This window comes from Dermacentor albipictus, chromosome 2, assembly GCF_038994185.2.
Source record: "Dermacentor albipictus isolate Rhodes 1998 colony chromosome 2, USDA_Dalb.pri_finalv2, whole genome shotgun sequence".
In the NCBI taxonomy this organism is placed as follows: Eukaryota; Metazoa; Arthropoda; class Arachnida; order Ixodida; family Ixodidae; genus Dermacentor; species Dermacentor albipictus.
In genome coordinates this window covers 79,382,689-79,671,046 of record NC_091822.1, presented here as the reverse complement: position 1 = coordinate 79,671,046, position 288,358 = coordinate 79,382,689, and the positions used below count along the sequence as shown (strand labels likewise).

At 45.7% G+C, this 288,358-nt stretch overlaps 3 protein-coding genes and 2 long non-coding RNA genes across 7 annotated transcripts; all 5 read right to left on the bottom strand.

The window, feature by feature from the left end:
• Positions 1–88,779: 88,779 nt before the first annotated feature.
• Positions 88,780–99,166, bottom strand: LOC139055972 (uncharacterized). The gene is made up of 3 exons (XM_070533684.1): positions 98,973–99,166; positions 97,638–97,685; positions 88,780–90,879 (listed from the first exon to the last, which is right to left on the bottom strand). The coding sequence occupies exons 1-3, from the start codon at positions 99,004–99,006 to the stop codon at positions 88,919–88,921; spliced, it is 2,043 nt and encodes a 680-aa protein (XP_070389785.1). The 5' UTR covers positions 99,007–99,166; the 3' UTR covers positions 88,780–88,918.
• A 19,020-nt stretch (positions 99,167–118,186) lies between these two features.
• On the bottom strand, positions 118,187–182,658 carry LOC139055970 (2-Hydroxyacid oxidase 1-like). 2 transcript variants are annotated; one of them, XM_070533682.1, is made up of 8 exons: positions 181,776–182,658; positions 178,225–178,376; positions 153,948–154,203; positions 140,666–140,829; positions 124,669–124,760; positions 123,104–123,262; positions 121,108–121,177; positions 118,187–120,090 (listed from the first exon to the last, which is right to left on the bottom strand). In XM_070533682.1, exons 1-8 carry the CDS (start codon positions 181,940–181,942, stop codon positions 119,996–119,998), a joined length of 1,155 nt encoding a protein of 384 aa, XP_070389783.1. In that variant the 5' UTR covers positions 181,943–182,658; the 3' UTR covers positions 118,187–119,995. The 2 variants fall into 2 exon arrangements, with proteins under 2 accessions (XP_070389783.1, XP_070389784.1); XM_070533683.1 differs by lacking the exon at positions 121,108–121,177 and having other exon boundaries at positions 181,776–182,656.
• On the bottom strand, positions 165,627–173,425 carry LOC139055971 (uncharacterized). The gene is made up of 3 exons (XR_011512054.1): positions 172,994–173,425; positions 171,784–171,876; positions 165,627–166,255 (listed from the first exon to the last, which is right to left on the bottom strand). It is a non-coding gene; the product is annotated as an uncharacterized lncRNA (long non-coding RNA).
• A 14,303-nt stretch (positions 182,659–196,961) lies between the features above and the next one.
• LOC139055454 (uncharacterized) lies at positions 196,962–234,564 on the bottom strand. Of its 2 annotated transcripts, XR_011511770.1 has the most exons (6): positions 234,483–234,560; positions 213,645–213,742; positions 213,198–213,317; positions 211,808–211,958; positions 198,244–198,288; positions 196,962–197,166 (listed from the first exon to the last, which is right to left on the bottom strand). It is a non-coding gene; the product is annotated as an uncharacterized lncRNA (long non-coding RNA). The 2 variants fall into 2 exon arrangements; XR_011511771.1 differs by lacking the exon at positions 213,645–213,742 and having other exon boundaries at positions 234,483–234,564.
• Positions 234,565–246,450: 11,886 nt separating this feature from the next.
• Positions 246,451–261,433, bottom strand: LOC139055969 (uncharacterized). The gene is made up of 2 exons (XM_070533681.1): positions 261,295–261,433; positions 246,451–247,779 (listed from the first exon to the last, which is right to left on the bottom strand). Exons 1-2 carry the CDS (start codon positions 261,335–261,337, stop codon positions 246,779–246,781), a joined length of 1,044 nt encoding a protein of 347 aa, XP_070389782.1. The 5' UTR covers positions 261,338–261,433; the 3' UTR covers positions 246,451–246,778.
• Between the last annotated feature and the right edge of the window lie 26,925 nt (positions 261,434–288,358).

Below are 288,358 nucleotides of genomic sequence, written 5' to 3'. Positions count from 1 at the left end.
ACGCCAATGTATGAAAGCCTCTAACCCTACAGCTAGAATAGAACTGGCAGAACTTTCGAAGTTAATCAACAAGCGTAAGACAGCTGACATAAGGAAGTATAATATCGATAGAATTGAACAAGCTCTCAGGAACGGAGGAAGCCTAAAAGCAGCGAAGAAGAAACTAGGAATTAGCAAAAATCACATGTATGCGTTAAGAGACAAAGCCGGCAATATCATTACTAATATGGATGAGATAGTTCAAGTGGCTGAGGAGTTCTATAGAGATTTATACAGTACGAGTGGCACCCACGATGATAATGGAAGAGAGAATAGTCTAGAGGTATTCGAAATCCCACAAGTAACGCCGGAAGAAGTAAGGAAAGCCTTGGGAGCTATGCAAAGCGGGAAGGCAGCTGGGGAGGATCAGTTAACAGCAGATTTTTTGAAGGACGGTGGGCAGATTGTTCTAGACAAACTGGCCACCCTGTATACACAATGCCTCATGACTTCGAGCGTACCGGAATCTTGGAAGAACGCTAACCTAATCCTAATCCATAAGAAAGGGGACGCCAAAGACTTAAAAAATTATAGACCGATCAGCTTACTGTCAGTTGCCTACAAAGTATTCACTAAGGTAATTGCAAATTGAATCAGGAACACCTTAGACTTCCGTCAACCAAAGGATCAGGCAGGGTTCCGTAAAGGCTACTCAACAATAGATTATATTCAGACTATCAATCAGGTGATAGAGAAATGTGCGGAGTATAACCAGCCATTATATATAGCTTTCGTTGATTACGAGAAACCGTTTAATTCTGTCGAAACCTCAGCAGTCATGGAAGCATTGCGGAATCAAGGCGTAGAGGAGCCGTACGTAAAAATGCTGAAAGATATCTATAGCAGCTCCACAGCCACTGTAGTTCTCCATAAAGAAAGCTACAAAATCCCAATAAAGAAAGGCGTCAGGCAGGGAGACACGATCTCTCCAATGCTATTCACAGCGTGTTTACAGGAAGTATTCAGAGACCTGGATTGGGAAGAATTGGGGATAAGAGTAAATGGAGAATACCTTAGTAACTTGCGCTTCGCTGATGATATTGCCTTGCTTAGTAACTCAGGGGACCAATTGCAATGCATGCTCACTGACCTGGAGAGGCAAAGCAGAAGGGCAGGTCTAAAAATAAATCTGCAGAAATCTAAACTACTAATGGTTAAGTCTCCGAAGAGAACACCAGTTTACGATGGGTAGCGAGGCACTGGAAGTGGTAAGGGAATACACCTACTTAGGACAGGTAGTGACTGCTGATCCGGATCATGAGAGTGAAATAATCAGAAGAATAAGAATGGGCTGTGGTGCGTTTGGCAGGCATTCGCAGATCATGAACAGCAGGTTGCCATTATCCCTCAAGAGAAAAGTTTATAACAGCTGTGTCTTACCAGTACTCACGTACGGGGCAGAAACCTGGAGGCTTACGAAAAGGGTTCTACTTAAATTGAGGACGACGCTACGAGCTATGGAAAGAAGAATGATAGGTGTAACGTTAAGGGATAAGAAAAGAGCAGAATGGGTGAGGGAACAAACGCGCGTTAGTGACATTTTAGTTGAAATCAAGAAAAAGAAATGGGCATGAGGCGGACATGTAATGAGGTGGAAAGATAGCCGATGGTCATTAAGGGTTACGGAGTGCATTCCTAGGGAAGGGAAGCGTAGCAGGGGGCGAGAGAAAGTTAGGTGGACAGATGAGATTAGGAAGTTTGCAGGAATAACATGGCCACAATTAGTACATGACCGGGATAGTTGGTATACTGCCGGGTAGGGGTATACTGCCGCAGCATACCTCACTTGCGAGTGAAGCCGTGGCAATTCCACTACCAAACAGTAGGGGTCATGACCACCGATTTTGGTCGGGCGTAGCCACCTTGTCCATTAGATATATGTGCGAACTCCCGCAACCTAATCTCGCGGTGTGGGTACACCGTATACGTTTTTGTGGCGCTCATTGTTATGTAGTTGACCATCTTAAAACAGTAACAAATTCCGAGCAGAAATCATTACTGAAGGCTGAATGACCATGTCCAGCTGCAAGTCCCTAAACTGCTCGCCGATGGGGGCATATCGGATTCGACAGCACCCACGCGGACGTTGCACCCACGCAAGCGTGAAAGTAATGCCGCTGCAGTGAACTTCTCAGATAACTCTTTTTCACGGTGGCAAAACATTGCGACAGATTCATTATGGTGACATTTCACAGCCATTGTCAGAATGGCGCTACCGCTCTCTTACGTTTTTTTGAACTTAGTCAAAGCTATTTAACTCGTGCAACCATGTAACGCTTATGAGAATGTGTTGAGTTATCGTCCTTTCCTTACCATCCTCCAAAGGCCCTCCGCACCACTCAGTCTATAGGTTGTTGGTGCATACAGATCTGAGCTACTCCGCACTTCCCTGTCCGCATTCCGCGACGTTCGATGGCGTTCATGTGCAGCATTCCCACCGGTGTAGATTTCACTGTAATCGACCCAAATGCATGATTGTCGATGCACGACAAGAATAACCTCGAAAGGCTGTCTGGCTTTGTGGATCCTCATTCACACATGTGCAATGAAAATTGTGAAACCTACACCTCCCATTACCGAGCCGGTGTTTTTCATATTCTCGGTCACGGCTCTGGTGTATGTCGTACCAATAAATGAAACATTCATATTGTCACGAAAAGACAATGTAAAATGTGCCTGGCGTCGTCGAGGCAGACGGTTGTACAAGATGGCGTGCAATAAATTCAAGCCGTCGTCCTCAGCTTCTACTTCTATTCCAGCGCCCGTCTCTTGCTGAGCGCGCGTTCCAGTCCCAACTTCTTTTTCAGCGCTGGCTCGTGACACCTAGCGGCATTACTCCCCCGCCAAATGAAAGGCATCGACCCGATGCTTATTAAATTAGAAAAAGGAAGTGTGGAAGTGTTATGAGATCGGACTGGCGTCGCCTTAATGCGGGAAATACGGTTTGAGGCGAATGACATGCACTATCTCTGAGTGGTGCTGTCGACGCCGAGGCGACGCGGCACCGTCGGGAATGACCTCATATTTCACTTCACTAACGCGGCGTATCACTTTGTAGGGTCCAAAGTATCTACTAAGAAGCTTCTCAGACAACCCCTGGGTACGGACTGGAGTGCACACCCAGACTTGGTCACCTGGCTGGTACTCGACTTGCCGATGTCCAAGGCTGTAGCGTCGTGCGTCTGTACTCTGCTGCTTCGCGATGTGTATGCGCGCAGGTTGACGAGCTTCCTCTGCGTGTTGAGTAAGTTGCTCGGCGTCAGCAGTAAGTGATGCGTCGGTATCGTGCGGGAGCATAGCGTCTAACGTGGTCTGGACCTCGCGCACGTAGACAAGACGGAACGGTGTAAATCGTGTGGTTTCCTGAATGGTGTTGTTGTACGCGAATGTAACGTACGGCAGGACTTGATCCCATGTTTTATGCTGGACGTCCACATATATAGACAGCATGCCAGCAATGGTTTTGTTTAGCCGTTCCGTCAGTCCGTTGGTCTGCCGATGATATGCAGTCGCCTTGCCATGCTGTGTACAGCTCAGCTCGAATATGTCCTCTATCAGTTGGGCTGTAAAGGCTGTGCCTCTGTCCGTGACGACATGTGATGGGGCACCATGTCTGAGGACTATGTGATCGATGAAGAACTTGGCAACTTCGTAGGCCGTGGCACGCTGTACAGCTTTCGTCTCGGCGTAGCGTGTTAGGCAGTCCGTGGCGACTATAATCCACTTGTTTCCGCTGGCTGGCAAGGGAAAGGGTCCCAAAAGATCCATGCCGATTTGATCAAACGGCGCGCTAGGTGGTGCGATGGGTTGGAGTAACCCCCCGGGCTTCAAAGACGGCGACTTCCTTCGTTGACACTCACGGCAGCTTTGTACGTAACGCTTCACCGTGGTAGAAAGCCTGGGCCAGTAGTACGTCTGGCGTACTCTTGCAAGAGTGCAGGAAAATCCCAAGTGTCCAGACGTAGGATCATCCTGGCAGGCTAAGAGAATGTCATCACGAAGGGCGGCAGGTACAATCAATAGATACTCTTTGTCGCTGGCACTCGAGTTTTTCTTGTAGAGGACACCATTTCGCAGGCAGAAGGTCGAAAGACTGCGAGAAATGTGTCGTGGGATTGTAGCATTCTTGCCTTCCAGGTTATCGATGACAGGGCGTATTTCGGCTTCATCGCGCTGCTGCATGATCAAGTCAGATGCGGTGAGGGCCCCAAGAAATGCGCCGTCTTCGTCCATGTCCTTATCACATGTTTTGACGGGAGCGTGCGACAACACGTCGGCATCTTCGTGTTTGCGGCCCGATTTTTAGACGATGGTAACATCGAACTCCTGCAGACGGAGACTCCATTGAGCAAGTCACCCGGATGGGTCTCGTAAGTTGGCTAACCAACATAGAGAATGGTGGTCTGTCACCACCTTGAAAGGGCGACCGTAGAGATAAGGCCGAAATTTCATGGTGGCCCACACAACTGCTAGAAACTCGTTCTCGGAGGTGGAATAGCTGATTTCGGCGCGTGAAAGGGTGCGACTGGCGTAAGCGATGACTCGCTCGACGCCTTCCTGGTGTTGAACGAGTACAGCGCCAAGACCAATGTTGCTTGCAATGGTATGCACCTGGGTGTCAGCGTCCTCGTCAAAGTGAGCGAGCACGGGTGACTCCTGCAGGCGCTGCCGTAACTCGGTGAAAGCTGCGTCTTGCTCATCCGTCCGACCGAAGGGTGTGTCTTCTCGCGTGAGGCGTATGAGTGGTTCGGCGATGCGTGAGAAATTAGCGATGAAGCGACGATAGTACGCACACAGACCGAGAAAGCGGCGTACTGCTTTCTTGTGACGAGGAGTCAGAAAAGCAGCAACAGCAGATGTTTTGTCTAGGTCATGCTGGATGCCATCGGCGTTCTCGACCATGCCCAAGAAACTTCAGCTCTTCGTAACCGAAGTGACACTTTTCAGGCTTTAGTGTGAGATTAGCGGAGCGGAGCGCCTCAAGTACTGCCTCTAAACGCTTCAGATGTTCTTCGAAGGTCGCCGCAAACACGACGATGTCATCTCAGTATACTAAACAGCTGTAACTCTTCAGACCCGTCAGAACAGTGTCCATCATTCGCTGGAATGTGGCCGGTGCACAACACAGGCCGAATGGAAGTACTTTAAATTCGTACACTCCATCCAGGGTAAAAAAGGCAGTTTTTTCGCGATCTCGTTCGTCAACTTCGATTTGCCAATATCCGCTCTTCAGATATATAGATGAAAAGTACCTGGTTCGCCCCAGTCGATCTAACGAATCATCGATCCGCGGAAGCGGATAAAAGTCTTTTCTTTGTGACGTTATTTAACTTTCTATAGTCAACGCAGAACCTAAGCGTTCCGTCTTTCTTTTTGACGAGGACCACCGGCGATGACCAAGGGCTTTGGGATGGTTGTATGACGTCATCGTCAAGCTTTTCGTTCGCTTGTGCGTTAATCACGTAGCGCTCTTTCGCCGATACGCGATTAGGCAGTTGTCGTATGGGACGAGAATCGTCATACGTGATTATTCGGTGTCTCGTGATGGGCGCCTGGCGTACCTTAGAAGTAGATGTGAAGCACTCCTTGAACCAAAGGAGCAACTCGCGCAGCGCTTTCTGCTTTTCCTCCGAAAGGTCTGAATTGATGTCGATAATGCTGAGTGTCTGAGCTGGGTTCTCCTTCGTCATAGACGCAAAGCATTCAGCAACGCCGGCTATGGGCTCAGCGAAAGCGATAGTAGTACGACGAAATAAGTGCCGATGTTCCTGGCTGAAATTCCTCACGAGGAGCGCCGAAAATCCACCTCGAAGCATAATGAGACTGCGGGCTGCACATACACCATGAGTAAGCATAAGAGAGGAATTACCCTCTGCAACAGCTTCGCCGTCACGCAGATCGTCGCATACGACCATTACCAGGAGAGCGTGGTGGCACAGTTACACTGTCGGCGCAAACTCGAAGCGCGTTACGCCGGCAGTTATCACGGTTATTCGCTGCTCTTTCTGTCGAAAAAGTCACTGTGCGCTTCCGGAGGTATATAATGGCACCATACTCTCGCAGAAAGTCGACGCCCAAGATGAGGTTCCGCGAACAATCGCGGAGTACAAGGCAGCTGGCTGGAAACGTGCACCCACGAATTTGTACTGTGACCGTGCACATGCCCAACGGTGTTAGATGTGCCCGCCAGCAGTAGGAATTTGCGTTCCAGACCAAGGCGTGATGACTTTTCTAATTTCCGTCGGTAGTTTACCGCACAAGATTGAGTAGTCGGCCCCCGTGTCCAATAACGCACTAACGTGGCGGCCGTCGAGCACAACAGGTATGTCTAGGGAGAGTCTGTCGCTGAGTTCGGCTGCCGTCGTCGTTTAATCGTGCTGAAGAGACCGTGCTCGCGTTCATGGGAGGTCTTCGGAAGGACGATTATCAACGGCCTCGACCCCGAAGGTCGCTGTTCTTAGTTTTCCAGGCGAGGGCTTGGCGATCGTCCCTGCACTGCCATTGGAGGGCTTCCAGAAGGGGGGAAAGAACGCTTGGGGGATGGCGAGCGCGACTGCCGCCGCGGGAACAGTGGCATACTCTGCTGGGTCAAGTATTCTGCAATCGCCCTAGGCCTTTCGCCATATCTGGGCCTTGGTGAATCCGCGGCAAAACCTTGCAGTCCGAGGCGGTGGTATGGGGACTCGCGGTATATGCGAACGGCTTCTCCACAATGATAGCATAGAGGCCTTCTGTCCGGCGTACGCCAGACGTCCGATTTCCCTTCGAGCGTGCGCCTATCCTCCATACGTTGGATCGGTTGCACTGATGGGAGCGGCGGGACGTATGACGCGGCGTAGGGCGTGGCGGCGGCAGGGACTCGCCTCAAAACTTCCGCATACGACGGCCGCTGCAACTGTCCTGTCACAGGCGGCGCATTGCTGCTTGAAACGGGACTTTGGATCGCTTGCTGCACTTCGTTCCTCACAAGGGCAGAAATGGAACTTAGCGTGGGCTGAGGCGCGCAGGGGAGCCGTTGAAGCTCATCACGCACCACAGAGCGCATAAGATCTCGGAGAACGTCCACGTTTCCAAAGGCAATCGCGTCCGCCAGTAAAGCAGCGTTCGCGTGCCTGTCATACGGAGCTGAGCGCTGGTCGGAAGGTGAAGTTGCGTTCAATTGCCTTTCATAGAAAGCTGAGCGTTGGTGTAACATCTTTTGCATCGTGGTGGCTTCGGTTAAGAAATCAGCCACGGTCTTTGGCGGGCTTCGAACAATGCCAGCAAATAGCTGTGCCTTAACTCCCCGCATTAGATGGCGCAGCTTCTTTTTCTCGGATATGGTTGGGTCCACCCTACGGAAGAGGTGCGTCATATCCTCGACGTACGACGTCACGCTCTCGTTCGGCAGATGAATGCGGGATTAGAGCGCCCGTTCCGCTCGTTCGCGGTGATCAGCATTGGTGTAGGTCTCCAGCAAGGCACGACGGAAATCGAGCCACGATTTGATCGGCCCTTCTCGGTTCTCGTACCAAGTGCGTGTACCGTCCTGCAAGCTGAAGTAGACGTGCTTTAGCTTCGCCGCGTCTCTCCACTCGTTTATATCGGCAACGCGCTCCATCTAGATTAACCAGTCTGCTACATCCTCGAAGGTATCCCCGTGGAACACTTTCGGCACTCGGAGATTCTGCAGCAGGTACTGAGTTGCCGTTGTGACCGTACCTTGTCTAGTGGTCGGTAGGGACGTCGATGTTCCTTCCATACCGGTGTGTGGGGGCGTCGATGTTGTTGCGGAGAGATGATCAAGCTCCGGAGGCAATCCTCGGATTCACCTGCTTACCCGGTGAACAGGGGTGTCCACTAGTATAGGGCTTGTACTCCTGCTACCAGGAGGGGTTTGTGGCATTGGATGAACCGTACCCCGCACCTCCACCAGTTTTGTCACGAAAAGACAATGTAAGATGTGCCTGGCGTCGTCGAGGCAGACGGTTGTACAAGATGGCGTGCAGTAAATTCAAGCCGGCGTCCTCAGCTTCTACTTCTACTCCAGCGCTCATCTCTTGCTGAACGCACGTTCCAGTCGCAACTTCTTTTTCAGCGCTGGCTCGTGACACCTAGCGGCAATATGACACAGGTTTCTTATATCTGCAGATATGACGCACCCTCCGTAGGGCGTACCTTTAGGGAGGCATCCTTTTTGTAATCGTCTCTCACCCTATACGCTTTCACCTGCCGAACGATATCAGAAAGTCTTCGAGGGTGACAGGGGTGTATTTCGTTATGCGATGGCCAGGGAGCACGTCATGGACCATGTGTTGCTCAGGGCCAGAAATCACCGCGCGGAAGTATTCAGAGGTAATACAGAAAGACATTGACTCGCCATCCCGGCCCTGCGAATGTGGATGTCGAGCGGTTGCGGTAGATGCATGGGAAATTCGGTGACCATGGGATGCATGGGAAATGCGGTAGATGCGGTAGACCACGGTGGATGCATGGGAAATGCGGCGCTAGTGGCAGCGTAATGCGGTCCCGTATGAAAAAATTAATAAGAAAAGTCGCAGTTCCGCCCGAAAGACGAAGCATCGACTTCGATAGCAAATTAGCAGATAGCTATACCAAGTAAGAATAGCAGCTTTATCAAATCAAATCAAATCTTTATTTCCACCACTTACCTTACAGATGTACCTTTAAAAGTTAATCTGCAGAAAACTAAAGTAATGTTTAACAGTCTCGGAAGAGAACAGCAATTTACAATAGGCAGCGAGGCACTGGAAGTAGTAAAGGAATACATCTACTTAGGGCAGGTAGTGACGGCAGATCCGGATCATGAGACAGAAATAATCAGAAGAATAAGAATGGGCTGGGGTGCGTTTGGCAGGCATTCTCAGATCATGAACAGCAGGTTGCCATTATCCCTAAAGAGGAAAGTGTATAATAGCTGCGTCTTACGAGTACTCACCTACGGGGCAGACATCTGGAGGCTTACTAAGAGGGTTCTACTCAAATTGAGGACGACGCAACGAGCTATGGAAAGAAGAATGATAGGTGTAACGTTAAGGGATAAGAAAAGGGCAGAGTGGGTGAGGGAACAAACGCGAGTTAATGACATCTTACTTGAAATCAAGAAAAAGAAATGGGCATGGGCAGGACATGTAATGAGGAGGCAGGATAACCGATGGTCATTGAGGGTTACGGACTGGATCCCAAGGGAAGGGAAGCGTAGCAGGGGGCGGCAGAAAGTTAGGTGGGCGGATGAGATTAAGAAGTTGGCAGGGACAGCATGGCCACAATTAGTACATCACCGGGGTTGATGGAGAAGTATGGGAGAGGCCTTTGCCCTGCAGTGGGCGTAACCAGGCTGATGATGATGATGATCTTAGAGATGGAGGACAACGGCAAAAAGCTGCCAGTAGGCGGCTTGACGACTCCGCAGCCCCACGTAATGAGTGGCGTTCGGGCAGTTGGAATGAAAAACAGTCGATAATCAAATGTAAATACTTGATCAGTGCAGAACAAAAGTAAAACACAATAATTAAAAAAAGATGAAATAAATTAATTAATGCCAGGATAAGTAAATAAGTTTTCTTCTTCTGCAAGCATAGATCTAAGTTTAGCAGTGGAACAAATAAATAAATGAGAATCAGTAGATTGGCATCGTTTCTGCATAACGTAAATTGTTTTGCAAGTTTGAGAATGTAGTTGTACACCAGGCAAGCTGGCAGTAGTCAACATGTGAATAGAAAAGAGAAATATAAATAAGTATTTTAAGTGGTGCAGAAAGAAAGTATCTGAGACGATTCCAGTTATTCGAGCAAGATTTGTTTCTAGTAAGTTCACATGGGATTCCCAGGACATGGGTGCAGTAAATGTCATGCCGAGGCATTTAAAATGGTCAAAAGTGTCTACAGGATGAGAGCTTAAAATTTAGGCACGAAAGATAACTTCTTTTATTTTATTCTCGTTAATCTTCATAGAGTTATACTGTAACGTAGATTGAAGACGGAGTCTTACAAAATTGACGCTTCTGTTTAATGGCGGCCCAGGAGAACGTGCAGCTCACGCACTTAATCGTCTTTCATGGCGCCCACCTTTGCACGCGCCTTCCCGCGGTGCGGGAGCCCCCCATCATTGTGTCAATTGCTCATCCATGCGAAAAGTGACCGTCTCGGTCGCGTCAAAAAGTTCTTTCGGCGACAAGAAATGGAGCTCCTCAGGTGCATCTCGGCGTTCACGTACGCGCATAGTAGGGTTTCATGCGCACTACATGAACAACTTCAGCGCAAGGTCAGAACTGCAAGGAACGACTTCGTAGGTCGCGTCACTGAGGCGGCGTGTAACCTTGTAGGGACCAAAATACCGGCGTAGCAACTTTTCCGAGAGTCCATGGCGTCTGATGGGCGTGCAGACCCAAACGAATGCGCCGGTATTGTAATGGATGTCGCGTTGACCATGGCTGTAGCGAAGGGCGTTGGTATGCTGTTGGCTCCGGGTACGATGCCGAGCAAGCTGGCGTGTTCTTCGGTTCTTTGTACGAATTCTTTCGCGTGTTCGCTGGGCGGGCTATTATCAACCAGACGTAGCATGGCGTCAAGTGCTGACGTGACGTGGCGCCCGTATACAAGTTCGAACGGCGTAAACTGTGTAGTCTCCTGTACAGCAGTGTTATACGCGAAGGTTGCATAGGGCAAAATCTCATCCCACATCTTGTGCTCTACGTCGATATACATGGAGGGCATATCAGCCAGCGTTTTGTTCAGACGTCCAGTTAATCCATTGGTTGTAGGGTGATACGCACCGCTCTTGCGGTGAGAGCAATGCGTCTGCTGGAGAACGTCCTCCATAAGTTCGGCGGTAAATGCTGCACCGCGGTCGGTGATGAAAACAGGCGGTGCATCATGTCGTAGGACGATGTGGCGTACAAAGCACTTGACGCTCCACTACGACTTGGCCACTTCATACGAGTTTGCTTGCGGAATAGGTTCGGTTTCGGCGTACCGGGTTAAGTAGTCAGTAGCGACGACTATCCATTTGTTGCGCGAAGAGGTCACGGAGAATGGCCCAAGTATATCCATTCCTGTTTGTTGGAACGTTGCTTGAGGAGGGTCCACAGGGTGGAGAAAGCCAGCTGGTTTAACTGGAGGTTTCTTGCGGCGCTGACAATCGCGGCAGGTCTTCAGGTACCGTTGCACAGAAGAGTAAAGCCGGGACCAGTAATACTTCTGTCGTGTCCTTACTACTGTCTTAGCGAATCCCAAGTGTCCCGCACATAGCTCATCATGGCAGTCTTGTAAAATATCATAGCGCAGCGCTGACAGCACGACAACGAGGTACGTATTTGGACTGCTTGCGGAGTCTTTCTTGTAAATGACGTTGTTGTGCAAAGAGTACAATGATAAGCCGCGAACGAGCGACCGAGGTAAGACACCTTCAGCTCCTTGAAGGTGCTCAATCAGCGGCAGCAGCTTAGGGTCAGCGCACTGGTGCCCAGCCATCTTTATGGCGTCGATAATGCTGACAAGTGGCAAGTCATGATCAGGGTAAGAGGACGTTGTAGGGAGTGGTGCGCGTGACAAACAGTCTGCGTTGCAGTACTTCCTTCCAGATCTGTAGACAACTGTAATGTCGTACTCTTGTAAGCGCAAGCTCCGACGGGCTAGTCTGCCTGAAGGATCTTTGAGGTTGGCAAGCCACCACAGGGCATGGTGATCGCTGCCAGCCTTAAAGGCTCTACCGTACAAGTTGAGTTGGAATTTACCAATTTCCCACACAACCGCTGAGCATTCTTTTTCAGTGGTTGAGTAGTTTTTCTCAGCGTTGGTGAGACTGCGGCTTGCATAAGCAATGCGGCGTTCCACACCAGCTTGCCACGGCACAAGAACTGCGCCGAGACCCATATTGCTGGCGTCAGTATGAATTTCAATGTCAGCAGCGTCTTTGTCGAAATGAGCAAGTATTGCGGCCGCTTGCAAGCGCTTGCGCAATTCATTGAACGACTGCTGCTGTTCATCCGAGCAAATGAAAGGCACATCGTCGCGTGTGAACCGTGTGAGAGGCTCAGCAATTCTTTAGAATCCCTCGACGAAGCGCCTATAATATGCGCACAAACCAAGGAATCGTTGGACAGCCTTCTTGTCTGTGGGTGGCGAAAACTCGCCTACGGCAGCTAATTTGTCGGGGTCTGGTCGCACGGCTTTAGGACCAACGACATGGCCAAGAAATTTGAGCTCTTGGTACCCGAAGTAGCATTTTTCAAGCTTGATGGTGAGCCCGGGCCTACGGATCTCAGCGAGGACACTCTCGAGTCGTGCGAGATGTTTGTCAAACGTGCTCGAGAACACGACGACGTCGTCCAAGTATACGAGGCAGGTTTGTCATTTCAGTTCAGCAAGCACGGTATCCATCATCTGCTGAAAGGTGGCAGGTGCGGAGCAGAGACCGAAGGGGAGAACTTTGAACTCGTAAAGCCCGTCAGGTGTCCTAAACGCTGTTTTTTTACGATCCTGTTCATCAAATTCGATTTGCCAATACCATGATTTAAGGTCCAACGAAGAAAAAAATTTGGCATTTTGTAGACGATCCAATGCGTCGTCGATGCGGGGCAACGGATAAACATCGTGCTTGGTGACACTGTTCAACTTTCTGTAATCTACATAGAGCTGTAGTGTGTTATCTTTCTTTCTGACACTACAGGAGAGGTCCACGGGCTTGTGGATGGCTGGATCACGCCGTCTTAAAGCATCTCTTTCACCTGATGCTTGAAGGCTTCCCTTTCCACTGGAGACACTCTGCAAGGATGATGACCAACAGGGCGTGCAGACTCGTCCGTAATAATGCGGTGCTTTTTGATGGACGTGCGCCGTATTTTGGACAACATTGAAAAACAGTCCGAAAATTCATTCAGGTGACTCAGTAGACGGTCTTTCTGATGGTCTGTCAGAGCAGCGTTAACGTGAATCCGTTTTTTTAGACTGGGTAACTGAGATTGCGGAGACGATGCGATTTGCATTGTGGCAATGTCAGTAACATCAGTGATTTCGCAAAGAAATGCGAGTGTCGTTCCTTGCAGTAGATGCCGATACTCGTTGCTAAAAGTTTGTTAGCAAATCGACTGAACATTTGTTTCGCACCTGAAGAAGCCCTCTGGCTATGAAAATTTGGCGCTCAAGAAGCAGGGGGATGTTGGCCTCAGCAATTCCTTCGTCGTCGTCGTCCATGTCGCATCGCACAAGGGTAAGCAGGCTGCTCTTGGGTGGCAACGTGACGCGATCATGAGCTACGCGAGACGCGATGTCACTGACGTTGTCATTACTGTTCGCTATGGGTTGCGTAGTAGCGAAGCTAACTCTGGACTCTTGCAGGTCGATGATGGCTCCGTTCGCCTGAAGGAAATCCATGCCGAGTATAAGGTCCTTTGAACATTCAGGAAGAATGACGAAGTCGCCGATGTACGTTGAGCCCCGAATGGTGACTTGTGCCGTGCACCGGCCCACTGGAGTCTGCATCTGAGTTCCGGTCCCTTGCGTCGAAACTTTGTTCAGTGTGCACGCGAGATTCTGGCTCATAACAGACGTATCCGCACCCGTGTCGATTAGCGCCGTGACTTCGTGGTCATCTAAGTTAACTGGTACGCTGCAAGATACTGACACCGAACTACACTGCTTTCTCTGCGTCTCAATTACGTAATTTCGTGGTCGGCGTAGTGGAGGAACTTCAGCGTTCGCAACGTCAGCGACCTCACCTCCGCAGGTCGCTGGACTCAGTTTTCCCGGGAGGCAGGGCTGGGGGAGCGACGCCTGGTTGCGCTCGGCGTGAAGATGGGGTTGGAACACCTGTATCGGGCAGGTGACGGTGATCGGGGGTCACGGAATCATGGGCCAAATGAGCTCCTGGCGTCCGCGAGGTAGGCTTCAATCTCGAGGGGGCGTTCACCATTGTGCGGGCACGGAGCATTCAGTGAAAATCCACGGAGCCGAGCACGGCGGGAAGGAAACACCCTGTAGAGGTGGTCGGCTTCACCGCAATGACAAACACAAGGATCTCCGGTCTACAGTGCGCCATACGTCGTTCTTGCGGGTGGTCGTGTTTCAGCCATGAATGGCGTGCGGCGAGTCCTGAAGTCGGCAGTTGCTTGTTCAACGGCGCGCACACCATGAAAGTCCGGGACATCGCGCGCATCGTGAAAAGTCGGAGACAACGAACTTTGCTCAACTTCCGCATACTGCATGCGAAGTTGTGGCTGCCGTACCTCGGGCTGTGGTGCCTCGCTTCGCTTCGGGACTTGTACTGCCTGCCTGATTTCTTCCCGGACGACCTCAGCCAGAGCAAGTCGCGGTACCGATACCCTAGGCACCTGGAGCTTTTAGAGCTCTTCTCGGACAAGCCTAATGTGCTCCCGCAAGGCGTCGGTATTGTCCGAGGGTATAGCAAGAGGGTCCCGCGATAGGGTCGACACGTCGTGGTTGTACTGCCTTGTTCGTTGCTGCTGTGCCTTTTCCATTGATATGGCTTCCGCGAGAAACTCTGCAACGGTCTTTGGTGGGTTGCGTAGTAGGCCACCGAATAACTCTTGCTTGACACCACGCATCAAGTTCCTGACCTTCTTTTCTTCCGTCAGGGATGGAACCGTGCGTCGGAAAAGTCAGCACATTTCTTCTACAAACATTGCGACTCTTTCGTTCGGCCGCTGTACTCTCGCCTGAATTGGAGACCTAGCTCGCTCCTTGCGATCGAGGCTGGCGTATGTGCTGATTAGCTGGCCTCGGAATTCGTCCCATGTCGATAAGGCTGCCTCACGGTTCTCAAACCATGTCTGCGCATAGTACTCGAGGGCAAAGTAAGCGTTGCGTAGCTTGCGCTCTGGAGTCCAGCCGTTGAATTCGGCGACGCGCTCAAAGTGATCGAGCCCGTCCTCAACATCCTCGAAGGTTTCCCCATGGAAGGATGTGGGGATTCGCGGCTAGTTAAGGACGACCTCGGTTGGCGCCGTTTAGGAAGAAGATGGAACTGATGTACTCATCTTTCCGACTCGATTGGGTAGAGGCTCGCGCTCAGGTGGCAGTCCTTGAAGTCGGCGGCTTGTCCGTACGTGAACGGGAGTCAGCTCGACCGGACTTCATACTGGGCTTCTTGAAGGCATTCGATCTGGGAGTGGTAGCATGTACCCAGCACCTCCATCAGAAAAATGTAACGTAGATTGAAGACGAGTCTTACAATATAGACGCCTCTCTTTAATGGCTGGGCAGAAGAAGAGCGTGCAGCTTACGCACTTCGTCGTCTTTCATGGCACCGGTCGTTGCGCGCGCCGTCCCGTGGCGCGGGAGCTCCCCATCATTGTGTCAGTATTACTGAAAACGTTTACGTATTGCGAGACAAACTGCCTTTATTCGTTGTTTTATTTGACGTTTTTATTGAGCATCATAATTCGTGAGATATGCGCATAATGTTTTCATTATACCGTGTATGTGAACTCTTATTAACGAGGGGGCCTATGGGTCGCTTTTTTCTGGTTTAGTATGTTTTCTCGTGTTTACGATTATTTTTCTTTTGCAGATTTAGTTTCTGTGTTTGTGGCATGTGCATGCGTATTTCTCCACTGTGTGTCTGGAACCGGCTTTAATGTTGTCAAACTTCCATTCGTTGTGAAGTTGATAAACAACAATAACAAAGAATAGAGCGAAATTCTTTTCTTTTTGCATGAGAGCGTTGCGTAATAAACCTCGAGGAAAAAGAAAGAAGCTTCGAAAATGTTTCGCAATTTTCTCGGAAATATCTAGGTAGTGAAAAGATCGCGAAACAATTATAGGCTACGCTGCGCGGTGTATTTCTATCTCGAGGAGCACACCTCGACGATGCGCGCGATGAGCTGGATGGCGCTCTGGACGATGACCACGGGCCAGGGCAAGTCACGTGCCGCTCCACTCCAACAGACCATGCAGTGCTTGGTGTGCCAGCAATCGCTCGCCCACCAAGACATCGCGCTGGTGTCAGGTTTTCCCTGTGCAGTCAAGCGAAGCACTCTTTCTACCACCGATCGGAAATTCCGTTTCAAGCATTCCAAACAGAAAAAAACGAAAAATGTTATCATTTTATTTCAGCAGGACATAACCGCAAGGGTTTAATTTCCTTTGTAGCTTCATGCTATACATTCGGATGGATGACAATTTTCACTTTCACGAACTTTTCTCTCCATCCCTTGAGGGATTGCGCAGAACTGATTTGCCATAACCAGACTATGGTGGTCGCCACTGTGGCCCATATGCGTCGTCGCTCACACGATGCGGTGCGCAAAGAGCGCTTCCTTGAAGGGGATGGTGATGGCGCTTCACTGGCTTGCGTTGACGGTGACCAGCGAAGAGCACAGCACGAAGGCCGCCCGCATGGAGTGTGTGGCCCTACATGCACGACGCATAAGATCAGCAACGCAAAGGTCGGAATATGGGTGTAAAAACTAAAACCAGGGAAGACACGGGAATTACGTGGTTTGTTACAGGCCGCGATTAAGCTTACCAGATAACGCAGAGATACACAGAATGGCGTAGATGGCAATAGAATTAGTAAATCTACTTAGCTCATGCAGCTGTGTTTCTCGTCGGCCCGATTCAAAGGGTTTGTCATTAGCAATCATCATGATATATCATGGCCATTGATTCGTTGGCGGGAAGTCAATCTCGCCGGCCGAAGGCCGCAGATGTCACTCACGAAGCGACCACTTCAGAAAATGAGCCTTTGACGCCGTGCTTTAATTCACTTTCTTTTTTGAACGCAAACCTCACAGCTATGTGAACTCGTCAGGACTACTGTCACGTTTTGCATGGGAGACCTAACAACCGAGTAAAACATTCCACTGTGATAGTTTGTTAATGGATCTGTCACCAGACCCCGCTTGAACTTTCGACTATAGCATAACAGTCGGAAATGGCCAAGAATAAAAAAAAATATGTTTCAGTATTGGCAAATTGTACAAATTATATATAGAGAAGAACCATTGTTGCAAAAACATTGCATCTCCAAAGAAGCTACTAGTTCTTTTGCCTCATTTCTGTGCGACCATGCCTGGCATCACCGCGAACTTCAGGCCATTGACTTCTGGAGATGCATGCAATCTACCAAGCTAGCTTATGTCCCTTTCAGGCACGTAGCCAGGATTTTTTTTCTTTTGCGGGGGGAGGGGGCAAGGCCTAATTGTTCGAAAGACTGTTTTCATGGCCAAAAAAGGAGAAAAAAAAGATTGCCTGGGAATATATGAAGCGCTTAATTACTAGAAGAGCAAGAGAACAAAGGGGAATGCAGCAAGAGAGGCGAGTTAATCTGAGATGGAAAGCAAGTTTTTAGCACTGCAATAAAGCTATTGCGTATGCACCAGAACGAGTACTTTCTAACCAAATAATACCTGCAAATGGGGCCGTACAGCGTCAGTGGCGAAAAGAGGAGTGACAAACAAAATGGGAGGGGGAATGCAAAGGAATCAGGTGTCCACTTACGGAGATGTGTGGGAAAAAAAAATTGTCAGACGCTTTCTCTATCCAACTTCTGACTCTCTGTCTCAACAACAGGCCTACGAGAAGAATGTGAGCCATTTTGTGACAGCAATTCTTAAACAAAAAACAGGCATATTTAGGAAAAAAATGTTATTGAACAACAAAGAACCAACACACAGATGCTTTCATGACACAAAAGATGCAGAACGCTAACATTTGTTTCTACAGCAAGCAATTTTAAAGAATTGCATCCCGAATGATCTCACAATACAGTAAAATTCAATGGAAAAGAAAAAAACCGAACATCTAGCTTGGCCGTAAAGAGTGGTTTTCATACATCGCGGTTTCTCCATAAACACAGTGATAACTTCTTCGACATTGACCTGCATCCGGCGAATGGACATGAGAGCCAGGCCATTAGGCCTGGCTCTCATGGTTCAGCAGTGCGGTTCCTCAAATATGTTTTTACTCTTTTCAGCGTCGAGAAGCTGCGTTCTGCAGCAGCTGCACACACTGGGAGCGTTGCCAATACTTATGTGTCTAGAATACTTAGACACGTTAATAAGCAGGGTCTAAAAGATATTTTACTATAATAAATCCACTATATGTGCGCGGCTGTAGAGTTTGCTCCAATGTGCCGCGTGCGGAGCTGCGGTCTAAAAACAGCCAGCGAGATCGCAAGTGGTCTGGAGTCTGGATAACGTGCAGGGATTGCGCGTGCTGTAGTGTAGCGTTTCCTATTCATAACGAAAGATGGCGGTAAGAGCCTGACAGACATAAGATCCCTGAATAAAACTAAAAGGTAGCGACGCACTTTTATCTTCCCGCCGCAGCTGCGGCGAGGAGCATGAGAGGAGGTAGGAGAGAAGGTCTGCGCCTCCCACTTAGTTGAGCGCTGTGACGTGGTAGTTTTCGAGCCCTTTTCTTTATTCTCCCTTCTTTTCTGCGTCTCTGCGCATTTACCCGGGTTGCCACTAGAGCTATTATTAGTCAAATCGGGCTACGTTTTATGGGCGTTGACGTCAAGAATTCCGAGTTGGCTACATGGCTATATTTGGTCTATTTTTGTCTTGAGGACTTCCGAGACCTGAGCACAAGTCCGCATTGACAAAATTTAGGAAGGCCGCTGTAAAACATAAAGATTATTGCTGCTAGAAGGATATGTAGGTAATATCGAAGACTTTTTTTCAAAGGAATGCCGACGGAGGGAGGATGGCGTTGAGTCATGGCTGCCATATTTATACGTCATTAGAGCGCTAAGCTATCTTCTTTTTGTTTTGGTTTCGGAGCCATCTGCTGCCGGTTCACGTGTGGTTCAGTAAGAGAAATGTACGGGCTAGCAGCTGTAGAGTACATGTTCTATGCCGGCTGCTATACAGCAATTTATTATGTCGACGTAACACAACAGCTCAAGTATTCGCACGCATGTCGTAGCGAGTCATTTTCGCCCGTGGTCCTTCAATGTTGATTACGGGTTCCTCGAATCATATTTCTTGGGTTTTCCGCAAATCACCGCGTTAGTTATTTACCCAGTAAATTTAAGTCGCTTAAAACGCGAAACACGACGGTTCGAGTCTTTATGTACATGCTCAGCGAAGGGCAGTAGTCTCTATTGTCGATCAAAGCGAAATATTCTGCTGTAGTATCACCAAGCATCAACACGCATCAGGAATGCAAAAAAGATTGCCGGAAATCTAATGTTCCTCCTGCTGTTTGAGCTTCCTTTGTGGCTACTTGCGCAGCCTCTTTCGAATGCACCAGCCCAACGCGTGTTGAGCCAGGTTTCATTGACAAAGATGATTTGAGAAATCGCATGTCGGATGATACACTGCAAGCTCTCCTTTATGTTAAGTTTGGTCTGGCAGAAAGTGCGGACTACTGCAAAGATTTTCAGCCCGATGAACAGTTTCCGTCATATTTCAACTCTGTAGTTCTATATGGCCCATGTGGCATAGAAATTATTTCAAATGTGGCTAGATTGTATATTTAATCCATTGCCGTAAATCCTCAGTGTGAGAAGTATCAAATGGGACTCTGCGCAATGTTTTTCTTTTCGTTCTTTGTTTTAGTGAAGCAGCTATGTATTATGTGAAATTTGAGATTGTTCTATGGTAGTTCTTGAACGATGCATATTATTAACAATAATAAGCTCTATAAGTGATGATGGCAAGGCAATTGCTCGCCAGAAGTTTGTGAGTGATTGCCTTGCCATCATCACTTATACAGCTTATTATTGTAAGTCGATGAGCAATTGCCTTGCCATCATCACCCATAGAGCTTATTATTGTAAGTCGGTGAGCAATTGCCTTGCCATCACCACGTATAGAGCTTATTATTTTAATAATCTGCATCGTTGAAGAACTACCACAAGTCGGTGAGTGATTGCCTTGCCAACGTCAGGATGATAACTCGCCGGTTTTCATACCATACTTTTGCGACATTTTTTTTCCTTGGAACTTTGTGCGTACGAGTAATATCGATTATGGCTCACTTATATATATGCACGTACATTATAATCATTGAAATTCCGCTTCGTTCGCCTTAAATCACCACACTGTACTTTGCTCATGCGTATTTTCCAGCTGTGCTGAGAAAAAGGACCTGCGTTTGATATACATAACGAGTGCTTGCGGTACTGTTACGCCCTATTTTATTAGTTTAGTGCGCATCACCGTGGTGGTTTTACAAATAACTGTTGCCAGTGTATATATATATACATTCTTGTACTGACTGCCCATTCTCATCTATAGTGCTTGAATTTGTTAGACGAAGGGGTTTGCTTTGTACTTACCTACATGACATCCGCGTGCGACCCATATAAATCAATCTTGTGTTGCCTAGTGAAATTATGTTTCTTTATTTTTTTTTCAAATCGCACTGAAAGTAGGTTGCACAGTCCTCTGCGGAAATTAGGCAACACACACATTCGTGCCTACATTCACAGAAACTTACGTACGAGTTTTCATATTGCACGAATCTTGCCAGCGAATGCCTGTTCAAATGTGGCGCCGTTATTCCCTTTTTGATACTAATACCACCTGGATTATTGCCAGCGCCGTAATACAGGTGGTAATTAGAGCCATAAACTTTAAATCACCCCTTCTGTTATGGGCCAGCAGGTCGTTCTCTTTGTTCCCACTCAAAGGCGAATTTCAGTCACAACTTCCGCTTCTTCGCACCAGGAATAGGCGTGAAGGGTTCAAGTTTTCTCCGGGGTCCAGTGTGCCTCCTAGAAGCAGCATTCGCTAACTCAGCGTCGAGCTGCTTTCGAGTAACTTCAAACAGAAAGAGAGATACACATTTATTTTATGAATGAAGTGTAGGAGAGGCATCCCTCATTTAATGTCTTGGGTTCGGACCGCCTCTTGGCCACACAATCGTCAACAGCCGAAGTTGATCCTCGAGGTTGGACCTGGCAACATTTTGTCCGACTCTTATAGAAAAATGCTGCGGTATAACGAGCCATGAAGTAACTAAGAACTAGGCTCAGTAAATACCAACAACGTCATGAGAAAATCGAAAAAAAATTCCTTGGTTCATTGCAACAATAAGTTGTGTCCAAGCCCACGTCTGAGTGGCAACTCTTCCTAGACTTCTTTATACAGATCTCGAGGCCAGTGTTGTTTTGGTTGCATGTGGTGGAGGTAATTTTGGAACCGGAAATACGCGGTGAAATTTCGACACCATTTACATCATATATAAGGCACCTGCAGGACATCGTCAAACGTGTTGGCTATGTTTTTGGCTACTTTTCGCTCATAAAAAAATTTGTGAGTATTGTGAGTAGGCTTTCTCCGCTTCGTTATCTCGGCAGGACAAAGTGGTGCACTAGTTTTTTGTGGCTAATATTGACCTGGAACTGCGCAAAAGGAGAAAGTGCTCATTGGTGGAAACCATATCTATGTACAACTTTCGTCCTTCCAAACCCTTTGTTCACAAATGAAGTACAGGTTCCACTGTGGTGTTTGCGCTTGAGAACCGACGGTACCAGTTTGTCATAAAAGCGTAGGACCAGTTTCACAGCACAAAGAGATGCCAGCGTCATGACGAAACGACGATAATAGCTGAGATGCTCCGTGTTGATCGCGCACGTTTCTACATGACGCTTGCGTTATTCAGGCGAATATGTCGCGCACGTTGCGTTTCGTGATCATTGTACTAAGATGATTAAATTATGAAGCCGCACAAGCTGGACACACGGCAGGCAATTGGGTACACGCGAGTACACACGTACGCACTTCGAGCAGCGCAAACGTATCCGAGTTGTTGAATCGGCACCTACATAGTTCTGCATACACCCAAGCGGATCGCCTTTGTTGTGTACCGGCGAAGCCTTCATCGCAGCCCTGTCACGCCGGGCAAGTGTCTTTAGAAAGCCATATAAACAATCTGATCAATGCAATAGAAATAACTCGCGAAGCGGGTCGATCTGTGCAAGCCGCGACAGTGTTTTTACCTGCGAGCACAAGGCATGGCCGTGGACGTCATAACACAAACCAAGCTCTGACATATATATATAAACATCGTGCACGTTACGTATGCATTATTGGCGAAACAAAGAATTCTGATTTTTGTGCTAGTGGTCGACACTAAAGGGAATCTGTCCACAACCTAGCCTCAAAAGCCTTCGTCTAACTGGAAGCAGGCAGCCAACCCGAAGCCACAAAACAAGCGTGCAGTTGCGAGCCTGAAAGAGCCCCCAAAACATTTACTTCTGCCACTTTCAGAGCGTTTCATCATCGCTCCTAGCACAGCACACAATAATGAAGCCTTAAATATGTTAACAATTCATGCGGAAACACCAAACAATTTTAATTTATCAATTCATGCAACTTTACAGGTGGCTTCCGAGCGAACGACCAAACTGTGAGGGCGGGCTACGAGAGAAAGAGCGAGCTGCGAGATTGCCAGGAGAAGGAGAGATCGGACGAGGAGGAATGTCGCTACCTTTTAGCTTTATTCGGGGAGCTTAGACAGACAGACGCTGTGTAATGTGTCTTCCCTTTATGAACATGTTGCACAACAATGCGCAGCAGTTGCACGTGTGGCAGCACCTGTAATTGATAAAGAAAAGCTGAGTTCCAAATTATTTCCAGCATTGAAGCCGCTCTACTTTGACAGAAGAAGACAGCTGACAGTCGAAGTATTTTAGCGCATCTTTTCATAGCCTCCGTGACTTGACGCTTCCTTGCAACGGCAGAAAAGCTATAGGAGAAGGAAAACAGTTGGGGCATTTTACCAATCCACTTGTGCAACTACCAAAAATACACAGCGTAATCAAGTCTTCTATTGCAAGGTATTGAGCAAGCAATATTCCCGTCCAGCTCTTAGGCAGGTTGCTTAGCTGCTATATTGTTTGGGCGACGATGTACAGTCTACATCAGTACCTGCAGCTTCACTTATTGACTTCGATGGTATTTTCGCCCAGCTAAGGGCTGTTTGGCGGGCTTCGTGGGAATTACGACGTGGTTTAAAATGGCCGCTGCCTATCCGTCCATGTAGCCGCCAACAGCGAGCATTTGTGTATGACTAATGACAGTAGTGACAGTGGCGCCTCGGTTACGTGGCTGAGAGGACACGCCTCTGTCGTCTGCAATGAATTACCTTGAATTATAGTATTTTCATTCGTCTGCTCGCGCTCTCAATGTGTGCACGTGCAACATGATTATCTGAAGCTGTCGGTCAACCGTTTTCGCACAATTTATTAATGTTAGCATTAGCAGGCCAGGAAACATACGTGGGTGGAAGCTAATTTGCATGATTCGAGACACAGTTATATGAGGACATTATATTCGGACGTAAGTTCTAACTGCATCGGTGAGGCGAGAAATGATTGGCCATTTTTGAGTGCGGATCCAGTGATTAACCGATACTTTAACTTTGTTTAGCTACTTCAGTCACTTTGGATGGTTGAAGGATCCCGCACGCCTGCTGCACGCCCCACTGGATGCGCACCCCAGTGTGTAAGTACCATTGGGTAGTTGTGAGAACAGACAAGTTGGGCACTGCGTATGTGAAATTGCTATGTGCCCATTCTCGGCGAATACCTCAGAATGGAAGTGCCAAGGTGACGTAAGGGGTAGGTAGTAAATATATTAAAGCGATAGCGCCCCATCTGCAAAAGGCACCTCAGCATTGAGCTTGATGGATAGTCATTGCCACGATGTTGCAGCTGCAGAATACTAGTGGGGATTCTTACGGAGTTTTAACTGGAGTGTTGCGATTACAAGATATATTGCGTCGTGGTATGACTGGGTATTGCGGCTGCAAGCTAGATTGCCACTTCGTGAGTATGTGGATTGCTGATGTGTCCGTAAGGATTAGTGGTTCACGGATGACGTTAGTTTTGCCGACCATCCCGAGTTTAGCGAGGCAGTCCCAACTTTTGAATAATTATCATGGGTCCCAACTGTACCCTGTCGGGATGGCTAAATGTCCCGACTTCAGTTTTTTTTCTACGAAACATTTATGAAACATTTCAACTGCAGTAAGCGTTTTGACATGCTGTGCGGTAAACTTGCAGGCATCGGGGGTGCCCTTGCAAAGGTACGGCTTTCTCAGCCCCTTTCCGTGAAATTGTTAGTCTATAACGCTCTTTTTTGTCACGCATAGAATACTGTCACCTTGTCTTGGTCAACACTACTGGGTCAAACATTACTAAACTTTCTGAACCACAGAAAAAGGCAGTGCGTCCTATCTTCAACTCGGCCTAAGACACACACAGTGAACCCATTCTTAAGGAACTTCAGGTTTGTGTGCAATCTTACCAATAAATAAATTACCCTTACAACGGCACCTATCGGAAAAATAAGCGAGGAAGTCAATTAATTGAACACCTATCGAAAATGTCCAAAAAACATAAGAGTTACAACACTCATCATAATGAGACCTGGTTTATACCCTGCGCGTGCATAAATTATGGAATGGAACAACTTTCCTACTCATTACCGTCTTTTGTAAATTTACTTGGTTTCTGATTACTTACTTCGTTCCTTATGCTTGTGCAAGAATGATGACTTTTTTTGTATTGCATTGCTTCAACTACACTTCTTCATTGCTTATCTTTAGGTTCCTCTTTTTCCTTTGTATAAGGTTGCCCAAGAATGTCCGACTGCGGTGATAATTATTTGTTATTTTCTTGTTTTCTTTCTGTAATAATGTTGATTGCCTTTGTATTACTTTGCTTGAATTACACACCTTCATTAATTATGTTTAAATTCCTCTCTTGCCGTTGTGTAATGCTACCTAACAACGTCGTGGTCACAGGATCAAATCCAGACCCCGGCGACCGCATCTCTTTGGGGGCTTAATGTAAAGAGCCCGTGCCCCGTGAATTGAGGCCATGTTAAAGATCCCCAGGTGGCCAAAATGAATTCGGAGTCCACCACTACCGCGCGCCTCATAATCAAACCGTAGTTTTGGCACATAGAAGCCCAGAATTCAATTCAACCTAAGAACGGCCGGTTGCTGTTGCTAATTCTTGTTTTCTTTACTTTGTACACAAGCTTTGCAAGGGGCGCGTGTCCCTGCCAAGCCAAATTGAGTTGAGCGTTTTGCTTGCTCTGCCTACATCATGTATGGATGTGAAATATATTTGGTTGATCTGGTTGGGTGGTTGGTTGGTGGAAGTAACAATCAATAAACACGATTTTATTTCTGTAATGCCTGACATCTCACTTGCACTTGCTTCTCTTTTGTCTTGTGTTGTCATAAACACAAAGGCGAGCTTGTTTTTGAAGTGGTCCTAGTTGTGCTTTAGGCCGCAAACGTTTACAGTACCTTCATTTGTATTGGCAGCTGTATTAGCCACGCAGCTACTACTGTCTCTTTCTTGTGAAGTCGGAGCATGGTAAAACAACAAAAAAATTGTGCAACTTGGTTGCACGTCCGGACTGGAGGCTCCTGGCAATGAAGGGGTCGGTCGTCGTGAGCCTCCCCCTCCTCCTTCCTTCTTTTTTTACCGACTTTGTCCGCTCGAGAGTTGGCAACCCTAGATGACGTGGGGATACACAGCTACTTACACAAGAATGTTACGGCTCGTGTTGACAAATAATCGTTGGTCATTTCTACCCTAATCTCTTCGCGAAGTGTTTGTCTAATTACACTGCAGTTCAGTTCATTGTTTTTCCCCGAAACTTCTTCATCACGCTTTGCAAGGCTTTGCCACTTTTAACGTGGGCACCTTTAGTAGCACACTTACCGCGGCAACCCAGTGGCTATGGCGTTGCGTTGATGAGCTCGAGGTCACAGGTTCATTTCCGGCCGCGGCGGCCTCGTTTCATTGGGGTTAAAGGGCGAAAACGCTCGTGTGTTTACACGAGACGATGTACGACAGTGTACGTTAAGAACTGCAGGTAGTTAAAATGGACCCTGACTGTGCATTCCACAACAATGTGCCTCTAAATCAGATTGGGATATTGGCACGTAACACCCCAGATTTATATTTCTTATTTTTTGCATTACGTTTCTTTCTCGTGAAATGTAAGAATTTATGTTTATATTGTGCTGATCTTGGAATAATTAAACGATAATACCGAGATGATTTATCGCCTTGAAATATGAAACAACGATACCAGGTGCACTATTTCGTAACGATTCTACCAAGACACTACAAATTTCTTATCAATCGTTCCGGTGATTTTTTCGATAGTGAGGGCATTGCTTTATGCATGCCCACGACTAAAGAAAAATTACAGAAAACATGGTGTCGTTACACAAGACCCCCCGCCCCCCCGCACACAAACACACACACACACACACACACACACACACACACACACACACACACACACACACACACACACACACACGCATATATATATATATATATATATATATATATATATATATATATATATATATATATATATATATATATATGTATATATATTCACGTGTGTGTGCGTGTGTGTGTACTTATTGTTGGTGGAAACTATCTGTGCCTTTAGAAATTGTATAATTGAAATGAAGAAATTAAAATTTTCGCCGCGAGCTACTTCTGAAATACCGGTTTGATTCTAAAACGAATGGGGTAGGCAGGAGAGCTGCTCTCAATAGTACATTTATTGAATACACACAGCCTCGCTGTAAGCTTTATTCCGTTCTTGTTTCCATGTAAGTGGCGAGAAAACATTATGCACTGAGACTGCGTCGGCGGCTCCAACCAAGGAAATTGCTAATGAGTCCCCTAGGCACTACGGAATCGCCGCTAGTTGGGCCAGTTAGATCTGTGTGGGAATTTCCAAGCTTTATTAATGAGTCTGAAGAATGTTTGTCTGCTTGGTTGCTTTCTACACGCGTGTTCTTGTGCTCATAAGTTGGCAATGTTGAGTCTGGTAGAGAGGCCCCGGTCGTGTTTGTTCCTGGAAATGTTTGGCCTGCTTTACCACGTACTAGAACACTCGCTGCGCCCACTATTCTCCCAAAGATGGGTCGGGATGGTATGCTTAGACTCGGTGCCTGAGGTGATGCGCCTCCTATGAAGGAAACCGGCGTGGCTGGCCCCGTTGCATTTAGTGACGGTCTGGCCGCTTCATGTAACACGGCTAAACCAGAGGTCCCCGTAACTCGAGGCGTCGCAGTCTCTGGCCTTCCGAGTATCTCAGAGGGCAAATTAGACCTTTCCGCTTTCTCTGAGGGTGTATCCGATGCTTGGTGTGCTTTCTTCTCTGTCGAAAGCGGAACTTCTGGTTGACGTCCAGTGGACTGGAGGACAGGTGCTAGCGAAGTTCCACTCGCTGCTACTGAAGGTGCAGACGCTCCTGCAGTCGTTACCATTGCCATTGCGCCACTCGTGCCAACTGCAGGTGAATTCAGACTCACTGGAGCAATATTGGATCCGGACTTCTCATCTTGCAGCTTTTTTCGAGCACCACCTAACGTTATGTTTGTCATGAGTGTTGATATAGCTCCAGATGATAGCCCCTTTCGGGGCATCTCTGACGCCACGCTTTTGTTACGGCTGCTCGGTGTCATCAGTGGTGCTCCAGTTGGTAGACCTTCTGTAAAGTTCTCATTTGCTCCCATCGTTTTATCAATTGCTCCAGGGCCTGCTTGATTCATGAGCCCCGCAATTCCCACATTTCTTACATTTGTGGATGAGGCAGGACTTCTGAGTGCGACAACTGGTCCTGAATCCTTGCCTGGCGATGTTTTCAGTGCCTTATTTAAGTCGATTGCTGACGGGAGTCCTGGCTTTGGTACACGTGACTCTGCTCCTTGAGGTGTATCTGAGACCGGCATTCTGTTGTTGCTATCTGTTGTACTCAGTGGCGTGATCGGTAGACCTACATTAATGTTTACATTTCCTTGCGACGTTGCGCCAAGAGGCCCAGACGCTGCTCTACTGATTACCGCTGCACTTCCCTCCTTTGTTCCCCCTGCGGGAGAGCTTGGACTTGCAGGAGCAACACCTGATCCATGTTTTTTATTTTCCCACTTCTTTAGAGCACGATTGACTGCTAATCTCGACCGAAGCCTTGACATCCCTCCAAATAATCCCGACTCTCGGGGTGTTTCTGGAACTATGTTTTCATTACCATTGTTATGTGGCGTGATTGGTGCGACATTTGGTAGCCCAACTCCTAAGTTCGGATTTGGTCTCGGAGTTCCATCTACTGTTCCAGACCCTCCTTCGTTTACAACCGTTACGCTTCCTGGGTTTATTCCAGCTGCGAAAGTGCTCGGAGTCCCTACGGCTAGACCTGTTCCAAATTTCTGGGCGTGCGATGTGTTAAGTAGGCCACCTAATCCTATTATGGATGTAAGTCGTGGCAATATTCCAGAGGACTCCTTTCCCCGCGGCGTCTCGGAGGCAGGTCCTTCGTTCTTGCTGCTCGTTTCCACCAGTGGTGGAACCGTCGGTGGACCTCCCCCAACGTTGGCGGCATTTGGTTGTGGTGTTCCTCCCACTGGTGTAGACACTACTTTCTTGGCACCCGCTGCACTTACCATACTTATTGCACCTACGGGGAAGCTCGGACTCCCTGAAGTGACGCCTGATGCTGAGTTCCTGCCTCTCAATTTCGTTATTGCCCTGTGTAAGGTTAATGATGACGCGAGTCCTGGCGTTGCCCCCAAAAACTTCGATCGTTGGGACGTTACCGAAGGCGGGCTTTCGTTGTTGCTGCCCCTTGTTAGCAGTGGTGGGGCAGTTGGTGGACCTCCACCCAAATTGTGAACACTTGCTTTATCACTGCTACCGGGTGTCACTCCACCTAACGTCTGACCAGGGGCGTTTGAGGGTGCTTTACCGGCCGCAAAGGGCCGAGTCGGAAGTGGTGCTTTGAGATGAAGTGGAAACGCCTGCGTCCAGATATTCGTAAGTGTTGAGCCCACAGCTTTGACCAAGGGACTCGCCCCCGTACCTGCGGCTAGCGAGCTGGAGGTGAGGCCACTTGCACGCTCTGACGTTCCCCCGGCGGTATCCTTAGAACCACCGCCCATTGGAGAAGGGCTGACGGTCACGATGGGCCCAAACTGTGCATCCGGTCCAGGGACGGTTTTTCTGAAGGAACCAGAGGCGAACTTGTCGATGGCTGTGATCACTCTTTTGAACATTCCTTTGGGCTTTTGATCCTCAGATTCAAAAGGGACGCAGCCTCCGTTCTTGCAGGCTCCACGCCGGCGTAGTAGCAGCGTCTGCACACAAAAACGTGAAAATTTTCATCCCCGCACTGCTTTGATGTGTTTCGGTTGGCCTAGTAGTAGCGACCAATGAAGCTGGCTGCTTGATTTACACAGAAATGTAGAACACTGGAATGTAAACATCGAAGAACTAGCTTGTGGTACATTTCGCGTAACATATTCCTGAACTGCTTACACCGGTGTTCGAGTCCTACTGGGAGGAGCCAGAAAAGTCGCGTGGGGAAGTGTTTCACTTAGCGCTAGTGGTATGCATTGGCCACATTCGTCCAAAAATCACTACTCGTGCATGCGATTTGGCGAGTGATGTGGATGTCTACAAGGCAAAATGGACACAGAAGGTGCCGCCCATTTGCGAGAGCATACGTCAGTGGTATCAACTAGTTGGCGTGACTTGCGAGTACTGTTCTCGTATTTACCGAACACAAGCACAAGCTGAGATTCCAGTGCAGCCAACTAGACTTCAGTGCTCCAATAATGCTGCGAAACAACACTGGTTCACAAAGCTAAAGGATGTGTAAATGCGCCGATAGTTACGCTGTTATAATATTCCAGAGGACCAACACACAGCGCTCTGCTGTCGCCTATTGTTTTCTGGGTCTTGGTGACGGTTTAACGCGACAGCGTTAAGGAGCTCGTGTCGCAGAAAAGCTGGTGTCGTCGGCGTCGGCGTCCACGGCATTGGCCGTGAGCGATAAATTTCAGAAGGCACTTCATAAATAAAAAAATATCTTGCAAGATGGGCTGGTGGGAATCGAACCAGGGTCTCCGGAGTGTGAGACGGAAAGACTACCACTCAGACACGAGTTCGTTCCTTCAAAACGGGACAAAATTGCCTCTAGTGATTGCGGTGTTGCCTTAGAAACGTGCCGTAGAAAGTTATACTGCGGTGTATATCGGTAATTATGACCATGTAACTTACAGAAGTCGCAGTTTCACGAGTAGCGAAGTACGTTTGCGTTAAACTTCTTCCGCGCTCTGCGCACACGCAGAGCCATCTTGCGGCAAACACAGAAGACCCTCTCCTTGCAATCTACGGCGCTGCCCCAACACGTGGCGCGCCACTCGCCCCATGACCGTGTCCGCCTTCATGGCGCGTCAGGGCCTGGCTATCTCTGCCGATCGCGACGTTTGGCTGGCGTAGCGCGTTTGAGTAGGTGGTGCGAACGGGGGGCGATAACGCTATCGCGTTCCACTCTTGAAGGTGAAGCTTAAGCGTCCTCCAATTTTTGCTCTGCATTCATGAACGCGCACCGACTTGACCAGTTTCTTGCCGTGAGCCTAAAGCTATTTCCTTCAGCATGTTGGCTGGGCTGTTCTGAGCGATGAGTAATAGACGAATATGAATTACATATCAGGGCCATTATTTAGTTATCGTTGGTTTTCGCCATTTCCTCCCCACGCCATGCTTACGTGATTAGGTAACCTGTTGCTTCCTACTCTGCATGCAGGAAGAAAGAAAACAAACCAAAGCCTTATGTCCTTGTTAGTCAACGAACGAGAGTACTGTTGCATTCAATAGTATCTTCAGTTCCTTTAGCTGTTTCTTCATTTAAACTATAAAAATAGCGGAAAGGGATGGAAGGGAGAGGCGGCTCTTTGTGATCCCAAGTGCGCACATGCTGGTTTTATCCACTGGACGCTGATTCACAGATGTAGAAGTATGCTTCAATAAGTTAACGAAAGCTAAAGGAATTAACTGTAACGTTCTTCGCAAAATGGGCGCTGTGGGAATCACTGCAGGGACGTAAGTTGTTCAGATGTCAAAGAAAACGAGTGTAAAGCTCTGGTGCATATCTGCTTCGAGTTATCAGGCCAATAGATTTTATCAGGCCAAGCTTCGATTTTATAAATGTAGCCAGGAGGATTCAGCTATACTAAGCGTGCTCAAAACTCAAATATAGGCTTGAAGCATGGCACTGAAGTGCCACACGTTTTTTCTCACGAAAAGCTAATTTTAATTTTTCAGACATTTCTATACTACTGCCGAAGAGGGGCCTCAAATATCAAACGCAGTTAGAACAACACTCAGAGTTAGGAAATTGCAATGTGAAAGCAGAGTTAATATTGCCGCTATTTCACACATCCGCTATGATAAAATAATCTGTTTGGTATTGTTCTTTGCGTTCTTTGTCACAGCTTTGCGCATATGTAAAAAAAAGATTCGGCGAGGAATTTGAACCTTATTTTTCTCTATGTTGCATGCGTATACGCAAAGGAGCTGTAGCTAGACAGACACCATCTCTCAGAATGTCTAGTTCTCCGCCCTCATTTACAGATGGGGAACATTGCCTTGGTTTGTCATTAGGCCGGAAGCTCCGCCTCAGTCAAGGCACGAAGGCAAGGGTCTAATGTGCGTCGGATAAGGACCGGTTCCTGCAAGTCAGCTTGGCTGACTTTGAGGAACCATCGTGTATGTATTGAAGCACACGCAATGTGTTGCGGTGAAGCATATTAAAAAGTATGACGCAGGCCCTGTCACCAGCCACAGTACGTGTTTCATAATAAACACTTGCAGAGACACAATAAGATCACCGATACGCCATTTAAGCCTACTTGCATGCCTTCAAAGCTGTTTCTGACGTGGCTGTGGTGACCTGAGCCTTTCTTTCGCCCACCTCGCACGCCCTGTATATGAAAGCGCACCGGGACCCAGTATGCGTTTCTCAATTACACACGCGCGTCCGTGCCTTCTTCGGCAATAGTATGAACACCGATATGGCGCACCTGGTATTGGGAGCATCGAACGTATCTCCATTTCTCGACCAGCTGACGGAGCAACTCATTTAGCAATTCTGAGAATGTCGTAGACTCTTTTACAGGTTTCACACCCGTAATATTGAAAGCCGTTGGCAGAAAATGAAACGCCCTCTTGTGTGAAATGGTCAGAAAGTCCCGGAAGCTACGGCTGGAGTCACAACTCACGTGGATCTGTTGATGTTTGTTCAAAGATTGCAATTACGATGCGGTGATGTGTAGGTTGAGCGTCTAGAAGCCAGTTCACTGAGGTGTCCCATATGAAGACATCTTAAGCGTTTGCACTGCCAATAGGTTCTTTCTTTTTTTACAACGGCTCAATTTGGGGAACGCATCAGAAGTCTTGGGGCCATGCTTTCTAACCGTGATTGCTTTCTGTTCACGCTCTCTAAAGGGTTGTGGCCATGGCTCAAAGAAAGAGCCCTAAATTGCAACAGCAACGTCAAAAACAGCACTTCATGACTGCCAGTACACTCAGACGTCTCCGCGCTCGGACAGTACCTGGAGACGGTGCATGCGCTCTTGGATATTTAAGCAACACGTAGTATGTCGCATGACACTGGCCCCTTTCTATTCTTGGTATGATTCACCGCAATAATTTGTGTAAGCTTAGTTGCAAAACGCAACTGTATAACAGCAAAGCTACTTAAGAAAAGCTGGTCATTATGCAACACACATTACACCCGTGCCAGCTTCAAGACTGTATAGATGGGTTTTCTTTTCAGTTCTACAGTGTGCTAGTGTTTATACAACTGCGCAATTCACTGATTTCAGAAAGCTACTCTGCCTTTGTTCGAATGCACACTGACGAAAAAATGAGCAGAAATTATCGTAGGGCTTTTATTTAAGGTTTCATTGTAATGACCTTGCGTAGCGAGTGAGGAATTTTGCTATGCTACACTCTATATATACAGCTCTCACTAAAAGCTTTCTTTTTATGAGCAAGAAGAGCGAGGAGCTCCTATTGAGCTTTGTGCTCAATATCACAATTACTTTACTCAGTCTGCGCACTACAAAAGAACAGTTTTCAACTTACATTGCTACAAACAGCATTCCAGAAGTGGGAATCTCAGCTGCCTCTCGAAAATAACGACCGGCTCTCCTACTGTGTTCCGCGTTGCAGCCCATGCTAGTGAAATGAGTCTCGATTACCGCGAGTTCCATGAGTTCTATGAGTACCATTGGCACCATGAGTACTATGAGTACCATGAGATTACCATTACCGATGAGTCTCGATTACTAGTGGATCCTAGTGTATGTTGGTTAGGGCCATAAACAACAAGGGGGCACATTCTCTTGACTCGACTCCTGCTCATGGTGGCTCTATTCTGATACCTGGGGATACTTTGACAATGCTAGACTTCTTATCTCGCAAATCGATAATCGCACTATCCTGATTATCGTGCCACTGCTGGATCAAATACTCCTGAATATCACAGCCGCCGGTCCTCGCCCCTCCTTGCTACATAATTATTTCCACAGAAGCTGCGTGTAACTTACATGGCGACCACATAATGGCTGTAACAGCAGCGTTGAATAAGTTCAGTGTATTCACCGACGGCATCCTACAAAACATTTGCATACCTCATTACAGGCGGTGTTATTGCAGGTAAATGCTACTATGGGCTAAATAATTGAGACACACAGTTTTATTAATTCGCTTGTCCGATCACAACAAGCCGTTTTAAGCATACGTTCCTTGGTGATAACAGTATTTAAACAGTCACGCAGGTTAGGTGTACCTGTTCGGCAGTGCTACTAGCGCTCTTGTGGTTTGCGACGCATAGGGTGAAATTCAATTATCCCTGCATTGCTTTGAGCAGCGTCTTTCCTGCATCAAGTCGTGCTATGCAGTGAAGGCTAAAACAGGGGGAGGCTGGGTGATTTTTATGGATGTGCGAAACGATGTTTAGTTGCTGAAAGGAGGAAGGAGGAGCTATGCCACGGAGGGGTGTGTGAAGTAATGATGAGCTGACCCGTAGCGCATGCGTGCTTGCCAGGCAGATCATGGAATTTGAGCTTGCGCGACGCATTGCGGGCCGACACATCTCGGAGACATCTGCAGACGATGGTGAAGTCGAAGGTGCCCGTAAGGAAGCAACAACTATAAGCTAGGCTTTGGGATGGAAGAGCCCTCTCTTTGTCTTTCTTGAAGTCTGCAGAAGCGTCCTGCGGATTTTGGGAGGTTGTCAGTACGAGCGGGTGACTGAGCATTTATAGACCCTTTTCATGGAGGAGTGCATTCTAGATGAACGAGATGGCGCTAGTGGCGGTGAGCCGCACGTTGCCTCATCGAAAGCGCAGGAATATAAACCGTTACCACTTCTGCCCTGCTACTGCGCAATCAGCTATCGGAAACGCAACTGAGTGTCTGCTCACGCACTATGCTCCATCCATGCTGAAAAGTGCGCAACGGTAGAGGGAAGAGGTGTGTGCAGCGGTTGGCTCAAAAATAGTCACTGGCATCTTAAGGAATGGAGTTAATCTGTGTGGCCAAATTCACAGGCAACTGCTATGGACTGCCTGTGTTGCCTGACTCCCGCGGTGCATGGCTTTCCTCGAGGATAAAAAAAAGTTCACTCATCCGCCAGCGTTGTATCGCTAACCTGGAAAGAAAAGACTTATGCCACGGAACTTCGGCAAGAGTGATTACCGCTCGTTACACAGTGACAAAGGGAGTATCGCCGTTTCCTGGCATTGTAAGTTTCTCGCACTTCATCTACACACATCCACCCCAACTCACATGCAAACGTACGCCCACTATATAGCCATCCTATAAAGGTAAGTCAATGGGAGCACACATAAATCAATGCCCCGAAGCATTTGTGACGGCGACTACACCAACTACCCACCAATGTTCGAGAGAAAGAGAGAGGAGAATAAAAGGAGAATAAACCTTATATAAAAGAGCGCACGAGCGTATGTAGCTCCTCCGCTCTGCAGTGGGTGGTACCTTCATTCCAGGAGTCCAGCCGCCTTAGCTGCCTTTCTCGATATAGGTTGACCAGGCTGATCTGGTCCGTCAAGTCGGAGCTCGACAGCGTTGCCTCCCATTGCCGCGTGGTGGGGTGTGTTATGGGTACGAGGGCAGGTGTGCTTGCGTAAGCCCATACCATGTGGTAAAGCGTTGCGCATTGATCGCTGTGTGGCAATCTATAGGAATACAGCGTAAGGTGTGCTGCGTGGTAAAGACTCAAGTGTCGATATGTATTTGTCCGGAATTTTCCCTATATTACGGCTCCGTCTCGCGCTGCGTTATGAGGCAGTTGTAGTGTCCTTCGTGAAAGCCAATGTGTTGTCGAGGCTACCGGTGTGCATGCGCTCGGGTGCGGTGTAAGAACTCATGCCACGGAGTCATTAACCAATGACTAGAATGTGGCGACCTCGATGATGTCAGCGCATACTCCCTATAGAATGTGTGCATGTTGCATACACGTGGCAAGCTTCTGAATGCTTCTCACACTAACTGGGTAAAGGAAATAAAAGAGCCACGTGAAGTTGAGGCATTCTTTTTTTCCACGTGTTCCTATTTGGTGCTGATTGTGCTCATTAGAAACCGCATGTCGATGGGCACGGTGGCACCGTCGACATGCGGTTCACAAATTGCCCGTTCGTCTACATTTTGCAGTGCGTCTTCGGCCTGCTGCTCGACGCAGGCGATGTGCGCCTCGGAACTACCGGTACCGCTGCGACTGCGCTGGACCGGCATGCAACGAATGACTACGCACCGACGCTGCCAACACGGATCTTCGACTACCATCTGCATCAGCTTACCGGCACACGCGCCCACCCCTCTGCTGTAGAGCGCTACCCAGAGTCTACACAATCCGCGGCTATATATGCGTTCCACAAGGGACCCCCTGTCACTGGGCACGGTGGCACCGTCGACATGCGGTTCACATATTGCCCGTTCGTCTACATTTTGCAGGTGAGAAAGCGGTTTGGAAAATGCATCCGTTCAAGGGACCGTTTATTGCTGGTGTTGCCGTGCCCATGGCAGTATATAGCTGTGTGCGAATCGTGCATGACATATATTAAGAAGCTATTGTTGATGAGCGGAGATATTGAAAGCAATCTCGGCCCTGGCCTCGAGGAAATTGCCAAACTTACCGAAATTGTTCCGACATTAAACATATCAAAGAAAAGCGACTACCGGATATATATAGCAAGCTTGACGTCATTAGGAAACTTGAAGCTGAAGTCACCGCATGTCATACAGAAATGGCTTGTATGAATAAGGTAATTAAGAGTCTTGAAGAGAAAATAGATGTCCTAGAAAACCGCAACAGGCGGTCAAATCTAATTGTTTATGGCCTACTAGAAATGGAAGAAGAAACAAGCGAAGCGCTAGAAGAGGCCGTGAACGAGGAAATATTTGGAAAATTCCTGGAACTCGAACATGTGGCCATTGAGCGCATACATCGCTTAGGAAGACGAGGACCGAACAAGACGAGGCCATTCATATTTAAATTATCAGACGCAAGAGATAAAAGCGCCATGCTAAATACGGCTTTAAACTAAAGAACTCAGACCTCTCGATAGGGGAAGATTTTTCGCGACAACTTAGAGACTCGAAAAAGACAAACTCTGGGACACTGTTAAGCAAAACCACGAAAATAAAGACAAGGTGTCATTAGCGTACAACAAACTATTCATTAACAACCGTGTTTTCATCTGGGACGACGAAAAGAATGACAGGGTAGAAATAAAGAAGCACGACAAAATGGAGTAAAAAAAGAACGCGAACGTATAAAAAAGAAAAAAAAACGAGGTAGACCACCCGGCAAAACGGCAATACCAGCGCAAGAAAAAATAACGTTGGTAAACGTAAAGGCTCGAAGTATCTTAAATAAGGTACAGCCATTTGAAAACTTATTGCTCGATCGTGAACCAGATATACTGGCAGTCACCGAAACATAGTCATCATCTTTTGTCTCAAGTCATGAAGTCACTCCCCCAAACTACGTAGCGGTTGGGAAAGATAGGCAATCACGTGGTGGAGGCGTTGCGTCAGCAATAAAGAAATCAATCCCACTGGTCATTCTTCCAGAAGAAGCTGATGCTGAGGCCATCTTTTGTAAGATTAACACTGAAGGCACAAGTATAGTTGTTGGCTGCCTATATCGAAGCCCCGTATGTGGACACGAATGCATAACTGCCATACAAGAATATTTGCAGCAACATGGCTCGGAATTGTGGTGTTGTTATTATGGGTGATTTTAGCGTTCCCGACCTTAACTGGTCCACCATGCAGTACACAACAAAGGCTTGAAGCCCTTCTCAATATGATGTTAAACCAAATTGTGGAATGCCCCACGAGGGTGCAAAACGATTCTCGCAGTATACTTGACCTGATCTTGCTAAGTAGTAACTTTCTCTTAGAACAAGTGATGGTAAAAGTCATAGAAGGAATGACCGATCACAATATTCCGATGTGTAGCTTACCTCTATATTACAAAATATCAGTGGAAACCGCAGCCCAAATTATAATCAATTTCGGCAAAGCAGACGGCGCCCACATACAAAACTATTTAGCTGACGAATTCCAAGAGTTTCCGACATTGGCCTCAGATCCTTTGACTGATGTAAATTTGTCTGGATGCGTTTTAAAGACATAGTGTCCCACTGTGTAAGAAATATTATTCCCGTAAATAAAAAAAACATTGAAAAATAACCCGTGGATTACTCGGGAAGTAATATATGCAAAGCGCCAACTCCAAAGGTTACGCAAAGTTAGCAGCGCAACAGACCCCATCTAAGACCCCTAGGCTAGCGCTCGCAGCAAAAAATTTCAAACTGAAATCCAAAAAAGCGAAATACCACTACTTCAACACTGCACTCCCCAGCTTTATAAAGAGCAACCCACCTAGATCCTTGACCCACTTTCGCCGAGAAAATGCACTCACAACTCAGCTCTCCTTAAGTGAAAAAGGTGATAAAGCCAATAAATATAACCAATTCTTTCGGACGGTCTTCACAAAAGATAATGGTGTCATGCCGGACGTATTTCCACGGACTGTTTCCACTATCGACCCACTCGTTATCACAGACGCTGGTGTTCTTAACCTTCTCCTTGCCCTAGACACTAAAAAAGCATGTGGTCTGGACAATATACCCAACTAATTTCTTAAAAGGTACGTACAGTGGTGCCAGAGATACCTCGGCCTCATTTTCCGTAAATCCCTTTCAACATCAAAAGTACCCAAAGGTTGGAAAATAGCTAAAATTACTCCGATTTACTAATCGGGAGATAAATCCGCTGAATAAAATTTCAGACCAATATTGTTAACGAGCATGGCATGCAAACTACTTGAACATATAACTCTAAAACATTTAACTATGATTTTTTTAAGATGAAGGCATCCTGTCCCCTAACCGGCATGGTTCTCACAGGGGTTTATCGACCATAACTCAATTAACCAATGTCATACACGATCTCACGCTGGGTATTGACAATCACGGCGAAACGGACATAATCCTACTTGCTTTTTCTGAAGCGTTTTATTGTGTTTCTGACACCAAGCTAACAAATAAACTAAAGATACATTATCATAGACGGATAAGTTGTTGCTTGGGTTTGTGCGTTTTTGTTTAATAGGTGTCAGTTTGTTATTTTCAAACATATATCAGATATAGTACCAGTTACGTCAGGAGTGCCCCAGGGCTATGTGCTCGGGCCCTTGTTATTTCTCGTGTATATTAATGATATAACAACTAACATAGACTGTAAAATAAAGTTATTTGCGGATGGCTGTATCATATATAGAGAAATTAAATATGATCAAGATCACTACTCCCTTAACAAATCACTTAGTACTATTACAGAATGGTGCTCAGGCTGGCAAATGATAATAAATGTAAAAAAAATCAGCATGCAGGACTATAACGAGGAAAAGGGAACCTTCAGACTTTTGCTGCACTATAAATGGTACAGCTTTGACTAAAGTACAGAAATATAAATATATAGGCTTGAAAATAACGTCAGAGCTAAGGTGGGATGAGCATATTCACCAAATTACTTCAGCTGCTACGCAAAAGTTATTTTTTCTTCGCAGATGACTTCAACTCGCACCCTTGTCAATAAAACTCCTAGCATACAAAACGTTCGTTAGGCCGCTCCTAGAATACGGAAACACTGTGTGGTTTCTTCATACCCAGACTAACATAAAGGAAATAGAAACAGTACAAGGGAAAGCCATTCGATTTATACATAACAAATTTAGACCGGAAGACTCTCTCTCTAACCTTCTAGCTATTTCTGGATTCCTTACGCTGGAAGCACGAGCGAAATAGGCACGTTCGAAATTTCTTTATCAACTCCTGCGTAATTATTTCAATATTGACATTTCAAACTACATTTCTTCTTCACAAACACCACCTACCAGGCATAAACACACAAAAACCTTAGTAGAGTGTAAATGTAACAATGATGTGTTTAAATATTCCTTTTTCCCGGTTGCTATCCGTGAATGGAATATGTTAACGCCTCTCACCACGAACGCCGAGTCCCTGTCTCAGTCTGAATGAAAAATTGAAAAAAATTTCTTAGCCGGTTAGAATTCCTAGTGCTATTTATTAGATCAGGCAAACCAGCATGTACTTGTACCCTGTGCAAGTAGTCGTGTATGCAGCATAGAATGCCTAAATTGGCATTTTATTCTATTTTGTAAATTAGCATGTACTTGTATTTGATGTATTCATTGCATAGTGTAAATTGTCTGTGTAAAGTGCAAAGCTGATGTTATACATGTATTGCTTGATCCTTAACATGATGAGCGTTCTTTGTATATGTACATATATATAGTGCCATATAGCTGCTATGGTCTCATAGAGACTAGCAGTATTGTAAATAAATAAATAAATAAATAAATAAATAATTTTTCATGGAACATAGGCCTATGACCGGAATCAACTCTTCCGAATATTCTCATATTTATGCTCGACTCATGACTGCGAGACTGCCTGTTTCTTTTTGTAATTTTGCAAGTCTAGTGAATCTGGAGTGATTCCTGTGTGTTGAGGGTAATTTTACTAAGAACAACAGTAATGAGCAAGAAGCATGGCACGACGGGACGTAACAGACTCAGGGCATGTATACCTGGGAGCAAGCCCACGATATTGCCGTTTGATGCAGAACACTGTGACCTCTGCCTAACGGATGCTTTGCCCAGCCTACCAATACGCAATCTGCATACTGACGAAAACTGAAGGTTCTTCGCTCGACTAGTCTCGTGCGCCATTCTTGTGAAGTTCTGAAAACTGATGCAGCGCTCACTCAAACCTCACTTGTGTCCATGAGGCGTCGTTTGCTGGCACTCAATGCCCGAAAATTCAAAAGGAGCTTGCCGACGTTTTCATCTTAACATGTTCGGGCAGCATTGTCGCAAAATTAACTGATATGTTGTTACAGACCCGTATGGCAGATTGCTTTTGCGTTAAATTTATGAGAAAAAGCATTGCGCTATGAGACCATAGAAAATTCGCATAATATTTGCGCAAGCGTTGTACATCGTGCATGTGGCTAAAAACAATGGCTAACGGCAGTTATACTGTAGAAATTGAGCTGTAACATTCTCGGCAAAGTATATTTAGGCTTATGTTACAATAAAATTTATGATTTATGTATGAAAATTGTTTTCTCGAAAGAAAAAGCCGTAAGCACTTTAAACTGACATTAATGAAATACGAAAGTTTAGAATGGCAAGTCGTTATGTTCGACATAAGATTGCATGTGGCACTGTCAAATGTCGACTGCTATGCAAACGGCCATGTTTGGTAGGCGGGAGTCCAATGGTTGTGTTCATCGATGCAGTTTCCGTGAAAGCGGACGTAGCTGCGGTCGCCGTCAAGGTAGAGCAAAATCTATCGATGACCGAATGTCAGTGGAGACTGAATCTGGGGTGGTGCAGGAAGACGGATGCTCCTATTGAAGACATTGCTCTGAGTGGAAAAAAAGCATGTTCAGGGTCTTAAGCATCCTTCATTAAGATGGTGACTCGTCATCCTGGCCCTGCGAAAGGGGATGCCCAGCGAAGCTACTGAAAACCACTACTACAACTGCTGAAGAGAATATGTAATAATTTGTTGCTTTACAGTAATAATGGTAATAATGGTAATTTAGAGTAACGGTAGCAATAGGAACAATGGTAATTTTAACAGTGCGCGTTCGCTGGTTGTATTGCCGTTTCTTTTTCCCTTTTCCGCTCCTCGTATTGGCGCTGCTCTTCGGGAGTGCTAACCATGCGTTGCCTACTCATAGTGCTGACGCAACAGCAATGCAATCAGTTGCTAGGCTGGTTCTTTCACATAGGATGGGCTAGTGCCGCCACTCCCCACGTAGCAAACTGCGTCGACGGGGCAGCTTGTGCGACAGTAATCATTACCGGGAAACGTATGGAGGGAGTGCTACGTGCTTCGCATTGTTATCAGCAGCGGCTTATCCCAAGCTATGTGGTTCGGATGCTTGTTTTGTGCTTGTTCTTTATCGAAACGAATGCTGTTTTATATTGTACGCGCGATTCCAAAGAATATATGCACTTTTCGCTTTACTTTTCTGGGTGCTTGAAGCCTGCTTCACCTCCGCCGCGGGTCGGCTCGAGATTGCGCTACCTCAGGGATCGGCCCACATTTTTGACCACGGATATGCTTACTCAAATTACCGACCAACGAGAGGCTAACAGCTTCGTTGTAATAAATGTTTTAGGCAGCCAGATTAAATTGCAGTTGCTCTCGCGCCTGGCGCGCTTGTAGTGAAGCGTTTGGCAGTAAAGGATTGACGGTAGCGTGGAAGGCATAAATTTTTACAGGTTGCATTACTCATTGTACTCTGCACGGCGTAAAGCTGGGATATCAAGCTCGTTACGCTTACGTCTCGTCTAAGTTTCCCCATATTTGAGGGCAATTACTCCGAGAAATTCTCTGTAAAGTTATGCCGATTTCATGAGAACAATAGTTTATATTTTGTCTTGATGCTGTCAGTTTTGGAATAATTACAGCCGAGCGAACTGATCTAAAGCTGCGGTTTTGACCCGTTGTGATGAATGGCGTGCAGTTTAAACAGTGAGCCCTACACGACTCGATATTGGTAAATTACTCGAAGTCATTTAATAAATGGGCTCGAGAAGCTGTTCCAGTCAACGTTTCAGGAAAGCATGTATGCACCCGGGAAGGGTATGCCATTGTAGTTTTGCTCAAAGTGCACGCGAGCTTTAACACTTATCTTCGATTCATATAAAGACGGTGTGACGTGAAGGAGTCTTGGAATACATACTTTGTTTTATAATAATCAAGGAGATAAAGATGTGCTCACTAAAAGGACATCATCAAAATAGGCTAAAATCAATGAGCGATAGCCTTCAGTTAAAAGCGTAATTCCAACAATTTCACAACGTCCCCTTTGTTGAAGCCACACGCTGCCACTAAATATACAGTTAACAATGGTCTATGAGCCCGAGAACACTACGGGTGACTACGCAACATAATCTCCGTTTGGTGTGGCGCTTCGCTTAAAGGCGTGCACATTGCTTTGTGTTGTCTGCCTATTTGTGTTGCCTAATTAACAACTGGGCTAGTTGGGTTGGTTGCAACTTGAAAACTGTTTTATCGCAAGAAAGACGACAATGAAGAGAGAAGACAGAACCAAGCCTTTTAGCGTCGATATAGAACATATATACTATTCTATACCTCATGATGATATAATGGCTTGCGTGAAATAATGTGTTGCGGCTGATAATGATGAACTTTCTTTTAACCAAAAAGTTGAATTTCGGTTGCAAGATTTCTTGAGTTGCTGAGTTTTTACTTAGAACCCACGTTTGTGTCATAGGGGGGGGTGAAGGGGGAGGATACTTTTCCGTTAAGTGTCCAGGCATTTGCATAGGCTTGTCAGTCGCTCCATTCCTAAGAAATCTTTTTTAACCATGCTCGATATAGGGCTACTACGTCATCTAGCACCGCTAGTATCTAATACGTTTAGATTTGTCGATGACATTTTGGTGCATAGTAAATTTGTGAACCCAACCAGGGTTGTTGTAAGCATATTAAGGGTTTTGAAGAAAAATGGCATCAAACTAAATTTTTATCTCGGATCGCCACAGGCTAACCAATTACAATTTCTTGATCTAAGACTGGTCTTTCAACTGCTTCACGTCTGCTGGTTCTACCAGCACATACCTACTAAACCTGTCCTTAACTACCGCTCGGGCCATTCGAAATTGCAGAAAGAGGAATCATGAAGAATAGTTTAGGGTCTGCATTGAAAAAGTCATGTCAACACATGATGAAATAAAGCTTTCTGAACCAGATCGACAAACTGAAACATACTGCTTATCCTCAGAATGTCACAAAATAAGTCTGTGGTAATACTCTGACAGAACTAAATACCGATGAAATTAATCGGAGCACTAGCGAAGATAGCCGCAAAAAGAAAAAAGCCGCAGTTCCGTGCCTGCATAGAACTTCACATGAATTAAAGCACGTAGGCACTAAGTACAAGATTGAGGTTCTTTTCCTAAGATTAAAAAAAACAAAAAAACTTCGGACACTTTGTTCGCGTACTCGCAGGATACCATCGCAATGTAACATTATTCATGCCACAAAGTTTGCAGATTGTGCGATGGGCATAGCGCACATGACCCCGTTTAGGTGCGGCAAGGTATACGTAGGCCAATCAAGGCTCCGTATCGACGTGTGTTTATGAGAACACCTAGCTTCAGTCAAGTCATCTGGAGTGTGACATCTTGCCGCCAACTGGAGAGATTGCGGTTATTTCCCTGTTTTGAAAGAAACTGAGTATATCTACAAGAGCAACAACCAAAAAACCGTGAAATAATAGAGACCTACCATATAAGAAAAAAAGGAGATAACTTCATCGGTCACCATTCGGTCTTGCTGCATATAAAAAATTTCATTTTATTGATAGTTAGACCAACTTTAATTTTCATTTTGGCCTCTGAGTGCTTTAACCGTTGTTATTTGACACACATGGGGGGTTTATTCCCCCCCCCCCCCCCCCTGTCTGCGTGCATATATATGCTTCCTTTCAATGAAGTTCTTGTGATGGGACTTTAAATTTCCTCGTTGGTGTCACGCACAGAGAGGTAATTGCAACCAGCCCTGTCGATTTGCAACGTATACTGCTCAGAAACGTTTCCTTGTAACCGCCTCAGGAATGACGAAATGTCCAGATTGCAGCTTTTATCAGAACAATCGGTCTCATTCAGCTGATTTTATTTCGGAAACTTTTATGTATATATTGGCGCAACAATAACATAATTCTGTCAGACTGCGTAGAAGTCACGTGAGAGGAAAAGCCGCTGGTATTTTGGGAGCTTATTTTTTTGGTGCTACTGACAGCAGAAAAATTACATCTGTTCCGGAAGTTTCAGGCTTCACTGGTGAGCTTGAAGAACGTGTTACCTCCTTACTACTCTTACGGCGAAGTACCGTATATGCTGGCGAGCGTAGTTTCTGTATTCGTCGTTGGTCCTCGCGACGTTCCGCCTTCTGCCCCAGACACTCCTCCGCTCTCTTCTCCTGCACTTCCTTCTGTGCTTCCTCCTACGCTTCCAGTCGCAGGTAAACTGCTACTCAGTGAAGTACTGCCTTGTCCTGACGACGTGCCACTGATGGGAAAAATGGGTCCGGGCCCGCCGGTCGGCTCGGCTTTTGGCAAAGACCCAGATGGTGTCGGCGAAGCTAGAGTTTCGCTTTTGGCAGGTGCTCCTGGAAAAAGAGGGACCGTTGGCGGACCTCCACTGAAGTTGACGGCAGTAGCTCCGGGGGTGACACTTGCCGTTTGTCCTCTCTGCACCTGCTTCGGAAAGTTCGAGCCAGCTTTAGAAGGATTGCTGGGAGGCTCGGTCTTGCGCTTGCGCGTGAGCGGTAGGCCAGTGGAGGGGGCCGAGACACCCGTCTTGTCTCCTGCGACAGGTAGAGTAGTGGCCGCACTGCTGACCGGCACTACAGGGCCAGCGCCGGTGTTTGAGCTTGCGCTGTATGGAGAACCACTCGTGTCCACGGCTGGCCCAGAGAGTACGCCTGGTTTTGCAACTGTCTTCAGGAAAGTTCCCGAGGCGAACGTGTCGATGGCTGCGACTGCCTTGCCGAAAGCCCCCTTGAACTCGTCGGTATCGAAAGGGACGCAGCCCCCGTTTTTGCAGACTCCCCGCCTGCGTAGCAGGAGCGTCTGGAAAGAGCAGGATAATCATGTTGCGTGCCGGCTGTCTGCTTTCGTGAGTTCCGATATGCATAATGCTGGTAACTAGTAAAGCTGGCTGCTTTCATGCCGACATGTGATACACGGAAAAAAAAATGGCGGAGGGACTAGTTTTCGGCAGGTCCATCGGCCACCTATTGATTGAACATCGGTACGAGATTTTAAGTCAAACTTTGATGTGCCACAGCCGTCGCTTCATGAATCGAAACTTTCGCTCGGCGCTGCCCATGCGCTCTGGAGAGGTCACGCCACATTGCAGCTGGTGCGTGTTGCGAATACAGGCACATCATCAGGAAATAGGTGAAAAAATTCCACCTGGTGGCAAAAGCGCAGGTCGGCGCAAATGTGCCTTCGGCCGTCAACAATACAGTGTTAGAATAGGGGCCCCAAAATTTTGGGGCCTCAATGAGCTTTGCGGTTAATAGCATTGGGGCACGCAGGAGTGATGGGTTTTAGAATTATACAAGGGCTTTGCGTTTATGGATAGCGTGTTTCGCTTGCAGCGCCACTACGGCGTCAAAGAAAAGTTATTATAAATAAATAATGAAATATACTATTTGATTATAAGAGTAATTTTTACATTCGTGTTTCTGCGTTTAGTTATAATTTAGACGTTATCATCAAACAATTAGTTGCACTTATTTTTAAGTAACTAACTTTACATGCCTTCACTAGCCAAGCTAAGCCGTCTTAGGCCTATGAGCCATGAAACGAACAATCAAATTCGCAATCCGCGGCACGTAATAAATCAATCTTATTAATGCACGCTATTTGCGAGAAAGCGATAACCGCAGTCACTTATCCTAGCTTGCCAACTTCACGCGTTACCACAAATCGAGCACACTTTGGTGCAAGGTCAGTGCCATGGCTTCGATGGGGCAGCCATGTTTGTTGACGCAAAGCTTTTGGGGCAGCTTTTGGGGCTCCGGCTAAATCAGTGAAAAATGTGTGCCCGACGCAAAGCCCAAACGGAGTTTACGTCTCGCGCATGCGCAGTGGCTTCGACGCTATTTGTTTGGGGCCCCAAACGTTTCGGATCCCTATTCTAAGTGTCTCTAATGCTGCCAGTTGGGGGCGTCATACCTCCCCGCGGTGCGATTTATTTGCGCAACGGAAGCGCTGGGGCGTCGTCGATTTACTGAGCGATGTTCAGTGTGGACTAGGCACATCAGAGCTGGACGGGTTTCCTTGTGGCAATGCTTACCCCCGTATTGAGAAATGCAACCTAATTTGAAGCCCATGCTTGACGATCTAAATGACGCCTATCGTGTACGCGCCAAAGGAAATGCAGTGAGCGTCTTTGGGCACGTTAACGCCAGGCGTCATTTAAATCAAATCAAGCGTGAGCTTCGACTTAAGTTGCATTTCTGAATACGGGGATAATCTATATTAAGCAATAGTAGGTCTACTGTTTTATCAGTACAGTGACCAATGATTCTCAGTGTAGAGAGCTCCGAATAGTTTCGTTTTTTTTTTACCATAGTCTCGGTATTTCAATACAGAGACGAGAAGCTCGTTAAGTTTCTAGCTGACGTTGCGTGGTTACGTAAAACGAAAGACTGCGTAAGGGGCATGACACTTATCCGTTTTTTTATTCTCTTCCTCGATGAAGCCGTTTGGAAGTGCCAGCGTAATTCAAGCCAATCGCTTCCAGCGTATTAGTGACGCAACTACACATCGCCTGACTTTTGCTAAACTGACACTTGCGGGCTATAGTGTTATTGATGTATACGCAAATGAATTCTTATTCTCTCTGCTATTGTGGCACTGCCCTCAATTTAAAACACAGCGACAATCTATGTACGACTCATTTAAAAGACTATATGATCGTCGACTGAGTGAACACAATACTGGAATACCGTCCTCACAGATCATACGCTCAGAAGGCAGTGAAGATACTTCTGTAATTTCTGAGAACTACTGTATGACTGCATAGGTGCTGTCCGTACATCTGCCCACATACATAGCATTCCTATCTCTCTTCCTCCCTTCTTTTTATTCCCATTTTCTCTTCCCTCATGGTAGGGTAACCAACCGGACTTTTACTGGTTAACAGCCCTAATTATTTATTATTTGGTACTTAAATGATGTTGTCTCCTTTAGGTGGCGCCGGCTGCTCCTTTTCACTAGAGATTGAACTTAAACGCATTAACTCTAGAAAGACATAAAGAATGAACTTAAACGCATTAACACTAAAAATATACTCGAAATCATATTAACACAACGTCCAGTCACATAAATACACTACTGCGACGTTAAAACTGCAAGTCAACTCAGAAACACAGCAACACAAAGACCAACCACATAGGTGCACTAAAATAAACACAAAGTCCGATGACACAACTACACCAAAATTAGCCACATAAGAAAGCATGGATTAGATCCAAATGAAGGTACGTGAATCCAGGCATTGAATTGGCCAAGTTCGGGTAAGAAATGCCATAGAAGGAGCTTATCACGCGTAAGCACTCTACTCAATAGTTATCGAGAGTAGGGTTCGCTTGTATAAATCTTTCGAGGGCTGGTAACGTTCGTCTTTGCAGTGGATATGTTGGCCAAGGATCTAAGCTCTTTCTTAGGCTTAAGGGCCTGCGGCCCAGTGCCACTAATTCACGTGTTGAATGTTATGTGTGTGTGTGTCATATCTCGCACATTCAAACAGAGGATGCTGTACATCCTCACAAGCGCATTCCACACGATCAGCTCTTGAAGTTTTTTGTAGAATTGATTTGCGTACGCCGTAGCAAGGCTGCAGTCAGTGAACGAGCGTTTCAAAGGCTTCCGTTGTATCCAATGTGGACAGAATTTTATATAGAAGCGAAGAGTCAATGTGAAATAAATCTGAAGATTTCGAGTTCTGAACAAACCATGCCGCTTTGCAACCATGGGCCATATGTCTTAGTATGTGCCGCAATGCGCCTTGAGTAAGAGGGAGACCATATGTGGCGTTATAAAGACGCGTTTGTCCAGCTGCCTTGTCTTCAGGAACATTCCCAGTGATACTGCAGTGACCAGGTGTTCAGTGGAACGTTATTGTGTGATTTTATTCACTTGCTTTTATGAGTTCCTTTAGTGTCTCTTCAACTAACATGTTCTTCGAATTGCTGATGTCACCATGTAGTGACGGGAAAAGTGACTGCTAGTCGCAAAGGTTGACCCATTGCTTCCATTTTTGCAGTGAATTTATGTATCGTAGCAAAGGCTATATTGCAAGAGGCTTTGCTGTAGTTTATAATGTCGTGTGAGACAGCTTAATCTTCTGTATAAGGTTGCATCCTGGAACGATATAGGCAGCTGTAGAATTTGTTTGGCAAGAACCATCTGTAAACGGTAGAATATAACCTGTATCAAAAGTAACGCTAGTTGCTGTGCTGCTAGCATAAACATGTCTCGTTTGCGAATAATTCCTTCAACCGAAAGTTAAATTTCTGGGGCGACAAGTCCCCATGGAGGTAAGGAGATATCTGAGAGGGAAAACTCATGTGGTAGTAGATTTCACCGAATCACCGTATTGATCCTCGCCCTCTCTCAATAAGTGCATTTGCTAATGGGTGCCTTCTGGGCTGCTCTGAAACGCAAAAGTAGTGTCGACACGTTTCAACCTCCCTCATAATAGGAAATGGAGGATGACGTGCTTCTGCAATTACCAAGGAACTTGTGGTTTCTCGAGGAACGCCTAAGCATACTCTAAGGCTCCTAGCTATTGATCGTTGAAGTCGCTCTTCAGATGAACGAGAGATTTCATGCAGAACCAGTGAAGAATACTCAATCTTTTGCTTTATAAGTGCATTATTTACTCTTGCCAGATTTAACGCCCAGTTGCCAGATTTTAACGCCCTTCTAACGGAAACGGCCAACCTGAGGCATTTCTGGTCGCACAAATACAAGGCCGAATATGTTCCTGCTCGTTGTCTCCCGCCGAAAGACCGTTTTCAGGTGCCTCGCTGCTCTACGAAGTTCGGTCAGCGCACTCGTAAGTACTTCATCCCTTCTTCTCTCAATAAGCTACCAGCAAGTGCCTTTCGCGCGAAATCAAATTATAAATTAAAACAATTTCTTCGTCACATTAACGTCTAGCCGTTTACACGGTTGGTTCTTTCATGTAGATTAAAAGCCCACATACCATTATGGTGCTGGAGCAAGTACATCGATTTATTTATTTCATTGAACACCTACTAATGTGTGTGAATAAAGCGTGACAAGAGTACTTTTGTTTTCTTTCAGTGCCTTGTTCCCTGCAGATCTCATATGTATATTCCTGTCCCTTTTTTGTTCCTATTTTCATTGTTTTTGTTGGCTTTTGTCAATAGGATAATTGATGGTTTTTAAGTAATATACAAACGCCTGATGTATGTTTTCTTGCTCTGTGTTAAGAATGCTGGGTAATGCTACTTTACAGCGTATGATACGTGATTTTGTTTTCATTTTGCCTCCTGATTGCTGTTTGTGTTTCTCTTCTGTGTCCGTTCCTTCTAACAATGTTTCTACATATCTTGTTGTATCCGAGATATTATATTGTGTTAAACGCTGTCTGTCGGCTCTGCCCTTCAAGTCCAATGCAGCTTTGGCAGGCCTATTATGTGTTACTGATGGCGGAATTCCTGTGTGAATAAAGTATTATTATTATTATTATTATTATTATTATTATTATTAGTACTAATATTATTATTATTATTATTATTATTAGGGATGAAAGCAACCCTCCCCATGTCGTGCCTGCGACGCGGCTGAGAACATTTATTATTGAGTTTATTTGTTCTTCGAGGGCTTTAGAGTCAGAATTCCAAGAAAGTTGCTTTGTCTCACTCACTCACTCACTGAGCATTTCACTCACTCACGTCAGCATTACCTCCAGTCTTCCAGTGTAAAAGAAGTGCGGATATTTTTTTAAATGTGAGGGGTTATTCACTCACTCACTCACTCACTCACTCACTCACTCACTCACTCACTCACTCACTCACTCACTCACTCACTCACTCACTCACTCACTCACTCACTCACTCACTCACTCACTCACTCACTCACTCACTCACTCACTCACTCACTCACTCACTCACTCACTCACTCACTCACTCACTCACTCACTCACTCACTCACTCACTCACTCACTCACTCACTCACTCACTCACTCACTCACTCACTCACTCACTCACTCACTCACTCACTCACTCACTCACTCACTCACTCACTCACTCACTCACTCACTCACTCACTCACTCACTCACTCACTCACTCACTCACTCACTCACTCACTCACTCACTCACTCACTCTGCGTAATGTCAATCTTCTTTCCACTCCATAATTATGAAGATGCCACCAATCGCTAAATAAATTCACCTTAAGCCCGGCTAAGAATACACAACTCTGTAAGTAGTTGTTATTAAAGGTAAAGTAACGCTGAACATGCGATAATTTTATTACTATCTCCGAACCTAAAGCCCCAAATTGTTTCTACAGTCGTGCTTCTTTGTTGAAATGACGCCTATATGCTTTAACGCTGCTTCATGCGCAGTAGTGTTGCTACAACACATTTACAACTAGCATTTGGTTTAAGCCGCGTATTGCGTTGTTTGGATTTTCATACACAGTGATAAGAAACTAGGCGATGAGAGTAGCAGGGCTTAAAGTACATAGCGTCGCAAGAATACACCAACACGAGGTGTGGTCCTCTACAAGATAATGTCAAATGTTCAAGTGCAAAATGCTTAGCGGGTCAGTAGAATATTAATATTGTACAGTGTTGTCGCTAAGCGTGACACTACTGGATGCGTACTGAGAAGTGGTTGTGTTTTATTGAAATGAAAATCTGGTTTTGATTAATGTACAACATCAGCGGGTCGCCAGTGGCGAGTAATCACGAATAGGTTGTATGTTTTTATTACCGCAGTGTTTCTTGACCTTTTTGGCTGACTTCTGTTGGTCACAAAGCCACCTGATGTGAGCATCGGTGCTGTCATTACTGGATAGATCTTCCGGTATCCTAATACGCGTCTGCGTCAGTAAGTCTACCGCTGCGCCAGCACATGGATCTGGATCTCATCATCGTCATCATATTTATTTTTCAAAATTTACGAAATGATGGTTGCAGCCTTGGCAAGAAAGCGATTTTGCAACTGAAAGCGGCGCCAAGGCACCGCTGGCAGTTGCAGAAGACATACAAAATGTCTACAAACATACGTGGCGTCTTGGAGTTGAGAAGACATACAAAACGTAACATAGAATCTAGCCGTACAGGTAAACAAAACGGGCTATTGGTACTACAACAACATATGCGATGCTACATGAAAGGATAAGTGTACTTCTACTCTTACACAACTCTACTAAAGGAACTCATTAGGAGTCAATACATATTATATACACACAATGAATACACATCTAAAAAGGTTAATACATGGTAATACAAGATTACACAAGGTTATGGTTTCAACAAACTCTATATGCTGTGCTATTATTCGTGGGTCAAAAGCTTCAAACATCCTCCATAGTCGGATACAAATTAAGTCTACAGTGAAGCCCCGCCCACGCCATCATAACCGCCAGCCACTGTTCCTCCGCGAGGCTGCAAATAGTTCCTACTTCAAACTTTCCCTCTTACCTAAATAAAGCGGCAACCACAAAAATAAAATTATCAGTGCGTAACTTTATACGTTTTTACTCGTCTATTATAGCGGAAAGGTGAAAGCTTAATTCTTTATTGAACCGAAATAAAATGCTTGCTTCGCTCTCAAGTTTTACTTCAGCTGGCAGTGAAGTTTAACGAGTAAAACGGTGTAAGCAGTGAAATGAACTGTATCGCGGACTTTTGAAGAGTGAAATGCTCAGACTCCATGCATTGTGTCCATGTCTGTTGCACGATTCATAGCTTCCGCCGATGAAAAGACTGTTCAAGAAAAGCAGACGCTCCGGAGGTATAATGTACGACGCCATTTTGAAAACGCCGCATGACGACGACTTTGTTTGCTTCTGTGATTGGCTGGGGAAGTAACACGACGCCACGCGCTCCATGTGCCTTAGTTGCCAACTGCTGTTTCTTTAAGTTGTATCTTACTATAGAAACATATCTCTTAGCCTGAATGCAGACAGTCTGTCATGACTACTCAACTGTCAACTTAACTTATTGAAGGACACAGGAACTAAGTAGGTAAGCGACGGAAAAAAAAAAGAATACTTTGTTCAACAACCCTGTACCGGCATTACCTCCAACCTCCGAGTGTCAAAGAAGTGCGGAGATTTTTTTTAATGTAAGGAATATTTCAAGAACTCTCGTATGAGTCTATCTGAAAAGCGTAATGCATATAGAAGATGGCAGGCACACAGCTGTAGTAATTCTATCGGTGCATGTTGGTAGGGGACACTGTTCACGCAGTAAGTAGTTATATAGAAGATTATAAGCCTGTTCATATTCTGCATGGTTGCTGTCGTCCACACTAATTCAGAGTATTGTTCACACTGATGCAAATAGGATCGGAAAATAAAATGTACTATTTGGAGTTTATTCTTGAACAGAAGTGCCTACTTCGGTAGAGTTAAGAAGCTCCTTTGGACAACTTTCTGGACAAATGTTAAATATGTGAGTCGGAAGTCCTTCGACTACATAAAACTGCGCCTAGAATTTTGTGTTCTTTGACTATGTCAATGTGGGCGGAGCCCAGCCTCAAACTTTCGTGAGCAGATACGGACTTGCTCCTCGTGGTAAAAAAAATGGCTTTTTATTTCAAAGTAATCATTTTCAGGCTATCTTTCTTTCAGAGCCATTTTTAAGCTTTTACACGACACAATTTTCGACTCGGAAGAGATCTGTGACATTGTCTGATGTCAAGAATATGCTGGTGTCGTCCGCCTATCGAATCAGTTGTGCGTGTATATCAATTTATACTTTGTCATTCACGCAAACGTTGAATAAGTGTTGAACATTATCTACCTCATTATGCAACGCCCAATCACATGAGTAGCAGTGCACTTCGAATATAAAGAAAGAAATGAAGCCGCCAAAAAAAAGCACATAAGAAAGCACAACTTGAGTAAATATATATATTGCTTTCATTTTTATGGTTCTCATCTCGTATAGCTCGTATCAAAATGTTTGCGATAGATGAAGGGCGTGCAGTGGAGTTACTAATAACGGGTGGTAGACCGTCGCGATGGGCCCACAATTGCAATTTACTGTTTTCATGTACGGAGTGCTACATTTACAACAATTTTGATTTGAAGGTTTACTTTAAGAGGAGTGTAGTGTCTGGCGGAGATCCCTTTCGGGGTTAACTTCGCCTTTTCGTGACGTAGCGTCCGCCTGAATGCGCCACTAGAACGACGGGCCTTCTTTCTGGGGGCCTCATAGTTTATCAGCGTTCACCCTGAAATTTTATCGAGAATACGGCCCCAGCTGTACCCAGCTGTATATGTAGTATGCTGCTAGATAATATATTTAAGAGCATGGGTTCATGCTCTTTTTGTTGACCAACTATGGACTGTCCAGCAGGCCCACGATGCGGCCGAGAGGCTTCGCCTTCAGCTTCCCACGTGGGAGCGGCCCGCTTCGTGATGACTCATGATCTGCAGGACCTCACTAAAGTTTTGCTGTACCATACCATCGGTTTCTTGTACCTGAAAGCCGTTGCGATAATCATCGTCACGGTGCAAAACTAATATCACCGCCACCTATTTGCAAGCACGTGACCGTCTTCTTCTATTAAGTGATTTGATTGTTTTAACAGCTTCGTGTAGTGGCGCCTGAAAGACTACGGCTATGTAGTCCATATTTGAACTGGTGTTTTCGCATGTACAAAATTATTTGCCTCAGAAAGCATTGCCACCTGTTTGGAAATTGCAACCAATGGGCGTAGTGGTTGAAGTATGTTCCATCTGGTGGATTCTGAGGGAGAAAACTAGAAAAATTTAACCTTGACATTCCGGTATTGACAACCGAAACGTCAACTATGTAGATGCGCTGGTTGAGTCACCATACTATGTTAAGTTGGATTGTAGTGAACTTGAAACGCTCTGTAACAGTGTAGGCAGGACGAATGAGAATAGTGGCATTGTTATACTTAAGTCCATAATGAAACATATACAGCAGCTTATAGGCAGAACACCCTCTCCTATCACACCAGAAATCGATTGAACTCTGTTTATGCTTTCGTTCCCATTCTTTCTTTTGCTATTACACGCTGAAAGCTTGCCATGAACTCGTAATTTAACTTGAAGCGAATCAGTCAGTACCTTTTTAGGCTACAACAGGGAGCCACAGCTGCACTGCTGTTTTCGAATGTTTCTTTGTATGGTGGTAATCCGATACAAAGTAATAGGATACATATGTTCTGACGCACTGAAATTCCCAGTTACGAAACCGCGTGCTTTTCCTAGCTATCCGTACAGGTTACCACGTATCTGGCCCGGGGATTTTTTGAAATTTTGCTTGCGACACAAACTGCACGCATTTTTGTCATATTATGCAGTTGCAAGACTCTCTCCTCTTATTAGGGAACTTTATATTTAACACAGGCATGCCGTGTCTTTCGAAGAAGCGTAGTCTTAGCAATTCAGTCAAAACTTATTCGTGTTTGTATTGTGTATGTTGTGGTAGAATCTGCGGGATTTAGTCCACTGTTGTGTCAAGATCGAGAGTATACGTTGCTAACAAAATATTTTGGCTGCCATAAAAGGGATGGTCTAAAACTTACCAAATATTGGTGCTGGACATATAATCAGTTTTAAATTTCCTATAATTGCATGTAAGAATTCGACAACGTACTTTTCTTTATTTGTGGAGTACGAAATAGCCTATTTAGGCAATCTTGATCGGCTTAGTTGATGCGGGACTGCGCGTAATCTCACAATACTTGAACTCTGAAACAACTTCGAGAAATGTGTTTTAGAATTAATTTTACGTGACGGTTAGCATTGAGCGATCGAGACTGCTGTTTCATTCTTCGAGGTTACCCGAGCCTCTTGCACACGTTTTTCTGAGCATGCGGAAATACTGACGAACTCGCACTAGAAACGTTGCAGTGAATGCAACGTTAGGCTTCAACACTGAAATCCTTATGGAGCATATTTCTACAACGAGCGTGCTCGCACAGTGAAACTTAGAGGTTGGCAATTGTGATAACTTGCCATGTAAGCCGTTCTCACAGTTTGCACGAGGCCCAGGTTGCAATGGTAAACAAACGTGACTTGTTTCGTCACGCTAACAGTTTGGTGATGCGAGATATGAGGAATGTAAACAGGATAGTCTGATATTAGCGTTCAATGTTTAGAGTTTCGCTGCCTCACCGAACATAGGACTCCATCTCTCTCTGTTGACAGGATGATGGAGGGCATCTCAAAGAAGTTGATCTTGATGCATAGGTAGCGGCACGGAATAACCTTCCCACTCTGAAAACGAAAGACATCGGTAAGCTCTCTGCTTTGATTTCTTATTTTTTACTTATTCGACTAATTTGTTTGGTTCAAACAGGTTAAGAAAATTGGCACGCAGCATATAGCGCAATTTTACTTATTCTGGTGAATCACCCAGAACAAGTGGACATACACGAAAATTAGCAATGTCTCTGTCTTGCTAATCGAAATGTCTTGCTAATTAGAAAGAACCACATATTCACATTTCATTGCAATATATTTATTAAATTTTAGGCACATATTACAGTTGCGAAATTGAAACAGATCAAAGCAAACCTATATCTATTTAAGAGAAATTCTAAGACAAGCGCCACTTTACTGTCGTACGGTCGTGCTGATGAACCCAGGCCCCATGCAGAGGAGTGCGTCTTCCAAGCACAGAAGCTAGAGAGATAGCTGGCGAGAACATTACTTTTAGTACTGACTGAATTGTTGCGTATTCACTCACACAGCATGGTGTCTTTATTAGTGTTACCTTGCACATGAATCGATTTTGTTACAGATCTTAAAGACGTATTTTTCGAAAGTGGCGCCAAAGTTAGGGGTTTTTTCGAAATGGATATTGCTTGCTAACTGCCCGGCTTTAATACAGTAATCGAAATGTATGATCCTAAGTGAATAAACACACACCTAACAATTCAGTTTTCCTTAAATAAAGTGACTGTAATTTGTCTTGCAAGTAGTGTCTGCTTCAAATAATTCAGCCGATGAGGCGGAACTGCCATATCTACCGCAGTAGATCTCTTGATATGTCTGTTTGCCTTCAAATAGAGTCAGGTATGAGGGCACCAAAAATTTCGCGAACGATTTAAAAAAGTTTTTCCGATTGGAAAGTAGGCACAAGAGTTTTTTCAGGGACTGGTTAAATGGCCCTAGCAGGAAGGAAAACACCTGAAGTTGCAGGATGCGAAGAGTACCAGAATGAGAGACGAAAATATGGCACTAAGATCAAGTCTAAAATGCTATTTAGCGCGGAATGATGGGTGAAATGTGAAGTTTTCGTCATTGCGGTACTCACAATTCACTGTAGGTGCTCAAATCTGTCATTGTGAGTATAATTGAATTCATCTTCGTACACGTGGTAACTTGCGGTACTAATTACATTTGAAATTGCAGTGCTGTATATGATAGCTCTCCAAAATATACTCACAGTCAGATAGACAGAAATAGTTAAAGAGGTGGTCTAAGTAGCTCCAAATAAAAATAAAAAGAACTAATTTTTGCTTCGTAAGCTGTAATGTCGAAAATGCCTTAGATTTAGCACCAAAGTGGGTGAAGCAAGCAGCTGTAGTTTTTATTTATCGAACTGGATACTACTTCAGGAATTCAATAATTCCACGCCACGATAACTTCCTTACGGTATTAGCGAATTTGCAGGCGTCTAATTCAGTCGCCTGGTAAACGGTAGGGGGAACACGGTATCGCGGATATACGCCTCTGTCGAACATTGCAACCGAATAGCGTCATGATGACGGTAGTGAAGATGATTAACTCCAATGAAAAAGAAAACCATTCAAGACTAGCGCACACAAACTGGCTAGCGCTCGAGGAATAAAGAAGTGGACACGATGTGTTTTTTCAGCGAAACTGTTGACCAGGAAGTGGGGAAATGTTTACGCTATGCGCATAATCTTTGTGTCCGTGGTGGCTGAAGAGCTGTAAACTATAAAGCAAAGCGATAATGTTTAAAGTTACCTAGAAACGTATGGCCAAAACAAACTCTTTATATATTCTCATTTGTCGTCATTTGGTATTGTGATAACGAGACCACAACCACTGCGAACAGCACTGATGATGACGAAGCTAGGGGACGAGGTGGTCGACAATCTCGCGCAATCAACGCTCTCATACTGCACTATTATGCATGGGCGTAAAGTAGGAGGTAATTTCACGAAGATTCCTTCCAAATGCCCGAATGCTAGCAGGCGGGCACAACAGAACAGGGTATTATAGTAAGAACTCTGCAGACTTTCCCTAGCAGGAAATGCCAGTAGAATGATTGCTATTTCTGGCTGCCTTCTCGACGTACCCTTGCGGTGGAACAAATGGGAACATTGTGTGCGTGAGTTACCGCCTCTTCACTGCAACGCAGTTGTAAAGGTAATAAATGTTGATTTTCTGGCAAGGCCTCTCGAAACTAGCGCTGAAATAATGAAGACCGCAGAAGACGCGACCTCAAACTACTGCATGGCTACCAGCCTATCCTGCTGCCCATCTTATTTTGCTTTTTTATATGATTTGAGGGGGTTGGTGCTTCTGCTTAAATTCGTATTTGCGACATGATGAGCGCAGACTTACTATGGCGTCAGGGGCCAGACGGGGACAGTAGGCTTGAAGTAATGGTAAGAAGAGGAGTGCTGCAATAAAGGACAAATAAGTCTGGTTATGCCCACAGGGCACTGAATCGTGGCAGAACTTAAAAGGCAGTTGTCTATGCTGTTGCTTTTATGCAAGGAATAATTAGAGAGAAAATCCTACTTCTTGAACTATCTGCGTGCTTTCTTTCTAGTAAATAAAATTAATATAGATATGTATATCGAATTTAACGAAATATAAGTAAATACACATAAGGAAAAAAAAAGAACTCGAAGATGCATTAATAAGACAGATTTATACCGACTCTACTAATGAGACAATAGGTATGCTTAAATACGAGCATACATGCTTAGTTACACTAAAATGTCGGTCAATTCTGTAATACAAACGGGCGGAAAGCATTAGAGCATGAAACAGCTTTGGACATCAGAAAAGTTAGGAGCAAGATTGCTGCAAGCGAGCAGGTATTGATGGTAAGGGGTGTGTGATGCCACTGCTGAAAAAGGACAGTAGAAAAGCGTTTGCGAATAAAATTTTTGTACAGACGAGAAACATAGCGCCTAAATTTTCAGCCACCGTTGATATTGTTATGAAGCTTGAAGTGATGATGTGATGTCAAGTGCTCACTCAGCAATTGTTCTGAGTAATATGCCATTTATTTTTCACCACCAATTCGCCTACTACAGCCCAAATAGCGGGTGTTGCTCTTTTCTCATGTTTGAATTCGTTGCTTATCGCGCCTACATTTGGCTTTGTAAAATGCACGAGCGCACGTAATGGCGTCATGCTATTTTAGCATGCAAATACTGCGATAAATTTATGTAAGCCTTTCTTAGCCTAAAGGTTAGGACGAAGATATGCTTGACGTGCTGCTTAAGTTTGACATGCTCCACATTTACTGCAGCACGGTGGAACACCACTACTTTCAATTGAAACTGGAGGCATAATTACAAGAGAAAGGGACTCGAAAGCTCTTGAACCAGCTCCTCGAAGATTCAGTACCGTTGCCGCGCATCTGACTTTGGTACTTTTTCTTACAGGCTGTTTTGAGCCTGACGTTGTACGATATACTCAGGTTCAACGAATTGCGCATTTAGATGTAAACTGAAAAAAAAAAGAACATTGTAGACGAGATATATGTGATATATGCTACAAAAATACATTTATAAAGGCACACTGTCGTGCGTGCTATAGCAAAAAGTCAATAAAACACGATTCAGTAGCCGTAGTAAACGTGATTTTTTTATTCAAATACACTACGTTTTGCGTGTAGTAAATAAAGAGCTGATCGTGTCGGCAACAACAGTAGAACTGTTTACTGGCTCTACAGTTGAAACAGAATAGACTCGTTATGAGTTTCATGTTACAAATCAGGGACATTGATAATTACTGCGCCGACGCGGTTTGTGGTGGCACTGTGAGATACCGGACATAGTGAAATTAATCCCGTATCTCCATAGCAACGAAAATGCCTTTGTGAAGTATTTGAAGGGAGGTGCTGCTTGCGCTCGGCTGCACGAGCCCGTTCTTGTGCCCGTGCTGCAGCACTGCAACAGCGTAGGCGAGCTGGTTAACGGTTCTGCTCGCGGCGTCACCGATCGAAAGCTGCCTGCTCCTCAAGAGTACGTATGATGCGTGACCTAGGCATTTCGAAGCTGGAGGGAAACTGCTGCTCGCGCGCTCGGCTGCGACGGAGAGCAACGATGCCAATGCTGGTGCAGTCAATCGCGTGTCTCTCTTTCTCTAATTTTCTCGCGCATGCGCATGGGGTTGCGCCGGAGGAGTTTTCGGCGGACAGGCGACAGACGGACGAATCGGCTAGCGAAATACAGCTTCGCTGTAAAACGCATCCACAATGAATCCTCAGCAAAGAAGGGTGGGCAGAGTTAACTCGTGTACCTACCAAAAGCGCTCGATAACGTTATACAGGCACAAAAAACCATTTTACGCAAATAAATCCATGCTCCCCGGCCGCTCTGACTAGCCAGTACCATAGCATTTAACAGGCAGCCATCTTCTACTCCTTTAGGAATGACGCTGTCTTCGGCTATTCAGAAAAAAAAATCAGTTTTGTTCGGCATATGAATCCATATTTAATGCACACGTGCCACTTCGACGTGGTGAGTTTTCGGGATTTTGTGACGTCATGTTACTGACAGTCGAAGTGAGAGCAGCCTGAAGACGTTTGACCAATAGCAGAAAGCTAATGGTAAAAAAAGGCGTCGAATCAAAAATAATGTTGTTTTCGTCGTTCGGTCTAATCATGTATAATCAGCGTGCACGAATCGTACAATACGGGGAGATTTAGCGGTATTGTGACACGTGACAGACAGGTGACGTGGGTGCAGCTCGAAAGCATTTGACCACTAGTAGAGGGCTAATTGTGAAAAAGGAGCTGAATTAAAAATAATAATTTTTCTTTCATTCTGTCTAATCATGCATAATCAGTGTGTACATATAATATCATATGGGGCGTTTTCGCGGTTTTTGTGACGTGGCGTGCCATACAGGGGTAGTGGGGCTGCCCCGAACATTTTTTGGCCAATCGTGTATGGGTGATTGCAGAATTGGAATAGAAAGGTTTCTAGTAGCTTTACGTTATATAGCCCCATGACGGCGTACCATGTAGTTGTCGCTTCAGTAAGGCGGCAAACGAGTCACTCGACGCGGTAAAAACAGTATCATGTGTGTTCCATCCTCAGGCGTCTCAGGCTCTCTTGACCTAGTTACTACGACTAAATGAATCTTTGCCCGAGCCCTGCTCTAACCTATAGGTGCCAGGACACATACACATTATTATACAGCGCTGAACGTGCTTCACACCTCGGGGATTGCGTTGTTCGAGACAAAGGCACAAAAAAAAAAATCACCGACGATTGGGACACTCCCTAATGCGAAATTTGAGTGCAGCTCTATACGTGTTTTCATTTTGCGATAAATTGACTGGCGCGGACAATCTGTCTCGTGCGGCATGTTCCAAATGCGGCAAGTGTGACGCGACTGCCTCGCTAATGAGCAGACTGCGAGACTCAGCGCGTGCGTGACGCGTGTGCATGATTCACACCAGCCGCTGGAGACAGGCTTCCAAGACGACGCGCACTACTCTGGCGCCATCTCGTAGCCATCGCCGCCGCAGAGCCCGTCTTGTGCGATTTTACGCCTTTCTTCTCACATTATCGGCATAACCTGCTCTTCCGCTTTCCGCCTCATGTTTCCGCTGCGCCCTCCTTTTCCGTTTTCCTCCTCGCGCTTTCTTCGCTATCGCCTTCTTTTACCCGCCTCTGTACTTCGCGTTCCCTCTTTCATCCTTCTCTGTTTCCATTCACTCGGTTACGCCGACTCTCGCCACAGGAACGAACGCCTAAGGCCTGCCCTCTAGAATAGACCCACCCAGCACCTTTCGACATATTACCTGCAGCTTCAGCTTACCGACACTGCATTCAAAGAACACTTACATCTGCAGGATAAAAGTTACTTGTTCTGAAGCACTTGACTACTAATTACGAGAATCACCTCTAACATTGTACTGGTCGGTCGTCAAAGCGGGTGCAGCTGTATTTTACATACCCTTTTTGAGAGCTTCATGGTCTGGGCAGCTGGACCATGTAGTCTCACCAATAGTTGTCGAGGGTGCGGTAATAGCTGCAGCCTTACGAAAGCTAAATACCCTGCCTGCACAAGATGTCGTACTGCTTATGAACTCGAAAGTGGTATTGCAACGCTGTGGCCGTTTATCAATAGGCGAGTTCCCACGAAAGTCACGTTCATTTGCGAAAGACCTTGAGAAGAAAGGTTTCAGTATAAAGTTTCAGTGGATCCCCTCTCACAGTTATATTGCTGGAAATGACGAAGCTGATGCTCTCGCGTAGGCGGCACTCTCACAAAAAGCAATCATGTCCCTAAATATGATGTCCGTGTACATTTTCTATAACTTTAGATTCTGTCGCATGCACCCTGCATAACCCGGTGGTTTCGTCGGGAGCAATCCTCGCTACTGCATCGAGTAAGGAGAGGATCTGCATATACCCCTGCACTGCTATTCAAGATGGGACGTATCGATTCGAGCTCCGCTTTGTACTTCGTACAATGAGACAGAAGACATCGAACACTTTCTGTGGTCACGACCAAGGTACCGTTGTGAAACAGACGCTTTACTTGAGAATTAACAAAAGGCCCCCTGCATGCATGTGGCCATCACCTTTTGTTTCGGAAACGATGTGACATAGCCGGCAAGAAACCCGCCGTGGTTGCTCAGTGGCTATGGTGTTGGACTGCTGAGCACGAGGTCGCGGGATCGAATCCCGGCCACGGCGGCCGCATTTCGATGGGGGCGAAATGCGAAAACACCCGTGTGCTTAGATTTAGGTGCACGTTAAAGGTGGTCAAACCCAGGTGGTCAAAATTTCCGGAGTCCTCCACTACGGCGTGCCTCATAATCAGAAAGTGGTTTTGGCACGTAAAACCCCAAATATTATTATTATTAGCCGGCAAGAAAGCTTCACGCTTTCTTCTCACATTTCTAGGAGACACTGGACAGTTCGACAGATCGTGAATACCTCAGTGACAATGAAAGAGACGCTCAAGTGGAGCGATGGCTGGTCTCGATCACCAGGCTAAACGAGCCTGTAGCTACAACACACCACCACCACCACAACATCCATTTATGTATTTTGTGCGAAAATAAAAGGACATTTTGTGCCTCTGGAAGAAGGCAAACGTATCCCCTAAGTGGGCGTACAGGTGTGGTAAAACCACTAGTCCTCCGGCGCATCAGACCCAGAGACAGAAAGAACCTCTCTAAGGACGTACACCTGGACAACGCAATGTACAGCTGTACTTGGCGCGGCTCCGGCGCTTGGCCCGGTATATTCGGCTTGAACAGTGGCATATTGTGCGTCTACACTTCAAGTGTACGGCAAGTCGGTTCAGGGCGCGAGTATAAGTGCACGCTAGAGCAGGGCATCGCCAGTCTCAGAGGCAATGAAATTAGCTAATACACTTCTGCAAGCCTAGCTCACTTTGTACGTTTTGAAGTAATGTGCAGCATATATTAACTAATAAAATAGCAGTTAATATTTATAATGCTACATTAAGTTCGGCCTGTCCGAACCATGTTGTTAAATATGTGATTAATGTTACAACGCAAATTAGGTTTTTTTTCCGGACAACAGTATGCTAGTTTGCTCAGTGTGGATTGAATGAGAGAAAACAACGAGGGAAAGTGTTCCTTACACGGTGTACACATAAACACTTTCTGTACCTAATTTAAATAAAAAGGGGTTTCATATTTTTTGACACTATGTTTACTCTGAGTCTTAAGGTATGCGTTACTGGGCAGACGCATGTTTTTATTTTAGCGGATAAAATTATGTAACTGCTGGCCCTTGTTTAATCACCGTTTGAATGTTATGTATGCATTTGAAACGCTTAAAATCTTCTTAAAATTTCGATGTTTCTCTTTAAGAGTGCCAAATTTTCCCCTCATACGTGCATTCGTACTTTTGAAACCAAATTGCTGTGTCCTGTAGTATTTGGAGTTTGAGTTTGCAGGTATGCAAAGAAATAGAATAAAGAATGTGATGCGTGCTTTGGGAATTATGCATCAAAAACTAGACATAAAAAAAACAGCATTTTCTGAACTTATATGTTGAAACGAGAAGCCATAATATAAGTAAGCGGAAATGCATATTCCTAGTTCATTGCATGCCTTGGTATATAATAATACAGCCAGCAAAGTTTCAACAGAAAGTCTTCATCGAGTAAAAGTTTATAAAGGTGACGTAGCATAAAAATGAACAAATTTGCGTTTTCACTACACACTAGCAATTATAAAGATTCAAAGTAGCAATCTACAGATGAAAAGAAAATACAAGAGTGGTAATCCACTGCGGACTTGTAGTAAGGCTGTCACTGAGCTTCCTCCTTGTTTTGTTTTACCTGTTTATCTGCTCTGATGTTTAAGGCAAAAGCCTTAAATATCTATTTCAAGGACGCTTTGTGAAGCACAGACAATATCACATGATCCAAGGAAGGCCAGCAGCGAGCCAAAGAATGTCCAGCCGTGTATAAAAGATTATTTAGCAAAGTTAACTAATGACTTATCAGTGAATGGATCAAGGCGCATTACAGAGGCTTAAGCTGAATTAAAGAGGGCTATGGTGTATTAGGATGGATTAAGGAGGATTAAGGAGGATCGTTGAAGTTGGTTAAGGTGGATTAAAGGGTTATGATGGATTAGGGTGAATTAGGGCGGATTAACATGGATTAAGGCAGACTGATGTGAAAAACAGCGGGACTTACAAGGGTTTCTTCTTCGCATCTCCGAGGCGATCCATGCCTTCACAAAAAGCGAGTGGTCCTATACATGGCAATCTTTAACCCTGAATACACCAGGTTCAATTCTGATTCGGCGCGACACATCCAAAGTTGCGCGATTGCCGCTTTTAAAGTGTCAAACTGCACCACAGGGGTCAGGCATGAGGATTGGCAGGTTCGCCTACACGTTTTTTTTTTTTTAACCCTTTGCAAAGGATCATGATTATGATTGGTGCTTTCTTAAACGAGGGTGGCGATAAGTGATCACACAGCCTGCTCTGTCTAATGAGGTTTTACTTCATTTATCGCTGCCTAGGTCTTTGCTTATCTTTCCTTGATCCTTTAATGCTTCATTAAAGCTTTTATTGTAAGTGGCACCGTTAAATGTGCCTGTAGCGAGTTCCATTTTGTCGATATCCTTCCTTCTTTTTTTCCCACTAATATTCAAAAAGTATCTTTCTTAACTCGACTGCTGACTAGTAAATACTTCCATCCCCTTCAAGTGCCAGCACTTCTGCAACGCGGACGTATGCTACGGGTTTTTCGAAATCGTAAGGCCCCTAGATAAAAAAAAAAACAACATCGCGGTACCTTTCTAAATGCAAACATTCAACACCCCTTTATAGAGCTTTAAGCAAAACTATAATGAAATATTACGCTCTTCACAAGATATTCTTGATGTGGGCAAAAATCAACACTGAACTTAAATATTGTTATTCTAAACCAGAAAGTAAAATAAAAGATGAAATTAAAATTGGACAATTTTGGCTTCACCAGGTGCTCTACAAGTTATGATGCAAAGTGCGGCCCTCATCGAATGAATTTACGGTGTGCGAGCAGCGAACTTCTTCCGACGGCGGCCGCTCGACGCCCGGCGTCAAAAATCAGGACGCGCGCCACCGATTCGGAGGGGACGCATATTTTCGCCCACCGCCGGAAGCGTTCAGCGTGCGGCCACATGCCCGAGTAAATCAGGAGCCAGCACTTCCGGCCTCTGCATCATGGGATTGATGACGGCGATGTACCCACGATCATCACTCGTGTGCTCCCACACGTAATTTCTTTTTGCTTTTGTAGCGCCGCAACATTTCCCGTGTGTAGTGAACATGCCAGAAGTGCACGACGCAGCCAGCGCATTCACAGAAAAAGTCATTGAAGGCCGCACGCGTGGAATTCAATGATAGGCTGTTAATCGCGGTGCAAGAAGGACCGATGCTGTGGCACTGCTTGGCCCGACTGCTAAGACCAGCGCAAGAAGATCACGGCATGGGAAGAGGTGGCCGCCGAGTGTGGACATGACCCGGACGGACCCTAGCACGCGAAACTTTAAAGGGACCCTGAAACGATTTTGGCGATTTTCTACAAACGTACTGAGTCGTTAGAGTAGGTTCTTCTGATCGTTAATTGATGCATCTAAGTGCTCTGCGTAAAGCGTGTAATTTATTATAAGGTTTTAAAAATACACATCGCTTCCGATCGCAGCGCACTGCACGGCGGAATTTTAAGCCGCCCCTACCCATATGATGCAAATAACCCATATTACGTCACATGGGTGAGCTATCTGATTGGCTGACCAGGGCGCGTGGTCGATAATTTTTCCAACTTTATGGTGAACAAATGATGCTCGTAATAGTTGGAATGTTAGTTACTTTGTATTTGTAAAAAGAAAATAACTTAAAGAGAATACACAAGAATAGTTTTTTAGTACACTTCAGCACTTCCTGCACACAGCAAGTGTCGTCTGCTTGTGTTACAACGTACTCCATTTTGACGAGAGCTCCGCGGTCAGAGTCGGTCTCAGTCTTTTCGCGAGCACTATGATTCGACTTTGTTGCCTTGTGGACTGCAAACCTAGCGACCTGCAAACCGCGAGTCCAGTATTAGGGCAAACGCAAGCGCAAGGGGACAGGGTCTGGCCGCTTGACTGTACCGGGATGAGCCACGAGATGAGCAGAAGGGCAAATGTGAACGGTCTGCACGGTGCAGCCACCTGGTGGCACAGAGCTCAACCATACACAGTAGCAGCAACGAAGTGTATTCTTTGCTGTAGGTGTGTATTTTTCGCAGGAGTGTAATCATCAACACGTTGATTTATAAATGTTTAAAATGCTTTACACTTGGTTAGAGCAATATTAGCGCTTTGTTTGACTGGTTAAGCGCTGCGCCAGCAAGTGTCTGGACCGTGCAGACCGATCAGGCTGCTCACGTACGTCTACGCTAAAGTTCCTTCATCAGCTTGAGTTTATGCCTCCAGTCATTTGCCGAAATGACCAGCTTGCCTGTTTTTAGCGGAGTACCGGACACGTTCGGCGCTACGACAGAATGCTCGCAACACACGCTGCTTCGATAGCTCTCGGTCGACGGCCAAGCGGCTAGCGGAGAGGTCTCGCGCGGGAGGGGGCGTGCTCCTAAACAACCAGAAGTGAGCGATGTGACGTCGCATCGTGACGCTGAACCAGTGAAGGCGGAGCTTAGCGCCGCTCGCTCGGCGAGCGAGTTGAGGAGGAAAAGCATAGCTAGGGAGGAGGGTAACTTCTAATCGCTTGCAGCTCCATTAATACGTAACGCTTCACTTAAATTGTGGTGCGAATGTTCTACTTAAGCTGTACCCTACGCGCCTACAAAATTTGTCCGAACCGTTTCAGGGGCCCTTTAAACAGATCCTAGACTGCCTACCGATGTGTGTGAGCGGTCCGCACGTTGTAGGTGTTCTCTGTCCGCACCAGCCACTGTAACCGCGTGTTACCAGAGCTGAGCTGTTCTCTGCGCTTTCTGGAGGCTGCGAATTGCTGGGCGTCAAAAGTAGGAGAAATAACTGCGAAAGAACTTTCAAACACTAAGTTATGGCGTTATTAGGTGTCACAACATGCTAAAGTTTACTGTCGGTTACATTTAAGGAACAGTAATCTCCTGCATTACGGCTCGCCACATTGATAGCGGCTAGGCGGCATTCGCCCCTGAATCGTCGCCTGAGTGGCGGTGAAGCGAAAGCGTGGTGGCGCGCTTCCATACATTTTATGACGCGCAAACTTCGTCGAGGAAGTTCGCTCAATGAGGGTCGGGCTTAAGTGTTGAACGACACAATGTAGAGACGCGACTCTTTTTACGATACCTAAAGGAGTGCGTGGTGTTGCGCAAAACATGTGAAATTAACTTTCCTCAATGATATCCTAAGCTATAATCCTCAGCATATGGGAGTAAGAACATTCCGCTTCGAGTGCAAAGTAGTTGAAGAACGCCCATATCATGGTCGTGGGGTTCGTGGACCAGACATACCTAACGACAGCGTTTTTTTGCCGTTTATGTTTCAGAGTGATGTTGCACAGGTTATTCGATTCTCAACTTATCTCTCTTTAGTCGCAGTAAAACAGAGTAGTAGCTAATGAAGTAAGATGTAGTAATAAAAAGGATGACGGTCGTGCTTCCAACTATACAAAGCGCTGAATGATTACTAACACTGACTCGTTATTGTGAGCGCATAAAAGTTTGTGTATTTACAAATCACTACCTGTACGAGGCACGACTTTGCAGTGGGATCGGATAGCGTGCGCTTTGACGCGCTAACTTTAGTATTCAAAGGAATGAAACCAAGCGAGGTAGCACAGAAGAAAACAAAAAAAAAACAAGAACTAAAGCTAGAATGGTAGCGTCCAAGAAATACAACCAGCAAGCTATAAGCTAAGTACGACGATAGCACAAGTATGACGTAAGACAGTCACAAGAAAGCGTTGTGCAACATGGAGCTCATAAGGGTAGCGCCCAGCATTACCTGCTAATGCCAGGGCATTTCTTGCTGTAGGATCCATGGTGCTTCAGTTTTTGTCCGCTTCGCCGAAGCCGCCGAGGCTACGCTCCGAGGTCATGGCAGCTGTTTGCGTCTAAACAGGCAGCCATGATGTCAGTCGGTAGAGAGTATATAGATAGCCTTCGAAGAACGGATAGCAAAGCGGACTGCGTCACTTCTAGATTGACGAGCCATTGTTTTAGGTAGAGACAGGTTGAAAGGAAAGATGCTCTGCTTCGTCAAGTACAAATTTGTCGTATTCTTTCGTGTCCATAGAGAAGGCTACCGGGAAAGTTTGCCGTTACAAGCTTGCCAGCTGAGTGAACTCTTTTGTTGCGGGGAATGTGGAGCGCAATGCAAGAAGCGGCGCCTTCAGAGAGATGCGCACCACGTCGGCTTCTAATAGTTCTCTGAGCAGCAAGAAAAAGCGCTCACTAGGGTTACAGTGGCCCATCCCGCAACGCCTTCACAAAGTAATTTGTGATTACATGAGTAGAGAGGAAGACAAACTTGACCATCTTAACAGTTGTCCTTGGCGCGTTATATACAGACAGCCGTAGGCAATACCTTTACGCAGGTTGCGAGACTTCGAAGCGTGCATGACAGGATCCTTAATTTGACATCCGTTTTTGTGAGAGGCTATTCTTTTGTATCGTCCGCGAAAGTTCAACATGTAAAATGGAGTCAAGTGGATGTCAACGTGGCGTGGCACAGCCGCCGCTAGTCTTAATACGAACACGTGTTAGGCGTCTTCTCGTTTCTTTTTTTGCACCCGGAGCTACGAAAAGCTCTTTGCATACCCTACGTGCCAAATACATCTGATGACCTAGTGTGCAAGGGACTATAGAGCGAATAAACTAAATACTTTGTTTTTGCTTAAGGCTCGAAATGGTTCTAACAGTGGCCCACTAGTTTTGGTGTTGTTCTTGAGAATCTCTGTTTTCCTTCACCAGCCTAAATCTGGTCAACAAGACTGACAGAAGCAGGCTTTGCATTATTTTCTTGTGAGGCGTGGGGTGGCAAGTGAACGCGCTTTATCGACTCATTTGGAAACATTAGGATATATACATATATATATATATATATATATATATATATATATATATATATATATATATATATATATATATATATATATATATATATATATATATATATATATATATATATATATATATATATATATTCGGCATTCGGATTATCGGCAGACTTTTCGATGCTGAAAGCAGGCAAAACTCACCTTTTCCTAACATATTTCTGTTATTTTAACCCGACAGGCTGTCCCTGTCAGGTCATGGAAGAAGTGGTGGAAGGGTTACGCATTCTTCTCACATTTCTGCGAGAGACAGGACTTATGGACACATGGTGACATGCTTGGCGAGACGCTCAGTCGGAGCAATTGCCGGCCAGGTCTGCCAGGCTAACCCCGCCTGTATACACCACTAACGTATTACACAGCGACTAAATGTCTCTGTCTCTGCACTAATTACGGGAATGAAAAAAAGCTCCATAATGTATTGTTCGTATGGCCCCAAGGCAAGGGGCCCAGCACCCGCTCGTTCACCGGTATGGTAAGCGCGAACAAGGATGCAGGTGTGGTTCTAATGCGGCGCATATGTTCAATATCCGCTCCCGTGGCAGCTGGTATACCGCGTTTAAGGCGCTGGTAGACGCTGCCGTCGAATGCCAACCGACGACGGAACGCCCGCTGCCTTCGCATAGGATCGCTGTCTTGGGCACAGAGAGCTATTAAATAGTCCTAAACGAAAAATACTGAAAAGAGCCGGTGCTGCCGACATTCCCCAAATTATGACAGAAAACTTCACTATATGTAACATCCACTCTTGCAAGTTTTGCTGCCTGTAACACTTTGACATGGTATCAACGGTCATTGCTTCTTCCTGTCTTCTCCGCGGCTGAGAAAACACGATGATGCCTCGCACCAGGGGAAGAGTTTGTTTTTGCAGGTTCAGGTGGCCGCATTCCGATGGAGGCAACATGCACAAAGGCGCCTACACACCAATCTTGTATACCGGTAATAAATAATTTGTTGGTGACGTCAGGGCCTGTAGCCCCTAACTATGCTGTCCCTTGTAGCTCAAGTGACACCTCATAGAGCTAATCACTCATCATCAAAGCCAATCAGTCAACATCCACATGATGCTCAGCGTCAATGTCTCCATGCATCTACGCAGCCTCATGAGAACACACGCTCAAGTGCACGTTAGAATATTGCACACCACTGTACACGAAGCACATATCTGTTCAACATTATAGTTGGTTTCGGATCAAATCGGTTCAAGCCAGTGATCTTGCGACACTTACGAACTTTGTTCGGAGCAGTCACTGCTCCGAACATGTACGATGCCAAGGTGGGGGCGGTGGTATATACAAGCAGCGCCTGGCGCCGTTCTGTAAACATGCGATTGCGGCTTCGCAGTACGAAACGAACTGCGGTTCAAGAGCAACAGTCCGTTAATATTCCGCACGAATTATGGATGTTGTAGAATGTTATCGGTGCACTTTTACGCTCACTGATGCACGAAGGTCTCTCCCAGCGATCTCTCGTTACTCCTGACCTGCGCTAATTGATTCAAAGTTATGCCTGTAAGTTTGCTGATTTCGTTAATCCACCTGATTTTCCGCAGTTTTCAACAGCGCTGTCAACAGCGCTGCCCAATATGCATTTACAGTGCACCACGGATTATCTGCCGTATGAATTACGCGGCCTTTCCAGCTCTTATTTTCCATCTTAATTTCAACTACGACTAACCCCGTTTGCTTCCAGACCCGCGCCGCTCTCTTCTTCACTTTTAGCATTAGGTGTAACATTTTCTCTGAATCGCTTAGTTGAGTGGTCCTTAACTCATTCTTAATCTTCATTGTTAACCTCGAAGTTGCTGCTCCATATGATAATAGTTGAAGAATGGACTGATTGTACACTTTTCTTTGCTATGGCAACGGTGAGCTTCTGGTCACTGTTTGGTAATGCCGGCCGTGTGAACTTCTGACCATTTTCATTCTTTTGTAAATTTCATTATAAGGATCAGGGTTCCCTGTGACTAACTGACCTAAATAACTTTGCTGCTTTACATACCTTAGAGGTTGACTGTAAATCATGAATCAATTGTTCGCTTTACAAGTTATCCAACATTACCTGTCTTCTGCACGTTACTTTCCAACCTACTCTTAGACTTTCTCTGTTAAAGTACTCAATCAACTGTTGCAGTGTCGCCCCGGCATTGCTGAACACTACAATGCCATCGGCAAGCTGAAGCTTGTTGAGCTATATTGCGTTGACCATCGCCCTCGATCATTCCCTGTTCCTAGTGTAATAGCTTGAATACTTCTAAGCATGCAATGAATATAGTTGGAGAGATTGTGCCTCCTTGCCTGACCATTTTCTGGATAAGTATTTTTCTACTTTTCTTGCGGGTAATTAGTACATCTGAAGCCAGAACGATCACTGAGGCAGGGTCAAGCCTGAGAAGTTGCTGATACGTGCGTTGTGGCTGAACGTAAATACGGAAGTTGCACAAAACATGAACCAATTATTGAGTTCTGAGCCGTATGCTGCAAACACCACGGCCTTGATGTGAAGCTAGTTAAATCCTTCAGCATAATCCATGCGATACGCACGTACACCGCTGATTACATACAAATTTCCTAACTTCGTTCAAACGCCCTGAATTAAGTAATTAAACTGTGCACCGCCACGAGAGCACACAAGGCAGCTTAATTCGAGCGGCGTAAACGCTGATCTTGCTGATACGGGGCGTTTTAGAGACTGCGCTTGGTTTCGCGCACGCTTCGCATTGTTCACTTCGCGATACTAGGCCACTGTGTCCGGCTTTTTCATCCGTCATGTTGACTTCACTGGTGCTGTTGCCGCAAGACTGTTGCCAGCTGGAAGAAGTGTGTGTGTGTGTTTGTTGGCTCATGCGACAATTCTCCGCTTCGTTCATGAGGTGCATTTTATTTCACAACATAAATAATTGTTCAAGCAGCCTACGTGATTTTGGTATCAACGGTGGTGTGTGCTATTATTCGCCATTTTTTTGGTCATTATATATATACGTGCCGCTCCATATCATATACGGCATTGCCATCCGTCGTACGCATACGTTGGTTCACCCTTCAGGCCACAGAACGAGCAAAAGCGTGGGCGTAGACACTACGTCACTTCGTCTTAGTGCTGAATTGAAACTAAAAGCTATATAATAAAAGACTGAGGCTAATAGCACAGAAGACGACAGCGAATTGTGCAAAAGCAACAAGATTTGATAATTAGAAACGTTTGCGCTATTTTTCGTTGTTTCATCTCATACTGAGAATAATAGCCCCCAAAGCGTTAGAAAAATAATCATTCGCAGCCCTTCGAGCAAGAGAAAGTTCAAACTAGAAAGAAAAAATAAGATAAAACAGCTCATAGCACATCAATGACAAATGTGACGGTTGTCAGAGACGGAGATTTCTATTTTCTAACACACAAAAGGGCGTCACGACGAATGCAAAAATTCAGGCTGTTGTGCGCATACAGAAACACAGCTGTCAGACATTAGGCAGAAGTTCGCCGCACAGCATTAATGTTGCTGCCTTCCACGGCAGCGCACGCTCATTAACTGGAATACCTGCACTGAAACAGGTCAAAGCACTTTGAGATGACAAATCAGACCGCACCGCAAGCATATAAGCACACGCCATACTCAGCTGTCAGTTGTGCCAATCAACCGCAACAGCGCGTTCCTTCGGTTACTCGCAACAGCTCGTGACACGCAGATAGACATCATTATGTTCGCAAGGCTGCTACACTCCTATTGTAGAAACTTCTTAACTCGTCACCCGCGATGGCTGTTTAGGTTTTGCGGATCGACTTACGCTTACTGTCGGCGGGAATAGTGAAGTTCACGCCTGTCCTACCTTTATATATTCGCATTCTTTTTCGACTACAGCGCTCGTCTTTGCAGCGGCGAGCATCGCAAGCTTGCTGATTTTATGAAAATTTTTAGCTTCATGAATGCGCTTTTTCAGAAAAAATTTCTTACGCCAAACTTTGTGCGTAAGTTCGCTTAGCGATTTCCGCCCCAGTTCTTTCGAAAACAAATGAGGGAACTTTCACTATTTGAGCGGTCTTGTAGGTATGAATATGCGCACGCCATCTTCAATGACTTTCGCATAAAAATTTTCCCATTCGTCCACATCTGCTGTCCCATCTACGAACGACCATTCAGCGTCAATTCCCGTCTACGAACGACCATTCAGAGCAAATAATTGAAGTGGACAACAGAAAAGGGATGAGGTGAAGGCTATATCGGCCTACAGCCTACAACTTCCTCCTTTTCTTGAAGATGTCGGCAGAAGGTTCAGTCATTCATACAGACGAATCAACCGACCGATCGCCCAGCCATCCAGCCAGCCAAGCCAGACCAGACAGCCAGCCAACCAGCCGTGTAAAGGTCAGTTGCAATGCTTTAAACGGAGATGTGTCCATCGTCTCTTCCGGCGCCAAGATTCTCTGTGCTGGCACTCCTGGTATCGAAGTTCAGTACGTGACGCTCAAAATGAACATATGCTGACCAACACGTGGGCAAATCCGCAGCCAATTGCCAGTTTCCATGAAATGTGTCCGTAGAAGCGTAAAATCACTAGCTGTGCTGGCGTGGCAATTCAGAAGAACAGTTGCGTAGAGGTTGGGAAACCTTGCATCCGCATAATTAACGATGTTCTTATTTGAAAGAGTAACATTCTCTGGCAACACCTTCCTGTGTTCTATGCGGGCTTAGCAAGCTGGAACGCAGAGTGGAACCCCCACAGTTACTCTGCGTGCGGTTAGGGCTGAAGACGAACTGCGGATCTAGCCCCACACAGTCGCTTCGTGGTACTCCCCAACCCGTAGGGCGGGAATTGCGGCTACGTCGGGTTCGAACAAATAAGGCAACCAGCAGCATTAACTGTAACAACGTTTATTGCTACCAGCAATAAAGAACACTGGCAGAGGGGCGTCCTCTCTGTGATAAGTAATAACAGGCTGGCCTCGTTGACCGGGATAGTCAGGCAAAGGAGGTCGCTCACGGGTTGCGGCAAGTGCTCCAGCCCGGCTTGTTGGGGGTCCGGCGTCAGAGAGCGAGGGTCTCCTCCAGTGGCGCTGTCTTGTACCTTTTTACCTTGGCGAGGGGAATGGCCCCCTCGCGCGTCAGCTGCCTTTCCGTGAGTTGGGGAGAAAGGATGCGCGCGCGTCGCAAAAGCGAGGGTGAAGCGGGAGAGGCTGTAGTGGGCCTCTCCCGTGTCTATGCCGGCTATCGATGCGACCGCGACGACGCGGGGGAAGATGGGCGCGTGTGCTCCCCACAAAATATAAGTTTTGCAGCGTCCTTTCTTTTCTTGTGGTTTATTATGATGTTAGCATTTTCACATGTCTTCGGAATAGCTTAAGTGATGAGGAATTGCATATGGACAATACCTCCTTTACTAGAGGCCTGTCGCGTCGCTAATTTTCCCGTAGGAGCGGAGGTATCTGTAGCTCAGGGTAGGCTCGGAGAGACGGCACTCGCTGCCGACCCTACTTCCTGTCGCGGAGGAAGTGACGATTACCAGGCTAGCGCGCGCTCGACCAATGGCTTGACGGGAGACCGAGGCTCCTGGGTCCGGGATCGCAACAGGCACCGCTAAAATCTCGGAGGCAAGGGAACGTGATTCAAGTTTGGAGCAGCTGCCACAACTAGCGCTTCGCAGTCGACCCCTTGTGGAGAGGAGGAAAGAGGAGAGGGTCCGGAATCACCTTCTCACCTCACACGGCAGGCATCTTCTAAAGGAGACATTCATATGGGTCGCAATCTTTTCGAGTACAGTACCTACGGCATATGTTATCAGGTCGACTAATGTTCAGGTTTAGTCGACCGAATGACACTTGGCGGGCATATTGTACTCTATAGGCTTGAGCGGAAGATCAGGTTATTATTTTGTTATAAATCATACACGCGAGATCCGGAAAACTTTTCTCATTGGGCTATGAAGTCCGGATTTTTTCTAACCGTTTGAGATGTTACGAATGATTCCGACTCTCCGAAGGATCACTGCCGTATACAATTGCTGAAGGGTCATCATTTACAAATCATGTTTGAAAATTGAGAAAAAAAGTGCGCCCCAATCAGTGAACGTTAGATGTCGGCAGGCAAATCATGCTAGTAAAGCAATGAAGGAGGCTAGTTGGTGGACGTTCATGATTATATTGCGCTTAGTTTTACACTGACGATTTAAGTGAAGGACAGGACGTGGACGTTCGTAGCGCAAACTACCAACTGTTTAATACTGTTAAAGGACGTGCTTATATACAAGGAGCTATGGCATGGGCGGGTGAAATGTAAAAATATATGACAAGGTGACGACATGTGATCATACTTTGGGCCAGGCATACATCGTTCACTTGCACCCGTTCGTCCTGGCAAACTCGACCTCAGCTTCGGTAAGCGCAATGGACACAGTGTTTACGCACATATCTTTTTTTTAGCTATCGCAAATGCCTCCCATATTTCTCGCTCCGTTTTTGTTTTTTATGTGCCAATGACTGTGGTGCTTTCTAGTAGCGGGGAGCATTTGCATTGTTTGCAGTGTGCAGCGAAATTGTTAGGGGCTGTCAGAAGCTGGCACGTGTATTTGTGCTCCCGTGACCTATCATTACACAACGTCCAGTTTGCCCAATGTACACTTTCCTGCAATCTTGCGGGATTTGGTAAACCACTGAAGTAGCACATTCTACGTACTTTTTCACTGGCTTAGTCTGACAGACCATGGCACTTGGACTGCCCTCTTTGGATCCTGTGTTCACCCTCTTGCACAAGCCTTTTAGCTTTTGCAGAACGGTGAACAGTACTTGAACATCATGACATTGGGCTGTCTTTTTTATCCTATGTGACAACCCATGGATGTAAGAGAACACCACGCGTTTTTTCAATTTTTCTTTTTCCTGTGTTTCTTTTTCCTTTTCCTGGTGGCTCTGATTTTGGGCAACATGTTTTCACAGATTTGCACCACCATACTGTTCGGGTACTCACTGTTTCTTAAGCGGCTTACTTGCAAATCGGTGCTCTCCCCCACAGCATGGAGGCATGATTTTTCAACTGCTTGACTGATGCAAGCCTTGGCGATGCCTCTTTTTACGATTTTAGAATGGCAAGAGTCTTACCTCAGGATTTCTTTTTCTCTAGTTTTGTAGCACCAGCACATGTGGAAGCCACTGAGCCTAATGTTTATGTCAAAGTACTACAATCGACCTTTGGTAGGAGTCTCGCACGCGAATTCTAGATCTTCATGCGCTTTCTTGAGCATGCCGGTGACAGTTTCTACGCTAATTGGTTCGCTTTGGTTTCCTTTCATGCACACCAAATATTCGTCAACATATCCGCAACAGGTAGTTATGTTGGTTTCTTCAAACAAGGCGGGAAGTTTTCTATCTCCCACACTCAAACATAAATCGCAAAGCACGGGAGCTATACAGGAACCAATAACGATACCATCCTTCTGCTCATACACACTGTAACCATATTCGATAAATGCACCCTGTAGATACAGTTTTAGAAAGTTCACAAAACTAGAAATACAGCACTTGCACACGTCCTAAAATTTGGTTTACCCTAACGTGTCGATGGCTTCTTCTACAGCTTGTACCACCGCTGGCCTCGCGACTATGTAGAACTGGTTTTTCACGTCTATTGAAAAACAAGACTTTGGTGCGCTACTCTTTAGTGTTGCAATAACTTCGTCAGAATTACGGATCAAGAACGTTGGGCTGTCTTTTTTATCCTATGCGACAACCCATGGATGTAAGACAACACCACGCGCTTTTTCAATTTCGAAAGGTAAGGAGTTCAAACATGCCTGAAGGTACGCCGCGATGCATTTTTGCCAGGTTCTGTGGTCTTCAACAATCGTCCTAAAAGGAATTCCCTCTTTGTGGGTTTTCGCCGTGAAAAATGGCTTCAGAGTGAGTTCTTTGCTCTCTTTGACGTGCTTCGCCAATCTTGTCAAGTCCATGCTTTCACATGTTTTGCCGGCTTCGCTTTTCAGCTTTGCAATTGCTTTGTAGGTAATGCCGCTTTTTGCGAAATTCTCACGGATCACTTCTGGGCGGATTTTGCGTATTTAGAAACGTTGATCACGACAAACACGCCTGTTTTGTCCGAGAGGAGCAGTTTTAGATTTTCTTTCTTGGGGTACCTAGTCACTCTGCTTTTTCCTGCAGGCTTGGGTTTTTCTACAAGGCTCTTTTTCGACACTCCCGTCAAAACTTATTTGATGTAAGTCACTTTTTCTGGCTCAGGGGTCCTTTCCGTGACTGAACGAACCATGGCCAGAAACTGTACTGCCGTTACCGGAGGTTCAATTGCGTGTTTTGGTCCCTTATATATGTCTGTTGCACATAATCGGGTATCTTTCTACCGGATAGGTTGACGGCACCGCTTCTTCGAGTCTTACGCTTCTTTCTTCTTGGGAGGCTCTTCAGTGAGCCTTTCCACAAGCTTTCGGTATGCAACTCTGCGAAGTCGTAGAAATACCTGATCATTGCTGTTGAAGTCACTGAGACCATTGTTTCCTCGCATATCGCCGCAATGTGGACTCGAAAGAGACGAATCTGTCGCCACGTTTCCGCTCGAAGAATCTTGCAGAGGCGTCTTGCCGTTTTTTCGGTATGGGCAACGTTTCCGAGTAGACCAGCCAACACAGGTGAAGACAGACCGTTGTACAGGGCTTAAGTGAGGGTGCGAGTTTTGTGCCTGGCCTTCGCGATGTTGTCGACGAAATATAAAGTACGAGGAAGTGGAGGAAGGTTAGGGATGTTGAAGCCCGATGTACTCGAAATAACATTTAGTACAGCAATCAAGGGGGCTAGTTGATGCAGGCACCACAGCGGTAGAGATGGTCGTGCTGCAGGCGTGAAGTTTGACGGTAAAGTTCCATGGTTGGCGGCAATAATTCTGCTAAACGCTGAACGAGGGCGAGCGGCAATGCAGGGGATACACATCAGGCACTTCGCCCGACTTCCATCGCATCACCTCGCATCACGTGCATCAAGGAGAGAAATAGAAAAGCAGAAGGCAGGGAGGTTAACCGGAATAACGTCCGGCTGGCTACCCCCCACCGGGGGAATGGGAAAGGGGAAAACAAAGATGACAGGAAGAGAGCGGAGGGAAAGAAAGAAGGAAATTAGTGGTGAGTTCGCTGACGCGTGTGGTCTTATCTTATAGAAATTGCATTAATAGTCACCGATGTTCGCACAAACCCGTCGTCCTCAAGAAGCACAAAAGCGCCTTCACCGCTACGTGCATCAAAATGCATAACATAATTAATGAGGCTAGATATGAGCCAGTATAGGCAACAGCAGAGACGTAGAGTTATCAAGAAATGATTTTTTTGCAGTAAACCCTTGTCTTTGATATAACTCTGTAATTAAATGATAACATAATCAAATTGAATGTCGTCTCTTTCGACATTGTTTAGGTGAGATATTTAAATTGTTTCTCAGGTCAATTCACTTATTCATCTTAGTGTGAGCCTCTTTTGTGGAAACGCTGCTCTCTACGCGTATTAACGTTCATTTGATTTAATGTAAAAGCATTTACAGCAAAACAGTGAAGGTCCGCAAAATGATTTTGTCGCATTAAGGAGGTAATAGAAGTAGTAGTAGTAGTAGTAGTTGTAGTAGTAGTAGTAGTAGTAGTAGTAGTAGTAGTAGTAGTAGTAGTAGAAGTAGTACACTTTATATTAAAAAAAAATTGGAGGCTTAACCTTAGCGTATCCTTAGCGTTTGGAGGCATCTTCACCGCATACACGCCCGGCGCAAAGACGCTGGCGCGGTTGCGGGCACAGAGACGGACGCGACGGCGGGCGCGCGCCGCTTCATCCCTGGCGTGATGTCACATATCACGTGATGCAGCGATGGTAGCGCTGCCGCCGCGTCGCGCGCGATGGCGCGAACCGAAGCGTGGAGGCCTCCGCCGGGCGACGTCCGACGGCGCGGTATGAGGCCCCATCTGCAGCCGGTGTGACGTCATCACGTGACGTCACATCATGGGATCTCACTTCAGGGTCAATGGTGGCCACCGCCGGGAGGCGACCGACGGCGCGATATGAGGCCCCATCTGCAGCCTGTGTGACGTCATCACGTGACGTCATGTCACGTGACCCCACTTCAGGGTCAATGGTGGCCACCGCCGGGCGTCGCGTGAAGGCCCGAAACCTACGTTAATATCCTTCGCATAAAAATTGGCAATGAACTGGGCCCCTCAGCACAAGCGCCCGCTGGTGTTGTGCTGATGGAGGCTCGATACGGTGAGAAGGAATATGGAAAGGGAAGCGCGGATCGTTCTCCTCTGTAACGTAGGGTTACGTGTTATCTCTGCTCGCGCCGGTCTCCACCGGCTGTGCCAGATCACATGATCACGTCGCCACGCGCATCAGTTTCAATCGGGTGTGCCGGATATCAGCGTCCAACCGAAAACTTCTTTCTGATTTTCATTTCGATTCACCGAAAACAGTTCATTTCCGGTTCAGTTACGAAGGGAAGAAAATAACGGTTCAAGCTGGTGCGAATCGGTTGAAGTTCATTTGCATAACCAAAAAATAATTGAAAGGAAACTGCGCAAATTTATTCTGTACACATGCTCAACGCCGCTGGTAAGTTGCAGTGAAAGACTACGGCTGCCGTTTGTTGTACCGGCCGCACGTAGTTACAAAAGAATTATGCAGATCCAACACCCGCACTGGAATCTGTGTGAAGCGAAGCTTTATTTAAGGAAAGAGGGAGAGAGAGGCGAATGTATTGAGGAAACGCAGAGGAGCCCTGCAGCCTGCTACTGTATTCAGGGGCGAATGGAAGAGCAGGAAAATAGGTGACTGAAGAGCAACGATGACGACAGGCAGTAGGAGGTGATTATACAGGCAGTCGTGTTCGAAGGGCCCATCCACAGCTTTGAATCTATGCCTGTATTAAGTAAATATTCTCAGGGAGCCTTTATGGCTCGCTTCATCGATAGGTCGGGTCAATGGCCCAGTACAGGCACGTACCCAGGATTTTTTTTCGGGGGGGCCCCGCCACCTCCATCATCATCATCATCATCATCATCATCATCATCATCATCATCATCATCATCATCATCATCATAATCATCATCATCATCATCATCAGCAGCAGCAGCAGCAGCAGCAGCAGCAGCAGCAGCAGCAGCCTGTTTTATGTCCACTGCAGGGCGAAGGCCTCTCCCTGCGATCTCCAATTACCCCTGTCCTGCGCCAACCGATTCCAACTAGCGCCCGCGAATTTCCTTATTTCATCGCTCCACCTAGTGTTTTGTCGTCCTCGATTGCGTTTTCCTTCTCTTGGTACCCATTCTGTCACCCTAATACTCCAACGGTTATCTAACCGGCGCATTACATGACCTGCCCAGCTACATTTTTTCCTCTTGATGTCAATTAGAATATTGTCTATACCCGTTCGCTCCCTGATCCAAACCACTCTCTTTCTCTCTCTTAACGTTATGCCTAGCAATCTTCGTTCGATCGCTCTTTGCGCGGTCCTTAACTTGCTCTCAAGTCTCTGCCCCATATGTCAGCACTGGCAAAATGCACTGAGTGCACACCTTACTTTTCAATAATAATGGTAAGCTTCCAGTGAGGAGCTGACAATGTCTGCCGTATGCGATCCAACCTATTCTTATTTTGTGAATTTCCTTTTCATGATCAGGGTTCCCTGTGAATAATCGACCTAGGTAAACGTACTCCTTCAGTCTCTAGTGGCCGACTGGCGATCCTGATCTCTTGTTCCTTTGTCCGGCTATTTATCATTATCTTCATCTTCTGCATATTAATATTCAACCCCACTCTTACACTCTCTCTGTTAAGGTATCCAATCATTTGTTGTAACTCGTCTGCATTGTTATTGAATAGAAGAATGTCATCGGCAAACCGAAGGTTGCTGAGATATTTGCCGTCGATCTTTACTCCAAAGCCTTCCCAGTTGTGTCTCTCTGTATGACCCGTTTCTCTATAGGTATCTTCCTAGTTTTCTTGTGTAGAATTAAGGTAGCTGTAGAACCTCTGTCGATATTCTTACGCGAAGGACGAGTCAGTAAGATGAGAAACTATTTACAGATTATGTTTACAACAACGGTTGCAGCTCTGACCGGTCAGATTCACAGCGCGAGCCCACTTCGTTCTTCCTCCTCTTTTTTGGAGTGATGGCGCCCACGCGCCTCGTTCAAACAAACAAATACCGCACGCATGTAGCAATATTTTCCAAGCTTTTTACGTAAGCGTTCTGTACTCTTTGATTACGTAGTGCCTCTATGACTGCTGGTATCTCTACTGAATCAAATGCATTTTCGTAATCTATAAAAGCCCCATCGAGAGGCTTATTGTACTCTCCAGATGTCGCGATAACCTGATTGATGGCATGGATGTGATCCATTGTAAAGTATCTCTTCCTGAAGCCAGCCTGTTCCCTTGGTTGACAAAATCGAGTGTTGCCCTTATTCTATAGGATAATTTTTTGGTAAATATTTTATATAATACTGGGAGCAAACTAATGTTCCTATAATTTTTCAATTCTTTAACGTCTCCATTTTTGTGGATTAGTATAATGTCTGCATTCTTCCAGTTTTCTGGGACCCTTGCAGTTGATAGACACTTTGTATAAAGAGCCGCCAGTTTTCCAAGCATTACGTCGCCTCCATCTTTGATTAAATCGACTGTTATTCCACCTTCTCCTCCCACTCATCGTTTCATGTCTTGCAGGGCCCTTCTGACCTCATCGCTAGTTACAGGAGAGTTTCTGTATCCTTTTCATTACTATTTCTAAGTGAGGTATCGTGACTCCTCTGGGTACTGTATACAGGTCAGCGTAGAATTTTTCCGCTGCTCTTACTATATCTTCGAGATTGCTGATGATATTATCCTTCTTATCTTTTAATGCATACATCATGGTTTGTCCTATGCCAGGTTTCTTCTTTACTGATTTCAGGCTGCGTTCATTTTTTACGACTTCTTCAGTCTTTCTCATGTTATAGCTTCGAATATCAGCTGTTTTCGCCTTGTTGATCAGTTTTTACAGTTCCGGGAATTGCGTAACGCTGTGTGGCCGCCAGTCCCATACTACCACGTAGAGCGCAGGACTCTGCGATTCTAGACGTACTGCGCTCACCGCGAAAGGTTAGAAAAACGCTCCCATAAGCACAGCAGAGAAGTGGCTACGTGAGGCGGTTCGACCGATAACTGTAGAAGCGTCATTGAAAACAAGTAATTGTTCTCCACTTCCGGCGGCGTTTTCTCTACTTCCTTTATAAATAAAAAGATGTTGATCCATAAATATTCTCATAAACAACGGTTAACGTTTTATTATTCACTTTTGCTTGCAGTTTGGTTGTGGCCTTGGCTCTCTCCCTTAGTAGATCGCTTAATTTCTCAACTCCTTGCGATTTTTGTTTCCAGTTGCCAATTTTGCACGAAAAGTGCTATACAGTTAGGGAAAAACAGACGAGCTAACGGGCGACAGTCATCTTGCCTATGGGTTTAAGGGTTTTGCTGGGTTTCATGATGGACGCTCTTTCACATTATTTTATTTCCCACCTTATCTAACCCATATCACGTGTATGTGGTTCCGGGCATCTGCCAGCGTCGCGGCGAGCCGTAACTCAAGGAAATAATGAAGCAAAGGGAATAGTTAAACGAAACTGGCGTTTTCTCCGGCCGAAACTCGTTCCATGAGAGTACAGACCACCTGAGTAACGGCGCATCCTTCTCCTGCTCCCAGAATCAGCCTAAACAAAGAAGGTTGAACTAACAAAAGCAACAGCTATGCGCGTGACGGTTCAATAGATGGTGACAACTGAACGCATCTCGAGTTAATCGCGTGGGTGCGGAATCTATGAGAAAACTGCCCTTCACATTACGAGAGATGCCGATAACTACCGCCATATAAAAGGAGTGAAAAAAGCAGCATAATGCTGACCGATGAATAGCTGCCAAGTCTCAACATTGATCTGGCGGCGCTTTAGGAATATCTGAGGAGTGGTGGGAAGGGAGGGGGGGGGGGGTATGCCACTTGATATTGGGGGGGGGGGGGCGCGGGCCCCTCGGGCCCCCCCCCCCCCTGGGTACGTGCCTGGCCCAGTAACATTTTTTCACTGAACGGCCTATTGTTAATTGGCGCTTGCGAAGAGATCAACGCCTGCTGTCCACAGTCATACTGGGGACAAGCAACAACTATGCGGGCTTCACGGTCTCAGGCACGTTGCATGCATATCAATCCCGTGACTCCGCGCGTTGGATGCGATGCAGACGTGAGAGAGCTACAGCTCAGCGAAGTCAGCGGGTCAGCGTAGACGCCTCAGCGCATGTCGTACCGCGCATGCGCAGTGGCGTCTACGCTGTCCCGCTAGGCACGCTGGGCCCGCTGGCTCGCTGAGCTATAAGTCTCTATTGTCGCGTTTACACAGCGCCTTATCTGTTCCCTGATACAACACGCTGAAAACCGCACTAACTGTGCTGCTACATTAAATACCACGGGAAGATGGTTAGTATAGTTGAGCCACAAGGGCACATAATGCATGCATGAAAATCTTCAGAAAAGGTGGTCAATCTTCAAAAGGTGGTCTAGCCGAACCAAATATAGCCAAGCAACAGCAGTTCACCAGCCAAAACAGTGGTTCAACAACTAAAATAAAGGCTAGTATGCTTCGCATCCTGGGCTTAACCTTACCTAAGCCACAGTCACTTTTTTTGATCCACCACATTTGCTCGGATGTTTACGTAATATGTTGCTGAAGTACGACTTCAGGGTAGCCAGTAACACAATTAAAAGCTCGTACATACGACAGGCTTGTGATAGGTATCGAGAAATGCAAATTCGCTCCATTCTCAAACTGAGTGCCCGGCACTTTCATTTGACTCTTGCTTCCAAGATGTCGGTGAAACTCGCAGCACAAGTATTCAGCAACCATTCCGCTGCTGAATTGTGCACGCAGGTAACATTCCAGCAATCGCCAGCAGAGGCTATCCATGCGGCCAAATTTACTGAGAAGATTGACAGGCTCTTTGATAACCTAAATATTTCACAGATGTGGGGAGAGTCTCCGTATGCATCTGCAATGTGTGCAGGATCTGTGCATAAAGAGTTTTTGGAGGAGTGCACTGCAGTGTTCGAGAATATCAAAGCTCTAGGCTGTACACGGCAGACACTTTGCATCTGTGGCTTCTGCCAAAATATGAGGGTTTTGCTGCTGTTATGGAACCACTTGGCCTTTTGGAATGGTTTGGCATACCTCCTTACCAGACACATGAACGAGGATACGTTTGAAAACACCTTTGCAATAGCTAGGTCAAAATCTTGAACGAACAGCAACTCGTGTTGCCGACAGTTTCACACATGATTTAGACATATTTTAGTTAGAAACCTTTTCAAACTGTCCGAAAGCAGCAACTGTGCTGAAGACATTGTCTGTCTTCTGGCCACTCTCCCAGCTTGTTTTTCTAAATTTGCTCCTTCTCTCTGTACACCTACGGCATCTTTGCTAGTTGCAGCAGAATTTCTGGCTAATGATTATCCATCTCCGATGCTAGAAAACAACATTGTGCATTTTGCAGGCTGTCTTGCGCATACGTTTATGAATGGCCACAGGTGTGCTACAGGGTCGCATAAGTGTGAGTTGAGGCAGGAGAACGCAGCCTTTACCGATCAGAGCCAAGTTCTCTTGTACTTGAGAGCGAAAATAACTGGAGAAGACTTTGGGAGCCTATCAGTTCCTGCACCCTGCTTTGTAGCATTTATCAATGCTTGCGAGCCGCTTTTTATCGGATCTGTCTCCGATATTTCGGGAAAAGAACACGTAGGGCATGATCTGTGCTTGTTCTTCATGCTAAGCTAGAAAAATCGCTAACTATGTGTAGTGATGATATTTATCATGGTTTGTTTGCCCTGTTCGTCAGGGTGAGGCTTGCGCGCGGAAAAAATATTGAACTTCATAGGGAAACCACTAAATGGAAAGCTACGAAGCAAGCACTATGGCTACGCACTTGATGCAGTTGCCGAGCTACTGGTTGAATGTTCTGTGAAATTGCAAGCTATTTTCCAGTGTGTGTGACAGATCTGTTTAGGCTGGTTTAAGGGCTCCAAATGGTTTTTCTGGTTCACAGCCTGGCTATTGGGGGCGAGCTCCTTCACTGGAAAAGCTGGCGACACCGTCGGCGTGACGTGCATGAGGGATCACGTGGACACTGCGGCTGCGTCGGCTGCTTCGGAAGCGCCGAAGCGAGTTGAAAACGAAAGGTTAAAGTCCCAGCTGTGCTGCTGTTCTGATTAAGTGGTGAGGCTTTACCGCCTTGGGTGACTGCTTCACAATATTTGAAAGTATTGCAATAGGTAGTGGCTGACTTTTGAGGCGTGCAGCATGGTAGGCTACTGCTGGGTGCTCAACGGAGCCCGGTGTCAGCCTTATTCACACGTAGCCGCAGGCCAAGGAGCTGCGTGAAGGTTGGCTCGCGAAACTTATGATCGGCAAACAGCCATCGGCTACAACTCGGGTATGCAGCAAGCACAGACGCGAGGAAGATTTCTGCTGCAGCGCCGGTACTGTGATGTTCGGTGAGTAGCAGAAAACGCGCACCGAGACTGTCGCCCGCGCCCGCTGCCCGGCTAATGTCATGACGGTTTGGTATACGAACTTGTTGATGCTAGATACTGGCAATTCACTGGAACGAAAAAGGAGCGCTGCACTTAAAAAAGATTAATGGCATATGGTCATGTTTGTGTTATGAATCAATGCACTTGATTACAAGAAAGAAGCAGAGGGAAAATCGCGCGCTGAGAAACCGATAGACATACAGTACGATGCAACCTCAGAAATGATATTGAAATGTCCAAGAATTTAGAAGACTAACAGAAGATTGAATCGTCGCGACAGCATATCACAGGCTCCGTAGGTGTCGCAGTCTCTATAAGGAAATTATTTTTGAACACTTCTGATAGCTTCTACGCAACAATGGTTGCTAGTGTTCTGCCAAATGCTCATATGCTGCGGGGCTAAAGCTTCCGGCACGGTGCGAAAACGCGCTGGCAGCGAAAGCAAAACATCGTACGCGCACATGCATGCAGGCGCGTTGTCGGTCTCTGCTAACCCGTGCGATCGCTTCATTGAGGCTTCATTCTGTGATGCTCCATTTGGTTATACAGACAGCTCGCTATAAGAACCTATTTCCCATAATTTCCTCTCAGCGTTTGTCTACATTTCACGCAAGAAGCCGGTTCGGGAGACTCCACCGCGCCGTCCGCGCGCACTGGCGTTCAGTGTACGTATTCGGTAATGAGGTAGCATCTGTAAACGATTCTGTGCTTTCAGTTTGCCCAAGATTATTATATCGACAGTCAAAACCTTCCCTTTTTTTTGAGAGTACTTACATAAATGTCCAGGAAAGCTTCCGCGCGGTGTTTTTATTGAGCGCCGTAAGCGAAACCTATGAGGAGCGCGCCGCGTGATCCCTCATACTACGTAAGGGAGGCGCTTCCGACGGATGGCAACTCCATAAGTCCTCGCCCCGAATATTGTATTCTATTTTTTGTGTTGTGTATTTGGCTTTGCTAGGACGTGACATGTTTGCGCAAAGGAGCAATGGTTTAACAATGCGGCATCTTTCATTCCTCATTCCACTCAGTCACTCTTTTACGGTACTTTTATGCACTGTACAGCCTTTTCTTGTGTCCCTTATGTACTAGTGCGATATTGTCGTATAAAACTCCATTCCGATAAATAGAATGCCTCCCAAAGGAGACCCTCTAGGCAATAGATTCAACTGGTTTCTGCGATGTCGGGGTCAATCTTTCCACCTTCCCGCCCCCTGCGGTTTCGTGCTGACGTGTATAACTAAATCAACCACGTCTTCAAAAGTACCGCTCAGTACCATTGGCTACAAAGCCACCTTTAAACAGGCTTGCTGCGTCTCCTCCGAGTTTTAGCAGGATCTTTTGCAGCACAATGAGATGGCAAGAAAAATGACTGTGGCTTAGGTAAGGTTAAGCCCAGGATGCGAAGCATACCAGCCTTTATTTTAGTTGTTGAACCACTGTTTAGCCTGGTGAACTGCTGCTGCTTGGCTATATTTGGTTCGGCTAGACGAAGAAACAACTCATGCCTTACTCTGCTTCGCCTTCAAGAGTGGAACGCGACAGCGTTCCCATCGACCCGCCATTACAATGGGCTACGGCGCAGCGACTACGCGCCCCGCATTGGACGCGGTGAGCGTCGAGCAACGCAGCGTTCGGCGTGGCAACGAAATGTGCGCCTGAGCAAGCGACGCACGCCTGAGCGTTAGAAACAGCTCGTTTCTAAGGCAACACCGCATTCACTAGAGGCGCTTTTGTACCGCTTTGAAGCATCGTACTCGTGGCTCAGTGGTAGCGTCTCCGTCTCACACTCCGGAGACCCTGGTTCGATTCCCACCCAGCCCATCTTGCAAGAGTTGAGCCAAAGCCACTTCTCCTCTGTCGTGACGTCACGGTGTCACGTGGTATTCAAGGCGACACCGCCGCGCCTGAGGAGCTGGGTTGAGCTCTCGTAATATGCTTCGCATAAAAACAACGCGGAACAGCGCTTGAGCTTTATCTGACTATATTAAAACGTGCTGGAAGGTGATATATGCTTTATTGCCATGTGGATGTCCTTGCGTTTCACTGTAAGATGTACTTCAAGTGTGGTTTAGTTGGATCAGAATTGCTTCAAAATACTCTGGTTGCCGACCAGAAGCAGGTCTGGAGGTAGTACGCAGGCTCAGAGTATGGTTGAGCAGGTTTGTTGATGCTAAAACTGGCTTTAACATTGTCTTGCAGGTGTAAACACAGCTGCTATATTCTTTCAGATGAAGAAATGAAATGTGAAGAGCAGCCCCAGTGCCCTATGCTCCAGGTATATCTTGATACACCTGTTCATTTTATGTCATTTTTGCCTGAATTGAAGCTGTCATAGCATTGTTTTCTGTACATTTAAATTTACTACCTGGCAATGTTTGTGGCACTTCCGCGCTTTTTCCTATCTACATTGTTACCATCGGGATGATTAGCCAGCTGGGACATGCAATTTGTGGTGTGCTTTATCACTGTATTTGTTTGGTTGATGTAATTAACCATGAAAATGGAAACTATACTAGACGTACACTCTATCGTGAACACTCCATTTGAGCCAGCGCTTTGTGGACCGTACCTTGCTCTACTCAGAGACAAAGTACTTGCACGAGTATTTGAGCTACGAATTATGCATGCTTAGCCCGTGTCTGTAAGTGTTGCTGTCTTTCTATGCTGCCTTCTTTGCCAGTCACTTTCATTTGCTTCACAATTGCACATAAACGCATAAACTAGGACATAGCTACCAGGAACTCGAGCACACTTGACTGGCAAAGGTTGGCGCGCGCTCAAAGGCAGCAACATTCAATACGAGCTCGAAAATGCGGGTTCTATAAAAAGACCGGTTTTTAATTTGCGCCAAAGCGCATACGTTAGTCTGACGTCATGCTACGTCACGCATACGTAAGAATGCCCCCCAGCATCCAGGGGTGCTGGGTAGCCCATGAGCCGCCATTTTTTGGACCAATAGGTGTCTATGGAGCTTTCGCTACCAGTGTACGACATAACTTGGTGTGCCATCGAGGAAAGAAACATGCGTAAGAGAAGTCTTGTGCTTAAATATTTCCGTATTGCGCGCCCGCAGTCGTAATAATTTAGAAAAATCTAAGGTCCTACGATGGGAAGAGGCAAAATAAGTAGAAGTGACTTCTTCATTGAATAGAATTTCAAAATACTCTCATGAATAAAGACGCAATGTAGGTGTCAGCATTTCATTTATTCAATTTTAAGCAGGAACTGAAACAGAAAGAGAGAATGACTTTATTACCTCGCTTGACTTTCCGCTGGCTTGCTAATATAGCATCTGTTCCTTGAGACACAGGCTTTGGTCTGAGAACTAAAATGCTATCTTCTGCTGAGAAGACCTACTCGAGCCACCAAAGCTGGATGAGCTGTCCGATCCCCCAAAGAGCCCCCCTCCAGACCCTCCGAAGAAGCCCGAAGATCCACCGTCGTTTCCATCACTAGAGCCATCTTCGTCTTGCGTAGGTGAGCTGCTCCAAGATAGCCAGCGCCGTAATGGGCGGCCTAGCCGAGGTAAAATAAGCCTTATTTTTCTGAAACTGAAGGGGCTGCCTCCTCCTCCTCGTTCACTACTCCAAAAGCTACGATATCCTGATCCACCCCCTAAACCCCCGGAACGCCTTATTCCTGAAAACTGGCCGCCGTCACTTGCGCCGCCTCCTAACTGCTCTCCGCTAGAGCCGCCAAGGCCGCTAAGTGCACCACTACTACCACTTGTTTCGTCTTCAGACATGCCTGCGACGCCAAGAGAGTCTCCTCCGAACGAACTAGACAAGCCTCCGCTCTGACTCCTCGAGCCCCTGGAACCGAAACTTCCTCCCAGCTGGAACCCTCGCCCCAACATACCGCGGCTTAATTGTCCACCCTCTTCACCTCCTAATAGAGTTCTTCCCCCCCATGGGCTCCCACTTTCGAGTCCACTGCCGAAGTTACCAGAACCACCTTGCTGCAGGCCTATCGCTCCAAAAGAGCCTCCTCCTCCTCGCAAATTCCCGAAGCCACCATAACCACCGTCCAATAAGCCTCCTGCCCCTAACGAGCCTCTCCCGAGGCCAGCAGAACCACCTCCTAATAGGTTTTCTGGTGCCCACGAGCTGCGAACTTCTAGCCCACTCCCGAAGCCACCAGAACCGCCTCGCTGTAGGCTTCCCCCTCCAAAGGTGCCTCCTACTCCTAGCGAATTCCCGAAGCGACCGCTACCGCCTTGCTGTAGGCCTCGTATCCCCCATGAGCCGGATTCTCCGAGCCTTCCGAAGGCACCGCCTCCGTATTCAGAACCCCAAGAACCACTTCCTCCGTCACTGCCGCTTAAGCCCATACCACTCGCTTGTCTTAGGCCCCATGAGCTTCCTTGTCCCCCTGATCCAGTACTAAAGCTCAATCCAGCTTCGCCACCACTTCCTCGCGCACTGCCAGAGGAGCTACTTTGTCTTCCTAAGCTCGAATCGCGTCCCTGTGCACCCTGCTGTCCTAGACTACTGAAGCCAAGCTCTACATTTTCTAAGTTTCTCGACCCTTGACCGACCGCCCTACCGAGTCCCTGTTCTCCTAAGCTCAAGGAACTGCCCTCAGCCACATTTAAAGACTCACCGCCAATGCTTTCACCGAGCCCTGGAGCTCCCCAGCCACCTGATCCACCTAATTCACTACCATCTTCGCTTATGCGACCCCATTGCCCGCCGCCACGCTGGTTCTGTTGCCCCCAAGAGAGCCACCCCTTATCACCATCCATGCCTCCTTGTTCCTGGCTCCGTGGGCCTCTTCGTCCTGTTCTACCTCTTCTGCCTCTCCTGCTATGACCTCTGAAACCCCATTGACCATCTTGACCAGAGTCGACGTTCGATCCCATAGATTCGAAGCCACCAATGAGACCGGCGCGGCCCTGCGGCATTCCGGTCCTTAGGCCACTCGTCGCTCGCCTGTCGATGCGGACTGCCGAAGAGAAGCCGATGGTGTTTCCAAATCCATACATTGGCAGCGCGATCCACAGTCTACGGCCTCCGTGCATGACCCAAACACCAGTCCTGAGGACGCCCCAGCGGCCACCGTGCCTGACATGCGCTGGGCTAAGCCAAAGATGAGAGCCCAAGGTGCCGCCCCACAAGCCGCGGCCTCCATGATTTCCCAACCAGGCCCAGACGCGGGACGACTCCACTCCGCTGCGCTGAAGCTTCCGGCCTCCAGTCATGGCGCCAAGGTGAATAGGATGAACGCCTGCCAGTCCCAGTTCGTAGAGTTCACGGCACACGCGGCCTCGGTGCCCCAGCTGGAGTTCTGCGAGTGGTTGAAAAGATTCAAGGTGTAACGAGCGCGAGTGTCTTGAGTGTTTCAGAACCTAGTGGCTCAATATAAGTAAGAACAGCTCTACTGTGTTTCGGTTCGCAGAGCTTGATCGCGCAACCACACGAATGTCTAAAGCATTGGCGAACATGAAAACGCAGATATTTTCCAGCTTAACGGAAAGGGCGCCTTCTAACAATAATGGGAGACTGAACAGTGAGAAAGTAGGACAGGCCTCCAGTGCTTGTGCAGCATTGGTATTGTGGTATTGATTAAATTATATATGCAAGACATAAGGCATCGGTGCGTGCTGAATGCATTAAAACGCAGCGGTGGTCGTCAGAAAACGCTTGAAACAAGTTAATGCAAGCCGACGTCCACTATTTCACCCACTATGATTGCTGAATCCGAAAGGTAGTGTACGGTCCCACTAATTTCTTTATGTGTGGTAAATTACCTTAGATATTCTAATTTAGTCTTTGAATAATCATGCCTGCGCGTAAAAGGAGTGCTTCAGAAGGACGCTCTATTACAAAGTGCTAGAAGCACTGATTATCCCCGTTATTCTGGCGCTTTTTGTGAAACTTTGTAAAGTCTTTGAGCATAGCAGACAACGTGCTAGGTCCCTCCGTTTATTTTGGAGTTTGTAAAGCGAAATTTTCTTTGCCCACTTTCCCAGGTCTTACGTGGCGGTCTGGCTACAGGCTGCGGTGCGCTGTTGAGTCGGAGTTAGAGGTTTGATGGATTTACCAGGGCATATCACCTCAACAGATGTTAGAAACCGGTCGCTACCTCGCGGATATATTTGTAGATATCTATGCGAACGTTATGTTAAACCACCAGCGAAATTGAACTACTAGCATGTATCATCATCATCATCATCATCATCATCATCATCATCATGGCTACTCTCACAGCAGGGCAAAAGCCTCTCCCATACTTCTCCAACTACCACGGTCATGCGCTTTTTGTGGCCATGTTGTCCCTGCAAACTTGTTAATCTCATCCGTCCACCTAACTTTCTGTGGCCCCTTCTATGCTTCCCTTCTCCTGGAATGAAGTGCGTAACCCTTAATGAACATCGGTTATCTTACCTCCTCATCACATGCGCTGCTTATGCCGATTTCTCTTTCTTGATTTCAGCTGTCATTACCTCGTGTTTGTTACCTCACCCAATCTGCTCTCTTCTTATCCCCCTTAACGTGACTCCCATCATTCTTTCCATAGCTCTTTGCGTCGTCCTCAGTTTAAGTAGAACCATTTTCGCAAGTTTTCTGCCTCGTAGGTGAGTACTGGTAAGACGCAGCTGTTATACACTTTTCTCTTGGGGGTAATGGTGACCTGCCATTCATTATCTGAGAATGCCTGCCAAACGCACCCCAGCCCATTTTAATTCTTCTGATTATTTCATTCTCATGATCAGGTTCCACGGTCACTACCTGCCCTAAGTAGATGTATTCCCTTACCACTTCCAGTGCCTCGTTACCTATCGCAAACTGCTGTTCTCTTGCGAGATTGTTAAACATTACATTAATTTTCTAAGGATTACTTTTTTAGACCCACCCTTCTGCTTTGCCTCTCTAGGAAAGTGAGCATGCATTGCAATTCATCCCCTTAATTACTAAGCAAGGCAATATCATCAGCGAATCACAAGTTACTAAGGTATTCTCCATTCACTGTTATCCACATTTATTCCCAATACAGGTCTCCAAATACCTCCTGCAAACACACTGGGCACAGCGTTGAAGAGCTATCTCCCTGCCTGACGCCCTTCTTTATTGGGATTTTGTTGCTTTTTTTATGGAGGACTACGGTGGCTGTGGAGCCGCTATTGATATCTTTCAGTATCTTTAAATACGGCTCGTCTACACCCTGATTCCATAATACCTGCATGACTCTTGAGGTTTCGACTGAATCAAACGTGTTGTCGTAATCAATGAAAACTATATATTAGGGTTGGTTATATTCCGCACATTCCTCTATCACCTGATTGGTAGTGTGAATACAGTTTGTTGTTGAGTAGCCTTTACGAAATCCTGCCTGGTCCTTTGGTTGACAGAAGTCTAAGGTGTTCCCGATTCTATTTGCGATTACCTTAGTGAATACTTTGTAGGCAACCGACAGTAAGCTGATCAGTCTCTAATTTTTCAAGTCTACGGCGCCCCCTTTCTTATGGATTAAGATTATGTTGGCATTATTCTAAGATTCCGGTACGCTTGAGGTCCCGAGGCACTGCATATACAGGGTGGCCAGTTTTTCTAGATAAATCTGCCCAGCATCCTTCGACAAATATGCTGTTACCTGATCCTCCCCAGCTGCCTTCCCCCTTTGCATAGCTCCCAAGGCTTTCTCCACTTCCTACGGGGTTATTCGTGGTATGTCAAATTCCTCTAGGCTATTACCTCTTCTAATTTTGTCGTGGGTGCCACTGGTACTGTATAAATCTCTATAGAACTCCTCAGCCAATGGAACTATGTTATCCATATTAGTAATGAAATTGCCAGCTTTTTCTCTTAACGCATACATCTGATTCTTCGCTATTCCTAGTTTCTTCTTCACTAATTTTAGGCTTCCTCCGTTCCTGAGAGCGCGCTCAAATATATTCATATTATACTTCCTTATGTCAGCTACCTTACGCTTGCTGATTAACTTCGAAAGTTCTGCCAGTTATACTCTAGCTGTAGGGTTAGAAGGTTTCATACATTGGCGTTTCTTAATCAGATCCTTCCTCTCCTGCGATAGCTTGCCGGTGTTCTGTCTAACGAAGTTATCACCGACTTCAATTGCACACTCCTTAATAATACCCATAAGATTGCCGTTCATTGCTTCAACACTAAGGTCCTTTTCCTGAGCTAAAGCCGAATACCTGTTCTCTAGCTTGATCCGAAATTCTTCTAGTTTCCCTCTTACCGCTAACTCATTGATCAGCTTCTTATGTACCAGTTTCTTTCGTTCCCTCCTCAAGTCTAGGCAAATTCGAGTTCTTACCATCTTATGGTCACTGTAGCGCACCTTGCCGAGCCCATCCACATCGTGTATGATGCCAGGGTCAGCACAGAGTATAAAGTCTGTTTCATTTCTAGTCAGGTCATTCGGGCTCCTCCACGTCCACTTTCGGCTATCCCGCTTGCGGAAGAAGGTATTGATTATCCGCATATTATTCTGTTCTGCAAAGTCTACTATTAACTCTCCCCTGCTATTCGTAGACCTTATGCCATATTCGCCCACTGACTTGTCTCCAGCCTGATTCTTGTCTACCTTGGCACCCACCGTGGTTGCTCAGTGGCTATGGTGTTAGGCTGCTGAGCACGAGGTCACGGGATTCAATCCCGGCCATGGCGGCCGCATTTCGATGGGAGCGAAATGCGAAAACACCCGTGTACTTAGATTTAGGTGCACGTTACAGAACCCCGGGTGGTTCAAATTTCCGGAGCCCTCCACTACGGCGTGCCTCATAATCAGAAAGTGGTTCTAGCACGTAAAACCGCATAATTTTTTTTTGCCTACCTTGGCATTGAAATCGCCATTATGACTGGATGTAGGCGCGTATACCTGCACGACCTTGAGTTTGTACCTCTTTATTAGTTTGACAACAAGACTTGCCACCCTCTCGTTAATGCTATAGAATTCTTGTATGTTACCAGCTATATACTTATTGATGAACAATCCGACTTCCAGTTCTCGTTTCTCCGCTTAGCGCCGGTAGCACAGGACGTGCCTGCTTTTTAGCACTGTATATGCTTTCTTTGTACTCCTAACCTCAATGAGCACTATTATATCCCATTTGATGCCCGCTAATTCCTGCAATAGCACTGTTAGACTCGCCTCACTAGATGACGTTCTTGCATTAAACGTCGCCAGGTTCAGATTCAGCATGCAACCCTTGCATATTGACAAAGTGTGCAGAGAATAACAATAATAACTATTATTATATCTTCCTATATAAAACCTGAACATAAAGTCTAGGATCACATGCACAACGATCCGTTAATGGAATGGTAAATGAAATTTAAAGCATTCCTGGATTTACTTTATTTTCCTTGATTTAGGCGCTAGGTGTGGGCGTATGCCTGTTTTTGCCAATTCTACAGTCCTAGTACAATTCCTACATGAAGGCTGAATACTTAATGTCGGTTCACAGATATGTACAAATCAAACTGGTTAATCAAATGGTGAATCATATTTCACATTGAATCATTGATTTACATAATTTATTTATGTGGCGATTCAGTCTGTCCCACTGGGAATGTGCCCGTTCTTGGCTAATCGGCCAGAATATGTATGCCCCACTGTGAGGGAAGAGGTACAATATCCCGAAAGGTTGCTTGGTAGTATGTGCCGTACTTTTCTGTGCATACACCTGCCATTCACCATCATTCTTCCCTCGACCGAAATCATGCATCACTTTCGACCTTGTGACATTCGGGAGCCCGTTCTTGGCTAATCGGCCAGAATATGTATGCCCCACTGTGAGGGAATAGGTACAATATCCCTAAAGGTTGCTTGGTAGTATGTGCCGTACTTTTCTGTGCATACACCTGCCATTCACCATCATTCTTCCCTCGACCGAAATCATGCATCACTTTCGACCTTGTGACATTCGGGAGCCCGTTCTTGGCTAATCGGCCAGAATATGTATGCGCCACTGTGAGGGAATAGGTACAATATCCCTAAAGGTTGCTTGGTAGTATGTGCCGTACTTTTCTGTGCATACACCTGCCATTCACCATCATTCTTCCCTCGACAAGCATCATGCATCACTATCGACCTTGTGACATTGTAGCGTGTACGCGTGATGCTGTGCATCAGCCTGAATTGGTGTTTGCGTTTCGGCATAGCTTGTGAGCTTGTGAACGATTGATGAATTTATGATGGATGATCGATCGCCCTCAGTGAGTGATGTATAAAGCACGGCGGCTATATCATTTCGGGCTTCTGCAGTGCGGCAAGACACGACTTTCTAGTTTGGTTTCCATTAATAGCTGGAGCGGGGGGGGGGGGTGCGATGCAGACAATAAAAATTTAGGAAAATTTACACTTGTTTTTCTAATGTCAAAAAGTTGAGTAAGTGTTCCAGCTGCTACATTGAAGGATACGGACCCTAAAATTCAATATTTCGGCAAAATTCGACCTGGAACGGAGGAGCAGTAAGCGCATAAACATATTCAAATGTATTTAAGAAACAAAAAAGATGCTACTCTGTGCCCAGTATGCCCACGATTTGCAGGTAATGCACAACTATCAACCTGCCATCAATAACCTTATGATATGATGGCTTCCAGAGTGATTACGCCCATTTTACGCACTATAAGGAACCGCTTTATTCGATCTGACCTCGTGTTACCACTACGAGGATCAACCTGTGCAGCTGGTGATGATAATGATATATGGTATATGATAATGATACATAGAGAGGATGACGATGAAAGTCAGACATGTGTTGCGCTCACAATACTTGTCGCTCTCTCTCTCTCTCTTTTTTGTACTGAGGATCTCTTTTTGTAGCTCCATTTATTTTCCCTGTTATTGTAGTGTGACCGGGTATACTTGGCGTATCCACCACAATTGCCTTGTGCCATTTTCGGTTTAATTACTATCAGCAACAACATAATCGTCAGTATTATTCATCTTCAGTGCGCTTGTGAAGTTGCAGCTCGAGACACATTTGGTGACGTCACCCAAAGCAAAAGCCAGAGTACGCAGGGTGTGTACAGGTGTGACGGCAACAGCTCCTCTAAAAACTGCAGCCCTACGCTGGAGCGCACCTACGAACCAGTGAACAATAATATATTCTTGCTATAGATGTAAATAAATAGTGGATACACAGAATGAAGTACGGACATATACTAGAGATGCAATACAGAAGCTTTTATTATTTGCTCGTGTCCTCTAAAGAAAGCCCAGGTAAAAACGACATAGTAAATTTGTAATGCAGATATTATAGATAGTTTGGCTATTATGAACATTGAGCTTATTGTGTCCTCTATAGCTTTGCGTTCAGAAGCAGCCAGCAGCATGTCCACGTAGGTGAAGAAGACAGCTCGTTTAAGCAGTAAAAATCTCGAAAAGACTGCTGCAGATTAAACCGACAAAGAAGACCAACGCGGAGCCGCGTCTCCTTCCCCGGTTGTACTTTAGATTAAGACATCTCGTAGGGTTACGCATGTCGTCAGACTAAGGCATCTTATGTCGTCGCCGGTGATGAAACTTTTTGGCCCATGCTACTGCATTTTTTTTGCACAGCACTGTAGAGGTGGCACTGCCACTGAATACCTGAGCCATTGTGTCCAGTTTACCTGGCGGTGACATTGAGGGAGCATTTTTTCTATTGTCCGCTGCGGCTTACTTCGTGGTAGAAAAATAGAGAGCTGATGTGCACGAGGCCAGAGAAAATGAGGAATAAGGCTATCGTCCTGAAAACGGGAATGATGGCCATGTTAATGTGATCGTGCTTCCTCTCTTGCATTCGGGAAGTTAGTTTTGTATTGCAGCTTTTGCCAAAAAAGTGGTTGCGAAAGATGTTTAGCTGAGAGAAAATGTTAATTGGCAGTTATCTTAAGCACCTCCCGTGAGTCATTGAATTGATTGAATCTATTGACGATTTTTCTTTGGTAATCCTATCTGCACCGGCGATGACTGAATCATCTGCGCTTTGTTAGCCTGTGCAGTCCCAGCGTGACGATATGAAAGGAAATGAAAATGAAACCGTAAGAAGAGAAAAGCAGTGTCTAATATAATAAAGAAATTCATACCATTTCCGAAGTTGAAATTCTGCGCAGAGCCGCAGGTGACGAATATGCCTGCACGCCAGAAAACATAACAATTTAACAATAAGCAGTTACAGGGGTCAAAAACATTTTTTTCAGAGCCCTGCATCTCATTGCGCAGAATTAAAGCGCATTGGTACAGCTCTCACAAGGAAAGAACTGCCTCCTTATGCTTCTCCTGCTTGATGCATAAATGTTCTCGTTTAGCCATGCACCTAGTCTTTGGATTTCTCTTTGTAAGTACACTGGTGGAAGGTGAGAAGACTTCTCGGCCTATCTCGGCTTGATATATAGATAACGTAATCAGTGTAAAGCTTACATAGCGCAAAGACCTGCTTAAAACTGCATGGCTTGGTAAAGTACGCTTTCTTCTTCGATATCATGCAAATCGTATCCACCAGAGCCGTAAAAGCGCACAAAAATGTGCTGAATAGCGCTCAGCTATGGCAGATAAGGAAACAGTTGAATTGTGCGAGTTATGTAATTGTAAGCATTTTTTTACTCCCTCAGCTCCGTACAGCACAACCAGTCGGAGCGTACATTGGCTAAAGGGAAGTCTTGTCTTTTCTACCTCGGAGTTTGCATCTAAAGTTAACGGACCACGCTATCGAAGAAAGCGCTTAATATTGTGGCAGCCTGGACGCGCCGCCAAGTGTTCGGATATTCAGCGCATACTAAGGAGTACGACGCAGTGTTGCACGGTTTTACTGGTTCCGTTCAGATACTGCTGCAAAATGCAACCATTTCTCAGACAACCCACTTCACGCATCTCATTGCACTACAGCGTTATTTGAAGTGCATTTTCATTGCACGAACAATGTGAATTCGAACTGTGCGAGGGCAGGATGAACAAGTGTTTCGTGAGTTTTCACTCATGTTGAGTTCTTTTCTTGGGCGTAAAATAAAAGCAAACGATGCAGGTGCGTGTTGGGCTGATAAAATTTGACCGTGAAGAGCTCGATCATTTTTTACCTGAAGAATTGAGGGTTTTAACACCACGTCTGATAATATGAAGACTGGTATGCATACAACGCTTTCGCTGAAGTGACTCGTATGCCAGATAGCAAGGGTGACAAAGCAAATCAATTCTATTTCTCGTAGAAAAAAAAAGAACAATCAATTTCGTGCGCAAAGAAATTACCGTGCGAAAAAGCGTGTCATATGTGAGGGAAATGAGTTTTGAACGCTTTTGGATAGCAATTCTAAATGGGGAGAATTCGTAAACCGCCACGTAAAATATAGAATTGCATTTAGAAACATTTTACTGTTAAAGACGGTCGGCACGCATTTGAGTGCGCAGTTAGCCTCACGTGAACTTACCCAGGATCAAAAGGCCAGTACGTGCCGGCCCCATGATTACGGTGTGGCCTGTAAGGCTCAGGTGCTTGCGCGGTATGTCTTGTGCCTCGTTGGAGGAAGGAAGCCTCGCTCTCGAATATCTTGAGAGGGAGAAATGAAAGAAACAGGTAAGAGGAAACCCTCAGCTGGCCAATGCCTGTTTGTGACGGAAAGGCACAAGTTCGCCGAATTTGGGGAGACAAATCTGCGCGCGCACGTCCCTGAAACAGAAAATAGGCCACGCCATTGTTCTCACGACATGTCCGCGCACTGAGCAAAGGACATGACAATGACAAAGGCGTATTGTTGAGCACTTCACGAAAGGCTTTGTCGCCCGTGACCTTCTGCAGCGAAATAGATGGGAACCAGCGTTGAGCACGATTTTACGAAAATACATGTGCCCGCTCTTCGTGAGATGGTTTCAGAGCGAGCTGTCCATGAAAAATTGTGTTTTCCGGCCACCGCTGTTCGTAGCGAGTTTTAAGTGCTCTTCGACTGAAGATATGTCTAAAAAAATAATAAACGACAACTTTTATTGCAAACATAATTTTTACCGTGAAAGTTACAATATTAGACGATGTGGCATAGAAAAGAGGAACACACCGGCAATTATTCTCACGAATTGTGCAGTTTCGAAGTATATTGTATCAAGTGACAAGCTATTGTGCCTGCACCTGTCATACGTTAACTGATTCACCGTAATATTTGTGGTTGTTTCAATTAACTACCGACTGGCTCACAAATAAATTACGAATGGATTCCAGCCACCGTTTGTGTCATAGCCTGTTAGCATGATCATTTACACTATGTAGGATTCAGTGCGCGTCGAGTTGAACAGATGATTCGTTCTTTTTTACACGTACTTGTCACCAGACGCGATTGACGGCTCTCGTTCAGCGTATACCGTAAGGACACTCACACTGGCCGCTAACTGAACTTTCAATCCGTTCATCCTGACGCTCACAAAAGGTCGGTTGCTGCCTCTCTGCTCAACCATGCGACCCGCATTTGCACCACAGCAGAAACTCGTTCCACAGACTTGAACCACGTGCGAGGAGATCTCTCGGAAAGTGGCAATCCCACGTCTTTTTTGAGAGCTGTGGAACGCCGCCTGTCCAATTCAGTCCGTCCGGCTAATCCCCGACCAAGAAAGCGTGCTGGCATACCCTACGTTCCAGGGATAAGCGAAACCTTGTCTCGCACTCTGCGCAGTTGTGACGTTGAGGTGGCGCACGTGCCCGTGTGTAAGCTGAGGCAAGCACTCGTTGGCGGTAAGGACAGGCTTCCGAGAGAATCGTTTCCCGCCGTAGTCTATAAGACACCTTGTGCAGATTGCGACTGCGCATACATCAGTGAATCGGGAAACTTCAAACAGAGACTGAGGCAGCATCAGAAAGATGTTGAAAAGAAACGTACGGTTTCGAATGTCCTTGCCGAGCACATGGATGCAACGGGCCAAAAGATTGACTGGGATCACTCGAGAGTTATCGGCCAAGAAGGAACCCTAAAATTGCGGCTGTATATGGAATCGCTGGAGATACAAAAAACACGTCACACGCACAATCGAAATGAGGGAACCCTCCTCCCGTCATACACGCGCTGCTTACGTAAGCTTCCCTGAACTTTCCTTCATCCCATTGTGAACAAGGCTTCCGTAGGGAAGCTGAAACGTCATTTAGATTTAATCATTTTTAGTACTTCTTTTGGTCGGTGTCCGTCGATTGATTGCTTCAGATGATTCGTCATTAGTTGGCACACTTACCCTCATACTTCTTTCTGTTTAATTCGTTTTATATTAAGGGAATAAAAAGGTGAAACATTTGTTATTGCTTATTATTTCAGTAGCGAAAACTGACATTCATTATCACTAAGAGCTGGCAATGTTTCATGCAAATGATTGCTTAAACATACAGCTCACCTTACCGATTTCTTTGTCCCTGAACACATTTACTGCGACAGCAGTATCGTTTCACAGTGGAGGCCGCCGTCACGTTCCCTTGCTTGTTTCTTCCTTAAATAATGGCGCTCGCCCGCTACGGGCGAACGGCAATGAATGTAGCGGTTGTACACTGGTTAGGAAAGGGGTGAGTTTGAATAATAATGTATTATATGAAAGTAATTTAGGCAATCGCCCGTCTTCCCTACCTCTTTTCGCAACCACTTCGTACTTCACACCTGTCTGCACAGTTAACGCTATTTGAAAGGCATCTTCAGACTCACAAAAACATTTACTTCATCAGCACTACCAAATGCTATCGAACTGTGGAACGGCCTTCCTGAAGACGCTCAACATCCGTGAGCCGGTGAAATTTCGATGAGAACTGACTGCCGCATTTTCATGATTTTTGTTGTTGTTGCCATCTTGTTTACCTTGCACTAGCCTTCACTCATCATTGTATTGTTCTCTGCATTATCCCGATGATGTCCTTGTAATGGACCTTTAACTCGCTTCGTATAATGAATATTGATTCGACAAAACAGACTAGTGGGCTAGCTGGTATTGCACGTTAACAGTTTTTCGCTCAAAGAAACACATGGCTTTTGTTTGCGCGAAAATTGTTAACAAGCTACTGCTTCTCTTTAATCACACCTTGTTTCTCCCTCCCCCTCTCATTTAATACTCCTGCGAACCTTGTGAATAAATGAACCGTCGACTACGCTTATTGTATTCGCATGACGTCATGACGTGGAGCAAAATTTATTGAGGTCGTGTAGCAATAGGGGGGGGGGGGCTAGTTCTGGTGTTGCGATTGTTTCTGCTGGTTGCGCTCAAGTGTGACAACCAAACCAATCACAGGCACAAAGCGAGCCAGAGTATCGTTACATTATAACGCATCCAACACTTAGGCACGTACTGAAAGAGAAACTGGTAGAGAAGAAACAGGTAGATTAGAACATTGTTTAGCGCACTCTGGGGCTCACCAAAAATTTCTTCTAAGGTTTAGAGAGTTTGGAACATTTTGCACGCAAAGTGATGAGTCGCAAATTTCTTGTGATTGCTAGACTAATAACTATAACGCATAGTATCGTAAAAGCTACAAAAAAAGATACCGATTGCGTTTTGCATTGATGGGAAGAATGTGAGCGAACGTGAGTGAAGTGACATGCTAACATGGCCGGCGACGGGTTGTAATGTAGCCCTATAGTCGTATTACGTTGCTACCAGGTTTATTTTGCTGGAACACTGCCTACGGTCGGAGCGGTCACGTTAGTTTCCCACGAAATTTGTTATATTGTTGCAAGGGTGTGACAATGTTTCAAAAACGACCTGTAATGCAACATATTCTACCGCTCTTACGGTCTTTCCCGAATAATAAAGAAGGTTCGATTCTACAGGCATACGACTGCACATCCCGATCAAGCTCCGCATGTCTCAAAGCCTTGCGTGTGATTTGGCTTGAGATGCACTGCCTCGTACAGTCATGGTAAAAGAATTTGTGGTTGTCGCCGCTACAGTCACCGCTCGACCGCAAAGAGAAAAGGTCATCTTCGCGATGTTCTGTGCAACTCGTAGACCTCACACCCGCTGTTGCCGCTCAGTTGTAAAAAAAAAAAAAGAAAAAAAAAAACAGGGACATTGCAAACAACCCCAAAACGAATTCCTCCTTCGAAAGAACTAAAATAAAGAAAGTCAAGTATCCACAGCCGGCTGGTTAATGGATGGAGGCAAAGGTTTACGTGTAGATTAGGTTCCCAGCGCGTCGTAGGCCTGGTTGCCGCATTCGCCTTGGACGCGGTGATTTATTGTTGCTGCGGCAATCTCTCTGTCTCTGCCAAATGTTCACGACAAAGCGAATCATTCTACCGAAGTAGAGTTCCATGTAAGCATGGCGATAGACGGTAGCACGTTGGAACTTCATCGGTAGAAGACAAGCAGGGCCGCCGTGCATAAATTAACTTTTTGTTTTTACAGTGGCGAGGGAACTGAATGAATTTCACCTGTATTTAGTCCACCGATATGGTAGCAGAGAATCTCACTTACGAAAAGCATCAATTGCCTTTTGGGAACATCGCCTCGCGAGATTTGTCGTCATCCCTGCTATCATTAAATGATAAAAACAACGCTGCAACAAAAACCAGTTTCTTTTTACACGATGCCTACGACAGTCAATGTTTGACAAACATTTGGAGGGTGTGCTGAGTTGTTTCATACCACGCCAAGTTCCTTAGTCTGCGGTGCGTGCGGAACTGTTTTAGCTGCAAGTGGAACTTCTTGCTCTAACAGCAGCCGCAACATCATACCTAATTTTTCAGGAGTATATATATATATATCTTTAAGGAACGTCAGCAGACGGTTTGTTTAATGAACGCATACCTTCCAATAGAAGTCTCATTACGGTATTTGATTTTAGGAATTAAATACTATTGCCTCGTGACACTTCATCGCGTCAAGAAAGTTGAATTTGGTTCAATTCAAGTCTTTAAAATTAGGAGCTCTATATTATTGCAGCGTACCGCTTCATAATGTTGAAAAGTGTATGCTGCTTGTGATTCTGGTTATGACGCCTTGTACAGTTTGTCTCAGAAGAATTACCAGATGAACATCTGACCTTAATTTGCCTCAGGCGCATTTATGCTGGTTAACCAACACGGGTAGTTAACGCATAGATCTCTCCATTGTTACAAGTCTGTTGTCTTGGAAGGACATCGCGGCTCTTCATATCACATAATCTAGAGTTGCATGAATGTCCTTGTTCGTGCGCCGCAAGCTTTTGTTTCCAATTGTGCTGCATGTGCTGCAATTGTGCTGCAGCTGCATGTGTCAGGGCGACTCCTTTAGCCTTTGTTCCAAGTTTTAGCAGGCCGAAGGTTCCGCTCAGAGAAACGCCTGACGTCATCACACACAGACGAAAGTTAGACGAAGCTGTCGGCTATATATACGTTTGAGTATACAAAGTACGGTGTGCTGCAGAAGCGCTGAAAAATTTGTAATAAGAGAGTGTGAAAGATAAGGGTAAACATCCTGGCAAAATACTCCTGTCCCTTGTAACTGAAATTTCAATTATACACACCACTGAGTGACATAAGGAATCAACATTCAGTCAGTAACGTTTACGTAATCAGTTTAGGCCGCATATAGTAATCGAGGAAGCGAGCCTAGTCTGTGCGGAGGTGCTGCTCGCTTACCAGAACTGTGGAGATAAGCACCATATTTAGTTCCGCATCCTGCAAATGTGGAGCGGTACGCGTTGTAGTCCTACTCATAAATTTGTCCATAAGCCTTTTGCATCCCTGAGCACAACGAAACAAAACTGCGTGGAAGGTCTGTGCATTAGTGTGCACTAGTTGGCATCTTTACGAGACGTTTCTCAAAGTGATGCTAGTACTGAGGTTCCCATGATTCAACGTAATTGAGCCCTGATCAAGTTAAACTGCTGGATTGCAATGTGTTCCCCAGTTTTGCCTGTAACAAAGTGACTTTTGCCACACTAGCCGCGACACTAGCGTTGCACGAGCATTATATGAACATTACATGAACATTGCATGAACAAATTTTACCTTTGAAGTTACGACTGCGAGGGTAGGCCTCGTCAGGCATACAGAGCCTTTAGCCTCCCTCCTGATGTGGCGATGTATGTTTGGATGCTCTATATGAAATTGTAAAAGAGAATAAACTTGAAACTTGAAAAAAGAAGCCTGACTAATACGTTCTGCTGAACTAGCTGATTATTGATTCATGCTAAGGCACGCAGGCAGCGGTATCGGCTGTCTAAACAGCGGTATGAAAACTGAAACTTGTATGTTTTCAAAGGATGTTTATTAACGTTGGACGCCACGCGGAAGGACCGCACGACGGGCACAACAAAGACAGTCGGAGCCGTCGTCAACCACTCGCGATCTGCGCTCGCATCTCCCGCCCAGACAGTGTACCGCTACTGCATGCGTTGCTTCATCCCTACCACAGTACCCCGGCGGCGAAGGGAAGCTATCCTGGCGACTGAAGGCGACTTGAGAATAACAGAGTCATGATACGGCTTGAGGAAGCTTACGTTCTTTTTTTGTACACGTGCATCCATCCGATGTTTACTGCAGTGACGGTTTCTTGAAATAACGAGCCGCAAGTTAGCGCCTGTCCTGTGCTTCCTGTCCATATTTTATTTGCGATATTCTTAAGCAACGTTTGCGAAATCCCTGCAGCCAATGACAAGTCTACGTTTCAATTGAATAGACTTTAACGTGCACCTTCCCGCCGTCCCTTGAATTCACCTAATGCCGATTTTTGCCGCGTTAGGCGGTTGGATGCAACGAGCCCAGCCTCTCACAGTTGATAATAATTTAAAGTTAAATTCTGGGGTTTAATGTGCCGAAAAGAAAACCGAAGTGAATAAAGCGCGTCACAGTGGGTAACTGCGGATATTCGTCACCTGTAGTTCCTTAAGCTGCACACAATGCCCTTTGCATCTTTGCATTCCGCCCTCATTGGATTGCGGCCGCCACGGCGAACATAGAACCTGTGACCTCGAGCTCAACAGCACACGCCATGGCCACTGTGATACCGCGGCGGGTCCGTTGCTAATAATTTCTGGCTCATATGTATCCTGTATTTGCATTTGATCCGCTCGAAGAAAGCGGAAGTCGCTTACAGCACGCGACTCGTGACAGCACTGCCAAGTATGGCTGTCGAGAGCCAATGGCGGGCATGTGCCGCAGCCGTACAAAGCGTGACCACGGCATCCACGTCTTCAGCGCAGCGCCATCTACGAGCTATAAGGCAAACCTCTTGCTGTTCGCAAAGATGTCGATGGCTGCCGAGGCTGACTTGACAAAACGTATTTGTAAGAAAGGAATGAATACATTGTAAATGCAAATTTTTTTCTTGATTTCTTGTGGTTTGATTCTACCGGATACACGAGCCAATTTTTATTAAAAAACTAACAACATAAATCAGAAATCCGAATAAACAGTGACTAGGTTGTAAGTTTTTATTTTAAATGCAACAAACCTTGTCAAATTTGGTGCAGTGGTTGCCAAAAAAAAAACGAATTCTCCTTTTACATGTACTTAGATTGGAGCAAACGAGCTAAAGCTTCCTCTTAACCGTAGTCATTTCTTCGTCGTCATGCGTGTGATCCGTATACGGTTTAAGCGCAACAAGCTTATGTTGAGCCACACGTTTCCTGTAGAAAATGTTACCATCTTGGTCGGCTGCTCTATACTTGGTCGCTAAACAAGAGATGTGCTGTTCCTGAGTCCCAGTGAGCGTCGCTCAAACTGACTGTAACATCGCGTGGGATCCGCACCTTTTTGATATCAGTTGAGGTGTGATGCGACCCCGTTTTCTCTCCTTCCATTTTATATTCCTTCCTTCGAATAATTTTTTCTGCATATCTGTTGAGGAGAAGAAAGCGTCACAATTTTTATGGACATGATCCGAACTATGGAAGCATACGCCAGTGCCACTGAATGCCAAGTCCTTCAGTTGCGCTGTTTAAAATTCCTAGTGTCTTATTAGGTGGACATACATAAATGCCCGAAATAATAAAGACTATGCGAAAGATTAGATGGCATGATTAAATTAGGAAATTTGCAGGCGCAAATTGGAATCAGCTAAGGCAAGAGGTGGGTACTGGAGGACGCTGGCAGAGGTCACCGTCTTGCAGTGGACAAAAAAAAAAAAATAAGCCGGTGATGGTAATGATAAATACCGAAAAATGTAGACGTGACAACGGCCACCATCGTAACTGCCTGGTAGAGCATCGCACGCGTAGTGCGGTGGTGACCATGATGATAATAATGATTTCCATACTAGGGCATATTCCCACAACATTGTATTGACCAATAAGCATGCGGTATATGTGAGTTCGGTGGGTTAAGAAACGAATGTACTAATTTCTGCACATTTCGTATAGAGGTAGGCGAGCAGGAATTCGGTCCTTTTACACAAACCCTGGGGCACCACAAGACTCCGTTCTGGCACCGCTATCATTTAATATTGCCGTCATGCCTCTAGTCATACCGCCTAGATAACTAGGAGGCTATGCTCTAGCGTATAAATTACAGGACGTTGCTAAGATTTCTCATTTATGCCGACGAGGTCACACTGTGGCCCCCCACACAGAGACCTTGAAGTACAATCTGAAGAATTGTAGAAAAGTTTGACGTGTTACACGAGTACAGGCACTCCGATGGACCCCAGATATCGACACAGAATTCTCACTGCGTACACGTTGCCAACATACGTGGCAGAAAGTCAGCTTGCGACGGCGACTTCCATCTCAAAATTGGCGCATCGATGATTTCTGAGACTGAAGAGCTGCGGGTTAGTTGGCCTGGAAGTACACCAGCCGGGGCCTAGCGTGAAATGGATCAAGAAGATACGCACAATGCCACGAGAAGCAGTACACCTTATTCGCCGAATTTCGCCGCGGAGTGGTGGAGCTTGCACTGACGCAGCCCATTGCCTCGTGCGTTCCGTCCTGCAGCGTCGCATTGTATGTCAAGCGCAGTTCCTACGAATGTCTGCTGAACAGTGGGAAAAACTTCAGCTTATCAACAGAAGTGCCATGAGAGCAATTACTGCGCTCTCTTGTGTAACCCCTATACCAATGCTACAAAAGCACGCACAGCTTAAGACCATTTCTTAGCTCGTTGAGCAGCAACAGCAAGCAAGAAAGTTTAAAAGATGCCACATACGGACAGTCACGGCACTCCCTTCCCATTTCCATGGAGATCGTGCCATGACTATAAACTTGGACAATCTTGCTCAATTAAAGTATACATCACTAACCAAGAACACGACGACAAAGCTGCGCCGGCAGATTCAACCGATTGCAACCACTGAAACGACCATACCTACGGGACGCTGTGTCGTATACACGGACGTGGCGGTTAACGCGAAAGGGGTACAAATAGCCATCTCGATTCCGACGCACCCTGACATGCCATTCGCAGCTATGCAACGGATTTCTCAGACCCCTTATTATTTGAGCTGCATGCTATACTTGATGCGATGGAATCCCTTCTCAACTTGCCTCACGTCAACGAAGCCCACATCTATGCTACCAGCCTAGGCGCAAGTAAGCATTTCAAAGAAGTAACAAAAACGTTAGAATTCTACACGTGAGCATTAGTTTTCACTAGGTGTAGGCACGTGGTCATGACCACAGAAATGACCTTGTGGACCCAATTGCTCACTCTTTCTTCACATTCGTAACTTCTCTTTCCCTTCCATCTTACCCCCTCTCAATTTTCATTACTCGAAAATCCACCCTCGGGCGTGACGCGCGGGCCCTCATCCCCTCGCGCGTCCGCTCCCTTACCTACAATCCTTCTCGGTTGGAGGAAGTCTCCGTAGAGTTCGGGCCGAGGCTATCCTTACACCAGCAGGGGCGTAGCCAGGGGGGGGGGGGCTTCCCCCCCCCCCCCGAAATTTTTTCGTGCTGTCCATGCACCGCCGACAGAAGCAACACCCGGTGCCGGAAATCATTCTGGATTTTGTCTAGAGCATCCTTTTCACGGTCGAAATGCCATTTCACCGCGAAAATTGCGAACTTGGGCTGAATTTTGCGGCAACGCCCATGCACTGGGAGTCACATAACGCAAGCAGCCCCATCCGAGCCCAAAGTTTCAAGGATGTTTCATGGCGAATGGGCTCGCCGCGGCATTTCGCGGAGGCCGCGGAATCTACACTCTATCATGGAGTTTACGGAGCGCGTGGATATCAATTCCGAAACTTTATGGGTATAAAGCTCTCAAAAACTTTTGATGTGAAAGGTGCATTGACATTTCCAAACGTGTGCTTTAGATTTTCAATTGCGGAACTTTGTAAGTTTAATGCTCCAATATATATTTTACGCCGAAGGTGCGTTGACTTTTCCAATGTCGCACATCGGGCCATACAACGAGATAAGCCAAATGAACACGCTATCAGACAATTTGACAAAGCCCACAGCGAGGCCCGATGAGACGAAGCGTTGTGGTGGTTCATTCATGTCGTCATGTCACATAAAAAATGTCATTTTTTTTTTCACCTGCACCAAAGCATCCAGTGAAGACACTAAAGCCACCCAAGGCAACTACGTTCTTATTTATTTTTTCTACTTTGACTTTTAATCGCGAGGACACACTGAGCCCCTTCAATTTTTTGGTTCTCGCCCCCCTACCCGCGCGCTGCCAGAGCCAGCCAGAGCGCATGCGTTTTTCTCGTGTTGCCCCGACCACAGCGCGGCGCACTTCGGTGCGGGTTTGGTTTTCTCTGGCCGAGTGCATTTTGGCCTGGCAGAGCTTTGGACGCTTTCTAGCTAGCAGAAGAGAAAAAGAAACAATGGTCGCTGGCCGCCATCACTGTGGGGGCTCGGCAGATTGCACCGCGTTCGCTTGAGCGCAACTTCTCCAGAATGGCTTGTCTCGCCGGTGTAGGATACCGAGCAGTATGCGCATGGTTCTTGGTAGACCAACCGTCTCGTGTTTTCTTCGATATTCCTTTAATAGCCATATTAGTTGCCCAAAGTAAGCATTCGATTGTGACCAACATACTTTGCGTTTTTTTTTCATTACGGTGCCCCCACCCCACAAAAGGAAAAAAAAAGAATAGTTGTTGCGGTGCAGCGAATTGTCGCATAGTGAAAGTGCTATTTTGTTACTTCTTTTGCGGAAAGTAATGGGCCATGGGACGCTTCAGCTGCCGGGTACTCTTATTAAATTATTGCGATAGCAGTTATATGGACACTCTAGGCACATTTCTGCCGTCGGCGTCGCCCTCATGTTCCGCATAAAGTCCAAGTTCGATAACATAGTCACCCCGCGCCCCATGCTGTATGTGCGAGTGAAAGCCTGTGTGTGTGTGTGGGGGGGGGGGGTGAATAGGTTAGCCGATGATAGTGGCTCAGTCTTGTGTGCGCAAGGGAGAAAAGTGAGGAGCAAGCGCACCGCCTTCCGTCGCGCGCGATACATAGGGGGGGAGTGGATGGAATGGGGGCAGGATCTAGGATACTGTGAATCTGTGATTGCGCAACGTATTTATTTGCCTTGTTTGACGCATTATATGCCGTGACTTTTTCGTAGATACGTAGATTTATTGGAGGCTTACTTATACGTATGTTTAAATATCTTGTTGCGAAGTTTTGTGTATATGTGCAGTCAACTTCGTTTCCAGTGGCACTTTTTTGCCCTTTATCAAGCTGTATCTTCGCATTTGTGTATTCCATTGCATCTTCGCATTTCTAATGTACGAGGGCGAGTCAAATGCAAGTGAGCCTACCCACCCCGTGCAATTATGGTTCTGTTCATTATCTGCAAGGCCTGCGCTTAGCACACAGGCATCTCTCATTTACAAAAGTGACACGCAGGTGTGAGGGTAAATGTTCTTTAATGCTCTCATACACTGGGTTGAACATGGTTGCGTGCCGTAATGGACTCTCCACAAGTTGAGCAGCGTGGTGCCGTCAGGTTTTTGACAGCTGAAGGTGTTTCCCAAAAAGAAATTAGTCGCTGTATGGCTGCCGTGTACATGGAACATTGCATTTCATTGGCCACTGTGGAGCGTTGGAACAAACGGTTCAAAAAAGGACGTGAAAGTTGCAAAAACGATCCGAGACCGGGCCAAAACCATCGTGCAATCACCCCCAAGAAGATTGCGAAGGTTGATGAGCTGATGAGACAAGAACGGAGGAAAAGCATCGATGAACTGGCAGAGCGTGTAAACATCAGTAACGGTTTGGTTCACACCATAATTCATGAACATCTCGGTTATGGGCTCCTGTGTGCGCAATGGATGCGGAAGATTTTGAACCACCACCCGAGTACGGAGAAGATCAGCGCTGCCATTTCTCATTTGATACGGTATCACAATAAAGGTGACGATTTCTTGTCTGCAATTGTGATCGGAGATGAACCATCATGCCACTACTAAGAGCCTGAAACACGACGGCAAAGCTTACAATGGAAATATTCAAATTCACCTTCCCCAAAGAAAGCAAAGGCCGTCATTTCCGCCAGAAAGAAGTTGTTGACTTTTATTTTTCGATCGTCAGGGGCCATTACTGATCGAATTTGCTAAATCTTGAGAGACTATCAATTGTTTCCGATATTGTGAAACGCCGGATCGGCTGCGCGTCGCAATCAAGAACAAACTACGTGGAAAATTGGCGAATGGGGTCATCTTGTTCCACGACAATGCCCGTTCCCACGTCGCTGACGTGGTTAATACAAAACTGGCAATGTTCAAGCGGGAAACGCTGCAGCATCCGCCATACAGCTCAGACCTGTCGCCTTGCGACTTCCACATTTTGGGGCAACCGAAAAAATACCTCAAGGGAATGAGATTCGTCTCGGACGATGTCGTGAAAGTCACTTGCAGACGGCTTGAAGCAGCAACCCAAGGAGCTTTACGAGACGGGAATTGCGCGACGACTCTTCAGTTAATGGGACAAATGTCTAAATGCTCATGGGGGCTACTTCTAATTAAAGTACCCCCTTTGTTATATATTCGCATTAGCTCACTTTCATTTGACTCGCCCTCGTATATTCTTTAGAGCTCCTGCTTTTTATACGTGGTCTTCGTTGCGACTATCACTTCAGTGCAATTACTAATGATACACGGCCGGTGACAGCTGCTGCTGCAAAATACATTGGAACAAATGGCAACGATATTGAGATTTTTCACTGGTCATTGCAAATGTACAAGAATGTAAACAAGGATCTTAAATGAGAAAGTGTCATTAACATATTTGTCCTCAACTTGTTCATTTCATGGTCCTTACATTTTTCATATCAGCGGCATGCACTGCTTTGCTGGCTTCGAACTGATGTAGTTCTAAAGTTTGTGTGATATTTTCTTTACTTATGAAATAGACAAAATACATGGAAGCATTGACGTCAGTTATGTTGGGCACAATTTCTGGCACATACGAGTACATTCTTTTATGAAAAAATGCATATTTTACTTGTATTGACAGTGCGTAGCGTTCAACAATTCGTTTGTAGCATCTTTGGCAATGGCAATGCCAATGTATTTGATCCTTAGGCAAATTGCTTAAGAGGAAGCTTTAGCTCGGGCCCAACTCCGACTCGACCTATTCAGACACATGTAAAAGGCAGAAATGGTTTTCTGAGATAACTCCTGAATCGCTTTTCATGAAATGTGTTGCATTTGAGAGAGTATGTTAAATTTTAGTGTATGTTAGAAGCGGAATTTCAATTTAGTGGCTGAACTTTGTTTAAAATATTTTGAAAATTTCGGAAGTTTGAAAAAGAATAGAAGCACGAACTTTAAATAATAATAGCTCCGCATCAACAACAGATATCGCGGTTCTGTAAACGGCATCCATTACACCATTCAAAGCGGACAAATTATATATGTCAATTTGTATCTTACGTGAATTGGTTATATTATGTACAGGGGTTCTGCAAAAGCCGTATTTACATAATACTTATTTTCTGACACTCATGTGTAACACATCCATTTTGTCCGCTGTAGATGTACTATTATGAGCGATTCACAGGATTGGAATATCAATTTTTATTGCTGCTTTACAGAGTTGCAAACTTAATTCTTTCGTTTTCTGAAAATTTTCGATGTGTGCCACTTTTCAATAAAATATTGACAACCTAAATCGAAGATTCGAAACAAACAGTCACTAGAATTTAAGTTTTTCTTTTAAATGCAACAAACCTCGTCAAATTTGGTGCAGTGGTTGCCGAGAAAAACGAATTCTCCTTCTACATGTATTTAGATAGGAGCATCCGACCTAATGTTTCCTCTTAAGGAGGAAATCCACCTGAAACGTGAGCCCCCCCCCCCTCCCCCCCCCCCGAAACAAATTTCTGGCTACGCCACTGCTTGGAGGTGCATGGGAAGTTTGTGAACCCGAAGAGGGCAAGACCGATGCGCACGCGTGGTTTAGGGTGCTGTTGGAAGACAAGTGACTAGATGAAAAGGTGAGTGTATATTAGGTGGCATTCGGGACAAGACTACATATAGTCATCTCTGGGTGCAGCCACAACGCAGTAATCTGCTTTTTTCATTGGCTTTGATGTCGTTCATCGCTAGGCCATAACGTCCCAACAACAGGAGATGATTGTGGCTCGGCAGACAGAGTTTGTGAATCTTGCACGCGAGAGGTCTCGCCGCGTGTGCTTTCAAGAAACTATTCAGTAGAAAAGCGGAAATATTGCGGGAACCTCTTCACTCTGGTATCTTTTCTTGGTGCTGTTACAAATTCAGAGCCATATAAACTGCGACTAATTCTGGAATCGTAAGAGAGGTCATGTGGGGTACTCGGGTGACTCAGAAGGCGGCTGTTGCGGGAAGTAAAATGCATCAGAACTTTGCTTTTTCGTTCGGAGAGCCGTCACAGAATATTATAAAATGTAGTATGCTTTTTTCAAACAGCACATATATTTAAAGGGCAATGTAGGGTCGAGGTTCGTCTCCGAATATAATGGAATGAAGTGCGCTTTACTGAACAATAGAGGTGTTTACATGAAAATGTAGAATTGAAGTTATCAAAAGTGGTTGGTCTTTTTGGAGCCAACGTTTCGATAAGGGAACATGTCGCGCTCTACAGTGGGGACCTACTGCAACTCACCCTGTTTTTGATCATTAAGTTTAGCTTGCTTTAGGCAGCTTGTTTTCATCTCTGATGTCCTAATGACGGCAAGTCCTCTTATCAAAACGTCCGTTTGAGAGACATCGCTTGTTCGATTACTACTGGTCAGCATGCTTTCTTTAAATTAAAGATTTAGCGGGTTACCTCTAAATCTTTAGGATTTAGAGGTTAGTACGTCTTGGGCGGACTCAAGTGAATGTTGATTCGAGCTATGCATTCGCGCATCGCATTATTGTGATGCGACACTAGATGCCATGCGTTAGGGCCACATTCGTTTAAACGCTGCATTTAAAGCGAAGAAATTTTACCTAAGCCTCCCCACACTTTTCTCACCATGGTTGCAACTGCTGTGGCTTCGCCGAATAGCTCACATACAGAAAATAAAAGAATTGCGTGGCCATTAGTAGTGTTCGCTCTCGGTCTCCGAGCCCGACAGCCAGCTCCTCTAACCGTTAGGCCACAGTCGCACGTGTACTTTACTCGTGCCGAAGCAAATAGATGTTTGAGACGATTGACGCAGGTGTCACGTCACGTGGCCACGCGGTCACGCGCCATTTCTAATTAGGTCGTATAATAGTCCAACTTAGCTCTGTCCTTCGCATCGTGCTCTTCTCTGCAGGCATCTCTCCTCACCATGCTTTCGTCGACGAACGTCAATCGTCACCTTCGTCCTCGCGACATCACTTTGTGGACGTCTCACAATGCGCATTCGTATATGAACTTTTCTTTGTATTAGTCGTAGCTCGCGAACGTTGTAGTGCATACACATAAACATTTCGGGGCAACAAATTGTGACCTGTGTATAAGCTTAGAGATTGCATGAGATTAAACGTTTCATACTATGACAATAAAGATAAATGTAAGAATGACAGCTAGTTTCATAGCATTAAATGAATCGCTTAACGAAACTTCGCCTAAGTGTAGTTCAACTTATTCATTGGATTTTCACTTTTTTTGTCGTAGGCCGTCAGAAGTGCCGATCTTGCCTGCTCACATGGTTGTTTTGACACACGTACGTTAGGATTCTGTGTGCTCAAATATACCCGCTTTCTTTATTGTTTTATGTCTATCCACTTTACTGTTCAGGCTGTGTGGCATCAGCCTGCATGTGTTTATCAATTCTGTATCTCCAAATAAATCTGCTGCGGCGAATCAGTGCCAGTGCTTTCCGCCATCAGTACGACCCTTATTCGTTGTCTTGTTACCTGCACCCGCACTTGTACACGTTAAAAAACAAACGTAACCGATTGCAATTACAAATTTTTCATTCAAAAGTGTTGCTCAATACACTTACCATTTAATACCTCACGAGTATAATTGAGGAATTGTTCAAAAGTAATCCATTACTCCTACTTTATTTTCCCCCTTACCATTTTTTACCATTTCACAGACAAAATAAACAAAACGAGCTGACCTGGCACTTTCAGTGCGCCTTCTGCAGCCCTTCATACGTTGTTTATCTGCACTAACGATTGCTTTAAAAATTTAGTCAGTCATCTTCTCTAGTTTCTTGCTGTGATAACGTCCGCCGCTACACGAAAAACTCGCACGATGGAGAATGAGAAAGGGAAACACAGAGAGGTTGACCAGTACGGGATGGTGTCGTGACGTATGCAGATCTTGCAACAAGATTCTCGTTAATTAAGAGAAAAACATCCACCGAAAGGTAGCAATTGCTACAAAGAAAACCCAACGGATTCCCCGAAAGGAAAGCCTCGCAGTTGGAGAAAAAATTCTCTTGGTCCTGGGTTCCGGGTGTTGGTCTCGGGTTCGAGTGCCGGACCAGGATGAATTTTTATTCAACTGCGAGGCTTTCCTCTCTAGGAACCCGTATGGGTTTCCGTTGTACCAATTGCTACCATTGGGTGGATGTCCCACTTTCCCTTGACTAATTACTTGTCTCCACTTTGCGGGTTTCCGCAGAACTATTACGTCAGGATTGGCATTATTCGGCATTCCAGTGTTATATGAATCGCAGCGTTTCATTGTCACTGATTCTTGGAGAAGACGCTTACGGATGGGCCAATGAATCGCTCATTATCTCCATTATAGAATTTTGTGGCATTATCATGATAAGGAGCCTTTACTATAGAGTCATACCAACACCGCTTCAATGAGGTAACAAATGCTGAGCCCCCTGATCTGACTGTCCGCACATGTGCATTTGCGGGACTGCTGCGTGGCATGATCTCGGGCATGTACTACTGTAGTTTTTGCTAAATTCGGGTTCTAAAACCTGCGCCACCAGTTAAAGCTCGTCTCGTCAATTAAGTAACTGGTTGCATTGATTTGGTTACTCGAAACATAATTGAATTGCACTCATGATTACCGAGTTACCGAAGTAATCGTTAAATTACAAAACTACCAAAAAGTGTAATTTATTACAACTAATTAATTACATGCAATTCTTTACGTATAAGCCTGGTACGTAAGCCTGCAAAAAAGGCTTTCTTACAAGAACACCTTTTGAGAATTATTCAGTGCACATTTTCGCTTATTGGAAAGTGTACAGTATAGTGATCATGACTACTTGCTACTGTTATCTGAGCACAAGCGAACGAAGTGTGCCATCACAGTTTAAAAGAAATGCATAAGCTGCCGCTAATGTAATATGGGACATGTCTGTACCCTTCCTGCTCCAGCAGCGTTAGACATTGTCCCGTAGGTGGGGGCGCCAACTTCGAATTATGTGTTGTTTAAACATATAATTTTCACATTTCCCTCCTCTCTTGACCTTGACTACACCCTTCAGACAGAGTGTACACAGTTGTAGAAGGCAAGATAGTGGATCAAAAGCAAATGACCTAATGAAAACAGTATTTCTAAAATGTGTGGCAGCAATGTTGAAACACTTGTGATTTTGCCTGCGGTACAACTTGGAATATTATGCTTAGAATGATTTAGTAAAGTGACTTTAATTCAGGTAGGTGGGTGTTTTTTCTAAGTACCAGAATGTCGTCAGGTAGCGGGTCCACATCTTTCGTTGTTTTCACAATGTTTTGAACAATGTGAAAAACATTTTTTTGTGATTTCAAGTAAATAGTTTAGTGCTCTCCAAGTATGCTGGACATAAAATAGTCGAAGTTCTCATATTTCACCGCCTTGCAGAGACTGCTTGAGTCGAGCGTAGTCCAGATTTAGACAACTTGACAAACCTCATTGGGAAGCTGTGCGTGTTCTTTGATTCAGAGCATGCAATAAATGTGTTAAACTCAATTTAGAATGACCAAAATTTCACGGCGCTTGAAGGTTCTCCTGTAATCAGGGGTTGACGGGATTGGGAGGGTCTTGGCACCTTACTGTCTTCAAGGTCAGCGACAAGTGTATTATTAATGAGCTTTTGCCAGTGGTGATCTTGAAGTGACCGCATCCGCTCCCGGAATGTGGTTGCAGCACAGAGCGTTAAGTGGCTCTGGACATTTCTATGGCCCGGCATGTGTGAACGAGCAGTAAACTAGCCGTATTTGAGTTTGCATGAGCCATATGGGCAGTTCATTTCGGGAAAATTATCTATAGAAGAAAGCATTCATAATTTTTCGGGGTAACGGTGACCATATCACTATCCATGCTAGAAAATGCGCAAGAACGCAGCACAAGTATTTGTAGATATCGAAAGGCAATTCGGTTAGAGTTTGCATCATTGTTCAATAACAATAAATTGATTATACATTTTTCTGGTGTTTATGATGCTCTAACCTTCTCGACATACTCGACACCAATATCTACGCTCATTAAAAAGTATCTCACGCTCACAAGATAATATAGGTATTCCTGGTTTCTAGGAAATTAAAATTATTGAAATTTGTTTTTGCACGCACAAGAAACTGTTGGATTGACATTTTTTTGTGTTTACACTTGTTTGAAGGCCCTTTGTAAGCTCCATGTTCGGACCTGCCGCAGGTTGTGACGCTGTAGTAAATAAATAAACGTTCAGATTAAAAAAAGGGCCTTATACGAGTATTCGACACATGAACCGGGACAAGATGAATAGTAGAGAAACAGACAGAACAAATTTTGAATATGCAATTGACGTTTATTTATAGAAAACAACCGACATAAATGGAGCTGCATGGCTGGAGTGCAAAGGCATAGACACTGCGTCCTATCTAAAGTGATTAATTCTATCTACAATACCCTACTAAATAAAATAAAAAGCTGTGCACCTAGTCCGTTTCGCAACTAACCTCGCACTGTAGTGGCAATGCACAAGGGCGTCTAACACCGTTTAATACAAGAAAGATGGGCAAAAATCACAGCCGGGTATTGCATTAACTGCACGCATTTAAAGGACTTTAGGGTGTTCCTTGCAAGCTTTTTATTGAGAGAGAACTTCATTCAGCGACAATTAGGGCAAAGATAGGAAGAAATTACATATGATAACGAAAAGGAAGGCATTAGGGTTTGTCGTGAAGAAAGCACATTACCGAAATAACACAGTAGTGCACTGTATATATATATATATATTTATATATATATATATATATATATATATATATATATATATATATATATATATATATATATATATATATATATACATATACATACATACATATACATACACACATACATACATACATACATACATACATACATATATATATATATATATATATATATATATATATATAGAGAGAGAGAGAGAGAGAGAGAGAGGGAGAGAAAAAAGAGAGAGAAAGAGAGAAAAGTGTCGCACCAACAGTACCGAAACGTGGAGACGCCCCAATAAAGCTCCCGCTAGACAGCACCTGCGTCTCTCTCTGAAGCCCTAGTGTACGCACAGCGACGAATGCGCCTGTTTGCGTGCGCAAACAGGCGATAGCTCTACGTTAAGCTATTCGATTTAAAAGTACAGAAAGAGGCCCTGAAATCAATTCGCTTTTTCTACAGGGGTATAAAAATGACTGCTATAGTTGTAATGCCGACTCGCTATACAGGGTGTTTTAGCGAACACTTCCGAATTTTATTGTTTGAAATTGCCTGCGGCAGATGGCACAGTTCTAGTCCATGAGCTAGTCTGCTCGAAGAAGCGGACATCATTTGCAATAACAGAACTGAAATGGATGCTCGAATAATTGACAAGAATTCACTAATTAAGTTTATAATGATCACCTTATGACACATGTTGCTATTTAAATTCTAGCAAGGGAGGCTGCAAGGCATATCCACTTAAATATATTTGTGTGCGTGGCCCCGTTTACGAGACAGCCGCTGTCAGACTTGCGGTAAAAATGCACCGTTATTGCACTTACTCTTTTAACAAAACAGCGTTGTCTGCATTGACGCACAAAACTAACTGGAGCGTCGATGTGTTTCTTCGCAAACTTCGGGAATTACTCCCTAGACAGTCGTGCCATTCTCAGAATTCGGCGCAAGAGGATCCGCGTTGCGAACTCTGCGGCTAGAATTTGTAAATTGCGACATGTGCCATAATGTAATTAGTTTAAACATAATTAGTTAGTTCTTGTTAATTAGTGAATTCTGCATTTCAATTCTCTTTTTTTGTACCAGTAATGTCCGCCTCTTGAAGTAGACCAGCTCATGGACTAGAATTTTGCTCTGTGCCACAGGAAAGTTAAAAAAAAATTAAAGTGTTCGCCGATGCACCCGGTACGTGTGCTGTCCAAGCGTATCTTATTTTGAGTCTCCTTGGTGCAGTCTGTGGTTCAGCCATGTCGGTCAATGACGTAGTTTCAGTGAAACGAAAGTCTGCGCGAGACCGCGAGAAACGCCGCTTTTGCGACAATATTCTGGGGTTCTGCGTGCCAAATTCACCATATGATTAGGTGGCCCACCATAGTGGAGTTAAATCTGGATATATTTCATCACCTGAGTTTTTGTAACGTGAATCCAATGCACGGTAGACGAGCGTTTTTTTTTATTCTGTCTAGGTGAGAATGCGGTCGCCACGGTCAAAATCGAACCCGCTAGTTCGAGCTCAGCTATGGAACGCCATGGTCACTGAGCATACGCGGAGTGCTTCGTGATTCTGGCTGCACAGTAAATGAATATCTTCCAGTGGAGTTGATTGCGTTATTTACTCGTAGAGCTGTTCACCGCCAGGGAGTAATCGAATGTGCGGCAGAAAAGAATGACAATATCCCATACCGTTAGAGAATCAGGCTTAATCATAAGCCTCTCGAAAAATTTAGCACTTCCTAATCTGCGGCAGAAAAAAACAATATCCCATACCGTTACTGCTGTGTCTCACATATGCGATGACATAGATCTGCTTCATTAGCGTGGTATATACCGTATTGAAGGGCATAAGGCTCTCAAAAAATTTTGCACTTCCCAAAGCCAAAAAATATACCGCGTCATAAGCTGCCACACATGGTTGTGACATAACAGATGTTATGGTTGGCTGACGAAAGGCTTCTGATCAAAGGTCCGCGACCCCTAAGTGTGCAAAATTGGCACTCAAGATCTGCTATGAAGTTTCCCAGCAATCAGGTATTACTGAAGACCCGGCGCTTCCACATCCAGTCGATTCCTGAGACTGTCCTGGTATATTACCATGCCTGGTTTGATGTCGCTGAGAGAGGCGCATCCTAAAGGTGGAGATAAAATTGAAGATTAGTCACTGTTGACTATTCGTGATGGTAAAAACACACGTGGAGAACCAGACACGTGAAACAAATCATGCACCCCACGAGTTTTTCGCTTCGATTTCTTGCGGATATGTCGCTTGGAAGAGAGTCGATACAGTTCGCACTTGCCGCCTGAAAATGACATAGATGAAATTCACTGCGGCAGGTTCTTTATGTACTATCCATAATTCGCGCGGCCACCTCTTGCGCAACTGATTACAAGGGAGAGACTGGGTGCATATACTTGTTTGTTTCGCTTTTATTTCTTGATTTACCTAATATTTTTGTTAGTTAGGGGAACCTTAGAAAAATGGCTGGTCGGGGGGGAGGGGAGGGGGTGTAAGGTGGCCTGCCTATAGGTGAACAGGCGCCTGACTGAGCCGTAGCGATTTGTACAGCAAGTCCTTTAAAAAGACTGATATAATTATTCATGCTACCTGAACCTACCGTTTCCGTTGTACTATTTAGTACTCCTCCTCAGTTGAGAATGCAGCAGCAGAGCAAAGGCAAGTTGCGCACATCTGTGCCTTTTCGCTATTAAGCCTCCTGCTGTGTCTCACATATGCGATGACATAGATCTGCTTCATTAGCGTGGTATCTACCGTATTTTAAGGCATTTTCTACGCATACCCAAAACTAATTTAAGCTCTAACTTAAGGTATAATTATGCTGTACGTCATTATGTCTTAAACACCAACAGTGACCAAGGATGAATTTGCATCGCGGGAGGGAATGTTAAAAATGAAGTCGCAGCGTCCTACGCACTTTCATGCAAAAATCAGCTTCGAAAAATGCTAGCGTATGATATCTGCTCGAATATGTCCAAAATTGGATGATCACGAGGAGCTCCATCGTAAGTAATTGCCAACAAGAACGTACCCCTCCCCCCCTCCTCAACTGTAATCGCATAGAATGCTTCAGAAATTAATATCAGTTAGAAGTTCAAATATTTAACATAAGAAAGCAAAGACCACTTGCCCATTAGTGCCAGTGCTCGCTCAAGTTCTGTCCTGTAGATGTTCAACACTTTATTGACTCCATTTTCGCCCTATTCAGAAGCGAAATGAAAAGTGAAAATAACTGTTTTAGAAATTTCATGCATATAAAAATGACAAGTGGGATGTTCTAATGCACAGACTGGATTCCACAATATTTAGTTCTTTCCAATGCTGAAATAAATAAATAAATAATTAAATAAATAAGTAAATAAATAAATGCACGATCTGTATTTCATCAACTAATGGAATTGCGTACGTAACTGATTGATACAGCCATCGTACACTTGCGTCTGGCGGCTGAATGAAGCATATGATACATTAAGCATTACTTAAAATGTGTAACTAAATTATTCTGTAGTGAGTGAGCCCTCGGTAAACTACCTAAAAGCTAAACAGGTTGCGTTCATGCCTTCTTACAAAACTAGGTAACCTGTGTTGAGAAATGAAAGTGATCAGCTGGGAGCGCATTAGTAGAATTACTATATTCAGGTTTTGTTTTGTACTGAACAAAAGACAAACATGTGGCTGATCAGTTTGAGGTATTAGCATTTTGCTATATTCAGCTTACGCCAAATATTTATAAGGCGAACTTATAATCACTGATATTTCTATAGCGGAACGCACTTAGCTAAAAAAAATAATAAGAAAACTTGATAGCCGTGCGGTTGATCTGGACCTCCGCTTCAAAGCTATTAAACAAAGCTTCTGTCGGCTTTACGCATACATTATCTTGTGCTGGTAATAAATAAAATCATCCCAAACCCAAGTTATTGCTTAAACAATGTATTGGTTACGCTCTTGAAAGCTTCACCTCTTTAAAATGGGAAAATTCCTAATTGAAATCATGCCTGTCAGGAAACGAAAATAAAGTACACAGGTTGCAGGGGCGAAATTACATTCTTCAACTATTGAGTGGAATTATGGAACTATGAAACTTATGGCATTATAACATATTTTTCGCCAGAAGCATACGATGTTTGCTTTCATGCATAGCCCACATTACCGTTATATTATTTATGTAATAAAATATAATATTATGATTTCTACACTTGGATTTTGCTGAATGTGTATTGTAGTAAAAGATTTACGCTTCTTTCCATAAATAAAAGTGAAAAGAAATGGTTATATCGTCTCCTATTTAGTCGCCAAAACATTTTTTAGTTCCTAAAAATGGTATGAAGTGTTAATAATAACATTATTTGTTGTTAACGCTTCACGTTCTTATTTTTTTAGGAATTGATAGCTACCACATGGCTACATATGTCTTTCTTTTGCATTAAAAGATGCTACGCATATGCACACAGAAAAAAATTATTGCAGTGAAAAAATGGCCTACAATTTTGGTGAAATACTGAACGCCGCTGATAAAGTTTGTAATCCCGAGTGCTTGAAGCGTGAACTGTGACATGTAACATTACCCATGGTCTCCTAAGTTTACCAGTCCAGATGTCTACAGTTTTTCCTGAGTAGATGACGCAAGTCTGTACCACCCATTTGGTAGTATTTGGAGGGTTCTCTGGGGGATTTTCGCCCTGCAGCGGCTACAAACAGGCTCACGATATATGCGCCATTTACTTTAAAACAAAGTAATGTCACCATTCGAAGTTGAGCATTTGTGTTTCGCAAAATAGCTGCACAAATAGGGAAAGACATCTACTCAAGCATGATGAATTTTCTAAAACTTTCTGGCAATCACATTCTCTTCTCCCCGAGCACACTGCGTCGCGAGAATGTAGCCACAACCCCCCCCCCCCCCCCCCCTTTGTTTGCATTACCAACGCGTGTGCCTTGGGATTATGACCACTAACTTTCGCTGCCAGCAAGCTCAGTGCAAGCGGGTGTGGGCGAGTGCAGCCTCAATGTACGGGGCTCGCCATTATGTTAGCCACGAGAGCAGCGACATTTACAAAATTTGCAACACACCCTACTGGAAAAAAGAAAGAAAAAAAAAGATGGGCGGAACAACGAATACGCACGTCATAAGCGAGACCCCAGATAACGGGTCTGCCGATGAAGACTGCACGAGCGCCCATCGCCAGTGCCTTGACGACATCGGTGCCCCTGCGCACTCCACCGTCCATGTATACTTCACAGCGACCTCGGACGGCGCGAACAATGGAGGCGAGGACCTCGATCTGAGAACGAAGTCGGCGCCCAAATTGATAACGCCACTATAGGTGAGCTAGTTAGCGCATGGTTTGAAAAAAAAAAAACGGCGCGCAAGACAAGTTTGTGAACCATCTTTTACGAAATATTTATTTTCGATGAAACTCGGAGCACTGCCTTCTAGTTTCGTCACGTTCACTTTTTCTTCCGAAGCCGCATTGAATGGAAGCATCGCTTTCGCATCAATGAAGGCATTGGGGCTTCAGTTCTTGATTTGTTATGAAATTGCTTTGCAACATAGGCCGAGGAGGCCGCAAGGATCTGAAAAAGGTGTAGCTGGGCGTGACACACACGGAAATACGGCAAGAATTAAGAAGGCCTGGACACGAGCGCTAAATTTCAACTAAGGTTAGTACAGAAATGTATCACTTGTGCGACCATTTTTCATGTGTGCTTTCATCCTTTGCTTGCTCTTTTGGTTTTAGTGACAGTCGTGCGCGCATACAACGACCAGATTGCGCCACAATATTAGTTGAGGCTTAGCACTTGTGTCCGCCCCAATCGCTTTCTTTCATCTTTATTCACGTTTGGACTACACCCAGGTATGGATTCATGCCTACTAGCCGGCTCGCATTCCTTTGTGATAGAAAACTTATATCCACGAAATCTGTGGTTCTTGACGGGAACGCTATAACGTGAACAGTACATAACCTGAACCTAATCGGTCGTCAATATAGCGCTTTGACATTGACTGGCGCAGCTTGCTTCACTGTGACCCGCTGCCTAAGCATTTCTTTGTTTTGACGGGACAGCTCGCGGGAATCTTGCGCCGCAAATGAATTCAGTACCATTCGGGATACTTGCAGCAACACTTACAGCGGCTGCTGTTGATTATTATTATTTTTACTTTGCCAAGTGACTTAGCTAATATTTGTGGAAACTTCTGACACACAGCGGTGCTTCAGTGGCTGGGAATGTTTCTATCCGCGAGTGCACTACATGCGCCCTGGCTATTTGTTTGAATGAGCAGATTTCTTTGTGTAGATTTCGCATGGTGGCGGCCTACATGACAGCTGCAAGTTCCGCTTCCACGTAATGTTGCAGCTTAGGCCACATGGTGGGGGCGTAGAATCGGTCGAAAACCCTGTGCGGAAGCCTGGAATGATTGGATAGGCGCCCGTTTATATAGTATACAGTCCTCGGCGTCGTCCCCGAGGTGTGGCACGTCATTTTGTCGTCTTTCCGGTTGTGTGTGTGGCCCCATGTCTTTAAGTATGCGTCGACGGCGACACGGCCTAGCGTGGGACACGCTACACCGTGTTATCGCTGTCAGATGCGGCTCGTAAAGATGTTGCCCGATAATTCAGGATTTAATGAAGAAACAGAAAAAAAAGCCGCAAACTTCACATACAAAATATACACTGTGCAGAATTACCGTTGCCGGTACCCCGTCGAGCTGGCGTCCACCATGATTCGAAACCAGTATCGCGGACGCTCCATGATTTACAGCTTCACAAGCATCTTCAGCTGCAAAATAGAAAAGAAAGAAAGAAAGAAAGAAAGAAAGAAAGAAAGAAAGGAAAGAAGACAGGGAATAAATAAAGATGAAGAGGTTATAGGGCAAAAAAAAACTGCATACCGTGGCTGGGTTTTAATAGTTTTTATTAGCTACCTGCATTAATCTGACCGGCGACGAAACCGTTGAGCCACACAGTAGGGTTTTGCTGCTTCTGGCTTCTGGACGTTATCGCAATAACAAAATGGCTAGTTAGTGCACAAAGTTTCATGAATATGTTGTGTAATCTTGCTTTTCGACTATAGTGCTTACGCACTTATGCACGTCTTAAATGTCGCTGTTCTTGAGCTTCCGAAAGGCGTTAACAAATGGAAAGACCAGCTTTTTTAAGGTCAGAAATTACGTTTGTCATGTGAGTGTGTGTTCAATAACAGCAGCAGTACGACGATAGTAATATGGCGGTGACGGCGACAGCATTACGCCTTTATATTGTGCTTCTGCGAGTAAGCGTCACATGGTCTTCACTCTTAAAGCTAGGGAGAGTATCGCAGGAGTTAAGGGGCCGATTTACTCTTCAAATCATTGTTTTACTCTCGCAAAATGTCCAGTGGAATGAAATGCATTGTCACTTCGTGAGCAAGGAGGGAGTGTTCGTTTCACTCTGCCGTTCTGAGAGAGGGTAGAATACCCGTTCTACTCTTGAGCAATAGAGAAGGAAACGTAGCGTAAGCTCATGATTCAGCTGTAGGAGGCTGGCCCTTAACATGGCGATGTATCAGTCACGCACGCTGAGCAAAGAGCACACCGTTTTGCTTCTGAGAGAACAAGCAGCGACAATGCAAAGGGAAGCGGAGCCAGCGATCTACTTTTTCACTCGGAGTTGCCCCACCGCACGCGCACATCGCGCAACAGTACAGCACCAGAGAAAGGTGACCCGTCCAGCGGGGCGTGGATGAAGGCCATCCAAGGGAAATCGTGTGTCAACCATCTTGTGGCGCCGCGAAAACAGACAGTCGTTCGTCATTCGTTGGACATAACAAATCCTCCACGGTAAGTGAATTCTAACTTACGTGCACATTCTGCGTGTAGGACATATGCTATCATCAGGAAGTCCTCGCGGCGTTCAGCCGACGCGATTAACGACGGACTAGGCAAGCGCGCTGCGTCTCTCGATGTCAATCGAAAATACCAGTCATCGCGATAACTGCATGTGATTTTATCACTTGGCGCTATCCATAAGAGCTTTGAAAATCGGAAACGCTGCGAGAACCATCGTCTGTTCAATAAGACCTGAGGTGAGGGCACGCATAAAATGGTTTGTTTACTAGCCCGTGATTCCGAGCCTATGCGGAGCATGCTTAGCGCGCTTTTTGTGTGTTTGAATTTATATGCTTTGGCAGTCTACAGTGTACGCAACGCTGTTGAAATGAGGAGTCACATAACAGAAAGCGTCATTTTACTGGCGGCATGGTTTTCTTATGATAAGCCACGCGCTTGACGGCGTCTTTCGCCCATGGGTAATCTACGACCACTGACATTACGTGCAGCGCCAGTGATATTCAGAAACTTTGCCGCAGGCATTCAGCTGCATACTGCGTGACGTCAGTTGGGCGCGTAATCTTCAACTCAGTGAAAACACATGAGGAATTGATATTTTAGGCTGCAAAAGGCTGAGCTGTTCTTGCTCATGTATTGAAATGGTGTGATTATATGTCTGATTTTATGTTTCGTGTTGCGGTTTTCGAGCACGTTGCAAATGTGAAATGGTGCTGATGTGCACAAACTCCGTGAATTGTCAAGCAACGCATTATGCATCGGAACCGAATATAACGGCTACTGTGTGGAATCACAGTTGCAGGGGCGTTTTGCATACTCTTACTGTTTTGGACATGCCTGTACATTTGCTGAATGAGTTGGCGCTTCAGGTTTACGTCATATGGACAGTTAAATAACCGTACCACTGGGTGTTACAAGCGTAATCTGTGCATTTTGCTACTGCATGGCAGATCAAAATGTTATTATTGCTTTAATATTTTTAGTTGAGAAATAAAGTATCAAAATAAAACGTTACATTAATTCTGTGTTACCAGTCGTCTGTAATTCACAAAACGAAGAGTTGGTCTAATAAACTAATAACTGTGGTCTGACGGCAACATTGAAATGCGTTTCAAGAATGTATAATGATAGATTTCAAGCTGCAGCAATAGTCGAGTCTGTTAAAAATGAACTCCATTGCGTTTCTCCTAAACGAAAACAAGTTTATGCCTTTTAGTAAGCTTAGATGCAGGCCGCAGTGAACTATTTCTTGTTAGTCTTGAAATGTGGGTAACCTTGCCATAACAAGCCTTGTGGCTCATTCCTACCGGCACATCCAGTAATATCCAATGAACTGGATGGCCATATCTTCATCGCTACTGAGTATTATGTTTGCAAATATGAACTTCAAATTATGGCTTGAGCAGTGGCACAACCAGAGATAGTGCACACCAGACTATTGACAAACATGGCGTCTGACAACGACCAATATTCTATTTGTTATAGGGGTATTGTAACATTGGGGCTGAACGAGGATGAACTGTTGGTTATTTCTTTGTTCTTTTAATCTGAAAATTTAAGTTAGCTTAGTAGTTGACTATTGCAGTCATTTAGATGTTTCGCATGCATTTAAGTAGGGAGACTAAGAGCTGGGACTTTCTATTAGTGCAATGACCAAATTTTTGGCTGTCTTGATGTTTTACATTAGGTCCTCATGTTGACTTCTGTACACGATATTTTTCAGGAACCCGCTTTATATAACGCAAGAAGGCGTCTGCAATGACACAAGGATGTCAAAGAGCCAGACCAGCACGACTACACGTAGTGAAGAGGAGCGCAGCCAACGAATCATAATACATTGTCATGAAATTTGGACGACCAAGTAGAATGTGGGTATATTGGGCGTACCATTTGAGTAAATGTTGCCAAAACATTCAAAATACAGTATGTCACATCAATATGATAATTCGCGCATGCTGTAAGCTGTCCTCCTGACATGGTATTTATTTCTAGTGTCTCTGATGGCAAAGTCAAGATTATAAATACGCTCTCTGGAGACAAACACATAGGAGCAAACGCCATTGAAAAGTTACAAATGCATTTTAAAGAAAAGCTGATTAGTTTTGTGAGAAGCGACCGCATTTTGTCTTGCCTCTCAACAGATATATTCATGTGAGAAAAATAGTGGTACAATATTATTGCAGATATGCTTAGTGACATAATACCTACTTGCATTGAGAACGATGCGCGTGTTTACTATAAAAAGCAAGAGATCATGCTTGTTTACGCTCAACGGACGAAAATCCGGTATCGGCAGAGTCCTCTTGACTTGGCACATCGATTAAGGCATAAATCACCCGGTTCCGCAGGGAGAACCACTCGAGAACATTCATGAAAGCCGGAGCCGACGCCAACGCGTCTGCACTAGTCGACTTCTTCTGCCTCTAACCAAGTAAGACATCTTGCATTGTCTCCTATAAAAAAACCGGAGGTTTTTCCACCTCATTCGCCAAAAAGTGACGTAGTGGAGCCTTGCGGCTTTGAAAACTAGTGCAGTTCCACTGCCAGGTTACCAGCTCTTTGTGATCGCCTACCACGATGCTACATTACCATGCCTTGCTCCACGCCCGCAGCAACCTCGGAGTGATTCACCGCCTTGCGTTACGCTCGGACCTTTGAATTAGCACTAATCAACCATCTACCCGTGGTATTAAACGCGAATAATGGACAGAAAATTCCTAGAGTCGACTCAGTTAAGATCCTAGGCCTGCTCATAGGCACGAGGGGCTGTGATGCCACGACAATTACCCAGGTTACAGCCAAGACGGAGAATATGCTGCGGTCAATCGCTGGGGTGTCCAACCGAAAAAAGGGGTTAGGTGAAGACAACCTCCTTCGGATGTACCATGCGTTTCTCATGAGCCGTGTTAACTATGTGGCGTCAGTTCTAGGGTGGACCAAAACGGAAAATACCAAGTTAAATACCCTCATGCGTAAGGGCATCAGGAGATTGCTAGGCTTGTCTATTGCCACGAGCTCAGATAGGCTAGATCACTTCAGGATGCACATTAGCATAGCCAAGATCATAGAGGCGCAGGTCACTTCCCAGGTGGTTCAGCTATCGTGGACCAAAGCTGTCAAGTGAATTCTTGACGAGGTTGGCATGACTCTAGGATAATGGAGGAGCAGCGCATAACACTGACACGGGAAACGAGGTCGACCTACATGGTGAGGCCCTTCCCGCGAAACGTACATCCACAGTATAACGAGGGTAGACGTAAAAGTCGTGCACGAGTCATCATAAAGAAAGTTAGGAATGACAGACTCCGCGGTCTTTGTCGATGTGGTGCAGTACGGCAGGAGGAGGAGGAGGAGACAAAGCAGAGGAAAGACAGGGAGGTTAGCCAGTGTAAGTACCGGCTGGCTACACTGTCCTGGGGAAAGGGGTAAAGGCCATAAAAGGAGAAAGACGAAGAAGAGGAAAAAATGGAAACCAGAAAATTCAAAGAGTAACGCGAAACTACGCACTACAACATTCAAAGGCGGTCGCACAATTCGCATGTCCTTAAAAACTTCAGCAAAGCCCTTAAGGCCTTGAGTGCCGAAGCCCGTCTGGACCAATGTCCTAGAGCTTTTTCCTCTGTAAAGGGGTGATTGTCCAGTTTTTCGAGAGCGCTCACGAGCACTTTCCTTGGCACTTTCTAACGGGGACAGTCACAAAGGAGGTGCTCAATCGCCTCCTCGCAGCCGCAGGTGTCACAAGTAGGGCTGTCGGCCATTCCAATGCGGAATGAATAGGACTTCGTGAATTCCACGCCGAGCCACAGGCGGCACAGAAGTGTTGCTTCCGCTCGTGGCAACCCTGGTGGTAGGCGGAGTTTCAGACGTGGATCCAATCTGTGGAGACGTGTGTTCGTGAATTCACTGGTGTTCCACAGATTCTGTGCAAGCTCGCGGACGAGGGAGCGAAGACTTGTGGCTGCATCTGTTCTTGACAGCGGTAGGGGTATAATCTGGGCACCATCATGAGCCAACCGGGCAGCGTCATCCGCACTGTCATTTTCTGAAATTCCGCAGTGACCCGGTACCCACTGGTAGATGATGTTGTGTCTCTTGTTGATTGCGTGATGGTGGAGTAGTCGGATGTCTGCGACTAGTTGCACATTTGGTCCATGGTTGAAAGGGGACATCAGACACTTTGAGTCACATAAGATGGACCATGAATGTGATGATTTGTGAACCAGAAACTCCAGAGGAGCACGGATAGCTGCGAGTTCTGCAGCCGTCGATGATGTAATGTGAGATGTCTTGAACTTGAGGGTGACACACTCTGCGGGAATCACCACTGCTGTAGCTGAACTATTAGAGAAGACAGAACCGTCCGGTTCACTGAAAGCACTGAAAGCACGGTTTGTTTGAGGGCGAAAGTTGACATCTCCGTTTTCTTTTTGATACCGGGAATATCAAGAAGAGGCTGGAGTGGATGGAGGCACCACAGCGGTTGAGATGGTCGTGCTGCAGGCGTGAAGTTTGACGTAAAGAACCATGGTTGGCGGCAATAATCTTGCTAAACGCTGAACGAGGTCGAGCGGCAGAAAGGGAGGCGAGATGATGCTATGGAAGTTGGGCGAAGTGCCTGATATGCATCCTTAAAATGTCGACTTGAAGATACGTGTTGATGGGGTGGTCATGCGCGATGGCTATTGTTGCTACCGTGGACTCACATCTGGGAAGACCAAGGCAAATTCGCAGAGCTTGAGCTTGTACAGACTGGAGGGCACTGAGGTTGGTCTTACCGGTCCCACCCAGTACAGGTAAGCTATAGCGCAGGAGACCGAGAAACAGTGCGTTATAGAGTTGGAGCATCGCACTCATAGACGCACCCCTTGACTTTCCCGCAAGAAATCTAAGCACGTGGGTTATCATGACTAATTTCCTTTTTAGGTAGGAGATATGAGGACTCCAGGAAAGGACTCGATCTATTATCACTCCTAGAAAGCGGCGCGTATTCTCGTAGGGAATTGGTTGTCCATTAATTCTGATAGCGTAAGGTTTCATTGCTTTACGCATGAAAGCGATTATAAAGCACTTCTGGCAGGACAGCTCCAGACCTCGTGCTCGAAGGTAACCTGATGTTAGATTGGCCGCTTCTTGAAGTCTGGCGCGCACTTGGGGACGCGTCGCTCTTGATGACCAAATGCATATGTCGTCTGCATAGATCGACACATTGACGCATTCCGGAAGGGTATGAACCAGGTTGATGAGCACCTGGTTAAAAAGAGTGGGGCTCAAGACTCCGCCTTGTGGTACGCCTCGGTAGGTGTTGCGTTGTGATGATGCACCATCCTGTGTTTGCACAAAGAATGACGTGTCCTTCAAAAAGCTGGATATCCACCGGAAAGCAAGGCCGCCTAGGCCGACATCACCCAAGGCCTCCAGGATAGCTTGATGGCTTACATTGTCATATGCGCCTTTAACGTCCAGGAACATCGCCGCGGACAGTCTCCTGAGGCATTTTTCGTGCTGAACAGACGAGACAAGATCTATGACGTTGTCTATAGAAGAGCGTCCGCGTCGAAAGCCTGCCATAGCGTCAGGGTATAACTTGTAGTGTTCTAGATACCACTCTAGACGCGTCAGCACCATCCTCTCCATCACCTTTCTTAGACAACTGGCCAGAGCAATGGGACGATAAGACGCCACGTCTAGGGGTGATTTACCTGGCTTGAGCAAAGGCACAAGGCTGCTGGACTTCTATGTAGCAGGAACTTATCCTTCACGCCATGAATTATTGCACACGACTGAAAGTGCATGCCGGGCTGTTTGACCGAGGTTTCCAAGAGCTGCGTATGTCATCCTGTCAGGCCCAGGCGATGAGGAACGTCTGCACGCTGCCAACGCCGCCTGTAACTCCTCGATGGAAAACAGATTGTCCATACGAGAATCCCGCGAGATTGGAACATCACGGGGATCATGTGTAGTGAACGATGGCGGTAGACCAGCAACCTTGAAATAGAAGTCCTCCGCTACGTCGATATCTGTGCGACCCTGGTAGAGAGCCAGGCATTTGAAGGGGTGGCGTTGTTGGGCTGATGTTCGAAGACCACACACTGCTCTCCATATATTTGGCAGGGGTTTATACGGATCAAGGGAATCACAGAAGGTTTTCCATCTTAGAGACTGCAGGGAGTTGATCCGACGCTGGATCTTCTTCTGTATGCAACTCGCCTCCCTTAGGTCGTAGATGGACTTCGTGCGCCTGTACCTTCTTTCCGCGCGACGGCGGATTGCTCGAAGCCGCTCCAATTCTTCTTCGAATTCAGAAAATTTTGGAATAGGGCTAAAAGATTATGTGGCTTCTTGAGTAGTGGCGTTAATTAGCTTCTCGATGTTGCTAGGCAGGCAGTCCTGGATTTCTTGGCAATTCTTCTCCATGAGCAACGTGTATTTAGGCCAGCCGAAGTGATGAAGAACTGTAGTAGAGTGTGACTTGCGTATGCCGTCGATTTTAACATATGTTGGAACGTGGTCACTACCATGCGTTTCGTTGTCCGTGAACCACTTCACACTGGCGCTGAGGCATATTGAAACAAAAGTTAAGTCCAGGCAGCTGCTGTATGTCAATCCCCGCAGAAAAGTGGGACTTCCATCATTTATGCAGCAGAGCTCATGGTCCGACGCGAAGGATAGTACACGTGTTTCTCGACAGCCCATCTTAAGCTTCCCCATAGCGGATGATGTTCGCGGGGTCGGTTGTAGATAGGCGGGGGGTGCTTAGCTCCTCCGCTTCGGAAAGAGCGGCCACCCCTAGTATACCAGAGAAAATTGCGGTCGCGCTGGTCTTGTGTGACCCAGAGCATTCCTACGTTTACACCGACTCGAGAGACGCAATCAGAGCTCTCGAATCGGGTAACCTTGCTCCAGAGGCGGCCTCTATTCTAGAGGAAAGGCTTGCCCCGGTTCTCATTATATCGCGCGTTCACCGCACGCATGAGGACGAACGTTCTCGAGGGCTTTCCAAACCTCAGCGAGCTCTTCCACGACCATGCGCGAGAACTAACGCACCGCGACGGTCTGGAGGCTCAGGAGGGGCAGCAAGGAAGACGGCCTTTGACTGTGCACACCACGGTGCGCACCTTACGTCTTAATAAGACGCCGCAGAGTCGCTGGCAATTGAAAAATTATTTTGGCACATGAAAGATCAAGGTTTCTCCTGTGAAATAGTCATATCTGTGCTTGTGGCTGGTATTTGAGGTTTTGATTAGGGTAACTCAATCTACTTGCCAGCCATGTGTGCTAGTGGAGGCGGGATGTTTTCAATGCAAAGAAGTGAGAGCATCTGCATGGAACACTTGCTCACCATTTGGCGGATGGTAACATAGTGTTAATCAAGCAAAAGCCTCTTAGTTTGATGGCTTCTGCAATCATAATTTTTATAAGGCAAAATAAAATTAAAGCATTTTTGCACATAGTAAATTTCTGGGCTTTAGATTGCACAGTGAGCTAGTGTATTAGTCTTCCCAAGCAAACATATACTTGATTTCAGACAATGACAAGGTTCCGTGAAAAGGGATAATTTTTTTTCTTTGGCGTACCTTAACCACTTCAGTAGGAAGCTTTGCTTGCAGGTAGTTGGTTCATTCTGCAAGTATTTGCAAAGCCACATTCAAAATCCACGTGCATTGATGGGATATGTAAAACAGCATGGTGCCATTTCCCAATTTATGATTTGCTTTCTTTTGTGCACTTCCCTGCGTGTAATTATGCTGATGTCACCTTTATTGCATCATATTCATCACATCTGAATTTTGGTTCACATCTGATAGCATGCTACACTTTAGTTAGGTTGCATTTTCAACTAGTCACTATAATTTATCACGTAATTACGCAAGCTGCTCCTGAGAAATCTAACGTTCATACCGTAATGTGGAATGGAAAACTTCCATATGAAATCGAGGGTTCGACGGAAGCCCGTCTGGTCGGGATGAAACGTCTTTTAGATTTATTCATTTTTAAGCACTTCTGTTGGTCGCTGTCCTTCGTTTTATTTCTTCAAGACTTCCATATATATGACAAGATATTTGATGCGCAAGATTTTAAAGCCAATACTCCTTGAAGTTTAGTACTCATTCGCTACAAACTATATACTATTGTAAATTCAATCTTATTTATTTCTGACGAAATGTAACGGATAAATCCCACAGCAAAAGGAATCTGTTTTCGTGAGGGCGCCAACCGAACAGGAAATATGATACGCCTCTGAACCGCTTTGAGATTGGGCGTGATATTGCTGCAGAACCATGATACGACACACACCTAGAAACAACAGCGCGCAGCCCATACATGAATAATTTTATGTGAAATATTTATAACCAAAGCTAGACCAGCGGCCTCACATGTGAATATACGACGCATCTCCAAATTCACTGTACTCTCAGTCAGCAACATCCATAAGTCGTAGATGTCATTATCGAATGAGCTGCTGTCTTATAGAATGGCACAGAAAAGTTCCTTGCACAATTTATCTACGTTATCAGCAACATGCTTAGCAGCTCATCTGGTAGCCTTTAGCATTTGTTTTGTGTTAGAAATGCGTTGGCTGCTCAGTAATGTAGCGCATATTTCTCTTCCATTATGTCAATACTTTGTGAGTTTGCGCACGTTTGTTCTATGTTTAACTTTTCATTGTATGCTTTGTTTTTGAAAATATGGAGCCAATTGAAAATAAAGAATATTTCTATGCTGTAATAGAATGAAAACTTAAAGAACATGTTTTGTTATAAGTTGTGCTGTAAGGTTCATGGATATCATGTAATTCGATTTTGAGTGTGTCACTATGCTTCTGGAATTATTATACAGTTATTCTTTTGACTGATCAATAATGATTTCAACATTTTAAGAGAAAGAATGTTTCATTTGAGTAAGTCGGCGACTACCGATTACATCCAATTCACCAAGCATAAGTGCAGGATCAGCTTATGAAGGGATCAAATATTCCACACACGTAAGTATTGCGAATCACTTCGAACATGACAGTGACTCTACGTCGTGAGTTCTTTCACACCTTTGGGAAGAGTACTAGCACTCTGTTCTGGAGGAGTACAAGCACTCTGTTTGGGGTAGTAGAAACACTCTGTTTGGCGTAGAAGTAGTCGGTTTGGAGGAGCAGAAGCTGTCGGTCTGGGGTAGTCCTGTTAGCCTTGTGCGGAGAGAGCATACGCAGTCTGCGGAACACTACTAGCACTCCTCGCGCTGGAGTAATAAAACTCTCTCGGCGGGAGTTATTCTGCTCCCTCTCAAAGGGGATCGATCTACTGTCCAAAATGGAGTGAAATATGGAACAAGCAGATACTCCCTCAAAGAGAGTTCCCGGAATTCTCTTTGTTTTCAGAGCGTTCCCTTGCGACATGGGCTGACGCCTAAAACCTGTTTCACATGGAAGCGACAGTGCAGTGGTGGTCGCGGCGCACAGACGCAGCTTCGTTTCAGATGCTCCGTTTTAGCGCGACGCGTGCCGCTGTGTTGCAGTGTCGCTTTCGGACAGCGCCCATGAGCCCCTGGTTTCAGCGGCCTTCAAGGGCTGAGCCTTGCTCCACATTACCACGTTTTGGCGCTTTTGAGCTGCGGCTTACATCGGTGTATTAAGTTGGTGCTACACGTTCGTGCTTGTATACCTTGCAGGAAATAATGCGGTGTTTCAAACTGCTAACACAACTTTTTTATTCGCATTTATGTCTCCTTTACCTCTTTATAGGCGACAGCTTAAAAGCCTTGCTAAGTACACGAAGACAGAATTAGCCATACGGATGCAAAGGAATAAGTTAGTTCGTATTTCCGCGTTTTGGGTTTGAACCACGTGCACCTCTGCCAAATGCTCTCGTTTTCGAATGTCGCAAGGCGTTCGGACGCCGCCTCAGCCATTGGGATCAAACAGACCTATGGACGGCTTTAAAAGAAGCTCGTGTGGCTTTTCCACTCTAGGCGTTCCAGTAGAAAGGCAGCGACCCTTCTAGGGCTTAGGGTGCGTGACATTTTACCTGAAGAAATAAGACCAACCAAAACTACGAACACGCTAGCTCAGAGTTGTAAGGAAGAAGAATAAAAAAGGCCTACGTGTGCTGCGAACGATACGTATGTAGTGCCGTTTCGTCCCGTCCCGTGTGTCGGGACCCATATGTGGTCACCATCGAAAAACAAGCAAAAAGAAAGAAACAGCACGCGCCGAAAATTTAAATCCATAGAATAGAGGTCGAAAACAACACACAGAAGGAAGCGGCACTCATTAGGTACCAACGGACATGGCTGATTCGAGCGACGCTGAGTTTTATTGAAGTATGCGTCACCTACGACGACGAGTACCTTCAGCTTCAGTCTGTAGTGTATTCCCAAAGAATCATCCTCTTTGTTGCACGAATTCTTCTCTTTAGTATGCCAAACAAGTGGGCACTGCACAGCTTGAGTGATGAACAGCTCGTTGAAAATTGCACGAGACATTGAAAACTGGCAGCGGACGTCGTCTGCTACAAATAAAATATCGTCTGCTAGGCCCAAGTGCTCGACCATGTGCCCGCTGTGACGTGACTTTGACGCCACTGCTCAGCGCCGCTCCGCCATTTGTTGCCGCTCTCGCCGTTCGCGAATTCTTCCAAATATTTCTGTCGTGATAGCAGCGGCGCGCGCCGCTCGGAAAACTCATTTTGGGAGAGCAGGTTGCTCACACGACAGTCACCGCGCAATTTCTCGTCCAGAATCGCATGCACGTGGAACAGGCTAAAGCGGTACAGGGTCGCACAGCGTCTACTCAACGCTAACTGCTACGAGGAAACTACTAGAGATTGTGTTCTGGGAAAGATGCCACAAAAGAAGAATGGGAGCAATTGACACGCTCTCTCTTTTCATACACAACTTTTAGCTATGCCATTGGACCCGAGTGAAATAGCGTGATAATGTTGACAGTTTCACGCGCGTTTCTTTCCTGCGGATGCAGCTGAGTGGAGACTAGCGTCCAAGCACGCGTCTAACGGACTCGGCCTTAGTTGCCAAAGAGAGAGGGAGAGAGAGAAGGAGATTCATGATGATGGGAAGGAAAGGTTGGGGTAAAGTGCAGCGCAGTAACTGTCTCTCAGCAGAGGACACCTCAACCGCGCTGCACAGGGGGTAGGGAATGAAAGTAGGGGGAGAGAAAGAGCACCAGAAACAGCAGCACGCCGCGGAAATGTGATGGAGCTAAAGGCGGTCGGCGAAGCCGACAGCCTCGGCGAATGTCAGGAGCGCACGTAGAAGTGTCCTGTGTCGTGAAGGGCAGCCCGAGTTGTGCAGGAGTTCAGCCATGGTGTCGCACGGCAGGCCGTGCGCTTAGTTGCCAAAGAGTTAGAGGAGTATGCGTACGCATGGGGGAGGGGGGACTATTATGTCTGAGCCACAGAAGACGTTGATGAAATGTTAGATTTTGTAATTGTTTGTTCAGGCTAAAAATATCATCAGTCCTTGCACTCTGTGAAGGACTAGCAGCGAAACTGTGGTGTTTTATTTCAATTGACGTATCTATGTACGCATTTAGGCATAATTGTTATTATTATTGAAGGATGCAGGCAACGAATACATATTTTGACGGTGGAGTGAGCTATTCTCTTATGAAGTAGTGACATGTGCAAGTACACCTCTGCATGGCAGGTGGGAATTCCACAATACTTACTATTTCAATGTGAACTACGTAATTAAGAAAAGCATACGAAACTGGGCATAATGTTGTAATCGTCTTAGCGGCTAATTGCCATATAGATTGTTTCTGGATAGTTTCGACATAACTAGAGTTACAGCCGTTTTCTATATCGATAGTCCCTCCGTAGACGGCCATGTATTGATATCAGACTGGAATTCTGTAACGTTTACTAATTCACTGTGAGCTAATTATGACAAGTAAATGAAACTCGGCGCAATGATAGCACGTCTTAGTGGTGAATTTCAGTATTATTTTTTCAAAGATACCTACATTAGATTGAGAGCTACAGAGCCTTCTCGAGAAACTAGAGACGAAAACGGCACTTAAAACGAAACGCCTGACGCGGACGCCGGAGGCGGAGGTTTGCGTTTAGTGTTGACACAACGACACGATCCTGGGGGAAGTCGTCCTTAACAGCTTCGCTGTAAAAACTCAGTGCCATTCCACTCTGAAAGTGGATGACCAGCGAAGCTGTGTATGTGGGCCCCAATGGCGAACTGTCCATAGCAGTGCGACAAACGCCGCATGCACATAAATGGGAGGCGAGGCACGACATGTCCGATGTTGAGCCTCGGTAGGCTCCCGGGAAACGTTCGGCTGGATTGTAGCCACGTCACTGGCGGGCGTTCTCGGCCTCACGCCACTCTTGGTCCTGGCGGGCACACCACATTCGTTTGGCGTTCGCGGCACGCTCGTCGTTGGTCATGTTCGCCCACCGTCGCCGCACATATTTTCGTTGTTGCTGCCGCCGACGATCTAGACGGGCACGCTGTTCTTCGCCCGTGGGCGAGCAGCTACTCGAAGGGCCCGAACCATCGGCCCATTCGTGCTTCTGTTCTCGTTGCCGCTGTTTGAGGGTGCGTTAAACTCCTTCGGAGCGAACGATACGCGTCCTGCCCATAGCACGGCCAAAGTACAACTGATAACGTCGTCCGGGAAATGACTACTTCAGGATAGAATAAAGTACCACTGCTGGTGCATACAGTATTACGTTTTACTCCGATACACCTGGCTTGCCTGACCCGCCGAGGTTGCTCAGTGGCTATGGTGTTGGGCTGCTGAGCACGAGGTCGCGGGATCGAATCCCGGCCACGGCGGCCGCATTTCGTGGCCGCCGTGGCCACTAAATCTAATCACACGGGTGTTTTCGCATGGGGGCGCAATGCGAAAACACCCATGTGCTTAGATTTAGGTGCACGTTAAAGAACCCCAGGTGGTCAAAATTTCCGGAGTCCTCCACTACGGCGTGCCTCATAATCAGAAAGTGGTTTTGGCACGTAAAACCCCACAATTAATTGGCTTGCCTGCGCCCCGATAACGTCGGATAATAAACGCTAAAGGCGCGTTCCACACGGCTCGATAGACGCACGCGAGTATTCGCAAAACCTAGCCATATACAGTTTCGCTGTACAAAAAAATTACGAATACTCCCCCTACCGGAAGAGGGGGGAAGTGACGATTTTTCTGCGGGCACCTGACCTTCGTCACGGTTAGTGAACCCAGAATAACGGTGCCCGCTCCCTCAGCTCGGCATCTTGTTCTCGTTGCTGTCGGATTGCCTGGGCTCGGGCGGCTCTAAGAGCTGGATCGGCGCGCCGACGGCAAGCCCTTTCACGGGCGAGTTCTCGCCGCCACTCGTCGAAGCTGCCATTTCCTCGGGGAACGCATAGCGCGTGATCTGAACTGAACGGATGATAGTAATCTAGAGAAAGGAAAGACGCTTGATTCTGCAACCCGAGAACTGAACGGAAACGAGGCCGGCGGCAGCACGTGCGACACTCTTTCATGCTTTTTTACTCCTCTGCGGAAGCGAAAAGGCTTGTGGAATCCTTGCTATTAATGACTCACGCTCCGGAGCCAGTGCAACTGTCAGCTCATGAAACCGTCCTTTCCTCCTGCAGCTGCTCTGCTCTGCCAGCAACTGGGATTTTGTATGAGCAGACCACTATCGGAACTTGAGCCAACACGAGCTTCGCTTGAAAAGCATGCGACCTAGTGGTTATAGCGTCGAGTTGCTGTGCACGGAGAGTGAGGTTCAACGCCACCGCGTATTCCTCCTCAATCGAAAAGGTCTGAAACGATGCAAGGGAGGAACCTACGGTCTTACCGCAAACTCATAGAATGAGGCAAAGAATGACTCGTATTAAAAACAACCGCAGTCTCAAGACTAAGGAAGTGAGAATCATTGACGCGCAAATATTGTAAGAGGCGCCGTTCGACTGAAAATGCCTGAACGCGATGCGGCCTGTGTTCCTAACAGCGTCACATCATCAAGATATGAGAACGATATAACTGTACCTCTCATTTGCATGAACATGACTCGCTCTTTCCATCGGTGCACGTGCAATTTTCGCGGATGGCGTTGTTGACGTCAGGTTGCACATGCCACTAGGGGATTTATAACCGTCCACAGCATCATTTTTACGTCACAGAATAGATACTATGACGTAATAGATTCGTTACGGCGTTTTCAGACATGCTTCTTGTATTTTAATTTTTTTTACTATGACGTGAAAACAAACCTTTTGTGAGTTTTGAATTGTCGAAGGGCAGAGCTGGAGTTGGAGAGCCAAGCACGTTTACAGAAGCGGCACCCTGTCTCGAGTGGCTGCTGTAGCGTTTGCCCTCGGAAAATACATTACGTTACCAACAACGGTTGACCGCGCGTTACGAAAGCGAACTTTGGATGAAATACCAGAGCGCACTGACAAGTTCAGAAGGCGAACAAATGACGTCTATTTATATTTCCAATTCTATGAAGAACAAGGGCTCGGCAAGGGATCGCGTGGTTTTCAACTTAGAATATGTGACACGTGGGCATCGTGGAAATGTGTGCATTGCGATAGACAAAACATCTGGAGGACCACCCAGGTAACTTAATCGCAAAGCGGACGCTTCTTGAGAAGGCATTAAACAAAGAAATTGCAGGACAGATGACGACACCAGTAGGAAAGTCTTGCACCACTTTTCGTGGCAATATATATTTGTACAGCGTGCACTAGATGCTAGGCTTCTTTATCCATAAAAAAATATACTTCATCCTAGAATAGATGAAAAGTCCATTTGGTAGCATTTATAGACTGATTTATTATTCTGTCACTTACATAACTAACACCACTGCCCGATAAAACGCTTCAACACAATACATTGCACACCCACCCGTGAGAATTCCTTTGACAACCAAAGGAAGCTTGGTGATGCTTCGTATCCATGTGAGCACGTCCCATGTAAGCGACCTGTCAAATGACTGTCGCAGTTCTTCCAGGCAAGACTCCTTCAGGTCCTTCATGTGACCATAATTAGTCCCTTCGAAGTTCGCTAAGCTTGAAGATAAAGAAACGTTAGTGTTATTTTATTTTTATTAGCATGGAAAGAGTTCTTTCTGTCTACCTGAGTATTCTAACAGGGCTGTGAAATACTAGTTTTCTTTGGGAAATGGTTGAGGAAAGTCAACAGCTAACGTGACCCAAGTCTAGCTTATCTATTATTATTGTTTAGCGGCGTAGTTCTGTGCCAGGCGAAACCGTTTTCCCTACGCCTGAAAACGTTGAGTTTACACCAAACGCTACACTTTCCACGATGCATCGTAGGCTTTCCAAGAAACATAGCTTTTGCTTCGTGCTCGCAAACTAATAATCCATCCTGGAACTACAACCAGGTCTGATATTTGCTTTTCGATAATCTTCACTAGCGCGCGCAGTTTATTTTATTTTATTTTATTTTATTTTATTTTATTTTACAAGTACTGCCAGCCTTGTTACAAGGCCTTAGGCAGGAGTAGGCATTTGGAACAAAGAAAACAAGTATGAAACAAGATCTAACATGATAACAGACACTGAACAAGAATCTGCATAACAAACAACATATGAGAAACCTTTTCAGAATCATGATTTGACTGGTAAAAACGAGGGGTGAACGCTAAGGTTTATTCACAAAGTGCAGAAAGAAAGCCTGAAACCGTTGGAGAGTCGATAGTTGTGGCAGGTAATGCGTTCCATTCGGAAATCGTCCGCGGGAAAACAGAATTTTTAAATGCGTTGGTTTGCTTCCGAAGTGGGACGTGCTATCAAACCACGTTTTCGTCTAGCAGTAACATTATGATAATAACGGAACATTGGCTGACTACCTAAACTACTGATGCCCCGAATTTGACTTGCTTGCCAGATTTTCATCCTTATCAAAATGATTGTGAAGGCGCGCCTGGAGGGAGGCAGCCTTCTCATGGCTATTCACCACGAACAATTATGCAGTTCTTTTAATAGAACTCGTGGCATTGAAATGTTGGGTTTCGTTTCTCGAGCTATCCCTCAAGCAATCCTTCTGGGCGTCTGCTATCCCGCAACAACACTCCTGGCTTCTGTCACAAACATAACGCCATCGGTGAACTTACAGCGACATATCCTAACGCCCATATTCTACTTTTGGATGACCTTAAATTGGCCTATCAGCACTGGAGCAACGATATTCCTTTAACGTTGAACCACAACGCCATTAGTGATTTTAGCAATGACTGCCTTAATTTCAACCTGGCGCAGCTGGTACAGCAAGCTGCACGTGTTATTCAAGAAACAACTAACATTCTACATATTGTACTAGCTAGGCACCCTCATAATTTATCATCGATTTGATATCTTCGTCGCGTCACTGATCATCAGGTCACATGCCACATTCGTATTGAGCCACTGCGGCATCAGGTTTCATGTAAAACAACCCGTTTATTTATTAAAACAAACAACAAAGCTTTGCATAATAAACTATACAGCATTTTCAAGTTTGCATAGGTTGTTTGGTCTTTCTAATTCTGAAGACTGGCTAGCATTTGAGCATGAAATGGCTGAACTCGCTGACAAATTTATTCCTAATGCAGCACTTTGCTCACAAAACACGTAAAGCGTCTGGAAAGTACGAAAAAGAAAAACGTCTTTTGCGCTGGCCGTTGCGCCCGGGAAACATTTTACGTAGCTAAACGCGACTACTACTACGGTGTTCGGCGTGCAAAGTACTTCTTTCATTATGACTTCCCTAAAATTCTAAACAATAACCTAAGGAAATTCTGGTAACTTCTAAATCCCCAAGAGGAGCAAACAACAGGCGTGCAAGCGACACAGGCGAAACTGTCTTAGACAGCGAATGTGAAAATGCGTTTAATTCTGTCTTTGTTCTTCTGTTTTACTAATTAACCTATCAGTAGATGAATCGATATTTGGGCGAGGTTTTACTAGTTGAACACTTTGAAGGGGCAGCGCAAGACGACAAAGACATTTGGCAGGAAAACAAAGGACAGCGCTGAACTCACAACTAACTATTTAGAAGGCATACACAAACTTAAGTAGTCCAACCTATACCCACGTGCTCTCCCATCGAAGGCCTCATTATCAGTGCACATGCAAACAGCAAAATCCTGTAATCGAATGCTGCACTATGAAGCGGTTTAAAATCGGAAATTCAGTGTTATGCAAATTTAGTAAAGCCTTGTTTACACAACGCAATCATTTTTTTCCTGATATGGTAGGCCTCAATAACCTCCCTTGCAGTCTGATTGCTATGTGCGAAAATAATTGTGGTCTCTTCATAGATTGGAGTACATCGGTGCTCAGAGCAATGCCGCGCGACATGCGAGTAGGCATTACCCGCTAGCGAGCGTCTATGCTCTGACATTGTAATGTTCAGGCAACGACCTGTTTGACCGATATAAACATGACCGTAGGAAAACAAAAGCTCGTAAACAACTCCCATTCTACAGTGTCTGGCAGGGACATGTGCTTAACAGTGCAGTCTTTCCTAGCAAGAGCCCAGGCGGCCTGTGCCGACTTCCTATCAATCTTACCGCAAATTTTGATCTCTTGTTAGGGGCAGAAAAAAGAACCTTTACATCAAACCTGGCTGCTACATTCCTCAGGCTCTGTGATATTGTATGTACATATGGAATTACAGCAATATTTTTCTTCTTGTCGCAGGCTCTGGATTATTCATTCTTGTGGGCACTCCTAATTTGTATGCTTAACAAGCTTCTGCATGGTCACGCGCATAACATTCTCTCGAAAGACTGCCGCTCTATGACGCTCCAGTTATACTAAAAAACACTGACAAGTCTTGTGAAAACAATATTTCCAAATTGCTTAGTCTAGAACAAAAAAACACAATACCATTATTTACCACCTACAAATGTGAGGAGTGAAAACTTGAAATTGTTTTTTCTGACCTTGGGCAATACATCCAGCACACATGCTAATCAGTTAGTTTAAGCATCGTATCTAAAAGGTGCAGCTCGTTCTGATCTGACACTTCGTGTGTGAAATGTAACCGTGAAATGTAACCGTAATACTTGAAATAGATGATGAACCATTTGTTAAAACTTAGAATTCTTCAGAAAGACCAGAAAATCATCACATACCTTGTATCACTTTGATCATTTGGCCAGCTAGATTATTTTTTATATTTTCGTCAACACTGACTCGGAAAATGTTAGCTAGAACGGGAACAACGTTGGAGCCAATGCAAATGCTAGATTCTTCTCGGTATAAATTTCTTTTCTATTCTACAAATGCTGAAGCTAAGTAAAAAGAGATAATCTAGGGAAAACGACTAACAGATACACGTCTGCTGCTAGAAAGTTTGAGCTCAATATTGCCCTCGGTGATGGACTTTTTAACACTTATAATTGATCATCATGTGATATGTTATAGTTCAGGTCTTTAACATCGACGCTAAAGATATTACAGTCACCAGGATTAGCTTAAACGAGGAAGCTGATGAGACCATCCGAGTTTTTCACCACAAAATGTTTTCGGATCCCCAGTGATTGCAAATGCCTTTCTTAGATTACATGGTTTTACTGTTTTCCTGTGCATTGATAATGACGCCATCAATAGGAGAGCACGTGGGTATAGGTTGTAGTACTTAAGCTAGTGTATGCCTTCTAAAAAGTTATGCTGAATTCTAATGGCAGATCGCGAGCGTTCGCTCGGATCACGAACAGAGCGCGACGTTCCGACTGAGATTGCTCTCCTCAAATCTACGAATGGAATGCGTGCGCTCTTGCAGGGGCACTTAGTGCAGGGAAATCAAGTGACAAGGCGCTAGACTAGAGGTGGGTAGGGTAGGCCTCATCCTCATCACCAACAACATCTGGATCATCCCGGCATTCCGTGCGTTTATTTTTCTTCCGTATCGGAAGAATCATCACTGGACTTGGGAACTTATAGTGTCTGAGTCAGAGCTGTCACTATACAGGAGCAGGAACAAACACGCATTGCGCGACCTAGCGTCCACGGTTTTCATGTCATCCATTGCTGCCCGCGACCGGAAACAGGCGACTGTGACAGGAAGCAGCGGCGGGTGAAGAAACTACGTTATGCGGACTGCCAGTAAAATCTGACGATTCCGGTGGAGCAAATATTTTTGCGCCGCAGAGCGATCCGGAATCGGTGGTTGGTCCAATCTGCCTTTGGAACACACAACTCACGCTCTCATTCTGCCATTGGAATGGGATTGCTCCATACAGAGGAGAACGACTTTATCTGGATCTAGCGTTGGAATTCAACATTAGTTATGAGTTCAGCGCTGTCCTGTGCCTTTCCTGCCTTCTGTCTTTGTCGTCTCACTCTGCCCCTTCAAGATGTTTAACCTGTCATCCCTGTTTAACGGCCACGCGCTAGCACAGCATTATCAATGCTGGCTATCACTTTCTACGTGTAGACGACAGGGTTCTATATTTTAAAAATGCATTCACTCTGTTCGTTCATTACTTGTATTGCAATGTGGACCAGAATATTCATAGTAGACATTTTCTTTACTTCGCCAGTACCTTCAACAAATTGAGTGACCAGCATCTGGTAGTGAGAGTTTCTTATACCCCTGTCACACTGGATGTTTTAATGTCATTCGAATCGAATGGCATTAGCATCGAATAACATTATTTCGCTGCTAAACAGCGATATTTGATGCCACCAGAATCGGTTGACTTCCGCAATCGAACCAGTTCGAGAAACTGAATGGGCTTCGCATTCGAAGCGAATGTTCACTCTCTACTCCAGGAATAAGGCAAAATATGACATTGAGTGTATCTAATTTGAGAAGTACTAATGTAAAAAGGTAATGAATTTTGCGTGACCTAATCAATCTGTCACTTTGCTAGAGAAAAGCTGTACAGCCGGCAGTCACAAAATGTTTTTACTCACTACCTCAGTCGCGCCTGGCCGCCGTAGCTTTGCTAGTCGGCAATGCACTAAACAATCAGGCACCTGTGTGCACGTGTGTTTTTGGCATCTGGAATGGCATCTATGTGTATTCGATGATCGAAGCTCTTCCGCTGAATACTAGGCTTCTTTCGCTATGCAAATCACGCATGAGCTAACCGCTTCACCTGCTGCAATTGAGCGTTGTCATCCAGCGCTGCTATGTCACTCATATTGCTAGTCTCATGGAGGTAGTAAAATGATAGGAAGGAGAATACCGCAACATGATTGAAGCCAACCTGGTGGCCCAACACGTGATCGCACGTCAAAGATCCCGCTTTGTTTTAGTGTTCCCACTCTGCGGGCAGAGCCACGGCAGGACAGGTGAACAAGCGTGCACCGAATAAAAACTACTGGTATAGCTACTGGGAGCCAAACCTCCCAGAAAATCTCAATTCTTCCTCCGTCATTTCAACGCAAGAGGTCACATGTTGGGGCACCACTGTGGCGGAGCGTTCGCTTGCCTACCATTCCATTCCAAAAACATTTATTTCCATCAGGGAAGGAGACTCCCTACTCCCTGCCCCTGGCGCGCAGGCCTAGGGACAGGGGTGGGGGTCTCCGCGACTAGATGCAGGCAAAGAGTTGTTGACTCTTCGCGGCCTCTGCCGCCAGATGGATAGCTCTCCTCTGCATGGCGGGGTCCGCGCTTTGCCGAAGGGTGTCCCAGGCTTCTCTACTACTTATTGGAGGAAGAAGACGACGACGGTGCGAGCGGTCGCATGTTGCCTCGGCTCCTGCATTTTTCTTTTTCTGCCTAACCAATCGCTTCAAGAGCCTGAATTCCTGCCTGGACCTATGTGAGTGTTATCGGCACATCTTGACAGTTCCTTTAGCAACTCTGACGTCCCTTACGCGAGCCGCAGCCCTTTTTAGGGCTCTCGGCTGACCGTCTCGCTGCTGGGCCTAGCTCCGCCTAGCATGGGCGCAGGAACGGAGCGCGATGGCGCGCGCACTTGGCGCGAGATCCACGATAACCTCTCGAAACAGCGTCAGCATCCTTCGCCACCAGCATACCCCGCAGTGGCTCACAGGACTCAATCAAGAGCAGAACCGAAGCCCCCGCCGCTGCCGCGCAGCGATTATAAAATCATCCTAAGAGTTCGCGGGGGCCTCAACTGCGCTGGAATCCATGCATGCATCCTCAGACAAGTCATCCTCAAGGCTGCGGGGCTCCCCATCACCGACCGCACCAGTTCTGACCAAATTCGTGTCAACAGCATCAACAATACCGGTCTAATCAGCACGCCAGACGTGGGACGTGCAGATCTCTACCACAACATCCAGAGTCTGCAATTCAATGGTAACCCTTACGAAGTCGCCACCCATGTGGCCGATCCCATCGATACCTGCAGAGGATGCATTCACTTGCCCCCAGATTACTCAGAAGATGACATCGCTTGAACCCTCTGTAGATACAACCCAACATTGATTATTGGGGGTGCACGACGCCTGGGCAATACTGAAACCATCATGGTCATATTCCAAGGCAAAATCATCCCTTTCTACGTCAACTACGACGGCTGTTCACTTCGATGCCGCCCCTTCAGGCAGAAGGTAGAAGCCTGCACCCGATGCCGCGGGATTGGTCATCGCCAGGACGTCTGCACTAGTGCCACCGACACACTCTGCCCCAAGTGTGGAATGAAAGACGCACCCATGGACCACGAATGTGACCCGATATGTGTTGTGTGCAACGGCAACCATCAAACCGGCTCCTCACTGTGCAAACAAAGGTTCAAACCACGCCCTACACGTCCCAGGCATAAACAAGACACTGCACCCACCAACCGAACTCCCAGTCTCGACCGCACTCGTGACTCAAGCCGGCGAAGAAGTCGCAGCAAAAGCAAGGACCGCGGGCCTGGCTACGCAACCCAAGACGTCGCCTGGCCAGCTCTATCATCAAGCCCTACTCTCGCCAACTCCTCGCGCAACCCACCCCAGGTAAGCTGGGCTAAGGTAGCCTCTTCCAGCTGCTCCTCAAACCAGACTGCTAATAATGAATCCCTCCTTGAAGAAAATACAATTCTAAAAGCCGAAATTCAAAAACTTAAATTAGAACTCCAATCTCGTCACCCCTCTACTTCAACCTCGGAAGCCCCTCTCTCTAACACGACCCTTTCGACTCATCATCCATCAGCCCTACCTGAAACCTCTTCACACCGCCCCATGGACACTAGCCCCTCCACTCAACGGGAACCGCTTCACCCTCCCCCCAGCAAACGTAAAACTCCGAGCACTCCGCGATCAGAGGACACCCTGGACGAGACAATCTTAAATTATAACGACAGGCTAAGCGCTTTGGAAACTAAATTCCATAATATACTCACTGCAATTGAAAAAATCAATACAGATTACACATCCAGGAATGAAAAGCTCGACAAATTTATTGAATTCGTAGAAGCACACATCCAACAAACTACAAGTTGGATAGCTGGAGTCACCGCGAATCAACCTAACATAGCTGCACCTGCTCGATCCGCCTCCCCGCCAGCTCCGCTTAACAATGGCCAATAACCCGACCCGCTCCGAGCTTGAAGTGTGGCAGTGGAACTGTAGGGGGTTTCGAAAAAAGAAAGCACACCTCCAGCAGTTTCTAGCCTCCTCTTCTAATCTCCCAGCTGTCATTGCGCTTCAGGAAACTCACGGACTAATCAGCTTTCCAGGTTATAATGTTTATCAGAACAATAAGGTCTCCCGGCCCGATACGGCAATTCTTATGCAAAAGCACCTCACTGCCAATCACTCCCAATTCGACAGCGTCGATATAGAGCACGATTTTCTAGAAATTATTCCTCGCAAAAATAATGCACCTGGCCTTTACATTCTCAATATCTATAGTCGTCCACAAGACAAACATCACCGCTTTGACTCCCTTTTCGCTCAAGCTATTGCCGCTGCCACCCACCACCCCCTCCTAATCCTTGGAGATTTCAACGCACCCAATCATGTGTGGGGTCACTCCGTTTCTACTCCTAAGGGCAGAGCCCTATGGATCCACATACAAGACCACACACTCACATTACATAACGACATCGATGCACCAACCAGGCTAGGCAATAGCGTAGCTAAGGACACCTCCGCCGATCTTACGCTTACACACAGAATCCAACACGTCACATGGCACAACTCACAAGTTAACCTCGGTAGCGACCATTACATCATTAACATCACACTACAATTCAAACACAAACCCTTTGCACCCAAACGCCTCAGCCTTACCAATTGGGACAATTTTCGAGAGGCCCGCCAGATATCAGCTCCCAAAAACATTCAAGACATTTCAGAATGGGTTCAGCAACTACACTCAGACGCCCAGACGCACACTACCACTCTGCCCCCCGAAACCGCTCTCACTACGGTTGATTCCAAGCTTCTACACATGTGGGAAGCCAAACAGTCTCTTCTCAAACGGTGGAAGAGGCAACGGTTCAACCGAAAACTAAGACTCCGAATTGCCAAATTAGACCTCCAGATCCAGGAGTACGCCACGCAACTGTCCTGCCAGCAGTGGGGCCAGGTATGTGAAAGCATGCATGACAACCTCGATAACAAGCGCACATGGCAACTCTTGCGACACTTATTAGACCCTACCACATCGCGCACACACCACAACCATAGCATAAACAAACTGCTACATGCACACAAGAACGATCTCAACGGATTCTTCGACGACCTCCGCCATAAACATCTGCCTCCCGCTAAGAAGTATGACATGCCAAAATATACTGGCGAACCCAACGAGCTACTTAGCGCCGCTATCACGGAAGCAGAGGTTCGCCATGCCCTCGCCACCCTGCGCACAATGTCAGCACCAGGCCCCGACCTTATTAACAACAAAATACTCCGCAATCTAGACGACAACTCTGTCACAGCCATTACGGCGTACTTCAATCACTACTTTGACACAGGCACCCTCCCTAGCTCGTGGAAAGATGCCAGGGTAATTTTTATCCCAAAGCCAAACAAACCACTCAACATTTCTAATCTCAGGCCTATATCACTAACCTCTTGTCTAGGTAAAACACTCGAACACGTCATCCTCAACCGACTCAGTAAATACATGGAGGACAACAATCTTTATCCATCAGAAATGGTAGGTTTCCGAAAATCTCTCTCATGCCAAGATATCATGCTTCGAATGAAGCATGACATCATTACACCTAATAGCAGTCTAGATACGCAAGCAATTCTCAGTCTGGACCTCCACGGAGCTTTCAATAACGTTTCACATTCCGCCATCCTCCGAGAGCTTAATCCCATTGGGGTTGGCGGAAAGACATATGACTACATATGTACCTTCTTATCCAACCGTACCGCAACGATACACATAGGCACAGAGCAATTCCTTTCATACGATTTAGGTAGCTACGGCACGCCCCAAGGCTCTGTGTTGTCCCCTTTTCTTTTTAATGTTTCTATGATGCCGATGGCGCAAGCATTGCGGTCTATTCCCGAGCTCAAATTTTCACTCTACGCCGATGATATCACTCTTTGGACGACTGGCGGTTCTGATGGAGAGATTCAAGACACCCTACAGGCCGCAGCAGACGCCGTCGTGGCTCATGCCGGGGCTATGAATCTCACATGCTCCCCTCAAAAATCCGAGCTGCTGCTTCTACCATCCCATCGGGGGGCAGGAAAACACATGTCTAGTATAGAGGTAATCCTAAACCACATCCCTGTTACTAGAGTGGACAGGCTCCGGGTGCTCGGTTTACACATTCAAAGCAACCGGCTCAACACATATACCCTACATACACTCCACACCACAGTCGATCACACCCTGCGCCTTCTAGGGCGAGTCTCCAATAAACATGGCGGACTAAAGGAGGCCGAACTTCTCCGCTTGATTCAGGCCTTCGTCATCAGCAAGATTACATTCGCAACACCATATCTACATTTCCTTAAATCAGAATCCGATAAGATCGACACTCTTTTACGCAAAATATATAAATTCGCTCTGGGAGTCCCCATACGTACCTCCACTGAAAGGCTAATGCTTACTGGAACTTTCAACACACTTACTGAACTCACAGAAGCCCACCTCACATCCCAATATAGCAGACTTTCTAACACCGCAATAGGTCGACATATTCTACAAACTCTTTCTATCACTCCGGCACCCACCATCAAGACTAAATACACCATTCCACATCACATACACGAAAACCTCTGCATCCCCCCACTTCCTAAAAACATGCACCCTGTGCATCACAAACAGCGCAGGAGGCAGCGAGCAAAGGCTCTCCAAAAACAATTCTCCACCTCTAAAGACGTGCTCTATGTTGGTGCCGCCGAATATGGGAACAGAAATCATTACGCAATATCAGTCATTAACTCTCACGGCCAGGTCGCTGCGGCCGCCTCCATTCCTGGCTCTTCCTCGGAGGAGGCGGAGGAAGCGGCCATAGCCCTGGCCCTCACAATTCCAAATTCATCAGTTATCGTCAGCGACTCCAAAGCAGCCATACATAACTTCGGAGCGGGTAGGGTCTCTAAGCCAGCCCTTTCTCTCCTCTTGGCCCATCCTTTCCATCAAACTGTGGCATTAATCTGGACTCCCGCGCATGCGGGCCTTGCCGGAAACGAGGCGGCTCATGCCTGTGCCCGAGGATTTACTGTCCGGGCTCAGGCATCAGATGTGTCGGACCTCGCCACGGAGGAGGCGCCGTTTACAGCGCGGGATCGACTTATTACTTACCACGACATCTGCGCACACTACCGATTAGACCGCTTAACCTTTCCGCCACTCATGGGCAAATCCCCGCGTAGGTGTGAAGTTCTGTGGCGACAGCTGCAGACTCGCACCTTTCCGTCCCCTTACCTCCTCCACCGCATTCATCCCGCAATTTACCTTTCTCCCTCTTGTAAATTCTGTGTCTCTCCCAAAGCAGACTTAAACCACATCATGTGGGGGTGCCCTAAGCACCCCCTTCCCCCTTTCCTTAAGCAATTAATATCTAGTGAGGAGCAGTGGGAGGCTGCCTTGCGCAGCTCCAGGCCCGATCTTCAGGAGGCCATCCTGGAGTGGGCTGAGAGTATAAAGGAGGCCTACTTCAAGTAGTTCCTCCCCCACCCTCTATTCCATTGCCCCCTTCCCTTTAAAGAGGGATAAATAAAGTTTTTCATCATCATCTACTACTTATTCCTTCCTTGACACCTGGGGAGTCTACGCATTGCCAGATTATATGGTCGAGGGTCCCCCTCTCCCCGCATCTCTTACATTTATCGTCTATATCTTCGTCTTTCAGTACGTGTGACGCCCATACTGGATTTATGTAGTTTCCTGCTTGCAGTCTGCGCCAGGCTCTCGCCTCTCGATTTCCGAGCTCCTTGTCCGGAGGGGGGACAGTTCTACGCTGAAGCTTATAGTTTTCAATTATTTCTGTGTATGTCTGTAGTCTCTCGTCTAGTTCCTTGCAAGCGGGCGGCTCTGTTCCTGCCCGGAAGTAGAGATCTCGGGCTAGGAAGTGTGCCGCCTCCTTGCCTGGGACCGACGTGTGAGCTGGTGCCCATACGAGGCTGATTTTTCTGTAAATTTTCTTTCCTGTTAGTATTCGTATCGCTTCTGGTGCGATTCTGCCTTTTCCGCAATTGTGGATGGCTGTTTTGCTGTCGCTTATTATGTAGCTCGCCTTGGTCCCGACACAAGCAAGCGCGATCTCCCTCACATCATGCGAAAGGATTCGCTTGCCTTTGCTGGCTGCGTGACGTAATGATCCCTCCTGTATTTTTTCTTCCTCCATGGTTTGTTTTCAATTTATCGGCTATGGCTGCTAAGCTGGCTCAGTCTTGTTTTGGGTGGTGGTTGCCAGATATTCTTGAATTTGTTTTGTATGTATGTTATTTCAGTGAAGCGATGCTCTAAATTTCTAATAAAATAAATAGATCGACTTTTCAGATTCTCTACACACCTTGTTCCACTTTTCTGACCAACCTTCCTGCAATGATCGCCATTAATATCATGACCGAATGAGGTTAGTTTTTCCTGTATAGCACAAACATGGGTCGAATGACATTTGTTGCACCGAATGCCATTCGAATGTAACGATATTAAAATATCCAGTGTGAAAGGGGTATTACTTAAGCTTTCACCCTAGCGTCGTTCTGTGGGTTAAATAGTTCCTATATAACCGCATGCAGTTTGTCTCTGACAACAGTTCTTTTTCAATCTTCTAAATGCAATGTTCGTTGTCCCACAAGGCTCTGTCCTCAGCACCCTCCTGTTTCTGATATGTAATGACGACTTACTATTGTGTGCACCATGCAATATCAACCCGTTAGATCATCACTACGTAATCATCGTGCAATAGCTGACATTCCTAATCAAGCTTCTCTGCAGAATAACCTTAACCACGTGGAAGAATGGTGTGACCAATGGCTAATGACTCTTAACCCGAGTAAAAGTAAACTTGTACTCTTTACCCGGCAACACAAGACCTTCAGTTTTCATTACAGAATACATGGCGCCCTTGGTCGATCTAGTTCAACAATTTAAATACCTAAGTGTGACTTTATATTACGACATCTCTTTGTGCACGCATACTACTAACAGCACATAATGGGCAGGCTAATCAGCGGGCTTGCTGAGACGTCGCCTGATGCCTAGCACCACAACATGCAAACCTAACTGCGCACAAATCGCTCTTGAGATGAAGTCTTGAAAAAGCTTCGGCTGCCTTGGACCAGCACCAAACATACCTGACCAATGAACTTGAGTATAATCAGAATCGTGCTAAAAGGTTAATTTCATCCTTATACTTGTATGACATCAGTATTTTACCCCTAAAAACGGAGTCCGGCTTGTCACCCCTCTCTTGTCACCGCCGCGTAGCTAGTCCATCTTTGCTTCACAAGTTTTTCTATACCCAGGATAACCACGCGTCTTACATTCTTACGCGTCTTACGTCTTACATTAGCGCACTGGTCGCTCACCTCAGGTTACTCGCCCACACACCCACTTCATTAATTTTATTTCTTTATTTGTTTTGCCAACAGCAAAAGAATTACAGTGGCATTCCCAACAAGGTCACCACAATAACACCTTCATTTTATTTCCGGATGCAGTTGCTAGCCACATGTCGCCTAGAGCACACGTATGGGAACTGTCCTTCTTCAAGTGGCCCACCCCTTTTGCAACATCCCTAAACGATTGTTTAAAGGTAATAGAGTGAACTGAAACTGTTGTCATGACTCACCATAGATGCTCAGGATAGGTCATACGGTTTTTGACACTGGACACTCGAAGTCCAAACACAGGCATGTCAACCGTGAGAACGATCGCTCCGTAGCCGAGTTTCTCGGCCCGGGAAAGAAAGTCAACCGTTACGGAGCGGTCCTTCACGACTTCCATCTGCAGCCAACGGAGACTTCCGGGTGCTCTGGATGCCACGTCCTCCATGGAGGTGGTGCTCAGCGCGCTAAGAATCATCACAGTTCCAGCGTTTGCTGCAGCTGAAATGCGAAAGGTGCGTTGTATGAAAGTGTGAGCATTGTTCTATTGAATGCGGCACAAGTTTTCGAGTATACTGAGCTCTTGCTGATCACCTGTGGAAGATGACCGATGTTCGGTACCTGCTAAATTTAATAGGGGTGAAATGCGTGTGGAAACATTTTCCATCACGGGATATAATTTAACATGATAAAGAAATAGAAATATTCAGTGTCCTTCTGCTTGCAGTTGTCGATTACCTTGGCCTCGCTCTGCGATCTGCTAGTCTCATGGTTAGCCGAAACGGTAGATCTACCACTCCGGAATGGCATTGGTCCACGGTTGCATTCCAAGACTAGGACGAATTCACCTTCGACTGCGAATGTTTCTTTCTGGGAAATACGTATTAGGTTTCCTTCCTAGCTTCATCTTTGAGCCAGGTGGATGACAAATTCCTACCTTTCTGCACCTTGCAGGCTTCCGCCGAACTGATTTGCCAGACTTAGCAGGGTGCGAACATAGGCGGGTTGCTAATTCATAGAAAAGTTGCAAAAGCGGTCTACACACGAGCCAGAGAAAAAAAAACAAAGAAGAAAGGCCAACAAGACACAAATCAAGTACAACTATATCCGTGGTGACACAAGAAACAAACATGTCACGTGTTGGTTGTACTTATTATTTTTTTTTTGCTGTTTCATCCGTAGCGCTCGGGCGCAAGCTTATTATCATTCCACTTAGGGGCCTCACTATTACTTAAACAGATGATATCTTTCAATGCGTCAGCAAAGCAACGTCGCCTGCTTGTATCGAATGCTCTCCACCTGTATAAAAAATTGGAAGTACCGTACACTCGTACTGAGATTCTTTCGTCAATATTTTTTCGGCGGGTTGACTACCCCGATCGAGCGACATAACTGCTCAATCGTTGAGAAACACAGCACAATCACTCCGTTACCTGTTTACTGAAAAAAAAGTCTAGTGTTTTACAAGTAGTGCAAAGATCGCTGTGATCTGAATCGTGAGCACGGATTTTCTTGTTTTCTTGAGTGGTGGACCTTCGTAGCATACGTGTGGTTGCGTCGTAATTGGCGACATGAAATAACAAATGGAATAATTATTTGAAAACAATAACTCAGACCCTGGGATTCTGTTATATTTCGGAGCGTTTCATCCTCATCACCATCCTAGATTTATGTACACTGCAGGACGAATGCAGCTACCTGTGATCTAGAATTACCCTTGTCCTGCGCGGACTGATTCTAACTTGCGCTTGGAAATTTCCTAATTTAATCACTCCACCTAATTTTATGACGTCCTTGCCTGCGCTTCCCTTCTCTTAGCAACCATTCTGCAACTCTAATAGTCCACCAGTTATCCATCCTACGCATTACATGACCTGAGCAGATGCATTTTTTTCTTAATGTCAAATAGAATATCCGCTATCCCCGTTTGCTCTCTGTTCCACACTGTTCTCTTCCTGCCTATGGACGTTATGCCTAACATTTTTCGCTGCATCGCTCTTTGCACGGTCCTTAACTTGTTCTCAATTTTCTTTGTCAACCTCCAAGTTTCTGCCGCATATTTTAGCCCCGGTCACAGCGTTCACCTCTTGACAATAGCACATATTAAATACAAGGTCAATATACTGAAGCTGTTCATCTAATCCGTAAAGCACACAATATTATATGAGGCTGTTTCTCCTCAATTTATCAACGGTAAATAAATAAGTAGCATTGAGCGCCTTAGTTGCCGTACCGTACGCGCTTGTGATAAAGTTGTAAATCACACCTACTGACTTTTCGGACTCTGCTATGTAAATGGACGGTTTCTTGAATTTCTGCTGGGGGATACATTACCTTGGTAAAACATCGAATGTGACGAAGAAAGTCAGTTTCACTTTCACAAGAGTGCGAGTAGAGACGAATGATAAACAACAAAGCTACTCTGAGCGCCATATGTGACTGTGACTTTCATCTTCCTCCATCTGCAGATATCACCATAACGCCTACTTTCACAAACACAAATAACAAATTCGATGGTCACTCTGAAGAAATTCTAGGCTGTTCAGTATATGCAGTTCTCCCTCCTAAAACGGAAACGTAAAGTTTTCCAAGTGTGCGTTATGAAATTGAGAGGTAGGCTGGAAAGGCAACCCTGAGCGACGAAGTGGAGAAGGTGAGTGGCACTGACATCCACAGTTGTTGATAGGCACATTAACAGGATAGGAAGGAGAGAGTGACCGGTGTGGGGAAGAGTGGTAGTGCGTCCGCTGGTAGCTCTCGGGTGGACGGACATCTGTACGTTTCTGGGGAGCGTAGCCGCGCCGCCCATCTTACTTGCGCCGTCGACGAAAGCGATAGGTGTACCCTCAGTAGTCAGTAGCATTATCTGTTGTACATTTGTAACAGTACTTTCCAACAGTACTAACCTCGCGCCTTTGATATCATTCCGTAGAGAAAAGAAACAATTACTTGATTATGCATGTGTCACATGCACAGATGGTGCCATTGTCGTTGCCTCGCCAAGCATGATGCAATCGTAGCTAAATTTAGCCTTGCGCGTGGCCTTCAGAAAGGCGTAGCTCGGAACTACGTTTATCCATCCCAGCACTGAATGGTAGGGTTTGAGAGAGCTCACTTTGCCATGTCGGCAGTTAAAAGACCTACACGACCTACGCCTGCTCGCCTAGGGACCCTCGGCGTTCGAAATGTAGGCTCCAGAATGGCATCAAGAGAATCAGGCATCAAGACGAAGGGATATGTAATTTGTTTGACTATGGTAGAACGGGGCTACATCATGAAGAGTATTATTATTATTATTATTATTATTATTATTATTATTATTTGATTTGAAACCACGTATACGCTTGTTAGGAAAGCAAAAGAGAGGAGCAGGCTGGCAACTCCCACTGGAAGGGGCACAACGCCTGCCTACTCTTCAGAGTGGAGGAGACAAAAAGATAGAAATGGAAGATAGGAAGAAGTAGAAAAAGTTATCGGGGTTTCGCGTACGTGCTGAAACCGCGCTCTGATTATGGGGCGTGCCTCAGAGGGGGGGGGGGGGGTGGTCCGGAATAATTTGGACCACCTGGAGCTCTTTACGTGCATCTAAATCTAAGTACACTGGCACATTTGCATTCCACCCCCATCGAAATGCGGCCTCCGTGGCCGGGTTCTGTTCCCGCAACCTCGCGCTTCGCAGCCCGACACCATAGCCACTAAGCAACCACGGCAGGTTGGAAGACGGTAATGAAATAGGAAAGAAAGACGAAGATGACTTATGTCAAAAAAATAAAGTACAACACGCACAGCACAGGTCACGCTATTAAAAGAATGTTAAAGCAGAAGAAATAGTGCCTGAGGTCTCGTCATTAAAAAAAAAAAGCTACAGATGTGAACCTTAGTTACTTATAGGAAAGTAAGGAGAGTGGGATGGGCCTAATGGTGTCGAGACGCGCAACCACTGGGGTACAAGCATTCGTCGATTGTCGTACGCCGCAGGTCAAGCAGATGACAGTCCTTCATTAGTGACGTACGCTGCGCAATGAAATCGGGACACTCGAATATCAGGTGCTTAAGTGTCTCGCAGCAACCACGAGATATACACGATGGACTAGCCTTACTTCCTTGTCGTTATGCACGTTCGCACATGTTCACATAGCCAAGCCTTAGCTTAGGTAGTTGTGCTCCAGCGCGACGAGGCAAGCCTAGACTGTAAACACGGAGCGGGAACGTTCCATTGGCGACGCGCTGGTTAGGATGCTGCTTGAATAGGTGGCGACAAATCAGCAAACGGGCGTCATCAAGCTTGCACAAGATTGCATGGCAGACGTAGTCGTTTTAAGTACAAGTTGAAGCCAGCCAATCAGCCTCTTCATTTCCGACGTTCGCTACGTACGAAGCTATCCATGGGACAACGAGAGATACCTCACGTGGCGCAATTTTGTTGGCAGAATGAGTAATACTGCGCACAACTGGGCAATCAACATTCCTGCGTTGTAATCTGCTGCGATCAGCGCAGAAGTCCGTAAAGATGACAATCTTCGTTACGGTTAACTCCGGTTGCACGCATTTCAGTGCAGCATTGAACGATGCTAGCTCCACAGTTGTTGGCGAGGCTGGATGGAGTGTAATAAATGCACTTCGTATTTGAGCGGAACTGCAGAAAAAGCTGCGGAGGTGCCTTGCCCATCGCTGTGCGCAGATACACCTGTGGCGACACACTCCGCGCATATTTCTGCGCACCCTCCGTCTTCTAATCATCTGGCCCAGCATAACACAGCTGCCCGCTGGACTGCATGATCGATAATACATAGCGCCACCATGCGCCAAGGTGGCCAAAATTATCCAGAGTCCCCAAGTACGGCGTGCCTAATAATTATATGGTGGTTTTGGCACTTGAAACCCCAGAATTAATCGAACAACCAATCATACGCTGTGGTATAATTTCGACATGTAAGCTTTAGTGCTTGAATAAATGTAACTTGTGTATTTGGTAACATTTTCCTGTGCCCAAGTGTCAGTACACCGTCTCCAGCACGCACAATACGTTTCACGTACCCAACTGCGGCTGCGTCGCTAATACAACCTACCCGACTATTTAAAGCATCAAATGCCTCTAGCTCCCGTTGTCGGTGACCTTCAAAAGACCTTGAGCCAAACGCCAGAGTGGTTATATGGGCACTCAAACGAGATCATCCGGGCAACGAGTCAAAACATAAAGGCTCATTGCAAACGAAATTTCACTTGGGCTAAATTGAGCGTATACCCTTAGAGTAGTGTTGGACAAGCCGCAAAGCTCCTAATTGCCCAGTTTTGTTATTAGCAGCTATTAAATAGCGCCTATGCAGACGGCGCGTGCAGCTGGAGGCAAAGTGGTAGCGATGCGGATATAGCGAACACTGAAGGACTGAAGGCAACTGCTGATCTCTCAGTTGCGCCACGTTGCGCCTAGCCAGCCAGGCGCATTGCTCGCTCATAATTTGCGAGTTGATGGGCGTCTCACTCGGCGTGCGTTCTCCCTGTTGCGCTCTTGTTTGAGCTGTTGCAACGATGCCGATGCGTTGCGTGGCCGTCGGGTGCTCGAATACGTAATCGAGCACGAGCAATCCCTGTGCAGTATATAACTCTGAATACAGGAAGGCCGAATGCATTTTTCCTGTCCCAGCTTTCAGAGCAAAAGCGTCCACTGCGGCGCAGCATGGTGCGACGCGAACCAGCCAACGAGCGCAAAGCATGTGAACTGCAGTTGACAAAGCTGCACAAGCTGCATTTCAACAGCACAGTCACTTGCATATCCATATTTGCTTGGTGAACGCTTTCTCGGGGTGACTATAAGTACTATAAGTACTATAAGCTACAGTAACGCTTAAAGGTAACCGGCATTCAAGGGCGATATTCTCGAACGATCCTTTCCCGCAGTGCATCACATTTCAAGATGTCTTGTGCGTCTCTACGTCGGATGCGCCGAAGTAGACGAAAGAAATCGTTTCTGACACAGCGTCAGAAACGAGCAGGGACCACATACTGCATTTGTCACGAGGAAGGAAGAACGCTACGCGGCGGCCATGATGTAGACGCTGCGGCAAGCCATGCAGGAAGGCAATGCCACCAGAGCGAAATGGGCAAAGCTTAAATGGGCAAAGTATGGCCTCTCTGCTCGCGAGTTTACGCACACTTGGCATCGAGCCCCTCTAACTCAGCCTTATCATTCTTTACTACAGATGGTGGTAGTTGGTTGATTGGTCTAAGAGAATCGAGGAGGTGTTACGGGGAGGACAGTGTAGCTACTTTCAAATTTCAAGGGGTTTTAGATTGGTCTAGACCGCCTAGAGTTACACTGTTTAGGAGGGTTGTCAGATTGGGTTAATATCCAACTTGGGCTATTTCTTATGCGGGTTGGCGTTGGCCAACCCGCAGTTGGCTTTGTGGGTATATTTGGTGTGTTTAGTCTTACAGACTTCAAAGACCCGAGGACTCCGTCAACACTAAAATTGAGGAACTCCGGTTTATCAAGACCTAACGCTCATTGCTGCTTGAAAGACATGTTGGCAGTCTCAAGGGTTGTGTTTCTAGGCAATGCCGACGCTTGGAGGATGGCGTTTAGCAATGGCTGCCATGTTTATACATAATTCCAGCACTAAGCTCTCTTCATTTTGTTTTTGTTTCGGCGCCGTCTGCTGCCGGTTCACGTGTGGTTCAGTAAGAAAAAATCGGTGGGGCTGACAGCTGTCGAGTACGTGTTTCATGCCGGCGGCCGTACAGCAAACTATTATGTGGACTTACAAAACAACTCAAGTATTCGCATGCAGGTCGTGGGGCTCCATTTTCGCCCTTGGTCCTGAAATGTTTATCAAGGGTTTCCGTAGCCCATTGCTTGGCTTTCCCGCAACTCACCGCGTTATTTGTTTACCCAGTAACTTCACGAAGAGATCCGCAAGTCATTTTAGACGAGAAATGTTTCCCCTGGTGTCTGTGCCTGCCTTTGTCCCTACTTGCGTTGCCTCTTTCGAATGCGGCCATCGAACACGTGTTCAGCCAGGTTTCGTTGACAAAGAATTACTTGAGAAAGCACATGTCGAATGAGACACTGCAAGCTCCCCGGCACGTTGAGGTTGGTCGGCAAGAGAGTGGGGACTGCTGCAAAGATTTTGAACTAGATGTACAGTTTCTGTCGCGTTTGAACTCTGCAGTTTTATATGGTCCAAGTGGCAGTAGAAGTTACTTCTAATTGGACTAGATCGTTTATTTAATTCATTTGCGTAAATCCCCAGTGTAAAATGTATCAACTAGAACTCTACGCAATCTCTTTTTTCGTTCCTTGTTTTAGTCAAGCAGCTTTGTATTATGTGAAAGTTGCGATTGTTCCACGGTACTTTTGAACGTTGCTTATTATTACAATGATAAGCTCTGTAAATATATGAAAAACGATGTTCGTGCACAGTGAAGATGGCAAGGCAATAGCTCGCCAAAGGTCGGTGAGTGAATACCATGCCTACATCAGGGTGATAACTCGTAGGTTTTCATACTGTACTCCTGCGACAACTTCCTTTCTTTTAAACAATGTGCGTACGAGCAATTGAGACTTGGCTTACTGTTTATATCCACGCAATTCCTCTTTGTTGTTCTTACTAGTGATTACATTGTATTTTTTCACGTGTATTTTACAGCTGTGATGACGAAAAAGTACTGTGTTCGATATACATAACAGGTGCTTGTGGTACTGTCAATACGTCCATATATATTTTAATAATTTTGCACACATCGCAGTGGTGGGTGGGCAGAAAGTTCTTGCCAGTTTGTAAAGGTATGTATAGTGTTCTACTGAGTTCTTATTTTTATGGGGATGCCTGAATGTGTTAGGCAAAGGGGTTTACTTTGTACTTAACTTCATGAGAGCCGTGCACGACCCATAAAATTGATTTTGTGTTCACTAGTGCAATTATATTGCTTTATTCCTTTTTTTCACATTGCACTGAAAGTAATGTACACAGCCCCCCTCGGAAATTTGGCGAGATACGCACTCGTGCCTGCATTCACAGAAACTTACGTACATGTTTTCATAATGCACGAATCTTTCCAGCGAATCCCTGTTACAATGTTGCGCAACTCGTTTAGACATTATAACACCTGGATTAATGCCATTGCCATAATCCTTGCCATGATTCAAACTATAATATTTAATTCACTTGTTCTGTTAAGGGCCAGCAGGTCGTTCTATTTGTTCCCACTCAAAAACGAATTGCAGTCACAGCTGCCGCTTCTTCGCACGAGGAAAACGCAAGATGGTTTCAAGTTTTCTCCAGTGTTCAGTGTGCCTCCAAGCAGCAGCATTTGTTGCTTACAAGTGAAAAATAAAAAAAAACTTAGAGAGAGAGAGAGGGAGATAAATTACATGTTTACTTTATGAATCAAGCTTAGAAAAGGTATCCCTGTTCCGAAATGCCTTGAGCTTGGGCCGCCTATCGGGCACTATATCGTGACCAGCTGAAGCTGATGCTCGAGGTTGGAGCTGACACTATGTTTCCCGACTGTCTTAGAAAATGCCTCGGGTAAGGCGAGGCGGGAACTAAACTTAGCTCAGAACGTGGCTCAGTAAATAGCAATGACGTCATTAGGAAATCTGAAAAGAAATCTTTCGGCTCATCCTAACAATAAGTGGTGCCTAAATCCACGTCTGAATGGTAGCTCTCACTACATTACGCAGATTATGAGGCCAGTGTTGTGCTGGTAGCATGCGTTGGAAGTTATTTTGGAGCCGGAAATACGCCGAAGGATTTGGACTTCATCTATAAGACACCTGCAAGTCATCATTAAACGTTTTGGCTATGTATGTGGCTACTTTTCGCACACACAAAATTTTGGTCTGACTATCTTGGGCTATTTTGTCAGATCATTTGGCAATTTTTTGTTGTGGCCATGCGGCAACCCTGGTTACACAGCTACATGGTAACTCTCCATTGGTCTGTTCGACAGACGAGTCCAGCGCTTCCAGCGTGCCCAGCATAGCCCGGCAGCGGCCGGTGAAGTTGGATATGTCATGACGGAAACGCTAAGACCGCTAAAATTTTTTCCTGCGCTTTAAACGTGACCCCCAGCAGCACGGCGATCAGTTGCCGCAGCACTAACGGACAAATGTGCAGCGAGTGAACACTTCCTTGTTTGTCGAATGCGCCAGCGCAACACGCTCGCTTTAGTGAAGTTATTTTCGTTGAATGAATCTAACTGCGTCTCGCTTGAATTAAAAAAGAAACGCTTTTTATGCGAAGCATATTACGAGGGCTCAACCCAGCTCCTCAGGCGCGGCGGTGTCGCCTTGAATACCACGTGACACCGTGACGTCACGACAGAGGATAAGTGGCTTTGGCTCAACTCTTGCAAGATGGGCTGGGTGGGAATCGAACCAGGGTCTCCGGAGTTTGAGACGGAGACGCTACCACTGAGCCACGAGTACGATGCTTCAAAGCGGTACAAAGGCGCCTCTAGTGAATGCGGCGTTGCCTTAGAAACGAGCTGTTTCTAAGGCTCAGGCGTGCGTCGCTTGCTCAGGCGCACATTTCGTTGCCGCGCCGAACGCTGCGTTGCTCGACGCTCACCGCGTCCAATGCGAGGCGTCCAAGGCGAAGCAGAGTAACGCATGAGTTGTTTCTTCGTCTAGCCGAACCAAATATAGCCAAGCAACAGCAGTTCACCAAGCTAAACAGTGGTTCAACAACTAAAATAAAGGCTCGTATGCTTCGCATCCTGGGCTTAACCTTACCTAAGCCACAGCCATTTTTTTCTTTCCTAATGTTTGTTCTCTCTAAACATAGTGGGGCTTCAATCACTGCTCCCATAACCACCCTTGCTGATGTCAGTGACAATTTCTAGTGAACCGCTCATCGCCCGAAGCTTCGCGTTCTATTTGGACCGACATTGTCTCTTCCTGTGAACATACTTTTCTGTCGGCCTGCGTGCTAGTCTGCGCAGCCACATGACCATTGTCCATGACAGCGGGCGAAGACGGAAAGCACGTGCGATAACAACGCATCATATTACCTGGCTTGAGTGGCCACGTCAACTTGCTGTTTCTGGGACCATCGCTCCTATGGTTCGCGGGTTCTGTCAACTCTGCCCACGGTGGCTCACTCTTCTTGCGGCCTTCGCGGATACGTGGCTGGATTTTTTATCGCGGCAGGTGCTCCAACAGACCTTTCCGGAAATGCGCGAGCACGTTATGCGGCGGCCGTAGTTCTACTGATTAGGAGCAAGGTATTGTGGATAAAGGGAGCGTCATGCCACGCGTGGCTCGCGTGCAACTTGCATGCTGCAGACAAGGCAAACAGATGAGTCTCCGGCGGCCGCGGCGGCCGATGTTCCGACTAGCCATTCTGAAGGTAAGTCTTCACTAGCGTCAAAAAAAAAAAAAACGCAGTTCTACCCGAAAGGCGAAGAATCACTCGCGATAGCAAAATAGAAGGCATCTATTCAAAGTTAGGATAGTTGTTTTATCGGCCGTATAAACTTCTAAACATTCGCTTACTGACTAAATTAACAAGCACGGTGCCACGAGCGCAGAGGTAAACATGAACCCATCTCACTCGATGACCGCGGCAACTCGCTGTCAAAACGTCATGTGAGGAAGCGGGGCAGCAGCAGTGAGCAAATTGACCTTCGTGCTGCTGCCTGCTTCAACGTGAACTAAGCGTAGAAAGAACAGTGCATACGAAGCTACCAGCACTCGGGGCATTTTGTCCACATCGCAGATTGCCTTCAAGATGAGGCCCAAGCGACCGCGCACTTCACAGAATTTCTCACTACATTACCTAGAGGGAAATCTGGCGCTGCTGCGCTGTGGTATGCATGGGAATGCCGGTATATTGTGGATTCGGATTGGCATGGTTCTCGTAGAGACAGGACACCTTGAAGACGCGCTTGGCAAGTACCGTTCCGTCTGTCACAATGATTCATTTTCTACTAGAGCAGCACGTGAAAAGCTGTTTTAGCTTTATTTTTACGCGAAAACATGTTTTGTTTAACTATGAGAACTTGTTATTGTGTGTACGACTACATGTTACATGAGAAGTATCAGCGGGCCGCTAAAGTTGGAAGACAGACGACAAGGTTCGCGCTCGCTTTGAAACAGTTGGTCGTCTGTTCATGCTTTTCTTCGCTTGGTCATGCATCGTGGGTGAGTAAAGATGTAATGTGCGTGAATGGAGACGTTTTATGAAGATTTTACTTTGAGGACGCGTTATTTGCGTGGCCATATCCACGTTTTAGACGAAGCCTCTTACAACACCAGCCAACACGAGCCTCGCAGACAGATATACCGTCATTCCCATGACGGCATGGCGCCCCCTTAAGAAACTCGCATAGACGGTGGCGCCAGATTACCCTCTAGGTGTTATAGTGAGAAACTCTATGGCACACTTTGCCCACAACGAAGATCGCTTTCAAGATACGGCATCCATACGGCCTCGCCGTACGCAGCAGCCGCCGGAGTAGAAAGCCCCCTCCTGTCTCTCCACTCAGCCCGGTACCTCAGGTGCGACGGAGGACAGCGCGCTTCCTCCCCGCTTTACTCCTTGTTGCGCGCAGAACTGAGCCGTGGTCATGGGGTCACTCCGCAATATCACTCGCACATACACAATTCAGCGCGCGAAGACGTTGTTATCGCGCTTGAACTTTATAACGGAACACCACGGCTACGACGACGACGACGACGATGGCAGTAATGCGCCTACAGTATCCAGATAATTGCTAAAACGCGCGCGACAAGCCGCGCGCGTTGCGCGATTCTGTCGCAAGCGGCAAGATTCATGAAAAGTGGCAGCAACGCGCGGGCAACTGCCAGAATAGGTGCGAAATCCATTTCTGGCAGCAGCCGCAAAACGAGCACCGGCTACACTATAAAATAATTTACACCCCTAAGGGTTTTTTTCGGTGTCTATAACTAACCCCCTAGCACCCTTGAAAAAGGTGGGTTCTATAGGGAATTACACCCTTATGATGGTTATTCTATATTCCAATAACACCCTATCCCTTGAGGGTGTTTTGAACAACATATTACCCTTCGACCCACGGGGTGTAAGGGTGTGATCAGGAATATATTACCCCTTCACCTATCGGGTGTAATGAGCAATATAATAACCCTTGAAGTATGGCATGTGGATGCGGGTTCATATGCACTTCATTGTTTGTTTCGTAAGTCCACAGTCAGGCTAGCACACAGAAATGTTATGTATGGTGTGCATACAATAGGTAATGTGTTTCCAAACGCACGGCATAGCAACTTTGAGAGAAAACACATAATCATGTGTGATGGTCCCATTTACCACAGACACAGAGTGACTGCATGGAGGGTCATTTATTCTAGCCTCCTGTACAATATTTAGAGCTTGCACTATGCCTTGTATGTGGTGACAAGTCTTGTGGCCGTTCTACGTTGAAGAACAGTCTCATTCAAACCAAAGTTCCAGGGCAGAGGCGAGGATGATTATGCCTTTGTGTAGCTGCATTCCAATGTCCTAAGGCGAGCCATCATAGATGAAGCCATTTCTTCACTGATCGCTGTAGCCATCTGCTTCTTTTCTACCTGCAAAATGATTTGTTGCAATTTAATGTCGGGAAAAGTACACGAAACATGACAAGCTGTGCTTCTCTGCATCATTCACTTTAATATTTCAAGATCACATGAAGAGCAGGTTAAAGAAACAAGCACAGATAGTGCTTACTTCCAAGAAATCGTTATTTCGAAAGAATAAGGCATTCAATCTGCCACATCATAAATGTAGGAGAGACAGGCTACAGAATTATATGAGGGCAATTCAGAAATTATTGCCTCCAAGCCCACTACTTTGCCAATATTACAGCAAACATTTTGAACTCTATCATTTATGCACTTATGTTTAAGCTATCGAATGTCACTTGCCTCGCCTTCCTATCTCTTCTCGTTCCAGAGTAATTGAGCAATTCATGGCATCCAGTGGTGACGTCCAGTTGAAACAACAGGCTGTAATTGAATTTCTGACTGTGGAAGGTTGTGTTCATATCAACATTTTCATGGCCATCTGACTGCAGTTTACAGGAATGCCTGTGTTGACATCAGCACTGTGCGGAGGTGGGGAAGGACTGTGAAAGACCAAAATCCTGCCTCATCAGATCTCCCGGGATCAGCACCGAAATGGACGGCCCACAATGGCTTCTGATGAGGGTCATGAACATCAGGCAGATGAGTTGACTCGGGGCAATCGCAAGATCAAGCAACACCAGATTGCAACAACACTCGCCATTTCCGTTGGCTCAGTGAACCACATCATTAACGACCTGCGTTACAAGAAGACTTGCGCTTGTTGGGTGTCACGGTAACTGACAACTGACATGAAAAATTCGAAGCATAGCCAACAAGTTCAATTCTTCTTGTAACCCAGGAGGTTTTTAATTATGTGGTTCACTGAACCAATGGAAATAGCGAGTGTTGTAGCAATCTGGTGTTGCTTGATCCTACGATTGACCTGATTCAACTCGTTTGCCTGATGTTGATGATCCTCGTAAGAAGCCGTTGTGGGCCGTCCAGTTCGGTGCTGATCCTGGACATTTGATGCGGCTGGATTTTGATGTTTCTCAGTACTTGCCCACCTACGCACAATGCTGACTTAAACACCGGCATCCCCGTAAACTGCTTTCAGATGGCAATGAATGTTGAAGGGCGCAGAACGTTCCGCAGTGAGAAATTCAATTCAATTACAGCCCACTGTTTCAACCGGACATCACCACTGGATGCGATGCATTGCTCAATTACTTTGGAACGCGAAGAGATAGGAAGATGGGTCAAGTGAAATTCTATAGCTTAAACATCAGTGCATTAATGATAAAGAGCCAAAATGTTTGCAGTACTACTGGTAAAGTAGTGGGTTTGGAGGCATTACTTTCTTAACCGCCCTCATATTACAGCAATAACGCTGTGCAGTTTGTTTTTGTGTGTGACATTTGACCCAAAACTAGAATTTAGTGATCTTAGGCTTCTAAATTCGCCTCACTGGTGTGCTCTTGATCCCTAATTGTCATGGTGGTTGCTCTGCAAATGTTTATCAAGCATGGTTCCTCTAAAATATTTGACACAATTATTTGTAACATATTCAACGAAAATTTTAAAATGTTAGTTTAGCATTACTTGTTTCGTTTTCCTGTTCTCTTTATACTAAGCATCACTAAGCTGACCTTTATTTTTTCTTAATCTCTGACTTACACAGTGGCTGGTAACAACCCCTCTGTCAGAACTATTTGGCATCTCTACTACAAAGAAGCCCTACCTACACCTTCTGTCATCATCTTAGCCATCTCCACTAAGCAAGCACATAATCCTGCTGGTATTTTTATTACAGAGGTTTTCCCTAAAGATCTTCCAAGCTAGAACACTTTAGCATTTGATCATTTAGATGCTTTTAACTGAAACAACACAGTGAATCCATCATGCTTAACAGAAGTTTAGCTATTTTAATCAAAGCACAGTTAAAGCCTTTCATGTATGAAGTTTGTGATCTGCTTTCACTTGATCTTGCTGGTTATATGATTGTGAGTTACACTGAGATCAAACATTCTAATGGCCAACATCTTTCATCTGTGAAGTGCAGAAAACTTTAGTGCACTTGTCAGTGTTGTTACGGCCTTCTTATATGTGATGATTAGGCTGCTGGCTGTTTAGCACTGTAGTAGGATTGTACAGGGTGATCATTTTTAAGTTTTATGGAATTTTAAAAAATGTCCTGCGGCAGATGGCATAATTCTTGTCCTTGAGCTAGATTATTTGAAGAGGTGGACATTACTAGCATGAGAAATCGAAACACATGCTCAACTAAATAACAAAATCACTAATTAACTTCGTAACTAATTATATTACTGCACATATTGCAATTTATTAATTGTAGCCAGTGAGCTTGGAAGACATATGCATTTGAACTTCCAGAATGACACCAGTTTAGGAATATTTCCCTTATAAAGACCAATACACAAGGGTGTTCCCGTTACTTTTGTGCATCAGTGCATAAAAGCACATTTTGTTAAAAAAGTAAGTGGAACAACAGTGCATTTTTACAGCAAGTTTGATGGTGCATATCTCCAAATTGACGCCATTCTGGAAATAAATTCCAAGTAGATACACCTTGTAATGTCACTGGCTATGATTCGTAAATTACAATGTGTGCCCCAGATATGTGGTGGCGCTGGCAAACACTCCCAGGGTTCTACTAGGAAACATAAATACCCAAGAAAGTGATGGGGAAACGGCGCCCGCAGTAGCTCAATTGGTAAAGCATCTAACGCGTAATGCGAAGACATGGGTTTGTTCCCCAACTGCGGCAAGTTGTTTTTTCATCCACTTTCATTTCCATTTATTTATCATTTCTTTATTTCATTTGTTAATAACAAGTAATTTACCCTAACTTGTCCTTGGTGTCAGCGTTTGCTGGCTTCTTAGGATATGATTAATAAACATCGGGTTCATTGGTTAAGCCGCTTTCTTTTCATTTATATTCGCTATAATGTAATTCATTCGAAAGATAATAAAATTTTCTAATTAGCTTGATATGTTTCGATTTCTCGTGCAAGATATATCTGCCTGTTTGAATATTCCTGCTCAAGGACTAGAACTATGCAATATGCAACAGGGCTATATCTAAAAATTCCACAAAACTGAAAATCACCTTGTATAAAAACTGTGAATTTAAAAACAAGCTTCAGTGAACCTTACTGAATCAGCAAATGGCCAGTGTAACTAGTCTGATCATCCTGGAAATCTTTTGTAGCTTATAAGCATAGTGCATTTCAATTCCACATTTAGGAGTGCAAATTTTTCTTGAAGTCAGCTTTTTCTTTTTAACAGCTAGCATCCCTGCCAGTTTGCTTAAACATAATGTTGCATGACTTCAACAGTACTGCACAATCAGACTTTTTTCTGCTCACAGTGTCTAGTGATGTGTCTTTAGCAGCTGAGATAATTAATGTTCATGCAGATAAACATCAGAAAACATTGCAATAACTGCCAAGAAAATGCAATCATGCGTTTTGTTTACAAAAGAGCATGTGCTCTATCTTCTGCCAGGTTTGTTCTCCATGTCAGGCTAGCACGGAACTTGCACAAGAGGCACCTTTTGCATCCATGAAGATATTTTATGAGGTTATGGTGGTGTCGAAACATGATATAAACCATAACACTTTAAACTATTTTATGAAACAGTTATTTGTACAAAGATAGAAAAGGCACCAATTTTGAATTTATCACATTTGGTTTAGAGTACCATAGTATAAATGGCCCAACTAGTACAGGTACGCAAACGGGCTAGTTGGTACCGGTCGATGACGTTAGACAATGTGAACACGACAAAGGATGGAGAAAGAGGCGATAGCATTTGTTCCATTTCTCGCCACTTTTGACGTCCCTTGTACAAGTCTGCGCTGTCGAACATCATGGATCAACCAGTACAGTCTGAAAAAAATATGTCATGAAAGAAAACTTGGCTTTCAACCTCGACAATTCTGCCTGTTAGGTATTATGGTTTCTTTAGAACTTATTTCTTTATACAAAGTCAGACCCATCAAGTAAAGCTTGCTGAGAAAGAAATGAAGAACAGCATCAACACCTCTCAAGGCACATGCATCAAAGGAGTCAGAGCATCATACACATTACCTTTAAGTGCAAGAGTATTCTCTTTCTTAGGCAAACTGCATTTCTAGTTTCTTAAAGCCTATATATTTATTTGCCGCAGCTATGGGAAGATCACAAGGTGGAAAAGATGTGTTGGTGCAATTTCAACTATTATGTACAACAACAAAAGGTAAAGCACAGGAAGTCTCACTGCTCCTCTGTCTAAATGACATTCAGTTTCATTTGTCATGTCCACTCCTATCCTGATGGCAGCAGAAACAGGAAGACAGCAGCTTGGTTCAGAAAGCAGACGAAGGAGCTGATATCCTAGCTGACATAAAGAGTAAAGAAGGGAGCTGGTCAGGCCATGTAGTGCAGACTTGAGACATCATTAACTAGCGCGAAAAAGACAACGGACGACAGCTAGAAGCACACAGGACAGAACTCTAGGCTTCAACTGAAATTTTGGCTACACAGAAACATAGGATTCAGGGGATGCGACCTCGACGCATGGAAGCAACATTTATCTTTCCTTTTCCCTGCCTGACACAGGAGGTATCGGAGCAAATCGATGGGCAGGTTCATTTCGAGATACGAACACTCTTTTTTGGCGAGAGCCAGGGAAGGGGTGCTTACACACCTATCACCCGCTTTTCGATGCGAAGTGCTTCGAATATTTTCATGTCGACCTGCATCTAGAGCCGCCTGGGCACACGATTGCTTTGAAACTGCTCAGTGCATGAGCACTTACAGCAATGATTGGCCAGATGGCCACCAGCCATGACAGCTGCGCTATCTTTGTTCCCCCAAGCGGTCGTTTAAACACCGACCTGTTTGGCTTGAGGAAACATAGGGCAGCTTTGAGTGCCTTGGTGGCTGGTGGCCACATGGCCAATCATCGCCATACGTGCTCATGCACCAAGCAGTTTCAAAGCAATCGTGTGCTCAGACAGCTCCAGAAGCAGGTACATAGGGAAATATATGAACCACTTTGCATCAAAAAAGCGGGGAATAGGTGTGTAAGCACCCGTCTCTGGCTCTTACCAAGAATGTTCGTAAGTGAAATTAACCTGTTCATCCTTTGTTGTTTCTGTCCGTCGGCATTCTGTGCATTCCATGTTTCTGTGTAGCAAAAATTTCAGTTGAAGTTTAGAGTTCTTCCTTATGTGCTTCTTGATGTTGTCTTTTTCACGCTAGTTATTGATGTCTCAAGTCTGCAATGAGCACCAACTAGCCAAAGTGCCTTCTTCAACCATGTAATACATAGGGCATATAACCGGTGGCACATTCGAGTTACAGAATGGATGCCAAGAGAAGGGTAGTGAAGGACGGTAGAGAAGTAGACTACGATGAAGTCAAAAAATTTTGCAGGCTTCACTTTGAATCAGCTAGCGCAAGACAGGGGTAATTGGAGCTCACTGGGGGAGGTCTTCATCCTCCTGTAAGAAATATGTAGGCCAATTGTGATGAAAAAAGTATACCTGTCGGCTCAGACGTCTTCACTGTCTTTTCAGCAATGTGTAGGCCCAAGACAGCCAGTCGGTTCCCATGCAATTGCTTCATGCTGACTGTAACTGGATGGGCACAAGAAAACAACCCACCATTAATACCACCCGAGATTGACCACTCAATAAAAGAACGTCTCAAAACAGCAAATACAATTAAGCATTTACCAGCTTAATAAATACATATATAAAGGCCAAGAATAGTTACAATAACCCTACCTTTATAACTAGACATTAAAATAAGGTAGTGAAACGTACTCTAACCGTAGGATGCTCAGTGCAATTCATTTCAGAAATACTGTTGACAACTGACAGGACGCCTTAGGCAGGGTTCAGTCACACAACAAGAAAACAAATAGTAGTAGTAATAAGCACGCCTGCGTGAAACCAAGAAACGAGTTCAAGGACGAGAAAAAAATTGATTAGGCTCGGTGTGCTTATTTATACAAAAAGATAAATTTATAAACAAATAGCGCAACCATGCGTTCATCCGCAACAGCACAAGAGCTTCTAGAACAAACGAGCACAACTTAAAGCGAAGGATAAGTACATAGCCGGGACGGTCGTGGTTCTTTTGTTTTGCATTAGTTCTAGTCATGAAAGCACAAGCATTGCAAGCTGCCTGCGCCATTACCTACCACGGGACCTCCGACAAAAAAAAAAGAACAATAACAATTGAGTGAAAGTACGCAAGCGACATTTAATACGGTTGTCACACTGCATACTTTTGGCCGCGATCGATCCTGACTGGAATCGAATTTCTGGAGGCGTTTGGCCTCGTTGCACAATCGGCGGACGGGAGCCAATCGCGGTCGAAAATTTCGATCCAGAACAGGCTCAATCGTGATCGAAAGTGGCCGTGTGACACCGGTATAAGTATGCGCCCATCTTTAGTAACAGAATGAACTAATTAGCCAAACCAAAGTATTAGTTACCTGCCTGCGCCGGATACTGACGCGTAGCAGTACTTAATTCTCTACAACTCTAGTTGAGGACACGTGAACAATGAAACATTCATTTTTTTTTTCTTTTTCACATTCGGTGCCCATAGGTTACTACGCCTGGAGTACATATACTACACTCGCATCCAACACACCTTGTGCTGTCCTTTAAATAAATTGCGCGAAGATTACTACCACAATGACGCACCATAAAAACGCGACGCTGAACGTGGCTACGTACGTACCTTTTATATGAGCAGTTCATGCGCCTTGCAAAAGGCCCTCGGTTTGAAGGCGGAGCGCTGCCACGATGTGTACTGTGGGCACACCATTTCGATTACGTAGTGGATGGACGATGTTGACGATGGATTCCGCCGAAAAACAAAACGTCCACTTAATCACTGTTCAGGCCGAATGGAAGTTGTTTTCTCCGTCGCCACGAATGACGGCCGTCGTAGGCGTAGTAAACACACTCTCACAAAGAAACACCGATGTCGTAGGCCGCTGCTGCCCTCTTTCTCACGCACAATCGCGTCGTCTTCACTCCGGACGCTCACTTCGCGTCGATGAGCACAAAAGTACGCGAGAACAACGCGGTGGTACAACCTAAACGCAGCAAAAAACAATCTAATTACTCACAACTTCAAGAATGTCACGGAGAACACACATGCACCCGACGGCCCGCCGGCCCACCGCGAGACGTAGAAAATGACGTAGCGGCGATAGCGGCGACACCCGTCGGGGGAAGTTATTTCAATTTCGGTTTCGTTTTCAAGGCATAAAAACAAATATTCTTTTAAACTACGTGTGTGTATTACTTTCAAAGCTATTTATTTTACGCTACCTCTAAGCCATTTTCTGTGTTTACCGGTAGTTTCACTGGAAATTTATTCCCAGAAACATGGCCTGATATCAAATCAAATGGGGCAAAGGTGGGCTGGTAACTGCGTGTAAGTGAATTTATTTCTCGATGCTTTTTTTGTTTGTTTGTTTGCTTGGACGTTCATTTGTAAAGAGACGTGGCCCTTCCTGATTTTATAAGATACAGAGGTACTTGCGAGTCTGTCTTTTCTTTTATGCGCAGAGAAAGAGAGAGAGAAAAAAAAGCTTTAATTGCCATTTTCAAGAAGTTCACAATGCTCATATTTCTGAACTGGTGTGCTCACGCAAATTTTAAATAGCTTGGACGAACGGCAGATATAAAAGTACTTGCATAACAGCTTTCTAAACGTATAGGCGACACCACGAAATTTCACATGTGCAGAACTACACGAAAACCTTAAGTTTCCAAGTACGAAGTCTTTGCGTGGTGTCGTGAAAGTGCAACCGAAGCGAATCCAGATCTCGGGGGGGGGGGGGGGGGGGTTCTTTCTTTTTTTTAAGAGCGGGTGAGCAAGTGCGGCCGATGACCGCTCAAAAGAAAGAACAAATATAACAACGACTCCTCTTTGGTGGACAGCCCCGTGAGTTGTCGCTTACAATCTGATGTCGGTCTTTGTCTTACTGCAGTTGCTTATAATAGCAGTTTGAGGGGTAATGAGGAAGATATATTCACAATCGAGGTATTTTGTGCATGCGGTAGACAAGTCATTTTCAACCCAACTACTCTCGCCCTCAAACTACCACGAGCAGAGCAATTTAGTATTGTTCCTATTCAATAGCTGTGCCTATACCATCGCCGAACCCCTTTGCTCGGCGAGGGTGCAGCTGTGGTAAAGGCTATTGAATGACAACAACAATTTCTTGGTAAAGTGTGGGAACTGTGATGACATTTCGTCTGGGTGTTGGCTTTAAGCATTCTCTTGTCTCCCCTTAGTATCATACTGTCTCTCCTCTGCGCTGTTGCATGTGAGTACAAAAAAGTAAGTGCTGCACCTTCTGCACTACTTTTGCGGTGGGTTGGGGTGGGCAGAAGGGGGTTAACGCGTAATTAGTCTTCCAGAGGGCATTGTGTCGATGGCCAGGGTGTTTCAGTGGGCATTGTGACGGCCAAAGTGGTCCAAGAAGTATTGTAGCAATGCCCACGAAGTTCTCGCTAAAAGGACTCGCACACGCCTTCCCCGCGTCCCTCTCATGTTCATTATGCACGCCCTCAAACTAGCCACCGACGCGGCTGGCAAGCCAGTGACAGCAGCAGCAGCAGCAGCAGAATCGGAAAGAGTGAGGGAGGAGGCATAGAAAGCTTCGTTTTAAAATCTGGCAGAACGCCCCTGTGCACGCTGTAACCTGCAATCCAGAGCTCTGGTGTTCTGACAAAATTCAATTTCATTCTGCAAAGTATTCCTTTCCCGTATTCAGCATGTGCATCTGTCCTACCCGTCTAGCGAGGGGAGACGGGCGAGTCTCGCGAGACGGGTCTGCATATGCCAAGACATCGCGAACGTACTTGGCAGGTGGGCAGTAGCGCGCACACTGAAAAATGGCTCACCACTGTTCCGTGAACAAAGATGGGTCTGCAAATGCCCCTCCAATTTCTGGAATCTCGTTATATCTGCAATGATTGGCTTAATATCCTATTCATGCATGCAATAATACTGTCTCCAGTTTGGGAGGGGAAATATTTGAGTAAATACCGCTGTTAGTCGGTGTTGTAAATACTTTATGCATCGCAAGTTGTACGTTGGTTCTCTATACTTTCTTAGATTATTCTCCCTTTATTTTTTAGCACTCCGTTCAGGCAGCTGTGTGTAAGCAAGTAGAACTTTCCTTTACTATACAACTACAAACTTAACAGTTTCTTTTTGTACAGCCAGCATCGTAAATTGACGCAGACGCGAAGCCATGAGCGTTTTGCACGGCTCTTTCCGCAGATGCTGCTTGAGCAAAGCATTGTGGTGGGTGAGAAGGCTCAAGTTTGCCAACGAACCTACCTTGTTTATAAACTTGAGAGAAGCAGAACGAATTGGGGTTATTGATTCGGCGAAAGAAGGTCAGGTGGGGTCAAAGCTTCTCGAATCGGCGTATCTTTTGTCCGCGTATGGTTCGTCGCACCCTTTTCTGCCTGTTTTGTCATGCTTGAACGAAACCTAGACGACCGCACTGCTTTAGAGCAATTGTGGCGCGTCCAGCTGCATGCTGTCACGTGGCCTATTCATTTTGCTAGATTCCTGGCGTCCCAAAAGCAAGAGCTCCACTAGTTCTGCCGTGCTGAAAACATTTTGAACATTTTTCTTTTGGTTAAATACTCAATACTAGAAAAAGTAGGTGCGCGCTTTTGGATTCCTCGGAATTTATGCGTGACGACATTTAAGAACTGTGTGCTACCTGGAAACCTGGAACACTGTGACATAGTAGATAGTAGTGCTTCAGCAACAGGTTTTTCGCAGGACATATTTAAAAAGGGCTTATCAAAACAGACAGTGAAACGGATGGGGACTCTCTTCAGGGGTTTTGTCGGCACTGAAAGCCCGACATGTCTCGGGGGGAAGCGGTTGGGGTAGGGGAGGGCACATTTCTGGATCCGCCACTGGTTTTTAGTGCCGTGGGACACGCCGTCTCTTCGTGCAACTGTATGTTTGTGAATGTGATAAAAACAAACAAAAACACCCTTGCACCCACCCCCAATATTCTTAGTCAGTGCACCCTTTCGGTGGGTAAAAGGGTGTTATGGCACCTAGAACTTCCCTATGCTTCGCAAAAAGTCATGATGATGGGATGTTTCTTGAATGAAAACACCCTTCAAGGGTGTTATGATTCGCAATTCTCACCATCAAGGGTGTAAATTATTTTACTGTGTAGAAGGGAGAAGCACAGCTGTGGCGCCTCCTGTCTCACAAGCAAAGAAACACACTGTATGTTCTCTGAGATGAATCAATGTGGTCCTTTTTAAGCCGTCCTATGCCACTGTCGAGAAGCCTAGAAAGAAGTAGCTTCGCAGTGGAAGCCTCTTTAGAGCAAGTACTTGCGTATGCCAGTTTACAAGGCAAATAAGACGTTGATTTCAAAAACAACAAGTTTCGTATAGAACGAGACAACACGGAACGCCAAGTGTCGCTGCCGCGTCTCGCAAAACGCCATTCTGAACTTGTCCGCGCGCGGCGTGTCCCGCGCGTCGTTGTCGCTAGTGCGGACGGTGCACGTGCGTGTCTAAAAAGGTCAATTCAGGACAGAAGCGGTGGTTTTCTTTTATCCTGTACGGTATACAGACTCAACGCACATTAATGTGACGCACATTCACTTCCGTGTGAAGTCAGCTACTGGGCCAATGAACACGTATTGGCATGGCAGTGGTGCTACAAATTCGGCGTCGTCTATGTAGTTGAAGGCCAGAAATACTTCTTCCTAAACACTACTTTAAATAAACTCTAAGTTAGCGACTATTTGCAGCATGTCTAGCTGTTGGCGATCGTACCGCACTTTCTGGGTCGTGTGAGAATTTTAAAGGTTCCGTCGCGTTTTTTCACTAAAAACGCGGCCACTTTGGACACACCTCAACTGTGTAGTCAGCGCTTCATGATGACGCAGCTACAGCCTTGTTGAGTTCTTGCATGGCGTATGCTGAGAGGTCAAGCACATTTATTGCAAAGGTAACCATGGCAGGTGCAGACCCAGTCCACCTGCTCACCGCCAATTGAAGTACTTGGCGAATCTGAGGAGCAAGATATATCAGTAATTGTGCTTCTCAGCATGATTGGCAAAAAATGACGCCTTATGTTTTAGTCATATGCCCTTTCCACCCAAATAGCTGTCAAGCCTTCATGGCTAACTTTAATGCCAAAAATCATCGAAAGGTTGCGTGACTGTCTAATGACGCCTAGCGCTCGCCATGATGTTGTACAAACCACCCAGTTCAGCGCAGAGACCTCATGCTAAATGAACATCATAGTACGACGACCACTCCGTTCAGCCATTCGGAACTGTCAACGCTTTTTCGCTTTTGCATTTTGTGCGTTGTTATTTTAGTGTAAACTGACAAAAATATCACATAGTAAACCGAACCGGCAGAAGACGCGTTGGAAAGATGGCTGCTCTGTCGGTTACTAACTGCTCCTGAAGGAAAGTTTTTACGAGCTCATTGGAAACCGGTCGCGATGCGTTGCTGGAACGAGTGGTTCTATGACGGATCGAGTGGTTTTCGCGCGTGTGTTTCACACTTGACACATCAACGCACGCAGAAGTGAGGATGTTGCCATAAATGTCGTGAGGTTGCCGCAGTCTCTTCTACATTTCTGTTGTCCAACTCATGAAAAATCGGTCCACTAGCTATACCTGACCTCAATGGTTTGTTGACTGCATTGTCACAGTGTTTTTCTAAAATATGTGCATAAGTTTTTTAAACTCAGTTGCGCCCCCTGCCGATGCCTTTTTAATTGGGCTACTGTGAGTACGTGCCATTCAAAGACAATTTTCTTTTTTCAGGTAGACGAATAGCGTCATGATACACGGTTGTTGTGTGTATAACGCTAGGAGTTAAGCTTGAAGTGCTTTAAGAGGTCCGTAGCTGAAAATCACTTCCAATGCCTTGCTAATGGCTTACCTTGTGCAGTTGCTGCTTCTCCGTCAGGGTGCGCTAACTTTTGCAGAGCCGTTGGCGATATTCCAACAGGCATGGAAACACGTTGTCCTAGCAACATGACTTCCGTGTCTATGGCGGTGACGTTTCGCAGCACACGGGGCAAGAGTCTTAGCCTGCAGGAATGATCGTGCAAGGAAACATCTTTTCTCTGGCAGAACTTCACATTGAGCATCCTGACAAAGCAGCCACAATCCATATTGAAATATCACCATACTGACGTACGCACATAAGCCCGCCAAGTCGTTGAAAATGTCTGTCTTTATGTGAAATTAGAAAAACGCTGCCTAAGAATGCCAACCACAATATGTCAGTAGTACAGTTACTGCGAATCGTTTATATAGCTTTATTGCAGCAATTTCATGAATAAGTGTGGCAAGAACAATGTAAACTAAGCGCCGTTACGTGGGCGCCTAGCCAAACTGCTAAAGCCGCTAACATGCAAAATGTTTACTTACATGAAAAAAGTGGGGATCAGGAGCAAATGGTTAACGCAGTGAAGTCTGTCGAAGGGAGCCTCTACTTATGAATTGAGCAGAGTTTTAACTCAATAAAGCGCTGTGTGTACTGCGACAGACGGACTGCGAGCTATAATGCGCCAACTCGAATTATTTCTGAAAATACTAAACCTGCGTATGTTCGGCACTAATGAGCATCGGGGTTGTTACGTTGGTGTAAGAATTAGTCATAAAGTTGGGCTGGATGCGGTGTTAGAAGTGCAGGTGGAACGATGGAGCGCCGCCGCCGTGCACTCGCTGCGTTGAACTTCGGTACCTCCGCTCCATCACGCCACCAGATGGCAGGAGCGGTAGCGGGGCCGACAAATCGGGCGAGCAGGCTCCTATTGCGCATTTGTGGACGAGCGGAACCCGTCAAGTCGAAGCAATCGGCGCCACGTTGCGCCCTTGTTTTCATTCTTTTTGTTCGACGACAAGCTATGCTATTCGTGTGAGCAAACCGTGAAATTAGTATTAGTGTTGCGAAAGGTTTAGAGTTGTATTCTAACAAAGGTACACCGGGCCTTGAAAATGTCAAAGGCACCGTCGATTTCACAGTGTGAATTAACAACCTTTTTATGCCATGAATCGCAGACACCCTAAGGAAGGTCTTAGATTTGGCGGAAAGGATATTGAAGTGCTGGAATCTTCTCTACAGTGGCTTAATGATTGGGAGGAAGAGGTCAAAGTTTTCTCTCACAAACTACAGCTGAGGACTTGCGAGTGACTTCTGTCGACAATTCATCTCTCAAACTACTTGTTAAAGAAATGTGATTTCAAATATGTGTTAACTGCAAAGTTTAACCAAGACGGTCTGGAAAAGTTTTTTGGTGTCATACGCCAAGCTGGGGGCCAAAATGAACGTCCCTGCTTGCCGACGTTTTTTGCAATTATACAGTATGCTATCCATTTACAGTTTCGTAAAGCCACCCAAGTACGGGAATTGCCAGTTACGGCCCAGTGAAGAGCCACGTCTCCTTAGCTTGTCTGATTTGACGTCAGCTTTTGGGGAGGATGTGCTCAGTTAATCACGGCTGGATGAGCTGAAGAGTAGGCTTGACGGATTCTGATGATGTATTTGACTGTACCTGCATCAGACAGTATCACCGACTGCATATTTTACTATCTATGTGGGTTTCTGTGCAGGAAAGTCCCCAAAAAACAAATTGTTCACTGTGCAAGCTTGGTTTGACTGCAACAGGTGATCTGTCAAGAGCTGAAGCAGCTCTTGTAGTTTTGAAAACAAGGGGAGGACTGACACAACCAAATGCTGCCCTATTTCATCTTTTGAAAGAAACTGCAAGAAAATTTCAGAAGCACGCTGGCGATAAGCAAGCGTATGACTTAACTATTGACTTTGTGTTAGATAATTACAACCTCTCATTTCCATGTCAGGAACATAAAGTTGGCATCATAGCACAAGTTCTTCACTACTATGTAGGAGTGCGGATGCGGCAATATTGCAAGCAACTCAAAAAGATTGAGAACAACAAATCTCAAAAGTTGCGCAAGCTTTCGAAACTAGTCCAGTGATGTTGCTGCTTCAATGTTGAAGTCATAGTTTTTGTTTTTCACGAGTGTTTTCAATACTACTCATATCTTTCACGTGTGTTTGTCACGTGTGTTTTCATACTACTCACTTCGCTAAAATTTACTGTTTTAGGTGCAACAAGCTAGCGTTAACAAAGGTTGTATTCATCAAACATGTTTTATGCGTAATGAACGACCGCTAATTGCTTCGAATGTCCGAGACAGCAATCGACAGTACGTTTTGCTGCTGTAATACTGCGGTAATACGCCATTTTTGTCTAACTAGGTAAACATTACTTTGACAAACAAAACTAACTTCTGTCACATTTCAACGCGTCTTATTCACTGTCATATTCCTAAATGTACGATTTCACATGTCCGAATGCGAAGACATCCCCCTATCGCGAACATTCAAGGTGGTGAATTGACATATTGAACAGATATCTATGGCTGTATCACCAAAATATCGTATTTGTTCAGCGTTTTTACCTTATTGCGCTCGTCATAGCGCGAAGGCTGAGTTTTTTTATTTGTTTCGAGCGGTGTTCACGGCCCCGAAGCCACCACGCATGACACCTCGCATCGGCCACGAGTACTGTGGCGCCATCTCGGGCCTTCTGCACAAGACGCGGACCGAAGTTCCCCCTTTCCGGAGGCGCCGTTCGTCCACCTAAAATACGTCTAACACCGTGCACAGGACACATTGAAGCACCGGTGTTGTTATCGGTGCTAAAAATTCTGTGAGAACAACTCATAGCACAACATTTAGAGCAAGGAGGCGAGGAACCGCTAGTACTCTCAGAAGTCCTTTATGCGGCGCTCATTAAGCAATATAGCAAAATGAAAAATTCAGTCAGGCAATCGGTATTCTCGCGCAATGTATATTGCGCTCAAGCCACCTAGTTAAAATGAGCTCTATTTATTCAGCATCGTAAATTGTTCCGAAAGTTCCTTCACAGCAAACGGGCCTCTGACATCTACTGATTTAGATGCGTTTCAGCATTCCGCTGGACGTTGGTTTAACACATTATGCTTGCAAGAAAAGAAAAAAAAACGAAAAGAAGGAGGTACGCTGCGTTTCCAAACGTGAAATATTTCTATGTCCAAAGTGGTTCCAGTGGCTTTTTAATTGCGTCGCCTTTTGATTACACTGCTGAACCAGCTGAAGCCTGCTGAACACGCCTTTATTTCCAGACTTGTGATAGCCTGTGTTTCGGTTACCTTGGTACACGCTTTAAACGGCTTCTTTCTCAGTTTCGACACGGTTCGTGGTTGCTACACAAGCATTAGGAGTAACATTAACCGACTAGCCTTATTTATTGCTTTTCTGTTTCATATATTTTCATATATTTTCATATATATATTTCTGTTTCTTTTATGTTGCTTTCATATTTCTGCAGGTCACGTACGAGACCCCTAGACCGGAGCATAAACAGGCGTGGGTTTTTTCACAAGCACATACCCGTAAACAAGAAATACATTGATTACCTTTTGAACGCGAGCAGGTTTTCGGAAACGGTTTGCTGCTGGTCCGCCCCGTCTTGATAGAAAGTTTTCACCTTCGGATGCAGCATCGTGTGGGCCAACCGCTCGATGTCATCAATGGTAACCGCGATGTCGTTGGCATTGGTAGTGCTGTCTGAATGCGTATTCATATTTTATATTGCTTGAAATTGCTTGAAGCTATAATACTGTTTGCAAATTGTTGCTGAGTACTTTCCTCGCTGGCGCTTTTGAAATTTATCCACAGGCTTTCCTCTACTACTGATGAGAACTCCTACAGTATTTCTCTCTTCCTTGCGAAGACAAACGTTTTCCAAGAGCCGTGTGCTTCCAGAACTGTCTTCAGGGAGTTGAAAGCTTTATTCCATAGATACTGTCTTCTGTCGACTCCCTTTCTTGGCGTAGTTGTGCTTCGGTGGGTGCGCAGCGTTTTGCTGATGAACAAAAATTAGTAGGCAGATGCTTCCAGCAAGTCAGTGCGATTTGAGTGCCACTGATGAAACGCTCCTGTCCAACGCGTGCAGCTGCACACTACGATACGTCCGCTCAACACATCGTCAGGTCTTTTGTTGGGCACACGTAGAAACTCGTTCCGAGACAGACTGGCAGGTTTGTGGGCTAGACGTGTGCCAAAGTTGGTCCTCTTATGAGCGGACGGCAGAGCAGGGCATCAGTGAAAGCTGCAACAAAGTGCACGTGCACTTTCCCAGAGCAGGTTGCTGTTACTTCCGCTTGCTGTGTCACGGCCGCCGTAAACCACGACCTGTGCGTCGAGCGGACGTGAGAGCCCACGTGGCTGGCACCGGCGTGGGTTGGATTCCGGAGCGCAAATGCTGGCTTCAGTAAATAAAAAAAAATTACGTTTGTCTACTCTGAACACATTAGCGCGAGCTTCACTTCGTGGATAGCTTTGTACGTAATAGCCAAGAATGCGTTGCACATGGCGCAGCAAGAGCAATAAACTGCAGTTTTGGAATGACGAGGCGCATCCGATTGCGACCACAAACTGATGTATGCGTTGCCGTTATCTGATACTGTGCATGTGGAGTGCATCCGGTTTTTTGCGGCCCATAAAAACAAGAGTGACAGATGAGCAAAAGAAGGAAGTGCAGCTGTTGGTTCGCTCTGGTAATGGTTGCAACGGCCGTTATACCTGTTCGCCTTTCGCCATAGCAAAGCTACCTTTCCTTGAGGACCTCTTAAACATAGCTCGCTGGGATGACGTATTTGGGGCAGGTGAAGGTAACTGCCCAACGGAAAATAACGTTTGGCTTTGAGAAGCCACAGGAGTGTAACGTTACTTATCTCATATTTGACCTCTTTCTTTACACGATTCGCTCTCGTAGAAAGGGCTCAGGCTTGGAGCGTGAGCATGTGTTTTCTTCCGTGGTGTAAATACCTTGGGACATTTTTTCTTCCATGCCGCACATGCTTGGAGAAGATCGCCTAAGAATCGAAGCAAAAAGTGGTTTAAAATCAGTCTCCCTAAACCGCAAACATGTCACAGGGACAGCCAACGCTATATGCTGTGCAGTAAAAGGTCGCGTCGTCTCGAGCAGTATATGTTGAAGAAAACACTTCCGATTAACGTGCGAGTAAACCGCTGTGGTTGCTTTAGTGGCTTTGGCGTTGGGATGATAAGCACGAGGTCACTGGATCAAATCGCGGTCGCCGAGGCCGCATTTCCATGGGGGCGAAATGAAGAAACGTCCGTGCAACGTGCATTTGGTGTATCTTGAGGAACCCCAGGTGGTGAAAATTAATCTGGAGTCACCCACTATGCCTCATAATGAGATCGTGGTTTTGCAAGTAAAACCCCATAATTTAATTTAATTAGCGTGCGAGTAATATGTTGTATTCTGTGCCCTTAAAGACGGTTTTCGCCGCCCGTTCATCGGTTACGAAGGCACTACAGACCGTCTAAAAGCGACAACAGGCCCCAAATAAACCAAGAAGCATGCAAAAAAAAAGACTAGATGAGGTCGTGCTGGGGAAGCGCATTCGTGTCACTACGGTACCGTGCACTTGTAGGCATCTGCTTTAGCACTGGTTAGCTCAAGCTTAAGCTGTGGCTCCCGGATATCGCCATGACTCAACGTGCTGCTGAATGATCTAAGAAGGGACCGGTGAACAAATAGAAAAGAAAATGTTATCCGCCAACTCTGTTTTAATTTCATGACTCACTTTTTCGCGTTGTTAACCGGCTCCTTGTTAATCCACTGAGCACCGCGTGCAGTCGTGATATTCCAGGAACTAGCCCCCATAAAATGTTTGCCATGTTCATCGAATCAAACGTAGCAAGCGTTCTAACGCCTTCCTTGTGAAGCACCGCTCCTATTCGCATTCGGACTTTGTGCTACTGCTTTTTCTTCTTTGTTTCCTTGCGACATTCTGCTATATATTACAGGCCTGCACACAGAGCCGTGAAAGTGGGTGCACGAGTGATTTAGTGTTTTGTTGCTTTATCCTGCCGTATGCCGTTCCTCTTTAGTTAGGTTGCCGAAGCATAACTTTGTTAGGCATGTCGGCAAAGCGCCTAAAGGAAAAGGCAAACTCCCGCCCATTTTCGTACTAGGCACTTTCTTTGCTAAGTGCATGTGGTCTCACTAAACCGAGTTACGGAGAGCTTTTTGAGACGTGCGCGCTGTCCCGCGAGACCTCATTGAAGTCAGAAGGCATGGATCCTGCGATCGGTGGCGGCACTGTGGCCTCCGTTTCCGCCACCTGGGCTGACATTTGCGGGGCGTGTTCGTAATCCATGCCCACTGCTCGCCTCTTGTGAGCATGTGCACTTCTTGCCGGCTTACCACAGTTTTGCTTGCAATGACTGCCACAGTGCGTACGGTCTGCACTGCACCGCAGTGTTCCGCAGTGTTCCGTGCACCACAGTGTACGGTATGCTCGGCACCGCAAAAGTTGTTTTACGGTAAGCCTATTGTTGAAACTAGAAGCGTTTGGTATGTTATCTGCTCATTTTCGCGATTTTCTGAAAGAACTAGGTCACGAATGAAACTTGTATTTCGAGAAAGAAGGGGCTATATGCAGGCACATTTTGAAGTGTGCGTCTTAATTAGGGGTTAAGTGATAATTGCTAGACCCTCGCTTTTTGCTCGTTTTGAAGTTGTTGAGACTAGAAGCGTTTGGTATGTTATATGCTCATTTTCGTGATTTTCTGAAAGAACTAGGTCGCCAATGAAACTTGTATTTCGAGAAAGAAGGGGCTATATGCAGGCATATTTTATTGTGTGCGTCTTAATTAGGGGTTAAGTGATTTTTGCTAGACCCCCGCTTTTTGCTCGTTTTGAAGTGTTACATGAAACGCTGACACACTTTCTCTGCTGTCCTGTCTCACATTAAGAGGAAACTGGGGTCCCTCCAACGGTGACGCCTCGAAAACTACGAGGCGTAAAGAGAAACTTTCAAAGAATTTGTTACTCTCGCGAACACGCGGTAAGAATGATGCAAATAGTGCTTAACTTAAATAAGAAAGCTTGGATGGCGTTCTCGTTTTATATCCTGATGAGACCTTGCATCGAGTGAAATACCTCGCGCTTATTAAGCGCGAACGAAAAACGAGGTCAAAGAATTGCTATGTTTAATTGCAAGAAGTTATAATTGGTTATCGTAGCACGAGATGGTACAAATTGGTCTCTTGTTTGCTCTCTCGCAATTGCTCTTTCACAAGTACTAAGCATTTGTGGATAACGACAGCGTCCTTAACACCGAGCATATAGAACGGGAAAGGCGCCAGCTAGCTTGTTTGTCATGTTCGCAACTTACCCTGGCGAGACAGCACACTGTCAGAATCACTAATAAATCACTGTGAAGTACTCAAAACTACCACACCATTCAGTAATGTGGTATTTCCATTTGAGACACATTGCATTGCCTGTAAAATTTGTTAACGGACCGTATGTCGCAAACTTTGCTTGCAAGGCTTGCAGTGATTACGTAGAAGGCAAACATACGTAGTACAGTTTCATTCCTTCGTGGCAGTATTTACTTAAAAACATATTCTGACCAAAGTAGTTGAAAAACCAGGGTTGAGAAATGACTAAATTACGAAGGTGACAATGCTATTAAATGTGAATGAAACATTCTACACCACTTTCTCGGACTGTATGTACAGTTAACGTAGGGTGCTGGTACATCGAAAAATGCGTTGCTGTCCATAAGGAATCGCATTTTTTATCAATGCGGAAATCCTTCCAATTCTGCATAAACGCCTGGTTAAATCATTGTTGATGCGGCACTAACTAAACACATCATCATGATCAGCAGCAGCAGCACCCTAATTTTATACACATTGTGTGATGAAGGCCTGTCCCAACGATCTCCAATTACAATGTTTTGCGCTAGCTGATTCCATGTTGTGCCTGCCTATTTTTTAATTTATTCCCCCGAGCTAATTTTCTCCCGTGATCGACTGCGCTTAAAAAAATTGAGATGATTGCTCGCAAATATTGCTTTGTTGGGCGCGTGGCATATCCACCACAGACTGACCCACCACGCTAGTAGAGAGCTACAACTTTGCACGAATCAGTCTTCACACGGCTCCTTCGATAGTGGGGCACTTGATGACAAGACTCCTGCTTTTATTTTTGAAGACTCACAGCGTACGGACTGTTACAGCAAAACGCACTTCTGAGATCCTTTCTCCCATTGACGTTTTTTCTTTTGTGTGTATTCATAGACGCCAAAGATCCGCCATCGTGAGGAGGAGGCCAAAGAATTGAATTAGCTAATGGCGGCTTCAAAGCAACAAATTCATCTGGAACAGCCAAGAAAGGGCCTGTTGGCAAAGTTGCTGAATACAACGGCCTACATATTGATATACATACCTCCCGATCCTACGTCAAGCTGGAACATTTGTGCACTGGACTCAGTCATAGACCAAAAGCATTTGTCACGCAATGAAGCGTCCGTGTGCCTCCCGCCTGACCAGACACTCTCGTTTATATTTTCGCGAGCTTATGAAACAGCATTTCTTCATATTGATAAGGTGCTTTCGCCGGTGTATTCACCCCCTCATGGTCTGAACAGTTACTTGCGCCTGAGATGGCGTCTTCGTTTAGCCTTCGGTCTGCTGCGCGGTGCCATTCTCCCTGACGTAGCACTTCCACACTAGCATCTGTCAACGAAACGTCTGTGAACTGCTAAAGCACTGCCGCCAGCATATCGAGGTCCACCTGGTCTGAGCACAGCAAAAACGCTTCCGCCGTCATCGTTATAGGTGCCTGTTCTGTCGACAGCTAAGCCCCTTCCGACAACATATCCACAAATTTGAGGCCTGTGGACGGCTAAGGGGCTTCCCTCGTCGCATTTGCAACAAGGCACATGTTTTTTGTCGGTAATGCGATTACCGGACGAAACACGTCGTCATACTGAAGTTGGTAACCCGCTGACAATACTACTCTCACCAGGAGCTCCCTCTGTAATGCGGCGTCCACCACTTACGCCATTCCATAAAATGTTTCCACTGATATTCCTGCGTGCAGAAGAAATATCACTCCCGCTTCCACTTCCTAAGTTCCGAACAGTTTCTATGGGCGTGCGCCAGCCAGGGATTCTCACTGCATAGCGGTTTCCACCACATGCAGCACCAAAGATGCCGCTGCGGCTCGCGGATGTGCCGGGAGGCGAGCTAATATTCAAAGTTACGCTCGGCAGACCAGCTATACCAGTTCCTACTTCCGTGCCTCCCGTAGCTGCGCCGAACACTCCCGCTTCGCTGTGTATCCGCCGTTTGCTGCACTTGAGAAGTCGCATCTGCTGGTGAATATGCGAAAAGTAGGAATAGCATTCAAACTTCCACTCGGTAAGCTGGTACGGCCTGTTCCCGTGTATGCGATTCCAACTCATGCCTCTGTGATTACCGCTGAAGTGTAGTCTGCTCCATTTCTGCCACCTTGAAATCCACTTCCGTGGGCTCTGATTCCGGAAGATGATATTCTGTTCCAACTTCCGTCTGGCAAAAGACATTGCACTGGTACTCGGCCGAAGCTCCTTTTACTCCCTACGTTTCTAGCTCAAACGAGATCGCCACCAGTTCCGGTCCCCATTTTGTGCTAAGTGCCTGGAACTTTCCCTTTGTTATGAACTGATCCACAAAGACAGTTAAGGCTTCCTGCAAAGTGTATAGACCCGCTGCCCACCACTTTACAAAACCAACTTCTTGCGGCCATGTGATGCGGTCCGGCTCCTTCGGCGCTTAATGGGTAGGTGACGAAGCCGCGCTCTGGAAGTTTATATTGTGGCTCCTGATAATCTGCACGTATAAATGAGTAGAAGAAAAACACGGATTGAGACGTGCAGGCCAGACGTCTAGCACGAATTTACATTGCTACGACAGAAACAACAATGAACACTAAATTTGTTACAGTGCCCAGAAACTATTACATAACTTTCGCCCACGAACACTTAGAAACAAGGACAAAACAAACAGTACAAAAAACGAGCGAAGTAAAGATGCAATATTCAAAAATATAAAACGAAAGAAAGGAATAAGGACGAGGGTGCGGAAGCGAGTTAAATACCTGATATGATTATCGGCAATACTGTAAAATCTCACTATGTCGATATACCTATATAAGGAGACTACGTATTGTGTAATAATTGATGTCGAAGAATGGGACAGTCGCTACTGCAACAACGTCCTCCAGAAAATTCACAATGCTGGGCGCCACATTCTTGTGGTACGTAAAGTTGTATACATGATAAAGTTACTTTGGCCAATAGATAGCACCGCGAACCAGATTAAGGAGGAAAGTGGTGGTGGTGTTGAAGCATGCAGGGTAAGCCTGCCATCCTTGGACGGTATTTGTTCTGCCTACCTGAGCATCTCGACAACAATGATGAACTCAGTGTTAAGGACAAAGAAGATCAACAGGCGTGTAAATCATCTCTCGCTTACTTGAGGTTCTTTGCAGAACAGTACGCCTTCAAAGCTCACGTATTAAAATCCCTTTTGGGTAGGCTGTTTAGAAACACCTTTCCTTCCACGTCAAACTGCGAGTGATGCCGGAGGATGTGTTGTACACATACTGCACAACGTGAGGAAATGAATAGTCGAGCCACACAGAGTTGATTTGAAAATTTGATGAGTATCCGATAATGGTTGCGGGTTGCGTCATTAGTTTGCTACAGGTTCTTTGGGGCTCTGAAACTGTGGTTAATTAAGGTGGGCGTTTTCGCTGCATGCCTAGCCAACCGCTTTTACACCGAAGCTGTATATGGCTAGCTGATTTGTCCGTCCGTCGCCTGTACGCCGAAAACTCCTTGAACACCACCGTAGACATGACAACACGATCGTTCCTAGGGAGCTGTAAAAATGACGTCATAACATCGATACCATTGGGTGCAGAGACACCATGATTGCAGCTCGAAGATGCTTAAGTGGCTATTAGCACAATAACTTTCTCTATGCAATGCAAAGCACATACCTTCAGGCAAATATCTCCCTCCAGCGTGCCCGAACTCATGGTACACTGGTAAATAAATACACGTGGTAGCCTAATATGATCGCGGCACTGTTCACTGAATGAGAGAACTGGTAGCAGAATAATGTTAATTCAGCAATTTGAGATTTTCGTTCTTGGGAAATGTTTTTGAATTGTAATGAGAAGCTTGCTAAAACTACGACTTAGACATATATATTTGAACTTATATTTTTATATCAAATATATATGGACAATAAAGAGTTTCAGAAAAGTTTAGCATTTGCTACATACGGTCGCAATGCAGAACAGGACATGCAGGCAGACAACAGACGATGAGGAAGAAGTGTAATTGTTGCTGGGGCGCTTAGGCCGCGATGTTCTAATGTCAGCTCGTGCCTTCAGAATTCGCCTTGTATAAACAACATTCGTGCTTGTCTGCGCCTCGCCACCTTTTGGTGGAGGCGCAAGATACCAACGCGGAGCTCCGAAGTGGTCGCCGCGTGAGCCCTGACCCGATAATCGACAGCCAAAGCGCCACAATGTCCGACCGCGCACTTCCGGTGCCGCAGACTCTGACCTCCGCCGTGTTGTCCCAGCCGCGAGATCCAGGGGTCTTCAATGGCATCGATGCTACGGACATTGAATACTGGATTTCCTGGTATGAGCGTCTAAGCGAAATAATCGGTGGGACCCAACGCTAAAGGTAGCGAATGTGATAGTCTACCTCCGAGATAATGCATTAGCATGGTAGGAGACCCTCGAACATGACATAATGAGTTGGGACCACTCCTTTTCCTGAAACACTCTGCACGTTATTCGAAATTGCAGGACAGTTCCAATAATAAGTGTTTCAAGATGTATACAACACACTTGAAATACCATTACTTTCATCAGTGTTTTTGCTATTGATGTACTATCCTGCTGTGCACAATTGCTGAGACAGCGTCTGAAAGGGCTAAGTACTGCGGAAGAAATACCACCAGCACCACAATAAAGTTAATGCTTGACGTGCTTCATACATTTGAAAACAAGGTCTTAGTTGACTGATCGTGTGCACACCGTGCCAGACTTAAGGGAAGGTTACTTCAAGCATCTTTTGCACTATATACAAAGTATAAATGTTCTGCAAAGCCACTAGCAGTTTTCGAGACATCACCATTTTCACCATGAAGGCATACATCATTGGTGCTCTCTTTGGAAGAGTAAGAATGCACGAAACTCCAGAAATATCTTGAATTATGTGTCACGCTGGCTTCAACAAATCGAATATCGTCGTAGAGATGATACTACTACTACTACTACTACTACTACTACTACTACTACTACTACTACTACTACTACTACTACTACTACTACTACTACTACTACTAATAATAATAATAATCGTTGTGGTAACATGGCACTCTAGAAAGCTCGAAAGACGAATAGAAAGGCTGATGCCCTAGCGTCTGGAAGCCACCCATCTAGAGCAGGGATAATGCAGGATGCAGTATGCACCCCCCCCCCCACACACACACACACACACACACGCAGACACACACTACATCCAACAAATTAGTTTTCGTCCCGACGCTACTCTTTATACATCACATAATATGAGAATGTCAGTGCGCACAACACCAAGGCACTACGAGTCAACAGTTTCACAAGAGAGGCTGACACACCCAGAATAGCAGTGTCTTGTCAGTGGGATAGATGACATGCTTACGTAGATTTCCTGCATCCTTTTTCTGTTTCTTCCTCATCAATAATTTCTCTTGTAAGCTGATTCCTATTTCGGGCAAGAATGCTGCATGTGAGAAACAACGGAACACAACCACAACTCTTACAATGCATCGCAAGTAAGCCACTGGCCACATTTTTGACACTACAACTGTGTTCCCGCAACCGATCGTTAAGGCAACAGCGGGTTTGGTGTTATGGGGGAACAGAATGAAAGTTCATGTATTTTCTGGAGGGGGTCGATTTCTTATATATTGGCAAGGTTAAATATGAGGCGGAGAACTTAGTCGTTGCATTCGTGAAGAAGATGCCAGCCATTGACTGCTGCTTCAGTGGTGAAGTTGATGGAAAGTTTCATAATAATTAAGCGGTGCAGCAAAGGCCTTGTCACCGGTCGACACAGACATATTCGTCAACGTAAATGAGAAACTACTTGGGCCGTGGCTGGAAAGAATTCTGTGCTTTTGTTTGAAAGCTTCCTTCAATACATTCGCAGCTGCGCCTCGATACACACGCTCGCAATTCAGGGCCAAATAATTGCTGGAAAATGTTGCCATAGTATGAGAAGTACGCGTTCGAGAAACAAACTGCATGCCGCAGTACTGAAGCCTACTGTCACGCAAACAATTTTACTTAGCTAAGTAGGTACGATTCCGGTAGTGCGATATCCCTTTAGCATCAGGGTCGTTTTTAAAGCGAAGGCTGTATATGACTAACCTTCCGTAGCTTTTTCGGCATACGGACTTAGCGGACTTAGCGCTTAGCGACTTAGCGATTTCTAACAAACACATACGGTTGCGATGCGGCGGCGCAGATATTAAAATGCAGAAAAGATTAGAACGCTCGCCCTGAACAGTAGCGTGACGTCAAGGTTGTCGCAGTATAAAAGCAGGAGAGGTATGGGCGCTAACAACAGCTGCGTTATCGGTGGGGCGGACACGTATAGTTCATACAGCCGAAGAACAACATGCTTACGAGGAGCGCCGGATGGAGCAGCAATGAAAATGTAAATGGCGCCGGTGCGAAAGGACCACCGACAAAGAACGTCCCCACGATGCTGAACGAAAACGACAATTGCGAGTGGGGGCACCTTCCAGCGAGCAACGACGCCAGACTCGCAACGCAAAACATGACAACCATTCCACTCTGTAAAGACGGAATTGCAGCGAAAGCACTTTGCTTCTCGTTTGAGAGCTTTGACTGTCGTGAGCTGCAGTACTCTATGCCTACTGCAAAAATGCAGTGTATTTGCATTGAAGAAACGTTGCATTAAGGGCTGAGTGCTTACTATCCGGGGGTCCACAAAAAAGTCTCAACACGGCACAATGAAGCCAGAGCCTAAGAAATGAGGTTCTTTGTTTGGTGGTTGAAACTGCGTGCTAAAACTACTTAAGGGCTAATCGAGCAAGCAGCTCTCCTTCTCGTCGACTTTTCCGCAGTCGCAACTTAAAAGAAAATAATGGTTAATAACCTGACTACACCACAGAAAACCCCTTCATCGAGTCGTAATGAAGGCAACAAGAGATACGAAAGTATTTTCTTTATTTGTATTATGCCTTAAAATACTCAAAGGCAGAGTAAGTTATGGATAGCGCACCTCGATATTTTCGCCCATCCAGTTATTGCTGGCCCAAGATCGTGAAGTCTGTTGCTCTACCGAAGCACATCGACCCTTAATGTTCTGCGATATCGCTTTCATAAATGACAAAATGGTTTAAAACTGATTGGGAGTTTTTAAATGATTTTGAAAGCAATTTGTCAAAATTTATCCGCACACCACCTCTAACATGACCCCCCGTTTTCTCCAAGCATAAACTGGAGGAATGAGCTTGTTCTTTAAGGCCACCACGAAAATATGTGTAAAGTGTTTTCGAGCCTTTGTAGCAGTACTAGTAGCTTCGCTGTAAAACTGACTTCTCAGCGGGCAAGGAGGTATATGAAGGCCTAAGGAAAGAATGGAAGACCTCTGAGGGTCCAAGGAACCGAGCGTTTATTAAACGCAGGGCGAGACTGCAGTGCCGCAGGAATGTTATCATTCTGTTACGTCCAATAGCCGCGGAGATGCAATCTAGGATACACAGTGAAGGTAGACTGAAGCGTAAAACAGATGGTTCTAAGCAACCTCGATTGGAATAAGTAGGAAGAAACAATACTAAACTGCACGGCATCTGGACTGCATAGAATATAGTGACAAGCTTTAATAATAAACGGAGTCAGAAAGCATAGGAGCGCTGGGAAAATCACTGGTAATTGGTAAATTCAGAATTCCTTCCATCAGAAAGTCATAGAGGACGCGGAAATGCCGACAATTCGAGAAAAAGTCGACTGATCTTAATTTACATATTAGAAAGGACATTGAACCAACTTGAAATCCTGGCTATTCAGTGCTGCTGAAGCCCACACGGGAGAGGAACGTTCTTGAAATGGAAAAATCGTCGCACACCTAACTGTAATGCGTAAATACAATAGAAACCGAATCTAAAGGAAACTGTTGGGTCATCCACCCAGTTGTCAAACATGTACAATACGTTCGACGGACCACTCACGCATCTTCTCTAGGAAGGCTTGCATACATTTATTTATATCGCTACGGGACAGTCGAAGCGGATGTGTTGGTGTAACGAAGATGAAAGGTTTTTGCGAGAGTTTGCGTCGGGCCGCAAGTAGTCCTTTGCAGAACGAAGGTGTGCTATTCTAAGCAGTTGCCCAATTCTGCCGTTTGTACGTACGGCTTTTCTGTTGTGTTTTTTCTTCAACCGCGAAGCTTTTCTTTCGAGGAACCCGTATGTGTTTCCGTTGTAACACTTAGCTACGTTTGGGTGGATGTCTCATTTTGCCTTTATAACCTGAGGGATTGTGACAACGGCGCCGTTTATGAATTCATGAATAACAAAAATGAAGTTTTATGATTTTATGAAAAAAAATGTAGAAAAGGCAGCATTTGAACTTTTATCATGCGGTGCGAGTTAGCAGCCAAGAGAACGAGAGATGCTAGTGCAAGCGGCTACCTGGTGTGCGGGCTTACTATCGGTGATATTTTGCCGCTTCTCAGACATCCGATACGGGTTAAGTCACTTGCGTTCTACGAGTCAGGGATAACACGGCCTAGAAAGTGCGTTCTTCCCGACTGGTCGATTGCGTATGCTCTTCTAAGGTATAGTAGAAAAGCGCGTTGGCTCAAGTATACGATGACTCACCCTGTTTGTCGGACACACGCATCCTGGTTGATGAAGCAGACGATGACTTGTACGCAGCAGAAGACGGAAGCGAGAAGCGTTTTCGACGAAATAGTCATGCGCTTTCAGCTAGCTGCTTCATTTGTACTGAGGAGGAAAACTACTCTGCTTTATTAAGAAGGTAAGCTTCATTATCTCCAGCTTCTTCAGCAAAATCCCATGTTTGCGCCATGTAACGAAAGCAAATTGGGGGTGTCATTGCCATCTTGAGCGCGTCGCGCCTACGTCAATCTTTGAACAAAATGGCGCAATGGCCTCTGCCATCGCCCACTCCGTTGGGCGTTACGCTGCAGCTTGCGGGCACTATCAGCGCCGCAAGAAACCAGCCATTTTGCCTGCCGTCTACCTTCAGCCAACTCACAACCCAACCGAGCCATTTTTTTTGCGTACGTTTACATCTTCTGATGCTTTTCCCTACATCTACCTAGGGGAACAAGTGGGTCGCCGTTAGAACAGACAATTTCACGGGGTACAGTATCGTTCGGGCGCTCCCTACGAGCTATGCCGTTGTTGTTGTAGGCTGTCACCTAATGGACGTTATATTACCACACGGAACTTCATGCGAGATATTGACAGACCACGGCCGCACCTTCTTTTTGAACAGCTATTCATTGCATTCTCACTTCTTGCTGTGTCGAGCACAAGATCCATCTACACAAATACGGTTTGGGGAGAGCCCTCGCGCGGATGTTGGCGATTTTTGTTTCAGTTGATAGTCATGACTGGAACCTTGCACTATATAGTGTGGTGTCTGCATATAACTCCTATCACCCCGACACGGCTGAATATTCTCACTTATTCTCACTCACTTATAATTGTCACTTATTCTCGCTGGCTATTCTCACTTTATTATTTGGCAGATGAACGACTTCTGGTGAAAACTTGCTTCCCTCTGGTACGGTCCGGCAGGCGCATTACGCCATCGCATGGACTGATCGCACAAAGTAGATGAGTGAGTGAGTGAGCGAGTGAGTGAGTGAGTGAGTGAGTGAGTGAGTGAGTGAGTGAGTGAGCGAGTGAGTGAGTGAGTGAGTGAGTGATTCAAGGAACTTTATTCGGTCCAGAAAAAACGCAAGGGAGACCCCGCGCCACCCGCAAAACCGAGCTTGACAGCCCGATCGCGGGCACTCTGGGCCGCCAGGATTTGGTCGTTGAATTCGGGGCTGCCCAAGAGCACAGCACACCTATTCTCGATGAAGGAGAAGCCAATGGCTTCACACTCCCCTAGCACATGAACCGTTAGTCCACAGGCAGCGCAGTCCACACTGGGTTACCTTTCTGGGTATGTTGCATGAAGAACCATAAGGTTAGGTTTCATGAATAAGCACGAGGTTAGGCTAGGCATGGGCTTTTAAAAGCCGAAGTCGCGCCCTGCATAACGCAGGGTGCGGGAGGGGGAATACTCGTCTTGACAGATAGTAGTGTGTGGTGATCTCATTGAACGTGAGCAAGGGTTCCCCGCGAGTCAGAGGGACTGCGGAGGAGGCGCGGTCAGTGAGTCCTCGCGCAGCCTCAGGCGCACCGTCGTTAGGGTTATAGGGAGAGCCCTCAGTCGACCCTAAGTGAGCGGGAAACCAAGTGAGAGAATGCGGAGAGAAACTTTTAGAACTTTGGAGAATGCGGATGGCCTGAGGGGAGACCATGCCGGCTTGGCAGGCCTTAATGGCTGCCTTGGAATCGCAATATATTGCCTCTCTGTGACCATCGATCACAGCCAGCGCCACTACAACCTGTTCGGCTATAAAGGCTTCGAAGTGCGTACCCTAGCGCAGCAAGTGAGCCTAGAATTAGAGTAGATGATAGAGATGGCGAATGCCACTTGTTGGACATATGGCGCTGCATCTACGATGCTTGTCTAAATGTGGATGTTGTGGACATGCTCGAGTAGAGCCCTGCTCCAGGCCCTACATCTGCCGACGTATTGTGCGGGATACATATTGCGGGGAATGGGTGCGATGTGCAATTGAGACGTGATGTCGCTGGGAATCCGCACGGCGTCGGGGCACTGGTCTCGACAGGGTTGAGGCTCATCTCTTGGGGCCCGCCGGGGTGCCGGATAGCCTGAGCAGCTGCGAGTGCTCATGCGTCTAGATTATTTCTTCCAACTTTTTGTGGACTCCGTGCTTGAACAGGTTTTCAGTGTGAGTGTTTGCAGGTGAGCCGAGGGGAGCTCGAAGACCTTTCTGATGAGGGGATTTAGCTTGTTGCTCTCTGCAACATGCCAATTATGCATGGCCACCGAGTACGAAAGGTGGCAGAGCACAAAAGCATGTAATTATGCGGATGAAATTGTGTTCCTCGATTCCCCGGTGCCTGTTGGCGTTCCCCCGGATGAGGCCGAGAGCACTCTCCGTCTTCGTGGTGACCACTCTGAGTGCTGTTTCATTGTTACCGTTAGACTCGATATACAACCCCAATATTCCGAGCGAGTTCACTCTGGGCACCAGGGACCCGTCACCAGTGGAAAGCCGTATTTCGGTTTCAGACGCCAGTTTAAATCTTTCATGCAGTCCTTATAGTTTGTTCAAAGGCAAAAATTCAGTCACTTTGAATTACTGAGCGCTGGTAATAAGCATTCTGAAAGGCTTCAGAGAGCCCAATAAAGAACACGTTCAATTGTGCAGAATGCATAGCTATACTTGCGGCTCACGCACGACAGGTTTTGAAAGAATGATATCGTAAACAAGTATTCAGAGTGTGGAAACCAAGCCATTCAGTACTGTTATACGGGATGTATGAAGTGCTGTTGCTCAAATGGGGTATAAATTTTCGAATTTTCCTATTTTTCAATTTATGGGTGAATTTTCTTTATTTCACTGAATATATGGGACAGGCCTTCGGCAGGTAAGGAGCTTTCGGCACTAGTTTCCTCGGAGCTACCAGACCAATCTTCCCCGCCTGTTCCTCCAAGATAGTTGTTGTCTTCAGAGGTTGAAAAGAAGTTCCGAAGTGCGTTCCGCTTCGTTCTTTCATGTCCATCTGAAAATGGCAGCGACAAGCATGACATGTATCAGGGATCGTTGTATTACCACCGCTATAACTTCTGTCATGTGAATTCCATCTCGTAATCATTGTTTCTAATATCAAATTTATATTAATTGCTTCGGCAACCAATATCACAGCGTGACGTGTCTGATCGCTTTGTGGTCACAATATTTGTTCTGCGTTTGCCCTTATCTAATGCGCAAATACATGCATGTAACTCGCGTGAAACGCTGCCATGCGGCTATGCTAGGGCTTGAAACTTCAAACGCGCGAAAAGTGTGGATCTTCAAACTTGCCTGGAAGAGCTTGAAAGTTGCGCACTGCAGTTTCCAGTAGGATTAATGCAATAAAAAATAAAGGAAGGCCTGGACTAGTCCTGTATTCGGCGAAAATGAGGTAACTCAATTAGATAAGCGAGCCTTATGTTTCCACAATTTTCCTCGCTAATGAGAAAATCATTTTTATGTACAAGAGATAGAGGCGGCTGAGATCTAAGGGAACATGAGAAGCCCGAAAACGGTACATTACGGCTTCTATGGTTACTCGCATTTTATCACTGTGTTTCTCATGCCAAGCATTCCGGAAGCTCTTAGCGCCCTGAAGCGAAGATATAACCATGCGTTTCTTGCTGTGTTGGATGCGGTCTATATCTGCAAAGCTTTTCTTTCTCGTGACGCACGAAACTTTAGAACACTTACGAGCGCAGTGCCCTGCTTGCAAAGGCGTGTTCTCATAGCCATGATAATTCAGTTTGAAATATATTAGGAGGGTTATACGATTTTAAAAGCGGCTGCCTGCTTTGATGCATAACTGAATAGGTCACGAAAGAAAAAGACATGTGTTTGCACAAAATACCAGTGCAGTCTGTGTTATGAGCTTGTATTTCTTCATCTACAACAGCTTGCGCTATGTACTAACTTGTTGCAGTTTTGAAAACTGCGTCAGCTATATCTTTGAGCGAGCTCACCGAGTAGACAAGAGCCATGGCAAAATGTAACAAATAATTTCATTATGAATGCCTTTAGTTTAGAAATGTTAAGGTATTGCTTAAGGAACTGTCATGCAACTCACCTTGATGGGCGGTTTTCTCTGATGAGTGTGCAAATTTCTCGCACGCTGGAAAAAGGCGTTTTTGTGTAACTTAGCGTCATCTCACATTATTTAGTTACACCTACCATCGGTAAACATTTGCTTTCGAAAGCTTACTCAAATCTTATCAAATTTCAAATGATACTGAGAGGCACGTTCAATTTGAGAACCCTGTAAAATTTATGCGCACTTTTGTACCAGCGGTACCAGTGTAACATTCTGTTTGACGCCCTGTATGACGTCATCTTTCTACATGCAGCCATGCATCCCTCCAATGATATTTTAATAGCACATCAAAGTGAAGCAATTTGTTTGTATATACATATCTATATAAACGCGAACAATATAAACATATGCTATTATTTGGAATGTGCACTTCCAACTAAGAAGGTAGACCGATCGCTGCTGTTGTTTAGTTAACATCCATTTGTGCTCACGCTATGAGTGCTTGGAGAAAGTTGGCGCCCTGAGGGATACCTCTCTGCCGACTTGAAGGTCGGGCGTTACCTGCTTGGTGATAGCAAGCAATTGCGCCGATGCGGTTTGTCGTGGATTTATATTCTTCATTTTGACCTCAATATACCTAAAGGACGTTTCATTCATTCATTCATTCATTCATTCATTCATTCATTCATTCATTCATTCATTCATTCATTCATTCATTCATTCATTCATTCATTCATTCGAAAAAAGCTAGGTAACCAACGCTCGCTCTTTGCGCAATGAATAGGTGTAGCAAGGGACCGTTTTAAGTGACGGAGGTGCTGCGCTCAAACTTCCCGTTTAGACCATAGCAAAACAAGCAACACCGGAGTCACAAAGAGAAGCATGAACGGACTTGCGCATATTGACTGGAAGGAGACAACTCTCGCGTCACCAGGCGACGTTCTTCAGACGAAGGCAAAAGTTCAAAGAAAATGTTAGGAAGAACGCGGGATCAGGGAGTATGTCGAAGTTTGACAGCAGCTCTTGTATTATAGCCGTTCTCGTAAATATTTTGGTCTGAGAATTTTCCCCCGTAAGTTATACTGCCTATTGCGTATTAGGTGCGATGGAACCTACACAAAGGTCCCAACATTGCGGAATGACGCACATGTTTGGTTGTCGGTACTTCGGAGTGTGATTGCGAAACGAAGGAGTTCTTTCGTAAAGGAAACGTTTATTAGATATCAGTGCCCTCCTCACATCGTTATCCACGTGACGTTTCCTTGTGATAATTTCAAAGGAAGCAATAAAAAATAATAACACTATACAATAAATTCGAATACACCACCATAAATGAAGACCTAACAGTTCTTCCAACTGGTCTCTGTTTATGTACACAATCCAGGGTTTCACGAAACTGCACATTCTTGCAGTTAGTGTGAACAACAAATCTCGTTGCACCGAAAACATTCCCTTGGTTAATCTTTAGATTAAGACGACCGGTGGGAAAAAAAGAAAAATAGACGACCGATGGGCGTGAAAAATACAAATAAAATCTGTTTTGCTCAGTGAAGTCTTGAAATTCTCCGATAGCTTGGCACAACTACAATGCTAAAGTCACAGAATACGCGTCATTACCAGCGCTAACTAAACGTAACTATTTTTCCACAATTCTCCCTAGCACGTTGCAGGATAACCCAAAGCGGTTTAGAAAATGTAAAAATTGGTTAATAAAAGATTGGAGTAAGCTTAAGCCTAAGAGTGGAACACAATAGTTTTGGAAGATCCCCGAATACTTCTCACGCTTCCTGGCAACTGCCGCTTAGGTAGCCCCAATGTTTTCGTGGAAACGCTGGCAGCGAACGTTTTTCACGAAGGCGAGCTTTCTGGCAGAAGCGCAGCCTCTTGCGTCTTGATCCGATTCCGGAGGTAGTGCACAGACGGGCCCAAAAAATTACATAATTTTCAGGCTTTCAGGTAATAATTTTCATTACCTTTATTATTCAAGTCTGAGAAGATTTAAAATAAAAACGATGCGTTGTCGGTCTTTTGTTTGACGACATTTGGTTGGGGTCTCTCATTCTCAAAATTCCAAGGAATACACTGTCAAGAATGCAAGACATGATATGAGAAATATTAGTTATAGGATGGTCTGGCAATTGTAATATAGCAAGGCGCGACATATGCACAGAAATTTCCCCTCACGGGCAACTCCGCCGACACTGACACTAGATTTTTTGCAACACTGGGCCCTTAACACTTTCGGGTTAAAACTTTTTTACCCTTCATGACACTTTCGTATGGCCAAATCCTAATTGCGATATTGCAGTTGTCTTCAACTCGGTATTTTGTTCTATTTTTACAACTGAACCTAATAATGAAATCGCGAATTTCAGGTAATTCGATTGTTTTCAAATGTATAAAAATAAATTTAAGCCTGAAGAGCTTGTCAATGTTAATGACTCATTAAAAATTGTCCTTTGGCATGGATGGTATTAATGCTAAAATTTCCAAGACTACCAAATATGTCTGCATTTTCTTTCTCTATATATGCCATTTCTTTAGTAATCACTCAATACAGGAAGAGAGTCGGGATGGTGATCCAGTCTTTAAGAAAAGCGGCCGATCTTCAGCAGGTAACCACCGGTCCATCTCATTTTGTGGTGTTTGGTGCAAACTCATGGATCACAGGATCGGCTTTCATCATACGAACTTTGTATAATCTGAGTTTTTTAGCTCCAACGAGCACGGCTTTCATTCAGGTCACTCATGTAAATTGCAACTAAGTTGATATGTACAAGACGCTCACTCTAGATTCCAAAAAAAGCGTTTGATAAATACCTAATTTTCGCCTTTTACTCAAAAACTATTGTCTTAACCTTCACGTTCATCTTTTCAAGTGGATTCAGAGTTTTCTAACTAATTGAAAGCAGTTCGCGTATGCTAAGAACTGTTCATAATTCCCTTTTTTGTTCTGTCCCAGGGCCCCATCCACGTACCTTTAATATTCTCGGTATATTTGAGTGACATTCAACTCCCTGTCACATTGCCATTTGTTGGGCGTGTTGGTAAATTGAAAGCATATTTAGCGCCAGCAAACAAGGACGGAAGGGAGACGACAACAGATTGCGCTAACTTCAACAACTTGATTTTCAGGAAGTACACCTATATAAACCATGCACAGTGGCGCGACCTTATCCAAATCTTATCTATCCAAAAAAGCCGTCTCCTTATCTAACAGGTCGATTGAAGGGGCACTAACACACGTGTCTCTATTCCGCCAGATAGCCTGCGCTTCAATGATCTCTCGCACGTCTTTATCTTTGTGCTTCGCAAGAACCCGACAGGATTCATAGACCGGCGCACAGCCGCATTCTTGACAGTGGGTTGACAGATGACCCTGTTGCTTATTTTTCACAGCTTGGCAATGTTCCCGTAATCGGTCATTAAGACATGTCCCTGTCTGTCCGATGTATTTCTTCCCACAGGACAGCGGAAGCTCATATACAACACTCTCTGCGCATCCCACGGGCGCTTTCCGATGATTCGTAGAGCAACCGGCAGCTGGTTCTTGCAAAGATAAAGACGTGCGAGAGATCATTGAAGCGCAGGCTACCTGACGGAATAGAGACACATGTGTTAGTGCCCCTTCAATCGACCTGTTAGATAAGGAGACGGCTTTTTTGGATGGATAAGATTTGGATAAGGTGGCGCCACTGTGCATGGTTTATATAGGTGTACTTCCTGAAAATCAAGTTGTTAAAGTTAGCGCATTGTGTTGTCGTCTCCCTTCCGTCCTTGTTTGTTGGCGCTAAATATGCTTCTCTGTCACATTTGAAATCTGTATTTTTGCAGACAGTTGCGCCTTCCACGGACCAATAAACAATCTGACCTGACCGAAGTTTCCTCCAGCACGCCGTCTCGCACATTCAGCACTCGTGTACTACTTGCCTTATGTTGCTGAATGCCAGTAGGAAACTACTAATCTGGTTTCATAGTCGCTGAAATTTTACCCGTCCTACTTACATGATAATTGAGCACCCTATGGCTGCCACTGGTTCGCTCAAATACTTAGATACCCATCTCTCCGACAACCTATTTTGGTCTAACCACGTAAACCACATAATAAACTACAATAACCGTGTCCTTTAATGCAACGTAACCTTTTCAGGACACCTCCCTCCGCAAAGAAAACTCGCTTATAAAACTATTTTGCTGCCTAAACTTGAATGTTCGCCATAGAAAAAATATTCCTAAAGCTCTGGAATGAGTCCAGAATAGTGCATCGACATTTGTTTTGTGTGATTACTCCTGCTAATTTTGCATATTTGCTTTGAAATCTCGGTTAAAACTGCCTACTCTAGCTTGTCCCCGTAAAATTTCCCCAGCTCTTTCTCTATCACAGGTTATTATTATGCCACCACCACGTGATAGCCAGCTCATTCAACCAGTACAACACTATCACACAGGCCGTCCCAGTGGCGCGATCCTGCCATGTGCCAGCAACAAATTTCTGCACTCTTCATTTCTACAATCGGCCGGGACTGGGATGACCTCCCGAACAAAATAGCATACATTTACGATAGACCACGTTTCAAAACTTCAGATATATAGAGACTTATCTACACCGTAAACAACACTCCCATCGATTCGGGCCTTTTTATGCGCAAGCACCATTTTGCATGATGTACCTGATATACCTGGTAGCCACCGGAGTGCTCGCAGCAGCATTGGCGTCAAGTGTTTGCTTTCACTGCCATTGTTTAGTCCTCAGAGCGAAACTGTGTGATTAATGTTAAAAGATTATGCACATTTATGGACTGGTGTTTGTAAATGTGCAACGAAGCTACCACTGCTTCTTAGAATACACTTTTGTGTTAGGGCCAGGACCTCTCAAAAAGGACAAGAACAGTAGTGTCTCTTTCTCTGCGCCTTATATGGTGGTGAATCAGCTTCTTCCCAAGAAGAGCAGGTGGCATATTATACGGAAAGCATAACGAAATGATGCACTACAAGAATACTGCAATGCCAGCAAGGAGATGATGGCCCGGTCCAACAACATTGTCATTGTCTCTAAATAATCACCGGCACCTAAAAAAAAGCTCTGATTTAATTCAATCGGAGATCAATTGAATATTGGGCGTTTGGTTCATGCCGCTGAATAATCTTCTTTGTATTGCAATGTTTTTGTCAAGATAGAATAATTATTTGCGCGCACAGCGAATCTTGCGGCAACGTCAGCCACACAATACGCCAGCTGCATGTCATCTCAATGCAATGCCTACGACTAAATTTGGCAGCCTGCAGAGCAAGTAGATTTTGCATGACCATCTGCATAAAAAGCGGCAACGGCGAAAAGCAGCGTCTGCTGAAAAAACGAGTGGACCTGACGCAAGTTCTCCATTGTCTCGGACTTCTCAAGCATTGTTCGGACAGCGCTTTTATATAAGCAGCCTGACAGCACCCTTGAATTGTAAGTAATGGAACAGTAATGTTCGACGTACTATAATCGAGCTAAAACTACACAGGATAAAGTCACTTTGTTGTTGCGTATCACAGTTATTTTGAGAAATGCGACCTTTACTACGCACATGCTATTGTTTTATTGCTGGTAGGGGGCGAGGGGCGTTGGAAGGTTGGAACTGCACGCTTATTGGCTGATAGATTTCGTGTCAGTGTCTTCTTCCTCTATGCAACAAAGGCTGTGGTAAAGGCTGGCAAGCGATTAATCTGGCTAATAAATACGCGCGGAAAAAAAAGTAAAAATGTTTTACGTCCCAAAACAACAAACTGATTATGAGGCCCGACGGTGTGGGGAACTCTGGAAGTTTGGACCGCCTGGGGTTCTTTAACGTGAACCTAAACCGTACATGCGTGTATTCGCATTTCCGCCCATCGTAATGCGGCCACCATGGCGGGCATTCAATACCACAACCTCGTGCTTAGCAGCCCAACACCATAGCCACTAAGTAACCATGGCCGGTGAATAAAAGCTTATGCTGGTCCCGTGCAAGATTTGGTTTGCTTGCGTGGACAGCACATACACAGCATTGACATAAAAGCAGTCTAATGGTTATGATGACGAATGTACTTCGGGACGTCGTCTTCTGTGATGATGGTGGAACCCATGCACCTATCACGCCGGATGGGGTGGATCACGTGACCACGTGATCACGCAGACCACGTGATGGATGGACCACATCACGTGGTCTACACCATTTGACCAGAAAATAGGGATTTTTCTACACGTTTATTTGCTTGTTTTTTTACGATGATAACTTAAATGGCATGAGCCCCGAGAGACACGCTAAGTGCGACAACATTTTCACCCGTTCAGGAATTGCGCCGCTGCCATTGATACAGTTGTATACAATGCTGGCACATGAGTACAGGGAAATTGGAAGTGCATGTACACAATCTAGACTAATCAAAAAAGGAAGTGCAAGAAAGAATGACGCCAAATTGGATCTGCAAACATCCAATTTGCCGTCTGCAATTGCAAGCTGCGAAAAACGCACAATACGAAGCGCATTGCCTTTATTTTTTATATTTCTGATGGCCTGCTTAATGACAAAACAGTAAAGGAGCAAACATTCTCCGCAAGGTGTGGCATTTGTCTGCTGTAAAAAATGCGGAAACGTGCCTGTACTTTGAAATGGCATAGATATTATTTACCCAGCCTCAGTAACAGGTAACGTCCCCTTTCCAGATATGCTGGTCTACAAAGCTGTCAAGAGCGTTAATTGGTCGGGCTTCTTGCAGGAATAGACAACTTCCCATGATAAAGTTGAGTGAGGCAAATTGTTAGGCTGCATTTTATACAGTATGAGCTGTGTAGCTCACGAAGGCTGTGTAACTATTTCTCCCTAACTCGTTCCTAAGTTGGTGCTATTAGAGACCATCGCCATTGTCATCATTCGAAATCCTGCACTTCTATTCACGCCTAGTGCATCGAAGCTGTCTGCGTTTGTCAATGTTTATAATATATATGAGAAGGAACTGTTGAATAATGTTGTATAATTATGCTGCGTTTCAGCTCCCTTTCCGGTTTCACTAAATTTACAAGGTATAGAACGTCCTGAAACTACATGGTGAGTTAAGAGAAATGTCGAGAAATTTCACCACGTGAGGTTGTTCAACGTGAACCGAAAGCACCGCAGACAAATGTTCGCGCATTTTGTCGCCATCGGAACGCGACTGTGGAATTTAAATCCGTGCCCTCTTCATTACCACAAGGAACCATCTGAGTGGAAAGGCTTCACGACAAGGACGCAACACGCACTTCGCAATATCATTTTATAGTATTTCCCCATGCATTCGACAATATAAGACACATTTGGCCAAAATTTGGAAATGTTCCATACTTCGGCCAGGAAGCCTTCATTGTGGTTAGGCTGTCATTACATCAATTCTGGAAACTTCCTGAGGATCCATTAGTGAAGGATGCTTTGGTGCTACTTTACCGTAAGGCAGCTCCGCAGGTACGTTCAAACTTCCTTACGCTTTGGACAATTGCTTCACCTGACTAATAAAAGACCTGAGCGACCACTTCACATAAGTGCTTATCCAGGTTTCTGTAGGATTCTGCATTCGCATGCTGCTGGCAGGCACCGAGACGCGAGGTTGGCGTGAATGAAGACGTTTCAAGAAACTACAGAGGTTAATGCAGCGCCTGGTCGAACAAAGGCTCGTTTATGGCGGTCTCTGTACGTAATTCTAAGTACATGCAAACTTCGAGTCTCAGAGCTGAGGCCGCACGCGCTGCCAAATCTCAGAGGTCGTGTAACTACAGCTAGTACAGCGAATGGTAGCATATACAGCTTCCCTCGTTACGCCCACCGCACCAAAACTTCGATGTCTGGAACAGCACTAAACTATCACCAATGCCTTGCTGTCTAAGCATTGGCACAAATGTAAAGCAATGGCAACTATCACTAGGAAATAAAGAGCCAGCGAGTGCAGGACGACGACTTCACAGATCCGAAGTGACCGGCACTTCCTTCCATGGGTGCCGCCACGTTGCCTTCCGCAAGGTTTTTGCGTTAACGTTAAAGAGTAAATCCGGAAAAAGCGTACGAGTTTGCACATTACTTGAAACTTGGAAATATCTGACAAATCTTCTTTATTTTGCTCAGCGTCCACGGAAGTTTTACGATCAAACACGAACGCTTGTTATCCGCACCTTACGTACCAACAAGCTCCCAGTGGTGACAACGGGTAAGGATATATCATGTACCCTGCATAATATGTTTACTTTATTTATTCAAAAGAACCTTGCAGACCCTATGGCAGGGCATAAGGTAAGGGGGGCATATTAAACAGTAAAGCTACAAATAGTACAAATTTCCAACAGGAACAGTGCTATAAAAAGATTACCGTGTTACACAATATTGAATGCACAGGGAACACAAAGCAATATCTGAAAGCATATGTTAAATAGCTCCAGGTAGTAAAATTAATTTGGAGCTCTCCAATACAGCGTGCCTCATAATGAGATCGTAGTATTCACCCGTGCAACTCCAATATTTAATTTAGAATGCCAATAGCATTATTTATTTCTGCCGTTTTCAGCGTATCTATCTATCTATCTATCTATCTATCTATCTATCTATCTATCTATCTATCTATCTATCTATCTATCTATCTATCTATCTATCTATCTATCTATCTATCTATCTATCTATCTATCTATCTATCTATCTATCTATCTATCTATCTATCTATCTATCTATCTATCTATCTATCTATCTATCTATCTATCTATCTATCTATCTATCTATCTATCTATCTATCTATCTATCTATCTATCTATCTATCTATCTATCTATCTATCTATCTATCTATCTATCTATCTATCTATCTATCTATCTATCTATCTATCTATCTATCTATCTATCTATCTATCTATCTATCTATCTATCTATCTATCTATCTATCTATCTATCTATCTATCTATCTATCTATCTATCTATCTATCTATCTATCTATCTATCTATCTATCTATCTATCTAATCTGTCATGTTACGCCAACGAAGTGCACCTAGTTGCTTGCGCCCCTCGCGCCTCCTGCTTGGGCCCCTAGGTAAGGGCTTCTGGTCGTGATGCCATCGTGGTCGTTACATTGTCGTCATTTCAGTCTCGTGACCTTACTCTTGTCATGGCGTCGTCGTCACGCCTTCTACCCCGATCCATTTGCCCAAGGTGTCTAATAGCTTGGGCCGGTAAGTATGTGCTCGTGGACCTTCCATCAGCATCATTCCAGCTTTGTTTTTTGACACTAGTCATTCCGTCGTCATCACGCCATCGCCGTCATACAGTCGTCAAGCATTCGTTTTCAAAAGACCCTAGCGACGCCGCCGTGGTCGTTTAATCGTCATAATGCTAGTTTCTATATCTGACGGCTTTCCTCCGTCTGTCACCGTAACGCCTTCTATTCCGACTGAATAGTGTAAATAGCTTGGGTCGCTAGGCATGTGTACGGGGTCCTGCATGATGTCGTCCTGCTCCTTGTATCGTCGTCGTTCCAGCTATTTCGTCCGGCACTCACCGTGCCATGGCTATCACGCCATCGTCGTCACACATACGTCGTCATGTCATCGTCCTCATGCTGTTTTGTCATTGTCATGACTTCAGTAACGTCCTTCCATAGTCATGACGCCATCGTCGTCATACTGCATCCGTCGTTCCATCGACGTCATTCTCACTTCGTCATTGTATTGTAGTCATAATGTCGTCATTCATTCGTGATTAAGACGCCTTTGTCATGCGTCGTTATCATTCGCTATCATGCTTAGATTGCCATACCATCGTCGTGAGCTCATCGTGGTCGTGCAATAATCGGAATTCAGCTACGTCATCCGACTCTCGTCATGTCGTCGTCATCAAGCTATTGTTGTCGTGCAGGTTTCGCGGCACAGTCATGGTCATGCCATTGCCACCAAATACTGGTGGTCATACCGTTGTCCTCACTCGGTTGCGTTGCCATCGTCGTAATATAATCGTCATCATGCATTCATCGCCATATATTTGTCGTCATACCATTATCACCAGGCTGTCATTTCCCCATCATCATCACTCTGGTTTGGTCATCACACGGCCGTCGTGTCATCGTCTTCTTACCACTTTCGTCGATACATGGATGCCATTCGCTGCTCGTGATTCTATTGTAATCATGCTGTCGTCATTCATACGGGATTATGCTGCCGTTGTCATGGCATCGTCGTCACTACGTCGCCGTCAACATACGCTATCATGCATCCGTTGTGATGATGGATATAGTTGTTTTGTGGCGCAAGGGTGAATTATGACCAACGAGCACCAGACCAGTCATAATAAGGCAAAACTGAAGCGATGAGTTACGAGCCATGCATGTGACGGGGCCGTAAGGGAACCTAAAAGACGGTCGCTGTAAAGTGCCTCATATCTACGTGTAATAAAATTATGGCGGTGACTATGAAGCATGCCAAGGAGACGAAAAGTACATTGTGAAAGAATTACGGTGTACTAAAATTTGTCACAGGCAAAAAAATTTCCAAAACACGCTACTGCCTTAACAGAGCCCAGGAAGCGAAAGGACTTGAAGGTATGTGCTATACACGGACTACTATGAGAGCAACATCCTCTGCATAGAGGAATGCATCCACTGTCATACTATCGTTGTCATACCGGCTTGGTGGTGCGATCGTCGTCATTTTCGCTTCTTCATCCGGTTGCCATCATAGCGTCGTAGTCACACCATCATCTTCATTATACCAGCCTCCTTCTTGTCATCGTCGTCACAATGTTATCGTTATACCATCGTCATAATTTATAAATCGGCAGTTCATTAAGAGGAAGCTTTAGCTCGGGTGCTCCTATCTAAATGCACGTAAAAGGATAATTCGTTTTTCTAGGCGACCATGGCACCAAAGTTGACGAGGTTTGTTGAATTTAAAAGAAAAACAATTTCTAGTGACTGTTGGTTTCAAATAGTCGATTTATATAGTCAACTGTTTACTAAAATTGCAAAAATTGCGAACTTCTGGCAAATTAAACTATCAAGCATACAACTCTCGAACTCAGTAACCAAAAATGATATCACACTTCTGTGAATTGCATCTGATAGTACGTTTAAAGTGGACAAAATTGGTATGTTACACAAGAATCTAAAAAAATCGAGTAATATGGAAATACAGCTTTTGCAGAACCCTTATACACAACGCAAGAAATCCCCCTAAGATATAGGTAGACGTATTGCACTTGTGCGCTTTGAATGATCTAATGGATGCCGTTTACAGTACCGCGATATCTTTTTTTTATGCAGAGCTATAAATTTATAAACTTCGTGCTTCTATTTTCTTCAAACTTTGAAATTTTGAAAAATATTTTACAGAATTCAAGTCCTAAAGCTAAAGCTTCCTCTTGAGAGGAAGCTTTAGCTCGGGCCCAACTTCGCCGCGGCCTAAGCAAATACATGTAAAACACAAGAACGTTTTTTCGAGATAACCCCTGTACCAATATTAACAAAATGTGTTGCATTTGAGAGAGAAAGTTGAATTCTAGTGAGTGTTGAAAGCGGAATTTCGATTTAGGTCCTGGGTCTTGTTAAAAGAGTTTTCGAAAATTCGGAAGGTTGAAAAAAATAGAAGACCAAAGTTTGCACATTTATAACTCTGCATCAAAAATAGATATCGCAGTTCTGTAAGCGGCATCTATTAGACCAATGAAAGCGAAGCAATTTGATATGTCATTTTATATCCTTGTTAATTTGTTACGTTGTTTACAGACGTTCTGCAAAAGCTTTATTTCCGTATTACTAAATTTTTGATATTCATGTATAGCATATAAATTTTGTCCGCTTTAGATGTACTATTAGCCCCAATTCACAGAACTATATTATCGTTTTTCGTTTCTGAGTTACAGAGTTGTAAACTTGATAGTTTCTTTTCTTGAAAATTTTCGATTTTCGCTAATTTTTAATAAAAAATTAAGGACCTAAACAAGAAATTCGAAGCGAACAGTCACTAAATTTCAAGCTTTTCTTTTAAAGGCAACAAACGTCGTCAAATTTGGTGCAGTGGTTGCCAAGAAAAACGAATTCTCCGTTTACATCTATTTAGATTGGAGCTCCCGAGCTAAAACTTCCCCTTAACGTTATGCCGTCGTCGTTATACGCCTTCGTCATTCTATTTATATCATTGCTTGATCATTGCATCGTCACTGCGTCAGCGTCATACTCATGACGCTCAGCTCAGCTCCATGCTCATGGGCGACCTTCGCAAGCGAATGCCATACCATAGTGTGTATATAACAGAGTTGGCATGTAGCCGAATCGACGAAAGTCTCAGAATCGCCACTTCAAGTGTTAAATAAATGGGACTTCGGGAGTATGGTCTGTCGCTACAGTGATCAATTGCTCTTCGCATTATCGTCGACAGGGATCATGAGATGAGTTCTGACGTAATTCTTATATGTGCCTATTTTTCATTGGATTGGCCTCGCTTGAATCTTGTTTTTTCCGCGGTTAGGTTGATATACCAATATGGATCTGATGTCGCCCTCTGCACCTGTGCGCGTGCACAGGGTAGCACCATGGCGACGCCCTTGCAGTTACCGATTTCAAAGTATTGGTGCGATGGCGAGCTTTTCCTCTAGAGCTGTTATATTAACTCTATGCATGCGTCCTCTCCGTAGTCCCCTCACGATCATCATCACAACAAAAACGTGGCGGCCTCATACAGCCTCTTGAAATTCTGGTCTATAGTGATTTTATTCTGCATATTATTGAACTGTTTGCTCGCTCCAGCCTTTGTTTAAGCCAATTCTTAAACGAAGAATACCTTTAATACTTTGATATTTTCATTCGCTGCTGCATATGGTCTTTTCCAACATTTTGCATTCAGAAAAAGACCCAACATAGTCGTTGGTCATTGGCCTTGCTTTTGAATTGCGTAATTTCAGAAACTCTAAGAAATATGAAATACCAAGTGGAAATTAAAATTAGACTAAAATATCTATTGACCAAGACAGCTTATCAAACTAGCCTCTTTTTCTGATTCAGGTAATGATTACCATATTTCTAAAGTTTGTGTTGAAGTACATTAATGAACTTGCGGAATGTTCATCAGCACTTATGATTGTGTTCCTTGGCTACGTGTGTCATTTCTCTGAGATAGTGGTATGATATACTGTAGTAAATTATTCTTCCATGTATTTCTGTATCCACCATTCGAAGGCGACTAAAGTCTCTAAACTTCTCAAGCAGTCTAGCCAGCTTTTCTTCACCTACACCTTCTTTTGTACTTTGGTAAAGACAGAAGATAAAGATGGATTACTTGATCGATTGACTTTTTCTGCAAGTCACTTTGTAGGTGTTGCGTTAAGAAAATGGCGGAGCATCAGTTTCTTCATTGCTGATGTTTACTGTACTAGCCCTTGTGTCTCTATCGCAGTCAAGCCAAAACAGTGGGAACAGCAATAAACAAACGAATAAATAAATAAATATTTTAAACCACATGAAACAGCTTCATATCTAGTAAAACAAAACTTGTGCTGATGTTGGGATTGCTGAAAGTTAAACCGAAAACATGACTTCCCCTGTCAAATGACGGACACCTACAGCATATATTCGGAAACAACCTACCTATCAGAAGCATCAGTAACATGCTTAACTTGCTCATGGTCATACTTCTGTTGAGTGAGCGTTTCTTGAGTGTCTTGGCAGGTATGACATTGGGAACACACGGTACTAGCAGGCAGAAGACCGCCTAGGTTTTCTGCGTGCTTCTGCCCAGCTGACAAGTAGAACAAAGCATAGTAAATAAATAGAAAAGACATGAGCTCAAGCTGACGTATTCTTCACGTATCTCAGCGAATACAAAGACACGCAGTGCAAGAATGTTTTTGCCATGTGTGCATCCAGTCCTATGGATGCAGCCTGTGAGCCTTGGAGCACGTTGCTTTGCACTTTAATAGGAGGCCTGGGGATTTCTATGTCTACTGTTATTCACTGAAATTTTTGAAGGTTCTCCCTTGCACATAAAGGTTTCACTTTTGCGGCTGTGCGTTGTAACAAGTGGCACTAGACTGCATATACGTGTCCCTTTTTTCCCCAGTTAAATCCAATAATGATGCTTCAGAAGAGGGTGCAATTATTAAAGGATAATTTGGGAAAGCAGCAATGATGGGCACTCCCGTCATAGAAAAGTAGTGCAACAAACATCCGATCGTGAAGGAAGCCACATGCAATGGGGATACGCCTTTGCCAATGCATTTTCGCAACATGACAGGATTTCGCTTTTTTGTTCATGACAGCAATTATTTCGCGTTCTTGAGGTTAATATGACTATTCTGATCACTTTAATATCTGAGTTCGTGGTTACAGATGTGAGAAAACTAAGACGCCGATTAAGAACAAAATTATTAGCCTTCTTTCCCCTCTAAAGCACAGCAAGCCACATACACAGTTATCGTAGTACATTATCGGCTGATGCTATACAATTTTGTATTCCCAATGTTTAAACAACCCTGGCCTACAACGTTATCCTTACTGAACGAATATTTTTTACACAAATAATATGTGATTGCAAAGCAGGTTCCTAAATATATCGGGTGTACTGGAGATTTCCATCCCAGTGTTGAGCAGGCCAGAGATTATTGCGAAACAGTCAGTGACACCAGCTCCATCTCCCCTCTCGTTCAGCGGAGACAACGACGATGCCAGTTCTCCTAGGGTACAACTATATCTGTTTCACTGCAATAGCCCCTGCGGGTAAAGGCAGCCATCCTGCCGACTCCAAGTGAAGACACAACTAAGCGACCATAATAGGTTTGAGGTGATTGACATGTAACGTCTCGCGACGAGTTCACTGATCAGATGAAGACGACCCTGGCTAAATGGCGTAGTTCTCGGCAGATGACCGTTTATCGAAACCGTAAAGTCCCTGGTTCATTTCTGATGCCTCCAAACTTAGAGGCGGTCAGCACACACAAGCACACAAGAGAGCATTTAGTAAATGTCGGCTTAGACTTACCGCTGCTACGCATAGTTTTCATCTGGCTTGGTGGTCGTCGTAGCTCTGTATCATGCGAGTTAACATCACTCCTCAGCGCACTGGGACCCGCCACGGTTGCTTAGTGGCTATTGTGTTGCGCTGCCAAGAATGAGGTTGCAGAGTGATAGACGGCCATATTGATAGCATATGTGATATGGATGGCAGTGTGCGAAAAAAAGTTTTTGCAAAAGCATTTTTTGTGGACGCTTTACACTTGCGCGTAGCATGTGTATAGTGCATAGACCACTTATAGAACAATGTGTACGTATTTTATCGCACTATATCATAATCACCTGCCATCCATCTCTCTCAATTTTTTCTTACGCCAATTAGAGGGAGCGCAATACACCCACACCCTTCCCCTCTACCTCTTCTATTTCTCTTCATAAAGGCCTCGTTATTTATCAGAATTCACACATTACTTACCGGATTATTTATATGGGTGAGACATATTAAAGTGCCGGGTACCGAGCACTGCAAAACTTTACTTTTTCTGCCGGCCGACGCTCATTTTTCCCATTGAGCTGTAATGAAGCAACAGAAGCTAATTTAATGTTTGCGGTCTATTTCACAGATGATGCGGGCAGGTAGCATAGCGAGAGACTTTTAGCTTTCCCTAATAGGTGCTATGCTACCGTTATGCGTGAAGGGTTCGGGACTCTGGGCATACGCCTCCTCTCAGCGGGGCAGCGCTGGGCATACAAAGAAATGAAAGCTTTAGCATACCGTCAACGAGTACCCTACTAGAACGTAGATTAAAATTAATGAGTCGCCGTGGGTGCTTCGTAGCTATGGTGTTGACCTCCTAAGCATAAGTTCGCGGTTTCGAATCCTGGCCACGATGGCCGCATTTCGATGGTGGTGAGATGGGAAACACCCGTGTACTTAGATTTAGGTGCACAATAATGAACCCCTGGTGGTCCCAATTTCTGAAGCCCCTCACTACCGCGTGACTCATATTCAGATCGTGGTTTTTGCACATAAAACCCCATAATTTAATTTTTTAGCGCGCTGGATTACATTAGATAGTGTGGTGGATTCGGAAGCAACAGAATGGCAGGGAAGGATTGGGGCCAGGGTGCATATTGGTTTACCGCCCTTAAAAAAAAAACGAAAAAAAACGCAAGGCCGTTCCACGCAGTGAAAGCTGTCAAAACAGCGAAGCTGGTGGTTGATTCCTCAAGTTTTAAATCCTGCTTACCGTAATTTTCATGAAAGTCTTTTGTCTCATTGTCGTTTCGCTAGATTCGAGCTTTCGTTCCCGATTGCGCAGACTCTTCAGTTGCGCGAGGCTGTGACCAAACCACAGTCTATCACACACCTTGCCGCTGTGGCCGCACTCATGGTCGATGAATTCTCTCTTGAACTGTTCATCGGTCCCCTCCATGGGTGGAATCTCCCTGCGTCGAGGTCTATGCAGGACCTCCTAATCTCGAATTTGGGGGTTAGCTTGCCTCTGCTGGCGCGTGGCTTGGATTGCCTTCTCTTGAAAGTGGGGGCTGGCTTTCCTCCACTGGCGCTTGGCTTGCGCTTCTCGCTCAGGAAGCTTGGAATTTGCGCGACGTCAGCGCTGCCGCTCCCGTGCAAGCTCCCGCTGCCGATCGCGCTGAGCGGACTCCACAAGGCGAAAGGGCGCGCGTCGGCGAAACACCTGCTCCTATACCCCTCTGCCCCTCGGCGCGCCCTCTGATTGGTTCGCCCCCATCCCGGCCGGGCCTCGGATAGATGGATGGATGGATGGATGGATGGATGGATGTACACTCGGCGCGTCATCTGGCGGTGAGCTCCGGAATCTGCACCCCTGCGTGAGACCGGACAACGAGCGGTGAAGACTCGACATGCAAGAGCTCCGCTGCTAAAAATGAACGCTGAAAAACCTGCTGTTGCTTGAGCAGCGGAGTTGTAGACAACCGCAGCAAATCGGAGCATTTCGTCTAGGTGGGAGCAATATGAAGGCTGAGTGGGTATGAATGGAGCACTCGGTGAGACAGTTAATCTGAGAATGGTAGGTAGTAGTTCCACAGTGGACAGTACGACAAATGGCTAGGAGCACTTGCGTTTAGTTGAGTTTATTTACGGCATATAAGTATCCAGAATAGCAAGGTGGGCGAGTTGGTTAGGATTCAACGTACTTTTGTTAAGAGCTCAGAAGCGAACAATGACAAAAGCAAGAAAAATGGACAACACGGCGATGACTAACAATTGATATGGTATTCAGGAAGTTCATACATAGATATAGGTACCGAAGTCCGAAAAAACCCGGACATGCGCAGGACACATGGTACGCCGCGATGATGTTATTATCAGGAGCGATATAAATATTGAAATTCTTTCTGGAGAAGAATGATGACGGTGCAATGCTGTGCGTACACACCTCTGTCATGGTCATAGATTTCGTGTAATAAATACTGGAGGGAACTGTGGTCCCAGTGTCTAAGGGAGCTGCAATGAGCGTGCTTCAGCCGGCATGTAAATTTGGGGGAGTACATGAATTTGCCTAACCCTCGTCAGTTCGGCTTCAAACTGCTTTCTCATTTTCCAAACTCGTCATTTTCAACAAAATACAATGTGGGCAACAAGTTGCCCAAATTGTCTAAATCGACGAGGATTCAAACATAGGACCTCTAGCACAGAAACCCAATAATTCAGACTATTACGCCAAGAACGCACGCATCGATAAGCGGCATAAAACGCCCTTATGAATTTATTGCGGGCAAGCGAAGGCCTTGAGACACTTGGTGCGTTTCGATTTGGCCACCTCGACAGGCTGAATCGTCGCAATTAGTAGCGATTGTGCGTGTTCACAGCGCCATAGGAACTTCGAAAAGTACCGATTGCTCCGAAACTTAATACAACGAAAGCATGTAAAGCGTGATAAACAAAGCCACAAGAACGCCTGAATGCCCAAGCACGAAAATCAGGCAAATCCATAAACTGCTCATCATTCCGATGGTCGCTGAACGACTAAAGCGCCGGAATTTCCTCTAGTAATGATTGTAGGAAACTCTATGGTTGCTGCTGCAAGCCGGCAAACGTGACGTCACGGCGGTCGGCGGGAAGCCCCGCCCGTGCCGACGTGCAGCCACCGCGCGTTCACTATTCTCTACAAATACAGCCGTCCGTTTAATATGCGTGTGGACGAACACCGCGTATTGGAAGCGTCACGTCTTCGAAGTCGAATTTCGTTGCTACGTAGCGCTTCGCTTGCCAACATTTCATTTCCACACGTCAGAGGAATGCCATGCGCAACTTGTTTCACGCACGTGATGTATTTATTGACATGGTTCACTGTATACATCTGCCCTTTGCCAGATTATCTGTGCGCAATTTGTCAATTCTAGAACCGATGAGTCCTACTTTACGTCTTGCAGGAAACGGTATAACTTCGTTGTACTTGTAACCAACATTCATTATGCGTGTATGTACTTGTGCATATACATAGCGTATATACATGTATATACGTATTTATAGCGTGTATAAATTTTACGTATATAAGGTATTACCGCATGTATTTTCTTGCTTCGCTTAGTTTGATCGCACTCAACTGATAAACACTTGTACATAAGTTTGAGGGACGGGGGGAAAGCAGCTTGACTAGCGCTTGAAAGGAGCTTGAAAGCAGTAGTTGTCGTGCTTCCCTCCCGTTCATCCTTTTCTCGGGTTTCCATGTAATAATGGGGTGAGCGCTTTATGTGGTAAACGCCGCGTTGACGTCTGGACAGGAGATGCGGTGGTTTGACACGTGGGAAATGTTCAGTTAGCACCTTTGGTGTTGTTGAGACGTAACTCCACTAAAGAAAGCTGGATTGCTTTGTCACACACACCAGAGCCGGCGCCTCCGGCAGAGGCTTGTCGTTGATGTTAGGCACTGCGACAGGTGGCACAAAGCTTAGGAGCCATAGAACTGCAATTTTTGATGTTCCAAACGCCCATACGCAAATTTTAATGGAGTTTTGAAGCAAGCAGCTTTCATGGGATCTTTCGCCCCTTTTCGTGGTCTGTGGTGCATGGCGGATGGTGAGCACTGCTGTAGGTTGGGCGTGTTGGTATTGGAATTCGGATAATATTTTAGCGCTGGGAAAGAAGGATAAATGGCATGGGCAGATAGCACGATGTGCGTCGTGCTGTTTACGACTACCCTCTGTCCTTGTTCGCTCGTGGTAACATCTTGTCCAGGCGTGTGGTGGCCGGACCAGCGTTGCATCGACGCCAAAGGAGAGGAAGCGGGCTCTGGTGTGACCGAGTTTCGGTTTGGCTCATTCCTGAACCCCAGCCATGACAGCTTTATGAGACACGTGTGCTGTTGTGCGAACAGTTTTGGCTGCCTGAAAATTTCATGGTGCAGTGGAATGCCCAAGAAGGAAAGCCTTCATCTTCTCCCACCCTTCTGTTCCTTTGTGGCGGTCGCGGAGAAGGGGGATGGCTGTTACCTTCTCCGACGCCGGTGTTTCTGCAGCTAAAAACAGTGCGATAATGACCTGTCAGTTTGTATCTATTGTTTATATGCACTACCAACCAAAATGTGATCGTTAACAGCTGTAGGCCCAATCAAGTAAAATCTGGTTTTATTCCAATCTCCTGATGTCAAACTTGCATAATCGCCAACGCAATCATCATGTGGTGACGCCCAGCGCGTTGCACGGACAGCCCAATAAAATGCTCTGCTTTTTTAAAGCAGGTAACTTTTCTTTGCTATCAAAAGCAGCAAAATTACCTACAATCAGCGGTTTTACAGCAGAGCTGTTATACGCTACGTTATGGTGGCTTGCGTGCGTAGGCAAAAATATGGCGGCCACCACAGAGCTAAAAGGACTAAAACATAACACAAAAGCGTGTCGACGGGTACGCCCCATCTACGTTTAATCGCGAGAAGTGTCAAAACGTACCGTCATAAAAAATTGCAATAAAAGATATCGTAATAAAGATGTTAAGCCGTGATAGACACTGTTTAGTATGGATTGCTGTTTGACGTCACGGGATCTATAGGCAAGCTACAGCGGGCAGCGATCTTCTATTCAACGGAAAAGTCTACGGATATTCAGAAAAAGGAAAATCATTTTTCGTCTGCGCAGTAATGCATATTTAACGCGTACACATCCCTTCGACGAAGTGAGTTCTCGAGGTTTTGTGAAGTGGAGTGACAGACAGGCGATGTGGGCGCAGTCCTCGAACTTTTGACCAATGGCAGAAGGCAAATGAGAAGGCGTTGAATCAGAAAAAATAATTTTTCTTTTGTTTTGTCTAATCATGGTTAAAGCGCGTGTATATGTCTTATCATATGAGGCGCTATCGTGGTTTTCGAGACAATGCGTGACAGACAGGTGATGAGGGGTTGGCCAGAAAGTATTTTCATGAAGCGTGGAGGGTCAGATTGATGAATTGGAATAGAAATGTATGGAATAGCTTTGTATTATAGCGCCCCTTTTTACTACAGAATTAAGCAGCGAAACAACAAACAGTGCCATTATTTATGGGCGGCTGAATCAAGACTGATGCTCTGAAAACATTATTTCTCAGAATTATACGTCGGCAGTTTTATACTTCAATTATATGGTAGCTGCCGTTTTTACGAAGCCTAGACAACATGAGTCACGCCGTTTATCACTACCTTCCTAAAAGCAACCTCCACTTGATGTACCATGAAATGCCTTTAGCTACCATTGTAGGCCACGTTCAAAGTGACCTTGAGCCATAAGCCAGAGCCGTTATCCGGGTACTCAAACGAGAACAACAGGGCAACCAGTCAATACCGCATTATATACCCCAGTTACTTGCTTAACAAATGAGAAAAAGTATTGCTTCCGAAGTCTTCCAAATGTTTGGTCACAATATCACTGGCGCTGTAACTTCCAGTGCAATGAAGTGTCATTTGTCATTACCAATAGCAACGTTCAAAAGGTAGATACAGGGCGCTATCCACTTGATTGTCATCCTTTCGCGCTGAGACAGAGTTCTGTGTGCTCTCTTCAACGCCAGCTCCGGTAGCATCCAGCAGCATCTCAGCCGTGAGCGTCCGGCGCACTACGGTTGTTTGACCGAGACGAGACTTGCAATGAGGTTCTGCCTGTGACAGGAAACTATTGCATCCATGTGGACCAGTGCACAGTATGGCCTGGCGTGGTGTGGTGTGGTGGAGTCTGCCGTGGCGAACATACACTACACCCATTTTAAGATCACCTTCAACCAATCTGCTTTGCAGGTATCCATTTCATGCTTACATGTACTCTCAATAACGGGAAAGCCAGAATTCTTTAGCTATGCCTTGTTGGATCTCTTGTTCCATGTAAATGCAATGTAATTTTTTACCCATCCCCGAAGCATCGAAACGATCTTCTTGCCCGTTCTACAGTCCTGATTCGGCACTCTCCAACTTCATTAAACACCTCAGAGTAAACAAAAAAAAAGATTACTTTGACATAAGAAAGTGAAGTAAAGAAGTTGGAGGCGATTTTTAAGTAGTTGTCAAAAGATGGCTTGACTCAGCTTATCTGACCTCGATAGAAACACCAAACGCATCTATTTTACTGACTAGTTACAATGCAGTAAGGGACAGATCGCCGATGCATAATTTTAAGAAATAAAATATCGAAGCATCAGTGCCAGTCTTTGGTGAACAACCCTCGTACCCACAGTGCAGCAAGCAAGCCATATTTAGGCTCACAATTTTTTTTTACTTAATGGAGGAGCTTTCCAGGAGCGTTCTGCTATACGATTACAGTGAGAATCATGTTTGGTTTTTTCCGCACAGTTTCTTTTGGTATGATCGCCTGAGAACGAGCTTGCGACGGGTTCTATTTCCGTCTCCAGCGGCCACACCACTATAAGCCAGTGCAGTACAAACTCATCTGGTATAGAAATTTTTGTGCGTATTAATGAACCTGCAGTCACCAAGCTTATACATATTAAATATGAATTAAAGCGCCATAAATGGGCATGTAGGCAGCACAGGACCCACTGAAAGTGCTATGGCTTATGGATATGGTAACGACCTCGTACAGCTGCCCACCTCACAGTGGCCTAGGAGAAAGTGTGTTACACATGACCTATATTCAGTCAGTTTAAAATGGCGAAGGGTAGTGCGGATTTGTGCGATACTAACCTACAGTAATACTGTTCATTTGAAGGTGGGATTTTTTTTCAGCAGTTCGGCCTTGTACAAATGCGGTCCTGTTTTTTTATTGCAAGAGGGAATTAAAAATGTGGCTCACACCTGATTATAGAATTCCGTGAAAAGTGTTCAATGGGATTATTATTTTGCTATTAAAATACATTTTCGCGGATTTGTGCAGTAAGCTTTATTTGCTACTAAGCTCTTGTGGTGAGCCCCCTTATTTTTATGCGTGTGTTTTCTTTATCTTTTATAATATTCATTGCATTTTCTGCCACCAAGTATGCCATTGCTGCTAATGACGCCATATTAGAGAGCTCAAGATTAAGCGCAATAAGACGATCGAGGTTAGGTTTCGAGGTCAACAGCAGGGACGTAAGTCAGACGAGTGCCTGTTGTTTGCTACCCTCTACACTAAAAGAAAAATTAGAATAAAAAGATCGAGATCGTACAAGAAGATACACGGAAGGACTACAGGAGGCTATTCAGACCAGGGCTTACAAAAGCTCCACTAGAGAGCAAGTAGGCTATTGCACCAGCGACAGACAGTGACACAGCCCCACATTCCATTCTGAGAAAACTTACAGCAGCGCATCGGTTATCAAGCGGTTTAAAAAGAGAGCTGCTAGATATGGTATCTAGAACAGGTACACAAAAGGTTCCTAATGTTCCAAGATTCAGAAGAGTCGCTGGCCGGACTGTGGGCCATTCTAATACGGAAAAAGCAGGCGTTCGGAGACACCATTCAAGGCCGTAGACGATACAACAGTATTTCTCAGCGTTAGCTGATAGTTGGCACTTGGAGCCGTAGCAAAGGACGCGGGGATAGCTCGTTCGTCTGCTCGTCCTTGTTATTTGTGCTCTGGAACAATGTTTCTTAATAGTAGTCACAAATTAATAGCTTATTCTAAATTACCGACTTTACCAAATTATCAAAAATTTCAAACTATTTTCTTTCCGCGCCGGCTAATCTATATCCACATTGCATGAAAACAGCAAATCTTAAAACATGACTATTGCCGTTTTTTCGTAGCGTCGAATGCTGTGGGATGGAAGGTATCCATCCAGTAGCTTCTGGTGTGGCACCTTCGTTTATACAACCGTCCCTACACGTGCCGTGGAAGCAGACTAATGAACCCGTTGACAGATAAAAAAGGACACGCCTGCGTAGTAAAAGGCATTGAACCCAGGCACGTCACCACCAGGCCCGCCGGTGTAGGGGACTCTGGAAGTTTGGACCGCCTGGGGTTCTTTAACGTGAACCTAAACCGTACACGCGTGTATTCGCATTTCCACCCATCGATATGAGGCCACCGTTGTGGGCATTCCATCCCACAACAGCGTGCTTAGCAGCCCAACACCATAGCCACCAAGCAACCACGGCGGGTGAAAGAAGCTGATGCTGGTCGCGTGCAAGATTTGGTTTGCTTGCATCGACAGCCCATACACAGCATCGACATAAAAGCAGTCTAATGGTTATGTTGACGAATCTACTTCGAGACGTCGTCTTCTGTGATGATGTTCGAACCCATGCACTTCTCACGCCGGATGGGCGGGATCAGGTGACCACGTGATCACGTGACCAGGTAGACCCCGTGATGGATGGATACATCAGGTGGTCTACACAGTTTGACGAGAAAAATAGGGATTTTTTCTACATGTTTATTTGCTTGTTTTTGTACGATGATCACTTAAATGGCATGAGCCCCGAGAGACAGGCAAACTGAGACATTTTCACCCGTTGAGGAATAGCACCGCTGCCAGTGATACAGCTGTAAACAAAGCTGGCAAATGAGTAGAGGGCAATTGGAAGTACATGTACACAATCAAGAGCAATCAAAAAAGGAAGTGCAAAAAACATTGATGGCAAATGGGATCTGCAAACATCCAACTTGCCATCTGCAATTACAAGCTGCGAAAAACGCACAATACGAAGGGCATTCCCTTCATTTTTTATATTCCTGATGGCCTGCCTAAGGCCACTACAATAAAGGAGCAAACATTCTCCACAAGGTTAGGCATCTGTCTGCTGTAAAAAATTCGGAAACGTGCCTGCACTTTGAAATGGCATGGGGATTATTTACCCAGCATGAATAACAGGTAACGTCCCCGTTCCAGATACGCTGGTCTACAAAGCTGTTAAGAGCGTTAATTGGTCGGGCTTGTTGCAGGAATAGACAACTTCCCATGATAAAGTTGAGTGAGGCAAATTGTTAGGCTGCATTTTATACAGTATGAGCTGTATAGCTGACGAAGGCTGTGTGTCTATTTCTCGCTAACTCGTTCCAAAGTTGGTGCTATTAGAAACCATCGTCATTGTCATCATTCGAAATCCTGCACTTCTATTCCCGCCTAGCGCATCGAAGCTGTCTGCGCTTGTCAATGCTTGTAATATAAATGATAAGGCAATGTTGCATAATGTTGTATAATTATGCTGCATTTGATTTGATTTGATTTGATTTATTGATTTCCATTTACACACACATATGTACAGAGGAGTGGTAAATGGAGGTGGATGAGGGAAAAAAGCCGCGCAGACGCGGCTTGAGGTAACTCCCCTTCCGGTTTCACTAAATTTACAAGGTATAGAACGTCTCGAAACTTCATGGTGAGTTAAGAGAAATGTCGAGAAACTTGACTACGTGGGGATCTTCAACGTGAACCGAAAGCACCATAGACAAACGTTCGCGCAATTTGTCGCCATCGGAATGCGACTGTGGAATTTAAATCCCTGCCCTCTTCATTACCACAAGGAACCATCTGGGTGGAAAGGCTTCACTACAAATACGCAACACACACTTCCCAAAATCATTTTATAGCATTTCCACATGCATTCGACAATATAAGACGCACCTGGCCACAATTTGGAAATGTTCCATACCTCGGCCAGGAAGCCTTCATTGCGGTTAGGCTGTCATTACATCCATTCTGGAAACTTCCTTACTGAGGATCCCTTAGTGAAGGATGCCTTGTTGCTAACCTACCGTAAGGCAGCTCCGCAGCTACGTGCAAACTTCCTTACGCCTTGGACAATTGCTTCACCTGACTAATAAAAGACATGAGCGACCACTTCACATAAGTGCTTATCCAGGTTTCTGTGGAATTGTACAATCGCATGCTGCTGGCAGGCACCGAGACGCGAGCTTGGCGTTAATGAAGACATTTCAAGAAACTACAGAGGTTAATGCAGCACCTGGTCCAACAAAGGCTGGTTTGTGGCGCTCTCTGTACGAAATACTGAGTACATGCAAACTTCGAGTCTCAGAGCTCATTCAGTCTCATTTGGCCGTACGCGCTGCCAAATGTCAAAGGTCGTGTAACTACAGATAGTACAGCGAAAGGTACCATATACAGCTTCCCTCGTTACGCCCACCTCACCAAAAATTCAATGTCTGGAACAGCGCTAAACTATCACCAATGCCTTGCTGTGTAAGCATTGACACAAATGTAAAGCAATGGCAACTATCACTAGGAAATAAAGGGCCAGCCAGTGCAGGACAACCACTTCACAGATCCGAAGTGACCGGCACTTCCTTCCATGGGGGCCGCCACGTTGCCTTCCGCAAGGGGTGTGCTTTAAGATTAAACAGTAAATCCGGAAAAAGCGTACGCGTTTGCATATTACTTGAAATTTGGAAATATCTGACAGATGTTCTTTGTTTTGCTCAACGTCCACAGAAGATTTACGATAAAACACGAACACTTGTTATCCGCACCTTACACACCAAAAAGCTCCCAGCCGTGAGAACGGGTAAGGATGTATCATGTACCCTGCATAAGATGTTTATTTTATTTATTCAAAAGAACCTTGCAGACCCTATGGCAGGACATAAGGTAAGGGGGGGGGGCATAATAAACAGTAAAGTTATAAATAGTACAAATTTCCAACAGGAATAGTGCTATACAAAGATTACCGTGTTACACAATATTGAACGCACAGGGTATGGAAGAGAGAGAGAGAGAAAGAAGTTTAATGACACGAAATGCCGAGAGGTCGGCCTGAGGTATATTCCTCTAGCCAGCTACTCGGCATTGGGGGAAGGGGAAGAGGGAAAGAAAGAGGGAAGAAAGAGGTGCATGATGGGTGACGATGACGATAGAAGCAAGATGTAGAACATATGGCAAGCAATTTGGCATGCTCAAAGTGTGCAATCCAGGCCCGTTATTTCTAAAAAGTTCAGTAATGCCTTGATGGCCTTGAAACTCGACTGAGCGTCTGGCCAAGGGCCTAAAATAACGTCCTCCGACAACGGTACGCTGTCGAGACGCGTAAGGTCCTTCACCAACCTATCACGCTCTTCCATAAACTTAGGGCAGTCACAAAGCACATGACCTATAGTCTCAGTCACATTGCACACCTCACAGTGTGGAGACTGGGTGCGTCGCATGAGGTGCACGTATCCGCGCGTAAACGCTACCCCCAGCCTTAGTCTGTGAAGAAGACTGGCACAACTTCGTTGAATTTTCGGTGGTAGCCTAAAATTCATGGTGGGGTCCAATCTCTGGAGTCGTCTGTGGCGATTATCCGGATTGTGCCAGTGTTTTGCTGTCAATTTTCGGATGACACTGGAGAGGAGACAGTTGGCGTCCGCTCTTGAAAAAGGAATTGAAAGCAGTGACTCTCGTTCTTCGAGTGCTTTCTTCGCTTCGGCGTCGGCCAGTTCGTTGCCCTGTATACCACAGTGACTAGGAATCCACTGAAATGTGATGTGGTGGCCGTTTTCTTGCGCTAATGTGTAGAGCTCGGCAGTTTGAAGAGCCAACACTCTGTAAGCGCTTTCTTTCAACACCACTCTAAGTAGTTGAAGAGGCGATTTTGCGTCACTGAAAACTGTCCATATTTGAGGAGGCTGTCGCGCAATATATTGAACGGTCTCTCTTATTGCCACTAATTCCGTAGATGTTGTAGTCGTCTTGTTATGCAGACGACACCGTCGAATGACTTGATGCGCAGGCACGACGAAAGCCGCACCAGACGCATACGACGAGACCGAGCCGCCTGTATACACGCTCCCCGAGGAGTCATATTCTTTCGACATATATTCAAGTGATAAATGTCTGAGGCCGACGGTAGGTATTCGCGATTTTTTAGAAATTCCGGGAATATATAGACGTACCGGTATTTTGGACATTACCCATGGGGGCATATGTGGAAGGTCAGCCGGGGCAAAGTATGCTGGTATGGCAGATGCTTGGCGTCTAACGGCTCTTGAAAAAGTTGAGTCCGGCCGTATATCGGGTAGTTTCGATAAGGGATGACGTCAATGACGGCAAAGCAGTCGCAGGAATACTCGAAGAGGTTCGCATCGTAGATAGACAGGTAAAGGGGTGACGCGAGCCTCCTCAATTGTTCCGTAGGTTGAGGTGCAACGTGGAACACCGAGACATGTTTTCAGCATCCGCGCCTTGGCACTTTCCAGCGTACGCAAACATGACGGGCTCATACTTGATAAAACTGGCAGGCTATACCGAATGTATCCGACGTAGAGAGCCTGGTACAGCCGGAGTAGCGAATGCTCAGATGGACCCCATTGCATACAGGCCAGAAAGCGAAAAACTTGAGCAAGCCCAGTTAATTTTTTCTTTAACATTGCCACATGTTTCGACCATGAAATACCGCGGTCAATGACAACGCCGAGGTATTTGTGGTGGGTGACATATGGGATGGAATTTTCATTGATCATAATTGGATACCAACACATAAGCTTCCGTGTGAACGCTATCGCAGCGCACTTGTCTGGGGCCAGTTGCAGTCCTTGGCACTGCAGATACTGAGACGTTAAAGAAACAGCTCGCTGCAATCTGGCACGAATTTGTGGTCGCGTGACTGCGGATGCCCATATGCATATGTCGTCTGCGTAGGTACTGATGCGTACTGTATCAGGAATTATTTCCGCAAGGCCAATAAGGGCAACATTGAAAAGAGTCGGGCTGAGAACTCCTCCTTGAGGCACTCCACGGACCACAGCGTGTCTTGTCGTTTCGCCAGCATCCGTGGACATGAAGACTGTACGACCATCTAGGTAATTTGCAATCCACATGTAGAGACGGCCGCCGATGCCTAAATTACTGAGGGCATCAAGAATGGCTTCGTGCAGTACATTGTCATAAGTTCCTTTTATGTCTAAGAAAACTGCTCCTACAAGTCGGTGGCGCTTTTTTTCGTGTTCGATCGTGGACACGAGATCAATGACCCCACCTATTGCAGACCGGCCACGTCTAAATCCGGTCATTATTTCAGGATAAAGCTCATTCTTTTCCATGAACCATTCTAGTCTAGTGAGTACTATCCGTTCCATCACCTTACCGACACAGCTAGCTGAAGCTACTGGCCGGTAAGATGACATTTCGTAAGGCGATTTTCCTGGCTTTAGGAGGGCCACCAAACGGCTGGTTTTCCACTGCTTCGGGACTGTACTGGATGACCACGTGACGTTATAGTATGACAGCAGGACTTGCAGACCTTTCATCCCAAGGTGGCACCGAGCAGTATACGAAATACCGTCAGGTCCAGGGGCAGAAGATCGTCTAGACGCGGCAAGTGCAGCTTGCAATTCCGGCATCGTGAAAGGAAGGTCAAGACGATCATTTTTAGGAGGTAGCACGGGTCGATCCAATGTTGGACATGCTGAAACATCGGTACGGGTTACTTTCTTACAGAAGTCTTCGGCAACCTGCACTTCCGTCAGACATTGGTGAAGTGCTAGAGCACGGAAAGGATGTTTTTGCTGAGGAGGGGCACGAAGGCTTCGTACTACCTGCCAGAACCTAGAAAGTGGCTTTCGAGGATCCCGAGATGAACAGAAGGTCCTCCACCGTTGTTTTCCCGTTTTTTGAAGGTGACGCCGTATTTTTCTTTGAGCTCGTCGACATAAGACAAGGTCTAATGACGATTGAGTTCGCCTAACCTTCCTTTCCGCTCTACGAGGGATCGCTCGGAGTCGTTCATATTCAATATCAATCGCCGTTCTGGATGTAGGTGCACTGATGAACTTAGTTGTCTTCTGCATTGATGATACAATAATGTCTTCTATATCAGATGGTGAAGTGATGGCTCCGCAGTACTCTTCGACAGATGTAAAAAATGTGGACCAATCAGTGCAGCGTCAGCAGATGGAGTTGATTGCACAAATCACTCCATCTGTACATATGTTGGTATATGATCGTTCCCATGCGTTTCTATGTCCAAGCACCAGTTGACTAAGGGCAGGAGGCTCCGAGATACAATAGTGAGGTCTAAGCAACTTCCGTAGGTAGTGCCGCGGATGTAAGTTGGAGATACATCGTTGACGACAGCCAGACCTTCACTGTCTATGAAGTCTATCAAGTTCCTACCCCGACAGTTCATTGTGGCACTTCCCCAGTAAGGATGATGAGCATTGAAGTCTTCAATAACAACATGAGGGCCTGGGGAGCTTTGTAATACACTGGATAGATAAGAGAGTTCAAGTCCTTGGCTAGGAGGTATGTAGCCGCCGATGATCGAAAACACAGGTAGTTTATGTGTTAGTGTCACACACACATATTCATTGCTGTCATGTGGAGTGATCGCGTTCCGCACAAACGTCATGTCACTGCGTATACACATTAACACTTTGCTCTTGGGTCCATCTTCACGTGACCAGAGCTTAACGTATCCGGAAAGGCGAAATGTTATTATTGAAGTCTTCAATAACAACATGAGGGCCTGGGGAGCTTTGTAATACAGTGGATAGATAAGAGAGTTCAAGTCCTTGGCTAGGAGGTATGTAGCCGCCGATGATCGAAAACACAGGTAGTTTATGTTTTAGTGTCACACACACATATTCATTGCTGTCATGTGGAGTGATCGCGTTCAGCACAAACGTCATGTCACTGCGTATACACATTAACACTTTGCTCTTGGGTCCATCTTCGCGTGACCAGAGCTTAACGTATCCGGAAAGTCGAAATTCCGATGTGAGATTTGGCTCGCATATCACGATCACTGGGAAGCGGTATTTGAATACTCGTTGCCTAAAGTCAGACATGCGGCCGCATAGACCTCGAGCATTCCATTGCATTATAACAGAATGATGCATCTTCTGTTCCAATGTCCAGTGGTTTATCGTGAGAGCCATGATTAACACCCTTATTTTAGAGCCGCTAATAGCGGCTCCATAGCATCTAACGCCTTCACGACCGACAGTGCAGTTGGCGTTGCCAATCCGGAGAGTATTATACGCATAGTCTTTACTAGCTGTTTAAGCATGTCTATCACCTTTTCATTTCCCAGCCTTTCATTACCCTCCCGGCACTTGGGGAGCGCGGAAGGAGTATCTCCTCCGGAAGCCCTCAGTGGTAGTGAAGGCCACTCAATAGCCGAAGAAGTTGGACGCACGTTGGATGACGCCTCATTCCTTGACGGGCGCGGAGATACTTGGGGAGGCGCATCTTGTGTGTGCCGGCCTTGCTCTCTCTGTGGCACGGTTTGCATCCAAGTACTCAAAGGAAGTGCCTCTTTACCCCGAGGCTTGCTCTGGGAGCGGCGACGCCTTTGCCGCAACCGGCGCCTTTTCTTGCGGACGGAATCGGCAGCCTCCTTGTGCGTGGAGTTCTCTCTCACCATTTTTCTCAGAATTTGCCTCTCCTCTGCCATTTTGGGGCAGTCCGTGGATGTCGCTTCATGGGCTCCGGAGCAATTTGCACATTTCATGGCGTCAGTCTCACAGGAGTCTACCTGATGAGCACCACCACATCTTCGGCACGACGTAGGATTCTTACACACAGCACTCACGTGACCCAGTTTGAAACACTTGTGACACTGTAACGGTCGTGGTACATATGGACGCACTGAGTGCCTCACATAACCTACTTTGACCGATACTGGCAAAGCAATATCTGAAGGTATATGTTAAATAGCTCCAGGTAGTCAATTTAACTTGGAGCTATTCAGTATAGCGTGCCTCATAATGAGATAGTAGTACTCACCCTTGCAACTCCAAAATTTAATTTAGAATGCCAAAAGCATTATTTATTTCTGCCGTTTTCAGCGTATCTATCTATCTATCTATCTATCTATCTATCTATCTATCTATCTATCTATCTATCTATCTATCTATCTATCTATCTATCTATCTATCTATCTATCTATCTATCTATCTATCTATCTATCTATCTATCTATCTATCTATCTATCTATCTATCTATCTATCTATCTATCTATCTATCTATCTATCTATCTATCTATCTATCTATCTATCTATCTATCTATCTATCTATCTATCTATCTATCTATCTATCTATCTGTCTGTCTGTCTGTCTGTCTGTCTGTCTGTCTGTCTGTCTGTCTGTCTGTCTGTCTGTCTGTCTGTCTGTCTGTCTGTCTGTCTGTCTGTCTGTCTGTCTGTCTGTCTGTCTGTCTGTCTGTCTGTCTGTCTGTCTGTCTGTCTGTCTGTCTGTCTGTCTGTCTGTCTGTCTGTCTATCTATCTATCTATCTATCTATCTATCTATCTATCTATCTATCTATCTATCTATCTATCTATCTATCTATCTATCTATCTATCTATCTATCTATCTAATCTGTCATGTTACGCCAACGAAGTGCACCTAGTTGCTTGCGCCCCTCGCGCCTCCTGCTTGGGCCCCTAGGTAAGGGCTTCTGGTCGTGATGCCATCGTGGTCGTTACATTGTCGTCATTTCAGTCTCGTGACCTTACTCTTGTCATGGCGTCGTCGTCACGCCTTCTACCCCGATCCATTTGCCCAAGGTGTCTAATAGCTTGGGCCGGTAAGTATGTGCTCGTGGACCTTCCATCAGCATCATTCCAGCTTTGTTTTTTGACACTAGTCATTCCGTCGTCATCACGCCATCGCCGTCATACAGTCGTCAAGCATTCGTTTTCAAAAGACCCTAGCGACGCCGCCGTGGTCGTTTAATCGTCATAATGCTAGTTTCTATATCTGACGGCTTTCCTCCGTCTGTCACCGTAACGCCTTCTATTCCGACTGAATAGTGTAAATAGCTTGGGTCGCTAGGCATGTGTACGAAGTCCTGCATGATGTCGTCCTGCTCCTTGTATCGTCGTCGTTCCAGCTATTTCGTCCGGCACTCACCGTGCCATGGCTATCACGCCATCGTCGTCACACATACGTCGTCATGTCATCGTCCTCATGCTGTTTTGTCATTGTCATGACTTCAGTAACGTTCTTCCATAGTCATGACGCCATCGTCGTCATACTGCATCCGTGGTTCCATCGACGTCATTCTCACTTCGTCATTGTATTGTAGTCATAATGTCGTCATTCATTCGTGATTAAGACGCCTTTGTCATGCGTCGTTATCATTCGCTATCATGCTTAGATTGCCATACCATCGTCGTGAGCTCATCGTGGTCGTGCAATAATCGGAATTCAGCTACGTCATCCGACTCTCGTCATGTCGTCGTCATCAAGCTATTGTTGTCGTGCAGGTTTCGCGGCACAGTCATGGTCATGCCATTGCCACCAAATACTGGTGGTCATACCGTTGTCCTCACTCGGTTGCGTTGCCATCGTCGTAATATAATCGTCATCATGCATTCATCGCCATATATTTGTCGTCATACCATTATCACCAGGCTGTCATTTCCCCATCATCATCACTCTGGTTTCGTCATCGCACTGCCGTCGTGTCAGCGTCTTCTTACCACCTTCTTCGATACATGGACGCCATTCCCTGTTCGTCATTCTATTGTAATCATGCTGTAGTCATTCATACGGGATTATGCTGCCGTTGTCATGGCATCGTCATCACTACGTTGCCGTCAACATACGCTATCATGCATCCGTTGTGATGATGGATAAATTTGTTTTGTGGCGCAAGGGTGAAGTATGACCAACGAGCACCAGACCAGTGGTAATAAGGCAAAAGTGAAGCGATGAGTTACGAGCCATGCATGTGACGGGGCTGTAAGGGGACCCAAAAGACGGTGGCTGTAAAGCGCCTCATATCTACGTGTAATAAAATTATGGCGGTGACTATGAAGCATGCCAAGGACACGAAAAATACATTGGGAAAGAATTACGGAGTACTAAAATTTGTCTGGGCAAAAAAATTTCCGAAAAACGCTACTGCCTTAACAGAGCCCAGGAAGCGCAAGGACTTGAAGGTTTGTGCTATACAAGGACTTCTATGACAGCAACATCCTTTGGATAGAGGATTGCATCCGCTGTCATACTATCGTTGTCATACCGCCTTGGTGCTGCGATCGTCGTCATTTTCGCTTCTTCATTCGGTTACCATCATAGCGTCGTCGTCACACCATCATCGTCATTATACTAGCCTCCTGTCATCGCCATCACAATGTTATCGTTATATCATCGTCATAATTTATAAATAGGCAGTCCATTAAGAGGAAGCTTTATCTCGGGTGGTCCTATCTAAATACACGTAAAAGGATAATTCGTTTTTCTCGGCGACCACTGCACCAAAGTTGACGAGGTTTGTTGAGTTTAAAAGAAAAAAAAAGCTTAAAATCTAGGGGCTGTTGGTTTCAAATCTTCGATTTATATCGTCAAATGTTTACTAAAATTTTCGAAAATTGAGAACTTTCGGCAAATGAAACTATCAAGCATACAACTCTCTAACTCAGCAACTAAAAATGCTATCACACTTCTGGGAATTGAATCTGATAGTACGTCTAAAGAGGAAAAACTTGGTATGTTACACATGAATCTAGAAAAATCGAATAAAATGGAAATACAGCTTTTGCAGAACCCTTATACACAACGCAACAAATTCACCTAAGATATAGGTAGATGTATTGAATTTGTGCGCTTTGAATGATCGAATGGATGCCGTTTACAGAACCGCTATATCTCTTTTTTATTCAGAGCTGTAAATTTATAAACTTAGTGCGTCTATTTCCTTCAAACTTTGAAATCTTGAAAATTATTTTACAAAATTCAAGTCCTAAAGCTAAAGCTTCCTCTTAAGAAGAAGCTATAGCTCAGGCCCAACTTCGACGCGGCCTAAACAAATACATGTAAAACGCAAGAACGTTTTTCTGAGATAACCCCTGTACCGATATTAATAAAATGTGTTGCATTTGACAGAGAAAGTTCTAGTGATTGTTGAAAGCGGAATTTCGATTTAGGTCCAGGGTCTCGTTAAAAGAGTTTTCAAAAATCCGGAAGTTCGAAAAAAATAGAAGAACGAAGTTTGCAAATCTATAACTCTGCATCAAAAACAGATATTGCATTTCTGTAAGCAGCATCTATTAGACCAATGAAAGCGAACAAATTTGATTTGTCATTTTATATCTTTGTTTATTCGTTATGTTGTTTACACAGGTTCTTCAAAAGCTTTATTTCCATATTGCTAAATTTTTGATATTCATGTATAGCATATCAATTTTGTCCGCTTTAGATGTACTATTAGCTCCAGTTCCCAGAACTATATTATCGTTTTTCGTTTCTGAGTTACAGAGTTGTAAACTTGAGTTTCTTTTCTTGAAAATTTTCGATTTTCGCCAATTTTTAATAAAAAATTAAGGACCTAAACAAGAAATTCGAAGCGAACAGTCACTAAATTTCAAGCTCTTCTTTTAAAGGCAACAAACTTCGTCAAATTTGGTGCAGTGGTTGCCAAGAAAAACGAATTCTCCGTTTACATCTATTTAGATTGGAGATCCCGAGCTAAAACTTCCCCTTAACGTTATGCCGTCGTCGTTATACGCCTTCGTCATTCTATTTATATCATTGCTTGATCATTGCATCGTCACTGCGTCAGCGTCATACTCATGACGCTCAGCTCAGCTCCATGCTCATGGGCGACCTTCGCAAGCGAATGCCATAGCATAGTGTGTATATATCAGAGTTGGCATGTAGCCAAATCGACGAAAGTCTGAGAATTACCACTGCAAATGTTAAATAAACGGGACTTCAGGAGTATGGTCTGTCGCTACATTGATCAATTGCTCTTCGCATTATCATCGAGAGGGATCATGAGATGAGTTCTGCCGTAATTCTTATATGTGCCTATTTTTCATTGTATTGATTTCACTTGAATCTTGCTTTTTCCGCGGTTAGGTTGATATACCAATATGGATCTAATGTCGCCCTCTGCACCTGTGCGCGTGCACAGGGTAGCACCATGGCGACGGCCTTGCAGTTACCGATTTCAAAGTATTGGTGCAATGGCGAGCTTTTCCTCTAGGGTTGTTGTATTAACTCTATGCACGCGTCCTCTCCGTAGTCCCCTCACGATCATCATCACAACAAAAACGTGGCGGCCTCATACAGCCTCTTGAAATTCTGGTCTATAGTGATTTTATTCTGCATATTTTTGAACTGTTTGCTCGCTCCAACCTTTGTTTAAGCCAATTCTTAACCGAAGAATACCTTTAATACTTTGATATTTTCATTCGCTGCTGCATATGGTCTTTTCCAACATTTTGCATTTAGAAAAAGACCCAACACAGTCGTTGGTCATTGGCCTTGCTTTTGAATTGCGTAATTTAAGAAACTCTAACAAATATGAAATACCAAGTGGAAATTAAAATTATACTAAAATATTTATTGACCAAGACAGCTTATCAAACTAGCCTCTTTTTCTGATTCAGGTAATGATTACCATATTTCTAAAGTTTGCTTTGAGGTGCATTAATGAACTTCCGGAATGTTTATCAGCACTTATGATTGTGTTCCGTGGCTACGTGTGTCATTTCTTTGAGATAGCGGTATGATGTACTGTAGTAAATTATTCTTCCATGTATTTCTGTATCCACCATTCGAAGGCGCCTAAAGTCTGTGAACTTCTCAAGCAGTCTAGCCAGCTTTTCTTCACCTACACCTTCTTCTGTACTTTGGTAAAGACAGAAGATAGAAATTGATTACTTGATCGATTGACTTTTTCTGCAAGTCACTTTGTAGGTGTTGTGTTAAGAAAATGGCGGAGCACCAGGTTCTTCATTGCTCAAGCATTGCTGATGTTTAATGTACTAGCCCTTGTGTCTCTATCGCAGTCAAGCCAAAACAGTGGGAACAGCAATAAACAAACGAATACATAAATAAATATTTTAAACCGCATGAAACAGCTTCATATCTAGTAAAACAAAACTTGTGCTGATGTTGCAATTGCTGAAAGTTAAACCGAAAACACGACTTTTCCTGTCAAATGACGGGCACTTACAGTATATAATCGGAAACAACCTACCTATCAGAAGCATCAGTAACATGCTTAGCTTGCTCATGGTCCTATTTCTATCGAGTGAGCGTTTCTTGAGCGTCTTGGTAGGTTTGACATTGGGAACACACGGTACTAGCAGGGAGAAGACCACCTAGTTTTTCTGTGTGCTTCTGCGCAGCTGACAAGTAGAAGAAAGCATAGTAAATAAATAGAAAACACATGAGCTCAAGCTGACGTATTTTTCAAATATCTCAGCGAAAACAAAGCCACAAGAATGTTTTTGCCATGTGTGCATCCAGTCCTATGGATGCAGCCTGTGAGCCTTGGAGCACGTTGCTTTGCACTTTAATAGGAGGCCTGGGGATGTCTATGTCTATTGTTATTCACTGAAATTTTTGAAGGTTCGCCCTTGCACATAAAGGTTTCACTTTTTCGACTGTGCGTTGTAACAAGTGGCACTAGACTGCATATACGTGTCCCTTCCTTCCCCAGTTAAATTCAATACTGATGCTTTAGAAGAGGGTGCATTAATAAAGGATGATTTGGTAAAGCAGCAATGATGGGCACTCCCGTCATAGAAAAGTAGTGCAACATACATCCGATCGTGAAGGAAGCCACATGCAATGGGGATACGCCTTTGCCAATGCATTTTCGCAACATGACAGGATTTCGCGGTTTTGTTCATGACATCAATTATTTCGCGTTCTTGAGGATAATATGACTATTCTGATCACTTTAATATCTGAGTTCGTGGTTGCAGATGTGAGAAAACTTAGACGCCGATTAAGAACAAAATTATTAGCCTTCTTTCCCCTCTAAAGCACAGCAAGCCACATACACAGTTATCGTAGTACATTATCGGCTGATGCTATACAATTTTGTATTCCCAATGTTTAAACAACCCTGGCCTACAACGTTATCCTTACTGAGCGCATATTTCTGACACATATATTATGTGATTGGAAAGCAGGTTCCTAAATATATCGGATGTACTGGAGATTTCCATCCCAGTGTTGAGCAGGCCAGAGATTATTGCGAAACAGTCAGTGACACCAGGTCCATCTCCCCTCTCGTTCAGCGGAGACAACGACGATGCCAGTTCTCCTAAGGTAGAACTATATCTGCTACACTGCAATAGCCCCTGCGGCTAAAGGCAGCCATCCTGGCAAGTCAAAGTGAAGACACAGCTAAGGGACCATAATAGGTTTTGAGGTGATTGACATGTAACGTCTCGCGACAACGACTTCAATGATCAGATGAAGACGTCCCTGACTAGATGGCGTAGTTCTCGGCAGATTACCGTTTAGCGAAACCTTAATGTCCCTAGTTCATTTCTGCTGCCTCCAAACATAGAGGCGGACGGCCCACACAACAACACAAGAGAGCATTTAGCAAATGTCGGCTTGGACTTACCGCTGCTACGCAGAGTTTTCATCTGGCTTGGTGGCCGTCGTAGCTCTGTATCATGCTAGTTAACATCACTCCTCAGCGCACTGGGATCCGCCACGATTGCTTAGTGGCTATTGTGTTGCTGCTAAGAACGAGGTAGCAGATTTATAGACGGCCATATTGATAGCATATGTGATGTGGATGGCAATGTGCGAAAAACGTTTCTGCAAAAGCATTTTTTGTTGACGCTTTACACTTGCGCGTAGCATGTATGTAGTGCGCAGACAACTTATTGAACAATGTGTACGTATTTCATTGCACTATAGCATAATCACCTGCCGTCCATCTCTCTCCAGTTTTTCTTACGCCTATTAGAGGGAGCGCAATATACCCACACCCTTCCCCTCTACCTCTTCTATTTCTCTTCATAAAGGCCTCCTTATTTATCAGGATTCACACATTACTGACCGGATTATTTATATGGGTGAGAAATATTAATGTGCCAGGTACCGAGCACTGTAGAACTTTACTTTTTGTGCCGGCCGACGCTCATTTTTACCATTGAGCTGTAATAAAGCTACAGAAGCTAATATAATGTTTGCGGTCCATTTCCCAGATGAGGCGTGCAGGTAGCATAGCGAGAGACTTTTAGCCTTCCGTAATAGGTGCTATGCTACCGTTATGCGTCAAGGGTTCGGGACTCTGGGCATACGCCTCCTCTCAGCGGGACAGCGGTGGGCATACAAAGAAATGAAAGATTTAGCATACCGTCAACGAGTACCCTACTAGAACGTAGATTAAAATAAATGAGTCACCGTGGGTGCTTAGTAGCTATGGTGTTGACCTCCTAAGCATGAGTTCGCGGCTTTGAATCCTGGCCACGGTGGCCGCATTTCGATGGGGGTGAGATGGAAAACACCCGTGTACTTAGATTTAGGTGCACATTAAAGAACCCCAGGTTGTCCAAACTTCCGAAGCCCCTCACTACCGCGTGACTCATATTCAGATCGTGGTTTTTGCACATAAAAACCCAAAACCTAATTTTTTAGCGCGCTGGATTACATTAGAGAGTGTGGTGGATTCGGAAGCAACAGAATGGCAGGGAAGGATTGCGTCCAGGGTGCATATTGGTTTACCACCCTTCAAAAAAAAAGAACGAAAAAAAAACCGCAAAGCCGTTCCACGCAGTGAAAGCTGTCAAAACAGCGAAGCTGGTGGTTGATTCCTGCAGTTTTAAATCCTGCTTACCGTGATTTTCGTGAAAGTCTTTTGTCTCGTTGTCGTTTTGCTAGATTCGAGCTTTCATTCCCGATTGCGCAGACCCTTCAGTTGCGCGAGGCTGTGATCAAACCACAGTCTATCAGACACCTTGCCGCTGTAGTCTCACTCATGGTCGAGGAATACTCTCTTGAACTGTTCATCGGCCCCCTCCATGGGTGGAATCTCCCTGCGTCGACGTCTCTGCAGGGCCTCCTAATCTCGAATTTGGGGGTTAGCTTGCCTCTGCTGGCGCGTGGCTTGGGTTGCCTTCTCTTGAACGTGGGGGCTGGCTTTCCTCCACTGGCGCTTGGCTTGCGCTTCTCGCTCTGGAAGCTTGGAATTTGCGCGATGTCAGCGCTGCCGCTCCCGTACAAGCTCCCGCTGCCGATCGCGCTGATCGGACTCCACAGGGCGAAAGGGCGCGCGTCGGCGAAACACCTGCTCCTATACCCCTCTGCCCCTCGGCGTGCCCTCTGATTGGTTCGCCCCCATCCCGGCCGGGCCTCGGATAGATGGATGGATGGATGGATGGATGGATGGATGGATGGATGGATGGATGGATGGATGTACACTCGGCGCGTCATCTGGCGGTGAGCTCCGGAATCTGCACCCCTGCGTGAGACGGGACAACGAGCGGCGAAGACTCGACTTGCAAGAGCTCCGCTGCTAAAAATGAACGCTGAAAATCCTGCTGTTGCTTGAGCAGCGGAGTTGTAGACAACCGCAGCAAATGGGAGCATTTCGTCTAGGTGGGAGCAATACAAGGGCTGAGTGGGTATGAATGAAGCACTCTGTGAGACCGTTAATCTGAGAATGGTAGGTAGTAGTTCCACAGTGGACAGTGCGAGAAATAGCTAGGAGCACTTGAGTTTAGTTGAGTTTATTTACGGCATATTAATATCAAGAATAGCAAGGTGGGCGAGTTGGTTAGGATTCAACGTACTTTTGGTCAGAGCTCAGAAGCGAACAATGACAAAGCAAGAAAAATGGACAACGCGGCGATGACTCACAATTGATATGTTATTCAGGAAGTTCATACATAGATATAGGTACCGAAGTCCGAAAAAACCCGGACATGCGCAGGACACATGGTACGCCGCGGTGATGTTATTATCAGGAGTGATATAAATATTGAAATTCTGTCTGGTGAAGAATGTTGACGGTGCAATGCTGTGGCTACACACCTCTGTCATAGTCATAGATTTCGTGTAATAATTACTGGAGGGAACTGTGGTCCCAGTGTCTATGGGAGCTGCAATGAGCGTGGTTCAGCCAGCATGGAAATTTGGGCTAGTACATGGATTTGCCTAACCCTCGTCATTTCGGCTTCAAACTGCTTTCTCATTTTCCAAAGTCATCATTTTCAACAAAGTACTGCGTAATAAATAATTAAAGAAACTACTAAAATTGCCCGAATTGTCTAAATCGACGAGGATTCAAACATAGGACCTCTAGCACAGAAACCCAATAATTGAGACTATTACGCCAAGGACGCGCGCATCGATAAGCGACATGAAACGCCCTTATGAATTTATTGCGGGCAACCAAAGGACTTGAGGCGCTTGGTGCGTTTCGATTTGGCCACCTCGACAAGCTGAATCGTCGCAATTGTTAGTGATTGTGCGTGTTCGCAGCGCCTTCAGCGCTTCGAAAAGTACAGATTGCTCCGAAACTTACTACAATGAAAGCATATAAAGCGTGATAAACAAAACCACAAGAACGCCTGAATGCCCAAGCACGAAAATCAGGCAATTCCATAAACTGCTCACCATTCCGATGGTCGCTGAACGACTAAAGCGCCACAGTTTCCTCTAGTAATGATTGTAGGAAACTCTATGGTTGCTGCTGCAAGCCGGCAAACGTGACGTAGCGGCGGTCGTCAGGAAGCTCCGCCCGTGCCGACGTGCAGCCACAGCGCGTTCACTATTCTCTACAAATACAGCCGTCCGTTTAATATGCGTGCGGATGAACACCGCGTATTGGAAGCGTCACGTCTTCCAAGTCGAATTTCGTTGCTACGTAGCGCTTCGCTTGCCAACATTTCATTTCCACTCGTCAGAGGAATGCCATGCGCAACTTGTTTCACGCACCGGATGTATTTATTGACATGGTTCACTGTATACATCTGCCCTTTGCCAGATTATCTGTGCGCAAGTTGTCAATTCTAGAACCGATGAGTCCTACTTTACGTCTTGCAGGAAACGGTATAACATCGTTGTACTTGTAACCAACATTCATTATGCGTGTATGTACTTGTGCATATACATAGCGTATATACATGTATATACGTATTTATAGCGTGTATAAATTTTACGTATATAAGGTATTACCGCATGTATTTTCTTGCTTCGCTTAGTTTGATCGCACTCAACTTATAAACACTTGTACATAAGTGTGAGGGACGGGGGGAAAGCAGCTTGACTAGCGCTTGAAAGCAGCTTGAAAGCAGCTTGAAAGCAGCAGTTGTCGTGCTTCCCTCCCGTTCATCCTTTTCTCAGGTTTCCAGGTAATAATGGGGTTAGCGCTTTATGTGGTAAATGCCGCGTTGACGTCTGGACAGGAGATGCGGTGGTTGGACACGTGGGAAATGTTCAGTTAGCACCTTTGGTGTTGTTGAGACGTAACGCCAATAAAGAAAGCAGGATTGCTTTGTCACACACACCAGAGCCGGCGCCTCTGGCAGAGGCTTATCGTTGTTGTTAGGCACTGCGACAGGTGGCACATAGCTTAGGAGCCATAGAACTGCAATTTCTGATGTTCCAATGCCAATACGCAAATTTTAATGGGGTTTTGAAGCAAGCAGCTTTCAAGGGATCTTTCGCCCCTTTTCGTGGTCTGTGGTGCATGGCGGATGGTGAGCACTGCTGTAGGTTGGTCGTGTTGGTATTGGAATTCGGATAATATTTTAGCGCTGGGAAAGAAGGTTAAATGGCATGGGCAGATAGCACGATGTGCTTCGTGCTGTTTACGACTACCCTCTGTCCTTGTTCGCTAGTGGTAACACCTTGTCCAGGCGAGTGGTGGCCGGACCAGCGTTGCAATGACGCCAAAGGAGAGGAAGCGGGCTCTGGTGTGACCGAGTTTCGGTTTGGCTCATTCCTGAACCCCAGCCATGACAGCTTTATGAGACACGTGTGCCGTTGTGCGAACAGTTTTGGCTGCCTGAAAATTTCATGGTGCAGTGGAATGCCCAAGAAGGAAAGCCTTCTTCTTCTCCCACCACTCTTTCCCTTTGTGGCGGTCGCGGAGAAGGGGGATGGCTGTTACCTTCTTCGACGCCGGTGTTTGTGCAGCTAAAAACAGTGCGATAATGACCTGTCAGTTTGTATCTGCTGTTTATATGCACTGCCACCCAAAATGTGATCGTTAACAGCTGTAGGCCCAATTAGGTAAAATCTGGTTTTATTCCAATCTCCAGATGTCAGATATACATAATCGCCAACGCAATCATCATGTGGTGACGCCCAGCGCGTTGCACGGACAGTCCAATAAAATACACTGCTTGTTTAAAGCAGGTAAGTTTTCTTTGCTATCAAAAGCAGCAAAATTACCTACAATCAGCGGTTTTAGAGCAGAGCTGTTATACGGTACGTTATGGTGGCTTGCGTGCGTAGGCAAAAATATGGCGGCCACCACAGAGCTAAAAGGACTAAAACATAACACAAAAGGGTGTCGACGGGTACGCCCCAGCTACGTTTAATCGCGAGAAGTGTCAAAACGTACCGTCATAAAAAATTGTAATGAAAGATATTGTAATAAAGATGTTAAGCCTTGATCGACACTGTTTAGTATGGATTGCTGTTTGACGTCACGGGATCTATCGGTAAACTGCGGCGGGCAGCGATCTTCTATTCCTTTCGGAACGAAAAAGTCTACGGATATTCAGAAAAAGAAAAATAATTTTTCGTCTGCGCAGTAATGCATATTTAACGCGTACACATCCCTTCGACGGGGTGAGTTCTCGAGGTTTTGTGAAGTGGTGTGACACACAGGCGAAGTGGGCGCAGGCCTCGAACTTTTGACCAATGGCAGAGGGCTAATGGCGAGAAGGCGTTGAATCAAAAAAAAATATTTTTCTTTTGTTTTGTCTAATCATGGTTAAACGCGTGTATATGTCTTATCATGTGAGGCGCTATCGTGGTTTTCGAGACAATGCGTGACAGAGTGGTGATGAGGGGTTGGCCAGAAAGTATTTTCATGGAGCGTGGAGGGTCAGATTGATGAATTGGAATAGAAATGTGTGGAATAGCTTTGTATTATAGCGCCCCTTTTTACTACTGAATTAAGCAGCGAAACAACAAACAGTGCCATTATTTATGGGCGGCTGAATCAAGAGTGATGCTCTGAAATCATTATTTCTCAGAATTATACGTCGGCAGTTTTATACTTCAATTATATGGTATCTGCCGTTTTTCTGAAGCCTAGATAACATGAGTCACGCCGTTTATCACTACCTTCCTAAAAGCAACCTCCACTTGATGTACCATGAAATGCCTTTAGCTACCATTGTAGGCCACGTTCAAAGTGACCTTGAGCCATAAGCCAGAGCCGTTATCCGGGCACTGAAACGAGAACAACCATGCAACCAGTCAATACCGCAGTACATACCCCAGTTTCTTGCTAAACAAATGAGAAAAAGTGTTGGTTCCGAAGTCTTCCAAATCTTTGTTTAGAATATCACTCACTTTGTAACTTCCAGTGCAATGAACTTTTATTTGTCATTACCAATAGCAACGTTCAAAAGGTAGATACAGGGCGCTATCCACTTGATTGTCATCCGTTGGCGCCGAGACAGAGTTCATGTGCTCTCTTCAACCCCAGCGCCGGTAGCATCCAGCAGCATCCAAGCCGTTGGCGTGCGGCGCACCACGGTTGTTTGACCGAGACGAGACTTGCAATGAGGTTCTGCCTGTGACAGGAAACTATTGCATCCATGTGGACCAGTGCACAGTATGGCCTGGCGCGGTGTGGTGTGGTGGAGTCTGCCGTGGCGAACATACACTACACACATTTTAATATCACCTTCAACCAATCTGCTTTGCCGGTATCCATTTCATGCTTACATGTACTCTCAATAACGGGAAAGCCAGAATTCTTTAGCTATGCCTTGTTGGATCTCTTGTTCCATGTAAATGCAATGTAATTTTTTACCCATCCCCGAAGCATCGAAACGATCTTCTTGCCCGTTCTACAGTCCTGATTCGGCACTCTCCAACTTCATTAAACACCTCAGAGTAAACAAAAAAAAAAAAAGATTACTTTGACATAAGAAAGGGAAGTAAAGAAGTTGGAGGCGATTTTTAAGTAGTTGTCAAAAGATGGCTTGACTCAGCTTATCTGACCTCGATAGAAACACCAAACGCATCTATTTTACTGACTAGTTACAATGCAGTAAGGGACAGATCGCCGATGCATAATTTTAAGAAATAAAATATCGAAGCATCAGTGCCAGTCTTAGGTGAACAACCCTCGCACCCGTAGTGCAGCAAGCAAGCCATATTTAGGCTCACAATTTTTTTACTTAATGGAAGAGCTTTCCAGGAGCGTTCTGCTATACGCTTACAGCGAGAATCATGTTTGTTTTTTTCCGCACAGTTTCTTTTGGTATGATCGCCTGAGAAGGAGCTTGCGACTGGTTCTATTTTCGCCTGTAGCGGCCACACCACTACAGGCCAGTGCAGTACAAACTCATTTGGCATAGAATTTTTTGTGTGCATTAAAGAAACTGCAGTCACGAAGTTTATACATACTCATTGTGAGTTAGAGCGCAATAATTTTGCACGTAGGCAGCCTAGGACCCTTTGAATGCGCTATAGCTTATGGATATAGCAAAAACCTCGCACAGCTGTTGACCACACAGAGGCCTAGGAGAAACTGTGTTTCACATGGTCAGTCAGTTGACAATGGCGAAGGGTAGTGCGGATATGTGCGATACTATCCTACAGTGATACAGTTCATTTGAAGGCGAGATTTCCTTTCAGTAGTTAGGCCTTGTACAAAGGCGGTTCTGTTCTTTTTATTGCCAGAGGGAATTAAAAATGTTGCTAGCAACTGATTATAGAATTCCGTGAAAAGTTTTCAATGCGATTCTTATTTTGTTATTAAAATAAATTTTCGCAGATTTGTGCAGTAAGCTTTATTTGCTACTAAGCTCTTGTGGTGAGCCCCTTATTTTTATGCCAGTGTTTTCTTTATCTTTTCAAATATTCGTGGCATTTTCTGCCCCCAAGCATGCCATTGCTGCTAATGACGCCATATTAGACAGCTCAAGATTAAGCGCAACCGGACGATCGAGGTTAAGTTTCCAGGTAAACAGCAGGGACGTAAGTCAGACGAGTGCCTGTTGTTTGCGACCCTCTACACTAAAAGCAAAATTAGAATAGAGAGATCGAAATCGTACAAGAAGATGCACGGAAGGACTACAGGAGGTTATTCAGACTAGGACTTACAAAAACTCCACTAGAGTGCAAGTAGTCTATTGCGCCAGTGACAGACAGTGACACAGCCCCACATTCATTCTGAGAAAACTTACTGCAGCGCATTAGTTATCAAGCGGTTTAAAAAGAGAGCCGCTAGATATGGTATCTAGAACAGGTACACAAAAGGTTCCTAATGTTATAACATTCAGAAGAGTCGCTGGTCGGACTGTGGGCCATTCTAATACGGAAAAAGCAGGCATTCGTAAACAGCATTCGAGGCCGCAGTCTACACGACCGTATTTCTCAGCGTTAACAAATAGTTGGCACATGGAGCCGTAGCAAAGGACACAGGGATAGCGTTCAACATATGGCGATGCTTGGCGAACTTGTGCGAGCAAGCAGACCGACTTGTCCTGGAGCGCCTTCCTTTTACGTTTTTCGTGCTCATTTCCGGACGCATTACGCGAGCAAGCGTCACAAATTTCTAAGCGCGGACAGCTCGGCTAGTTGGTTGTGCATAGCATTATGACACATCGTTCCAGCGCACAAATGCAACCGTCGTTCCTGTTGTCCTTCTCTGCTCGTCCGTATTTATTTGTGCGCTGGAACAATGTATGATAATACTAGTCAGAAATTAGCAGCTTATTCTCAATTACCTATTTTTGCGATGATATAGCCACTTTGGCTAATAATATCAGCGAGGTGATTTTGACGTATTCTCAAAAAATTTCAAGGTATTCGGTCCACGCCGGCTAGTCTATATCCGCATGGCGTGAAAGCAGCAACTCTTAAAACATGACCACTGCCTTTTTTTCATGACGTCGAATGCTGTGGGATGGAATGTATCCATCCAGTAACTTCTGGTGTGGCACCTTCGTTTATACAGCCGTTCCTACGCGTGCCGAGGAAGGAGACTAATGAACATATTGGCAGGGTAAAAATGGACACTCCTGCGCAGTAAAAGGCATTGAACCCAGGCTTGTCACCATCAGAAAGCTCAGCGAAGCCACAACACTGGCTCTGGATTCTTGGAACACATTACCATGCCGCCAATAAGAACATTCTGGCTTCCCCTAACCGGTGGCATGAGACGTGCTGAGTAAAGCAAGAAAAGGACTGTTTACGCTTAGTCAGGTAATTATTATTTGCCACTGATGCAACTTGTTTGCCCGTAAATGCAAATGAAACGTTAGTGCTGAGGATAACTTACACGGAAGTTTATTTTGAGTTGATGGCGTCTAATGAATACTCCAAGTCGACGAGTGTGCATCCTCCACCGAACCGATACCCGATTTTGCGTACTTCTCTTTTCTTCTATTCTCTCGGTAGAGGGGATAGCATTTAGTGCCTCCTTAGGGTGGTATTCGTCGTGACACCGGTAATGTGCGAGAAACACGTAGATAGTGTTGATCTGGTAGCCGTGCAATACGTATCACTCTTGTTTTCATTGCCTTTTGTACTAGTCAGTTCTTATGAACCCACAGGACACTGATATTACCCGAATATGCATAAACAGCCAGAACAGTCAAAACTACATACATGACGGTCTGCCGACTTAGTTACGGTAGTGTATATTATTTTACCGTTCCCCGAATTAGTCAATTGGACTAAACAAAGAACAGGTTAGAATCGAAAATTTATGCCACAACGGCCTTAGTGTTTCGTGCTGGAACTGCACATGGTTGAGAATACTTTGTTATTCTTTACGTGTTTCTGAAATAATTTGCAGTGAGATATCTTTTTGATTTGTGTACTTCTTACAAGCTTTGAAAATTTCTTGCACGACGAATTAGTAGATCTTCGTATATCATGATGAATGAATGCGGTCGCAACACCTTCGTTAAGAAGCAGTGCGACGGACTAAGCATTTACAGCGATTGGCCATGTGATCGTGAACAAGCAAAAAGGGAGCAGGCCACCAGGCCAGCATAGATGATAAATTGTTTGAAAAGGTAGATATGATTGTTGTTCGTTTGCTACTGTGCATTCTTGTTCTGCGCCAAATTGACCTGCAGCGGCGGCAATTGTATAAAGTTATTATTGCTATCGTTGAAACAAAAAAATTTGCTGATTTATGTCATTTTTTATGTCGATGATGCAAAGTAAGCTGCAGGGCTATGTTGCAAACTCTGTGATAATTCACTGCTGCACGCTTTCTTGCCTGGTTTAAAACTATTGCAATAACTCTATATAGGATTTTATAGCGAATGTACACGTGTAAACAGTTATTATTAACGTGGCAGCTTGGTTACATTCCTAACGAGCTGTCTTAGCTCTTTAGCAAATCCAACTGAGGTACGAATTCTGCCTGTTCATAACTTATTCCTCTAGGCTTGATTAAAATAAATTTTTGAGTTGTGCTTATTATTTGGCACTGTCACCGTATATAGTCTGTTTTCCTTCTACAGACAATTAAGCATATCTTCTAAACACAGAAAATTGAGTGTGAGACAGACCACACATTTTTGCTAGATGAGGGTGACGGCGGAGGCGGTGGGGTGTCGGAAAATTAAGCATAGAAGGTGAAGGGTAGGGAGGTGAAGTTTAAGTTTAAAACACGGGAATGAGGGTGACGGAGAAAAATAGTGTGAAAGTATGTGGCCACCTTTGCTTCGCACATAAATTTTTCCTTTCATTACCACTAACACAGTAACTCTTACTGCAAGGGCAGAGGGGTATGCTTTTCTCATCGCTGGTTCTTGAATTATATACTGCTCCCGTTTGCGACTGAGAGAAAGTTTTCTTTCTTAAATTCTATTTGAGACAGCAAACCAGCGATGTTCTCATGGCGTTGCGAAGGCAGAACGTCTATAGACTTAGGGTGAAACACAGAAGTAATGTGACAAGTTAACGTAACCTAATGGGAATATTATTATAGTGACCAATAGGAAAATAGTAGGGTTAGAACTGTAGTAAGTGACCAACACTTTTACATCACTTTATTTATTGGCAGAATCCCGTGACTTCCTGGGTCGAGACCCTCGTAAGTTCTATGGTAAGTTGCGATAAATGTTCTTGGCTTCCTTGAGGAATAAGCAATCCTTATTAATGCGCTTGCTCATAGAGACCAACCGACATACAAAATTTTAGTATATTCTTCCATTTTCCCCTGCCGATCGACTCGCCACCGGGAGACTGAACAATATCTCTGCAAAACCCCGGTATGCATTTTTTTTAAAATGCAGCTCCTGCAAGTAAGTTAGTTATACTTAACCGCTTTACCTGCAGTCCTTACACACCACTAGAAAGCGGCACCTAAAGTAAGCCGTAGGCTCCAGTGGCTGCGCCAGCTCCTAAACCTGCACGGCCTCTGGCGCCAGCTAGGGCAGCGGCTTGAGCCTGTGCTCCTAAATCAGCTGCGGCTTCCGCTTCTGTACTTGCGCGTGCACCAGCTTTAATGTTAAGGTTGATGCTGAGGCCACCGCGGAGGCGTGATCGTAGTCTGCCGCGACCTCTTGTCCGCGCGCGACCGCCCAACCCAACTCCCCCTCCAGCGCCGGCAGCGGCACCCCCTTCTGCGCCAGCGTTTGCACCTGCACCAGCTCCAGCGGCAGCACCTGCCAAGCCCCATCTTTCTCGTCTTCGCCGTTCGCGCTCTAATCGACGCTGCAGTCGCCGCCTCCGACGCTCCTCTCGCCTTTGGGCCAATCTTTCACCAAGAGTTAGCGGTCCTTCCTTGCTTTCTTCGCTAATGTCTTCTTCCTCCTCAACGCGGCCTCCCGAAAGCCCCGGTAACTGCCCCACATTCATTCCTCCAGCCAAGCCGCCGGTACCTCCCGCACCTCCCGACATTCCTCCGCGCAGATTCGGGTTTACACCTCCGGAGTCGCCCAAACCTCCCGTGATTCCGCCGAGCACGCCGGACCCCACTCCCGCTGACAGGCCTCCTCCTGAGCCACCCACGCGCCCTCGAAATTCCGGGGCCCCGGCAAAGTTCCCGGCCCCGGTAAGACCACCGAGGCCCGAGCCTCCTATTGAGCCTTCAGATATGCCTCCAGGGAAAGACGTTCCTGGCCCGAAGACTTCCCCCGACCCTTCCGGTTGGAGTCCTGCTCCACCAAAGCCGCCTCCAATGCCATTGATGCGACCTTGGCCCCCGGCACCAGCATTCATGCTTCCTCCAATGCCACCGAAGCTTCCGCCTTCAGCATCGATGCCTCCTCCGAAGCCTCCTCCTCCGAAGGCGCCACCACCAGCTCCGATTCGAAGCTGTGAGTCTCCATAGCCAAGACCTAAGGATCCATGGAATCCCAGTCCTGCGTTTCAAGCATCACGCGTGCATACTTTTAGTCAGAGAGTAAATGCGGGTTATCCCTAAACTAACACAGTAAACAAGGAAAGTGGACACTCGAGCCATATTATGGCCTTGCTATGGAGATTCGCCGATTCCGCTAGCTGGCAGAGCACATCAAGAAAAATCTGGCTGTGGCCGTGGCTAGTAGCTTGAGAGGGGCACGATCCAACACGTGCGAAGCCCAGTCAGGCCCCGTCGCCGAGCTCGCTTCGTCGTCGTTTCGTAAAATGAGCCCGAGGATCGTTGCTGGTTTCTTCTGCCAGCGTCTGAAGCTACTGCTTCGTGCTTCGTCGCCATTTCATGGCAAGGCCACAGGAAGTTCGTTTCCACGTTCTTAAAGACTTATTCTCTTCGTATTTTGCTTTATCACTGTCAGCCACATGAACAAGGGATGGAGTGGGGCATGACGGCCTTGAAGGCATAAACAGCTGCTGCCCACTTGCAACCTTGAATTTCTATTTCCATTCTTTTTTATTACCATGCGCACCAATGTGTGATGATGCCAGCGATAACAGCTTCGAGCTGCGAGGCACGTTCTAAACAATGACGGAGTTAGAAAATAAAGTAAAATGGTTCGTTAAGAAATGCGGCCTATAACCACATGCCGTTGGGTGGAGACTGCTTTATGCTACGCGCAGCGGCATCTGAAAAAGTATGGTGTGCCAGTTTTGCAATATAAATGTGCCTATTTCTAAAGTGACACACGTGAAATATTTGCAGTATGGCAATAATGCGCGCTCTCTCAGCCTCTATAATAGGCTATGTGCGCCTGAGCATTGTAATTTCTTTTGCATTTGGATAAAGATACGTGTTTTCATGTTTTCTGTATGGAGTCCTTTCGGTAGAAAGTTTCTTGTTTTTTAGCATTTATAACAGTGCTTCCTTGACATTAGATCAGAAAAATATGCATTACACGAAGGAACCTAGCATCTTCATCCAGAAGCTTTGAAGGCTCCAGTACTGCTTACACGAAAGAACGTAGCATGTATACCTTCAAAAGTTTTGGAGACTCCAGTACTGTTTACTTTCTGCCTGTCATTTTACGTATTGCAGAAACTTCCACTATTCCTTCCTCAATATACGCTCTACAGCCAAAGGACATCATGCATATTCCAGGACAAATTTCTAAGTATCAGAAGACTATTGCAAGGATTCGAAGGTATCTGGTGAAGACCCCTAACAAAGTAGAAGGGCATAATTAACTGAGATGCCAATACCTTGGAGCTATTAAATGAGGAACACATTCGATTAGACATTCGAGATGAGGATGTTGGTGCTTTCCGAATTATTTTGCAGCCATTTTATTTTGGTACGTACCCATTTACATAATTTTGCTACCTTAATTCACCTCATTTCATAGAAGTACAAGTAAAAATGTCAGTTATTACTTCTAAAACAAACCCAGCTTGAGTAAATTGATTGATAGCGTGTCTGTGTAGTTTTTTCTTCATTCTCTGGATAATTCCAACACGTCTTGTGTGTATTATTATGTTTGTGTAAAGTTATTGCCATCACGCAAATTACTTCTCGCTATTCTTTATTTCTTGCATTTCGCAGTGTCTTCCCATTTTCATGTGTCTGCCACATTTCTCACAATGTTGCTGCAATAAATTGCCAGCGACTTGTCGTTTCTTGGATGTCCAGTAAGCTGATTGACATTGAAGGAACATGCCATATTTATTCATAATATTCCTTTTGGTGTAAGTTATTAAAAGAAGAATATTACAGACGACAAAGTTTTACATCCTCACTAACTCTTCGCATGCTTGTTGCGTTAAGTTACAGATTGAAACATAACGAATATGAATTTCAATAAAACCAACATAAAGAGAAACACCTTTGTGCGCTCGTCGTCGCAACATATGAACAGCGGCACAGGCGCCTGGATGAAATCACTCGATTTATGCAACGTTATTACCGGTCACAAAAAAGAAATAGAAGAAACGAAAATGAAATCGTGGCCTCCGAGATTCAGTGGCGTGTGGTGAACATATTGGAGACTGTTGCGTTTCGCCGATTCGGCTGGGTGCGATGAGAGCCAAAGTCGGCCGCAAATGCTTACGGGAGCGTCGACTCTTTACATTTACTATATTACTCTATGGCTTATCATCAAAGAAATGAATTCCAAATGTGTTGGTTTTTCTGAAAAGGGTAAGAAATAGAAACGAAAACGCTCACCTTTGGCAAGTACATAATATGCATAAAATTTTTTAGGCCTCTCGTGCCATTTTCCACATAAGGTCGTTTTATAAGATGATTATATTAGTTCTACTTAGTTAGGATAATTAAGAACGTTTTATTAGCTGCAGTAAAATTTCTAGACTTGCTGAAGAAGCAGAGACTCCTTCAAACGACGGAGATTTAATAAGGTTAGCCGCTTCTCGTCGAGCTCAACCGCAAATGGCGTCATTTTTTAGCATCCGAGTTCCTAGTTTTGTGCATCGATGCCTAAAGTGAATTGGAAGCTTCCAATTATACTTACACAACCACTTCGTGTTGAACAACTTCAATACCTTGCGGTGAGCAGAAACGTTTGGAAGCGCCTTAGGCCAATATTGTCGCAGCCTATTAGGAGACGGGAAAGCCGGCGTAGAGGATGTGTAAAAGCACTTTATGAGAGCAGTCAACGCGACGTCGTTGTCGTCTGTTTTTCCACTCGCGCGCCACTTCAGCGTCGTTCTCATCGCCAGGTGCATACCCGCGGCGACCATATAGGATGTGGCATTTGCCCCCCCCCCCTTTGAAAAAAAAAAATGGCCAGGCTTAGCTTGGTTAAGCCAAGAATGCGTCGCATATTGCGCGAGTTGGGGCCCAGGTTTTCCTCCGGCTGTCGTGACGTCACGTCACGTGGTTGCGTTAAAGGTCAATGGTGGCTGCCCGGCCGCGCCCAAAGGCTGAACTGAGTGATTGCAATATGAAATGCATAAAAATAGAAGCAACTTAATAAAAAACATAGCAAACTTAAAAGAGAATAGACCCACATATGAGACGCGCAGCAATGAACAATGGCTCATACCCTCAATGGGGGCTGCCCGGCCGCGCCCAAGGGCTGAACTGAGTGTTTGCAATATGCCACGCATAAAAAGGCATCGTCCCGATGCACCAACCACCGAAGGCTGTGCACAGACAGTGCAAAGTTGAGGTCACGAGGAAATGTAGGGCTTCATACGAAGCACGTTCACAACCTCGGGCAGATGCCGCCGGCGTTTGGAGCAGTTATGGCTGTCGGGGACAACTTCATAATTCACATCGCTGATGCGGCGCAGAACTGTGTACGGGCCGAAGTATCTTCGCAGGAGCTTCTCAGACAGCCCCCGCCGAAGAATCGGAGTCCATACCCACACCTGGTCACCAACGTTGTATGTGACGGGTCTGTGCCGACGATTGTAGTGTCGGGCATCGTATTCCTGTCGTTCTTGGATTCGCAAACGCGCAAGCTGCGTGGCTTCCTCTGCGCGTTGCGTGAACTCGCCGGCACCAGTCACGTCGTCACCGCACTCGTGTGGCAGCATTGCGTCCAACATTGTTGTCACTTCGCGTCCGTAAACGAGGTTGAAAGGCGTCACGCGTGTTGTCTCTCGGCGAGCCGTGTTATACGCAAATGTAACGTACGGTAAAATCTCGTCCCAGTTCTTGTGGTCGACGTCGAAGTACATACTTATCATGTCTGCCAGTGTGTTATTCATACGTTCTGTCAGCCCATTCGTTTGAGGATGGTAAGCCGTGGTCTTTCGGTGAGTGGTACCACTTAATCGCAACACGGTATCCGGAAGCGCAGCCGTGAACGCAGATCATCTGTCTGTTATGACCACTGCGGGAGCGCCATGTCTTAGGACGACGGCTTCGACGAAAAATCGCACTGCTTCGGCTGCTGTTCCACGTTGGATAGCACCTGTTTCGGCGTATCGAGTAAGATAATCAGTGACGATGATTATCCATCTATTTCCGGCAGTAGACAGTGGAAATGGACCTAAAAGGTCTATGCCAATTTGTTCGAACGGCGCTTGCGGTATTTGAACAGGATGCAGCAGTCCAGCTGGCTTGCCGGGTAGGGCTTTGCGGCGCTGGCAATTTAGGCATGTCTATGTATAACGTTTCACGATCGACGTAAGTCTTGGCCAATAGTACTTTAGCCTAATTCTTGCCAATGTGCGGGTGTATCCCAAGTGACCAGCGGTCGGCTCGTTGGGACAGGCATGTAGGACTTCGTCGTGAAGAGATGCGGGAATGACGAGTAGGCAGCTGTTGCCATTAGGTGAAAAGTTCTTTTTATAGAGAACGTCGTGACGTAAGCAAAACGAAGGCAGCCCTCTCGCGAATAACCTCGGCACGCTGCTTGTTTTTCCCTCTAAGTAATTGAAAAGAGGAACCAGTTCTGCGTCTTCGCGTTGGTGGCGTGAAACGTCGACAGTATTTAGCACGCCTAGAAAACCCGCGTCATCATCGTCGTGGACTGCAGTCTCAACAGGAGACCGAGAGAGGCAGTCGGCGTCGGTGTGTCGTTTCCCCGATTTGTACACAACCGTGAAGTCGAACTCTTGGAGCCGAAGACTCCAGCGCGCAAGCCGACTAGCAAGATCTTTTAATTTAGTCAGCCAGCAAAGTGCATGATGATCACTGACAACGGTGAAACTCCGACCATACAAATATGGCCGAAATTTCAGGACAGCCCACACCAGAGTGAGACATTCTTTTTCTGTAGTGGAGTAGTTAGCCTCCGTCCTGGATAGCGTCTTGCTGGCGTAAGCAATCACTCTTTCGGTGCCGTCCTGCCGCTGTACAAGCACTGCACCGAGGCCGACATTACTAGCGTCGGTATGAAGAATCGTAGGAGCGTCTTCATCAAAGTGTGCAAGGACGGGAGGCGCCTGCAGCCGTTGCCGTAGGTCATCAAAAGCCCGTTGCTGGTCATCACCGCCCGCCCCCCCCCCCCCCCAACAAAAGGGACATCTTCTCTGATAAGATGGGTCAATGGCCATGCGATGCGCGAAAATTCCGCAATCAACCATCGGTAGTAGGCACAAAGGCCCAGAAAACGTCGCACGGCCTTTTTATTTGAGGGCGTTGCGGAATTAGCAACGGCAGATATTTTATCAGGGTCAGATCCCACACCTTCACGACTAACAACGTGACAGAGAAATTGAAGTTCTTCAAAGCCAAAATGGCACTTTTCAGGTTTTAAAGTTAGACCAGCTGAACGTATTGCTTCGAAGACCATCTTTAGTCTCCGTCAGTGTTGCTCGAAAGTTACGGAGAAAACAATCACGTCATCGAGGTAGACCAGACAGGTTTGCCATTTGAGGCCTGAGAGTACAGTGTCCATTAGTCGTTGAAACGTTGCCGGCGCAGAACAGAAACCGAAGGGGAGCACCTGAAATTCATAAAGTCCGTCGGGCGTAACAAAAGCGGTCTTTTCACGGTCTCTCTCATCAACTTCTATTTGCCAGTAGCCACTTTTCAAATCCATCGACGAAACGTAACGTGCGTTTCGTAGCCTGTCCAGTGAATCGTCGATACGCGGTAGCAGATAAACGTCTTTCTTTGTGATCAGATTGAGTTTTCGGTGGTCGACGCAGAAGCGCAGGCTACCATCGTTCTTTTTCAGCAATACAACAGGCGATGCCCAAGGACTCGTAGATGGCCGAATAACGCCGTCGTCAAGCATCGTCTTCACTTGTGTCTGGATTGCCTCGCGCTCTTTCGGTGCTACACGATAAGGATTCTGCCGAATTGGTCTGGCGTCGGCTTCGGTGACAATACGGTGCTTAGTGAGCGGCGTCTGGCTAACTCGTGATGTGGATGAGAAGCAGCTCTTAAACTCATCGATGAGCTCAAGAAGGTTGCTGCGTTCGACGGGCGATAAGGTGGGACTGATATGGACCACAGGGGCAGGCATAGCCCCAGTGAACGTCGCGTGCTCCACTGAGAGGCACTCCTGTATTGATGTAAATTCGTCGAAGTAAGCAACAGCCGTGCCTTTAACAATGTGTCGATGTTCCCTGGTTAAATTCGTCAGCAGGAGTTTAGCACGTCCGTGGTGTACGTTAATTACGGCCCTGGCAATGGAAACGCTTTGACTCAGTACCAGTGCGTCGATGTGTTCAGCGACGCCAGTCCCGGTGTTGAAGTTGTCGCAGATTACAGGCACGAGGGAACAGCTTTGCGGCGGAAGCGTGACGTCGTCGTCGGCGATACGTAAGCGGGGTCGCTGGTGTTCCGCGGGGTCGACGTCATCTGAACTCGTAGAAAATCTGACGACGAGGTCACGGACATTAATCACTGCACCATCCTCTCTCAAAATATCCATCCCCAATATAAGTTCTTTACAACACTCAAAGAGAAGGACGAGGGCGGAGACGAAGGTTGCACCGGCGATTACTATTCTGGCTGTGCATTTTCCAATCGGCGTTATCAACTGGCCACTGGCAGTTCTGATGTTAGGCCCGGTCCACGGCGTCTTCACTTTTCGCAGCCTGTCGGCCAGCTTTTGACTGATTATCGGAAAATGCGAACCAGTATCGACGAGAGCGGCCACTTGGTGGCCGTCAATGCAGACGACAAGATCGGCGTTGATGGCGTCGTTTACAGGAGGTGTGGTTGGAGTCGTCGGAGTTGTAGAGTCGTCGATCGTCGGAGATGGGGGCTCTTGGGTAGCTAGCTGGTTTGCAACCTCACCCCCAGAGGTCGCTGCGTCTAGTTTCCCCGGCGCGGGCTAGGGGACCTGCCCCTAGAGGCATCAGAAAAATCGCGACGGGCCGGTGGGGTGTAATGAGCCAGAGAGGGGGAACGCGATCGAGGCGTCGTTGAACCTTCTGGCCGAAAGTTAGTAGAATTTCCGTCGCGGCTACGTGCAGCATCAGACACAGGGTAACTGCAGCTGAAAAACTTTGGATACCCAGCCGCGCGGTAGTGGCACGCGCGGTAAACATGTCCTGCTTCGCCGCAATGAAAGCATAGCGGCCGGTGGTCAGCGGTGCGCCACAAATCGGTCTTTCGAAGCGGGTAGCCGGCAGAGGATTCACTGTAGAAACGAGGCGCAGCGATCGACTGGCGGCGATACGGCATAGTTGGCGGCGGCTGTGACTGTCGAAAATAGGGCGTCGGGGGTGGCGGTGATGGCTGCGTCGTAGTGGTCGATGGTGTCAGCAGCATCGAAGTGGCAGGAGGTGGACGACAGACAGCTTCCGGGTAGGTCATTCGTCGCTGCACCGCCTGCCAGTCGGGCGACGAAAAGGCCTCTCGAACTTCCTCCCGAACTATATCAGCGACAGAAGCCACCGCTGGTGCCATGGGAGAGATCCCGAGCTGCCGGATCTCCTCTCACACAATCTCTCGGATGACTTCACGTAGAGACGTGCTGCAGCTCTCAGGTAGAATGGAAGCATTCACCGGTGAGCTCTTGCGATCATATTGGCGGTACCGTCGCTGTAGTGCCCGTTCTATAGCGGTAGCCTCCTTGGTAAATTCGGCCACTGTCGTCGGTGGGTTCCTCACGAGCCCGGCAAACAGTTCCTCCTTCACTCCGTGCTAAAGATAGCGCAACTTCTTTTCTTCGGCCATCTCAGGGTCTGCTCTGCGGAAGAGGCGGGCCATATCTTCTCCAAACATGGCAACGCTCTCGTTTGGTTTTTGAATACGTGATTCGAGTAGGCGCTGCGCGTTGTGTCTTCTGTCGCTACTAGTGAACGTGTCTAGCAGCTGGGTGCGGAAGGCATCCCACGTGGTCAAATTTCTCTCCCGGTTCACAAACCACGTCCGCGCACTGTCTTGAAGCGCAAAATATACATTAGACAGCTTTTGCTGGGAGCCCCAGTCATTATAACTGGCGACACGCTCAAATTGGTCAAGCCAATCTTGGACATCCTCAAAAGCGTTGCCGTGGAAACTTTCTGGTATCTTAGGATTCTGCAGCGTCACGTGCGATGGAGTTGCAGTAGCCATGGTAGAAGTAGGCTGTCCCGTTCCAGCAGGGTCCTGCAAAGGGTTGAACTCGGGCGTCAGGCCTAGCAGGCGGCGACTGTACCGGTGAACAGGAGTTTCGATGAACGAAGGTGATTCCGTTTTCGAGGTATGGCTCCGCGAAGGGGTGCCGAGCATGAGGAAATCCTACCCCGCACCTCCACCAGTGTCGCAGCCTATTAGGAGACGGGAAAGCCGGCGTAGAGGACCTGTAAAAGCACTTTTATGAGAGCAGTCAACGCGACGTCGTTGTCGTCTCTGTTTTTCCACTCGCGCGCCACTTCAGCGTCGTTCTCATCGCCTGGCACATACCCGCGGCGACCATATAGGATGTGGCAATATACGATGAAGACTAATATTTTCTGACGTTAATTTTGTACTCCTAAATAAACAAGCGGGAATTCGTCAAGAAAAAGTACCTTTCTGCTTTGTTATAGAAAATTGCGGCTATTCCGTCTCTGTCGGCCGCAACCCTACCCTAACCCGCCGTGGTTGCTCAGTGGCTATGGTGTTGGGCTGCTGAGCACGAGGTCACGGGATCGAATCCCGGCCACGGCGGCCGCATTTCGATTGGAACGAAATGCGAAAATACCCGTGTACTTAGATTTAGGTGCACGTTAAAAGAACCCCAGGTGGCCGAAATCTCCGGAGCCCTCCACTACGGCGTGCCTCACAATCGGGAAGGGGTTTTGGCACGTAAAACGTCATGATTAATTAACCCTACCTTTAACATTAAACCCTCAACCGCACATAAAAATGAAATAGCGCGCTTTGGTCTTGGTAGCTCTTATTCGATATACAGACATCATAAAAAACACCGTAATGGTTACCAGAGATATGGAAAAGGAAACTGCTTTGTGCATGCGAGCACAATTGTTTATTGATTTGTAAGGACTGCTCTAGTGGGTGAATAAACTGTGATGGTATGTGCGCGAATTTTACAGATGTATGCGTAGGTGTTCGTTGTTTTGTACTAATGATGCTAAGAAATTGCGAAATAGTCCTAAGATGACGAGGACAAAGGCATCCAACTTATAGATAATAAATTGACATACCTTAATACTAGATAAAAGCGCCTTGGCAGCTGCCCGGTTTGACGTCACGGTAGCTATTCGTCTTAGTGATTGTTAATTCACACGTGGGCCTGCGTAATTCAGCTTATGATCTTGAGTTATAGTCTTGCACACTTCTTTCTTGGTCGGTTCGATGCGTGATGTGTGAGATAGTCGGGATAAGAACGTTGTATATTACACGTGTCCACCTGAATAAACGTTGGTTTGAAACCAGCGCATGTCACGTCTTCCCTTTCCTTGTCCTCGTGTTTTTTTGAGTGGTCTTCTAGAAAACCTATGAAACATTACCAAGTCGCACAGCTTGCCGCACTTGTCAGGTTGCTAGGAAAGTGGCGCCAAAATAGACGATAAGACGACAAATAGGCTAACATGCTAGAGCAGTCAAAGGTAGAATTTAGGAAATGCTTGGTTTATAAAGAAGCTCGTATTTATATTATGAAGCGAGCTAAACGTATTCCGTACAACAGAGAGGACCAATTTTCAATAAAATAATGAACCAAATAAAACCATCAGAATACTGCAGGATAAAATTTTTTAAGCTTCTGGTGACTACATCCAGATCAAGCACACGTATTGCAACTTTGACTATAAAACCTTGCTGCCCAACAGGAATCCAATTTAGAACTTTTATTAGAGAATGCTAGATGTGGTACAGAGCAACAAATGGAGAGTACTACTGACTGCTGCCAAATAAAGATCTCGAAACCTTTCCCGAAACGTAAGAAAGGCGTCGCAGATGCGAATATGGCATATCGTGTGTGCAGTAAAAATGGCCTTGGCTGTGTAGTAGCGGTGGGAAAGATAAAGCAGCTACACATCTTGGGCATTATAATTAAATCCTATAATTTATCCTTAGTATCTCCTTAGTTGTATTCGCGAACAATCAGTTCGCCTAATGTAGATCAGTGAGCTCAAGCGTAAATAGAAGTTCCTGAAGTTTCACAGTAGTGCCAGATAGCGATGCTCTGAGTGAATATAGTATTTAGCCTATCGGAGAAGAAAAGCTCACCAATGTTAAGCTTGTTGTTTCAGCCACGTTACTGAGACAATAACTCCGTACATCGCTTTGTTTCCGTTTATAAAATATAGAAGCGAAGGGGGCAGAAGCCAAGATTAATGACTGGTTATTAGCAAAAAGACAGACATCGTCAATGTCCTTGCGCAATGGGCGGGTGCGAGAGTGGTTACACCGCGAGGTGCCTGTCGCTACTCGTTACATACTTCCGGCGCAGTTCCAGCCGACGCACTGCGATTGGCCACAATGAGTTGGTTTACGATTGCAATGACATATTCAAGAGAAGGCCGACTCACTGAGGTGGACGCGAATGCACTTATAGCGTGTTCTTGCGGCTTTTTTTTATTGGGTCATGATAACCGGAGCATAACGTCGTGGTGGATTTGTACAACCATAGCACCAACCTTGTGAGCAATACCTTGCTTGCTTGGTGCCAGCATCAGACTTCAGAGGTCACGTGGTATCTCTCATAAGCATGCCGGATGCACGCTACAAAAATCTATGGGAACCTTCCTGAGCTAAACTGCGATAGGCGAAAGCCTACCTATGACTGCCCCTGTAGCTGTTGTCTGAACTGTTCTGCGAACGGATGCCGCCGTGGCCGCGAGCATGGGACGCAATCACAGCCATATGGCTGCAGAGTTTGTCGCCGATGTGCGTGCACCCCGACGCGCATGTCCGCGCTCTCCCACGCGCCCACTCGCACAGTGCTACTGGTATGCCGCCTCCTCTCCTTGCTCCTCTCGCCGGTGATCACCGCTTTCCTGCGTCCGCCACGGATTGCGCCCGGACATTCATGCGCCAGTAGACGCTTACGCCTTATTATCAAGTGCGCCATTTTGCGATGCGCTTGGCACCATATTCCGGGCGCCAACTCTCCGAAGTGCGATCTGCGCGATATGCTCGAGGCCGCGAGCCCATGTTATTTGCTAAGAATATGCGCGCGAACTTCACGCAGTGATTAATTTATCAGCAGTGATTGGCAGTAATATTGCTGGCTCCTTGACGGGACCAACTTTTCGACTAAGCAATTTTTGCTTTCTTTGATGTTTTCAGAAACAGTCGTTGCCGACTGAAATAGGTGTCCATATATCCGCATCTGACTGCTTCTCCTCATTCTGACTCTGCACCACTCCATTTTTTGCCATCCCACCCATGTCCGCCCACAGAAACAATCAGAGGCAACAATGTCTCAGCCTTACGTTCAATCTTTCAGAGGCTGTCGGTTTTCCCGCAATTTGTGTTACGTTTGGCGTTTCGACAGCATTACCTACTTGAATGTTCCTTTCGACAAGAAATCTTTCCAAAGAATTAACTCGTCGGAAGAATAAATTCTTTCCCGCAAGCTCCAACTGACACACTAACACAACACTGCCTGCTACAGGAAAAAGACGAAAGAACAAGCTTTCCTCCATACTTAGGTTTCCCTACAGCATAGATATCTGAAGATTTTCGGATTATGTAATGAGTGAGGAACGTTCTTTGTCTTATTTTCGTACTTTAAATTTTACTTATTTGCCATATTGCTTGATTCAGACTGTTATTGTTATTGTCAGTGTGTCTTATTCGCTAGTCATAGGCTAGCTATTATCAATTAGATTAATATCAGTATAAAACGCAGTATCCTATACGATGCAGTCGATTTATGAATATAGTAATGTTCGGCCTCAATTTTCAAACCTGCGCAAATCGAGGTGACTATGGCCGCTAGCTGTAAAGGCAGGTTGAAGCGCAGCCCTGTCGCTAAGCTCCACCTCTCCAGACGTCATTAAAGTTTCTTTACGTTACTGTAAGTATTATATATACTGCTCCAGAGTGTACGTAGGAACATGGTGCATTTTAGCTGACCAGTCGCGGTCAGCCAAAATGGCCCTCCGATCCAGACTAAGAGGTGGTCGTGGATTAGATTTCCCGGTCGCGTCGGTCGCATTTCGATGGGGCCGAAAGGCCAAAGCGCTCTTGCACTTATATTTAGGCGCGCGTGAAACAACCTTAGGTGGTTCAAGTTAACCCGAAGCCCTCTTGTACGGCGTCTCTCAAAGACTAAGTGTTGCCTTGGTGCGCTAAGCCCCGTCAATCCATAAATAAACTATCTTAGGTTCTCACGAACTACAATCTCCGCAGACGATTACGACGCGGCTCAGTACCACAAGAATAAGGCGACATGCTTTGGAGCCGCGGAACAGCTCCTAGCGGGACAGTTCATGTTAGTTCAGCGACGTCACACTGGTCCGGGAACTGAATAAGCAATTCAGCTAGCCACGTGAGTGCAACTTTGGGACGACGCAGACAACAGTGGTAGAATACACACAATCACGACTTATGCGTGCATTGCAAACCGAAGCCCTCATTGTTATTATTAATTTTTTGTTATTTTTTTGCAAGAAGTAGACGGAGAATGTACGTTCAAAATTTTCAACCCTGGTAGGCTTAGCCAACAGGGCATGTGTGATGGAAACGTTGAGAGTGCACCTGATGGCTATACTTACGAGTTTAGATTTTGAATGGGTCATTGCAAAATACAAAAAGTTAGCGTGCCCGCATTTTTTCGAGACAACAATCGGAGGGTCAACTAAAGCAGGATAGGGTTGGTAATAAAGAAAAAAAATTAGGATCTTTTTTTTTTCAACGTACTTTTTCGGAAATCGGAAAGACGTCAATAATAATGAACGTCCAACAGGCCGTTTGAACAAGATGGGATATGTACTTGTGAGACCACATTGATCAATAACCGCGTCAATATTGCGTATTCAAGGAAAATATGTTTGAAGGGGTGGACCTGTACACAATGATTGTCAATGACAAGTTTTAGGAGGAAGATATAAACATAAACAAACTTTTACTTTTACAGCTTAAGACTTCCTAGTACTACACAGAATTGATTGCATAAAATATTGACTATAGGCAACAAGACAAAACGCGCTTCTTATAAGAAACGTATTTCTTGGCTTTCGCATTATCGGAAGTATAGGAATTGCTTAAGTGTATCTATGTACGTAGGCTGAATAGGGCGTAGGGTGTAGGATGTAGGGTGAATAGCACTAGGAAAAAATATTGAGATGTGAAATTGAGGTGTAAGTGCCCCACGCCCTCATTGCGATGACATTGACAAAGCGCGAAAAATTATATAGTAAGAGAGTGAAAGACAGCACTCTATTGCTCTCTTGCTATCTTTTATTTTCTGCGCTCCCTGATTCCACCGCAATGAGTGCTATCGAGTTGCCTAAGCGTCCGAACTTGTATTCCATGCACGAGAACACTTCCACAATTGCAACCGCAATATACTTTGCCCAGGACCATCTACCTTATAACTTTTCTCTATTATCTAGTCTGAATAATTAATGAATATATTCAGAAATTATGAGGTTTACTTAGATATATAACATGCTGTGAAATACTTGGTTTGAGCACGGATGTTCCTAGTACATACCTAGAAGGCTCACTGCTAGCGCAGCGAAGCAGGGGAGCGCCATCGCGCTCACGCAATCGCAGGTCACCAAAATGATGCTCTAAAACGGCGCATGGTATTTATACGCGGCAGTGGAACAATTGTATTTTCTTTAAGCACTGCATCATTGTTTTGCCGTCGTAAAACTTCGCTCAAGAAGAGTAACGAGGCACGTGCGCGGTTTCCAGCGAAACATGACCTGCTGGACAGATGTGACTACTAAATAACATGGTGGTGAGAGTGTAATGGGAATAAACGTAGTGACGGCAATCCATCATTTCTAGTTTCTATGCTTTCACCATTTCCGCAGATCCCATATGAGGAGCGTTCTTTACTGCATCGCCACCCGTGCAGCTGGCCAGACAGATTTAGTACAGCGGATTTTAAAACCCTTCTATAGGCTACAAAATAACGTGACCGAAATGTGCATTCGCAGGAAGGTAATAAGAGCTTCGAGACGCACTCTAATTTTAGGATTTATCGTTGCGGGCTTTGCGCGGTTAGTGTGACTGGCGTAACAAAATGGCGGCGTCAAGGACGCCCGCTTCAACCTGAACTTGGCCTTTTTACTCGTTCTTTGTCGCAGCAGCAAAACATAAATGGCGAAATATTATTTCTCGCAGTCGTATCTCTCTTCGCGAACGAAGTATTGGCGAAGTTTTGCCATCATTATTGAGATTACCCGTTAGTTCTGACTCTGTCAGACTTAAGGAAAGACGCCACCGTTGCCAAAAAATGTTCTGATTTCTACCTTCCAGACAGCGGGGCAGCACTTGGCGTTGGCCATATGTTCGCCATACAGGAAGCGCTACTAAACTTAGGGTCGATGGCACATGTTTGCCGTTATAGCGTGGCCGTAGCCGTTTGGAGTTTGTCTACGTAAACAGCGTAAGCGCTGTATAAAAGGCATGTTGTTTTTCGGCGTATACTACTGAGAGCCACCACTACTCTGCGACACGGGTGGTTGAAGCCAATGCATCGACTCCGCTGTTACCTTCAATAGCCACTTCTTTATATTACGACCACTAGAAGAAACCCAAGGTTGAAACTTAAACAAGAAAGAAGGCAGAATTTATTACAGCATTTTTGTCGTTTCGGAGCAATCTGTAAAAAATGTAGTTTCAGGAATAATTTTTATCTCGTTTGTAACGTGTTTATTAAAAAAGCTAAAAAACCCAATTCCTCATTTCCAGCAAATGCCAATTTGAGAGTGGATCCCCTCATACTGAAGCCTTTCTTGTGGATGACTCTCACGAATTACAGTGACTTGCGTGGCAACTTGCTCACGTAAACTGCAACAAAGCTGACGCAAGGGCGCCTTCAAGTCCGTAAGGTGAACGATATCATATGCAGGTAAGATATTTAGCTTTCGTAAGACAGCAGATATTTCCTCGTCTTGACAACCGTTGGTGACACCACATGGTGTAGGCGGCCAGGCCATGTAGCACTCAAAGAGGGCATTACAAAACGCAGCTCGGCAAAGGTCAGCATCCGATATGACGTACCCATCTGAGTACACTCGGAGGTGATACCGGTAATTACTCGTCACTTGCTCCAGAAGGAGGGACTTTGCTTCTGCAGATGATACAGTGTCTTTCGAATGCATTCGCGACACGCTTAAGTGTGGGTAACATCTAGAAATAGCGAAGGCTGGTCTATCTTTTGTCTTCTTCTTGAACAGGTCAACTCTAAGCGGCGAGGCGTGCAGAGCACTGCGTAAAAATTTGAATGTTTGCTGGCACCCATACGTTGGGGAAGGGCTTTGCCGAGCGCATACTTATTTAATCGTAGTAAATGCGTCAACAAAGTCTGATATGCCTGAATCTGGAGCGGACAATATTCAGCTTTGTTCAGCACTTTTTGTCTAAAACTGGCTGAGGAACTCCTCGACATAGGGAGCAGCTCCTGAAGCTCCTCCCGCACGACCACTATGATAGTCTCCCGCAGGTCGTCGGTAGCCAGTGATTGAACTCCGACGTAGCTTGCTGAGTTCGTGCCACGGTTGAATCGCTGATTCCGCATTTTGAGTATCTTCTCGATGCTGGCGGCCGAGCGAAGAAATTCGTCGACGGTCTTCAGTGAGCTTCCTATCATTCCGGCGAAAAGTTCCTCTTGCACACGACACATGAGTAGGTGGACTGTATTCCGCTTGGCGATTTCCGGGTCGGCGTGGCGGAATAGACGGGCCATTCCCTCCGTGAAGATCGCGATATTGTCATTGGGCCGCTGGGCTCGGGTTTCCAGTAAAGCGTGGGCTCGCTCTTTTTGCACGACGCTTGTAAATGTCTGCAGGAAGCCGCTTCGGAACAGGTCCCACGTCGATAAGGCAGTTTCTCGATTCTCGAAGCCCATCCTAGAGGTGCTTTCCAATGCGTAGCTTCTCGTCACTGCTCCAGCTGTTAAATGTAGCCGCCCTGTCATGTGTCTTCAGCCAGCTTTCAGGGTCCTCAAATGTTGAACCGCGGAACGTCGGTGGTTCCGTGGGCTGCTGCAGCACGATTGGTCTTGGCGACACTAGAGCTGTCATTGTAGCTGCCGTTGTGGCTGCGCACGTCTTGGTCTTAGGCAAAAGTCCGTGCTCGGGGATAAGTGCTTATAGCTTGTGGCTAGCTCGCTAGCCCTTGGCAACGTTGGTGCTATCTTCGGGGCTAGGACTTCGCTCACAGCTTTGCGGGGGCGTTAGGCACATAAACGCACTAGCACCTCCACCAGATCTCACGTAGTAGTGACGGGTAATAGCAGCGGCAAAACTACGAATGACGAAACTAACATTTTATTACGCGAACTTCTGAAAAGCAAGTTACACTCAAAGCACAGCGATAACGGCGAACATGGTCGGGGATCGTCTAAATCTGATCTGCCATTCAAGCGCGTCGGCTTTTGTAGATGAGCCATTGAAGGATCAAGAGTAATCGCTGGTGCCCAAGTGTCTTCCAGAAAGTTTTACAGAATTCGCATTGCACATGCAGTCAGATTACGGAAGCTTCGGTAACAACAGACAGCTGAAAGTACCATCGACAACATTCGAGAAACTTCCGATACATGCGCGCGCGTCCCGAGCTGTGCGATTAGATCTCTTAGACGGTGTAAAGCGGTCACCCGAAAAAGATAAGCAAGTACACGTGTCAATATTTTTTGCCTACGGCACGGATTCTCGTCTAAGGGCTGCTTGTGCGTCGCTGTTGGCCCATTCATTTCCTATTACTAAGGCACGTGCTGGTGCCCACTTAATTCGGAGTGGACTTCGGCATTGTGTCCATAATTGTGTGCGATTTGTTGAACAAGCCACACAATCGGCATGTGAATTCTTGGTGGGCTAGAGCATGCACGTTATGCTGCTCGCGAGTCGGTATAAATGTTGGGGGTGTTCTTTGGAATGCAGGCTTCATAATGTTTTCGGTTCATCGCACATCTAAGAGCAAGGCTGCCAACTTGACAGTATTAATGTCCACGGCCATATTTATATTGCGGCCAAATTGGTTTAGAGCTCGTGAAGTCGCAGTGACAATGCTTCGGCTACACTTTACCGGGCTTGAAAGAAATTTATATCAGCGTTTATGTAAATAATGCCAAATTCTTTGGAATTTCTTGTTAGCGGAGCGCACCTTAAGGATGTGCGCTCTGCTACATGGCCTGCGCCTTCTTTCGGTGGTTCTCCCCCCCCCCCCCCCCCCGATTTTCAGGTGCAGGATTGCCGTCAGTCATGGCACTCCAGTCTTCCGACTATGGGCCCTCGTTTTTGACATTTAGCCAAGTATTGTCACCGGATAGGTAATCTTGGTAAAATCTCCCGTTCTTATTAGGTCGTTCGCACCGATCAATTTGTTCCTGTTTTGCTTAACCGGTGAGTTCTCTTAGTATGTTCGAGTGTTTGTGCATTTATGTGTTCGAACTTCGTATGCATAGGTGAACCGGCAATGAGCCGCATGCCCTTCCGATGCAATTTTTCCTTCTGTTCTGTTTGTCTTGATGTGAGGTTGGGTTAATTGTACCCGTACAATATACGTGAAGGAATGAGCACTTGCACGATTTGCATGCGTTCTCATTTTCCCGTTCCCCCTTTCGATGTTTTAATACGTCGTATCAGCCGAAAAACGTGATTGCATTCACTGTGTGGGTATTTTGGAGATGCGCGTCGCTCTTATTCCGCCTTGATAAATTATTACTCCCAAAACCTTGGTAGAAGCGTCGCGCATCGTATGGTTTTTTGCGTGGGCGGAACGTTCTCAGGTGTATTTTGCGGCCAGTTTAACACCACGACATGTTGCGTCTTTTCGGCAGAAGCATTAACGTTCACCTCCCCAAGAAAAGAGGTGATTTCATCGAGTCCTTGTTGAGGTATGTGTTCCTGTTCTACCACTGGTCGTCGAGTAGCCCGAATAGGGATAACATCGGCATATATGGAGCAGCTTAACCGCGATATTTTCTGTTGTCTGGGTAGTAGCCACGCAATTAATGCAAGGTCGGTGATAGTATTGGGCCTTGCACAACGCGGCGTTATTATGTTGTGGTTGGCTTGTATACCTGCCCAACTTTATTTGTTATTTCCTGCCATTAAGAAAGCTGGTGCGAGATATGCAAGGTGTACATGGAGTTTCATTAGTTGGATCAGCTTTAGTTTGTTTAATTGCGTAATCAATATTTTATTTGTCTACTAATTATCTTTCCTTTTAACGCGGTATCATTAAGGGTCCCGTGTCACAGAAAATCTGGCGTCGGTGTCCCGCGTGCGTCCAACCTCGGACGTCACTTCGCCGAAATAAATTTCCAGTCAATTTCCGAACAACACATACCCAACCAGTAAACCAGTAGTGTAAAGCTGAACAGTGATCACGCTGAAGACAATGAAAGATGGTCTACGGACAACACATTTTACAAGACATCGTTGCAGTATCTCCACGAAACGGGACTACATGTATATATTTTGCTTCATTATGACGTTATGCCGCGTGGCAAACCAAACACAAGAAAAATCTTCTCGTAGTGCGCGCCAGCTGATAACATAAATTTACTTGGAAATACAGGAAATCTTTTAACTACGTGTGTCTCTCTATATGGTGGAAGCGTATTGTTTCGAACTGGTCATCGTTATGTTTGTTCTGTTAAGGTTTGGTTCTGGTTCAGAAACGCTCTAAGAACACCTGAAATCGAAGGTTCGAAATTATTTCACGTGTTAGCGAGGAGGGATAATGAACAGGTTGTGATAAAAAAAACGGCTTCCTGTGAACAAGGCTTCCGTAAAGAAGCCGAAACTTCAATTTTTATTCTTCCTAATGTTTGCTCAGCAATTCTCGGTTTTCCTTTTAATTATCTAAGAACACCTGTGCAGGTGATCGACCAGTACAGGCAAAAATTGGAGTAAAAAATTGGAGTGCGATACGATATAACGCTTAAGATTCAGTTAAACGCCCTAAAAAATTATAGGCTTTTACGTGCCAAAACCACTTTCTGATTATAAGGCACGCCGTAGTGGAGGACTCTGGAAATTTCGACCACCTGGGGTTCTTTAACGTGCACCTAAATCTAAGCGCACGGGTGTTTTCGCATTTCGCCCCCATCGAAATGCGGCCGCCGTGGCCGGGATACCATCCCGCGACCTCGTGCTCAGCAGCCCAACACCATAGCCACTGAGCAACCACGGCGGGTGTTAAACGCCCTGCTTTAAGTTCAATATGCACACGACTTGCAGTCACATGAATTATCTTGTGGTTGTATTACTAGCAGGGCAAGACTGCGCGTAGACACAAAACAGGAGCACTCACAATAGACGGTGACTAACAACGGATAAATTTTATGACAAGAGCGCAGCATATATAAACAAGAGGAATTCCCTCACCATGCCCACCCTGCTAAATATGATGTCCAGCGAAGCTGTTGCATAACCACCACTGGAACTGCTGTTCTTTGTGCTGTATGCGCGATTTCAATGAGTGTATACACTGTTCGCTTCATTTTGTTCAGCGCTTGGAGCCTCTGTGTTACGAGGGGGATGGGCAATTGTATTAGTGCTTGCTTAGGGGAGTATCAGCCATTGCTGTTCATGATAATTTGTGTTCACAGAGGGATATGAAAAATGCTGACGACTGAGAGGCTAACAGCTTCGCTGTAATAAAATCATAAACCCCTCGTTTTATAACTTTAGAAAGATTCAGTACTGTAGAATTTGTAGATCATCGATTCTAATCGATGATCTTCAACCACACGCTCATTTCATATGAACCTACGACTTAAACAAAATACGCTGCGATATTTCCTGAAAGAATACCACGATTTCATCGAGAATACCTACAGCCGAGTAGTATGTTACACTGACCTTTATGTGAAACTCGGTCTATTACATACACTGCAGGCTTGGTGTATGTCGTTTTCTTCGCTTTGAAAACTGATTTCATTTGTAGTATGAAAATGGGCAGCATCATTACTTGTCCTTTCATTTGGCTGTTTCATCGCAGCCCGTAACATTTCACCAAAGTTTCGTACTGATCCGATGCTTAGCTTTATGACTGTTCCATCTGGCCCTCTGCCTTTTCATGACGAGGGTATTAGCGTCAGTCTGCTTTCCCCTATTCCATAATATTGATCTTCGATGCCTAATGTTATTTGGCTTGGGTGTCCAGCCGTTTCCGGCCTACTGTGGTCTGGCGTCCTCCGCATCACCAGCGTCGTTCTCGCAACTTTTAAGATCATTATTTCTATGCAACAGACACCTCCTCTTCGACGTGCACCACTGTGAGACGAAAAATTAAGTACTAATGATTTCTGAAACGTCACGTTTCGTTTCCACAAGAAATTATGAAATAGGTCTGCTGGACTCCTCTGAAGTAATAGAAACAGGTTTTGATAACACTCCAGGCTTTCGCGAAGTCTTAGCGCTCTCTTTGCGCCTCGCTCGAAGCGTCCAGGAAGCAGAATCTCCTTTCTATTCTCCGCCCGTCGTACGTGTATTGATTCCTAATCACGACTTGGTTTCCCCTGATCAGGTAATTCAGTTTGACGTAGTAGTTCTGCAGAAACCCGCAAGGTGGAGAGAATAATGAATAAAGGGAAAATCAGACATCCACCCATTCGTGGCAATTGCTACAAAGGAAATCCGTACGGGTTCCTCGAAAGAAAAGCCTCATGTCCCGGACCAGGACGAATATTCCTTCGACTATGAGGCTTTTCTTTCGAAGAACCCGTTTGGGTTTCCTTTGTAGCAATTGCTACGAATGGGTGGATGTCTAATTTTCCCTTTATTCAGGTAATTCAGAGTATTGCTACGCATCTAATATCATGTTAACTGGCGTCGAGAGTTACAAACTTTTATTGACATGGAAAGTTTCCGGCACCCTCTGTACACGTTCGACAACAAAGCTGTTTTGCATTTATGCAGATATACGGGCCCATCTTCCTCGTAGAACGTGAACAGAGCTGTGGCGGTGTCCTCTGATAGAGAAAAAAAATCTGGTTGGGTTGATGTGGAAGCAGATTAGTGATGTTGCGGAAGGTTGGGAAGGGCGCAGTTAACAAATTGAGCCGAAAAGTTTGCCCGGAACCTTGGCAGCCTTCATGAGAATGCTGGAATTGGACACCAACTTTAGAAGATGTCCGCAGGAGAAAAAAAAAAAAAACATAGCTTATTACAGTGTAAAGCCAGCAACTGGCTACATCATGTGTTGCTCACCAGGATACATGAGGCGCAGCAACGGATTTCTGGTAAAATAAAGATATTAAGAATACCAAGAAGATCACAGAAATATAACATCGCGAAGCAGATAAGCGCATAAATAGCGCATCGTTACTCTGGTACCTTGAGCTACGGTAAAACAATAATCTTTCGATTATTCTCGCAAGGATTTTTGCTGCCATGGCAACGTTACCTCTAATAACCCGATGACAAAGACTCATGAATGCGAGCCTAGGTAACAGACTTCATGATACACAGTCTTTGTTCCTTTTCGACACATACACTCCTGGCAAAGCACGCTTGGTAAACGAATCTATTCACATGCCTATTATTCAAAATGTTATTCCAGAAAAAAAGCTTTCGTTTTTACGGCTGAATCGAATAGTTCATTAGAAAAAGATCATGGATTGGCATCCATTATAAGCGCGCTCTTAACGCTTCTTGTTCTCTCACATCATTAAAGAAACGTTCTAAGATGTTGTGGACTACAGCAAAGGGATATGTATTAATAAAACTCCTAAAGCAATATCAAAATAAATTACCATTCTTGCACGGTTGAATGGAATGCGTGGTACATCGGTGTACAATCAAACTCCATCATAAGGAAGAGGCTAACGCGCTAAATATTGTTCGGTATATTGTCACCTAGTGACTGTGAATTGTAGAACTGCCACTGCGTTCGTTGAAGATTGAACAATTTATTGGGCGTACTTGAGCCCAGCAAAGCAGAAGCTCAAACGACAATAACGCTGTACAGTGTCGTCGGTCGTAGTATTGTGATCTGAGGCCCCAATTCTGAAACGTTCCTCACCTTAACAAGGACTACTTCATTGATTCTAAGGCGCCCTACGTCAATTCTGGAAACTTCCTAACTGAGGCGCCATCAATGAAGAGTTGCTTGGTTTATGGCCGGATTATGAAATGCTCCTAACCGTAGAGCGTTTCCCTACGTTCGACAAGGAGTCATCCATGCTACCTAAACGTTAGGCGCCCTGGGAAGGCCACCGCGAATTCTAAAAGCTTCCTTTCGCCTTCCCTTCAGAAGGAGCGCCTCAACAAAAGAGGTGTAACGTTAGCTGCTTCTGGTTTCGAGATTACTTACAAAAAAATGCAAAATATTTGTAATGAATTGCCAAGGTAAAGTACCGGGACTGTTAAAATTGCATTTCTTCTTCTATACCGGGGAATAAATTCCATTTCTTTGGCTAATAACGTAAAAACAGGTCACAAATGATGCATGCGGCAGGAAAGCAATCTCAGTCTGGCAACTATGGCAGCATCTGAGTTCGGTTGGTCAGGCGTCGCTTTCTTTTTTTTGCGTGCGTTTCCTTCCGCGCGCGTGCGCGTTTGTGTGTGTGTGTGTGTGTGTGTGTGTGTGTGTGTGTGTGTGTGTGTGTGTGTGTGTGTGTGTTTGTGTGTGTGTGTGTATTTGCCATGCTGGGCAAAGCTTATTTCACGGAGGAAGAAGAAGACTTGCTCACAGGTACAGCAATGTGATTGAAAGCAAGAAAACAGACGCTGTGTCCCTGAATGCGACGGCGAAAGCGTGGGAGCGGCTGTGCACAGTATACAATAGCATGCCGCACGTGCGCCGACGCGAAGTGAAACAACTTTTGACACACGGCATTGCATAGTTCGTCAGTAAGGGGCACACATACACAGCTTCACTGGTCATACACCTTTACAGAGTGGAGTGGCACGAAATTTTTTTGCAAATGACTCTTTGTACATTCCTGATCTTCGTACAGCCTAATCGGTGGTGCTCGCGCGTGTTTCAGAAAGCGTATGACCATTCAATTTGGGTCGCGCATCTAATGAGATCATAGACAAGGTTGTTTCGCTAAAGCATCGGGGACAACACTTGGGAAACTTTCGATACTTGAACGCACGCCTTGCGCCGAGCGCTAACTTTGTAACAGCGCTAACTTGAACGCAAAGCGTAAGAAAAAAACGCGAGGACAAGAGAAGAAAACGAAGACACAGCGCGATGACACAACCAGTGCTGTGTCTTCGTTTCCTTCTCTTGTCCTCGTGTTTTTTTTTGCGCTTTGCCTCAAGTTATACAGTACCAACTAGCCTGCCAGTTTGTCCTCTAGCGACAATTTGGTGAAAAATGTTCACCGGCAAAACATAAATGATGAACGCGTGTCAATACTAAGTAATTAGATATCCCTGTACCTACCTGCAATGAACGTAAACGAAATTTTGGGATGCCTTTGTGATCGAGGATTTGTATTCTACAGTCGCCAAGCACAAGTGTTTCTAAACGAAACACCAGAGTGGTAAGCAGCACAGTTCTCTAACACCATGCAAATCTCGCGCCCCACTCTCGTCACCAATTCATCGTACTACTTGGTGTTGTCACTTCTTGAACAAAACATGAGTAAGACATGCCTTGCTGTTGAAACGACATGTGACGAGAAGACAACCACACCCTCGGAAACGCCTGGGTGACTTAGAACGCCCAATGACAAATGGTTTTGTTAATATTCTAGGCACCTTCTTGCAGAGAGCCAATGCTTGCCGCTTCTGTGCTGTCATCTTGAAGAAAAAAAGTGCTACTTGCTTCAGATCGAAGCTTCTTTTGTTTATAATTAGGCGATGAGTGCATTAGTAAGTCGCGGCCGGCTGAATATCGCAGCAGCACGTGTAAGTTACGCAGCAACACATGTGTAAGCGACTTGATAGGATCTTCGATTGATAGCATTCTCGCAGACATGCCCTAAAATTGCAAGAAAAAAACAAAAATATCTTGCCAGCACGCTTCGTTTTCTAAATGCAAGCAGCTTTGTGGCACGGAGCAGTGGGCCTCAGGCGTTCGATATATCGAATGTCCAGTTTGTTACTTGACATGAGTATCGGTCAGGAAGTTTTGCGTCTTCAATATGATCAACTTGCTTTATATGGGTTCGCTAAATACGGGTTCCACTGTATCGCAACATCTCTTCTTTATTGAAAGTGTAATTTCGAGAAAATAATATTTCGAAAAAGGCAGGTAGGTTAAAGGCTACTTTGAGATTTCCCCCTCTTTCTGACGTTTTCTTTATAGCGAACGTACCGACGAACAAGTAGTTATTATGTTGAGAAGATACACCACATCCATCTTTTTTTCTTTTTTTACTCAGATGCATTGCGACAAGGTTTACGAAGAAGGCAGGTTCTACAATAATGCTCTAGACGCAGCTGTGTGATGGCCATCCATCCACCTTGAGTTATGGATGTGCGCATATACATGGGCCGAGTTTTAACAACGCCTGCCCAACAATGCAGCTTTACCCTAAGTAAATAGAACTACTGTCCACAATATTTTGTGCTGATGATGGACGCAGAAAGATTAAGCGGAGCAATACGAAGCTCTGTCTCTGTCTCCCAGATGTACCGCACAATGAGTTCCACCATGTGACATACCTTTCTAAAAACTTAACTCCGATTACCTTGGTACTCTGCTTGTCTCACTAAATCTATTGTGCGAGAACCTTTTTCTATGACCGAGTGCCATTTGTATATTCCGGAATGACTAAAAGACGCGAAAATGCAATATTTTGCGGATCATTTTTACTCTTTTCTTTGTATTCATATTCAAGCTCGCAAGGGGAAATGCTTTCTCTGACAGGGTGCTAGCAGTTGAAGCGCTACCATGAGTACGGGACGTTTCGGAAATGCTGCACTTTTCACAGAGCTTCCTTCGACTACTTTCTTTGCGGGGGCAATAAGCCGCAAAACCAACAAAAACTGAACTTGACGCACATGCGTAAGTGGAAAATAGGTCTGCATAAAAAGAAATATGCGAAATGTGTTATGTTTTAGTGGAAATTGAGCAATTAGTTAATCCAAGTAAAAACACAAAGTTTGTTGTATTCTGCGTTTCTTTCACGAAGGATTCACCTTGGCCAGTTTATTTAAAGCACTTCTCTAATAAGTGGCAAATTATTTCAGAATTTGGCGCCTGGCCGGTTCCACAGGTTCCGCGAATGAAAGCTGAAAATGCTGGACGCAGTAGCCAAGACGAAGAGGCATAAAAAAGCACTAAAATCATATGGTTCTGTGAGTTTCATTGCGCTCCGTCATCGCTCCTGGCACAGCAAAAAATAAAAAAGCCTTAAATACGCTGAAAATTCATCCGAAAACACCTAAGAACAAGTTTTTATATTTCACCTCGCGTAACTGGTGCCAAAAGCTTCCCAAAATAGTGCCATTCTTAGATCATTCCGCCACATCCCCCTCCCCGGTATTTCCCCCTCCACGCCTCCTCTAGCTTCAGCCTCCTCCGTTCCTCCATTGGTCAATCTGTGCCACGAGGGAGCACACGACGGGCTTCTGTATATTTTTTTCTTTCCAGCGCGCTCCTACTGCCATTGCCGGCCTAGTGCGGCAAAAGTACGCGCAGGCTGAATGATCACAGGAGGTCGCGGGATCGAATTGCGGTCGCATCGGCTGCATATTGATGGAGTCGATATGCAAAAACGCCGGTTTCCCGTGCAATGGGGGCAGGTTAAAGAACCCCATCTGGTCAAAATTAATCTGGAGTCGCCATTACGGCGTGCCCTATAATGAGATCGTGGTTTTTACACGTAAAACCCAAGAATATTTTGTGTGGCTTGAGCGTTCCAGTTAAAGCAAGACTGCTTCCTTGCGAAAATATATAACGCGAAAGAGTACAGACGCACGTAGTATACATATATAAAATTAGCACTTCAATAAGAGTGTTACTGGTGCCAATGAAGGGGGGATAATTATTTTCGGAACTTCTATGCAGTTGTCCCATCAAGTTCGTTCTTGCTATCAAATTTTAACAATTTGCACTGTGATATGGAATAAATAAATAAAAGAACTATTTGATGTGCGGGTACGCTGTTCAAATTGTCAATACTGCCTCATGGCTGCCACAACCCGTGCATGAGCTACACACATCTGTAAAAGGCACGGAGCAGAAGCGACCCTGTTGCTAGGTATTGCTGGCCCCACACGGTTGGAAGCTCTCACGCGCCGGCCGAATGAAAGTATCCTGCAGGCACCTAAATGAACTTGCGAAACCAAGGGCCGTCTAACGTATAGCTATTGCAATATGTTTTTATTCCAATCTCCGGATGGGAAATTCGCGTAACCGCCGACGCAAGAATCGGGCGGTCACCCACAGGGTTGTCTGAACAAACAAATGAAATGCTTCCCTCGTTTATAGGGGATCACTTTTGTTTGCTTGAAAAACAAATAACATTGCCTGCACTGAGCCGCTTCTCTTATCTAATTGGCTCACAAGGGACGAGGAGCATGCTCAGATGGAGAGGGATTCGATGGCGCCGAGCCACCACACTGAATATCGATAACTGGATGAAGAGGGTGGTGCCGGCCTCTGCGATCGGTCCGCTTTCTCTTACTTAGCTTGCGGTGGCTCGTCGACAATCGCGGTGGCATGCAACGGAAGCTTAAGAATGACGCTAAAACGGATCCTCAGCAAAGAAGACTGGGTAGAACGACGTCGTTAACGTGCCGAAAGTCCTCAAAACGTTACACGGCCACGCAAAAAGTTTTATTACATGCACATAAACCCATGCTCTCCGGCAAGGGCGAGTAGCCAGTGCCATAGTGATCGGCGGCAGCCATCTTTTATTCCTTTCGAAACGGTGCAGCCTGCGGCTATTCAGAAGAAAATCAACTTTTGTTCGGCATATTAATGCATCTTTAACGCTTACACGTCACTTTGATGCGGTATATTCTTGCGGTTTTGTGACGTTGCGTGAAAGGCAGGTGAAGTGGGTGCAGCCCGAAAACTCTTGACCAATAGCCGAGGGCTAATAGCGAAAAGGCGTCTAATCAGAAATAATTATTTTTGTTTTGTTCGGTCAAATTATGCATGATCAGTCTGTACATGTCATATCAGATGGGGAGCTCTAGCGGTTTTTGTGACGTCGCGTGACAGACAGGTGAAGGGGGGGTGGTCCAAGAAAGTTTTTGACCAATCGTGGTGGGCTGATTGCAGAATTGGAATAGAAAAGTTTGGAATAGTTTTACGTTATAGCACCCTACGTACACATATTTTCACGCAGTTCAAACCTGAAAGTGGCGTAATTACTCGCGTGTTTGAGCATATCATGTGCGTGCATCGTGATTCAGCAACACGAACTCTCAATGTGCGGGCGCTTTATGCCTTAAATAATGGCCCTTTCCTCTATTTTCTTGCGCTCTTTCAAGACCGCACAATCAAGGCTAGTTACCGACTCACGAAGCAAGATCTCGCCTCAAAACCTCTGCAGGGCTCAAACGAACTTTTCCGCGGATTTCCTCCGTTAGCGCGTTAGCCGTCGTCTGCTACGGCAGTGACAGCATAGGCGGCGCCCCCATCGAGGCAGCGCGGAGCATGGAGGAAGGGGGTATGAGGGAGCATGCCGCAACGCGATTGAATCCGTTGTGGGGGCCCAACACGTGATAAAACGTCAGAGCGCGTGGTAGGTTTTAGTACTCCTGTTGACTTTTTGTTCGATGAACATTCGAAACCATTCGAAACTCTTCAAATAAACAAAGACATGGCTATCACCGCGGCAGTTTCGCTGTATGCCGCGCTCAAGTTTCTGGACTGTGGCGTCGAATCGTAGTGCTGCGTTATGAGTGTCCGCTCGGCGAGCCGCATGAGAGGGAATGCCTCTGAAGCGCTTTGCAAGTTGAAGAAAGCAAATGTTGCAGGCCTCACCGAAAAGTGCGCGGCGTTGCTACACTACTGACTGCTTTTGCGGTAAGTGTGCGCTGCAGTTCGTGTTGCAGTAAATTGCATAGTAATAATGTCTGTTGTCATTTCAGAGGCTAAGCACGCATATCTGTCACTCATAAAAGGAGGCTAAAATTGTTCTTTAGGCTGGTCAGTCCTCGTGTGAGGAATAAAACAGAGTTCAGTTTGAGCTGGAGTGCACCTCTCTCTTTCGTCCACCGATACATGTTATGTTTTAGCCGGTGTGGTTGCTTAGTGGCTATGGTATCGGGCTTCTAAGCATGAGAGTGCGGGATCGAATCCCGTCCTTGGCGGCCGCATTTCGATGGGGGCGAAATGCGAAAGCACACGTGTACTTGGTGCACGTTAATGAAATCCGGCTGGCCCAAATTATTCCGGAGTCCTCCACTGCGGCGTGCCTCATAATGAGATCGTGGATTTGCACGTAAAACCTCAAATGTTTTGTAAGAAGATCGTGCGCGTCCGATGACTTACCGCTTGTTCGTGTTCGCAGTACGTAGACTTCGAAGCAAGACCAGTGCTTGGGAACATAGCGGAGACCGCATGACCCGGCCCTATATCGATCTCAAACGCCAAAAGGTGCAACAAGCGCTGTTTGCAGTAGTTGCTGCTTTTCTTGGGAGCAGGTAAATCCACAAGGGGCCGTGTTTCACGACACAACAGCATGGAGCGTACGCAGCAAATGCAACTCACCGTTTCTTGGGGGATTGAGCGTTATCTGAGGCAATAAGGCCTGCAAGGATATCTGCGCTCCCGCAATGCGATCAATCGCATGCATAGAAACCCTCATGCGTAAGATGCCACTGACCCAGCGAGAATGCAAATCAATAAAGCTCGCATAACAGGGCAAATTACACACGGGCAAGGGCTCGGTCAAAAATGTGGCAAATACATATCACTTGTTATCGCTCACAATGGTCTGTTTGCTTTGGCCGAAGTAAATAACCTGTAGCCTAAATGTGCTGACGTTGGATTGTGAACCTCTCAAAACTCGCCCAAAGTGCGGAACACATGCCTTGAAGGAAACGACCGAATCGGAAGAAACGTCCAGAGAAAAATGTCACCAGAGATACAGGCAGATCAGCTGAGCAGCCACAAAGGCTTCCATCTCAGCAGCTAGCAGCTTCCGGCCGAGCGTGCACCGAATCAAACAACTAGTAACCAAACGTGTCGGCAAATATCGAATTTCTTCCGTGATCTTGACGCGAGAAGTTACGTGTTGGGCCGCGACTGTGACTTCACAGAGCGTTCGCTTGCCAAGACTCGCTGCGCGACGTAATTCTCCCTCCTATCTTTTTCTTTCTCCATGGCGTCGAGCACGGGACTGGGGCGGAGGAGGAGGGAAGTGGTTGGCGTTACTTTTGGAGATTGAGGGTTTTCAGGTGTGCCCCTGAGCGAACAACCAAACTGTGAGGGCGAGCGACGAGGAAAAATGCGAGCGGCGAGGAGGCAAGGAGTAGGAGAAGGGGGAAAAGATGAATGTCGCTACCTTTAGTTCTATTATTTGGGTTCTCGCGGTAGCCAGGCGTGTGCCCCGCATTACACGTTTTATCTGGGGAGTGCGGCGAATCGGATGGCCGGACCAGAACGAACGGCTCGCTCAAATCTCGGAGGCCATGCTACAGAATACATCGTTCGTTGGAGAATGCTTGTGGGTGCAAATGTCGGTTAGTGCAAGTGCCCAGTAACTCGATATTTTTGGACATACCACTCCCTTTCACTGCCGCCTCGAAAAATAAAAGTCATAGTAACTGACTACAAGAAAACATTTGAAAAATTCTCAATAGGGCTCTAAAAGATTCTGATTAAAGATTTTGCTTCATATCGATACTTTAAAGGTTGCCCAATTGAGTACCTGTATTTATTGATCTAAGCACAGAAAACACTTCGAGTTGCTCAAGGGGACAGCTGGTTGGATTCTTGTCGCGCACATGTGAATCATAGTAAAGCTTGACACAGGAAATATGACATACCCTCTATAAAAACAAACTGGGTGGGAGCAGATACCGTCCCAATCAGTGACGTCAAGGCGAGCTTGGGCTGGAACTTGCAGGCTGGTGCCGCCACCCCTCTTGCGCATTGATGTGTTTTTTCTGTCGCCTATAGCGCTTCCTATCATAATAAAATTTACATTTTCTAATTGTGTAAGAATAATTTACTGATAAAGTTCAAATACTTTATTCGTTATTGTCCCTTTAAGGTTTCAGAGCTTATCGCTTTGATCCGCACTATAAAACGCAGGACGCATAACCACCGAAGAGTTTCAGGTTCGACGTCTCCGCTGGCCGTTCAGTCTCCTCACAATTGTACGTTATCTAAGGCAGCACACAAACAATGCCTTAGTCAAGTGTCCGTATCATTCGCTTTCAAAATTAAGAAGGCCTGCTCAGAATCGCGAGTTACAGTGACCTTTACCTGTAGCTGCTTTCTTCCAGATATCTACTGCCTTCAAAACGTTCATACAAAAGAAATGCTTATAAGGTGATATAGGTTAGGTGCTTCCTGTAATTTTTGCTGCCCCTAATATCAGGTTATATGATTGATGTTCACGGAAATGGAAATATGGGGCCCCGTCGTCGGGAGTGGGGCGAGAAACCTAAGAGAAACAAATTACACTCCAACAGCGCCAACCGAGACAATATGTCCACTCCTCGAGAGATGCAACCTAACGCTTTGCGTAGTCTGTGACATTAATATGCCAAGCCCAAACAACCACCTTAGAAACTTTCAAGCACTATTCCGAAATATAGCTCGAGTGTTGTGAGAGCAAACATTATAAACGCAAGCAGCGTATGCAAGCAGCGCAGCACTGAAAGGCTGCGGCAGTTGGGGTGCCAATATGGCCACCACAACGACACCATTAGTGCAAATAGCAACACTGTACAAATAGCTTACTGCCACCCAAAGAGTGCTAGATTGCTAATGGAACGAATTGAAAGGCTTTAAATGAGTTTAGATGATGACCAACGCATACAGGTGAACAGGAATGAATGAATATGAATAGGAACGAGGAACAGGGGGAGCGCTCACCCTGTTCTCCGTTCCTATTCATTACCCCTTCCACCTTCCTTTTTTGCTCGTTCTTAGCTGCGCTACAAGTTTAAAAAACTCATTACATACCAACTCGCCCAAACTACCACGCTTTTCACTGCTGTCAGTTTTTGGAAATAGTAAGGGAAACGAAAACCGAAAATGATGTACACATGTAAGCAATCATTATTGCAGTCAGTCTAGTCCTTACGGAAGTCAGAGGAGGAATTAGGATAAAATGTTTACACACATGGAAAAAAGCAATGAAGAATTAAGGAAAGTAACTTTTGTATCATGATGCATTCGTTAACATCAGCGAAAATGGTAAATGAAGGCATATTAGGAATAGACATTTTGTTGAAAGCCGATGAAGAAAAAGTATATAGACCAAATATACTTTACCAAATATACCAAATATACCAAATATACTAAACCAGGTGCAAGATTGCGAAACATTAAGCGGTGTTTATATTCATGCCGCTGTTGATGGCTTCAAGTTTGTGTCTTCCTTTGGAAATTTTGTCTTAGTTGAACAAGGCAATGGGTCATTTTTTAAAGAAGTGTAAGTTCAAATGCTGTTCAAGGTTTCAGCAATATTATATTGGAAGAAAATGTTATGGGCACTTCTCCTGGGTGGACATTCACTTAGCAGTAATATCCACAGGTGTAAGCTCAAAATGTAATGGTGTAAATGGACCTTAGCTCCTGGCAAACCATCAGCTCGTCATTTTTTCAACTCAGATGCCTACACATTATATATATTTGCAGGAGTACTGGCAAACTACATTACACTTGTTGCACAACCAATGTGAGGTTCGGTAACAATGAGTGAAACAAACAGCATTTCACAGTACTGATTCAAATCATCCGGAAAAAGTTCTAAATTTATTTTAGCCCCGCTCCCAGCCCACCAGACACAATTGTACACCACACTGACTCTCATGGTGTCAACCATACTACTACAACACTAGGCATCAGGTGAGGAGAATTAGGGGCTCAGAGGGCACAATTCGTTTAGTTAGAGCACCAAATGTGCTTCACATGAATGCTACATTTGAACTAACCAACGAACAGCCGGTTTGTGAGATAGTGACGAATGCATTCGAAAGCTCTTGACATTCTGTGCAGCAGAACGAGGCCGATGAGGTGGTATGAAAAATGACATCCTGTAGACAAACCTTGGGGAGACGTGCCAACCTTAGGGTTTGAAAACACCGCAGTAGAAGGCAAAGAGAGCAAAATTTTTAAAAAATTACAGAAAATTATTCTGTTATTCATTATGTTTCACCATCATCATCATCATCAGCCTGGTTACGCCCCAAGCAGGGCAAAGGCCTCTCTCATACTTCTCCAATCACCCTGATCATGTACTTATTGTGGCCATGTTGTCCCTGCAAACTTCTCAATCTCATCCGCCCACCTAACTTTCTGCCGCCCCTGCTACACTTCCCTTCTTGAATCCAGTCCGTAACCCTTAATGGCCATCGGTTATATTTCCTCCTCATTACATGTCCTGCCCATGCCCATTTCTTTTTCTTGATTTCAATAAGATGCCATAAACTCGCGTTTGTTCCCTCACCCAATCTGCTCTATTCTTATTCCTTATCCTTACATCCATCATTCTTCTTTCCGTAGCTGTTCGCATCGTCCTCACATTAAGTAGAACCCTTTTCGTAAGCTTCCAGGTTTGTGCCCCGTACGTGAGTACTGGTAAGACCCAGCTGTTATGCACTTTTCTCTTGGGGGATAATGGCAACCTGCTGTTCATGATCTGAGAATGCCTGCCAAAAGCACCCCTGCCCATTCATATTCTGATTATTTCAGTCTCATAATCCAGATCCGCGGTCACTACCTGCCCTAAGTAGATGTATTACCTTACCGCTTCCAGTGCCTCTCTACCTATTGTAAACTGCTGTTCTTTTCCGAGACTGTTAAACATTAATTTAGTTTTCTGCAGATTAATTTTTAGACCCACCCTTCTGTTTTGCCTCTTCAGGTCAGTGAGCATGCATTGTAATTGGTCCCCTGAGTTACTAAGCAAGGCAATATCATCAGCGAATCGCAAGTTATTAAGGTATTATCCACTAACTCTTATCCCCAATTCTTTCCAATCCAGGTCTCTGAATACCTCCGTAAACACGCTGTGAATAGCATTGGAGAGATCGTATCTCCCTGCCTGACGCCTTTTTTTATTGGGATTTTGTTGCTTTCTTTATGGAGGACTAAAGTGGCTGTGGAGCCACTATAGATATGCTTCAGTATTCTTACATACGACTCGTCTACCCCTTGATTCTGTAAGGCCTCCATGAGTGCTGAGGTCTCGACTGAATCAAACGCTTTCTCGTAATCAATGAAAGCTATACATAAGGGTTGGTTATATTCCGCACATTTCTCTATCACCTGATATATACTGTGAATTGTTGAGTAGCCTTTACGGAATCCTGCCTGGTCCTTTGGTTGACAGAAGTCTTAGGTGTTACTTGGCGAGGTCGGACGCTGCCAGAGAACTTCGCCTACTTGCGCGCAAGAAGTCCCAAGATCTCTGGACATCAAGTGGCTTCAATTGCAGATTACGTCAACTGGACCCCACGCTACGGCTACAACTGCCACCTAGCCTTTCCCGCGGCGAAGCAACCTTGTTGTGTCGCTTGTGGTTGGGAGTGGCGTTCAGGAACGCATACTCCTACCGTATGGGAATGGCCGAGAGCCCGATGTGCGACTCCTGTGGGTGCGAGGAGTCCATCGAGCACGTATTGTGTACCTGCCCTCGCTACGCTGACCAACGCCTCTCTCTGCGGGCAACTTTACACAGACTAGACTCGAGACCATTCACCGAGTCAAAGATACTCGGACCGTGGCCACAACCGTCACTGGCTCGAAAAGCGATTCGTGCACTAGTGCGGTACTTAAAGTGCACGGGCTTAAGAGACCGCTTATAGTGTCATTGTGTAAGGTGTCCCTCCCACATGTACTCAGTGCTGACTCTCTCCCTTTCTTCCTCTTTCTATTCCCCTTTCCCCCACCCCCAGTGTAGGGTAGCAAACCGGATGCTGTTCTGGTTGACCTCCCTGCCTTCCCTACCCTTGCTTTCTCTCTTAGGTGTTACTGATTATATTTGAGATTACCTTAGTAAATGCTTTGTAGGCAACGGACAGTAAGCTGATCGGTCTATAATTTTTCAATGATTATGTTTCATTCTGTTTGCTGTTCGTTAAAGATTCACAGACTGTTATTTGCGGGTGCAGTAACTAAGCATCCTGCATTTACAGTCGTAGGAACAACGATCTGTGGCGCAGACAAGGAGGAGTGCATGTGAACTTCAAGAAAGTGTATGCCCCACAAATTACACCTCCACTTCACATTCCAATCTGCTAGATGAGGAGGTGCAAAAACCTTCATTTTCTGGTGTAGGATGGTTATGCTCAGATTAGAACAAGAACTACAAAAACTCGACTTCATCGAACACGCCATATACACCGACGACACTACAATCTGGGCTGCAAAGTGCAGTGACGGCCAAATCAAAACTGCCCTACACGACGCCATTGACGTCGTAGAAAATTATCTTGCAGGCACGGGACTCCGCTGTTTCCCTGAAAAGTCGGAGCTTCTCCTATACCGCCCCACACTCCGTGGACGCCCCGCACGAGGGTCCACGAATAAACACCAATGCGAGGAAATTGATCTCGTGGTCTATACTCGCGGTCCCTAGCATCCGCGTTCTTGGTATGACCATAGAAGCCAACGGAGCGAACTCTACGGCTATCTCCAAGATCCTTCGACAGACCGCTAATCTATCCAGACTGCTGAAATGAGTGACCAACCGACAGGGGGGTATGAAGGAAGAAATCTTCACCCACCTTGTCCAATCTTTTATCATCTGTCACATTACTTACGTTGCGCCCTTTCTCAACTGGTACAAAGCTTAAAAGACTGAACTGGACATCATCATCAGAGGAGCCTATAAGCAGGCCTTAGGACTACCCAACCACACCAGCACGGAATGTCTACTACAATTAGGCATCCACGACACGCTAGACGAGTTAATCGAAGCGCAACGTCGATCCCAACTAGAGCGGCTTACCCTCATGGAAACTGGCCGCAGCACTCTAAGCAAGCTTGATATCACCTACCACCGTCAGCATGGAGACAAACACCCAATACCACGCGACATCCAGCAATGCATACACGCCGAGCCTATTCCCAAAAACATGCACCCAGACCCCAACAATGAACTCAGGAATGCAAGAGCTACCTCCCTCATCAAAGCTTATGCCAACACCGCGGCCGTCACCTTCGTCGACGCAGCTGAGTACCAAGATGGACGGCGCTTTGCGGCGGTTACCACAGCAGGTGGTTTGCTCCGACAAGCTGCCAGCATCGTTACCCAAAATGCCGTGACGGCCGAGAAAGTGGCTATCGCGCTGGCCACTCTTGACCCAGCCTTTCAAACCATACTGAGCGATGCTCGCGCAGCAATCAACTACATCAAGGGACGTATTTCTTAGCAGTCACTCCGTATCTTACAACAAGCCCCGCATTCGTCTGAAAATAAAATCACCCTCCTCTGTATTCAAGCACACGCCGGCGTTGTCCACCCGCACCTCATCAACCTCAACGAGGTTACACACTCCGTAGCACGAGGACTAGTCAACCGTGCCGGAGACAGTGCAGGTGCACCCGCAGGATGCGACCACCTTACAAGATACAACGACCTGGTGAAGTCATTTTACCTCGCAAGAAGAACCTTCCCCACCCCTCACCGCAAGTTAAACAAACCACAGGCAACCACCCTTCACCCGTTGCAGACCAATACGTACCCCTTTCTCACAGGCTATCACATCATATACCCAACATCTACCCGAGCCAGACGTGCAAGATCTGCTAAACTCAATCAGCAACACCCCTCCACATGCTATGGGAGTGCAAACATCAATACCCAGACCTTAATCCCGTGACCCTCTCGTCGATATGGCACGCCACCCTGCGCCGCTCCCATCTCGACGACCAACTCTGGGCAACCCAGCAAGCCTACGAAGCGGCGAAGAGGCAAGACCTCGACGACCCATCGTGGGAGGCCTAGGCCCAGGCGACTAAACTGCTGGTGATCAATAAAGTCCACTTTCTCTCTCTCAGGTTTAGGATGCATGCTCCAAAGTAGAAGAAACTAGTGTACCATAACCATTGTTGCTACCGACGCCTGTGCACTAACAGTTACATATTGTTACGTAGAAAGACGCAGACGACAAGCTATGTACAAATATATTTACAAGGAAAATACGCTGCGCTTGGCCAAGAGGCAACAGCCCGCGCTAGCTTCTAAATCGTCGTCTTCGTCTTCTTCCTGCTCAGCTCTTCGTCAGTGGGAGCATACCCCGTAGCACTACCCCCGGCGGCAAAAGCGCCGTCCCGGAGCGACTAAAGGCTGGACTCTGAAGCAGTGTAGTAGCTCTTGAGCCTACTGACGTGCACGACATCACTAGACGCCAGAGTAGATGACGAGGTTGAGCTCACAGGAGCAATTTCATAAGTCACAGGCGTCACCTGGCGCAGCACGCGGTAGGGTCCTGTGTATCGCGAAAGGAGCTTTTGTGAAAGTCCGACGTGACGAGAGGGCGACCACAAGAGCACGAGCGCACCAGGCGAAAACTGCACGTCACGGTGGCGGGCGTTGTACTGACGCTGCTGAGTGGTTTGCGAGTCCGTCAGTCGAGCACGGGCAAGCTGGCGTGCATGGTCGGCGAGAGCGATGGCGTCGCGCGCATACTCGCTTATTGAGATCGAAGCAGGAGGAAGTGCCGTGTCAAGGGGCAAGGTCGGTTCGCGACCGTAGAGCAGATAAAAGGGAGAAAATGCGGCGGTGTCGTGCCGGGAAGAATTATAAGCGAATGTGACGTAAGGAAGCGCAATGTCCCAGTCGCGGTGGTCCTTGGAAACATACTTTGACAGCATATCGGTAAGAGTACGGTTTAACCGCTCTGTCAGGCCATTGGTTTGAGGATGGTATGAGGTAGTCAGCTTGTGTTGAGTGGAGCAGGAACGTACAATGTCGGCGATAACTTTCGAGAGGAAGTTACGACCACGGTCAGTGAGCAGCTGTCGCGGGGCGCCATGAAGTAAGATAATGTCCCGCAAAAGAAAGTCCGCGACGTCAGTGGCGCAACTGGTAGGGAGAGCCCGCGTGATAGCGTATCGGGTGGCGTAGTCAGTTGCGACGGCTACCCATTTGTTCCCAGAGGATGACGTGGGAAAGGGACCGAGGAGGTCTAATCCAACACGAAAGAACGGTTCCACAGGGACAGTGATCGGCTGGAGATGACCGGCAGGTAGCACCTGAGGTGTTTTCCGACGCTGGCAGGTATCACAGGCAGCAACATAGTGTCGGACAGAGCGAGCGAGACCAGGCCAATAGAAGCGGCGGCGGACGCGGTCGTACGTGCGGGTTACGCCAAGATGTCCTGCAGTAGGTGCGTCATGCATCTCAAAGAGCACAGTCTGTCGTAGATGTTTTGGCACGACAAGAAGAAGATCAGAAGACAAGAAGAGCATACCCCGTAGCAATATAATATGGCAGTTGAAATTATATTTCCACAAGTTGTAGTCACTGCAAGCTGCTGCCGGTTTACCGGTACACAGTTGTAGTACATTTAGGGAAAGTTAAATCTCTCTAATTAATTTATTTTATACGACACAATCGTAATGCAATACTCTGCCAATAAGTGAAGCAGTATGAGACGTCCCATACAACGAAACACCTTTGAAGAAGCTGACTAATCCCCTGGGCCGTGACGAGGTGAATAGCGTGTTCTGTATAAACTAGTGCACCTGTATAGCCTAAATTGTGGAGAGTGCATTTAGTATCAGTTGTGAAGGTTTCTAATTTAAACTGCACACAGTAAAAACCTCTATGCAGTTTTGCGAAATGAAGAAACCCCCTTTCCGTTGTTTAAAGGTAAATACATGTTGGGTCATAAAATGTACACTATGATCTCTAAGTGTTATGTGCCTTCTGTCTCACATTTACTGGCAAAAACTGTTAGTGTGAGACGCTACGGTAGGCAGAGAAACAGATTTTTGAGGAATCTCAGTGACTGTGATGTCAGTGCTTTCACTGCTGTTTAGGCATCATCAGATCTTAAAGTAAAAAAAAAATAGAGTAAATACAACGTGTGTACTTCACGTCGCAACCCTCACGAGGTATTTAGTATTCAAATTATACTTGTGCCACAGGGGACCTTTTCACGGTCACTGGAGGAACAACTGCTTGTAGTCTCGGCTTGTGCGGTCAACTGCTCTGACCTCGGCATCTTTCTTGAGGACCATGGCCTTGTCTAAGAAACCTTGTCCCCACAAGCTGCATAAAAAAGGATAATTTTCTGAGCTGTCTTTCTTTTAAAAGAACTCACTTAAGTTGTTTTCGTAGCTTTGCGACTCAATATCGCCACGTGACTGGCCCTTCAAGGCAGATAACGTGATTCGCGGGGTTGTTTCTCGGGAAAACACTTTTATGTAGCACAGAATGAGCAATAGAAATCTGTATCGGGACGTTTTCATGTGGCGCTACAAATGTCTTACGGATACTTTTAATCTATTTCTTATTTTATAGACGTTTATTAACTAATTAAGAGTAATTATGCAATTAGACAGTGGTGATGGTAACAACTTTATTAACAATCCGGCAAATTCGTGGCCTGGGCCTAGGCCGCCCCCAAGGAGGTCCGGAGAACCTGTCTCCTCGCCGCCTCACGGGCTTGCTGGATGGCCCATAGTTGATTTTGGAGGTTTGAGCTGCGCAACGCGGCCGTCCATCGCACCGCAGCTTCATCTGGGGAAACTGCATTTTCTTCGCATATAACGTCACATTCCCAGAGAATGTGTCTAAGGGCCAGACAATGAAATCTTCCTTACCTCAGTAAGGAAGCCTTCATTGCAGTGAGGCTACCTTATGTCACTCTGAAAGGTTCCTTACTGAGGCGCCCTCGGTGAAGGCTTCCTTGGTGCTTCCTTGGTACTTCCTCAGCATAAGAAGCCAAACAATGAAACCTTCCTTACCTCACTAAGGAAGCCTTCATTGGGGTGAGGCTACCTTATGTCACTCTGAAAGCTTCCTTACTGAGGGGCCCTCGGTGAAGGCTTCCTTGGTGCTTCCTCAATATAAGGTAGCTCCAAAGCTACCTTCATGCGTCCTTACGCCGCTCCTGGCCCTGAACGAGCGCTTCACCTCACTGCTTAACCACGTGGCATTCGCTTGCGCATGCGCACTGTCGCCCACCTGCGGAGAAGCGCGAGCACGGTACGTCTTGCCAGGCATGTTCGTTTCAGTCACGCGTGCGGCATGCAAGCATTGCTAGGCGTTGCTAGGCGTTGCAAGACGCCGGCGTGCCAGCGTTGCTGGAGCACATCAAGTTTTGCACTGTAATGCGCAACTTTTTTTTAACTTTAGTAAACGAAACTAGAAGAAAGCGTCCACGCTTCTCTATATTAGCTATTCAATTTAAAGATTGTGCGACGATACAACATTTTTTAATAGAATAATGGTGTTCGCGGAAAGATTTGAAGAGATAATCTCGAACCCAGGCACGCGGCAACCGCTCCTTAGGTGAGGACGGGTGAAGGGAGCTTTCAGAGTACGCTTGCTTCCTCCATCGGTCCTTCGCTGTAAGGAGGCCTCACGTAAGGTTAGGAAGCGCTCGAAGGAAAGGAACTAGGGGTGTGCGAATATTCGGAATTTCGAATACGAATCCAATATTTTCCATATTCGAAGCGTATTCGATTCGAGAAATGCATGTTCGGAAATTCACGAATATCCGAGGACGGCCGAATAACGGTGGAAACTGCGAATATTCGGATAGACTGCGAATAATTGAGCAATTAACCAATTTTATGCTTGCTCCGCATTCTCCTAAGAACATGTTTATTAACTGAGAACTTCGCATGATCCGCTCATTATCTGTATGCTCTGTTTCAGTCTATCTGCTTCAGGCATTTGAGACATGATCAGTTTCGGTTTCTTTTTCACCAAGCTTTATAATTCCAATTATTTTGGAATGCCCCATTGCCTTGAAGGTTGCAAAGGCAACTCAGGGTTGCCTTTGCAACCCTGAGTTGCCATTATCTGTATGCTCTGTTTCAGTCTATCTGCTTCAGGCATTTGACACATGATCAGTTTCGGTTTCTTTTTCACCAAGCTTTATAATTCCAATTATTTTTGGAATGCCCCATTGCCTTGAAGGTTGCAAAGGCAACTCAGGGTTTGCTAACATTGATTCAAAATGTATCAAGGCTCTTTGTGCGGAGTGGAAATTTGATGAAGTGGCCAGCCTAGGCATGTTTCTTGATCCGCGCTTTATGGCCACAGTTCATCAGGCATCTGTTCAGATGATCTGGCTGAAAAACCTTGTGACAAGGGAGCTCCAGGAAGCCGTCGTGGAACACCGTGGGGACACCGCCGTGCCAGCGTCGACTTCGTGTCCGCTGGTGGCATCGAGTGTATGGAATGCTTTTGACGATCTAGTGATGAACAAAGAGAAGACACATTTGGCATCTGCCCCTGAGGGGGAAGTTACAGACTACGCGCAAAAGCCTCTTCTGGAAAGGGGCATGAATCCTTGTGAGTGGTGGCAGTCCAT

Bases quoted from the DNA above. Each gene is read 5' to 3' on its own strand.
- LOC139055972 (XM_070533684.1), bottom strand. From the start codon at position 99,006: ATGGGGCCGGCACGTACTGGCCTTTTGATCCTGG. The intron at 97,686-98,972 runs GTAAGTTCACGT...TCTGGCGTGCAG, and splicing joins TACTGGCCTTTTGATCCTGG to GCATATTCGTCACCTGCGGC. The intron at 90,880-97,637 runs GTATGAATTTCT...AACCACTCGCAG, and splicing joins GAATTTCAACTTCGGAAATG to AACTCCAGCTGGGGCACCGA.
- LOC139055970 (XM_070533682.1), bottom strand. From the start codon at position 181,942: ATGAATACGCATTCAGACAGCACTACCAATGCCAACGACATCGCGGTT. The intron at 154,204-178,224 runs GTAAGCCATTAG...TTCGCATTTCAG, and splicing joins AGAAGCAGCAACTGCACAAG to CTGCAGCAAACGCTGGAACT. The intron at 120,091-121,107 runs GCAAGTGGTCTT...CTCCACCTTTAG, and splicing joins GCGAGCACTGGCACTAATGG to GATGCGCCTCTCTCAGCGAC.
- LOC139055969 (XM_070533681.1), bottom strand. From the start codon at position 261,337: ATGGCGCTCCCCTGCTTCGCTGCGCTAGCAGTGAGCCTTCTAG. The intron at 247,780-261,294 runs GTATGTACTAGG...CTTGAAACGCAG, and splicing joins GCTAGCAGTGAGCCTTCTAG to GACTGGGATTCCATGGATCC.